General features: G+C 36.1%; 10 protein-coding genes across 14 annotated transcripts; 5 read left to right on the top strand and 5 right to left on the bottom strand.

Annotated features, from left to right (window-relative positions):
* The first annotated feature begins 30187 nt into the window (after positions 1 to 30187).
* Positions 30188 to 97817, top strand: LOC137387774 (uncharacterized). The gene is made up of 6 exons (XM_068074286.1): positions 30188 to 30505; positions 51825 to 51938; positions 63662 to 63761; positions 80838 to 80969; positions 84759 to 84863; positions 97137 to 97817. The coding sequence occupies exons 1-6, from the start codon at positions 30362 to 30364 to the stop codon at positions 97481 to 97483; spliced, it is 942 nt and encodes a 313-aa protein (XP_067930387.1). The 5' UTR covers positions 30188 to 30361; the 3' UTR covers positions 97484 to 97817.
* A 3400-nt stretch (positions 97818 to 101217) lies between these two features.
* Positions 101218 to 113117, bottom strand: LOC137387615 (uncharacterized). Of its 3 annotated transcripts, none has more exons than XM_068074086.1 (4): positions 113045 to 113117; positions 105915 to 106319; positions 102739 to 102927; positions 101218 to 102276 (listed from the first exon to the last, which is right to left on the bottom strand). In XM_068074086.1, the coding sequence occupies exons 2-4, from the start codon at positions 106310 to 106312 to the stop codon at positions 102051 to 102053; spliced, it is 813 nt and encodes a 270-aa protein (XP_067930187.1). In that variant the 5' UTR covers positions 106313 to 106319; positions 113045 to 113117; the 3' UTR covers positions 101218 to 102050. The 3 variants fall into 3 exon arrangements, with proteins under 3 accessions (XP_067930187.1, XP_067930189.1, XP_067930188.1); XM_068074088.1 differs by having other exon boundaries at positions 105915 to 106316; positions 113045 to 113090; XM_068074087.1 differs by lacking the exon at positions 113045 to 113117 and adding an exon at positions 110316 to 110534.
* Positions 113118 to 114772: 1655 nt separating this feature from the next.
* On the bottom strand, positions 114773 to 115243 carry LOC137387972 (octapeptide-repeat protein T2-like). The gene has a single exon (XM_068074489.1). The coding sequence runs from the start codon at positions 115241 to 115243 to the stop codon at positions 114773 to 114775; it is 471 nt and encodes a 156-aa protein (XP_067930590.1).
* Positions 115244 to 120356: 5113 nt separating this feature from the next.
* LOC137387559 (SH3 domain-binding protein 5-like) lies at positions 120357 to 139431 on the bottom strand. Its single transcript, XM_068074016.1, has 10 exons — positions 139346 to 139431; positions 137707 to 137769; positions 136195 to 136323; positions 134860 to 135030; positions 129517 to 129647; positions 125066 to 125358; positions 123498 to 123613; positions 122090 to 122249; positions 121803 to 121952; positions 120357 to 121425 (listed from the first exon to the last, which is right to left on the bottom strand). Exons 1-10 carry the CDS (start codon positions 139403 to 139405, stop codon positions 121280 to 121282), a joined length of 1419 nt encoding a protein of 472 aa, XP_067930117.1. The 5' UTR covers positions 139406 to 139431; the 3' UTR covers positions 120357 to 121279.
* An 8543-nt stretch (positions 139432 to 147974) lies between these two features.
* Positions 147975 to 163600, top strand: LOC137388186 (serine hydroxymethyltransferase, mitochondrial-like). The gene is made up of 11 exons (XM_068074690.1): positions 147975 to 148124; positions 148785 to 149014; positions 149175 to 149375; positions 149718 to 149799; positions 149927 to 150039; positions 150634 to 150783; positions 151785 to 151896; positions 152133 to 152219; positions 156206 to 156425; positions 159753 to 159860; positions 163093 to 163600. Exons 1-11 carry the CDS (start codon positions 148074 to 148076, stop codon positions 163218 to 163220), a joined length of 1482 nt encoding a protein of 493 aa, XP_067930791.1. The 5' UTR covers positions 147975 to 148073; the 3' UTR covers positions 163221 to 163600.
* A 145-nt stretch (positions 163601 to 163745) lies between these two features.
* LOC137388187 (solute carrier family 35 member B1-like) lies at positions 163746 to 189573 on the bottom strand. Of its 2 annotated transcripts, none has more exons than XM_068074692.1 (8): positions 189542 to 189573; positions 172884 to 173050; positions 171064 to 171170; positions 170630 to 170763; positions 169242 to 169439; positions 166891 to 167121; positions 165199 to 165394; positions 163746 to 164828 (listed from the first exon to the last, which is right to left on the bottom strand). In XM_068074692.1, exons 2-8 carry the CDS (start codon positions 172964 to 172966, stop codon positions 164806 to 164808), a joined length of 972 nt encoding a protein of 323 aa, XP_067930793.1. In that variant the 5' UTR covers positions 172967 to 173050; positions 189542 to 189573; the 3' UTR covers positions 163746 to 164805. The 2 variants fall into 2 exon arrangements, with proteins under 2 accessions (XP_067930793.1, XP_067930792.1); XM_068074691.1 differs by having other exon boundaries at positions 163746 to 164831; positions 189542 to 189572.
* Positions 189574 to 189817: 244 nt separating this feature from the next.
* On the top strand, positions 189818 to 196935 carry LOC137387183 (protein rolling stone-like). 2 transcript variants are annotated; one of them, XR_010977875.1, is made up of 3 exons: positions 189818 to 190030; positions 193750 to 194001; positions 196183 to 196320. XR_010977875.1 is itself a non-coding variant. In XM_068073508.1 (2 exons), exons 1-2 carry the CDS (start codon positions 189950 to 189952, stop codon positions 196924 to 196926), a joined length of 825 nt encoding a protein of 274 aa, XP_067929609.1. In that variant the 5' UTR covers positions 189818 to 189949; the 3' UTR covers positions 196927 to 196935. The 2 variants fall into 2 exon arrangements, 1 of the variants encoding a protein (XP_067929609.1); XM_068073508.1 differs by lacking the exon at positions 193750 to 194001 and having other exon boundaries at positions 196183 to 196935.
* Positions 196931 to 237482, bottom strand: LOC137387971 (uncharacterized). The gene is made up of 25 exons (XM_068074487.1): positions 237342 to 237482; positions 236994 to 237163; positions 234945 to 235017; positions 233967 to 234203; positions 233291 to 233409; positions 232673 to 232800; positions 226672 to 226805; positions 226337 to 226553; positions 224731 to 224878; positions 223837 to 223961; positions 221916 to 222092; positions 219613 to 219752; positions 217085 to 217305; positions 213901 to 214774; positions 212162 to 212374; positions 210976 to 211126; positions 209925 to 210169; positions 208856 to 208958; positions 208100 to 208306; positions 207457 to 207558; positions 205667 to 205843; positions 203162 to 203246; positions 201078 to 201222; positions 197586 to 197797; positions 196931 to 197305 (listed from the first exon to the last, which is right to left on the bottom strand). Exons 1-25 carry the CDS (start codon positions 237480 to 237482, stop codon positions 197137 to 197139), a joined length of 4713 nt encoding a protein of 1570 aa, XP_067930588.1. The 3' UTR covers positions 196931 to 197136.
* A 5021-nt stretch (positions 237483 to 242503) lies between these two features.
* LOC137387970 (ankyrin repeat domain-containing protein 16-like) lies at positions 242504 to 249339 on the top strand. The gene is made up of 7 exons (XM_068074486.1): positions 242504 to 242826; positions 243613 to 243735; positions 244206 to 244303; positions 245209 to 245322; positions 246640 to 246845; positions 247464 to 247542; positions 247653 to 249339. The coding sequence occupies exons 1-7, from the start codon at positions 242504 to 242506 to the stop codon at positions 247736 to 247738; spliced, it is 1029 nt and encodes a 342-aa protein (XP_067930587.1). The 3' UTR covers positions 247739 to 249339.
* Positions 249340 to 251892: 2553 nt separating this feature from the next.
* LOC137387735 (innexin unc-9-like) lies at positions 251893 to 265301 on the top strand. Its single transcript, XM_068074236.1, has 4 exons — positions 251893 to 252027; positions 254131 to 254263; positions 257839 to 258040; positions 264332 to 265301. Exons 1-4 carry the CDS (start codon positions 251900 to 251902, stop codon positions 265132 to 265134), a joined length of 1266 nt encoding a protein of 421 aa, XP_067930337.1. The 5' UTR covers positions 251893 to 251899; the 3' UTR covers positions 265135 to 265301.
* The last annotated feature ends 4620 nt before the right edge of the window (positions 265302 to 269921 follow it).

Below are 269921 nucleotides of genomic sequence, written 5' to 3'. Positions count from 1 at the left end.
TGTCACTATTAGAGCAAACCTTACTCTATTAACATTATTGGGAATACTTGCATATCCACTCAAGCTCTCAACCTGTTGCAAAAACTCTATCACTTTCATCAAGTGCCTGTCTAGCCGTCAGGAACTTATGCCCTTTTCACAAACATACTCTCCTGTCTTCCATAATACTCCTGCAAAACCTCCACGGCTCCTTCATAAGTAGAATCTCCACCATCTACATCGAACCCTGAACTTTTCAACACCTCTTTACCATTATGTCCAATAGCTCTCAATAACAGTACCAACTCAGTTCGACCTTTAATAATAGGTCATTTATTACCACCTTCATAACCACTCTTCTCAACTGCAGTCTCAATACACAAATTCATCTCTTCCACAAATCTCTCCCACGAACCATCACTGTGCTCACCAAAAATCAGTTTCAAATAACCGAACTCCATCATGTCACAGCCCAATCTACTCTACACCACTAACACAATTCGCTGTGCACCTCCCCTCTCTCATCTTATGTTTAATTCTTGCCTTGTACCATTTCACAAATAATAAACCTAAACTTTACAGCTTCGACAACTTGCTGCCCCAACACTTCACTTACACCTATAACTTTAAATGCATGTGCTCTGTGCTTGTCAGTGAGTTATCTATTTTTAAAAACAGTTTGAATGTAATCATCAAGTTTTCACTAGACAATAATATGTAGCGGAGTGAATTTCCTATCATATGGAAATCAGTCGAAGAACCAGAAAATACCCATCGATATATTATAGTTGTTTATTGACTGAGGTCTGTTGGATAACTGGCTTGAGCTAGGTGTCATGGCTGCCCTAAAATGTCAGCAAACTTTCACTGGTCAAAGAAAAAAAAATTACTGCACGTTAAAACCATTTGTTCCACTTGTGTAATTTGTTTCTTAGGATAAACAGCTCTACAGTAAGTGTTTTAGACTGAAATCTATATTTCGTCTATCGCTGGTTTACTTTCACTTATTTTTGTTGAGTCACCATTGCATTACTAAGGCTACAACGTAACATCATGTAATAAATTTTATTGCATGGTAGATAGGATTTGTTAGGGTTTTCACAGGAGAATTGTTCTAATCTACCCATATTAACCTTGTGGGCACTGTGATAGGACTATAGCAATTTATGTTGTACAGTAGTGTGATCACCTTGCTAGGCCAATCAAAATTGAGGGTTTTCTAAATTTATCAGTTATGCTGCAGACACGTGCTACAGCCCTATGATTTAACCCTTTTACTGCCACATTAGCCATTGCGCAAAGTACCTCAGTGCCACATTTTTTTCACTCAAAAATGCGGCATTTAGTTTTGGCTTTCTTTTGTTCTGTTATTATTTGTTTTAGCTAGCCTAAACTAACAACATGTCATTAGAACCCTTTTAAAAACAGAATATGACTAATGGTACTTGACTTTGGGGAAACCAAATTATGCCGAATAAAAAAAGCGTCTGAAAAATACAACTGTCTCGGCTCTAGTTCATATTGTATAAATACTGGCCATTTTATTTTATTGTTAGAAGTGTTAAGATAACATGAATAGCAGTTAGAAAAGCTAGAATAAATTAATGCAGAGTTATATAGTGCTATATGAATATAAAACAAACTCGGAAGTGAAGCCCTGGAAAAAACGTAAGACTAAGTGGCAAATAAATTTGCATCCCAAAACTGTAATTATTGATGGCAGAAACCACCTAATATAAATGACAAGAAGTGCTCCAACAAGAAAAGTTTTTGAATTAAAACTAAAAACATCGTAGGGACATTAGAGTTTTGATAAGTTTTGATAAACTTTCAAAACTTTGTGATTACATCGCCTCACCTTCACGCCCGGTTAAGAGTATTATCTATCATTAAAGGTAACTCGCCACCAGAACCAGCACTCTTTCGTTAACGATCACAAGAAAAAAACAAAACTTCATCGGTGACGCCATGTTGTATAAACGTATGTCTACCTACATCAGTTGTAACAAAGAAAAAGGCCCCGTCTTTCTTTCCACTTCTTTATATATAATAGGCACTACCCAATACTGAAAAATCTACCTAATCTACTAGCTTCATCTACTAGCTGTATCTACTGGCTTTATTTACTCCGTAGCTGCCACAACCATACGCAGCTGCTTTGAGCTCAGACGCCAATACATCCTGAGTCCACAAATCCCATAGTACAACAGACGCAGCTAATGAAAATTATTTGTCTAGTGTAGCTTTTCTCACGTCGTGCGGTAGTTGCAGAGTCTGCAAACCGCTGCAGAGACTTCGAACAACAATCTCCATCAAGCAGCATTGCACTATACATAGTGTTTCTTAGAAAACTATAACGCTTTACAGTGGTTCACTTTGATCCCCTCTTATTTGAATCAACCTCACAGAAACGCAGTGTCATGTGCTACGTCTTCATATAATAAATATACTGTTACAAAGCAATGATGCACCTATATACAGACAATTATCACATTTTCCCTTGATTTATAAAGCACAATTAGTTGACACCATGGAAAATAGAAAGACATGCTGAAGGTTTACGTTCTCTGATTGGTCGTAATGTTCAAATATCATCAGCTTGCTCAGCGGGTTCATTGCCATGATTGTCACATCAATATCCGCATTGACATTTACAAATGGTATACCAACAGCTGTCTCATCAATGTGTGTGATGCTGGCTGAGTAGCTCATTAGCTTATTGGCACACTTTCACATCTCTGAACAGGGGATTGATTCCATTAGCCTCTGTAACTAGTAACTTTTCTTATTTTTCATGTGGTTACACTTGGTGTTTCGTAAATTCAGACGCGCAAGATTTCTCAGTTTATACAGATCTATTCTAGAGTTTCACCTTAACTTAGAGTTGTGCAGTTGTGGAATTCTTCGGCGAGAAGCAGGCCGTCACTCTTAGGTGTGAAATTGTTCTAGAAAACATTACTTACGCTGTGCCTCCAGCGCACGGTAGCACCATCTTCAGTGTATGATGGCAATGCTCAACAATTCCAATGCCTGTAAAACAATATGGGACATACTAGACCTAGCTTTCTAACAGAAAAAAACCACACACACACACAAGACTATTAAAACCACTTTTTTATCTCGTGTATCTAACTGTCAGCTTGGTTTTGCTTAGGTCGGACAAGTCTTATCTCAAGTTTCAAAATTTGCAAATCAACAAGCCCAGAGGTCATACTGAGCTTGCGATAGATAAGAATTTTACAAAATCTGCACACCTTCGGATAACTTCTGTTTGAGATTCTCGATTTCATCTAACTGTAGACAGTTGCTCAGCCTGTATAAGCACATTTATTATTCTAATCTCATTTTATGCCACAAATAAAACCTTCATTTATGACATCTAGCACTGCCACTTTGATGATTATTATTGTTTTTTCCCACCTAACAAACATCGTTGATTTGCTGGCGGCTTTTCGTTTTTGAGCTTTTAAGAGCTTTTAATCACATTTCCACATATGTGGTACCTACAACACAACAGAGTAAGACATGGTGAATCTTTTAATACCAAATAACTGTAATGTGTATTTTGTTACAAGTCAACCTTTAATTAATAGATCTAGAAATACCGTAAGATTGCAAATGAGTGGATATTTGCCTCATATGACTGAAATCATCCTGGTTGGGCCTTTTCTGTTTAGTGTATATTCATGAGCAGCCAACTGTATATTTTATTGTCATTTTCTTCTTTCTATCAGCTGTAGCTTTTCTCTTGTCTCTGTCACCTTTCTTGAGACTTGAAATGAATATTTTTGACAATTGCTTTTGAAAAGATCAAGCCTGAGAGTTGTCCGATCATTGCTGTGACAAGGCATGAATATCTAAGCATAGATGTTGTTTGATCACTGCAGCAAAAGAACTTACAAATATTAAATGTTAAATGCACGGATGCTTATCCAAATGTGGATTATTAATATTTATCACAACCGTACTCTAATGGAATAACATGCTACATTGGTCATCCATGGATATTCCACAAAACAAAGAATTTGACAAACTGAGGAATACAATCAGAATTTATATAGGATATCACCAACATCACAGAAGCAATCAGTATTTTCAAATCACTGCAGCATTTCAGCAGTCAATATATATAAGATTATTAATCAATTACATGCAACAACGGTATTTATGACACTTGATGTATCATAGCTATAGCTAATAACATCACTTTATTATAGACACTACTGCATTGTATAACCATGTATGTATGTGTTTAAATAGAATTGAATAATGATAATATTGATGACAATTTATCGATTCACTGTCTCAACATTATTTGCTATTACCAGTTTAATTTTGAGGTGAACTGTCCTACTTTGTCTTAATCAAAGTTTGTTTTGATAAAAAACCAAATTAAAGGTCTGGAGGCTAACCATTACATGAAGCTATAAATAACACATATATTTCCAAATACCAACAAAACGCTTAATATTAATAACATTAATTATTGATTAAAAGTATACAATTATCTTATATATACGCGGGTATAAATAAAGTGCTGGCATGCAAGAACAACTGTACTTTTGGTAGCCACCGGAGCATTAGGTGCTGTATTAGAAATTTTAGTGTCGCGAGTTGTCATGTACTAATTACCTTAATTTTGAATACTGTGTATTGTTGCTAGTAAAGTGTCAGTATTCTATTTAAATTGTAAGTTTATTTGATTAATAATTATACATTTAAGGTAAATTAAATATTTGAATATAAACTTATTTAGATATTAATGTAATATTTTAATTAGTGATTGTTTGCTCTTCACTATGTCATTTTAATAGCTATCTACTCATTCTTGTACTCGATGTCTGTTTTCCAACAGCAGTTGTCTTCTCATTAACTTCACGTGTTAGTAGGCCAGTAATTGCAATTGCCGTGTCGGTAATTGCAAAAATGGGCTGTTTCAATGTTACAAATTGGCATTAACCTTCAAGAATTCAATACTTGAAAATTAATTCATTTTGAATTTCATAAGATATGTTTGCATATAAACATTATAAATGTACACTTGTTGTACAATGCAAGCAGAAATACTGGTCAAAATCACCACGCTCCACTTTACCAGACACTATCACAGTTGGTGGAGTTACATTATATTTGCTACATACAAATGTATGTTAAACACTTCAGTCGTTTTAAAATATATTTACACGATAATTTGTATGGTATTTTTCATTGTCTACCGATACTCAGTTGATTATACAAACAAGTAAAAGTTAGAGTAGTATTCTGAAGGAATGCGTTTAACACATTTATAGACGCCCCAAATATACCTGAAAATAAGTGCCTCTGTTGTTAAGTCTTATGACTTGATATATTGCATAATTGTGTCTGTGCAGCTCTCCTATGCCATAAATTAGACGCTTGGTAATGCATTATTACTGTAATATCTGGTTGGGGAACAAAAATTATTAAACACTCTAAATATGATTAATTGTGGGTGAGTTTCACCCATATGAGGTTTGAGATGAATCTGTTGTTATTGGCAAAGCCTAAATTGGTCCTTGGGCTAGGCAGTGTAAGATTGTTGGGAATCTGTGAACATAACTTACAGGCGTTCAGTATGAGTCAGGTTTAAGGGAGTTATGTGGGCAAGCATCTACGCGTTTGTGTTCATGCTTGATATTTTTGCTATCTTTGTTTATACTTACAAAGTCAGTGTTACAAAGTAGGTATGCTAAAAACAATGTTTTACATGTTTTTTACATGTGTTATAGAACAATATTTTTTACTGAACCACCAGATACAACAGTATTAGTCTTGTAGTATAAGTTATATACAGTGCACCCTCAGGTTACGATTTTAACCCGTTCCAGGGTTGGCATCATATGGTGAAAAAATCGTATAGAAGGGTATAGAAACCATAGTAATTATATAATGCAAACATTCCCTGGTAAAAACCATCAAAATTTCTTACAAGTACTGTACATATTAAAAATTAGTAACAAAATAGTATGTTAACCTTAGTAACTATAGTTACCTACAGTAACTTTAGTGTATTTATTGGTTATGATCTGCATTAAAATGTAACATTACGATGTCCTATGTGCAGTATGTACCGAAGGGAGTTCTCACCTTCGAGATAGATGTGCGTATAACATGAAATTTGTATTCACTTTAAATAAGTTTGGCGTGTTTAAAGTGAATTCACTTTAAATAAGCTAAACTTATTTGAACACACACTTACTAAACACACACATAAAGCTAAGTTTTAGTATGTATTTTCAACTATTTCGCTGAATTTCGACTTTTTATCACTAAAATCTTATCGCTTATTAGGTTTCAGCTTTGTTTTCAACATAATTTTAGACGATCTCATCAAAATCTTTTTCATCCTAATTCGGCAAGAAAGCCCGAACGATGTTGCTTTCATAATGAAGTAGATTTTTGTTAGCATGATGAGGGAAGTTGTCCAGCCACTGATATTCTGCTTAAAGAGATCGCAACTTCAACTTTGCAACTGGTTTTAATTGAAAAACATTACCGCTGTACACAAGAATGGTTGAACTGGGATAAATCGGTCATCGCATCTCTTTAGGGCGTTGTGAAAACTATTTTTGACGAACAGCATTTTTGCGTCTTTGTTATTCTGATGTCCGTAATAAGCACACCCGCTGCCAAATTTGAACTCGGGCAAAAACTCTATTAATTTCGTACGGTGAAATAAGATTCAAATGGTGAGGTGAAAAAAATCGTCATGTTCCACTTCGTAAGGTGAAAAAATCGTATATCAGGGTAATCGTATCCTGAGGGTGCACTCTTCTAGTACCCTACCTGTTCAGTTTGTCGTGGGAGATTATTCAGTTTGCTCATAAAGCAGAGAGAATAAGTATCTGAACAATTATTCTGAAGTTCCAGAAGGTGGTTGAATGGTGCAGGTGTTGGAGTGTCGGTCTACTGAGCTGAAGGTTTTGAGTTCGAATCATGTATGAAACGATATTTTATCCTACCCCCTCACAGTGGCTTCGGATGAACGGATTAACATGGCCCTTATTATAGTAAAGATTATTTTTATTCATAGACATACGAGTAATGTATATTAGTGCCTATAGGATATAGTCTAGTAACTTCGATCCCTCCGACCCTGACATGATTAAATTAAACAGTTCCTAAATAAAGTGAAGCCAAGAAGATGGACTTGATTGTATCATAAAGTAGTCAAGATGTTGCCAAGCAATAAATATAATAAACAAATCGCGTACATGAAAGAAGATGTTTTTAAAAATAAAATGTTTTGATAGCTGATAAAACTTTAAAAATTAAAAGAGTAAGTGTTCGATTTATGCTATCAACATTGACACAGCGCTGTCACGGCTACTACAGTTATTACTTTGATCACTTATTAACGCACCAAGTAAGGCACCATGGATTGCATCAAGAAACATCGATCTTTTGAAGTATCATCTCTGCGGAATAACTATTTGTACATTAGGCAGCGCATGTGGTGCTTCCTAGAGCAAAACAGGTCGACCCGGGCGAGTGGTGCTATAAATAAATAGTCATAAATCTAACATCAATAGCACTTAAGTGATGCCAATTTTTTGCTCAAATGTCATTGACCTGAGCAACAATGGGAGCTCGTATCAAATTACTGCAACCAGTAGAGCACAAAGAGTTTCATTAAGTCGCTGGTTCACATTGTGTCACCTTTAATCCTACAATACTTGGGATGATGTGATGATCGTCTGGGATAACATTATTCAAACTATCACAAACCCATCCGCCGTTCCACCATCTACAGTTGCAAAAAAGCTGGTAAATAATACATGTATTCCAGAGACTAACTCCCGCAGTTTCTAAAGATGCAAACATAATCCAAAAGTTTGGGAAAAGTCTAACATCGTTTCAAGGATCAATTTGTTTATTGTTGAAATCAATAAGCAATAGTAAAACACTGAACCCGATTCTAGTTCTGTGAAGATAATAAAAATTTCCTTGCCCTAAATCCTCAGCACTTCATGGGACGCCTGTGTTTAAACATGGAGGCAAAAAAAATGCTTCAAACTCTCATCTGATCTCAGTCTTAACAATATCGTCCAAAATATTTGAACTACACCTTAACGATTGTTTGAAGAATCTCCTATTCAAATCATCCTACTCAAACTCAACACTCCTACTCAAATAATAAGTACATCAACAAACATCAGTCAGGTTTCAGAGGAAGGCACTCTTGTACTCATTCAGCTCACGAGATTATATATATTGTATTATATATATATACATGCAATATAATATATATTATATTGCATATATATAATACAATATATATAATCTCGTGAGCTGAATGGGCTATATAATATATTATATAGCTGATATTGTAAATATGGACAGATGTGTAAGTCGACTCTTTCTAGACTTTAGCAAGGCATTTGCGTATGTCGATCATCGAAATCTAGAGAGAAAGTTACGAATGTTTAACATATCAGGAGATTCATGTGATATATTTCACCCTTTCCTTTTTGATAGTCATCAATTTGCATCATTCGCTGGTTGTGTGTCTCATATGCCTCCTATGCATCCCGATGTACCTCAGGGTTCAGCTCTAGCTTCTTTATTCCAAATTTTTATTCATGATATATTTTCTCTTTTCATTAATTCTTTATTTTTTATTTATGCCGATGACACAGTTTTTATTTGCAGTAACAACTGTCCGTGTGCCTCAGATCACTTTTACAATAAAACACTGTCTTTTATAAACGAGTGCCGTATTGCCAGCAGGATGACAATAAGTGTTAAGAAACCTCATTTCCTGACATTCAAAAAAAAGACATAAATTTTTTCTATTTATTCATGCACAGCCTCTTACACCAACTGATGAGAAAAAATTGTTAGGTTTTCATACTAGCTAGTCATTATCATCGAATAATCATGTAGATTGTAGAAGAAGTGACAGCAACAATCAGTATATATAAACCTTCTACGTTTATGTAGAAAGTTTTCTTACCGCCTTCATCGTGCAGCAGTTTTATTATCAATTCATTCACATCGTTTTATTCATGTTATAGAAATTTGATCAATATAATTGTTGCGGTATAATTTAAGTGATTGATTGCGTTGAAAGGATATTGATCAGAAACAAGTCAAGCCCAGAGGATGACCTAATTGTGTCGCAAAGTAGCCCTACATGCCACGTATTGCATACACATAAGAAGATATTTTCAGTAATAAAATATTATGATAGCTGATAAAACTTTTGAAAATAAATGAGTAAGTGTAAAACTTATGCTATCAACATTGGAACAGCTCTGCCTTGGCTGCTACAGTTATTACTTTGATGTTTATCGATGCACAAAATGCGGCAAGGTTTATCCACAAGGTTTAACTATGCTTTTGCAATACTAATTGGGTAACCTTGATTTCTGATCTTATCTCTATGCGTGATGTTTGACATTTTTCTTCATATCTACATCTGAAATGTGTCTATTCTTTTCGTATCTGCCTTCTTCTTTATCCCCATCTCTGAACAGTTTAACAGTACACGTCGTACAAACCACAGAGCAGCGGTAGCTTACCGGTTAGTCCATTGACATATAATCAGCAGGTCAGTGATTCAAATCACAGAAGGCCCATTGGTGGTGTTAGGAAGGTCATCCAACCACAATTGCTTCTATGCCAAATGGGCACTGTATATTTAGTTTCAGGATAAATCTGGTTTTGAAATAAAGTACCATACATTAAGCAGAGAGGGAATGAATCTGGTTTGAAATAAAGTACCATACATTAAGCAGAGAGGGAATAAATCTGATTTGAAATAAAGTACCATACACTAAGCAGAGAGGGAATAAATTTGGTTTGAAATAAAGTACCATACATTAAGCATAGAGGGAATAAATCTGATTTGAAATAAAGTACCATACATTAAGCAGCAAGGGAATAAATCTGATTTTGAAATAAAGTGACATACATGCAACATCGAGGGAATAAATCTTGAAAATTAAAAAACTGAAACCTTTTTCCATCAATTCTGAACTTTGACCTTTAACAAACAGCGTGCTATGCTTTGTAAACGCTGCCTTCGTCATGGCTATTCTTGTTCTTATTTTGTTCTCACAGCATCCATCTTCATTAATTAGACTTCTTCAGCAAAAAAATCCTCTGGCGAGTCATTGACCGGATACATGTATCTAATTTACATATCATGACGTTCAATCTTTTATCGATCCTTCAAATTCTGGTCACGGAGAGTGGTCGACGACAACAGAATTCTATGAATGTTTAATTCTACAGTGACAGGCGACTGGCTTCGACCCAAAATCATTTCTGCACTATACTATGTACAAAGAAGGGTACACCCTGGTGGTCACAATTACTGTTGTTACATGAATGCTCTAACCACCAGATCTCCAGTGATCCACAACATTAGTGAAACCCTACAAATGACTCACTCAGCGCTTCATCGTCTATCATTCACTCCTTTAGAGAGTGTTTAGTTACACTATACAGCATTATGTTACATAAAGATAAGTTTCAGGCACTCTATTACAAATTGCATTACTAATGATAATATTGATATAATTGAAAGCTGCTTTAATTCCGATCTTTGAGAGTTGAGTTGCACATCAAGCACATTATTAGTAGATATTCACTGGTGTTACATGCTACGGATTTTTGAGCTTCGGAAGTTGTGGTTTTGATCGTAGGAATGAGGAGGACGAATTTACATGATACGCAGGAGTGGTCGCGCCACTCGCAATTATTCGTAGCTGACGAGTTTACGTGCTTCGAAGAAATTGTCGAACAACTCCGCGTTTTCTATATTAGTCTGTTGCACTTTTATCTACAACGGGGCGTATAATTTGTATCATGGTTGACACTCCTAAAACGCATCTAAGGTCAAACGTCAATGTCAAAGCGTGTAAGAATTTTTCTTTAAATTTCAGAGTTACTATTTTTTATTTCGAAGATAATACTTTTAAAACAGGTGCATTAAAAACAGAGCTGCTGTAAGAACGTCACTAATGAAAACGATGAAAATCCAACCTCCGATCACAAAGATTTGTGTAATAATACAAATATCGCTGTTTACACGATACACAGTACTTCATTGTTGCTATGATGTTTTCAAAAATACCCCCCCCCCCCACCCTCCTTGAAACGGAGGTTTGAATCGCTTCGAAGATTTAATGACTCGACGTTTTGAATCATTTACATGCTACGAAGATGAAAAATACGACAAAACTTTGTAGCATGTAACACTAGTGATTGTTATTATCTCAAACCAGATCATAACTTACCGTACGCATGAAACATATTAACTATGTGATGCTATATACCTTCAGACTTGAACCGTAAATGGAATTTGAAATGCATTTCAATGAAACCCAGGGGTTTAGGCAAAAAATGGTTCAGTAGTCGGAATTCATTCTCAATTTCAGCAACTTCATATGGGCACATCTGCTAATTGAGTTTACAGAGGAATTTGACAATAGAGCTGTTTGCTGCTGATGCAGTGAATATAACACTGACATGTAACATAAGCTGTTTTTCTTTTCCCTATTCTATTTTCGTCCTAAAAAACTCAAAGCTATTGAAATAACATCTTTTTAAAAAAAATACATTTACCTTATTAATATATGGAATAGTTTACTAGTTTCATTTTTAATCTTCTTTGCATCTTTTTACTTTACTTACGCTAAATATTGGTTTTACTTCAATTATAAGTTTCAAGATCTTTCATGGCTTGTGTCCTCATTTTTTGCCTGATAGTTACAGCCTGCTCACTTATTTCAACATACACGATAGGAACAAATTGCATACAACCCCTAACAATTATTTTGAAAATATCATAGCTAGCTGCTTTAACAATGTTCCAACTAATATCCGTTCTCTTATCAGAGAAAGGCATTTTAAATACTGTATGCCTAACCATCTACTTGGTTGTAGTAGCAAACCCAAGTAATATCAAGTAATATTTCTTGATAATAAACCCTTGCTTATTTTAACATTTTTAACCGAGAAAAGTGTTTTAAACACTATTTGTCGAACTATTTATTCGATTTTAGTGGCTGTTGTCTTTTTTACTTTTTGCGATTTATTATTGCTGTATGGCATAATTGAAAAACATTTCCATTTGAAATGAAATTATTGCCAATAAACATATACATGCAGCTCAGTGTTTGTTTTTTGTTAAACTCTGTGTCCAGTTATAGCAATTAAAATATACCAATGAAAAATCGGCATGGTATTAGATTTGATCTCGGGGCCTCAAGATCTGGATGTGGTGAAATTAACCATTAGGCTACATGGAATACAATGGATTTCTTGGACAAATAGTCATTACATTGGTTAAAATACAAGCTCAATGCGCTTGCTGTTGACTTAATGTACTGTTGACTGTTACGCATAACGATTGTTAAGCTGGCCCAAAACGGGAGTATTGTTTTAGTAAAGGTTTTAGTAATGAACTAGCTTTCCAGCTAAGTTACACAAATTCATTAGGTAATTAATCTATTACCCTGATATCTTAAATGCAGATGTCTTGTTTAAACTAAAAAACTATTAATCATTCTGTCACCAAGGTTGTTGACATTGAGGCATTTCATTTGATGAAAAACAAAAAAAGCTTAAAAGGGGAAAAACATTTACACCTTTGGGCAAAAAAAGATAGTTATGTAGGTCAGGTTAACATTGCATGATAATTTACAAGTGTGGCTCCAATAAATATGTATATACATATATGTATACACATATATATACATATATTTTTCAAAGTTGGTCAGCCCATCATTGTGTTTGTCCAGTTATAGCTGTTAAAATTTGGGAATGAAGAATCCGTATTGCAGAAGATTCGATCTTGAACCCTCCTGTTCACCAGTCCAACTGCCTTAGCAATTCAGCCACACGAGTTTGATGTATTCATTAGGCGATATACGTCGCTATATGGGAGCAAATACGCTACTGCTCTCCGTTACGACGCAGCGTGATGGCGTAACGCCATGGAAATCATAGAGAGCAGTAGCTCTTATTAGTAAGCTTACTCAAATTATCCATTGGCAATGTGCCAGGCTAATAGCAAATGGCGGACAACTACATTACCTCTCATTGTTTATAAGCTGATTTTTATTACCCCTGCAACACCGGACATCTAGCTAGCAATGGCAAAGGTTGTTATATGTTAAATACAAATAAATGTTCTGTCCAAAGACTTTTTTATTACCCGGGCCACGCCAGGTAGTACAGCTAGTATATACATATACAGTGAAACACGGATAACTCAAACTTCAAGGGACCGAGCAAAAGTGTTCGAGTTATTAGAGCGTTCAAGTTATCAGGACAATCATAAGTGCACGTATTTATTAGTAGATACATGTACATATATATATGTATACAAACTATATATCAATCAAAAGCATAAATTGCTTGTTGCAAGTTAAAGGGTCTCTCGCGTGAAGTTTTAAATATTCTTAATCAGAAAGCATAGATATTTTTCTATTACTTGAGATTTGTTTGTTGTTTTAGGTGATGTGACTGCCAGGACGTTCTCAGATTAAAATTGGCAAAACTTGATCGCGGTTAAAACACTCAGAAAAAATACATACGTATTTTTCTACCGAGCGTTTTAACCAAGATCAATTTTGCAGTAAGTCAGTTATTTCAAAACTGCTTTACTATTAAAAACCTATTATCAATTTTGCCGATATTACTTTAAAGTTATCCAAATTTTACCTCGCTTTTCTTGCTTTCGGAGGGCTTATCGCTAAGCGGATGTTTGGTAAAATTTGATTTTTGCAAACCTTTAGAAAAGTCGTTAATGAAAATATTTGCCAATGTTGGTAATAACGAGGCCTAAGAACTACTAAAAGTCGATGTTTATCTCTATGGCTTGGAATAAAGTGATATTCTAAAGCGATAGTAACAACCTTCTCGGTAGCCGTTTGGCAAAAAACTGTTCGAGTTAACAGAGTTTCGGTCAAGTTATCTAACACCATTTATCATTGCGCGGGAACGGACCAAGCAAATCCATTCGAGTTAACCATGTGTTCGATATATCCGAGAGCGATTTATCCGAGTTTCACTGTACATGTATATTTCTCAAAGTTTGTCATCTGTTTTTTGTTGTCTGTCCTTCGGTATGTCCAGCTATAGTATTAAAATCTTGAAATGAAATTTCCGCGTCCAGATGAATTTGAACTCATGGAGATTATGTCCCCAAGTGTTTTAACCATGAGCTCTACCACTGAGCTACACAAGGCATATTGGTGAAAGACATTATCATATACTGTACCATATAACGTATGCACACGCTAAATGACGTATTATTTAAACTATGAATTCTATTAACTCAATGAAACACGATGCTTTTTTGCGTTTTCGTGAGCTTATATTTCCGGCTTTTCGTAATGTTCAATCGCTAAATCGCGGTGAAGGTCAATACTTTTCACGCAGACAATTGTATTATCTCAAGTAGAAATGGCCTCTACATTCTCTCATTGTTCGCTCAGACAAACACAGTCCAATATCCCATTTTTACATTTGTACCAGTGTCGAGTGGTACCAAGTATCGTTGTATTCAAAGTTTTGATGGGTAGCTTTTGGTGGAGCAGTAACCTTTTTCATATACACACACACTTCTATGCACAATTGTGATTGTTAATTCAAAATACTCAGGAATTTTATTTTGTTTTCTCAGTTCGTATTAATTGTATCATTACCAAATCATCTCTTATTGTAATCGTAGCAAAACAGACTTAATTTAGCTATCACTTGCTAATTATTTCACATTTACATCTAAACCCTTTTATAGTTGTTTTATTTTTTTAAATTTATTTGACCTTCACAAAACATTTTCCTCATGGTACAAAGTTTAAAAATTACAGCTGTTTGACAAAGTTTGAAAACCTTTACAGCTGTTTTTATTTTCTCTCTTAATTTATTTCAATCCTTCGTTTTTTCGCGACGTCATTTTATGGTTGTCGGCCATCTTTATAGACAATTTTATCTTTAAAAACACGAAGCTTTTGCAATGATAATTTGAAAACGATGTTTTTGTTTGCAATTTTTTTATTATAGTATCAAAACAACATCTAAAAGTACTAGTAAATAAAAGAAAAACGATCGTTTTCTACAAATATGGCGACTTTTTCGTGAACGAGCGCATGTGCAAACGACTTGATGCCGTCAAAAAAAACGATGGATTACACAAAACACTTTTCTGATGATATGAAGTTTGAAAGTTAGAATGGTAACTGTTGTTATATGTTGAATAAAAATAAAGTTACTGTGCAAAGACTTTTATTACCCTGGCAATGCCGGTCATTCACCTAGTATATATATCCTAGCCGAATGCCGGGTAATAGATTAATTACATAATGAATTTGTGTAACTTAGCTGGAAGCTAAATCATTACTAAAACCTTTATTAAAACAATACCCACGTTTGGGGCCAGCTTAGCAGTCGTTATGCATAACGGTCAACAGTGCTAGTTATTAACCCCAAGCAAGCGCATTAAGCGTGAGTATCTTAACCAATGTAATGTAATGACTATTTGTCCAAGAAATCCATTGTATTCCATGTAGTCTAATGGTTAATTTCGCCGCGTCCAGGTCTTGAGGCCCCAAGATCAAATCCAGCGTCATGCGGATTTTTCAATGGTATATTTTAATTGCTATAACTGGACACAGTGTTTAACAAAAAACAAACACTGAGCTGCGTGTATATATTTATTGGCAATAATTTCAAATGGAAATGTTTCTCAAATTATGCCATACAACAATAATAAATCGTAAAAAGTAAAAAAGATAACAGTTAGCCACTAAAATTGAATAAATGGTTCAACAAATAGTGTTTAAAATACCTTTCTCTGCTAAGAGAATGAATAGAAGTAGATTGTTTAAGCAGCTAGCAATGATATGTTAAAAATAATTGATAGATGTAATTTGTTCTGCATTTAAGATATCAGGCTAGCCTGGGCTCAAAATCACCCTACAACACAAAAAGGCTGGTCTATGATAACTGTTTGAAATTAATAACCAATTATAGGTAGGCCCAATAACCTCATGAGAAAAAGAAAGTAAACCTTTAACAGGTTAGAATTTATAATTACTGCTGGCATGTTCGAAAGCATTTTGTGGCCTGGGAATCTTTTGCTATTGAAGCTAGCAGTAAAAGAGCCATATGGATAGACGGCAGAAGGAAAGGAGGCTCTTGGCATGTTGACATGCATATCATTCATAGTTAATTTATAGTATGACATAATAAATATGAAATTAATTCTCCACAGATTTGTTATATAAGCCAATGTTCCTTATTCCTTACCTCCTATTAAACAACCACCTGCCAAGCAGTCATATGTTGGACATTATTATGAAATATTACTTATATATTACTTTATTGGCAACAATTTCATTTCAAACATAAATGTTTTCCAAATTATGCCTTACAAGAATCATAAAACAGAAAAAGGACAGCAGCCATTACAATCCAATAGATGGTTAGGCAGAGAGCACTTAACATATCTTTTTTTGCTAAAAGAATGGATATTAGGTGAAAGATTGTTAAAGCAGCTGGCTATGATATTTTCAAAATAATTGTTAGATGTTGTATGCAATTTTTCATATCGCGAATGTTGAAACAAGTCAGCAGCCTGTAACTGTCAAGCAAAAAATGTGAACACACACCATGAAAGATCTTGAAACCTATAATTGAAGTAAAATCAACATTTAGCATAGGTACAGTAAAAAGGTTTAAGATTTAGAAAGATCATTCGTTGGATTAAGATATGCTGAGATATGATGTAGATTTGAAGTTAGATGGAATGCACTTTTTGCAACAAAAATAAATCAATACTGACTTGACGTATCTTGGAGCTAGATTATAATCTGTATACTATAAATAGTATGGCAAAATATAAACTAATAATAAAATGCAATGGCAGATTTTAAGTTTATGTATGGCCTGCAAAACTGGAGCAGAGTCAATGACTCTGTGACCTTACTACAAATAGTGTCGACATGATTACTCCAAGACAGTCAATCCATCAAAACAAGTCCTAACAATTTTGTCTCCCGTCTACAAGTTATAGATTGGCTGTTAAACTTAAAAGTTGAGCTGTTTTGAAGGTTTTTATAAGTACTATAAAGAAAAAATGCAGTTTTTGTAAATTGATTGTCAAGTGGTTTAAAGTACACCAGTTATGAACTAGTTCCTGAACTGCTAGCAGCTGCATTTCACTATTGCTAGTTGATTAGGTACTGCTCAGTATATTACTGATACAGGGACATGTCATGTGAGAAACCCTTTTCAGAATGTTTTTGTTATGCACTGCCCACATGATTTTTTCAAGGACATGAGTATAACTAGTGGGTGACTAACTCTGTGTGTGAAAAGTGGTGCACACCATTATTTGCTGCTGTGTGGCTGTAGGAAACAGACTTTACACTGATCTCTTTGTTCAAGCGTGTTCTACTCAGCAGGTTAGGAAAATCTGACATAGTGTGTCACAAACAAAATTTTAAGCAAGCCGTGCGAAGTCTATAGAGCTAGCCTACTGATTACAAATGTTAGTCTTTATTGGTAGGGGTCATACACCGTAAGCCACTTTCTATCGTAATAACAATGTGTAGCTATTTTTGCTATTTTTATCGGCAACCGAAGCATTGACTTTTTAACCATGACCACAAAACTAAATTAATGGATATGTCGTTGAATAAGTGACATGAATAAATCATGGATAAAACTGCTTTATGCGGTATATTAATGCTTTTTTGTATGGAGTCGTCCGCTATCATCAGTGTGCTCGCCGGGGAGGGGGTGAGCATGACTGCTTATCAGGGCACTGTCAGGCTCATTGCTGAGGGGGGGGGGGTATCTAGCAACAGTCCTGGTTAGGGTTGGCTACAACAGAGGCTTGCGGCGTAACTATGCCATTAAGATTGTTCCTTTGTTGAGGAATAGATAAAATCATTTTGTAAGTCACTTCAGCTCAGGCTAGTGAATTTCAGTGAGTTTTTAAGACGAACATGTCATAATTACAGGAAATACAGACAAAGCATGGTCACAAAAAGTGCATGAGTCATTTCAATAGAGAGTATTACAAGAACCATTCTGTCTAAGCTAGCCTATTTCCTTAATCTTGCATAGATTTTATGGGCTGATTGTCACAGCCCCCACTCTCCATTAAATTTGTTTATATTATTTTCAAGTTACCATTTTAGTTGTTATATACTCATATTTAAATTTTAGACAAAGCCTTTTTATGGTTTTATAACAATGACAAGAGAAAAGGCAACAAAAAACGTAGATTTTGGAGATTGAAACACAGTGATAGCATTTTATATGTAGGCCTACCAGAACATTTCTGACCAATCAGATCGCAAGGATAAGTTTCCTTTTTTCTTTGATCTGGATGCGTCACTTCAAGGGCATTTAACTGAGACCATCATGGTTTTTATTTTAGATTCTGAACACAGTTAAAAGCTGTATTTGTTGGTATTTGGCTGCAGGGTAAAGGACCGGCCACACGTAACGAATTGTTCGTTCAATCTGACCGAATTCACGAATTTCACAGAATTCACAGATTTATTCGGCCGAATATCACAGAATCGTCTGAGCTGTGCATGCACACCGAATTTGTGAACGAAACGCTTTTAATTGGCTAACCAATTTTTTTAGCGAGCACGATTCTAGTAGCTTTGACAAGTGGTATAGTCCAAGACACGTACGACGACACACAATAAAAGTATCACCGCGATATGACTTGATACATACGATGCAACTGCCTATATGCGCTATTGTTGGTTCTCTCTCGTTGGTTGACCATGGCAGGAACTTCTCATTGTGTATCCAGTATTTTCTTTTAGATGTTTTAGAAGCTATAAATTGTTTCTTTTTCAATAATAATAATTTCTTTTTATGCAGCAAAAGCTCCGTCGAGAAAACAGTCGCTATCTTTAGCGCATATAGGCAGTTGCATCGTATGTATCAAGTCATATCGCGGTGATACTTTTATTGTGTGTCATCGTACGTGTCTTGGACTATACCACTTGTCAAAGCTACTATAATCGTGCTCGCTAAAAAAATTGGTTAGCCAATTAAAAGCATTTCGTTGACGAATTTGGTGTGCATGCATAGCTCAGACGATTCTGTGATATTCGGCCGAATAAATCTGTGAATTCTGTGAAATTCGTGAATTCGGTTAGATTGAACGAACAATTCGTTACGTGTGTCCGGACCTTTATACAGTGAATGATGGAGCACATAGGCCTACCGAGCTGTGATGATATTGTATGTTGAGCAATTCAAGTATTTGAAAAGAAGTGCCCAAGGACCTGAAAATGCTTTGGTCACTACTTCAAGCTCTCCTACCACTATAGAGACAACTGACATCTTCTCAATTTCTGTTTCAACTCTTGACTTTTATAACCTTCGCTGTCTCTTCGTTGTTGACATTTGTATCTATGGAGACGTAAACATTGATGATGGTGACTTGTCTTTTTTCTTTGTGATGAATAATTATATCTGGTCTTCTTGTGTGAATTTCGTTATCAGCATAGACGTTGAAATCATACAGTACCATGATTTTGTCATGTTGAGTAGCGTGTAGTGGATTGTTTCCAACACAGCTGTATTCCTTCTAGATTGCATTCCTTACTGTAGATCCAGTGAATGTACTTGCATATGGCGTTGTGTCAGCTCATTTATTTTTGTTGGAAAGCAATTGGCATCTCGCTATTATATGATGGATTGTTTCCAGCTATTATATACTGGACTGTTTCCAACTATTATATACTGGATTGTTTCATTTTCCGTTTTGCGTAGTCAGCATTTTGGATTGTCAGGGTTTTTTGTTATTCTGTCCAGATAGTAACTGATATTTACAGGCTGATCTCGAGCTGCCATTATGAGTGCCTTTGTTGGTGCTTTCAGGGGTTTTTCTATATTATCATTACTATTATTATCACTAGTAGTATGCGAGTGATCATCAGGCGTAATAACTATACATAAAATTATTCCGCAGTGCTAATCGGTGGTCTTCTTGTGCAGTTGGTGGAGTGTCAGTCTATCGCGCTGAAAGTCAGGATATTGGACTCTCTGCAGTGCAGTCTTTTATGTAATCCCTAATCGTCGTTTCAGACAGACAAACGGACACGGCTCCTTTTATAATGAGGATTATTACTATTATACAGCTTTATACAGTTTAATTATAACTAAGAACTATTTCATTAGTTCTTAGTTATAACTAATTTTTAATTTCATATTTATACATTACTAGATATTATACGCATATGAATAGAATGTCCTCTGACGTATAGTAATAAAAACTAATGGCCGAAGCCCTCTTTACAGCAAAAAGGTATATGTGCTAGTGTTGCTGCCACTGTCGATAGAACACACTAAGTAACTGTCTTTTTTATTTCAGTTTTTTAGAAATTATTCTCAATTCCCATTTTCATTGTGTTTTTCATGACGTGCTAAGAATCCATTTTAGACGCGTCGACTTCCTGTCAACTCTATCCTCTTAGACATATTTTCATTCTTTGGTGATGTAAATGTCTTTTGTTTGTTTTTGTAGTCTCTTCCAGGCCCACTGATTGCTTTATTTCAGTTAGTTTTGGCTGATACTAAACCATAAGACAAGCTGGTGATAAAGAACACTAATCACATATTATGTTGGCCTGTATCTGATAATACTGTGGATCTCTTCCTGAAATAGTGGATCAAGAACCGTTTCCATAAATCTACTAGACCATCTTGGTTGATATAGTCATGGCAACAACCTATATTCTCAAGGCAGCTCAAAACGTCTTGTCATACTGTCTAGATTTTCGGTGGCGTTGAATATCACAAATCATCCTCAGCATAGAATAATATATGAAAGAGCCAAACTTTCCTGTATGAAAAGCCTCAGGACTTATTTAAGACCCTGCATTATACACACATTATATCTTCTTAGGAGTGTTTCAAATGATGATTTCCTCTCTAGAAGTTGTTGAACTATACGATGCTTGGCTAAAGAGCATCGACTCGTAGCCCAACTATTGACGCTGACCTTGAATGTGAGGTTGAGATGATGACGCTTTGCTGAACAACACTGGCGACTAGCCCTTACCTTGACAATCACCTTGAACTGTTTTAATCGAGACTCTGGTTTATTTGCTTTCTTTGAGTCAACACAGTACATCCAGTCGCTGACAGAGTGGCTAATTATTATGAGTAGATCAGTGAAGCCAATCTGTACTATTAAAAAATACTTTGGTCCAAGCCAGTCAGTTGAAAAATAATAGGCTTTTTTTATTTTATGAGGTTGAGCTGACAAACACCTGCTGTGAGCTGTAACAGGTTGTATGGGTTCATTAGGTGTAGACTACCTTTTACTTATTTATAAAACTATATGTAAACAAAGAGAAGAAAAATCAAAAAGTTAAATTTGGAACATATGATTATTCCATAATAAAGTCAGTGTCATTTAATCCCTTACAAAACTTATAAAAATGGTGAGCTGATATTTCAGAAAGTTTAACAATTATTTGGAAATACAGTGAAACTTGGATAACTCAAACTTCACAACTCGAACTTCACCGGACCGAGCGAAAGTGTTGAAGTTATCAAAACATTCAAATTATCAGAGCACTGTCACAAGTGCATGTACTTATCAGTAAATACATGTACATATACAAACTATATATAAATCAAAAGCATAGATTGCTTGTTGCAAGTTAAAGGGCCTCTCATGTAAAATTTAAAAAATTTAATCGGAAGGTAGGCCTATAGATATTTTTCTATCACTGGAGATTTGTTTGTTGTTTTAGGTGATGTGACTGTCAGGACACTCTCAGATTAAAATTGGCAAAACTTGATCGCGGTTAAAACACTCAGATAAAAGACATCTTTTTTTCCTGAGCGTTTTAACCAAGATCAATTTTGCCGATTTTACTTTAAGTTTATCCGAAGGTTACTACGCTTTTCCATGCTTTCGAAGGGCCATCTCTAAGCGGATGTTTGGTAAAATTTGATTTTTGGCAACCTTTAGAAAAGTCGTTACCGGTAATGAAAATATTTTGCTGATGATGGTAATAACGATGCCTAAGAACTACTAAAAGTTGAGGTTTATCTCTATGGTTGAGAATAAAGTGAAGTTCTAAAAGTATAACATTTGTCATGGTAGCCTTTGGGCAAAAAGCTGTTCGAGTTAATGATGTTAAGTTCAAGCTATCTAAAGTAATTTATCATTGCGGGGGAACGGACCAAACAAATCCGTTCGAATTAACCACGTGTTCGAGCTATCCAAGGGCGAGTTATCCGAGTTTGACTGTATCTTACAGCAATGTTGGGCTGGTCAAAAGATCAATAAATGATAATTGAACCAGTAAAACATTTTTTATTGTAATTGTAAGAGTGGCACGTTGGTGTCAGTCGGCATTACTTTACTCAACAGTGTAAACCTTAGATTTCTGTTAGATTTTAAATAGTTACAAGAGTACAAGGCATTTCATCACACTAATGGCTGGTTCACAGTATATTGCTGTATGTTGGTATTGTAGGTATGTCGATTATTCAACTACTATGTGCACCGTATACCTACGGCATCGTTGAGGCAACACGGATATGTCAAGAAAGATGGCAGTTATCAAACATTCCCGATAGTTCTCCGAACATCCATGACAGCCTGTGCAATTTGTACCTCTTCGGTGATGGCGATTGGTCATCATGGATTGCTCGATCTATATTTTTCGTGACAGTTACTGCAGGACTAGTATTCCATCGTTTCCGCAACTGCATTGGACAATGAGATTTTTATACCACAGACTATTTGTTCATGTAAACACGGATGGGTTTGTGATATTGTGAACACCGTTATTACAGATGCTCACCAAAGTATTGTGAGATTAATATCCACATACAGAGCAATAGGTAGATTCAGCAATTGATCACTCTGCTCTGGACATATTGTTGCCGGCGTTGTCTTGCTAAAACATAAAAGTCAGCTTCAACTTGCATTCTAAAATAGATTTAATCTATCATAAGCTAATCAGCCGTTATTCGTGTCACGTATAGCCCATGCTGTGCCTGGTTTGGGCTTTGTGGTGTGACTAACAAAGGTTTGAGCTGTTTACGCAACGATTGTACTGCAGTACATTTCTCCATGACCTTGCCAGGGTTGGAGCTAGCGAGACAGGATTTTCTGACTGTCTGTTTTCATTTACAAGCCTGGAACTTTTCAAATATCTTTTAATTTAATACCTGGTAGGTTGAAATCAAGTTGAGTAAAGGCTGGTTCATACTATAATGCCATATCTTGGCGTTGATGCCACAACACTTTGGTGATCGTCGATGATAACAATGTTCACACTACCACAAACCTATCCGCATTTGCATCAGGAAATACTCCATAACGTAGTGCTCTCATTTTTCTTTTCAAATTTTCGCGAAGAAACCTCTATTTTCGCGTGATTGAATCAAATACTAGTCTCGCAGCGACTATCATAAACGAATATGAATAAATCACGCCATCCGCGGCAGTGAATTAACATCGCCGAAATGGTTCACATTTGAAAGGCGGTCGTCGATGTTCGGCGAAATATCGGTAAAGTTTGACAACTGCACACTTTCCCGACATGATGCTCCGTCAATGCCATCGGTTTACTGTTCACATAATCGGCGACGAACGCCGAAAGGAAAACGCTGACTAATGGTGATATAGTGTGAACCAGCCTTTAGGCACAAGTATCCACCAGTAGAGCTTTGCATGTGTAATGTTTCTGAGTCAGCCTTGTCACTCATTCTCATTCCTTTGATGTAGGCCACAAAAGCGTGTGATGCATCCTCAAACCCTCATTTTAATATCTATATTTGGCAGTCATGTGACCCAATATACTGTGAGGAAAGAGCATCACGAGCAGAGCGGGTGCCAGCGTGACGGTCGATTGCCGGGCCGGGCCTCCCCCTCTCGCCCGGAGGCTGGGCCGGCAATAAGGATAGGAGTGACGCGGGTCAAGTAGCCACAAAATGTTACCGCGGGAATCGAAACTGCAAGTGGGCGGAGCCAACAAAGAGCGAAGAAGATAAGGCAGTCAAAGCAGGCAAAGGAAAAGGCAGGCAGGCAGGCAGGCAAAGCAGGCAAAGCAGGCAAAGCAGGCAAAGCAGGCAAAGCAGGCAAAGCAGGCAAAGCAGGCAAAGCAGCGCAGCTCTCTGCATACGATAGACACTATATTCTCTTACTGTTTATTATTTATGTATGTATGCTGAACCTTGTTGTATGAATACAAATATATTTATCATGTAAATATACATTGTATGCTCAGATAACAACTCTGTCTTCGTGATTTACTCGGCTTGTGGGTAACCGAGAAAGTGGCACAGTAAAATCCTCCACAATACATTATACTGCCTCATTTGAAACATCCAAAGCCTGACAGCGCAAGCTGTAAACTAGTAATCAGTAAGTTTCAGCAGCCAGGGGTTGTTTAAGGAAGGAAATGGGTAATTTTTGCTTTTTTATTGTTCAACTTTTATTATAGTTCATATGTATCTTTATACCGTTGTTTGTATTTTCTATGGTTTGTCATAATTCATTACGTGCTGAGTAGGCAAAATTTATAAAGCATATCAACTTATTATCACTTATTTTTCACTCATAGCTGTTTTTACTACAGGTTTCACCATGTTCCACTGATATATTCTACTACTAAATCCGTAATTAAATAAAGCTGAGCCAGAACGTGGTCAGAACTATTCAAAACATTTCATTAGACAACCCGCACATACACGCATCTAGACGTGTAAAAACTCTACAAGATGCAACTTCACAAAACTCATCCATCAGTTTGTAGCACTCCAGCAAGGAGGCTACGACATAATTAATATTTTCTGCAATGCATTTCTTAGTCATGGTATTTTGCATAATAGTTTAAAAACTTGGTTTTATGTTATCTGTTAACATTATTATTACTGTTTGATTATATAAATTTTAGAAGACAATCCAAGAAAATAAATGTTTATCTCAGCAAAGTCTTTATTGAAAACTTCTTATCATCTTTTTCCTTACCACTCACACAAATTAATACAAGTTTTCTGCCCATCAGCTTTTCTCAAAAAACAGCAAACAAAGCACTTTCACTCATAGAGTTTTGATTTCACCCAACCTTGTCTCCGTTTAGAGTATGGGAGTATAAGAGTTTCAACTCTTATGTAGCCTATTTGGTTTGTAATCGGAATTGTGATTCGTTGGCAATCAGCAGCAATACTTGACTACTTTTTGACTACCTCAAGCATTCATATTGTATAACTCAAGCTAGTAACTTGTGTTTTACTATCAGTAGGCTATATTTGACGATGAGTAATATACACATTACTCACGGGAGCTAAAGTAAAGGGGTATCATAAAGCGCAATCAAGAATACTTATTATGTTATATATCACAGCAAGGACAATCTTTATTGCATTTCTAGAGAAAATGCTAACAAGGTAACACATTCTATTTTTTACTAATATCATTACGATACAGAATGCCTTTTTTATTTTATTATCATTCTTATATTTAATGCTGTGTCTCCATTCAAATGCTGGTCTTATTCAAATGTATTCATATTTCTTTTTTATATCTGTTACATAGTCATGCTTATTGTCATTTGCCTGCTATGTATTATTTGTATATATATTGTATATATTGAATGTTATTCTAATATACTACCAAATACGCCGTCGCCTTTTATTATTTATTCTTCATTTAATTTCATTTTAGATTCATGATATATCGACATATACCGTATATACATATCAAACAAACACAATCCATTAGATCTCAGATCTATTGGAAAGTGTATAGCACACAGAAGTATGTGTTAGAAAGATCATGCTTTCCAACTATTAATTTCAATAGAAGCGGGATTGAAGCTTACTCTCAATGCGTACTCTATATGAGATGATTCTAAAATTTGAACAGTGTCTACTACATCAAATCTATTGGTCTTCGCATCATCAATAGAAGATATATTATTGATTATTAAAGATTAACTGACAGCATTTTATAATTCTTTTATAATAATTTGATTGTTCAGCAATGATTTTGATGTCAGTAGATCAAATAACAGTTTTTAATACAACAACATTTTGTATACAAGCTGTTGGTCGGGGACTTACAGAAGGCATTTTTCGGTCACACATTGGCCAAGCTGATGTCAAGATTGGTGCCTCTACATTGTATTCTGGTGGCATTTTCTTGCTAAAAAATACTTTCTTTTAAAGGCTTAGGCTCTAAGTAGTTTTGGAAGCAAAGACGAACACATGAACTCCAAATAGAGGCAATCTAATAGAATACTATTTTATACTTTAATGTTCTGAACAGAAAATCTGAAAGACTTGCCTGAAACTGGGGACCATCATTATGTTCTCTAACTAGACTGCACCATAATGTACTTGGTGAAACACAATGAATAGACAAATGTATCACTGCAAACGTCTTATACATGAATTATCCTCCTAAAAAGTATATATTTTACAGACAAAAAGTACACTTGACTAACATACTATAGGAACAATATAACTAGTATTTGCTGCTTTGCATACTTGACTTGGTTGGTCTACCAACCATCACAGACAACTGGCACTGTAGGTATTGCTATTGATCAATCTTCACTCTGTTCGATCAATATTTAACTAATAAATGATTTTCAGAAACGTTTGATCATTATTTATACTGCATCATGAATAAATAGACGAAGTAATAAAAATTCATATTAATAACAAGATAACAATGATAATTCTAAAACTTGATAATAAGATGAGCATTAGTGATACTTACCAAGGACTGTTATTAGCTCTAAGTCTATAGATCAGGCTATAACATCGTGACATCAATCTTCTTCACATGCTGGTGAAATCGGAGCTGATGGCACAAATACTGAAAAAAGATTTTTGGATTTAAATTGAGCTTTCTTCACAATTGTAGGAAAATTACAGAACATACAAACTGGACTGTCTAGACATTGAAAACGTCCGAAAACTGAAAAGTGAGTGCTGTACCGTACATTAAACAGTCCATATTGTCTCGTACGCATACTTGTCGGCTACAATATGGTACAATATGCATATGCAGTGTATAGAAAGTATAATATGGTTATAACCGCAATAGAGTACAGTATAATATTAATAACGGTAACATCAACAAACTAAACATTGGCAAGGTGTGTGAAAAACTCATCCGTTTACATTTACATCTACATCGTCTATCGTGAGAGCCACTTATCGGTCAAAGTTGTTATTCTTCAGACAAACACGGTCTCATCGGACAATCGTCTCCACCCTGGATTTTGTACAGACAATGGAAACTCTGCAAAGTGAAGTCTGAAAAAGCATAGGTCGACTTCAGTTTTTTGCCTTTGTCAGAGTACTTTGGGGGCGCATGACAGTCGAGTCGGGTAGAGTCCATTGATATTTAATAAGTCCCCATGTGTGTCGTAGCGTCGGTAAAATATGTGACCTCATTTCTGTATGTTCCTTTATAAATTCTTTAGACTCATGCTTGCAAGCTACAATTTATATATACATTTCTCGAAGTTTGTGTGTATATGCGTGTTCAGCTATAGCTATTAAAACCTTGGGATAAAGGATTCGTATAGCAGAAGAGTTGATCTCTGTACCTCCCGTTCCCCAGTTGACTGCCTTACTAACACTGAACCACAGAGCTTGGTCGATTTGATAAGCAATATATGTATCTATATGGAAGCAAATAGGCTAGCGCTTTAGGTCATGGCGTAGAGTCATAGCGTAGCTCCATGGAAACCGTAGCTCTTATTAGTAAGCTTACTGAAATTTTTCATTGACAATGTGCCATGCTAATAGTGAGCGTCAGGCAACTCTCATTATCTCTCATTGTTTATAAGCTGATCGTTAATACCTGGGCAATACCGGATAGCACAGCTAGTAACTAACTATTTGCATAAAGCAGACTTGATCAGCAGATGCTAAAAATGTTTTTATTGGACTCGTTCACTGGGTCATTGATAGGGTAATTACTACGAAAGCAGGATGTAAAGAATACCTTTGTGTTTATGGAGAGTCTTAAGACGAAAGAATGCTTATAATGTAGGTCATTCAAAAATAGATATTTCTTGATATTTCGTCACATCTACCCCTCTGGAGTACGCATAGGAGATCCAAAAGCACCCTTATTAGCAGCCACCACCAAAAATATGTTTCTAATTAGTGGCGCAGCCAAGGATCTGCTAGCTGACACGCATGAGTGTAAACATGTGATCTATAACGATACCACTCCGGTGTATTTGTTCTCTCAATAACAAACATCTTACAACGCCATTTCCCCTAGTAAATAACTTTTTCATGCTGAGGCATTGACAGCTGGTACATTTTTGTTGGCTACGGAGACAGATAATGATAAAGGTTTATTTTGTAGCAGATTGATACTGGCTGACAGGCTTTTTTCTATAATTATGCATTCGTTTGCCCTATGTAGGTTGACTTACTGAATGTTGAAATACTTCCTCTCCATGGTGTTAGTTTTTACAAGCTGATGATGAGAAATCTCAGATAAAGAACAAAATATGTCAATGATTCTTTGGTATGGTGGTTTTACCACCACCCAGGGACAGACAACTCTATGTAGCTTGATAACTCCATGGCTTACTTTTGCAATATCATGCGTTTATGAAACTTTCTGAAACAAATTTGCAGTTGACAGAAGGAAGTCTATAAATTACATATACGAATATAAGGTATAATTCTATAAATATATAAAAACAGAGATAGATATACATATACATGTATATATATATATATATATATATATATATATATATATATATATATATATATATATATATATATATATATATATATATATATATATATATATATATGTCTATGGGTTGTACTATATATATAATTTGAAGACAGATCTATCACACTAGAAAGGATCCTAGATGCAGACTGTGCAAAGATGCACCTGAGATCCTCCAAGTCTACTCAAGACCGTGCAAGTGGATGCAAGTAGCTAGTCTGATGCGCATATACTGAGCGGGTATGCATATGCTAAGCCTCACAATTATATCACATGTGTAGTATACAGATGTCTATGCAGTAAGTATGGCCTCAATAAACCGCAACACTGGTAGGAAGCTCCAGGGAAGGTCAATGAGAATGACGATGCTAAGATACTCCTGGACTTCTACGTCCCAGACAGACAAACATATCTTGAAAAACTAGCCAGCTTTCGGGGTGGTGGTCCAGGAGAGCTAGAAGGCTACTATAATAGATATAGCAGTACCCGATGACTACAACATTGCTAGCAAAGAAAAAGAAAAAGTTGAGAAATATCTGCCACTCGGAGAGGAGATTGAAAAGTGCTGACATGCAAGAACAACTGTAATTCCATTTGTCATCGGAGCTTTGGGTGCAATAATAGCTGCAACAATCAACACAAGGGAGTTGCAAAAAAGTGTGATAGTGTGAACGGCTAGGATATTGAGGTGAATGTTCAAACACCCAGGTATCTGGTAGGAGACCAGAACTTGAGTAGATATTACTACCCACTTGGGTTAATCTGAGTGAGGAAGCAATTTTTACAATTTATGTATAGCCTATAGATTTATAACTAACAAACTATATAGAGAAGTTGTCTGTCCCTGTGAAATTTAAAAATTGCTGGACCAATGAATTGATCATATATTTTGTCCTTTATACGGATACAAATACCTTTGCTGGCATCAGTAAGTTAGCACTGTTGCTGGCTTTTGATGCCTGACTTTTCAGGCAATGGGGGCAAGCAAAGAGTTTCTGAACATAAAGTGCTTCCTAATCAGGAAATCAATAAAACGCGATAGCCGGCTCATATGTATTCCTTTTAATAGTAGATTAATCAAGCTGAGGTCAATAACCTCGATAAAAGGTTAGTCTGGCGTATCAAATCGCTTCAGCAGTGGCCCTGCTTAACCTGAATGGGTTATCTCTGTTTATTGACCTTAAATAGCCATTATTATTTAATAATGTCCTCTTTTATGAAAATTTTACACATTACAAGTTGAAAAATTGTTTAAAGATTTTATCGGAAATGGTACAGAGGACACAGAAAAGTAAAAGGCTGCTTGATAATTACACAAAATTTGTTTATACGCCCCTGCCGTTAAACTAACAGCGCGCACTCGTTACGCTCGCTAGATGCAATCACTTGTCCACTACACGTCATTCTCTGCTTAGGCCAATGACATCAGCCTATCTTTAGCCTGCACGACTTGCCGTCTATCTGGGAGTAAGTTGAGCTTGGCTGTCTAAGCAGGGTAAGAGATCAACAGTGAGTCATTGCTCGGCAGTCATTGGGTTACTCGAAGCGATGACAAAGCCTGCACTGGCCATTGGACACGAATCTGGTTAGTTATCATCATTGCTTAGTCTGCTGGAGATGGTTGCAGATGCTCGCGCTTCTTCTGCTCGTCGCCATTTCATTATGTCAGGTCGTTCTTCTCCTCAACATGAAATAGTCGCTCGTCGAACATCTGATGGTTTTCTCATGTTTGATGTCAAATTATCGCATATAATTGAACAGGTTAGTAGAATCTAACATTTTAACTAGCACTCCTATGAGTGGAACACTTAGCTGTTGCTAGCGGGCCAGGAAATTAGTCAATTTAGTTTTACATAGAGTTATATAACTTATTCCAAAGATCGTTTTTGTCGAAGATGTGCAATACTACTGATATCAGTTTTTATGTAGGTTTTAGTCTAAATCTATTCCTGGTAATAGTCGCTTGTCTATAACTGATGCAACTAATAAACTAACAAGTAAGATTTAAAAACACTAGTTCTTCCCTGATCAAGGCATGTAGTGTGCAGGGTATGGTTAGTGGATAAGAAATTGTTAGAGGTCATTGAACTCTATCAGTCACATCTAAGCTGCGTCTCGTCTCATGACTGCCTTTGTTTGTCATGTTCTATTGTGCGGCCAGTTACTACCAGCATGGGAGTTTAGTAAACTAAAGTGTTAGGACCAGCGATGCTCAAATTCATCCTAAATAGTTTATGTACGTCTAGGCACCTCCTATGATCACAGGATGTTTAAACATACTACATAGCTTTACACTGGTATGGACATCGCCTATGCTAGTTAAATACAGTTGATTGTGATCACAGCTATAATAAGATAGTTTCATTACAAAAATAACTACAGTAGACACTCCCACAGGATAAATACTATGTTACAAGAACATTTACGTTATAAGGTTTTAATGTTATACGAACAGTAAAATACAAGTCAATCGCCTAATACGTTTCCAGATTTTCCCAAACTATATAATAGATGCCCCATAAACCCCTATCATTATCTCTCCCAAGTACGTCAAGAAAGAATACAGTACATTTAAGGCTAGCTATGGGACTCTTGTTCTTTAATTAAACTAAATTTGAGAATTTGCACAGACTTGATACTTTATGCTATATGGAATTTTTTACGTGGTACGAAACGAAAATTGCATGAATTCTTTACCTTAAATGGAATTTACATTATAGGAAGTTCACCTGTTATTGCAGCGTCTGCTGCAGATTGACACCTGGCCTTTGAACTGTCCTACCAAATCTATAACCTGTTTGTAACCTCTTGCTTTATTGCAAAAGTTAGCAATCTAACTATTTGCATCACACATTGGCCAGTAGTATAATAGTACATCTAAATGTATCTTATTGCCATTGTTAAGGATCTTTTTAAACTCAGTCAATTGGCTACCTGGGGGTGAGAGCTTTAGTATCAAGTTCGAAAATCCTACATATAGGTCATTTACCTAGCTCTCTGCGCTTTGTAAATGTCACATGATTGTTTCTCTAGCTGGCTGCTATGGCGATCAGCATATGCTGCTATGGCGATCAGCATATGCTGCTCAGGTGAAAACACGGTTGAAGGCTGGTTTGACAGCGAATACTCTGTGACGTAGTGTTCTCATTTTTCTTTTTAATTTTTCTCAAAGGAACTTCTTTATTTTCGCGTGATTGAATCAAATACTAGTAAATCACGCTGTCCGGAACCGTTAATTACCATCACCGAAATGGTGCACATTGTACAGGCAGTCGTGGATGCTCTGCGAAGTATCGGAAAAGTTTGACAGCTGCAAACTTTCCCGATGTATTTGCGGTGTATCCATCGGTCCACGGTCGACATAGTCAAGGATGAATGCCGAAAGGACAACTCCAACATACGGTGATATAGTGTGAACCAGCCTTTAGTCGATGGTACTAAACATACTGACAGGCAGCCAGTGGGGAGAGGATAGATGATTAGTGGTTTGTATATATGATAAACATCTGTTTCAAGGAGTGATGTGAGTGGAGGCGAGGCTACTCAAAAAAGTTGTTGTACTGCCAGATATTTGGTTAGAAGCTGCCGTGCTATATGAAAGTGCTCAAATAATTTTTACCCCCTGAGTATTATTTTCAGCTTATTTTAAATTACAGAACATCTTTTGTTATAACTAACAAGAAGTTTGGATTTATTGAAATCCATAGAAATATGGCGATAGCAAGCGGTGATAAAAACATTGTGATATTTCACGACTTCAAAGAGATCGACCTTTTACGGCATACTCAACATATGCTATGCATGCAATTCAGCCCTCTTCATGTTAACTACAAGTACGCCTTATTGCTGCCTTAATTTAGCCGAAATATTTTGTCATGATTTAATTATAACTTTTGTATAATTTCAACTACGCACTGATAATATAAAAACTGGAGACCTCTAACTAAAGCAAGAATACAAATATTATATAAGTGAGGTTACTTTAAATTTCACCCAGTTTTCATTAAAGTGAGTCTTTGGTATATCTCTATTGTTAGAGTGAGTCATATGGCATATCTCTATTGTTAGAGTGAGTCATTTGGTATATCTTTATTATTACATATCTATTGTTTATATCTGAATAAAGATATCCACAGAATAACATTTTCCGTTATACATTGCGTTCGTGGAAACAATGGAATCCTAGTCCCGCAGCAACTATCATGAATGGAATAATAGATCGAGCAATCTGCGACAGCCAATAATCATCGCCGAAGAGGTACGCATTGCGCAGACTGTTGTGGATGCACGGCGAACTATCAGGAAAGTTTGACAGTCGCAATGTTTTTCGACATCCGCGTTGCCTCGGTGATGTCATCAGTTTATGGTGCACATAGTGGACAAATAGTCAATGAGAGGACAACCCCAACATAATGTAGCAGTATGAACCAGCCTAACTTTAAATCGAAGCTCAATCCTGGCATTAAAGTTTCTTGTTTTTTGTAGGTTTTATAGCATTTTTATTCAAAATTGTGAGTCACTTAGAGTTAAAATTGATGCTTTGCAATCAAAATTTACAGCAGACGCTCTCCCTTAATATAAACCTATTAGTTAAATTTTAGTAAAAATAAATTTACAGATAATACTAAAATATTGAAGCAAAAGTTGCCTGTTTGAGTCATTCAAGATATTGCCAAGGATATTTGACCATCTCTTTTGTAAGCTGTCACAGGCTTGAGTCAGTAGCCAATCTAAGGGAGAAGTTTTCGAAAAATCACTGCGCGTAAACTTGCATCAACGGCTGCGTGCACCAAGTAGTTAGTTAGCGTAATTACTAGTTACTAGGAAGTAGTGTTGAGATCCTCTCTTACATAGGAGGGCCTTGATTACTTCGGCTTTTGCTTTCATGCATGAGCTGGCCAGGACTTGCTTAGAAAGAATGTTGTTATACACGGAATTTCCATGCATTGAAGCTTCATATTTCGTACCATTCTCAGATGACAGGAAACGCTCAGATCTAAGAGGTTTGATCTTGAAGATTAAGCTTGTCCAATGGCATTTATCTGTAAGGCTGGTTCACACATCATCACCGTATCTCAGTGCTGCTGCCACAATACTTCGGTGATCGTCGATGATAACGATGTTCACATTATCACAAACCCATCCGCGTTTGCATCAGCATTTTTCTTTTTAATTTTTCATGAAGACACCTCTTTGTTTTTGCATGATCAAATCAAATGCTAATCCCATAGCAACTGTCACAATAAGAAAAACATAAATCACGGTATCTGCGAATTACTATCGGTGAAATGGTTCACATTGTAAAGGCGGTCGTCGATGCTCGGCAAAATATCGGGAAAGTTGGACAACTGCAAACTTTCCCGATGCATATCCGTTGCTTCGCCGATGCCTTTCGCTTTATGGTTCACATAATCGATGATGGCTACCGAAAGGAAAATGTAGGATACAGCGTGAACCAGTTTTTAGGAGAGCATCTCCTACAATGGATCCCTTTGCTGGTTTAGTATTTAAAGGGTGAGATCTGGTTTATACTAAAGACTGCCCTTGGTTGTTCATATCAGTCACTTTTAGGAATTTCATTATGTTTTGCCAGTAATTGATCACCGTTGTTGGATGTTGACAGGAAGGAAGAATTAATTGGCTACATGCTCATAGTATGTATCAGCCATTCGTACGGAAAAATAGTACTTTTACTCTTTCTATTCAACTTTCTCGCTACCGAAGCCGATGCATCGATGTATCGGGTGTCGTGGCAATATAAGTACAGACCGTAAACAGATGTATCTGCTTATCAATAGCGTTTCACTTTTCTTTTCATTACGAAGCCTACACATTAGCTAGACCAATCAAATTTGGTCTCCAACGAAACAACCTTGTTGCCAAGCAATTCCAAGCAATAGCAGTTACTAAGCAATTCCATTTCAAATTATTTTTCAAACGAGAAAACCAGGTCGCTATCAACGTGGCGATCAAAAATTCACCGCGTTCGTTCAATGCAAAGGAAGCGTCAAAAATTTGGTGAGAGTGGGAGTCAATAAAATATTTTATACTTATTTTGTAGAAAATTTCGTTCTGAATAAGATGCATTTTACAGTAAAACAAAATATGGATTGATTCTCAAGATATTGCTTAAATACTAATGGTGTATTGATTTTTCAAAAGTCCTTTTGAATTAATTTGGTCAGAATAGCGAATTTAATGCGGTAATGAAAGAGTTAAAAGTAGGTATTCTACGCCCTTAACGTTTTTTCCCCAATCGTTGCTAAAGGCAAGGATTTTTGAGATTGTCAAAAAAAATTGCAAAAGTTGGAAGAGCTACTTTATAGTGATAAAAAGCAAGCTAAGGCTTGCTAACTATCAATTAAGTGAAAATATTATTTTCATGGATTGTTTTGTCTTACAAAAAGTTTTAAAAAACTAAAGGGTTGCTCCTTCTATCTAAAATGTTCTTAATTAATGGCTTGATGTTTGTATCACTATATGTTTCCATGACACGCATGATGCATAAGCTTGAGTCAATCCGTAAGATATCCGCATCATGGAAACGGCATAAATGCGCAAGTTAAGCGAGTTTTGTTTCTCGCAAATCTTCATCGATTGCTTCATGCTTGTTAATGATGGAAACGGCATTTGCTAATGATGCACATTAAAATATCGCGCAGACTATTCCATATAAATATTTTTACGTTTCAGTCATTTTTATTTCAATTTCAGCAGTTCGAAATGCTGCCAAGAATGACAGAACTGCTATTTATTAATCTGTAGGGTCAATAATTAGCTACACAGTATAAGTATTTTCACTGAAGCCTAGGCGTTAAATGCATCTTGCAATGTCCATAGAAACACTTAATTGTATGGTAACACAACTTACGCACAACTCCGAATGCGCATCGCATCATGCGTGTCATGGAAACATAGTGATTACCTGCTGACAAGGGCACCAGAACATTCCATTTATTCTACAGTTGTAGTTGTTTTGCTATTCATAATTAGAGATAGTTCATTGATTATTTACAGAATGGAAATGATTTCGATGAGTCATATTGACAACTAAGCTAAAGCTTTCAAAGCACTTATTTCATGTGAAGCAGCAGAAGTTAGCATGCAGTGACCTTGAAAATTATCTTCGTTCCAGCTATTATCTATTCTACTGTTATTCGATTATACTTGTGGCATTTTGAAATGTGATTCAACCAACCGTTGGTGAAGAGGTTCTAGGTCATTCGTTAATAATAAATTAGTTGTCCAATCAAATGAAAGAATTGATTCTATCTTGTCCAATCATATCGAGCGTTATTGAAAATATTCGATTGCAGCTCAGGCTTCAGTTGCAATTTTTTTTTCAACTTTAGCAATCGCAAAAAATGGCAACTTGGTAGTTTTTCTCAGCCAAAGATTAAAATGTTGAAGGTTTCGGTTTGGTTTATGTATATTTACCCTTTCTGTCTTCCATGGCGTCATAGTGAGTCCGCAGAAGTTTCATTCACAAAAATAAACTGAAGTTCACATTAACAATGTCAACCTCCAACACGAGAAGATAAAAAGGCATTAAAAAGGCCAAGAGACTGCCGCAACGCTTTGAAGGGCATCTTACTAAGCGTACTCTGGAGTTCCTTATGTGTAGAAATATGCGATTGAAGTAACTACTCTATAGGATGAACATAGTCGATAGATTTAATAATTCACGATTTCGTGTACAGTCAATTCCGCGAATTATTAAATTTCGCGAATAATTAGTTCTATTTTTAACACAAGAAAGAATAACTACTACCTCAAATTAAAACCTAGCCGCTAGGCAGAAGTAGTAAACATAGCCGAGTTCCAAATTTAAAAAAAATCATCGCCAGGGCTTTAAGTTAACCCCATTGCCAATGCATCACACTTCTTTACAAAATTATTCAAGGTTGTCACAAGTTATTCGGAATTCGGCACGGCATCATCATCGAAAAAAATTCCGATTCCAACTACATACCACTCACAGCTTTTGGAGAATTACGGCAGTCATACCTCTACATACGAGGGCCCAACATGAGAGAAACTCGAGATACGAGCTGACTTTCTAGCAAATTTCTTCCTTGAGATACGAGCAATGTTTGTGATACGAGCATACGAGTCAGTTTTTGATGGCCACTACACTGCATGGCCAAGTATGTGAGAGGCCACTTTCGAGAACAGCATCGCTCTCGGTCTTTCTCCTCGAATCAGTTTGCAAAAAGTTTTCAAAAGGCTTGCTAAAAGTTATAGCGAACTCCAAAAACTCCAAACAAGAGTGAGATATTACCCTCATCTGTTGTAGGGGGTTCAGCGATGAAGTAGGGAAGCACTGCTCTTGGGCATTGCTAGAGGATCCGAAAGCGGCCTAAACTAATTTACTAATACTTTTGACTGGGTGACAAAAAGTACTGGGTATTTATATTACTATCATATACAAGTTTTTAAAACTATTGGCAAGTTTTATTGAAAATACTTGTACTATCTGTCAAAAAAACGACATTCTTTGACGTGGATCAACTATACAGCGGACATAATATTTTTGAATCCGACATGTGGCAACAAGAAAGAATGCAGTGCCTTAAAATTGTCTCAGTGGATTTATTACGTGATCTCCAACGTTATGTCATAATCGGTTAGAAGCTGTCAATCAGCTCTAGGAGAAAGATTCACACACAGGCAAATCACTTGGAGCTATAGTGAACAAACGCTAAGCAGGTAAACACATCGGTGCCACCATAGTTGTTTTGGAAGTAGTAGGAAGGCTGAAGCTCGCTGGGAAATTCTAGATCAATTATCAGCCTTAATGCTGGTTCACAATATATCGCCGTATCTCAGCGCTGATGCCACAATACTTTGGTGATCATCAATGATAACTATGTTCACACTATCACATACCCATCCACGTTTGCATCAGTGACAGAATGTTCTCATTTTTCTTTTTTAATTTTCGCGAAAAAAACCTCTTTGTTTTCGTGCGACTGAAATTAATTACTAGTCCTGCAGCAATGGTCACAAACGGAAATAAATCACTCTATCAGCGACTTCGAATTACCATCTATGAAATAGTTCACATTTGAAAGGCCGTCATCGATGCTCGGTGAAAGATCAAGGATGTTTGACAGCTGCAAACTTTCCCGACGGGTCCGCGTTGCTTCGTCGATGCCATCGGTTTACGGTTCACATAATCGACGATGGACGCCGAAAGGAAAACACTGACATACGGTGATATAGTATGAACCAGCCTTATCATGGCTGCCCTACAAAAGATGCAAAAAATGAGTATACACTTTTGTCCTAAGCGTCCATACTTACCAAAGCATATTATAATGCTTATATGATTAATTATACGTTTTTAATTATAAATTTTTAATGATCGAGTTTTTATTTTGAAGCAAGGCAGCATAAATATGAAGTACTCCTTATACATGCAAATACGCTGTCACTTAGCGACAGCGTCTGCCATCGTGTCAACACCTGGAAATTATCTAGATTATTCATTCAATATTCATCCAGTTTCTCCAGCTTTCATCTCTAAAATTTGAGTGACCATCTAAAAGATCAATTTTCGTAAAACACATTCGGAAAAGTTTGCAGCTGTCAAACTTGCCCGATATTTCGGCGAACATCAGGGACAGCCTGTACAAGATGAACCATTTCGGTGATAGTAATTAGCAGTCGCTGATAGCGTGATTTATTTATTCTCGTTTATGATAGTCGCTGCGAGACCAGTAATTAATTTTCAGTCGCGCTAAATCAAAGAGGTTTCTTAGCGAAACTTTAAAAAAAAAAGGAAAACACAACGTCACTGACGCAAACGCAAGTAGGTTTGTGATAGTGTGAACACTGTTATCATCGACAATCACCAAAGTATTGTGGCATCAACACCGAGATGCGGCGATATAGAATTGTCCAGCCTTAAGAATTGTCAACTACGACAGAAGCATGCCTTGCTATTTTTACTGATTGCTTACTTCTGATTTTTAGAATTTCTAAAAATTCAAATCTCGTTGCAGAAATTCGTCTGATTTTTTGTGTAAGACGCAGACAATTTAAGGCCAACCTGCACTATCCTTGTTATAGCTAGCTCATGGTATCTTAGACTTTCATATTGATCGGTGTGAGAATTGTTTACCCAGATTTTTAAGGCGCAAGCGTATATGTTGCCTGCACGTGTACATGTAAAGGTGTCACATCATGATAAAGCATTGACATCAGCATTTTTAGCCTGAACTCATAGCTTACATTTGCTATCTCCTGCCACTAACCAGAGCAAAGCAATAATTGCATACGCTGATAGTTCATCAAGCCATCAACCCTGCCCAACTGTGATAGCTTCGAGTATGAGGTCACTGACCTTTGTCTTTTGTTTCGTAACAGGAAATGTTTGCCAATATGTGATTGGCTCAATGGGAAATCAGAGTTGTAATAGAAGGCACACAAGCGCAAATGAAGCAGTAATGGCTTGCTGACAAGCGCTGCTAGTAGTCTTTTATCAATTTCCTGAATATAACCTCGATAAGCAAGTTCCTTTTCGCTAAACTAATTGAGAAAATCTTAAATAGACTCAAGTCGACCTTCATTTTTACAACAATCCATTCCATAAGATTGTGGAAGGTTCCAAAAGCTTGTGGAAGGTTCCGAAGGCTTGTGGAAGGTTCCGGAAGGTTTTGGAAGGCTCTATAAGGGTGTCCGATAAGTTATTCGTACAAAACATGACATTATTTTTTCCATTACAAGTATAAGTAATAATTTCAACCTGTTCAAAGATTAAAAAAACATTGTTTTAAGCATTTTTACATTATTTGGCATAGTAATCTATATATTAAGATGTGAGTAATGCATGAAGTATATTAAATTTCTCTTTTGTTTGCTCTATTAATAGAGTAGTCTAGACTACTCTATTAATAGAGTAGTCTAGACCACTTTATTATTAAACTACTACAGACTACTACAGTATTTTTGTCCCTACTCATGCCTCATTTTCTCAAAGTCTTCTATAAAATAAAAAGTGTAGAAATGGTGTGTGTTTTATTATAATGGAAGATAAAAATAAAACAATTTACTGATACATATAAAGTACAAACAGTATGACAAAAATATAATGCATTTATGATAAATTTTTTTTATTTAATTAAATAGTTGGCCACTTTACATGTCGGCAAGAAAAGCTCCTGTTAACTATTTCAATACCACAAGCTGCATAGTACGACTCGCAGCCGCATAGTACGACTCGCAATCGCATAGTACGACTCGCAGCTGCATAGTACGACTCGCAGCTGCATAGTACGACTCGCAGTCGCATAGTACGATTCGCAGTTGCATAGTACGACTCGCAGCCGCATAGTATGACTCGTAGTCGCATAGTACGACTCGCAGCTGCATAGTACGACTTGCAGCTGCATAGTACGACTCGCAGTCGCATAGTACGATTCGAAGTCGCATAGTACGACTCGCAGCCGCATTGTACGACTCGCAGCTGCATAGCACGACTCGCAGTCACATAGTACGACTCGCAGCTGCATAGTAGGATTCGCAGCCGCATAGTACGACTCGGCAAAGCATTTCCTTATGGCCAAGAGCCGCTGGTGCAGTTTTCGCAGACTTTGTACAAATCGTTTCTGATTTGTACAAAGTCTGCAAATAAGTTAAAAATTAGCGTATCGTAATTGAACTTAACAAGGAAAAAATTATCTGCATGCGTCGATCCAGTAAAAATATGTTTGAACCCATTCTGAGCGTAGTTTCGCTTTACAAAAACTTATTTTTTATAGCAATTTTTTTAGCAATGGCCAGTCATGCTAGATGCATTACAGCTATGAATTTTTACTAATTTTTTATCTATGGACTTTGGGTGATTTTTATTGAACATAATAGGCCTACTACTGTGAGTGATCATTTATATTTTTGTCAGTAATAATGTAATGGATTTATATATAATATCTGCGATATGTTGGCCATTTTTGTTTGGCTGAGAATTTTGCCTTCTTCATGACAAACAACCGGTAGACTTGAATTACGAAATTATGAATCATGTTGTTTGCTAAGAACGGTGGTCAGCTTGGAATTTCTGCTGACTCCGGAACTACAGCCTACACGTGAAAGGATAATGATTGGACCAAGTATATAGAAACTTTAAGTTTATTGGTCTACCATTTATGTTTAGAAGGTATATAATAATATGTTACCTTATTTTTACTCAGTCTTTTTCCTGCTCTTATCTGAATATATTCTAAGCCTTATTCTATATTCAAGGTATGTTTTAGTCTGAATCAGTAAATAAAAGGAATTATAACCTGTGAAATTAAGCTTGTTGTTATATCTATCAATCTAGATTGTGGATAAGAGATTTTAGCCGCATGCTATGCTATTCTAGGCTGTAACGGCTTATCACCGAACAGCGTTGGTCTATCAATATCTGATTATCTCAGATATTGTTTGAGTTTGTACAACTTTCCATAGTCATCATATCACTATGTCAAGTTGATTATCCTATGTCAATTGATTGTCTCAATTACATAGGACTACGTTATTGAAGTGGCAATTATAACACGAAAGTCATCCTTTCGGGGTTATGGGGTTACACTAGTACTGTTCATCACAGTTTAGTGTAGCTGTGGGCAATATCAATAACCCGAAAGTCATCCTTTCAGGGTTATGTGGCTATGCTAACACTGTTCATCACAGTTTAGTGTAGCTATCTAGGCCTATTTAAATATTAGGGTTAATATTAATCTGACAGCATTTAAACTATAGCCCGTGAGTTCTTGAAGGTGTAGTAATATAAAAGTATTAGGGAAAATCCTTCACACTGGTGGCAGCAGTGGGATTCTATATAGTTTATAATGCCCCCGCGTCGGCGGCGTCAAGCGTCACCTGAACCAATGGCAACGGGAGGCGCAAATATGGACCAATTAGCTCAGGCTTTGGGTAATTTGAATTTAAATAGACAGGCAACTTTTAAACTACCTAAGTATGATGGTAGCGGAGATGTTGAATTGTATTTGCAGCAGTTCATTGATATTAGTGCTGCTAATCAATGGGAAGATCGAGCCGCCTTATTACATCTAAAATGCGCTTTGGAAGGGGCGGCTGCGGCTTGCAGTCGTGGGGAGACACTTGAAATCGTCTTTCAAGGTCTACGAGCTCGTTTTGGCATTAGTCCAAGACAGGCTAGAGATAAACTAGGACAGTTAAGGTATGAGAGTAACTCATCGTTACACGTACTAGGAACTGAGGTGGAGCGATTAGTTGATATTGCTTACCCAGCTGCAGGTCAGGAAGTACGAAACACCTTGGCCATTGACTCCTTCACCCGAGCATTAAATCATAATGCGCTTCAACGCCATTTGTTAGTGCTTCCAATTGAGTCAGTAGCTGATGCTGTGACAGCTGCTCAGGAGTATTTCCAAGTGGGAAATAACTCGGGAAAAACAAAACATCACGTTGCTTCTGTAGAAGTGGATCAGGTTTCTGTCGAAAAGAAATCGCCAATGGAGCAGGTGATGGAGAAAATGTTACAGCAAATGGAAACAAACACGAAAGTTATGCAACAGCTTTTACAGCAAAAATCCACAGCTACAGGTAGATCCTCCGGCCAGGCATCTAACAATGGATCGAGAACTCCTTTGCAATGCTATGAGTGCGGAGGCCCTCACCTAAAAAGAAACTGTCCCGCTTTGAAGACGGAAACCTTAAAGGCGGGAAACGGAGATGGTCCACAGCAGTAAGGCCTGCTGACTGTGGCAATACTGATAGGTCAAAAAGTCAGGAATCTACCAACGCTTCTAAATTGACATCACCCCAAAATGGCAAGGATAGTCTCTTGTCTTTGGCGGTAGATGGGCCCAATAGGGAGTTACCTCGTTCATCACAGGTAACTGAACCTACACGTATCAACCCCAGTTACTTCCTCCCAGGGAAGGTGTCGGGCAGACCTGTTCATTTTCTGATAGACTCTGGTTGTACGTCTAATATCATATCACAGCATGTGTTTGAAAGAATATCTAAAGGAGTTAGAGATCAGCTGATGCCATATGAGTCTCAAGGAAGACTCGCAGATGGTAGTCAGATGGAGATCTCAGGGACAATCGAGTTGTCAGGAAGACTCAGAGATATTGCTTTTGTGTCTGAATTCTTAGTATGCCCCGTCACTGAGGATGCGATACTAGGAATGCCATTTTTAGAAAACAATGCTTGTGTCATGGATTTTAGACTTCAGAGTTTAAAAATGAAAGGCAGAGAGCTGAAGTGTACTAATCGGTTCGGTGATCGACTGCAGAGCAAAGTTCAAGTGGTTCACAAAGTTACCATTCCATCCCATTCTGAAATGATAGTGAAGGGTAGACCATGTGGGAAAACGACAAACGAAGTTGGGGTAGTTGACAGATGGGAGGAGAATCCCAAGGCTGCTCCTGGGTTGTTGCTGGGAACATGCTTGGCAAAAGTAGGTGAGAAGTTGCAAGTCCCAATACGCTGCATTAATATAACACGAGCACCGATCGTGATAAATGCAGGTAGTTGCGTGGGGATGTTCCATGCGGTAGAGATTCCAAGCGATGGAGAGGTAGAAGTACGTCAAATAACAAATGTGTTAAATGAAGGTAACAGTCAAACTGAAGACCATCTCTCAGTAGGCTCTATGCCTGAACATGTGGGCTCTGTATATCAGGAAGCAATAAAACTTTGCACTACTGACAGAGAAAGACGTAGTATTGGGAAGCTGCTGATGGAGTTTCAGGATGTTTTCAGCAGATCTGATGCTGATGTTGGCCGGACACATTTAATCAAGCACTCGATACCGGTTAAGCCAGGAACTCGGCCAATTAAGCAACCACCTCGACGCCTCGGACCTGAAAAGGAAGCGGAAGTTGAGCGGCAGGTAAAAGAACTATCGGAGCAGGGGCTCATCACCCCGTCCAATAGTGCTTGGAGTTCGCCAGTCGTCCTGGTGAAACGTAAAGATGGAAACTGGCGGTTTTGTATTGACTACCGCCAATTGAATTCCGTCACAGAACAAGACTGTCATCCGTTGCCGCGAATAGATGAAAGTCTTGATGCATTGGCCGGGAGTAAGATATTCAGCACCCTTGATTTGATATCCGGGTACTGGCAGCTTCCCTTAGATGAGGATGCACAGGACAAATCCTCGTTTGTAACTCGAGATGGGCTGTGGAAGTGGACGGTGCTTCCCTTCGGGCTCACCTCTGCTCCTGCTTGTTTTAGTCGCTTGATGGAGCGGGTGATGAGGGGTCTTCACTGGAAAACCTTGCTTTTGTATCTCGACGATATTATTGTGTTCAGTGAGGATATTGATTCGCATATAGAGCGGTTAGCAGCTGTATTCGAGCGCCTACGGGCAGCGGGTCTGAAATTGAAGCCTCGTAAATGTGATCTTTTTAAAGCCGAAGTGAAATACCTTGGTCACGTGGTGAGTGCAGATGGTGTAGCTACCAACCCCGAAAAGATAGTAGATGTGAAAGGGTGGCCTGTTCCAAAATGTGTGCGTGAGCTGAAGGCTTTCCTCGGAACAGCTGGCTATTACCGCCAGTATGTTCCAAATTTCTCAGTTATTGCTAGTCCTTTGAATCGGATAACATCTACGTCTGCTTCTTTTTGTTGGTCGCCCGAGTGTCAGAAATCGTTCGAGACTTTGAAAGAATGTTTGGTGACTTCAGAAGTTCTCGGGTATCCAGACCCAAGCCTTTCGTTCATTCTGGACACAGATGCTAGTGCCGAAGGTATAGGGGGAGTTTTGTCCCAAGTTCAAAATGGTAAAGAAAGAGTAATTTCTTATTATAGCAAGTCGTTCAGTCCTCCTGAACGAAACTATTGCGTAACTAGAAAGGAACTTCTTGCTGTTATTAAGTGTGTTAAACACTTTCGACCCTATCTGTATGGTCGTCAGTTCCTCGTCCGAACGGACCATGCATCATTGATATGGTTGGCTAGAAGGAAAGAGCCTTCGTGTCAGGTGGCTCGGTGGTTGGAAATCCTAGGAGAGTTTCAATACAATATTGAGCACCGGAAAGGCGTCCGTCATGGGAATGCGGATGGGTTGAGTCGGATGACTTGCTCGGATTGCAGACAATGCAAAAGAATAGAAACGCGAGATGGAGGTCCAACCAGAGCTGAGGTAGTGACAGAACTTCTGGTGGATCAGAATAGATCATCTCTATTTCCACCAGATAACGTTGATTGGAGTACTGGATCATCTCCGGTACTATCACCTGGATCTTCGAAAATTGAATGGGAGAATACTGTTCTTAAAAATAGCGAACCAGGGGGCAAAACAACTGAGGGCTCATCTCCCTCACACTCGGTAAAAACTGAGGAATCATCTCCTGCTGTTTTTACTATGACCTCTCCGTCTGTAGATGGTAAAGTTGTGAGGTTACAAAAGCAGCAACCCAGTGATGTTGCCGACATCTACGAAGCAGTGGAAAGCGGGCAAGATATTCCCCGAGAAAAACTAGAAAATGGTAGCAGGGAACTGCGAAAATTACATAGTTTATTACCCGCTCTGAAGATCCTCAAAGGAAAGCTGGTACTGCAGATGAAGACAAACGGGCGAATGCGTAACTGTATTGTTTGCCCGACAACTGCCCGGAAAGCAGTTATATGGGAGACTCATCGTCTTACCCATAGTGGTATAATGCGGACTGCTCGTCGCGTTCGCATGCAGTGGTTTTGGCCCGGCATGATGTCGGAAATTCGCAAGCTCATTCGCACTTGCGAAACTTGTCAACTAGCAAAACACAGCAAAGTTCCACAGTCCGGAAACCGCCAACGGCTATACAGCGGCCGACCCTGGCAAAAAGTGGCTGTAGATTTAGTAGGGCCATTCCCCCAAACTGAACGAGGGAACCAATGGATTCTGGTCTTAACCGACCATTTCACAAGATGGCAAGATGCTCTACCTCTGCCTGACGCCACTGCTCCGGTAGTAGCAGAAGCACTTGATAGCCGTATCTTCTGTTACCTGGGATTGCCAGAACAAATACACTCCGACCAAGGCGCACAATTTCAATCTGCCCTAATGGTAGAGCTTTGTCGGCTCTGGAAGATAGCCAAAAGTAAAACCACTCCCTACCACCCTCAAGGGAATAGTATGGTAGAGAGAATGAATCGGACGCTCGGGGACTCATTGCGCAGTCTTCTGTTGGGAAGACAACAAGAGGACTGGGATCTTCTGTTGCCTCAAATTATGAGAGGGTTCCGTGCCTCGCCCCATTCTGCAACTGGCGAGACAGCAAACTATCTTATGTTTGGAAGAGAAACGCGACTTCCGGATCAAATCGTTTATGGGGTAACAGATACTGAAAATGTTACCACCCAACAATATGCCCTAGAATTGCTAGAACGACTTCAAGAGGCTCATGACAAGCTGCGGCAGCAGCAGCTCGAAATTCGAACAGATGATTCTGACGAACCTCCACTATACGAAGTCGGTGACTTGGTTAGCATGACACGAAAAAGAAAGAAGAGAGGGCAGAGCGAGAAACTGTGTCCTAAATTTGTTGGTCCTTTCCGAATCACTGAGGTGAGGCCCAACCACACTTACAAACTGGAGCGGAATGGTCAGGAATCTATTCAGAATGAAGGTCGACTAAAACCGTTTGTGGAGTGTGTGGAAGAAGCGGGTCAGGCTCCGTTTATCCCGGAGCCTGTGCGCCATCCTAACATGAAAGGAGCTAGAAAACTCAGAAAGGCACCTGATCCTTTGTTTAGTTTAGAAGATTTTCCTCCGCTAATGCCAAACCCAAAAGAGCGACAGTACACTGAGCAAGGAGCTTCCGCGGAAGATGTAGTAGAAGCGATCGCCCAGCCTGAGGTGTTAGAAGAAAGACCGAGACGTTCACTGAAACATTATCTCATAGATTATGCAAATAAGTGATGGATCGTCTCCATTGCCACGGCTGTGATCATCTCACAGGCCCATCTTGTGTTGGGAAGTAGTTAGTTACATATATATATATGTGTGTATGTATATATGTATATATATATATATATATATATATACCTAGTCTCATGTCATTATACTTTATTATATTATTATCACCATGCTCGAAGAACTGAGGGAACTGAAATCCATTCAGCGTCGTCTCGCCTCCAAAGTTGCGGTCAAAGAAGAAAGACTCCAGAGAGCATCAAAGAATACTTTAACCCACTGACTAATCTTTTACTCACATTATTATTATTGTTACTCTTACTGTTGTATATTATCTCGATTTAAAATGCCTTTTTTTAATTAAGTCATTTAAAGGAAGGGGCTGTGTAATGGATTTATATATAATATCTGCGATATGTTGGCCATTTTTGTTTGGCTGAGAATTTTGCCTTCTTCATGACAAACAACCGGTAGACTTGAATTACGAAATTATGAATCATGTTGTTTGCTAAGAACGGTGGTCAGCTTGGAATTTCTGCTGACTCCGGAACTACAGCCTACACGTGAAAGGATAATGATTGGACCAAGTATATAGAAACTTTAAGTTTATTGGTCTACCATTTATGTTTAGAAGGTATATAATAATATGTTACCTTATTTTTACTCAGTCTTTTTCCTGCTCTTATCTGAATATATTCTAAGCCTTATTCTATATTCAAGGTATGTTTTAGTCTGAATCAGTAAATAAAAGGAATTATAACCTGTGAAATTAAGCTTGTTGTTATATCTATCAATCTAGATTGTGGATAAGAGATTTTAGCCGCATGCTATGCTATTCTAGGCTGTAACGGCTTATCACCGAACAGCGTTGGTCTATCAATATCTGATTATCTCAGATATTGTTTGAGTTTGTACAACTTTCCATAGTCATCATATCACTATGTCAAGTTGATTATCCTATGTCAATTGATTGTCTCAATTACATAGGACTACGTTATTGAAGTGGCAATTATAACACGAAAGTCATCCTTTCGGGGTTATGGGGTTACACTAGTACTGTTCATCACAGTTTAGTGTAGCTGTGGGCAATATCAATAACCCGAAAGTCATCCTTTCAGGGTTATGTGGCTATGCTAACACTGTTCATCACAGTTTAGTGTAGCTATCTAGGCCTATTTAAATATTAGGGTTAATATTAATCTGACAGCATTTAAACTATAGCCCGTGAGTTCTTGAAGGTGTAGTAATATAAAAGTATTAGGGAAAATCCTTCACAATAATAATGCCTTAAACTATAATAATATTGGTAAATCGTCTGACAGACACGCCCTCGGTACTTTCAACAATAGTTAAAAAAGTGTTCGTTCTCATTCTGCAATGCATTTGTTGTTTTTCATGGTACCAGCTGATGTAAAATTTTATGGTGAATAATTTGGAATCAAAATACTTTTCATAGACCGTGTGGTTAAAGAGCTATGACGATTTCTACGCGCCCTTGTCAAATATTAGGTTTTACCGAATACATTCATAAATGTACCATATTTTCCGGACGATTAACCGCACCCCTATATAAGCCGCATCTGCTTTATTTTCCAAAAATCGATAATAAACAATACATAGGCCGCAGCTTTTGTATAGGCCGCAGAACTCATAACAGTGCTTTTTAACACGGCAACAACTTTGCTGATTAAAACGGAACAATACCGTTAGGCTCTGTTCCGTTTTTCTTTCACCGCTAGCGGCGCGATCACCAGAGATTCTGGTCAATGTGACCCTACCGATGAAAGAAAAAACCACTGATTAGCCGCAGCCTCTAAATAAGTTGCATGGCTGAAAATGTCTAAAAAAAGTAGCGGTTAATAGTCTAAAAAATACGGTAATTATGTCCTGGTAAAGAAATTAATTTGATAGTGAAAGATTTAAATATTTCTGCAAAACTACAGCCGAAGAATAACATATCTGCAACTAATTTTTGCCCTACCCTCCTGTACTCTTTTCTCAGTTGCCCTTTAGTTAAATGTCAACGTATAGTACCAGTAACACAGCTCAGTATGGGTTATAGCTGCCTACCATCGATCGATGTCCATAACACAAAGATAATCGATAGAATGCCGGTAAGCAGTCAAAACTTGATATATATGATAATAATCTGTTCTGAGATTTTCTTGTAAATGTTAAAACTGTTGTAAATGAAGTTGATATTTATCGAAGAGTAAACTGTATTTGTTTAATTCGTTCTATAGCCCAAAAAACAGCAATAAAAATATCTAGCAACAGAATATAATATTTAATAACTGGGTGCTTTATATAAAACTGTATAAAAACCAATGTAAGCGACTCAGTTTTATGTGAGAAATTAAATTAATAAATTAATAATTAGCAAACATGGAATATTTACGCTCTAAAAGAAAGCATTGTCTCCTTTTTTCACCAACTTTGCTCGTCTTCTTGGAATTCATGATTTTATTACTACAATTATTGCTCGACATACGAGTGTCCCAACATCTGAGAAATTTGAGATACGACCAAAATTTCTAACAAGTTTTTGATTTGAAATAGAAAACAAATTAAATTTATTAATTTAATTTGTTTATCAAGATTTATTTCCTCTCTGCTGCATGTATGGTACTTTATTCCAAACCAAATTTATCCTGGAACTACTGTAAATGTACTGTGACAATCTACACGTGGGGTTTGGCACAGGAACAATTGTGGCTGGATACCATTCCTAACACCACTAATGTTCCTTCTGTGATTTGAACCCCTGACCTACTGATTACATGTTGGTGCATTAACTATATTAACTTGGTGCAAAAATATATTACTATTGGAAGCCTCCAGCCTAACCTAATCTTGTCTTTACTTTGCTTTTCTATGTACACAAACAGTATATTTTGCACAAAATATACTGTGACCATTTGCTCATGAGATTTATTTCAGGAACAATTGTGATTGGATGCTCTTCCTAACACCACTAATGGTCCTTCTGGGATTTGAACCCCTGACCTACTGATTACATGACAGCGTACTAACCACTGACCCACTGCTCCTCCATTATATAGAAACAAGCATTCGAGACAATTCTCGATGTGGCCGCTTATGCGAGAGGCCGCTTTCAAGGACAGCATCGCTAGGTCTTTCTCGTCGAATCAGTTTGAAAAAGTTTTAAAACGGCCTGCTAAAAGTGATAATGAAATGGGGTAAACAGCGCCAAACCGGCAAGGCATAAACAAAAATGAAAACAAAGACAAAACTAAAATAAAGTTTAGTGTAAGATTAAAGATATAAAGTTTAGTAAGATTAAAGATATATAGTTTAGTGTAAGATTAAAGATATAAAGTTTAGTGTAAGATTAAAGATATAAAGTTTAGTAAGATTAAAGATATAAAGTTTGGTAAGATTAAAGATATAAAGTTTAGTAAGATTAAAGATATAATGTTTAGTGTAAGATTAAAGATATAAAGTTTAGTGTAAGATTAAAGATATAGAGTTTAGTGTAAGATTAAAGATATAAAGTTTAGTGTAAGATTAAAGATATAAAGTTTAGTAAGATTAAAGAAATAAAGTTTAGTAAGATTAAAGATATAATGTTTAGTGTAAGATTAAAGATATAAAGTTTAGTAAGATTAAAGATATAAAGTTTAGTAAGATTAAAGATATAAAGTTTAGTGTAAGATTAAAGATATAAAGTTTAGTGTAAGATTAAAGATATAAAGTTTAGTAAGATTAAAGACATAAAGTTTAGTGTAAGATTAAAGATATAAAGTTTAGTGTAAGATTAAAGATATAAAGTTTAGTGTAAGATTAAAGATATAAAGTTTAGTAAGATTAAAGATATAAAGTTTAGTGTAAGATTAAAGATATAAAGTTTAGTAAGATTAAAGATCATTTTCTCAAGTATGTTTAGTAAGCTAAATTCATTTTAGTTAAATTTAAAGTTTATGTTATATTAAGCATCACAAAAGTGTAGTGTACCGAACGTGTTGTCATCAAGTCTTTTTCATGCTACCGGTAGCCACTACGTCTATCACAAAAGTTAGAAAACCATACAGTACTGTACATAATAATGTTACATTCTATTGTAGAACATAACCACTAGTTGTGTATTTGTTACTTGGAATTGGTAAATTAGAACAATAAAAACACATATTTCCATCGTAATACCTTTTTTCAGAGGGTGGAAACATATTGATTTGTATTTAGTTATTTTATATAGGAATTATCGCCTAGGGATTCGAAAGAATCGACGTAGGAGCTCAGTCCTAGAGCGTATTAAGCTTGTAGATCAAAGTATGACTGTACTTGATCTGGGTAGCCGCCCACACTCTAACAGTTGGCGGTAGAGCCGCAAGTTTGTAGCTCAAGGTATGACTGTACTTGATCTGGTCAGCCGCCCACACTCTAACAGTTGGCTGTAGAGCCGCAAGCATGTAGGTCACGGTATGATTGTCTAAAAGGAAGGTATCAATCACTGTTTAATGTTGTTCAAACATACAAACAAGAATATGTAAAACTATCTGTATAGCTATATTAATTTAAAAACTACAATGTTTTGAGAAACTTCAAGTGCCACACGCTATTAAAATACTTCTGGTATATAAAAATATTCGCTTCAATTTGACATCATTAGATATCGAAAAGACTGTATGCAGAAGTGATCATAAGTCGTTGGTTTGACTGTATTAAAAACCAATAATATGTGAATCAATAAAATTTTTATAGTGAAGTTTTCAAGACCATCCCAATAAGGAAATACATCTCATTCAAGAAACTAAGTAAAAGTGAGTAAAAAAAGGCAAAATATGTTTACAACATTTTGCAATTCATGCTACTGACCTTGACACAACCGTAGTAACGTATCTATACCGATTGTACATCGTTGACTTTCATTACTCACAACAGGGCTAATGAAGCGGTCGATCTCATAAAGTGACCAATAGATAAATATCACAACTTTATGTTTTTGAACAACAAACTTTTAGAGGATCATTTTTAGTCAAAAACAGTAGCACTTCAAGTTCTTACTACCATAAAACCTCTAATTGAATGCCATAGAGCTCTATTTTTCAACCCTTCGTGTATAGTGACATTCAAATAGAGGTGGCGTTTAATTAGAGTTTTTACTGGAACTTTTAGTTGTTTTTCGTATGTGATGATGCCCAGTTTGTTTTAACAAAATAGCATAATTCTTTTTTGCAGACTTTACTGAGGGCTCTAAACAGACCCGACTTTAGAAAATCAACCATAAAAGTAATAGACGATCATGAAGACAGAAAGGACAATGACAATTGCTGCAGTGAAGACGGTGCAGAGGTAAGTGATACAATTGCGTCACATGAAAAAATAAGAGTGTCAGTTATCAAAGTCATGATCAAATGAGTGAACTGAGTTAGAATGATGGTCGATGTGCCATGTACGGAGCAAAAGCCTCGATTCTATGAGCGAAAAGAAGGTTATGTTGATAATCTCACCGCATTTATTGTTCGTAGTCATAACTAAACTCACAGGCTTTTTTTCCCGAAAAGTTTTGACCCTTTAGTTAAAATATGCATCTCCTTAGACTTGCCGCCCCAACATCTATATATATATATATATTTCTCAAAGTATGTGTGTCATTCCGGCTATAGATATAGCTATAGTGCACGCTGATTATTTTACCAATGCGGAATATTTTTTGCACGGTTCAATTACTATGTCTGAGGTCAAGGCCAATTCTTCTCACGCAGGCAATTATATTGTCTCCATGGAAAGAACCTCGACATTATCTCTCCGTTCGATCAGACAAAGCCAGTACGATATCTCATTTTTACATCTGTACCGCTATCAAGAAGTATATATACCAGCATGGTTGTATTCAAGAATTTTTATTAATTCAACATATTCACGATTTTCATTTTGTTTTCTCAGTTCGCATTAATTGTATCATTACTGAATCATCTTTTATTGTAATTGTTGCAAAACCGACTTAATTAAACTATTTTTGCTAATTATTTCACATTTATATCTAAACTTTTTTAGTCGTTTTATTTTTTTTAATTTATTTGACCTGCACGAAACATTTTTCTCATGATATGAAGTTTAAAAGTTAGAATGGCAAATGTTGTTATATGTTAAATATAAATAAATTTTCTGACCAAAGACTTTTTTGTTACCCGGGCAACGCCGGGTTGTACAGCTAGTTTATGATAAAAATGGCATAGACATGTAAGCATAGACATAGACATAGACATGTAGTTTGCCCTGATATCAAGTTAAATTCATCTAGTACTTTTAGAATCCAAATTTTTCATATTCTCTGACGAAAAGTAAGCCGAGCACTAAACCTTTTTTTTAAACCTTTTTGTCCTCATTTTTTCTCTCAGTTACAGGTTTTCAACACATTTTACCTATTGCATACAGCATCTAACAATTATTTTGAAAATATCATTGCTAGCTGCTTTAACAATCTTCCATCTAATATCCCTTCTCTTAGCAGAAAACGGTATTTTAAACACTATTTGTCAAACCATTTATTTTACTTTATTGGCTAACTGTTGCCCTTTTTTGTTGTTTAATGATTTTGGTATAGCATAATTTGGAAAACATTTTCATTTGAAATAAAATTGTTGCTAATAAAATAAATATATATATTGCATTACTAATAGTATTTTATTCATTAGTAAATGTAGACAGGGAGATTGGAAGTAAATGTAGACAGCAATCTGTGAAAGAACTAGAGAAAGGTAAAACATAATTATGATAAAGCCATTAGTGGTGAGTAACAATGATTATGCAAAATATACTAGAATTTGTCAGAGAATAGCTTAAATTAGGGTTGGCAGCACCTAGTAGTATGTCATGTAGTATATATACCATCTATAATAGCTTTCCTTTTTATAGCTTTTTTCTTGTTTTTTCTTTATAGCTTTTGTTCTTTTTCTTTGCGTTTTTTTAGCAATGTCACAATTCCGCTTCTACTAGTAAAAAACACACTCTGGGCTTCAATTTAGTACCAAGAACAAACATTTTGGTGTAGCAACTGATTCACAAAATCAAATTTTGTGAAGTTCTTAAAAGCTCCGATATCTCAAAAACCACTGCTTCAAACGCAATGATTTCATTTGTGGTCAGTAAATACTTATCTTGCAAATGGTGCGTCAAATTTAAACTCTTTATGTCCTTTTTGGGCTGAAATAGTTTTTGGGTTTAAATCAGACTTTGAATTCATCAATTTTAACACTTTGAATCCTGTTGCTGCCAGAAGGTTGATGTCTAAAGTTTATTTAATACGCTTAATACTGATTGGTCGGCATTGGTTTCATCCTTGACCCAAATTCCTTAGAAGCGTCTTGTTACAGTATATAGCTGTCGGAACCTGAAACTATCAACAAATCTTTCAGCTGAAATCTAAATCTATTTAATAGTAAAACTCAAATACATGCTTGTGCAATCACAATTACCATTTTTTATGAAATGTATTTATTGGATAGACAGCGGTAAGACAGCGGTAAGACATCGGTAAGACATCGGTAAGACAGCGGTAAGACAGCGGTAAGACATCGGTAAGACAGCGGTAAGACATCGGTAAGACATCGGTAAGACTGCTAAATCAGCTGATGGCATACCTAACTTTACAGGGTTACGATGTCCCTGTTATGCGATTTTTACGCCTTATAATGTGGAACACAATGTTTTTTGCCTTATGATGCCAACACTGGAACAGATTAAAATCATATGATGAGGGTACATTGTAAAAATTGATGCAATCACATTTTCAACTGTTCTCTCGGTTTTTGACTCTCACCTGAGCCTTATTTTCTCTTTTCTAGTCAATATTCTTCACTCGGGTCCAACTCCTACTGTATTTTGCCCTGTCCTTCATCGACCTTATTCTAAGGCTATTGGCACTGTGATTATTAAAATCCATCCTCAAGTCAGGTCAAATATAGTTCAAATGGAGTTGGTGACATTTTGACCTTCCTTCCCATGTTCACACTACTTTATACAGCAGCGTCGCTGGGCCACTGGCCATTTCACCGGGCCAGGTCACGTATTGACCTAGCAAGCAAAAGGTATTGTAACTGTAGATTGGCTATATCGATATTTTTGCTACCAGTGCTGATATTCTGGCCTGGTTATCAGGTTCCCATCTTTCAATGTTTTTGATGTTGTTTTGGCCATTTCTTTTTTGGCCTATTTGTTGACTCAGCTATCTAATTGGCTAATAATTAAGCATAACAGATTATATCTGTTGATTAAAATTAAAAGGATTATGGGATAATGAAGCGGCTTTCAAAGGAAAATGTAGTTGCTGACATTAGCTCCCACGGAAAGGGCACGCCAGCCGCAGACCAACGCATCGATAGTCTCAAGGAACGTTTAATATGTTGAATATGTCACGTACGCATCGTGGCACTTGGCAAACATACTTTTAAAATGTTGATTACAAAAGTTGCGGCTTAAAAGTTTCCATTGATAAGGAAAATCACAGCTGAGGATTGTCTCACTCTTGCAATGATAAACCGTGTAATACTTCGTTTCACAAAAGTTTTGTATCCGGGTGGGCATGACTACAAATTCGCATTGTTTATTCGATGGAGAGAGCAGCGTAAGGTTGAATGTATTTCTGAAAACCACCAAGGAATTCAATCACAACCTGTTTGACACAGCAGCCCATGAGTATGACAGCCTTGTAATGTCGACTATTTTCGAGCTTAAGAATTGCCGTATAATTTCATGAGCTTTAGTGCATTTATTTGGGATCAGCATGATTATTATTTCATACTTAAACTATGAATGTTGCCGGATAAAAATACATAAGCAACAATTTAACTAATAATAAATACTAAACAGTATTATATATAAATAGCTATCTTGGAAAAATATTTTAGTGTCCCATGTACTTAATGTTTAAATAAAGTTTTGATAAGGCACTGTGTCAAAGGTTGGAAACACTAACCTTTGCAATAAATTTCCCTACGGAACAATTAAAGGCTAAAGGTTTTGTATCCCGCCTGCGTTGTAAAGCTGAGGCTATTTCATCAATTAAAACCCATATTGATTTCACAAATTGTTTTAATATTTGACGAAGAATGTCACTTTCTTCTCTTTGCTAGGTGAGAGTTTACAACTCTCTGATCATAACCCAGTTTTTAGATACTTCTGTGGGGGACCAGTAGTACCCTGATGAAACCATTTAAGGATGCATAGACACATTTCATATTACGACTACTTAGACTTTTGGTGCGTCACTCTTCATAAAAGACTTCCTAGTTGTCAAGTAGTTGCTTCCAAGTAATGGTTAGATATTGGATGACTGTTAGCCCAGTTGTCTTTTATGCTGATACTCACTGTTCCTATGACCCGGATGGCGTCATCTGCAGGTTATCCGCAAAATGGAAGCGGCGAAAATGCGCAAGTCAAGTGAGTTTTGTTACTCGCAAACTTCTACCAAGTGTTTCACGCTTGCGAAAGATGGAAGCGGCCCCTGCCAAAGATGCGCAAGTAAATTCTGCGCAAGCTATTGCATTTTAAACACATTTTTCCATCCTTGAGTCATTCCTATTTCGATTTGAACAGTTGCACGTGCTCAAAAGTTGCAACAGAAGATAACTTTCAAGTAATACTTATACTTTTAAACGATGATTCATTGTGTCTAGAAAACATGCTGCCAAGCGAGACAGGAGTGTCTCGCTATGACCTCTCGCTTAGACTTCCTTTATCATTTTTAACAAATTATCTGCATCATGCGAATGTCCATTACAGTGATTATCACTCGGTTACTCAACATAGAATTTCAAACTCGCATCATTCGCGCAATAGAAACATAATAAATAGGAAAACATAAGACAGCAAAAAGAAGAGAAGTATGTACATTTGGCTGACTTGTATCATCTTGTTGAATGGACAGCGTTTAGGAGATAGTAGATAAGAGTAGACAATTTCTATCATGCCAAATGTTTTGCATTCATATCAGTTCATTTAACGTCAAACAAATAAAATCACATATTTATGAAGGCTCATCATTCATGAAGGGAAACAAAGCTCAGGACCTAAGGCTAGTTTTATGATGGGCTCTAATTTGTTTACTTCTCGTTTTACTTCTTTATATGTTAACAAATGTAGGCAGTCTCGTAAGAGGCTGGTCAGGTCAAAAGATGATGGTATTGTTTAGTAGATCTTACTATAATGTGGTACTAGTATGCTGGGATTCCCATGCGCTGCGATAGATAGTCCAGTGTAATACGCATGTGCACAATTATTCTTAGTTGTGTAAAGGTAGTTGTGTGCATTGCTTGAAATATGACAATCTGTTTTTGATTCTCGTATAGAGTAATCTTTCTTCCTAACGATCTTATTGTGGTTTTGGAAAAATGGACAACGCGACTCCTATTATAGTAAAAACTTGTCGAATGCCTTGTGTTGCCCGGGTAATAAAAAGGTTTTTACCATAAAAATTTATTTTTATTCAACATGCAACAGTTAATATTTTAACTGTTAAACTTCATATCATGAGAAAAGTTTTTGTGCATTCTAAATAAATTAAGAGAAAAAGTAAAGCAACTGTAAAGGTGTTTAAATCTGAAATAATTAACGAGTGATGGCTAGATAAAATCTGTTTTGCTGCGATTGCTATGAAAAAGGATTTAATACTGATACAATTAATATGACCTGAGAAAACAAAATAAAAATCATCAATATTTTGAATTGATAAAAACAATGAGTGCATAAAATTGTGTATAAAAAGGGTACTGTTGTAGCAGAAGCTATCCGTTAAAGCATTGAATATGACGATACTGATACCTCTTGGTATTGGTACAACTGGTTATAAAATGATATATTAGCCTGTCTTTGTCTGACCGAACGGAAAAGAATGTAGAGGCTATTCCTACTCGAGATACTACAATTGTCCATAGTGAAAGTATTTAGCCTTTACAGATTTAGCGATCGGCCTGAGGAAAAACCAGAAATAGGAGTGTAACGGCACATTTAAAAAATACAAATTTTAAAACTGGGTAGGCTAATGGTAAAACAGACTTTTAAAAAGATTTTTGAACAAAGAACAAATGCAAAAGGTAATATTGGTAAATAATAAAAAGTACCCGTGTAGCGTGTGCAATCGTCATAAGTATAAATAAAAAGTTAAAATGATAAGAATGGCTTGGCCTAGTGGTTACATGTGCTTGTTCGTAGACTTGCGGTTTGAATGTCTCGAGTCCAAATTCTGTGTTCGGTAGATTTTTAATTCCTAAAACTTTGTCGCTATAATCGGACACACAAATAACAGACAGATGACAGACAAACGCTGAGATTTATATGTATAGATTGATAAGTAACTGATGTTCTGGTAAAGAATTATGTTTATGCGTTATGGTTACATGCACATGAAAGCCACTGTGTCCTTCTTGACATTCCATATGATCTTGCTTTTTCTAACTTATTCCCACAAGTTATGTATTTGCCAAAGATGGTAGACCTCTCAGTCTATTTTCCATTCTCCTCAAATTTTATTTGTTATCGTTATGGTAAGATCTTTCTGTAATGTTTTAACAGCGCAAAAGCTTCTGATTCTAATATAATTGACGGGTGAGAAGTGAGAGTTAGGATAGGGTTCTAATCATGTGGCTGAGCATGTTAGTACTAGCATGTCTGTGAACATGACAGTACTAACATGTCGGTGAACATGACAGTACTAAGATGTCGGTGAACATGACAGTACTAACATGTCGGTGAACATGACAGTACTAACATGTCGGTGAACATGACTGTACTAACATGTCAGTGAACATGACAGTACTAACAGGTCGGTGAACATGACAGTACTAACATGTCGGTGAACATGACAGTACTAAAATGTCGGTGAACATGACAGTACTAACATGTCGGTGAACATGACAGTACTAAAATGTCGGTGAACATGACAGTACTAACATGTCGGTGAACATGACAGTACTAAAATGTCGGCGAAGTGGAGACGCCATCTAAAGGGTTGGTGTCTAATATCCACATGTTTATCCACTGCTTTATGTCTACTTACTTGGCTAACCGGTCTATCGTAGCGCTTGGTCAACCATTCCTTGGATCTATTCAGTCTTTGTCATTCCTCAGTTACCAAGCCTTCTAGCTGGGAATCTGCATGAAGCTGCGTGTCCTTTTAGACAATCACCGCGGCTACATATCAAAGTGTGTTAAGCAATGGATTAACCTTAATCGGTTAATCTGTAGATGAATGAGCTGGAGGTGTGACCACTGGCCAAATATGGAAGTTATGTGCTGGAGGGCATATCTGGCCAGTGGTCACACCTCCATGCAGTTCATGACGCTTTATGGTCTTTAAAACTGTTAGTTGACTGGTTAGGCCTCACCAGCTAATTTCCCTTAAATTTTGGGCTATACAAACAAAATTCATACCTTTTCACCCCAAATGTTAGGTTGGTGTTTTAGTACACCTTACCTTGTTTCCTATAGCAATAGTGTTGCTTTATTCACTATTTATTGATAGCCGTAAACTATTGCTATTAGCTGTGATTACAACTACAAATGTTGACGAAATAACCAATAATTTAACCAGCAATAAGACCACTTTTATTACTTGCCAACCACATGTAACTTTCTGTGGTATGAGCTCCATGTCGATGATGAGGGGTGAACACTATGAGTGAACTACAATTTTTTTTTGTCATTTCGTTATATGGTTCACAGACACTTGTGAACATATGCAAATTTATGCGGTCTACACATTCACACATAAACATATGTGTGAACTAAACGCCTGGCTACATACGCTGACAAAATGGTCTTTGGCTAAGCCAACTCGTTGTCAATGCGGCATTTTGAAACAAACACATTGGTTTATGTCGGTATATAGAGGTCAAACCAAGGGCATCTTTGATTAGCTCAAGTATCTCATTCTATTGATTTCTTTTTTAATTTCGAAGACAAGCTAATTTCATCCTTGGTTTTTCATTAAAAGATAATGACAACAGAACTTCACACAAACAGTTTATATATAGCAAAATATATATTCACTTGTAACGGATATATGGAAGCCACTAATATATCAACTTGAACTGTTCATGAAATATTTCTGACAATGCATTCAATAATTCAATCCCTTTTAATATAATCTGATTTGTCATGTGGCTAGTGTTCCTGCACTTGCCTATTTTCATCGTTAATGCGTAGCGTTTTTTATTAAGGAAAATATAGCAACGCAAATAGCTACGCAAAAGCTATTATAAGCATAAAATGTTGATTATTCATATTAGGTGACAAATATGCTGATAAAACTTTAATTCCGGTGCTGGAAAATCCCTTCCTGTCATAGGATTCACGAATACTCTGACACGCTCAGACGCTATGTTTCCGTGACGACGTCAGTCCGCTAGTTTGTTGTCATCTGCAAGATAAAAACAGCAAAAATCTGCAAGTTAAAGCGAGTTTTGACTTCTACAAATTTTTACTGAATGTTTCATGCTTGGGAAAAATGGAAACGGCACTTGTGGATGATGCACGAGAAAATACCTGCAAGCTATTCCATTTTAAACATTTTTCACAATTTTCATTCTTACATGTGTTTCAATTTAAGCAACTATGACCTCTGCAATAGAAGTCATTATCTTTTTGACCAAAATATCTGCTTAATGCAAATGTCCATTGAAACACTTCATCACAAGGTGCACACAACTCCAGATTCACATAATCCGCGTCAAGGAAACAGTGAGAAACAGTAATAGCAAGATCATGAATGGAATGAGCCTGTTTGAACTTTGAACATTATCTCTCAGTTCAGAGCAGTTTGAGTAAACTTCCAGTCAGTGACATGAGATTTTGTATCACTGATGCTGTTATGTTGGTTTGTCATCGCTTCTGAAATGCTGCAGTTGTCTTTATTTCGTACCAAGATGTTTCATGAGAATTGATAGTCCTGATTGTAGACCCTCTCAAGCCCACGCTCTTAACACCCACTCACTTAGGATGGCACTTCCTCTGACAACTGACGTCTGTAGTCATTATTGCTTTCTATGTTCAGAGTTGCTCAGGAATAGCTGGTCTCTGTCTTCATAGCCGCTTTCTAATAAATGCCACGCAACAAGACTAGGTCAAAAAGCCACTAAACCAGATTGATACCAACGTATGCTCGGCTGCAGCTCTATAATTCAATGCAGTTCCTTGTTTGTGGGTTTACACAACCTTAAGAAAGCTCAATTCACATTAGAGACTGTTTTTATGGTGGTCAACATTTTAGTAATCCCCCAGGATTTTAGCCATCCAGAATCCGCAATTTTTGTTTTTCGCCATGACATGAACAAAGTGCATGAACAAAGTTTCCATACAGCTTAGTGACGTGTCGGTGCACCAGCGTCGAAGCGCTACGCTAGACCGACAAGCAGATTATGTTTCCATAGGGAGCTATAGAAGAGCGACAGTTGTGCGCCTCATGTAAAGGCTGCATATTTAAGAGGTCATGTACACACACAATGCAAAACCGTTGGTTGCCAAGGTCGTTTCCCTAGCGCAAAGATGGTGCATCGCACTGGGTGTTCTGCTTCCAAACCGTGACACTGAGTCATGACAGAATGAGAGTAGCGTGGCTGTTTTCATGATTGCATTGCAGCGCCATCATGGGGTTTTTGTCGCTACGCTATCACTCTATGGAAGCTTGGTAATTATGTGAGTTAATGTCTATTCTGTATTCTTTTAATTATGGATAATTAAAATAATATTATGATCGGTAATTATGCATCATACTTGACCAGATGCACCTTTATTGGGGCTGATCTTGTGGGGAAAGAAACATCAAGTACTGCGCCTCTGTTGTTTTTCGGGTTTGGCAATTACTGTGCGCCATTTTCCTTCATCATCAGGAAGACCGAATTTTCGTAGCCAGGAAAAACAGTGTGAATTATGATAATTATGCTGTTGCCATAGAAAACAAGGTTCTCAATGCCCACCATTATAATAAAAATAGCTCTCTGTCATTCCTACCACTTGTTTAAAATTTAATTGTGGCCCGTAGTATGTAAAAAAGATTTTAATTAGTGTCTGGGCCAAAGAATTGATGGTGAACACAGCCTTGAGCATGTATTAACACAATGCCTTGAGTGTTAACGACAATGATTGTATTTTTAGCATCTACATGCAAGTCAACTTGTCGGGTCCATTTCATAGAATTCAAGAATTTTTAAACCTTCTGTATGGCCAGCTGAAGTCCAGTAACTCATAAATTATGGAAAACTGTTCTTGATAAAATATCTATCATCCTTCATGGAAATATTTTTTTAAGATTGTTGGATTGTTCACAAACCATTCTAAATTAGTACATATAATATATATATGATATAAGGCTGTCAGCGAAAACTTATAATACTGTCTGAGAGTATGGAAAACATTGTTGTTTGACCATATACATCTATTATGTAAATTTTCACACTAGCTACCATTTGACAGGTGTGAGTTTACCCTGTGAATACATATACTCTTTACATTTTGACAAGTGTATGAGTATTATGTAAATGTTCACACCTGAGTTTCCTCATTTCCTCAGTTTGTCATAAGTATGGAATTTGAATGGCATCAGTAGTAGTCCTGGTGAAAATACGGTTGATCATCCCAAAGGACGATTTGGACACAATGTAAAATTATGATATAAATTTATCCTTCAGTCGATAGAACTTCACGAGACCCTTTAAATCGACTGCATGTCGTTTTATTTTGAGCATTAAAAATGCCAAAATAATCACTGCAGCAAGTGAAGTAAAATTTTGTAAGTGTGCACTTTTATTTGACTTTTTATTTTTGTTTTACAAAACGGTACAATTAAAAAAATATACTATTTGTGAGTTTCTAGCCCGCAGTTCCTAACTTGGTTGCGGAATGTACACAGAAATAAATTTTGTACTAAAATGTAACTAAAGTAACTAATTATGGAATAATAAGTATAATCATGATACCAACTATAATAAGTAACTATGGAATGTGCTATAATTGCCAACACAGCCACACATTCTTCACACCGACTAGAACTCGTAGGCTATGATATCAAAAAGAACTATCTTAATTATACCATACCTGCAAAAACACATTTGTATAGGCCTGGTTGACCTTCAACTTGGCAGAACAGACAGTAGTAGGCATATCTTTAGCTCTCTGGTCACTAAAAGGTCGATCATTTGAAGACCGGTACAATGAGGTCATGGGTAAAAATCTGCGAAGTTTGATGATTCAATAAAATAGTTGCAAATGTTCGATTTTGTTGAAAAATTATTATTAACCGCAAAAAATCGGCACTGAAAGATCAACTCGTTAGTTACCAAGAAGTAGCCACAGCTTCGTAAAGCAGTGAACATCAAGGATGATTTGCAGACTTAAGAAGAAATTTTCTATAATCAGTTTTTACAGTAAAACTGAAAAAATAGTAGAGGAAAATTAAGTGTATGAATTCTTAAGTCAATGCTACTGACCTTGACACGGCTTTTGCTTGCCCAGTTTAGTTACTACCTCAAAGCTCATCAACACATGCAGTGAGACTCTACAAGTTGGACTATAACCAATCAATCTTGGTGAATTGTCACAGACGAACAGACAAATATCAAACCTTATATTGTAGTAAAAATCAAACCTTCGAAAAAATCAACCAAATTTCTATCAGGGACCGTTGTATGTATGAGCATGATGAGAGAGGAGTATTAGCAGCAAAAAGGATGACCAGAAAATGTTCAGTAGGGAGGGTTTGAACCGCTGGTGTCCTGGTTATTGGTTGGTTATTTATCCAATGCTCTACTGAAAAAACAGAGCCACCGCTAACAGTGACCTTCAGCAATGCATAAAATATGTGTTAGTCTTGTTGCTGCACAGTAACAAATTTATCTTCAATATAAGTTGTTGGTAAGTCGACTACGCAAATATGAAAACATCTGCTGACAAAAAAAACTTTTTCTGTTTTGAGCTTCTATTGCAACAGTAAAATCTAAAATTGTTTTCGATCGCAATTACAAGATGAAAACGTTTAGCTTCTCAAATATCAGATATTGCAGGAATGAATTTTGTTTTTGCAGTCATCTCTCGTTCCCAGCGAGCCGAATGATGAATACTCTCGTCTTCCTGTTCAAAAAAAGAGAAAAATTGACAACGAGACTCATATTAAACCTGAGGGAGGTAAGTGTAATGGCCGATAAAATTGCTTTTTAGCTGTTTCAGCTTTGGCCCATAGCTGAAGCTGTGGGCTATTATACATGTATGGACTGCCCTATCTGCTGCTGCGTGTAGCCCTTGTTGCTCATTGCTGTTGTCCTCGCTGTTGTTGAATCCACATGATGTGCGACTTGGCAAATTTTCCCAAAGTCTAAGTGAGGGTAAAATAACTAACGAATTATATGCATCATATTAACGTGTCTATCTGCGGTAAGTATATACTTTGTTTATAGTTGTGGAGGCATATTGTATACAAGCACAAAGAGGCTATCAACCTAAAACGGTAAAATTAATAAAAAAAACTATTTGTGAGTTTCTAGCCCGCAGTTCCGAACTCGGTTGCGGTATGTTCACAGAAAAAAAAGTATAATAATGATAATAATTTTTCAGATGAATGTTATGTTAAAGACAGTGGAACCACGGTACTCAAACAGTTCCAAACTTGGCCAATTTAAAACTTGAATGAAAATCTTGAGAGTACAGTGCGCCCTCGGGTTACGACGAACCTGTTATAAGATTTTTCCGCCCTGTTATGTGGAACACACTGATTGTTCATTCTCCGTACGAAATATTTTTCGCCATACGAAATCAATAAAAAATTATCTCGAAATTCAAATTTCGCAGTTGGTGTGCTGATTACGTCAAAATAACAAATATGCCAATATGCTATTCGCCGAAATCAGTTCAATTTCATTTGTTACGTACTGCACATAGAACATTGTAACGCTACATTTTATGGCAGGTCATAACCACTAAATACACTAAAGCTACTTTAGGTAGTTATATATAGTTAACATATTATTTTGCTACTAACTTTTAATATGTACAGTACGTATATAAAACTTGATGATGATTTTTATATATAAAACTATGATGATTTTTACCGAGGGATGTTTGCATTAGGTATTCATTATTGATTTCTATAACCCTCTATACGAAATGTTTGCTTTACGATGCCAACTCTGAAACGAACTAATATTGTATGGTGAGGGTCTACTCTATTTTGCTTCAAATATTGCATGTATTTAGAATTTGAACAGCCAAACGCGTGTCAATTTGAGTCTGTGAGCGGGGATAGACTTCTGTTTTGTGTATCCTTCAGGCAGTGTGTATAAACTTCAAGAACATACATGTATGTTTTACATGAATCAGAGTGTAGTTTTGATGATTGTGACGATCGACCTTCTCAGGTACAGTGTCACTAAAATCATGGCAACCACTACAGAAACAACGAAAAAAATTAATTGTTATTGATCATTATTAGTACATTTATTGGACACTTTTACTGATAACTTTTTATTATTTGTTTGTAACGATCAAAAAATGTCAAAATGGCGGCCAAATAGGGGTGACGATCAATTAAAGCACATAAATTACATAATTTTTTATTATATATTTCAATACATCAGAGTCTTGGCTTTCGAATAAGCCTATATTCAATACACAAAGAATAACAGAACTATGAAAAACGGGTGTCAAAAGTACGTCCTGCAAAAAAAACTTGGTTCAGGTACTCAAAATGTGACGTCATAATTCTCATTTAGCCTTAGGTCGTCGATCCCTTTCGCTGCCATTGAGGCTGCGTTTTTCTGTGACAATCGGTGCTGTTAAACCCGGAGAGCGCTAATAATAAACTAAGATTCTAGATAATCAACAATGCCCGCGATCGATCGTGCTAACGCCCGACCAATACAAACACATGTTCTCGGTTAATTAATTATGCTTCAATAAATGTACTGTCGTTGATGAAGGTAGTGAAATCACATCGATTGAATTATGACCTGCGGTTGCGTGGCCCTAGGACTAAATGTCAATCGCACTTTCGCGAGATCAAGCAATGCTTGAAATTAATTAGTCTCAGTCGTCACCCTTAAACCATTACTGTCACGAACAACTTTTATTGAATTTTTTAAGTAAATCAGACACGCTGATTCCGATTTTGTACTCAAAATAAAGATTAGTCCACTAACCTTCAAAGTCATTTAGGCTTTTTTAAAGCGTTTCAATATCCGTTTCGAAAACAACACAATCGGCATTACAAGCTCCGCCCATAAATATGTGACGAAACCTAGCTTTTTCAGAAACGGAAGTTCGGAATGTTTAGTCCGATTTAAAATAATAGAGATGGGTGTCTTAAAACCCATTATTATCTAAATCCAGCCTGTAAAATAATTTCAGCTTTTTATGAAAGAGATATAAACTATTTAAAATTGCTCGCAGCTTGTTACATGACGTTTAAATGGGCTGGAAGCCGAGAAAAATAAGCTCAAAAAGCGCGGTTTTATCACAAGCTAGCGTTGTTATCGCGCTTTTTAAATATGCAATGCTAAATAGCTTATCTACCTTTCAGAAAAGACTGATATTATTTTTAAAGCTGGATTCAGATATTAATAGATTTTAAAACACCCATCTCTATTATTCTAAATCGGTCTAAACATCTCTACGTAACTTCTGTTCCTAAAAAGCTAGGTTACGTCAAGTATTTATGGGCGGAGCTTGTTATGCCGATCGTGTTGTTTTCGAGACCGATATTAAAACGCTATAAAAAATCCTTTATTACTCTGAAAGTTAGTGGCCTAATCTTTATTTTGATTACAAAATCAGAATCAGCATGTCTGATTTACCTAGTAAATACGATAAAAGTTGTTCGTGGCAGTTATGGTTTAACATCACATTAAAAATAAAGAGCTAGTGCATAATATCATCGGGAAAATATAGTATGGTTCTTGGAGTCTGAGGTACTTATCATAGAAATAATATGTACATGTACATGGACAACTAATGACACTGATTCCTTTGTCATCTTCATTCGTTCTCTGGAGTTGTTCTACCTTCGCCTGCCACTAGCGTCATTATCGTCACTTTCGTAGTTGATAAGTAAGCGGTAAGAGCACACAACAACGAATATGAGAATTGTGGCGTCACAATTTTCGAGACTATGCCAGTAAACTTTTTCGCGGTAGAGCTCTGGGGAAATCCTATAAACACCAACCAATGTCTGTCTCACCATGGCAAACAATAGCTCATTCGAAAGCCAAGACTCTGATGTATTGAAATATACAATAAAAGAATTATGTAATTTATGTGCTTTAAAGGAAGGCACGGTATTTTTCAGTTTTTAGTGAAATTTTACTAGAGGTAGCATTTAAATAAAGGTGGCATTCAATGAGAGGTTTCACAGTATATGTATATTATGCATATATGGATAAGATACATAGGCTATATGTATAATATATAATATAATATCCAGATATGTATGATCCCACGAACAAACGAGCGGAAGCGAAGTATGAGAGTTTTTATGATAAATGCATGTGCACACAACTTACGAAAATTATTCATCAACAATGAGACGAACCCTTGTCTCGAAATTTCATCAACAAATTTAACCATCGTTTTGTAGGTTAGTTAAAGTATAATAACGATACAAAACACATATAGGCCTATTTAAATATGTTACCAAGTCTTTGTAAATTATCGAAATTCTCTTAAAACTTACCCATCTGATCGGATTATACACAAATAGACAGATTTATTAGGACGAAAATCGTCACAAAACGCTTGAAAAGCTTGGTTTAATAAAAGTTAAGACTGGCAATTGAAACGCCGGGCGACAGAGAATAGAACGATTTAGTCGTGCGCATTTCGCGAAAAAATAACGTGCACATTTCACCAGTCTATGGCATTGTCGACGGTTTCTGTAATTAACGTAGGAGTACTGAAATCATTTCATTTTTGCCAATTTCAAACTGACATTTTAGACACTTGCGTACTTTGGTATTCTAATTGATGTCCAACGCAGTGTAAGTAAAGGAAATGACGATATTTTTTCTAACGATTCTAATGAGATTATTACGATAATTAATTATAAATTTGGATGACTACAGAACAGTGACTACATAGTACAAACTTTCTAAAAATCTATATAAATATCAAAACTTCTTGATATCGCTAACTATGACGTTTTTTAATGTAAACAAAATTGTACATTGGTTTTATATTATTACTATATTAATAATATTGATTATTCTAATAATATCAGTGCATTTTACTTCTAATATTGGCCAGTATTGCATTTCTCCTATTGCAGGGGAGAGATATAAACATATAATCTTTTCCTTTCATTATTGCTGTTTGTTGTATATAATAACACCCACACCCAGTACATTACAGCTACCATTGCAGTTATCCTATTGCACTGCTGTGCCATTTGACTGCTAATATTGCATTTCTCAACCATCAGTACCCTTTCTTTTTTTCCAATATCACTTTGGTCGTGGGCTGTATGACAGTGGAATTTCTAGTATATAATATACATATTTGTATGTATAATATATAATACACAGATATGTATAAGATACATATCTGTGTATTATACGTATACTACTGAATTTGTACTCACTATAGTAAGTTCTTCTGAAGCTTAACTCATTATGTCCTCAGGTGTCCATCGTCATGGTCTGAAATCTAATCTAAAATATAAACAAATACCACATTAATCAGTATGATTTTACTTGGTTAGCAAGAAGAGGTTTTGTGTTTGAAAACCTTTCCCATGAACTGGAGTTTATATCAGTTTTCTCATATGCGGTTATAATCATATAAATAAGCTTAACTAAAGTTCTAAACACACTAATGAAAAAATGTTCATTTAAATACACTTGAGGGGAGTTGTTGGCAAGGTGGGTTAACCTATATCCACCGGTAACCAATCACGCATGCCGATTTCTCTCCAAAATGCCTGTGCTAGCAAAAATAAACAAAACTTATTTGCTCATTGCTTTGCACGAAAAAAGTGGTATTAACTATAACAAACCAAATTAATGATTACAAAATTAAGAAGTAAAAGATCGCAAATTGATATGGCAAATAACATAAATAATATATTATATACATAATATAAATTGTGTTTATTTCTATCTGTTTTATTTATTTTCTGTACTGCTTTTGAGCGAAATGTAGTGATTCACTATTGCCTAACTTGAGTGTTTCATAAAACTATGTTTGGTTGTTAATTTTGCAAACATAATTTTGTACAATGGACCCTCGCCATACGATTTTAATCCAGTTTAGTATTGGCATCGTAAGGCGAAAATGTCATAGAGAGAGATATAGAAACACATAGTAAATATCTAATGCAAACACCACCTGCCTGGTAAAAATCATCGAAGTTGTATGTATATACTATACATATTAAAAATTAGTTTATGGTCACCGAAAATGGTAGATAAATTATATCGCAAGGTCAAAGCAGATTTCATTTATATTATTGCCATATCTGCCAGATTCAATTCAGCTCCAAATTAGCATAATGTTTTTTTTTGCTAGAATCATCTTCAGACAGCTGGCTAGCAAACTACTAGGTGTTTTGGAACGATTAAGTACGATAGCAACGCAGCTATAACTACTTATAGAGTAGGGTTTATTTTAACAGAAATATTAGGCTGCCTTAAAAAAGTTCTAGAAAGGAAAACTGAAGCCGGCGGATACTCTGATAGGTTCATGTCAAATGTTTGCTAAAGATCGACTTCTTAGTAAGCACTTAGATACACTTCTAGTACGGGTGAGCTAAGACTTGAGACAGGCTCAGAATCAGAGACCTGAGAGAGGTTCGGATACTGAAACTTGAGACAGACATGAATTTAGAGACCCAGAACAGGTTTTCATAAAGATATATGATACATGTTTATATTCAGAGACCTAAACCAGGTTAAAATTCAGAAACCTTAGACACTTCTGAATTCAGAAACCCGAGATAGCTTTGAATTCATAGACCTGAGAGATGTTTGAATTCATAGACCTGAAAGAGGTTTTGAATTCATAGACCTGAGAGATGTTTGAATTCATAGACCTGAGAGAGGTGTTGAATTCATAGACCTGAAAGAGGTGTTGAATTCATAGACCTGAGAGATGTTTGAATTCATAGACCTGAGAGACGTTTGAATTCATAGACCTGAAAGAGGTTTTGAATTCATAGACCTGAGAGATGTTTGAATTCATAGACCTGAGAGAGGTGTTGAATTCATAGACCTGAGAGATGTTTGAATTCATAGACCTGAGAGAGGTTTGAATTCATAGACCTGAGAGAGGTGTTGAATTCATAGACCTGAGATATGTTTAAATTCATAGACCTGAGAGATGTTTGAATTCATAGACCTGAAAGAGGTTTTGAATTCATAGACCTGAGAGAGGTGTTGAATTCATAGACCTGAAAGAGGTGTTGAATTCATAGACCTGAGAGATGTTTGAATTCATAGACCTGAGAGACGTTTGAATTCATAGACCTGAAAGAGGTTTTGAATTCATAGACCTGAGAGATGTTTGAATTCATAGACCTGAGTGATGTTTGAATTCATAGACCTGAGAGAGGTGTTGAATTCATAGACCTGAGAGATGTTTGAATTCATAGACCTGAGAGAGGTTTGAATTCATAGACCTGAGAGAGGTGTTGAATTCATAGACCTGAGATATGTTTAAATTCATAGACCTGAGAGATGTTTGAATTCATAGACCTGAAAGAGGTTTTGAATTCATAGACCTGAAAGAGGTGTTGAATTCATAGACCTGAGAGAGGTGTTGAATTCATAGACCTGAAAGAGGTTTTGAATTCATAGACCTGAGAAAGGTGTTGAATTCATTGACCTGAGAGAGGTGTTGAATTCATAGACCTGAGATATGTTTGAATTCATAGACCTGAGAGATGTTTGAATTCATAGACCTGAAAGAGGTTTTGAATTCATAGACCTGAAAGAGGTGTTGAATTCATAGACCTGAGAGAGGTGTTGAATTCATAGACCTGAAAGAGGTTTTGAATTCATAGACCTGAGAAAGGTGTTGAATTCATTGACCTGAGAGAGGTGTTGAATTCATAGACCTGAAAGAGGTGTTGAATTCATTGACCTGAGAGAGGTGTTGAATTCATAGACCTGAGAGAGGTGTTGAATTCATAGACCTGAGAGAGGTTTGAATTCATAGACCTGAGAGATGTTTGAATTCATAGACCTGAAAGGGGTTTTGAATTCATAGACCTGAGAGATGTTTGAATTCATAGACCTGAGTGATGTTTGAATTCATAGACCTGAGAGAGGTGTTGAATTCATAGACCGGAGAGATGTTTGAATTCATAGACCTGAGAGATGTTTGAATTCATAGACCTGAAAGAGGTTTTGAATTCATAAACCTGAAAGAGGTGTTGAATTCATAGACCTGAGAGAGGTCCAGAATTCATAGACCTGATAAAGGTTTTGAATTCATAGACCTGAGAGAGGTTTTGAATTCATAGACCTGAGAGAGGTGTTGAATTCATAGACCTGAGAGAGGTGTTGAATTCATAGACCTGAGAGAGGTGTTGAATTCATAGACCTGAGAGAGGTTTGAATTCATAGACATGAGGATTCACATTCAGAAGCAGAGTCAGTGCAGTTTCTGGATCACTTGAGTTCTTCACATCAGACTGTTCACAGTTCATTTGCTTTGTAATAGAGTAGCCTATAACATTTGCTGCCTCATCTGATTTGTACTTCTATCTAAAGTAACTGTTAAGGCTGGTTTCTATAAAACAAAAGTTGCATAATATCACTGCTTTCATGACATACATGACACAAATTTGTGTCTGTCAGCAAGTCACCCGCAACATAAAAATGGCGAAAATCTGCAAGTCAAGTGAGTCTTGTTACTCGCAAATCTTTATCAAATGTTTCACCTAAAATCTATCTACAATGTTCTTAATTAATGGCTTGACGTATGTATCACTATGTTTCCATGACACGCATGATGCATAAGTTTGAGTCAATCCGTAAGATATCCGCATCATGGAAACGGCATCAATCCTCAAGCTAAGCGAGTTTTGCTATTCGCAACTCTTTAGCAAATGTTTCACCTTTGCGAATGATGGAAACGGTCCTTATGAATGATGCGCATTAAAATATCGCGCAGACTATTCCATATAAACATTTTTACTTTTCAGTCATTTTTATTTCAATTCAGCAGTTCGAAATGCTGCCAAGAGTGATGGGACTGCTATTTATTAACCTGTAGGGTCAATAATTAGCTATACAGTCTAAGTATTTTTACCGAAGATTTTTATTTTAATGTTTCATGCTTGCGAATGATGGGCAAAAAGTTTTGACTCGAGTTATTCCGTTTTAAACATTGTCCACACTTCAGTCATTCCTATTCGAAAAGTGTGCTGCTAAGCGATTGCTCCGCTATGATGCCTGGCATGAAATTCCTTATCTTTTTTATTAAAGTGTCGGCGTTAATCCGTAACACGTCCATTGAAACACATATTACACGCTAACTTGAACCATAACTGCCACGTACAACTTTTATCATTTTTTACTTGGTAAATCAGACAGGCCGATTCCGATTTTGCACTCAAAATAAAGATCGATTCACTAACTTTCAAAGTCATTAAGGCTTTTTACAGTATTTCAATATCGGTCTCGAAAACAACACAATCGGTACAACAAGCTCCGCCCATAAATATGTGACGTGTGCTAGCTTTTTAGGAACGGAAGTTGGGGATTTTTAGTCCTATTTAGAATGATAGAGATGGGTGTCTTAAAACTCATTAGTATCTAAATTCATCCTTCAAAATAATCTCAGCCTTTATAAAAGGTAGATAAACTATTTAACATTGCTTATAGTTTGTTACAGGATGTTTAATAGGTTGAACGCTGTGAAAAATGAGCTCAAAAAAGCGCAATTTTAAACTTGTGAACTTTGAACAACACAACTAAGAATAATTGTGCACATTCGTATTACACTGGACTATCTGGACTATCACAGTGCACATGACTCCCAGCATACTACTACCACATTATAGTAAGATCTACTAAACATCTACTTCATCATTTGACCTGACCAGCCTCTTACGAGACTGCCTACATTTGTTAACATATAAAGAAGTAAAATGAGAAGTAAACAAATTAGAGCCCATCATAAAACTAGCCTTAGGTCCTGAGCTTTGTTTCCCTTCATGAATGATAAGTCTTTACAAATATGTGATTTTATTTGTTTGACATTAAATGAACTGATATGAATGCAAAACATTTGGCATGATAGAAATTGTCTACTCTTATCTACTATCTCCTAAACGCTGTCCCTTCAACAAGATAATACAAGTCAGCAAAATGTACATACTTCTCTTCTTTTTTTTGCTGTCTCATGCTTTCCTATTTATTATGTTTCTATTGCGCGAATGGTGCGAGTTTGAAATTCTACGTTGTGTAACCGTGTGATAATCCCTGTAATGGACATTCGCATGTTGCAGATAATTTGTTAAAAATGATAAAGGAAGTCTAAGCGAGAGGTCATAGCGACACACTCCTGTCTCGCTTGGCAGCATGTTTTCTAGACACAAAGAATCATCGTTTAAAAGTATAAGTATTACTTCAAAGTTATCTTCTGTTGCAACTTTTGAGCACATTCAACTGCTCAAATCGAAATAGGAATGACTCAAGGATGGAAAAATGTGTTTAAAATGAAATAGCTTGCGCAGAGTTTACTTGCACATCTTTGGCAGGGGCCGCTTCCATCTTTCGCAAGCGTGAACCACTTGGTAAAAGTTTGCGAGGAACACAACTCGCTTGACTTGCAGATTTTTGTGATTTCCATTTTGTGGATAACCTGCAGATGACGCCATCCGGGTCATAGGAACAGTGAGTATCAGCATACAAGACAACTGAGCTAACAGTCATCCAATATCTAACCATTACTTGGAAGCAACTGCTTGACAGCTAAGAAGTCTTTTATGAAATGACACACCAAAAGTTTAAGTACTCGTAATATGAAATGCGTCTATGTATCCTGAAATGGTTTCATCAGAGTACTATTGCTCCCCCACAGAAGTACATAAAAACTAGGTTATGTGATGATGATCAGAGAGTTGTAAACTCTCACCTAGCGAAGAGAGGAAAGTGATATTCTTCAGATTGCGGATGACAACAAACTTGACTATTATCTTCCATAATGGAAACATTGAATACATAGATAGGATCTGTTAGACTAGTCTGATGTAAGGTACTACTCCGTAGGAGCTCTGCAGACTATCCACTGAACGATTGATGTTTTGGTTTTTGATGGGCACACATTCCGGGTCATTGACCACTCTGCATCTCATTCGGATACTCTTTGTGTTTGAAATACCAAAACAACTAACCGCTTTGAGGCTATATTTTATTTTTATCTTGCACTTGGCCCGGGATCAGAGCCTAAAGGATGTCTAAAGGTAGACTTCAAGCCATTGATGAACTTTCAATGCGTTCTCTTTCTAAATTTGGCTCTTGTTTAAATAGACTTGTTTTTGCCGGCTGTCCACAGGCTCAATTAGCCGCCATAAATAACTCTGCCTCCAAAGTTACCGCTAGGGTTGTTGTCGGCCAACGCAAACAAGTTTAACATTATCGCATGCATACAAGGCGTCACTGCTGAGCACAGTATACAGAAGTGGCATAGTGTAGACATTACTGTTCTGAATGATTAGGCTATAATATATATATATATATATATATATATATAGTCAAACATGGATAACTCGCCCTCGGATAGCTCGAACACATGGTTAATTCGAACAATTTCTTTGGTCCGCTCCCACGTAATGATAAATTGCTATAGATAACTCGACCTCAACTCTGTTAACTCGAACAGTTTTTGAACTCGAATGGCTACCGAAACGGTTGTTATCTCTTTAGAAAATCACTTTATTCCAAGCCATAGAGGTAAACCTCAACTTTTCGTAATTCAAAGGCATCGTTATTACCACCATCGGCAAAATATTTTTGTCAACGACTTTTCTAAAGGTTTGGTGAAATTTGATTTATACCAAACATCCACTTAGCGATGGCCATTCGGAGGCAAGGAAAAGCGAGGTAACCTTCGCATAAACTTCAAGAAAAATCAACAAAATTGATCTCGGCTAAAACGCTCAAAAGAAAAAGATGTCTTTTCTTCTGAACATTTCAAGAACGATCAAGTTTTGCCAGTTTAATCTAAAAAACGTCCTGGCAATAACATCACCTCAAACAACAAACCAATCTCAAGTGATAGAAAAATCTCCTATACTTTTTGATAATAAAGTTTTAAACTTTACATTAGAAGCATTTAATTTGAAACAAGCCATTTATGCTTTTGATTTATATTATAGTTTGTATATGTACATGTATCTGCTAATAAATAAATAAATACATGGACTTGTGACAGTGCTCTGATAACTTGAACGCTCTGATAACTTGAACACCTTTGCTCGTCCCGTGAAGTTCGAGTTATCCATGTTTGACTGTACATATTAATTGAGAACAGTAATGTCTTCACTGCTACTTCTGTGTGGTGTAGACCTACTCAGAGCTAACGTTGTGTGTTCATACAGTAGACTGACCGCTATATTGTTTGCTTATATATATATACTACTGTAGCTGCATTACCCGTCTACGGGAACAGATTTACGTACAGCAAGAGGTTTATTGAGAGTTGTCTTTCATACTGTAAAACAACTCCAAATATGCAGTCTACTGAAATTGTTGCTCTGATCAGAGTATGCATACACATATACATGTCAATAATGTTGGCGAGAACGATGGAAATCTGTGATGTGTTTTACAGCTAGATGCGTGTAAAATCTAGTAAATAATCTAGATTCACGCGTCTAGATTCATGCATCTGTTCATACCCATCTATATTTGCAGTTGACCATCACATGCTTTTGCCGCTGAGTTCCCAACTCGGCCGAACAGTCTTTACCCGCCGAGCAGTTGACAATCGCAAGCTTGCACTTGCCTCGCAATCAATCGCCTCGCACTCGCAATCAATCGCCTCGCACTTGCAATCAATCGCCTCACACTCGCAATCAATCGCCTCGCACTCTATCGCAATGCAATCAATCGCCTCACACCCGCCTCGCAATCAACTGCCTAGCACCTAATCGCTATGTGTTTTACAGCTAGTCTACGATGCATTAGTCCCAAACCACTCAAGTTGAAGTTGTACTTTTTTTGTACAGAGAACTGATAATGAAATTGACATTGCTAGGCAAACTGAAGTTTTTCAAACTGACAGTATTGAAAAGTTTTGCATCTTTTAAGAAATCCTACAAAATATTTTGCTATCGCCAGCATTTATTGAATGGGCACTTCTACATGCTTAAAACACTAATCATGGCTCACCAGTTCTTCGTCTATAGCCTGTGTTTTGACACGGTATATACAAACAGTGCCACAGTAATGTGGTTGTGTTGATAAAATTTATATGTATCCATCGGTTTTTTACGTCATCAAGCCGTTTGCACATGCGCTCGTTCACAAAAAGCTGCCATATTTGTAGAAAACGATCGTTAATCTTTTATTTAATGGTACTTTTTAGTGTTGTTTTAATACTATAATAAAAAAATCGCAAACAAAAGCATCGTTTTCAAAAATTCATTGCAAAAGCTTCGTGTTTTTAATGATAAAATTGTCTATAAAGATGGCTGACAACGATAAAATGGCGTCACGAAAAAATGAAGGATAACAACACAGACAGTATGATGTCAAGGCAGATGCAGCATTAGCACCTTACAATAATAAAACATAATGCCAACATGATAGCCTTTTTATGAGATGCAATGAGGAACGAATGAATATATATATATATATATATGTATACTAAAAAATATGTTAGAAAATGCTGCATGTAGATAATATGAAGAAATAATAATATAGCAGAACATGAAGAACATAGCATGATAAAACAATAACATAATGTTAATTCAATGCAGGCATGACATAACAATATGTATGAACAAACAGTTTTCGGCTTTTACCTACTTTTGAGCAGGCAACGTACAGCTGGCCATGGTTAAAGCAGGATGACAGTAAGTTGATACCAGCTGCTCTCTTTCTTCTCACCGTGACCTATCGCAACGCTCGGAGTACCCGTGCAGGTTCTGTAGTAGCTGTAGTACTAGTAGCTGGAAAAAGATAAAAGTAAATCAGCTGCGGAAGGAAATGAACATGTTTACTACCACCAACAGTGGCAAATGCAACGTTTTTAAATAGTGGAGATGTGGCAATTCATAGACAATACAACATTGAATGAGAAGTACTTACCTTTTTGAAGTAGAAACGGTTTTTCCAGTGGCCACAACGTTCACGTGACCTTCCCGGTACATGTTGGCAGTAAATATTAATTCCGTGTAATTTACTACTCATTAATTTATTTAATGAGTAATAAATTTTATTAAATTTACTACTAATATTTACTACTAATTTAATTTCACTACTTACTCTTATTAATTCAGTTCACTTCGTACGACCCAATCGAAAAAGTGAAAAACCGCTCTATAATTTATTTAACACTCTTATTAATTCAGTTTCACTTCATACGACCGAATCGAAAAAAGGAAAACCGCTCTATAAGGTGGACTAACACACACACGCACACACACAAATATACAGACAGATTGTTTGTCGTTTATATAGTAGATACGAGCTGTGCTTTCCGGCATTGCCCGGTTATTAAAAATCAGCTTATAAGCAATGAGAAGTTATGAAAGTTGCCTGTCATTTGCTATTAGCCTGGCTCATTGCCAATGGAAAATTTAGTAAGCTTACTAACGACAATCACTTAGACAATCACCTTGCGAAGTACGCAAAGCCGTTGGGTATTTGCTCCCATAGAGGGACATATATCGGCTAGGTAACAATTCAATCTCTATGGCCTATTGGGTAGGGTGTCAGGGTGGTAAACTGTAGAATCAGAGATCCAATCTTTTTTGGTACAGATTCGTTATTCCAAGATTTTAATAGCTATAGCTGGAGGGACACATATACACACATGTCCACATACTTAGAGAAATATAGATATAGATAGACATACTAATTGAATGCGCGGTGCTACACATGTAATAAAAAAACATGTGCACAGAAAATTTATTTTTATCCAACATATACCACATTTACTATTTTAATTTGTAATGAAGGTGTTTTGTTTATTTCTGTCAACTGTGCTATATGTGTGCAGTGTTCATTTATAGTAATTCATACGGTACAGGCTGTGGTATCTACTACAGATCTATACTGTCAAGTCTTGTTGGTCTTGTGGGTTTAAGCATTTTTCTTCGTGTATGGGCATGTATTTATTTTATATGGCTTCACGCATAATGCTAGCTCCAGTGTAGAATGTGAAGCCATGAAAGATTTGCATGTGTGATAAGTATGCGCCCAATTTATTCCATAGTATAGCCAATGGGACAGCGTAGTTTAGGCCGACTGGATAAATGCCTGTCTGCAGAACCGGAGGTTGAGTTCAAACCTAATGCACAGCGGACTTTTCATTCCTAAAACTTTATCAATATAACTTGACACGCGAACGACAGATGACAAACAAACACTGAGATATATATATAATATATATCGCAAATTAACAAAAATAGCTCAGAAACTAGCTCATTGAACAATTGGATTTACCTATCATAATTATAATAATAACCTATAATAATGTTTTTTTATCAGAAAACATAAAAAAATGTGTCATCTGTATTAGAGAATAACTTTAACTTTTGCTACATGCTTAAAAAAGCTATAAATCAGCGCATTTTACCTTTGCAGAGTTCCTGCAGTAAGTCATAATGTGCTATAAACATAAACTTACATTCTCAAAGTACTTTAACTAGAATATTGTTATAAAGGAAAAATACTTTTTACTTGCACATAATAGGAAAACCTTCTCAAAAGGTTGACAATTGTCATGTAGTACTTGGAAAATTTTGGTCTGACCTACCTCAAATAGTGATTGGAGATGCCGATGGCTTTGTTGAAGAAAATGATGAAGCCAAAGTGTAAATTTGCAAATAATTTTTAAGGTAGAAGACAGTTCACATCACATACTGAAGATGTTTAAAAAAATACATTACTTATGTTTAATCCTAGCATTTGAACCCACATTGATTACATGTTACACATTCGTAGCATAAAATCATCATTATAAATTCTTTTTTAATATTGCAATACGATTGTTGTAATTTCCTCTTATAAGCCTACAAGTGCAATCATACAAAGGAGGTGCTCTGTATGACTGCACTTGGTTGTGTGACATTGCACCCTTAGATGGCATTCTAGATAGCTGGTTACATGTCATTATCTTTTGCCAAGCCTACTGATGCGACTAGTAGGTAACAAGGGAAGCGACTAGTAGGTAACAAGAGAAGCCTGCCTAAAACACCTTTGACAAGGTTGCTCTTTTGCTTTTTGATGGTTAATTCTATTTACAACATCGGACGGTTAACTCTTTTGGAAACATCATGGGGTTAACTCTATTTAAAACATCGGACGGTCAACTCTATTGAAAACATCAGATGATTAACTCTATTTAAAACGTCAGACGGTTAACTCTATTTAAAACATTGGGCGGTTAACTGCATTTGAAGCATCAGATGGTTAACTCTATTTAAAACATCAGATAGTTAACTCTATTTAAAACACCAGATGGTTAGGGTGCTAGCAGATTTCCTATGAGTACTCTAAAGGGTTACAAGTAACAAAATATCGCAAAAACTATGTGTCAGGAATTATGTATGCCATACGCGTTTATTTATTCTTCGTTTATCACTTTATCTGTAAAATTGGAGTTATCATCTATATATCGTTATCAGTAATATTCGAATGAGACAGTAGTTTCTCTATTGATGGTTCGAGGAACAAATCCTAAAAATTTAAATAAACATGTGACGATAGATCCTATGGTTTTATTGTCACATGTTATCATAGGTTGCAAACCATTCTATGGTGTACACATGAAGAAATCCTCCTGGTGACTGGTATATACCCTACAGGACAAAATTATTCATGGAGTTATATTTCGTGAAAGTTGTCTTTCCATACATTTTCCTAGACTATTTTATTCGCGGAGGAAAACATCGCGAATAAATTAATCCGTGAATTCAGCTAGCAATAGAGTGCAAAACCTTCACAGGGGTATAATATGTGTTTAATTTTATGTATAACTTTTGTATGTGGAAAACGATACTTTTTTGTCGCCCCACCATATGACATTTTTATCCGTATGATATCAACAAAACATTCTTTTGAAATTCAAATTTGGCAATCGGTGTGCTGAATATGTCGGAATAACGAAGATGCCAACATTCTATTCGCCAAAATCCCTCCCACAACGCCTGAAAGAGGTACGAAGCTCCCTCTCTCTCAGTTCAACGTTATTCGTTATAAGTTTTAGTGAAAATGAAACTGGAAACAGTTAGGTGATAACATTTTAGGCGATGACAAAATTAAAGTTAAGTTTAGCAAAATACATGCTAAAACTTAGCCCTAAGTATGTATTTAGTAAGCTAATTTCATTTATGTTAAATTCAAAGTTTATATTATACGTCTGTCTTGAATGTAAGAATGTACTGCAGTATGTATACTGCACATAGTATATTGTAATGTTACATTTTATTGCAGATCATAACCACTAAATACACTAAAGTTACTGTAGGTAATTATATTTACTAAGGTTAACATATCATTCTGTTACTAATTTTTGATATGTCGAGTCTATATATAGAATTTGGATGTTTTTACCAGTAGGTGTCTGCATTAGATGATTACTATGGGTTTCTATACCTCTCTATATGACATTGTCGCCTTACGATGCCAACACCATTACAAATTAAAATCGTTTGGCTAGGGTCCACCGTATATGGATCTGAGTCTAAGATATACTCTGAGCTTTTACCTTGGCAGAATTAATTGCTATGCTAGTAGCACTTGGTACCTAGTACTTTACTATTAGACAGCACTTAGTACGGTGTTGGCAGCACTTACTATAAAGTTGTAGTACGTAGTACTACGATTGCAGTACTTAGGACTATGTTGGCAGTTGTTAGTTATGCCTTTAAGCAGTTAGATATGAAACCTAATAAATATGAACTGGATCTACCAACTCCGCCGTTTTTGTCTGGTGACTTCTACCAGTTACTGAATTACAACTACTAGACGGGATATTTTCATAAATTTGGAGTCTTCAAAGTTCAAAGAAAGACCACTTATGCCAGTTATTCTGTTGCAGAGAGCAGTGATATATTTTCCAAAGATCTCGAAGCTCTGCTAAAGAGACCATGTAAGCAGCTAGTGAGCCCAGGTGCTGACATCATCAATACAAACTCTATCACCTCCATCCCTTCAAGTTGGCTCTCTCGAGGTCAGTACACGGCAGCAATAATAACCTATAATGGCTCTCGAGGTCAGTACACGGCAGCAATAATAACCTATAATGGCTCTCTCGAGGTCAGTACACGGCAGCAATAATAACCTATAATGGCTCTCGAGGTCAGTACACGGCAGCGATAATAACCTATTATGGCTCTCGAGGTCAGTACACGGCAGCAATAATAACCTATAATGGCTCTCGAGGTCAGTACACGGCAGCGATAATAACCTATTATGGCTCTCGAGGTCAGTACACGGCAGCAATAATAACCTATAATGGCTCTCGAGGTCAGTACACGGCAGCGATAATAACCTATAATGGCTCTCGAGGTCAGTACACGGCAGCGATAATAACCTATTATGGCTCTCGAGGTCAGTACACGGCAGCAATAATAACCTATAATGGCTCTCGAGGTCAGTACACGGCAGCAATAATAACCTATAATGGCTCTCGAGGTCAGTACACGGCAGCGATAATAACCTATAATGGCTCTAGGTTATTTATTCTCAAAAAAATTGCTACAATTAATAACATGATTAAAGGTGTTGTATCTGTCTAATTATATTATTACTATAATAATATTATTATTAAAGAGCTCTTATATTATACTCAATAGACTGACAAAAGGTTTTTTATTGCTTGTGGATGCTCTGCGTCGTTCATAAATACAAAGGCTTCCTTAGAGACTTTTTACCGTAATCCTGGGTGCATAGCATAAGAATATTGTTTAAAAACACTGCACGGCTGATTCGAAATGCCTACCTAAAATTTATCTTAATGTTTAGAAAAAAATGCTCATTTTTTCAGCGCAAGTTTGACTCAGCATGTAGCCTTTGATGTTGCCTTCTCCTTAACCCAATTTCCGACCAAGCCGATTCAATCGGCTGTTCGGGCTGATTTTACTTTGACTGGGCCAATCAAACCGGCAGTTAAAAAATTGCTCTATAATTTTTCTGATTAGCTCATATCTGTTAGTTTACGAGGAAACAAAACAGATATGTTTTCAGTTGGAGTCATTGTGATAATTTCCGTTTTACTCGTTTTGTAAATTAAAAATTTTTCAAGTCAGCGATCCTAACTGCTACACTGAATATGGACGAGGAAGATATTTTAGGTCATTTAGATTCTGATGGCAGTGATTTTGAGGCCGACTAGACTAATGATGATTACTCAGAAAGCTCTTCTGAATCAGACGATCAAGTAGATCAAGTAGATCACAAATCGCAATTGTAAGTGTTTGTTTGGGAATTCAAAACTTAAAAACGAACATTTTTTCTTTCTGACGTTCAAACTATTTAGTGTTATTATGGCTTTCGTAAGTACCTCTCGAGTTCGAAAACAGAGAATTAATTATGTTGATGACATTATTGTCGATTCAGATATTCGTGATTACACAGATAATTAAAGTAGCAGCACTGATTCTGATGGTGATGAAACTAATAGTTTTGTAAGAGTAAGGAACATTCTAGAATAACGTTTTGGAGCACCTGGTGTGCAGCATGCAAAATGGGCTGTCATTTAGGCTGCTATGAGATATTTACTCATAAGCTGTAATTCCTTTAGATATTTTTAATTATATTAATATTTTATTAATTAATAATAACATTAATTTACTGTATGTAATTCTCTGTTTGTGTTCATCTAGTGCAGTCTGTACGCTTGAATATTATTAATTTGTTTCGAATAAAACTGCAATAAAATGAAAAGTAATGAAGATAATCCTTAGAAATTTTGTGCAGATGTTCTTCACACTTAGCTTTGCTGGATTCTGTAAAAACACCTTCAAGAGAAGGACACAACCTTTGCCTACAATAGGCCCGTATTCTCTGGGGCGGCTGGCCTGCTAAGTCGTCCCAACTTTTAGTGATTTTCGGCGGCTAAGTACTAAGAATTGCAATCTAAGCCCATTCACTTGAAATTTCCAACAATTAATTTACTAGCAACTAGCGTTCTATACTGTCTCCGTGATGATATCGCCAAATGAGTGATCTTGTGAGACTTTGTTAAGACTTGGAAACTGAACTTTATTGCTTAGAGTGGGGGCGTGAAGAAGAGCCCCAAACTTGCATTTTCCTTATCACAACATAACCGAATTAAAACATCGATGAGGAGCACTATGGCAGGCTCGTCTAAATAATCTTCTAATATTACACATATATAAACATGTTGAAATAGATACAGAACCAGTTGTGAAAATGTCTGCCATGGACACATTGACAGAACAAGAGCTATTGCAATAAAAAAGTGATAGCTCTTGTTCTGTCAATGTCCCTTACAGAAATCTGTAGTGTCATGAGTTTATATCGTAACTTTATTATCGTTCGTTGAATAAAGAAAAGGTTTTATTTTCCATGAACCATAAACAATATATTTATATAGATTTTGATGCTTAAAATTGATTGCATTTAAACATACTTTGAGGATTGTTGATGCTTAAAAGGTCCAGAGCTTCGGGTCGCTGCCCCGAACCTCGTTGGGGGCTTACACCGCCCCCCCAAACCCCCAGGTGTTCATGACTAGTCACCTAACGTTTGTCACCCCAACTTGCAACTAGAGAATACAGGCCTACCTACAACTCCTAAAACGTGCGAAAATTTTTATGAAATTGTCTCACCGTGATGTATAGTCAAAGATAGCTTATTTAATGAACATTTACAACCTCGATTATGGTGCAGTTGGATTCTTCACTCTGTTAGCTTTTTATAAAATGTATGCATGATCCAGGTTTAATCGACAACTTTTTGATTTATTTTGTATTAGCCACTTGCCTCAATTATCCCTGAAATAGGTGGTCATTTAAGAGATATTTATGGTCGGTACTTCGGTTGAGGCGAGTCTTGCAATTGATTGCATTTTAATGGCTCCTCTTTCCCAAAATCCCCCCAAACCCTCCCCCTGATTGATTGTCTGCAGCGCTCGCTTGGTTGGTGTTTTTGAGGAAAAACTGTTTAGCAAAATGTTGTGATAAACTACCGTTTTCTTCTGTTACTTGATTTGAAACAGTCAAAAGTCTAGAAAATCAATGGAAATATCACCCAGAACTTTCTAGTCATATTTTTACTCGGTATTGAGCTGTTAAATAGCAATAGTGATAAGAGAGAAAGCGAACACCTTGCTTTTATTTTTCATTAGTTTGTCACACATTCGTATTTTTATTAAGTTTCTGTCATCCTCACTACAAAAACATATCCTTGTAGTTAGCAATAAATCATCGCTGTTAAGGATGAACTCGGACAAAATCTTTGTAGATTTTATAAGAAAGTGTCAGTATTTTTCATTATTTGCGATTTATTTATGTTTGAGGTGATTTGACTGCCAGGATGTCTACACATTAAAATCGACAAAAACATGATAACGATTAAAACACTCAGATTAAGTGAGAGTGCGATTATGACGTCGAGAGTTGTAAAGAGACAGACAGAATGGAGACCCGTAACGCCACAACTTGAACACAATAGCCGATACCAACTATAGCCATGATGGCAACTAGAGATGTCATTTTGCATGTATTTTTCTTCCAAGGGTTTAACCATGATCGAGTTTTGTCAAGTTAAATCTTAAAACACCCTGGCAGTCCTACCACATCAAAAACAATTACAAATGATATAAAAATACCGATACATTTCCTGCTAAAGTTTACTAAAATTTAGTCCAAGTTGATCTTTAACAGATGAGCGTCGAATATGAGGAAAGAGAAAATAACTTCAATAATAGTTTCATGATTGGTTTTGTTGAAGAATGTTTCCTAGTGTTTACTCGATTTTAATAAACTATTTTCAGGCGTCAGTGATGATGAGAAGAGACAGTTCGAGACGTCAATAGCGAATGCTTCCCTCTGTCCATATGAGCGAAAGAAATTTGTCAACGTTGATAATAGCATTATGAGTAAGTGTCCTACTGAATATTTCAGGAAGTATCTACTTCTATGTAGTTGACTAATACCAACCCTTTCCTGAAAGTCTTATCATCTTCATAGAAGTTTCTCAACTCGCAACCGCATTTTGCCACATTTATACAGCATCTAAATTCAACTGCAGACTACCACTTCAAAATGTCTTCAGCCGAATTCAACAACCTCTATAAATTTTCAACAACCTCTCCATCAAACCCCAAAAAACTCTCCATGAGCTTCCAGCCTACTTCACTTCAGTTCCTATAATCTCTTCATCAGCTGTCAACAACCTCTTCATCAGCTGTTAACAACCTCTTCATCAGCTGTCAACAGCCTCTTCATCATTTCCAATAACCTCTTCACTAGCTCCCAATATACTTTTTTACTAATAGTTCAAGAAGTCAAAGTCTTGTTATATATTTCATACATTACTAATAACTCAGCTTGTCTCATCTATGTATTAAAGAGTTGTCCTCTCTTAGCTGTCCGGTAAGCTAGCTGTTGAGTCGTTTTTCTCCTTTTCAAAATGGCAGTATTTATACTCATGTTTTGTAGTTATATTTCTCCACACTTAGCTATTGTTGTGGCAACTGTTATCGCTGTGAAAATTGCGATGAGTTTGCTGCACTCTAGAATGTTTATTTCTTTCCCTTTAAACAGTTTTTAGTCGGTAATCAAGGCCGCTGATGAAATTGTGCGCCAACACCGCAATATTGTTTCCAATTTCCATCAGTACAGAAAGCTATTGTCTCCCTAATAATCTACAATGGATTTCAACACGCTTGTTCAACACCATCAAATAAATATTAGTAAAATAATTAAAAGTAAATCAATTAAGAAATATACATAAGAGATAATCAGCCAAGTCAGCATGTCTCAAGTGACAGTCACGAATGACAAGAGAGCAATTGTTAAGCACGTGGTAAACTTTCGCTGTCTTATCAGTTACTAGCAGTGCCTCCCGGCGTTCTCCGGGTATCAAAAATCAGCTTATAAACAATGAGAAGTGATGAGAGTCGCTTGCCACTGGCTATTAGCCTGGCGCATTGCCAATAGAAATTTCTAGTATGCTTACTAATAATAGCTAGCTAGGGCTTCTAATGATGGTAGTCATGACTTTGTGTCATGGTATTTGCTCCCATATAGTGACATATATGGCTTAGCAAGTCCATCAGTCTCTGTGGCTATATCGGCACGGCAGTGGACTGGTGACCGAGAGGATGCGAGATCAAATCTTCTTCAGTATGGATTCTTTGTTCCAAGATTTTAATAACTGTAGTGGGAATGCAGACAGACCTAAGACATATCCACGGACATACTTTGAGATATATATATAGATGTAAGTCGCAAGAGCCTTTCAACAGATTTTGTCACTAGTGTGCGAGTGTTTGCTGATCTGTCTGGCACTTATCCAAGCTTACACGCTTGTCTTGCCACGTTTTCACAAAAGCGGCATAAAGAGCCTCCTATATCATGTAGACAGGCGAAGAGGCATGTCGCATCTTATCTGATTGCATATGCTTCAGGTGCCTTCAAATACAGTGGAGTCTAAATAGTTCTGACCTGGATTTTTAGGACAAAACATTTTTAGGTCCCTGTCCTTCTATATCAATTAATTCAAATAAAAAGTTCAAAAATAAAATTAAATTCAAAAAGGCTAATTCAAACTAAAAGATAGTAAAGGTATAAAAATCAATAGAGCTGAGTGAATTAGTATTAGTCGCAATCACAGAATCAAGTGCAACTTCTGTGACATATATTCCTTGATGATTGTAAGAGGTGTCAATTAATTAGGTCAAGCTCTAGATTGGCAGCTAACACACAACCTCGATAGAGCGTGTCGCGCTACTGACAAAGCCATTTTTATTCTGTGAAACTTGAAAAAAATTGAAAATGGAGTCTCTGCAAGAGATAGTGCTTATGTCTGCATCAAACTTGAGCAATAGTGAACATTTATTTTGGATACAGAAGTGGCTAATCAAAGGCTAATCAACAATCGCAGTTCTAAGCTTTATTAAATGCTTTTTCTATTTTTTCAAACATGTTTTCAGAATTGAAACAGAATCACAAAACAAAAACTTACCAGTAAAAGGTAGATATTATTAATGAAATTCAAAGAGGAACAAAACCAAGTGAAATAGCAGAAAGAGAGAAACTTTCTAAATCTACTGTATATTAAAATAAACATATATGATCAATAAAATACATGCGTACTTTATTCGTAATACCGGAATAGTGTTTCTATTCTTGAGTAAATCATTAACGCTTAGATTACAAAATATAGCATTCAGTTCTACTTGCACCAGTATAGCATGCATTGAGAACTCACAGGGCTAACTCTTTCGCTACTGCGCTAAAATCGCTATTCTGATCAAATTAATTCGAATGAATTTTCGGAATTTGATATACCGCTAGTACTTATACAATATCTTGATAATCACTGCAGATATTTTTTACTGTAAAGTGCATTTATTCAAAACAATATTCTCTAAAATATTAGTGTAAACTTATTTAGTGAGTCCCACTCTCGCAAAATTTCTGATGCTTCCTTTGCATTAAAAGAACGCGATAAATTTCTTATTGCCATGACGATTGCGATCTGGTTTTCCCGTTTTGAAAAATAATTAAAAGTGGAGGTTCTTAGCAAAAATATTTTCAATTGGTTGCACGTGATTGGCAACAAGGCTGTTTTGTTAGAGACAGATTTTGATTGGTCTAGCTAATGTGTAGGCTTCGTAATGAAAAGAAAAGGGAAACCCTATTGATAAGCCGATACATCCGCTTACGGTAGCGAAAGAGTTAACAGGCAGTTAACATTACCTTATTAAGCTAATGTTAAATACAAGATATATCACGGTTCTTATAATTCAAACTCTGGTTAATTCAAACTATTTTATTTGGTTCATTCGAGTTTAAATTATGCAGACTCAACTATACCACATTCGGTCCAACAAGCCTTTTATTCCAAGTGACTAAAGTGTAAAAGACAATTTACTGGAACGCGTTGTCATCCTTAGTTCCAGGTGCACCAAATAGCTGATCCTTTTCTATGCCCCCTAATTACTACAATCTTGCATGGCACACATTTTAAGCGACTCGTGTAATTGACATACATGTAGATGTATTGCTATTGTAAAGGTCGGGTAAAGGTCAGCAAGTCGACACCACTGAAACGATTTTCTATCTCAAGATTAAGAACACCGTTTTCACTTTTTTGTGGCTACCAGAAATCGAGTCTTTTAATTAAGAAATTGACAGAATTGCTATATAATCAAAGTGCAACTGCACGCATTACCTTTTTTCACTGATTGGAGTGTTCACTAGTGTTTCGCCTGTCTGGGGCCAGGCCAGATGGCCAAAATTGTCAGAAAATCTTTTCATACTGATTGCCAATTTGATACGCTCTGGTAAAATTTCATGTAACAAAAGTTATTGAGCAATCCACTGAGACCATAAAATGCAGCGCAGCCGTTCCACTGTCTAGACTACTGGTCTACATAACTCTTTTTCTGCATTATTGTTATTTTTAAGCTAATGATGTTTTTGACCTCTTATCAAAGAGTGCAAACTATTTAAATATTGTGACATCGCGTCTACATGAAACCGCTCAATAGAACATGTTTGGCTACCAAATTTGCCTTTGCTACAGCTAGCGTCTAACATTAGGCATGTAGCTCTAAAATTAGGCATGTAGGTCTAACATTAGGCATGTAGGTCTAACATTAGGCATGTAGGTCTAACATTAGGCATGTAGGTCTAACATTAGGCATGTAGGTCTAACATTAGGCATGTAGGTCTAACATTAGGCATGCAGGTCTAACCTTAGGCATGTAGGTCTAACATTAGGCATGCAGGTCTAACATTAGGCATGTAGGTCTAACATTAGGCAAGTAGGTTAGGTACAAATTGTTCTCTTTCAATTTTAATAATTACCAAGTTGAAAACATTTTTCTCTCTCTCCCTCTCCTTTTTTCCCTCTCTTTCCCTCCCTATCTCATCCTCCCTCTCTTTGTCTCTCTCCCTCTCCCTCTCTTTCCCTCTCTTTCTCTCCCTCTCTCTCTCTCCCTCTCTTTCTCTCTCACTCTCCCTTTTTCTCTGTCTACCTCTTCCTCCCTCTCTACCTCTTTTTCCCTCTCACTCTCCCTCTTTCTCTGTGTACCTCTCCCTCCCTCTCTACCTCTTTTTCTCTCTCTCGCTCTCCCGGTCTCTCTCTTCTCTTTTTCTCTCCCTCCCTCTCTCTCTTCCTCCCTCTCTTTCTCTCCCTCTCCCCCTCTCACTCCCTCTCTCTCGCCCTCCCTCTCTCTCCCTCTCCTTCCCTTTCTCTCCTTCTTTCTCCCTCTCCTTCCCTCTCTCTCCCTCTCTGCTCCTCTTTCTCTCTCCCTCTTTCATTATTCGTGAACTATCTGTACGCTTCCATTCACGTTTGTAACATCTTAGGTAAAGCAACTCCTGGTAGTGAAGACAACTGCAATTTTAAACATACAACAGCCAATGTTGTTCGTCCTACATAGTCCTTGGTGTTCTAAAAATACACTCCGTATAGTTACTTAGTGTTTTTATTTGATGATATTGAAAGACGATAAATATGGAAAAACATTTTCCAAAATTTTGCTTTTATCACCTTTGACCACGGTATTTGTTTGTCGTCACCAAGAGTATGCTCAGCCCTTATTGACAACCACCTGAGGCAGCTTCTGTGGAAATATGCTTCATTTTTGTTCCATGTCAAATCCAAGTCCATGTATCAAATGCCAGTAATTTATGTAGAATCTCTTGTTACGCTAGCTCAATAGATGAATTGTTAACCCTTTTGCAGGCAAATTTTCAGGAATATATCAGACCCCCCTGGGCGAATTAATTTTCCGAAAAATCAATTTCTTTTAAAAGGTTTATACACTCTTTTGTATATTATTGTGTGCATATATCTATGTATAAACATGCATATGTATACATGTATATGTCTAGATGTATATATATCTATATATTATAAATGAATAAAAATGCATAACATAAAAATATTTACATGTATATATGTAGATCTACCAAGATAAATATATATATATATATATATATTGTATATCTTTTTATGATACAAGTGTACACTTTAATAAGCACATTTCTGTATAATATATCCAAAGGCATTCTTCTTTACAAAGGCCTACATCAGTCTTTGCATCATGTGCTTATTCTTGTCTTTTTGTACCAATCACGCAGCATCTACTGGAGTAAATACTGGACCTGTCACTATTACAAACTGATGAATGGTAGGAGGTTTATCTCTTTTCATATTGGTAATATTCTTCCAGGCACTGGCATCACCCAACCCACCTCATCATCATTACTGCTACCAGCTTTTTCATCAATATCACTTCCAGAAGTAAAATAATTACAATCACAATTTGAACCTGATTCATTGTCATCTCTGGCTACTAAATCTAAAAAGTCACAGCCAGCTGTGATTCTCTTAGTAACTCCGGTACTAGTACTCGCTGTATTAGAATAATCACGGAGAGTTCTCTTAGAAGTCGTCATGACGATAAACTAAAATAAAACTCTCGAAGCTTTCAGTAAATAACGGCTAAAACAGAACCAAAAAAAATAATTAAAAATTATTTAGAACAGTTTTCTAATTTTTTTCGTAATTTTTATTCATTTATTACTGCTAAAAACGATCATTTTGTGCAAATAGAAAAATTTTTTTAGAGGCTAACCGAAGCCAATATATCGTAGCTTGCTATCGATAAAAAAGTAAACGAAAACGGTATTTAGCTAACCAAAAGCCGCAAAAAAAGAAATATGTTTCTACGGCGACAAAAATGTCGCTCTGCCCATTTGAAGGAGTATGGCGAAGCGACAAAAACGTCGCTTGCCTGCGAAAGGGTTAACTTATCTGGTGAAAAAGGCAATGCGAGATACCAATCTGCCCTTTAGCTCAAGTTCGTCTTCTCGATAAAATTTATGTTGCTGTATATATTTTAGTGACCGGAGGGAATGGTAAATTGTACTCGATATCTTTCTATAAACTGTGTAAGACTACATGTATAACTTATGACAATATTATTATGCTGACTGGAACAAAAATGATATCACATGCATGTCACACACGCTGCCTAGCATGACAATGTTATTGTGGGCCTACTGAAGGGCCAACTGAAGCATAAGATGATAAAATCTTGCTGTAAACTAATCTTGCTGGAACAAAGTTTCTTTCTGAGCAGCGGTAAAGCAGAGTTTCTTATAAACCGAGTCAAAGAAGTGCCAACTTTATCTGAACATGTCCCTACTGCACTGGGCAATGTTCCTCTATAATACTGCCCACCATCTTCAGCATACCTGGCTGTCACTGGTGCCAGCTTTACTTTGTTGGCATATTTCCAAAGGGGTTTGCGTCAATGTTGAATCCATTTTTGCATTCGAAAAAAATTGCTAAAAGGGGTAATTCTGTCTTCGCTCAAAATCATGTATTTATTAAAACAAAAGGTTTGCGATTTTATTGGCAAATATACAATTAGTGCGGGTAACACAAAAAATATAATTTCATGTCATGTATTGTCAACAATACATCGCTTGGGGTGGCTATAACCAGACCTTAATGTGATAGCTCAGGTCTTTCTTAAAAGACACAAATGCAAAATTTGTACATGTTAACAATATGTGCTCCCCCTGGTGTGTTATGGGGTCACAGAGATTGTGGGATGATAACCAATTCGAAAAAATGATTGCAGATACAGTAGGCCCTCCTACAACGTAAATAATCTGTTCCAGGAAAGTTGACGTTACAAGGATCATACGTTATAAAAACAGTAAAATACATGTAAATTGCTTAATCCATTTTAAGATGTTTTTAAATTCACCCTTTTGTCCATACAAAAATGATTAGACTTAACTTATTAATCTGTTGGCTGCACCGTCACTGCATTATTATCGATTTGCATCGACAATTTTTCTCTTTTTTTATCACTTTCGCTTGTTTTTTGGTTCATGATTTACAATTTTACAATAAGTTAAGAACATTATAAACGCCTATTTATAGTGAGTTGTTTATTTTTTTAGACAGCAAGGTCTATTCTGCAAAGGAAAACCAATAACAAATATTTTATACGTCTACATTAAAGTAAAAAAATATATTTTCACTTTGATTAAGAGTGGTGTGCACCTGTCTATCATCTATCTTTCTCTAGGGGTTCAAGGTTAGGATAAAAGATATCTTTCAACAATGCTCCAACTCGTGACATTCGGGTTGGTAGACCGATTCTGTAAGACTTGCACCGAACGATCGCTTTTAAGGATTTTTGAGCAACTGCGCAGCTAGTTATTGTCTCTGTTTTGTTGACACATCTGACGGTCTATCCCCACAAACTAGAATGTCATGGAACTTGTATACTAATGTATATATAATAGAGATAATGCTATATGTACATAATGTGATGTTGAATTTATGTTATAAGAGCGTCTACTGTATTACAGACTTCTATCCATTCTAACAATAAAACTTTTTTTCGCATACCGGCGTGATTTGTGTTGACTTTTCTTTTGGCAGGCATATTTTTGGCTGGCATCTTCTAAGAAAGATCCAATAGCTCTCCCCTGACCAGGTACAGAAAGTGATGTTTTACTACCCTGTGGTAAAACATCACTTTCTGTACAGAAAGTTATTTTTACCATGTTGTGGTAAAACAGCACCTTCTCTAGGCAGAGTTTAGTCAATTTAATACTAATCGTGTAAGGTGTAATTTTGCTTTTTTTCGTTCATAGCATAAGATTTTGCCAAAAATACAATCCACTTTGTGCTGCATTGAAAAAAATCGGCCAACTCTCGGATTTACTATATAAGTTTTCTTATAAGAGTCCTTGGTTAAGGACTCTGGAAGAGCATCTTATCCTTGGGTAATCCTCGCAAGAATTGTCCTGTTGTCAGTATAATGGCAGAGGCTTATAGACTTATCGGATTATACCCTTCTCCTCTTGTTAATATGTCATTTTCACTGTTCATGGTCTGAGCTTGTCTGGGCATTGACACCAGGTTTTCATCGCTTTTCCTCTGATCCTATTTTAGCATTGTCACTTTTAATTCTTTAGTTATACCATTTTGTCCTGTATTTGTCCTTCATAGAAATCAAGTATTGTAGCTTGTTTGTACGGGCATAGTTTTTATAAGCTTATGGTACCAAGTTTACGGTACCATGTTTATGGTACCGCAACGATAGTACCACAGCAATAGTACCGCAACGATAGTACCACAGCAATAGTACCGCAATGATAGTACCACAACAATAGTACCGCAACGATAGTACCATAGCAATAGTACCGCAATGATAGTACCACAACAATAGTACCGCAACGATAGTACCATAGCAATAGTACCGCAACGATAGTACCGCAACAATAGTACCGCAACGATAGTACCACAGCAATAGTACCGCAATGATAGTACCACAACAATAGTACCGCAACGATAGTACCATAGCAATAGTACCGCAACGATAGTACCGCAACAATAGTACCGCAACGATAGTACCACAGCAATAGTATCACAGCAATAGTATCACAGCGATGATTAAATAGTATTTGGCCGTGATTGAAAAAGGTTCAGAAGAAAACACATGCAAAATGACATCACTAGTTGTTATGACATCACTAGTTGTTATGACATCACTAGTTGTTATGACATCACTAGTTGTTATGACATCACTAGTTGTTATGACATCACTAGATAGATGATTGTGTTCAAGTTGAAGCATTATGTGTCTCTTTTTTGTCAGTCTCTTTGCAATTATAAACATCATAATCGAACTTTCAATTAATCTGAGCATTTTACTCGCCAGAGAGAGGCAGCTGAGAAATTAGTGACATTTTGACACGTATTTTTCTTGTGAGCATTTTAATCGCCATCAAAGTTTTATCGATTTTAATTTTGAAACATCCTGGCAATCAGATCACCTCTAACATAAAAACTATAACCAATGTTAGAAAAATACCGTACTTTCTAATAGAATCTACAAAAGTTTTGTGTAAGATTATCTTTAAGGAAACATATATGCACTCAGTACTGCAGAGAGAGATTCATTGATACAAATCTGGCATATTTCAGTCAGAGAACCTACACTGCGCATCATCATTAGGGTTACTGAATATTTGTCAGCTGACGATATAGTGAGCTCACTAGATTGCCAGCGTGCTGTGCCTCAGAGAAAGCACAATCTATACTAAAGTCTGTCTGTATGTCCACAGCCGCAGTTGGGTGTTGGAAAAAAAGATCGCATTGCACTGTATTTGAACTGGGACAATCGGTTCAACTACCTTACTGCATTTTCGGAATAATCGTGCAAATACTTGCTATACGTGACGATCTCTCAGGGCGATCTCTCAGTTGTTTCTCAGGGAGATCTCTCACTATGTTTCCATGACTCGCATAAACCGCATGTTTCACATAATTCGAACGATCCGATCCGCAAGTTGAGTTACTTAGCAATCCAGCGTTTCAATGAACACCTGGCGTTGCGGATTTAACACCAGTACTTGACCCCATAGGTCAAGTATTAGCCTAATTAATGACTCTATAAATAGCTAAGCAGTCTTGTCACGCTTAGCTTAGTAGCGATCGATCGTTCGTAACGTTGGCGCATTGAGACTGCTAAAATCGAAATAAAAACGACTGAAGCGTGAAAATGTTTTAATGTAATAGCCAACGATAATCTAATGCGCATCAATCGCAAGTACCGTTTCCATGATTCGCAAACACGATGGATTCGATAAAGTTTTGCGGGTCGCAACACTCGCTTAGCTTGCGAATTTATGCGGATAGCTTGCGATTTATGCCGTTTCCATAACGCGGATAACTTGCGGATTGGCTCTAATTTGCGAATTATGCGGGTCATGGAAACGCAGTGAATGCGCACGTGACTACCAGGTTACTAGTTATAGTACTGCCCAGTCCCGTGCACTGACGAACTAGATTGCGGGAGTACTAGTATACATAATAGAGAGAGATATGCATCATTTTCTCTCTCAAGTGTGGCAAGAGAGAAAGCGATATTTTAAGGCTAACCACAAGGTTCTCGATCTTGAAGTCGAATTTGAAAATTTGCACTGATTTGGCACTTTACGTTATATGAAATTCTTTATGTTGTACGAAGCGACAACTTTACATACATTATTTACGTCATGTGGTATTTACGCTGTAGGAGCATCTATCATACGCTCTTTGCTCAAATCTACTGGTTGTGTGTTAAATCAAAAACTTCATTTAGATTACAGTTTTCTCTTGTGGCAAATCAGTTGTCAGATCAAAAGAATTGTAGCGCTGTGTTATATTATCAATTGTATTATTTTTGCATAGTAACCATTCTAACAGAGTTAATCAAACCAGTACATTTGCTGACAGTTTTTGCTGAATTCCCATTATTTATCAGAATTCCTTCAACTTTAGTCTATGGCACCCAACCCTACTTAAAATAGTACAAAGGCCGAGTTGAGGTCAAACTGATTAACAAAGCCTCACCCTGTGTTGACCTTGGTATAACGTTTCTCTAAGGGATGGTTAAAGGCTCACATCTGCTTCTTTTACCTAAAACCTACCTATGGGCTGTACTGACGAATCCAATCCAATCTACACATTAGCTTTTTAAAAAGTCAAAGCAAGTTAAACGGCAGATTAAATAAATTTGTAAACTTCTACAAGATAGCTTTGGAACTAATAATTGTGGTTTTATAAAAACAGTCAGTTAGAAAATTTACCTAGTCCTACATGTAGCAAGTGTAAGTACATGCAGCAAGTGTAAGTACATGTAGCAAGTGTAAGTACATGTAGCAAGTGTAAGTATGTGTAGCAAATGTAAGTACGTGTAGCAAGTGTAAGTACGTGTAGCAAGTGTAAGTACATGTAGCAAGTGTAAGTACGTGTAGTAAGTGTAAGTATGTGTAGCAAGTGTAAGTATGTGTAGCAAGTGTAAGTACGTGTAGTAAGTGTAAGTACGTGTAGCAAGTGTAAGTACGTGTAGCAAGTGTAAGTACGTGTAGCAAGTGTAAGTACGTGTAGTAAGTGTAAGTACGTGTAGCAAGTGTAAGTACGTGTTGCAAGTGTAAGTACGTGTAGCAAGTGTAAGTACGTGTAGCAAGTGTAAGTACGTGTAGCAAGTGTAAGTACGTGTAGTAAATGTAAGTGCATGTAGTAAATGTAAGTGCATGTTTGCAGTTTCTATATATACTAGTACTCTTGCCAGTCCCGTGCACTGTGAGAGATCGTAATGAGAAATCAAGTGTATGGAGAATTATCCCAAGGAAAGCAAAAATGTTCCTGAGTGATGGTGTGGTGGTGTGCTTGCCTTTCGAATCCGGCGCCTCGGGTTTGATTCCTGTGCAGGGTAATCTTTTTTTTCTATTTCTCTTGGCATGACTTCGGACAGACAGACAGACAGACACTGCTCATATTATATTTGATTCTTTATATATTTTTGATTTTGCTATTGGTCATTAGGGAATTTTAGAGTATTTCCCAATCAGTTAAATCTATAAAACTTGAAGAATGATTTGAGATTATTTTAGCATGTCACAAAAACTTAATGTGACATGCGAAACTAATCACAACACTTGTTTGCATGAATATTGGTAAATGTCCAAGCACCAGTGTAATTATACTTCAAAGAGCATCAAATAAAAAGAGTTTGCAAATTTGAATTTATTATGAATATAAATTTTTGAAAATAATGTTTAATTTATAATGTTGGAACCAAAAAATACATTATTCAAAGATAATTTAGTGTATGATTATTCATTATTTGATGTGTAGTCACAATGAACTAAACTGTATATTTCTAGATTTTCAGCTATAGCTGACATGACAGCAATTTGTTTGATTGCTGTGTGACAACTTAGTGACCTTCGTAGACGCACATAATTTTTATATAACATTCAAAGCTGTTCCATGTCCGGGTGCTGAAATTCATATGCCTACCTGGGAAAATTACTCCTTCAGATATCTGCTTTAGATATCTGTTTGTACATTAAATTTGTTTGTTAGTTGCCATATCGTATAATCTATGTTAGTGTATTGTGTAATATATTTAACCGCAGTATGATGTAATCTATATTGCTCCAGTGTTGCATAACTTATTATAGTATATCCTTGACTAGGTATCCTTGCCAAAAGGCCAGTTAGGATTAGCATTTTCAAGTTCATTAAAAATTGTGAATATCCTTTTAATAAGCAATGCATGTGATACTGTTTTTTCGGAGTTGTCCAATCAATGATTATGGACTTTTTGTAGAAAATTCAGATAAGCCTTATATCCTTCCTCTGTCGGATGACTGTGATGACGAGTATGAGGCAGACCCTTTCTCACCTGCATCGCCCAGTCTGCCCGATTCCTTTGCTTCCGCCGACTCCAATGTTCCTGCGTTGATTGTATCGCCTTTGTACATACCGCAGTCAGAGCCCACGGGTAACGACGCATCTCAGCAGGTTTTGTCAGAGCAAGCGTTCAGCCACAATGATGATTTCTTCTCAGATGTTGACACAGTTGATGGTCTGCCATTAGACGACTCGCCTTACCAATCTTCATCTCTCGAAGACTTTGACTCGAAGCCATATTTTCAAACCGACTCATATTCATAGAAGTTTGTAAAAGGTTTTCTCCGGCTAACAATGATGGGATGCAGTGTAATCCACTTTAGCATGTTTGTTCTACAAACTTTACCTCTGGTTTTAAATATATGATCTCAGAATTTAAATTATTAATCTTGAACATAAATATTACTTATTATGTATCCTAATCGTCAAACTAGCTGCCGCTGTTAAAGGCTTTTTTTACCAAAGTTATTAATGTTTTCTCTATTGCAAGGCTTTTGAAGTACTCAACTAGCCATACGCATGTGAGAGATTTATTTTTGTACATGTTCTGTATACAGTGTTGCAGCCTGGTTTAGCAATACAAGGCGCCATCCAGTCACATTCACAATGCCCTGCTCTGTTTTATGCTGCTATGGCGGGATCTGACAAAGGAAAATAAGCCGAAAGTCCCAGATAGTACAATGCAACCCAGATATCTTAGGTTATTGTTGGATTGTCGTACACTCTCAGAATTTAATACTAGGGTACTTTGTATGGCATTCAGTTCATCATATATATAATATTGTCTCCTTTTCATTTAACAAGATGTACTATCAACACACTAGTGTGAAAGAGAAAACCGCATGCTTCAGAAAATTTAGCTACTTTCATATTTTGAGGAAAACAGAAATACATATTTGAGTTTTTCTGTCAAACATAAAGTTACCTCTTCATATCTCCGAGAGATAAAATTTGTGTATGTAAGAAATGTACGCTTGTGTGAGAGTGTGTGTGGTGTATGAGAGTGTGTGTATGTGTGTATGTGAGAGCATGTATGTATGTGCGTACATGAGGGTGCATGTGTATGTGCAGACGTAAGGGTGTGTGTACGTGACTGTATGAGGGTTATTGTGCATGCGTGAGGGTGTGTGTGTGTGTGTATGAGGGTGTGTGTGTGCATGCGTGAGGGTGTGTGTATGAGCGAGCACCTGAGGGTGCATGAATATGTGCAGACGTGAGGGTGTGTATGTGCATGTTTGTATGTGCATGTGGGTACGTGCGCGTGTGAGGGTGTGTGTGTATGTGCGTGCGGCCATGGGTAAGAGCGTACATGAATGTTTGTATGTGCATGCATGAGGGTGTGTGTATGTTCAGGCATGCATTCATGTGTGAATGCAGCATAAGCAGGTGAGATAATATGATCTTTTCTTGTCTAAACATAACATAATTTTTCAAGCTTGCGGGAGGATTTACACCCACTTAGTTGCCTGTTTGAAAAAACTGCATGACCTCTGATTAAGCTTTTTGTTATAAAGATAAAAATTATAAATGAATACAATATCAAATTAAGAGTTAAGTTTAATTTAAATTTGATAAATTGAGATTGTTGAATGTAAAACAACTCCTTGACAGAGTAGATGCTTGTGCTCATATGGGAGGCCGAGTAGGTAACCTTATGACCTCGATATTGCGAACCACGGGGAAAAAGTAGAAAGCGACTTCCTAGAAGTCGTGACAAGGATGTACGCTTACACATTTGTTTATACGTACTGCTATTGCTTCCTCAAACTATATTTAAACTAGCTGTGCTACCCGGCGTTACTCGGGTAATAAAAATTTCTTTGGACAAAAAATTGATGTGTATTTGACATATAACATTTGCCATTCTCACTTTTAAACTACAGATCATGAGAGAAGTGTTTTGTGTAGTTGAAATAAATTAAAAGAGAAAATAAAAACGACTGTAAAGGTTTTCAAACTTTGTCAAACAACTGTAATTTTCAAACTTCATATCATGAGGAAAAAGTTCTGTGAGGGACAAATAAATTAAAACTAAATAAAACTGTTGTTAATGTTTTCAAACCACTGTAAATTTAAAATTTCATAACTTTCAGCGATGTATATCTTTTAATAACGTAGAGTGGAACCTCGGTTCGAAAACCAAGTTGTTCGAGATCCGAAACAATTTTTCCCATTAGAATGAATGTAAGTAAATTTTAATCCATATTCCACACCATAAACTGTACTGCATACTACATACTATAAATAACAACGGGTAGATATAGATCGTGTTCAATTTTAATAAAAGGTTATCTATTTATGATGATGGAAAAAGAAAACAAAAGTAAACATTCCGTATGTTTTGCTCTTAAAGCATCAAAAACATTAAAGGTTAAGATACAATGACAAGAATTGCAGAAATTGATAATGAAACAACAAAAAAATGCAACAGATCTTTGAAAGAAAATCCTCCTCCAAAACAATTTAGGGTAATTCGTCTGGAGGGGTTATCTTTCTTGCAAATCTATTCGGTAAATCTCTCCGTCCCAGGTGGCTCCTCCCCTTTTGTAAAGAATTTATGAAGCATAAATTGCTTCTCTGTTTGTTAACGAATGTTTCCATGCTGTTTCTGGAGGTGTTTCAATTTCAATGCGCATGCTCTCGAATTTATGTTCGAGATTCACGATGAACCAATCTCAAAATCTTTGGTTGATAACCGAGTTGGCCAAGAACCGAAGCGTCCAAGAGCCGAGGCTCCACTGTATATCATCAGAACACAAATCGCCAAATTTTAAGTTCGAGATAAATTCTTGTCGATATTGTGGGGCCGAATAAATTAGCACTAACAAAAAAAGACGAATAAGCATCACATTGCATATACTTACATGTATGTCCCAAAATATTTCTGAACAGAAGCATTGTAACTCGTGGACGCAAGGCTATGATAATTAGCACGCGCTTGATGTATCCGTTATATGGATACATCAAGCGCGTGGCATACATCTTATGACTATGGCATTCTAGCTCAGTGGCAGAGTGTCCGGATTAGAAACCTATTGATGCAATGATGGTGAGTTCAAATCCATCAGATTGCGGAATTTCAATATCAAGATTTTAAGATCTATAGCCGGAATGCAGACAGATGATGGAAAACAGACGACATACTTTGAGAAATATATATATAGATATATTCAGCACTATTTTTGTTAACTACTAAGACACTAGTATGCTAGCAGTCCCGTGCGCAGTGAGAGATCATCATGTGTAATAACTATGTGTACAATTATTCCTAGATGCGCAGATGGTAGCACACTTGTCTGAAACCTGGGAATATGGTGCAATCCTTTTTCCTAACGCTCTTAGCGTGGCTTCAAACAGATGTATACGGCTCTTATTATAGTGAATATTGTAATTTTTGCCCTAAGCTGTAATTGTATGATATTGTTATTGCTGAAATAGAGCTCATGATATAATAACACTCAGTGAAATTACGAACTATTTCTCTTCTACACCGCACACCTAGCACTGCAGCCTTACAGTTTTCTGTTACTTTTTAAAGATAAATTGGCAACGACTTATTGTGTGTGAGCAATCGCTCCAAGATCGAGTATGACGTCTGCCTAGCTTACCGCAAGCAGAACTTGTGGTGTTCTCAAGAGCATGTCCAAGTCCAGTGACAAGGGAACCTCAATGACTGGAGACATGCCCAGTTGCAGAGAGCCGTCTAAGGTTGGATGATATTCTACGTCGCCACAAATGGCCTTTTTGGGAATCAAACACTCAATTGTTGTTTGAAGGTTGCTCAGTAATTTGTTGAGTGTTTGTAAGACACATAATAAGCACCATTTAAGAGGACAATAGGACATTTGCAACTATATTTTGCTTTCCCTTTTGATTTATACTTTTATCAACAGGAAATTCAAAAGAAATCTTTCAAGAGCTTTTTATGAATAGCTCTATGAATAGCTCATTTATGGTAAACTTAGACTATTGTGCACAGCTTCTGGAGGTACTCACTATTTCTGTATGAACAGCTATATTTAAAATATTAACTATGCCATCTAATACCTCAGAGTAAAGGAGATATGTTTCAATTCAACAACCTCGTGAACAGGTACTAGGCTATTGCATTAGCGTAAAAAATAATATGGTTACAATAATATTATAGTCGGCCAAGCCACGCTTTACCTTTCAAATAATCAACAGAAACACAACAACTGACATAAAAGACAAGACAACAAAAAATCTACAGTTTATAAACGAAGCTTCGAATGTTTACAAAAATCTGATAGAATGTTTTACTACAGATTCAGACAAATATGCCGGCCCATAATATTCACGCTACTCTGAAAAGGTAAAGGATGCATGCTCATAATCTCAAGCAATGCTTTTGAGCATATTTCTTCGCTAACTGTTTTGCCCTGCGCTCAATCTTTTTAACAGCCATACTGCTTGTATCTTTATGAGCATTTTTATGGGTTATTCATCTATCTATATGACATAAAACAACAATGTTTAGGTCAATTAAGGGGTCAAGGATGTGTGCTAGTACAAGTTGATTCGATAGTCGATGTTTCACTGCCAATTTTAGAAGAGACAAATTTACTTCTACTTTTACAGCGATGAGACAACTCTTCAAATGGTATTAATGTACTATAATTTGATAGTCACAGGACGTAGTAAATTAGAAATGTTTTAATGGGAGTTGCTCCCTCTTTAGTAAAGTGTTGATAATTTTAAATATTTATAAAGAGAGTCACTAGTTGCCTAAAGTTTGGTTCACATCGGATGCTTTGTAACTCCAACCACAGAAATCATCTCATCATCACATTCACCTTCTCGTAAGCAGTGTTCAGCAGTCTTCACCATGAATTCCGGTATTCTCACCATCTTCGTGTAGACTTTCGCTTGCTATTAATTCTGATGATTTTTCATCAACTATATGCACCTCAAAATCAGTTTCTCTCTTTATAATTACACAACTATGTGGTAATTGCTCGGATGAGGCAGGAATGGACCACGCTGCTTTAACTACTGGCCCTCTCCTCTTAGTCGGAGCCGTTTCTGGAAGACCAGTCCTATGAATAAATGTTTACATAATATCAATATATATTAATTATACTGATGCCGGTCAGAAAACCACAGAATATAGAGTTCCATCACAACGGAAGAGTCTCCCGATAGACGTACTTAAAATTTCAACATTTAGTAGCTTTAAAGAGCCACTTGTTAAACTTGAATTAATTTATAGATTGGTCTACTTTTCTAATTTTGGTGAAATGCTGTCTTAATAGCAGAGTAATGCCAACCCCTGTGGCCCGGCACCTCGACTAGCAGCAGTGCTAGTGCACATGTAGGCCTCATCATACCTCAATATGTAGGAATAAGGCTTTTACTTTTTTTTTCATTTAATCAATATTTTAACTATTTGTATTTTTTTGTTCAATGTTATGTTTAGTAATTGATGAAATGAACACACACAATATAGGCTATAAAAAGAAATCATTGCCAATCATATGAAACAAGCAAACTTTACTCACCGTTTTGGATCAGTCTGGATCGCAACCGAGCGATACTTCGGGCGGTGAAGACATTTTCGAAGTTGTGTCCCTTTGTCAACCATCAAAGGCTTTACAGGTTGATAGGCCTCGGCAGGCTGAGGACTGTGAACTCGTTTTTTAGACTTTGGTCGAGGGGGGCAAGTAACAGTCCTAGGTACTAAAGGAATACTGCAATAAGTAAACAAGACAGATGCGTTAAAGTTTAAAGCTAAAATGAAGCACACTTATAAGGAAGCAAAAATTAACTTTATATGATTGTCCTTATGTAATTAAAGGTTTTTGTCGGATGTAAACAGGGGTTGGTATTTTGCCAGGGCAAAATTAATTTCTGCCGGCTGGCAAAAATGGTAAAAACTGGGAAAAGATGGAAAAAATCGGCAGTAATTGACAAGTATTATTTTGCATTATTTATTGCACATAAATTTAATCCAATTAACAGAACATATTTTACATGATAAGCTAAAAAGCAAAGTAGTTTCATTGAGTTCATTTACTCGTTAAGTAAAAGTTTATAAATATGTAACAAAATAGTCTTCTTTTTTTAAAAATTGTAATAATCATACTAATAGACAGTTAGTTTGTGTGGGTCGACATTGTAACAAAATCAGTTATAAATCATGTTTTGAACCCAAGCCTGAGAACCAGAATTAGTGACTCAATGGAACAGTTCAAAGCATGAGTGTAGTCTTTGCAGACCAACATTCTAAAGATATGAGTGAATGCTTTCCGCTTTAAACTAGAGTTTGAGAGAAATCTATAAAAACTTTAAAATGTTACAGTGTGCAGTTTAGAAAATCGTTCATTCAATATCTGTCTTATGAGTACATTGCTATTGTTGGCCGATTTCCGCCAGATAATTTTAGCCAGCTGAACTTCTGCCAGCCGGTTTAAACCAGATTTTTGCCAGCGGTTTAAACCGCCCCGGCAAGATTTTTTCCAACTCTGTATATGAAGCAGAAAAAAAATGAGTAAAAGAATGGTAGTCTCTGGTGTAGAAGACCTTGAAAAGAAACTTCTATATACATGTATGTCTATGTACATATGGTTTAAACATATTGAGGTGCATGATGGACTGGGCTAGACACCTTCTGGTAGCTTATGACTTATTGATTAACAGGAATCATAACTCAGGTTACAGTTGATTGATTTAAATGAAACATTTCAAACAGTAATGCATGTATCTTGGACTCCAACGTAGGAAGATGGTAATATACAGTGCAACGCTGTCCAATATTTTCACCTGAGACATCTCTATCCACCCCTCACGTGGGAAAGGAGCAGAAGTATTTAATCCAAGAACTTCTCTTATGATAGGATGTCTTATCCCTTCAGATGGTCCCTTCACGTTCAAAAGATTAGAACTCCTATTAGCGGCAGCTTAGTCAAGTCCATAAATAGGTAAGCCTCAAGGACAAACCCTCTCTGCTACTGACAGACAGTTGGTCAATTGACTAACTGTCAAGTGACAAACCATCTCTGCCACAGACAGACAGTTTGTCACTTGACTAACTGTGAAGTGACAAACCCTCTCTCTCACTGACAGACAGTTTGTCACTTGACTAACTGTCAAAACTGTATGTTATGATTCCTGACACACTTGACTAACTGTCAAGTGACAAACCATCTCTGCCGCTGAGAGGCAGTTTGTCACTTAACTGTCAAGTGACAAGCCATCTCTGCCACTGACAGACAGTTTGTCACTTGACTAACTGTCAAGGACAAACCCTCTTTATCACTGAGTCACTGGACTACATTTAAAAGATCCATGCTTCTCTCATGGTTAGTTGGATGTCAGATGTTCAAAATTTGGAGATCCAAAGTATCTATTTTTAAGCACCAGGAGAAAAAAAAAACAAAGAATATTGTCCATAAGCAAGTACTGTCTTATATTCACATGTGGAAATACTATTTTAAGTGTTATGTCATTAAAAATTATGATTTTATAATCAGACTAAATTGTTGGTTGTACAAGAAATTATTGTAGAATACGATGTGATTGATGAATAAAGTGGAAAAGTAAACCGTGTATAAATTACATTTCATAAAAATGACCACGCAACGCAACGTTTTTCTGCTAGCTCTATGGAAAGGCTACTTTTCCACAGTTAGTAAAGACCAGGCGTAGTGTCCGACGCAAAGTCCTTCACCTCTAGAAAATACTGCAATAAGTCCAAATGGGTCTATTTTCAAAAAACGGCTGTGTATATAAAAACTGTAGATCTGGATACAATGAGAAAAACCATCATCTAAGAAGCGTGCGATTGAATCTATACTTAAAAGAGGCCAAAGTATTATGTATTGACCTTTGCAACCAATCTGAATCAATAAATGAGTGCAAACAGGGAAGAGTCTGATTTGAAACAGCAAAACTAGTTTGTGTCATTGCTATTTATGGAAAAAGTGTAAAACACGAAGCAAACTTTCTCATGACCAGAACTAGCCAATATCGGACAAAGTGCCTATTTAACTAATTTAGGCCTACATGCTCTCTTGCACATAGGTTTTGTTGTTCCACCAGCATCACCTCCTGATTAATGTACATAACAATAATTTTAGTAATGTCTAGTTTTAGTATTGACTAGTAGTTGCAAGCAGATAAAAGAAAATGTCTCAAATGGTCCAATTTAACACGACAATCAAGTTTCTGATATTGTTTCTAAATAATAATGTAACCCTACCAGTTTTTTAGCAAAAAATGCGAATTTTTTCTTTGCTATCATTCTAACACAAAACATTAAAACTATTACTGCAAGCTCTAGCTGGGACAACACAAGGGTTGTCCTACCTTACTGATTTATTCCTAGTAATTATTGTATTCATATGGTTTTTGTACAAATCAACAAATATCACCCTACCGACTGCAGTGAAAACAAGAACAAGTTATGAGCTGCTCAACTCAAAAATTTTTTTAACAGGCTGGTTGTCCAAAAAGAGTATTTAGTAAAGAAAAAGTAACATCAGAAACCATGCAAAGTGTTTTCAATAAAAAAAAGAATTTTTTTTCATCGGCACGTATAGATCATGAGCAAAAAAAATTTTTTCTGCAAAACAATTGATTTTTTATATTTACAAATCGAAAGCTCATCAAATTATTAGCGAAAATGCAAGTGTTCCTAGTGGGCCTACTGGGCTTCAACGCATTTTATATCACTTACGGTTTACGAAGTAATTCCCGAATTACTGCTCTACGCTCTCTTGCGGGCAAAGGGGGAGTTGACGGTTCCTTCCTTGAGGTACCAATAGAATCAGTTGCAGTAGAGGCGCCGCACGAGGGAATGATGTCTGACTGCTTCTTTAATATAAGACGGACACTTTCTTCTGTCAGGTATTTGTATTGGTAGTAGTTGCTGAAACATTCCTTGGTGAAATGCCTGAAGCAAATTCTAGATGAAGTCCTATACTGAAAATCTGCTACATGCTTCTTCACAAATGCTGTCCACTTAGCCCGCTGCGCATCTGTTGAGCTCTGTCCACGAGGCCAAGCGAATAGATGCTTTATCTCTTCACAATTACCAACAGCGCAGAAAAGAACACTATGCCGACTGGAAGACATTTCACTGCTACAATGAAATGATGCCATTTATGCGGTCTTAGCAAATCGAAAAAAGGAAATTATTGAAGTAAATTAGTGAAAACTAGGAAAAAATTTGACTATGCATCAAACGGTTTATTTTATTTTTATTACATAATGTTCGCTATAAATAATGAGTTTTATTCCATTGCATCAAGTAGAACGTTAAGACACAGGCATTCTTTTTATTAAGTAACCTATGTACTATGTTAGAATAACAACAAGTCTTAACCAAACTCTTGTAATCTATTTATTTCTAAAAGGCATCATATTGCTCACACATTAAAAAATCTCAAGTATCAATATTAGAGATCAATGTGGAACTAAACAAATTTTAATCCACAATTTCTTTTTATTTGTGGTTTTAGCTAAAAAATTATGCTACACTTTAAACAGGGCCTATAACCTATCACTCAGTAAAAAGTAGGCCTAGGTAAAACTAAAAAGTTTCAAGATAAAAATGAATCAAATTATTTAAAAAATCCACCACTACAATTACTCTTCTATAAGAGGAAAAATACCAGTCAGTTGAAATGACTGTTTGATTAGTAAACCAGCTGAATAAACTAATACAATGATTGATTGTAATCGCAACAAAATTGGTGTTTTTTAAATAAATAACTTAATTAGGTACAAAAGTACAAAATAAAAATCTAATAGTAGAAGTACACCTATTATTAGTAGTACAGTGGGCTGTACTCCATGGCTGTCACAAACAAAGTATAGAAACTCTGTACTATTATTAGTACAGCTGTTATATTAGGTAAAGTACTATAAATTTTCATATCATGTCAAAGGAAGCTGTACAGAATAGACAATGAAGACAAGAGCTCTAAGCTACGAGTGACACTGTTTACGCCTGTATCTCACAAGTAAACTGTAAAATTAGTTAGTTTCAATACGTTAGTACAAGATTTGTTGTTTCTCCTTTTTTATAGCAAATGTAAGTATATTACTCAACAGCACGTTTATAGTTTCAGCAAAATGCTCTAGTTTCATATATTTCAATGCTTTCCACATCTTCTTGTTGCTGGGCCAATATTGAACTCATATCTCATTATATTACTGCGCGTAATTTGCTACCTATCGTCATGTCAATGACTTAGCTGCAAAACCTCGACTGCTTATCAATGCTATGGCAGTGGAACGACAGAATGGACGTGAAGACAATTGTTGTGCAGACTAGCAAGGAACATTAGACTAAATTATTTTTGTACGCAGAACACTAAAAATTTACAAATTAAAAACACATGAACAGAAGTCCTAGTAACTTTCACTATACACATCGCCTGCTATTTGCGGATATTCATAGACTTGCCATCGTTATTGATGCTTATGTTGTTTTTACCTAGATGAATATTCCTGCACTGATGCAGACGTGAGTTGTTGTACAAAGTTTCAATCATGATAGCGAATAATATCAATATTAATATTACTTGTTGCTGTTCACTATGGAGTTTATTACCTATAATCACGAATTATCATTTTTTGTAATGCATGAGTAGCACCTCATATCTGTAATTGAAATAATAATATAATCTCTCGTTAATCTGCCAATCACTGACTACACTTGAGCAATAATTTGTGTGCCAGTTGCTATTAACGTCTGTGACCTAACAAACTTCTTTCACTACGTCTACTAGGGTTGCACGATAGCTCGATAGTCGACTGCGATAGTCGATAGTTGTCTTCTCGATATGAATATGTTGCCATTTTTAGCCTATCAAAGCATCCAAAATTTATATATCGTTATCGAATAACAAAAAACAATATAATCCGATTGTTTTGCAGATAGTTTTTGTTGTTTCTTCTGCAGAGTTTTTTCTGCAGCTTTTCCTTTTCCCATCGCTTCCCACAATCCTCGATCTTTTCAGGCACATGTGGTCATCTGGCTAATGAAGTTATCTTCTCAATAATACAATAGTTTTCCCAGTTGTGAAATCCCGTGATAACTATCGGTGAACTCTGTTTGCTCATTGATAATTCAATAGCTATCGCTATCGGTGGGACAACTCCAACAATAGTCGATTACATCTTTCCAAACTACAAATGTTATCCCTAACCTCTACCAATGCTATCCTTTATAACGGCCTAAAAAATGATGTCAAACTTGTATGTATTTCATGTATAACTAATTTAAAATTTGAATACATGATAAAATGTTATCTGCTAATGCTTTTTTATCATATATGCACAATTTGCTTGTAGTTTTTACATGATTAACTTTGGATAAAAAAGTTTGCGTCAGTCACAAACTCCTCTCAAATCTGTATAGAACTTAGCTACATCATCAATATTTTCACCGCTGAATCGGTTTTTCCATTTAACTGACCATGTCCAGGAGAGCTAGCGGTGTGTTAGAATCCCAGCTTTGGCCAAACTTTGTAAACTCATTTGAAGCAAATTGAGGTCCATTGCAGGATTGAGCAACATTCGAGACACCAGAGAGAGAAAATACTTCTTCATATGCTTTTATAACAGCTAGTGTTGTCCTTTCTCTGAGCATTTCATATTGATATATTCACTGAAGTACTCCACAATTACCACATTGTGTGTGGATAGGTCTACTCATACTTTCATCCAAGAGACTACAGGTATGTCATGATCTTGTAAGATTTCCTTGACTTGCAAAGGAGAATCTACAGCACAATTACACATTGGTCTACACAAAGTTTGATCTCAGACTAATAGCTGCAACATCTGCCCCTTCTAAGAGTAACTGCTGTATCTTGGTGATTTGTATGCAGTTTCTGAAGGATTGTTGCTCGATATGACCTCTGTATCACTAGTTGAGAACGCTTGTAGGTGATTCCATCCAAGTCAACGATGAAAGTATGCTCCCAGCTCTTCTTTGAGCTGTCTGGGTTTATTAGGCCAGCCACCTATCATCAGCTGATTGACTGCTCCTAGGTTATCAATTTCCCAAATGTTGCTTGCTGTATGTTGATTTAGGTTTCGGTGTTTACTGGTGAGTTTTGGAAAGGGTTGGGCAAGAATGACTCAAATTGAAAAATCTATTCTGATGGGATGTCATTTACCCTAGATGAGTGCATTGGATTTCTTGACAGCATTTCTGCAGTGATTTGCTGACTCCCTGGTCAGTATAGGAAACTTGCTGGATATCTCTGTAGGACAAAAAGCGTCGACTGCAGTTGGTTGTGCCCTTTCAGTATTGATCAATTCCAAATGAATATCAATGACTTGTGATCAATGTGTGGGTTCACATCCAAGTTGCCAAATACATACTGATCAGATCTTTGCATTGCCAAGACAATCACAAGCAGCTCTAGTTCGATAGGTACATAGTTTTTCACTTTCAGTGATGCAAATGCTATTGGCCTGCCATAGTGAATCGGGACAGCTCCTAGACCAGGGGTAGGGAACCTATGGCTCTCGAGCCATATGTGGCTCTTTTGATGATTGCATCTAGCTCTTTGATAAATTAGTGGAAAAAATAATCCATAATTTTGCTGTCAATTAAATTAACATAATAACGCAAATTATACTGAAATTACAGTAACAATAAACAAAATAAAAAATAATGTCCATTTAATAGAAATATATTTTCATTTGCAACTTCTTGATGGAAGCGTGCAGCAAAGAGCTTTTAGTGCTTTCTGTACTCCGCTCTGTTCAGGCCGCACAGAGACCGCACGAGTCATTTTTAGATCAAAAGTTAAATGCTTCAAACCAAAAGAGGACTAAAAGAAAAAAATGTTATTTGAACATTGCTATTAAAAATAAATCCAGTTTACTTATATGCTAAAATTGATCAAACATACTAGACATTTTAATCTTCCTTTTCCATTTTATGTTTTCGAGATTCAAAATATATATGGCTCTCCTAGAATTAAATTTCAAAACGTGCGGGTTTTTTTGGCTCTTTCCGTCAACAAGGTTCCTGACCCCTGTGATAGACCTTCAGAACTGGCATCACACTGGTTAGTCAAGAGTCTGTTGAAGCTGAGGTATTGGAGATAAGTGCCTGAAAGTGTGAGTTGTTTGAGGGGTTAGAAAGACCCCTCAAACATTCCTGATTGTTTTCCATTCATGAACATTTTTAAAATGTCCAGTAGCTTTTGTCGATGCTCAGTTTTTAAAGTACAGCTCGGTCTGAGTTTCGATAAATAGTTGATGTGACTGAGGAGTCGGTGAACTACATCACCACTGTCTTTCGGAGTTGACGCCGCTCGAATTGTCTGGGTGTTGTTTGGGTTTTTCTTTACTTTATCCTAAAAAATGATGTGTTCGATATACCGTAAAACCTGTATTTGAACAACACCTTTATTTGAACACCACCTCTATTTGAGTGCCACTATGATAGAAGGGTTGAAAAATAGAGCGGCACCCTTTAATTGAAGGACACTTCTATTTGAACGTAACTTCTATTTGACTGCAACTATTTGGCATTTTTAATATTTATGAACCCATAACAGCAAGTGATCAGTAGAAAAGTGTCTACAAAAATGTGCTAATAATGACTCGATTACATCAATAACAATTAATTTGTTCGCTGCTTCTGTTCGTGTCCAAGTCCGCTTTCAAACTCCAAGTTTCCAGGTTTTTTCGTCAGTCTTTGATTGCGATGCCATAGAAATAAATAGTAACTGTATCAGGCTAATAATAGTTCCTTGTTTTAATGTGGTGTTGATACTTAAACGCATGTAAAAAACATTTTAGCAACTACGATGCTTTGAATGACTTGTGATAGGCACACATCCGGCTAAAAGTTTATTAATACTTTCACAAAAAGTATAGACCTATTAACTATAGTTATAGATAATAGGGTAGTGGTATACGAAAGTGGTATGCCAGCTTGTTCCACTTGTCCTAGACCTATTAACTATAGTTATAGTTAAAAGTTTTCCAGATAGCAACGCATAAAAGCATTGTTCTGCTAAAAAACTTGTTTGGATGCTAATATCAGCTAGTTCAGCAGCGGAAAAGAAGAATTCAAGTCAGCAGACACTGTGGAAGGTATTGAACAGCTAGAAAATGATGAAATGGCTCCATATGAAAGCAACAATCGACACGCAACCTGTGGAACAAACGACGCAAATATTTTTGTTTCAAAATTATTATTTTTTGCTTCTGCCTGTATTATAATTACTGTATGCATATGTTATTTGTTCTCGAATATATATTGGTAGCATCTAATAGACTGATATTATTCTTATAAAACTTATAAATTTGAAGATTTATAGTATACCGTATTATTTGATAGCATGATTGCGGTAATCTGAACTTAGTTTACAATGGATCGACGCTCATAACTCCTGTTCTATTGCACATCAAAAGCCAGTTTTGACTGTAGCAAACATATCGTTTCAAACTAAGGTTTTAAAGTACGTGAGCCCCTTTAAAAAACTGGCAGTTATCTTTGTTCAACTTCAAGTTGACTTTCTCGGCTCTCTCCAAAGGTTTAGAGAAATTTTGATTTTCGATCGTAACCATTGTAGCTTCTTCTGTTGTTTTCCACTTGTCATATATTAGAATGTCATCAGCCACGATCATCACTCCAAACCAGGCAAAGCAATGTTAAGTCTGCGCTGAAATTTGTCGGGGCATAATGACAGACCACACGACATTCGGAGTCTTTATTGTATTTCTTAAAAGAAAACCAGAACGAAGTCTTGTCATTTGATCCGTTGCCTAGCTTGACCTAGAGGAAGTCATTTTTGGGATCACGAAGGTAAAATATCTTGGCGTCATCCAACTTGGGTAAAACAGCTTCCAATGAGGGCATACAAAAGTGGTTACGACAGATGGACTTATTTAGATTTGTTGGGTCAATTCACAGTCTCAGTTTACCATCAATTTTCCATCTAGCCAAAGTATGATCCGAGCATCACTAAGAGACTAGTTTTTTCTAACAGATCATCACACAATGACAATGCTATTCTGACATTGGTGTTACCTTTGGGTCTAATTCAATGCTATATTCTCCAAACAAGCAGACAATCCCTTTGAAGAATTATGTATATGCAGTACGGACCGACCTATCAAAAATCAAGTTCTTTACAGGTTTAAAGAAAGCATGAAACATTTTAATGCAGTCAGCCATTGTAGTTTCTTTGTTTTCATATTCAAGATCAAACGTGAACTGTTTGTTTTTAAAGAACGAATCGCTTATATAACATCACTCAGCTGTACACATTAAACTGGTCGTTTAAAAATTTTCTATACTAAGGCTAGATAACCACCATACCTGCCAACTCTCACGCATTGGGCGTGAGACTCACGCAATCACCCCAAAGAAGAAATGAAAATGGGTGAGAAATGCGCGACATTTTTGTCCAATTTTATATATACTATCATTGATACATCAATTGCCCCAAAACCAAATCTCACGCATTGCCCCACTCTTGGGTTGGTAGGTCTGGTAACCACACAAAAACTTGAGCGCGTTCACAAATTTTGCAAGCTTTGATTCAGCGTCAGCTGCTATTAATATCACACCTGCTGATTTTCCTAATTAGGAACAAATCCGGCAAATTTTCAAACCCGTAAACTATCTGATCCTACTAACGTCAAGACTACAACGGATCATATCAAACAGGCCTTCAATGGCAGATTTCAACGAATATTTTTCAACATTATAGAAAGGCCACATTTTTAAAAATCATGTTTTAAAACTGCACAAAGATATGTTCCCTAACTTTGTACGCAGGGTCGATCCTGACACCATGTGGAATATACCGTTATGAAGCTCACCTTAGACACGGTATTCCTCCAAATGGGCCTGGATAGAGCGCTCAATTATCGATAACATCACTCTCGTTCTCGCCTTTTTCGTCTTTTTCCGGATGTCATAATCGCGCCCACCTAATCGCTGTCGTTAACCGATTCGGAAATTCGTGCAATCCTCTACAGCTCAAAATCAATAATAAGAATGATAATTTATGTATTTCTCTTTGGTCTCAGTCAAAGCAAAAAGTCAAGTCAGAAATATAAAGACAAAGTAGTGCTTATCGTTGTAAGTTAGTTAGTTAATCTTTATTGAAATAACATTAATATAAAATATAATATTATTGCAATGGTCAGTGCAATGGTTCGACCCTCGTCGTTTGTTGGTCTCGTGCCCTCCCGTATTGGACCTTGCTGCGCTGCAGGCTTGTCTCGGTGGGTCTTGGGACCGGGCACCGCAATCTACACTGACGCGCAAATTCAAGAATATTTTAAGAAGACAATCTGTCATTATCATTTATCCCTTTATTACATTTATATCTATATTTTTAAATACTGTTAAGGTCTTTCCTCTGTCTGCAAAAAGAGGCTCTTTGTGTAATTCAATAAAGAAATATATATATATATAATATTATTTACGGGCAAAAATTTACTATTTGCAGGCAAAATAAATATAATCTATAATTATATTTCATGAGAAAGAAACTCCCCATCTGTAGGTGAGATTGTCAGATGTAACTAACGAAAGGGTTATGTAGAGAGGGTAATTGTATTGGAATTGAAGGTAATCATTGTAAAGTATTGGTTGTCTGGTTATAGTATCTCAAATATGTAACAGTCGAGAACTGAGCTGAACCAAAGGCCTAGTTCAGTGATTTTAAATGAGAGCCATACGAGACCTTCAGGTGTACCTTGGGAAATTATTAAAATTATCAATAGATGATATTTTTAAAATTTCATCTACATTCATATTGACCACTTTTTGTGTTTGTAAGATGCTTATTGCACATGTATGTTTGCAGGTCATATTATTCTGAGTCCTTAGATTACTTGTAATTTATGTTTCATGTGAGCAAAACAACAAAAATTTGTTATGCAGCACCAAGCTGTAATGATGGCACGCCAAATTGCTAGTTGCCACTAGCCTCCCTTTCTTTCTTTTTCTCTCTCTTTCTTTTTCTCTCTCTTTCTTTTTCTCTCTCTTTCTTTTTCTCTCTCTTTCTTTTTCTCTCTCTTTCTTTTTCTCTCTCCCTCTCTCTCTGTCCTTCTCTCTCTGTCCTTCTCTCTCTCTCTTTCTCTCTCTCCCTCTCTCTCTCCCTCTCTCTCCCTCTCTCTCTCCCTCTCTCTCCCTCCCTCTCTCTTTCCTTCTCTTTCCCTCTCCCTTTCTCTCTCTCTCCTTCTCTCTCTCCTTCTCTCTTTCCTTCTCTCTCTCCCTCTCTCTTCCTCTCTCTCCCTCTCTCTCCCTCTCTCTCTCTCTTCTTCTCTCTCTCTCCTTCTCTCTCTCTCTCTCTCTCTCCTTCTCTCTCTCCTTCTCTCTCCTTCTCTCTCTCTCCTTCTCTTTCTCCCTCTCTCCTTCTCCCTCTCTCACTTCCTCTCTCGCTCTCTCTCCCTCCCTCTCCTCCCTCCTTCTCTCCCTTTCTCTCCCTCTCTCTCTCTCTCGCCCTCTCTCGCCCTCTCCCTCTCTCTCTCCCTCTCTTTCTCCCTCTCTCACCCTCCCTCTCTCTCTCTCCCCCTCTCTCTCTCTCTCGCTCTTTTTCACCCTCTCTCTCTCTTTTTCACCCTCTCTATCCCCCTCTTTTTCACCCTCTTTTTCCCCCTCTTTTTCACCCTCTCTTTCCCCTTCTTTTTCACCCTCTCTTTCCTCCTCTTTTTCACCTTCTCTTTCCCCCTCTTTTTCACCCTCTCTTTCCCCCTCTTTTTCACCATCTCTTTCCCCTTCTTTTTCACCCTCTCTTTCCCCCTCTTTTTCACCTTCTCTTTCCTCCTCTTTTTCACCCTCTCTTTCCCCCTCTTTTTCACCCTCTCTTTCCCCCTCTTTTTCACCATCTCTTTCCTCCTCTTTTTCACCCTCTCTTTCCCCCTCTTTTTCACCCTCTCTTTCCCCCTCTTTTTCACCCTCTTTCCCCCCCTATTTTTCACCTTCTCTTTCCTCCTCTTTTTCACATTCTCTTTTCCCCTCTTTTTCACGCTCTCTTTTCCCCTCTTTTTCACCCTTTCTTTCCCCATCTCTCTTTCCCCCTTTCTCGCAGTCGGTATTTTTTACCCTGATTCTTTTTTTCTCTGTAGAGTTGCGAATACAACGATGGTCTTGGTAATCACACATGACCCATTTTGTGCACGTGTTGCAGCCATCTTAGATCTTTCTTTTGTTATCTGGATGTCCACCATGGATAAGAGGCCAGCCCGTTTTAGAATTTCAGTGTCTTTGGTCTAATCTTTTCTGGTGATATTCACTATGCTGCCAAGATGTCTCATCATGACTGCATGCAGTCTCTTCATTTGAATCTGGTACAATGTTCAGGTTTCAGCTCCTTATGATAAGGCTGTTAGGACTACAGCCCAGTATACCTAAGTAAGAATGCATTGAAATAATTAATCTGAGCAGAAGATAACAAATCTTGCTAAAGTGACAGTGATACAGGGAGTCCACGAGTTGCAATGGTTTCAATTCACGCTGTTTCGAGGTGATGAACAACACCCATAAAAATGTAAAATATTAATGGTATTAATGATATAATAATTAATATATGACACGTATATGATATTAATGATTTGATTTATAATATTAATCACCGTTTTGCTACCCAGGTTCTCTTTTTTGTGTTAGTTGCCTTTTTGTCTGTTTCTTGTGTTTGATCTTATTTCCGGCATTTTGCCTTCTGTTAAGGTTTCAAAGCATAAGACAGGTTCTTGTGATGGTAGTGCATCAATAAGAGAAAGGCCATCACTATGGAAGGGAAAATAGATAACATCAAACGATCTAAAAACAGTAAAACACCAATGAACATTGGCCAGCTGCTTGACCAATACATTAAAGTACAGTGCTTTGCATATAAAATAATTTATTCAGGATGTTTTGAATCACGCTGAAATCCAGGTTACACAGTTTTTCAAGAACAGATTAAAGTTGTACGTTAAGGACCTTATTTATATTGATACAAAAGTAAAACGGAACATGTCTCTAAACTAATTATGCTTGTAAGACGCGTCAAATTTACGCTTTATAAGGCTTCAAATTCTATCTTTGTTTTTGCAATTTGTGATCATTTTATCATTTAGACCAAGTTCGCTTAAAAACAAATTTAAATATTGCACCAAACCTAGAAGAAAAAGACCTTATACTGAGTAAGATATCTCTTATCCGTCAGATGTCAAATTATGGAGCGCAATTTTATTAGTAAAGAAAAAAGAGCACAACTCTATAATAACTACTCTATAGTATCACTAAGTTTCTATAGAGAGATAGTTTAGAGACACCAGCATATGGCGCTCCAATGTCATCATGGAAACAGTTATGTCACTCTCAAGCGAAACAACTGTGCGATGCGCCATCTTTGTGCCCTAAAAGCTGCCTTATCGATCAACGGCTATATGATATAAGGTGATAGTTGTGCGACACTTTAATATACGGTGTCCCACAAATATTGCCCTACTATAGCGCTCTATGGAAACACGATCTGCTTGTCGGCCCAGCTTCGGCACTGGACCAGCCAGGTGTTGCTACTCCATCGCTGTATGGAAATCTAGTATAAGTGAGCTTGTTTTATGTAAACGAAGCGGAGACTTTCAGAAGGCAAGTGAAGGCTGAAGAAAACATAGAATTATATACATTTATTCAGGCTATATCTATGAAAGTTTTCACAGAGAGACAACATCATATCAGGATGTCTATGAGAGGTTATTTGGTATTCAGGACTAATGGCTTCTCTCTAAAGACACATAAAATTCTCTGCAATTCTCTGCAGCAACCGCAGCTTCTGCTATGACTGGGTGAGTTTCTCAGGATAATCTTCGCTGTCATTCACCTCATCTAGTTTAGCCAAAGATGATGTCATCACATGCTTTGACTCATATTTTTGAGCAGTAAAGTTCTGCTCCATTTGTCTAATTCTTCTCACCATAAGAACGGCGAAGAAGATAATCGATGCCGCTGCCGAAAGACCAATAATAATCAGCAAATAGGTGTTTACGGCAGAATAAGGTCTGTCATTAAGGTTGATGGGTAAAGGATTTAGCTGAACTTCAAACTTAGCAACAGCTTCCTGGTTTTCACGGGGTCGAGACACTTTGCAAGTCAGGGCAAATTTGCCGACATTTCGCCATTTAGCGCTGACTGGCAGCTGAAGGTGATCAGTTGCTACAGTGACGAATGAATAATCTCCCGTCCATTCGAATGTGTCATCAGATGTGCTTCCTGTCACATAGTTTGAGCATCGGATGTCTATAACGTGTCCTGCGTAGATATACCATGGCTCTTTTTGCAGGCTGCATAGTTCTGTTCCTGCAGCGGAACATACAGATATGAATGTAAGTACAGTGATCCACTTTCTAAACATTTGGCAGCTGCCGCATTACACTTCAAGACAAAAGCTGTGAAAAAATTTCTGCACTGCCAATTGTCATTGTTGAACATCCTGCACAAGAATGTAAAAGTGGTGACAGGTCTACAGCATTTAACAATGGTACTGATAAGTCAGTCTGGGGTAAATTATACAACGTTGTGAAGTTGTGAAGCATTGTTATAACTCTGTTGTTCGTCAATAAAATGTGTAGTTGCAGTAATTCAGTAAATTAACGATGTCAATTAATTGAGTAAATATTGACGTCAATGCGGCGATCTAGTAATTGAGTAAAACCCCTAACTTCAAGATCATAGACAACCCGTTTTAGCAGTGATAACATTTATTATGACCTATATAAAAATTTTGTGCTGATGATTGGCTAAAGAAGAGATCTTATATTTATCGCTCATGTACTCTTTTCACATGTATCACTATTATACACGTCACGAATAAAGCACCCACTCGAACCTAAGCGTTTCAAAAAATGATTTTATTCAAACATTTATATCTCTGAACAGGGCTAGTCTACAAAGACAAAAATGACATCAAATTGTAACTGATGTTTTAGCCTTTTATTGGTCTTAATTTCATTTGATCAACTTTTTTGACGCAATCACATCCTTAAGCCAAGTGAAGGGAAGCTTGGAAATGTTTTTTTCTAAAAAATGCCAACAATTAATGCTATCAATGGACAGTTTTTCTTTGTAACCAGATCTTTCACTTTGCATCACAACCATATGATAGAGTTTTGGTTATAACCTCCTCCTGTCACATTTAAAAGTGCCCAAGTCAATAAAAGTTAGAATTACAAAATGCATACATTATTTTTAACACAAGCCAATTCAATTTTCACACAAGTTTTACAAACGGCAAGCGGTGAAAAACTAATGGGGCCTTCTCTATATGATTTACGATTCTGTAGCACTTGAATGTAACTTTTGGCACTTGAAATTGTGATCCCTCTATGTACTGCGTAGAGTGTTATGGATGTTGGTAGTTTTTTGTTGGCAAAACATCCTAAGAGGTACTCAGATCAAATGTCAATGTTGCTGAAGTGTCAACTGCTGGCAGTGCATCATGCAAAGGAAGACTTCAAATTTAGGCGTAATGTACATGTAATGTGCTCAGATTTGAGGTAATTGCTAAGCGATTTGAAGTTCTTAATTTATCACCACAATTTTCTAAAAGTCACACACAAATGGTTATGAGATTTTTAGTCATCACCAAAATTTTCTCACTTATAAAAAATAATAAAAATGACTAACAACATTAGACTAATAAGTCTAGACCAGGCGTAACAACACACCTCAGATCTAAAAAAGACTTTATTAAACCTAGGTCCGACGATTCGTAAAAAGAAATAGGCCTACTAACTTTTGGGCTTCAACAAGAAAATCAGCCACTTTATCACTTATCACTCAACAAAATCATACGATGCTTTGACTAGCATTTCTGAGCCTGTTTATCAGAGCGCCTTTAAGGTCAGAAAGAAACCAAACTGCTGTCGGCAGCTAAAAAAATCTTGTTTTTTTTTAATTGATGAGTCACTAGGGTTTATACTATCAGCGACCTACATGAGAGTCTGATGTTTTATCACATAAATCCTTGTAACCTCTCCAAATGGGTGTTTATAATAGATATAACAAAGGTCAGTTGAAAGCGTAGCCTTTCGTATTGCTATTCATTTACTGATTCCTCTAGAATGTTCTGTTTATCTGAAACATCGAACATTTCACTAAAGGCTTAGCTATAGCTACAACTACGAAGATCATGCAACCAGACTCATTGTCACGTTACAAACTCACCAGGATTTCACCAACCCCTCAGGCATGGGATTGTAGTGAGTATCTCATTAGGCAGTAATACTTGACTACAAAGCGCAAGTGCTTTTTATATATAGAGCAATAACAACAGTACAAACACCAAATCAAAAATGGCACCAAATAAGAAGTTATCGCTCTAAAATGTAAGGATAACTCCGAAAATGTTCTCGTATGTTCAGATGAGCTAATTTATTAGCATTTGAGTTTTTACAATTTTTATAAGTTGTTTATATATGTGTTACTTTTTATTATTGACATTGGTAATCGTCAGCAAAATGATGCTTTTCGCTACAGACCAAAAGGAAGAAAAAAATGAAAAAAGAGAAATCAACTATTATTGAGTCGAACAGATGTATTTTAAAAGTTGGTAATCTAAAAGTATTGCGGAGGAACCAGGAGAGTAAGTTGAAGGTTGTAATAATAGAAAGTTCATAAACTGTAACATATTAGGTGGATGTAGTATGTTGATGTCACGAAACAGAAAGCGATATTTGTCACATGCATGGAAGGATAAATACTAATATTCTGGGCATAGTTTGTGCAGGATTTTGAAACGTTTGAGCAAGTTTGGAATAAGCCAATATGATTAAATATTTTGTGATGTGATTGGTGGAAGTGCGGTAAGCTGGAGTTTAGTTATATTTTACTGCATAAGAACTGCTGCAGGGCCCAGACTGTTAGTTACATTCAAAAGTTACAGAATCATAAATCATATAGAGAAGGCCACATTAGTTTTTACCACTGGTATTTTAGAATTTAGGGTTACTCATGGCGGGTCTCAAAGTCAGCATGCCATTCCAAGCTGGTCATATACATTTGCGTCAATCAATTCTAAATCTTGGTTTGCTTTTTTAGTATATGGATAGAAACAGCGGCTGCTTCTAGAGGAACTTTTGAACTTTTTGTTGCTTGGCACCCGACGACGTTCGAAGCAAAGTCAAGATCAGATTTAACAATATACAATAAAATATATATTATATAGCACGATTGTCACCAACATGGCACAACATTGTTAAAAGAAAATACAAAATATCAAGATTACAAAAGTAGCATTTTGCTGAAGACCATCAGACTAATGTAAAAATTTAAATGTTTCAAAGGCACAAATTGACTAGCATATTCATATATATAATATATATATTATATATAATATATGTGTATATAATATATATATGATAATATACGTAATATATTATATAATATATACAATGTATATACTGTATATATTAATATAATATATATTATAATAATTATAATATAATTATATTATAATATTATAACAACATATATACAACATATATTATATATAATATATATTGCACATATATTATACAAACAGCAAAAGATTAAATGATTGTAATGTGAAACTGATTGATTTAAAAGGGGCAGGCAGGCCTGTAGTATTGAGCATGGGTAACTCAAGTGCTGCAATCCCACCCACTCTTATCTTAGTTATTCTACATATTCTTATATTGTCTTATAAAATTATATTCTTAATTATTCCTACATCTGACTTTAAAATATCAGTAATTATGTTTTATTTAAAGCACAGCCACACAAGTTACTTGACCCGCTTGCCTAAATGTGGCCTAGATATTTGATTAAATTCTGTGGAATAAATCTATAAAACTAGGACCATTTCGACTAACGTGTGATCTATCCATGAAACTGCAGCCACTTAAAAAAAGTATTTATGATACATCTATGAAACTGGGATCATTTGACCGAAGTATGTGTGATACATCTATGAAAAGCGGATCATGTGACCAAAGTATGTGTGATACATCTATGAAACCAAGACCAACAGGTATGACTAATTGAAGGCAACAGTTCATTAATTAATGAAAAACGAAATATCAAAGTCCGACTGCCATTTTTTAAACTCTGTCATCGACTCGCAACAAACTGAAGATTTTCTTAACATCTTGAGGGCCAACACTCGCTGCTGGGGCAGATGTCCGTCTCAGTGTGTAATGTTTCTGATAGCCGGAGAGTTGTGAGGGAAGCGTGTAGTAGTCGTGATCTAAATATAAAACATACAGGACTGTGAGAAGAGTCACGGTTGTTCGTCATACAAAAGTCTTTAAAATTGGCGAAAAGCGAGGCACACAAAAGCAAAATCGGAACCCCCGACTAACATCCATTGATTAACTTAAACCGAAGAATTGAGTAAACACAACTGCTATAAAAACAGAATTATTTTTAGGTGATGCGCAGTGATTTTGTGCAGCTGCAATATCAATGAAATAGCCAATAGTAACTTGTTAACATATCCACCAGTATGCAGTGCTTACGTATTGGTTATTTGCATTCAGGAAGTTTATCAGACTGAGCACATCGACTACTCAAATACAATAAACCATTTCAACTCAATTAAGGTAATTGAAGGTCATTACTCACGTTTCACAGATATTTGAGACGAAGAAAGACATGGAGGTGTTGCAACGCGTGGTGATTCACTGTTTTCATTTTTAAAATATGTACTGGAAAGAGCGTCCTCCAAGCACTGATCATCTAGCACGGAGTTACTCAAAGAGTCCATAGAGTTATCTAAAACCATAAATGTAAAATTATGCCTTAATGTTAATGAGCAACTAAGACAGAAATAAGCGAAACGAGTCAATAGTAGAATTTCTATGACATAACTAAGGTATTTACTCCGGACAACAATAAGACTGAATTCATACCCAAAACATCGCTTGATGTGCCTTTGCTGAAGCTAGACGGCGCTGAGTTAGACCTCGGTTTACTCAGGGGCTGCGTATCAGATGGAAGCAGGGTGATATCTGCATAGCTAGCGCTCCGTTTATCCATTGTAGAGGCTGCGGTTGAGCTCCCATCATCTGACTACAGCACAATAAGTTAGCTGGCTAAATTTAAACTTCCCCTTTTACAAAAATTATAGTTTTTTTTTAAATAACTACTCGCTCACACATGAAGGGTCTGCTCTATTTCCTGTTTTTCAACATTGGATGAATGTATAGATGGGAAAATTCTATTAGAGCGGTTGCGGTCCAGTGGTTTAGAATACCTGACCTGCAAACTACAGGTCGGGAGGGGGGGGGGTTCAATCGCCAAAAAAGGCCACTGGTGGTGACCGGAATGACCAATTTAATGACCGGAATATCTAATTTCTGCAACTGGGGATGTTTCCAGTTGTCGAGGTTCCCTTGAGCTGGACTCGGAAATGTTTAGCCAAGATACAGAGCCATTGTTTGGGTGATTCTTTAAAACACCCACAGCTATCATTCTGCAGACCTAATACTCGATCTTCAAGGGATTGTATCAAATAATAATAATTTTATACATTGACCTTATGGAAATGAACTTGACTGCGCTGTAAGACTTTTTCTTTTCTGTGATTATTCTGTATTTCATAGGTTAGAGTCAAATCCATGTTTCCATGACGCGGTTAATCCGCATCATCCCCAAGACAAAACTGGTAAAAATGTGCAAATCGAGTGAATTTTGTTCCTCACAAATTTTTATCAAATGTTTCATGCTTGCAAAAAATGGAAATGGCACTTGTGAATGATGCGCAAGCTATTCCACTTTCAACATTTTTCCCACTTCATTCGTTCTTATTTCGATTTCATTAGTTCCAAATGCGTCGCTATGAGATCTGGCATAGAAATCCTTTTATTTTTTAGCAACACGCGAATGTCCATCAAAACACTTATCACACGATAACTCAATGTGTGCACAACTCCAAATTTGCATCACCTGCGCAATGAAAACAATCATCTGTTGTGCAGATTTGGACATAAGTTAGCATTTAGGTTATGCAATGTGTACTCCCATTAACCCAAAGGTCAGCTATAATTGTACAGGCTAGGAGAAAGAAACAAACATATAGGAGGAAGTGCATAAAAGCTCGCAACTGATAGCCCTGACATCACATGAGTGGTAATCAAAGCAAAGGCCCTTGAGAGCCTGCGTGAAGAGCATGTGACAGGTAAAACAAGTGTAGTCATGGGACGGACCATAAGCAAGTGACAGGTATAACAGGTGTAGTCATGGGACGGACCATAAGCAAGTGACAGGTATAACAGGTGTAGTCATGGGACCGATCATAAGGATGAGAACTACATGTACCTGTTGGATGCTGAATGTTGATGAGAAGTCACTTGATGTTGAAGAACGGTTTAAAGAACAACTAGCTGCCGGCAGCGATGGTTGCATACTAAACTCGGTGAACGGCTCAGAAACATCTACAACAAAATATGTGTCATGTTTATCTGCGAAAAATATAGCCAAAGTTATCTACATGAAAAAATAGACAATGTTTATCTGCAGCAAGGTATCCCAGAGTGATTGACCACATGCTTATCTGCAACTAACTATATTCAATAAGATTATATGGCATAATATGTGAAACTGATTACCTAAAAAAATAGAAAATAATAATAAACCTAAAATTGCTGTCGTAGAAACATAATTTTATTATAAGACAGTTTTATGCGGAAAACATTTCAACTGCACTAACAGACGATGTCTCCTCCATTTAGCGCCATTTAAAGAAGGCTCTATGAAAATTTATTCTAAACTGGTATCCATCCAAGTGCATACTCAGACAACTGCAAGAGTTACGTAAATTCTATTAACATTAATGATATTGCTTATTAATATTTTATTAATGAATAAATTTATACAATTAAATATATTATATATAACTATATATTAAATGCTCATTCTGTTTCAAAGACTTTGGTTTCATGAATTACATCGCTCAAACAGAGTATTTTGAGGTGAGATCAAGTGAAGTTACAAAAGTTGAATCACCTAAATAGCAAGGAAAAAAATTGGCTGTATTTAACCATTTTTGAGTACATGGTACATGGTTGCTGAAAAACACGAGATGTGAGAAACATAAACCTATGACCAAAGATATATGTCATGTAAATGAACCAAATGCATGAGTTGATTTGTCTGTGTGTTACCTTAGGTTGTAAAGACAAAATAATTATTTTTTTACACAGGATTCCAGGCCCAAAAACAACATAAATCAATATATAGGAAAACTTGCGTAATGCAAACAACTCCTGTTTTTCTAATTTTACAAGACAGCTACGTAGCTACTATTACCGAAAAAACTTAGGAAATGCAGTTTGTTTTTAGATGACAAGTGTAATCCTGGTATTTATTTTTTAAAATTTTAGTCATAATTGCAAAATATGACGCTAGTGACTCTAAAAATTGTCTTCTACCAAATAGAGCTAACGATAGAGCTAACGCGTGTCACACTCTTCTTCCTCATATGACCATGCCAAAATATTCAATGCAGCAACAGTAAATATAAAAAGATCCAGCAGTAGAAAGAACAGAGTGCCATACTTAGATACTGTATGAGAAACAGAAACTGAATTCAATCAACACACGAGAACAATTACTTTTCACCATATCAAATAAATTATCAATTTCAACTCTTGAACCTAAAAGCAAACATCAAAAATAGTGACACCGATGCTGCCCTAGTCGCGCTTTGATGTACCAGCATGAAATTGCGTACAAAGATGTCAACAGATGTATATATTACGATGGTGTAACTTCTCAGAAAACATCCTGGTATGGGACAAACTTGTGTCAAAACAGACGTAAAACATCCTTATTACATCTGTAAAGCAGCAATCACTTGCTATGTCTTGCCAAATAAGGTGACTCACTGTAATTAGGGACATCTGACGAGTTGTAATTAACATCTTCATTCTGAACAGCTTTTACTATCATATTGGTATCAAGACTCTCAGCGTCACGCCTATAGTCAGCATCGGCGCCGTCTTTGCTACAACTATTGAGCTGACGTCTGCTGTGAATCTCGTTGCTGATCATCTCCAAGTTGGCCATAGAACGTGAGTAGTAGGTTTTGGCAGTAGAGCAGTCCTCTTCTATTCGTGCTATTACATCTTTCTGAGCTTCTAGCTTGTGGTGAAACTTTGATTTCATCTCATAATATTGTCTGTCAAATAAAAGCACCCGAATTGCTAAGAATCATCAGAAATTTAGAAAGCATCAGAAGTTTTCGTAGAAAGCCAATAATTACACTTTCTAAATGATAGCGAGTCTAATTACTTCTATTTATTAGGTGATACAAGTTAACTGTTTATTTAAATAACACACTTCGAATTAAATGATAAAACAAAAGCAATTTAATGTACTAAAGTTCGACAAAACGGGAATATTGCAGCTAATGTGGGTTACGACATTTGATTGGTCTATCCCACATAATGTTAATATTTGATTGGTCTATCCCACATAATATTAATATTTGATTGGTCTATCCCACATAATATTAATATTTGATTGGTCTATCCCACATAATGTTAATATTTGATTGGTCTATCCCACATAATATTAATATTTGATTGGTCTATCCCACATAATATTAATATTTGATTGGTCTATCCCACATAATATTAATATTTGATTGGTTAATTTAATTACACTATTAAAATTAATATCTGATTGGTTTATCTTGCGCCATAATTTTTAACAATCGTTTTCTATTTTCCTCAGTACTGACAATAATTTTTGCAACACGATTTATTGTTTTCAGCACCTGCACAAAATGGAAAGAGAGTGTGGACTACCAATATTAATAATAATAACCAATGAGACGAACTAGCCGTTGAATAAAAGCGAACAATAGTCGACCTTGCCCTAATTCTATTGAACGCATTCCAAACCTGCTGCCGGCAGCATCACTGAATGGGAGTGGCAATGCACTAAGCTGTGGTACAAAAGACAAGAATAGAATTTCCCAGGAAAATGTTCCCAGTTGTTTTGATGGCGAAAGTTATGGTGTTGATTTTAGAGTGTATGAGTGAATGATCACCTCTTCTGTTCACAAGCAACATATCTTGTTACCAAAAACAAACAGACAATAACGCTACGAGGTTAGTGTAGGCATGTAATGTCAACGTGTTGCAGACATGGTTATACAACCAAATCGATGTTGTATCAGCCACTGTTTCTATCCACAATTTATGTACCATCTCAAGATGGAAACTGGCTGTAAATCAGCAAATCAAGCGAGTTTTGTTACTCATAAATTTTTACCAAATGTTTCACGTATGCGAAAGATGGAAACGGCACTTGGAATTGATGCGCAAGCAAATGCCATGCAAGCTATTCCATTTTAAACACTTTTTATACTTCAGTCGTTCTTATATCGATTTGCGCAGTTCCAAATGCATTGATATATGACCTCCGGCGTAGAAATCCTTACCTTTTTTAACTAAGCGCCTACGTCAATCCGCAATATAAGAATATTCATTGAAACAATTATCACGCAGTAACTCAAGTGCGCATAACTCCAAATCCACATCATGGAAACATAGTGAGTATAAGTATGTACAAAGGAGCTGGATATTCAAGAAACAAAATGTCTCAGCAACTTCCTGTTTCCTTGTGCTATTTGTTCGGAATGAAAGCTAACAACCATGGAAAGATATGAATCACGCACTGGTTGTCGACACGATGAGATCAACATCTGGTAAAGAAAAAACTAGCAGAGATAAAGGAACGAATTTGAGGACAACTAGGAGGAAGCTGTTCCCTCTCTCATGATGGGTAATGATCAAGCCAGTCATTGATTTTCCAGAAAATGAACTCACTGAGCTGTAATATCATTAGACATTGTCAAATATGTTGATTTCTTGTCAAATGTCCAGCTCGTCAAAGTCAGAGAGGATGAGATTGGGTATGTAGTAAGAGAAGAGAATTGGGAGGAAAAAATGTTTCCATTTTGTTTTACTAATATTGTACCATTGCTTAAATAGAAAATCCAACCTGGTAAGATTTTTGTGTTACAACAGTGATTTAACATGACTTATAATTAATGACACAGGCAAGCTCAATTGACAAGAATTTTTGGGGGCCACAAATCACATTGCTAAAGTGATTTGGATCAGTAGCAAATCCCATGAAATTTGATCCACTATAAACCACTATTATTTTGATAATGGCGAAAGCTATTATCCAGATAATGACCAAGGCAGCTATTATCTAGATAATGGCCATGTTGGGCTTTCACTTCAACATTTGTAAGCAAGCCTCAATCTTTAAAACAGTATCAAATTTAATTGTAAAGACTGAAAGTAAATATTTTGATTATCCACATACAGCTAAGCACCTATCCTCATACATCATACTGATCAGTTAATCACCTATGAGCATGATCAGCAAATGTTAAATATGTGTTATATTCTCAAAAAGTTTACTACGTTGTTAATAGCCCTTTTATATATTATGTATATTCGCCGCTGGATGTTGCAGCACAGTTGTAGGCTACTGAATAAACACATCTTCTACATTTGATGTCCTCAGCCAGAACTCTGGTGAGTTTGAACAATAATAATGGAAGATTATAAAGCAACAAATTTTTGATTGCTTTCTCAGTTATATTGCCAAGTAATTGTCTGAGACAGCAGTGGATGCATGGCATGAGTGACAGCTGCAGCCGATGAATGTGATGACATCATCATTGACTATTGTTACGGATTGCGCAATCAGATATCCTACAACCAGCAGCTGCAGTGATCTGAGAACATAAACCGCTATTACTATAGCTGTTGTTGACTACAATATCATTGTTGTTGACCTATCATGGGAAGGAAACTCTTGTCATTGTCGACACAGCATTACCCAGAAACAATATTTACCATTTTTGAAAGGTACACCGGGGCCACCACACCAACCAACCGGCAGTTGGCTGCGAGAAAAACTGGTTAAGAAACTCTTACCGGGTGCAAAAGCCACTCTTACATTTAAGCGCGTCGTGTGGAGAGCTTAGCTCTATTTTAGGGGCGATACTTACGGAACGATACATGTAGCTATTTTTAACATTTCTTAAGGCCAATGGAAAGGTGGCATCTTGGTTGTGAGTAAGAATTATATGGCTGTAGACAAAGCTGACTCATATACTGAAAAATAGCAGGATGTACCACTTTTCCTTTTTCATATTAAAGGACGTATGTTAGCAGTATGTCCATGAGGCTGGATTGACAAATCTTCTCACAAGCAATTTATGCCTCGTCAATCTGGCTTGCTGCCAGGAGTTAGGCAGCAGCAGACGCTCCCAGCGATTTTGAAATTGATCACTGACAGGGCCTTCATTTTGATAACGAATCATTTACTCCTACAACTGAACGGCCTGTAGCCGTTAGCATACCGAGCACATATCAAGGTTACAACTTTTGTAAACCAGCAGCCGCCGAAACTGACATTGTGAAGGCCCGTGAGTGCTGTTTCTATAAATAGCACCGCTCAGTATACAATAGCTGTTCTGTGTTCCTATATATAGGAAATATAAATGGAAAGATTGATTCTGAACTTACCAGTAGACTAGCCAATCATATCCAATTAGATTACAACTAATCTCTATGCAACCAGTTGGTAGGCTAAGTGATCATTACCATCGATTTCCATTTGATTTGAATGGGTTAAAAGTACAAACGGCTCGAAACAATAATGAAGGTTGGAAGTAAAAGAATCTACTTGAATCTTTATTATTATCACATTCTGTATTTTATTGACCATAACAGGAGACTGGAGACTGCTTCTCAACACTGTTAACTCATTAACAATGTTAACTCATTAACACTTGTTAACACAGCTGTGATTTTAGCTTTTTAAAGGGTATATCATATCATCTTATACAATGATGAAATGTTTGAAAATCACATGAAGTTCACCAGCACTGCTAAGAATCAGCAAAGAGATAGAGCCAACTGGTTGAAGTGACAGAAGCTCTCATTTTGAATAAAAATTGGGTCCCGAAAAAGTTAATAAAAATAAATACTAAAATATACAATTTATATTACAAACATCGAAGTAAAAATTGATTTCTATAAAAATCAAGGATGAACGATTTCGCAGACGCCTGACCCTTCTAGTGTGCTGCGTAAAGCGTTCGTTGCATGGCTGACGCGTAAACCAATGTCTCTTTTTCACTTCCTGTGCGATTCAGTTTTAGGTGTCATCAAAACACTAATTCTAATCCATCCAAATTTACAAATTCCATCACAAGAAGATTATCGAGTTTTACTTTTAAAAAACTCTACCATGTACCTTCCGTTACACTCATTGAACAAGCTAACAAACAAAAGATACTAACTTTGACTTGACGATAGACTTCCTGTTTCTCTGGCGCTGTTTCCTCACGGCTGATTGGGCACTCGCATGCAACTGGTTTGCCTGAAGCAGGCAATTCTCACACTGTGCTGTCTCAAACTCGGCATCAAGCAGCTGCAATAAGGGAGACAGTTACTGGGAGGTAGACTAATCTATTTAGAATAGATAATTATAAATTTTGCCAGATGAAACTGTCAGCTCTTCTATTACAAAAACCACAAACAACAAGCTAAAACAAAAAAGTAGACTAGGTTTGTCACTTTGAGGAGTACAGGACATGTACCGGTACGTCATCGCCAGCTCTAGACGTTTGTTGATAATTTACCTACCCTCCATATGCATTATAAACCTCCGCAATGAGCTACGAAAGAAAAGGGGGTACCGGTACACTTGATGGAGGATTTTGCACTAAGCCCGTGACCCAAGAGACTAGCAATCAATTAAACCATATATAACCATAACTAATCCAAGCATAGCTACTATGAATGTTTGTGTAGGATGAGAATCTGCGCTATTTTTATGCAAAATGAAAAGCATATGCCCAAATGTAAAACATTTTATTGCGAAACATCCACGAAGGATTTATAATTTTAATACAATATAACAAAGCGATGTAATTCGCACTGTGACGATGTTCTCAATAACATCTGATGTTCATTCAGATCAGGCCATACCTCTGGAATGTAAACATAGACAGTATGTTGACCCTTTCAAGCGATTGTTCATAGATTGCTGCACTATTCCAGGTTGTAGGCCTCATTATCACAACTAATCAAATACTCATAAGCAGGCGTATTTCCTAGTAATGCAGCCGGTCATTGTATCCCACACTTGTGGGAAGCTTCATCAATTGGCCAGGGCATCATGTGATAGTGAGCTCGCGCCCACATCGTAAACTGTATCTCTTATTTGATAGTGTTATCTTTTTAAATTTACAGCTAAATCATATTGGCTAGAGGGCTACATATCCCTACAGCACAGGAAGAAATTAGTGGTTGAAATGATGACCAAAGACTGGTTCAAACTGTATTGCCGTGTGTAGGAGTTGTCCTCTTCTTGTGTGTCGGTGTTGTCCTCTTGCCGTGTGTCAGCGCTGTCCTTTTGTCGACTATGTGCACCGTAAATCGTAGGCAACAGGAATACATCGGGAAAGATTGCAGCTGTCAAACATTTCTGATAGTTCACCGAGCAACGACGACAGCCTGCGCAATATGTACCTCTTCGGTGATGATTATTGGCGGGAGCAGATTGCCTAATACCTATTTTCTTTCGTGACAGTTGCTGCGGTACTAGTATTTCATCGTTTTCGTGACCGCGTAGTATAACGATAACTCTATACCTTGGACTATTCGATGATATAAACATGGATGGATTTGTGATAGTGTGAACAATGTTATCACGGACGATCACTGATATATTGTGGGATTAACAGACATACTGTGATATACAGTGAATCAGCCTTCAGGGATATGCATAGAGCCTGTTACAAAAGATATTTCTACGAAACAAAGTTTTGGTTAAATGGGAAACCATTCTAAAAAGCTGGTCTTCAAAAATACTTTGACAGTTCCTGGGAACAGGAAACCCACAGGCCTCTCAATCCATAAACTAATAGCTTGTTCGGCTGTACTCAAGCACGTGATAACTGCTGACATTTGTCAGCAAGGACTAATTCCGTCTGCACAGCCAAGAGCATGTCACAACAGGCTGCACAAACACTCAAACTAGGGTCTGTTGTGACAGGCTTGTAGCCAAATATTCTATTTAGGGCTCTAATTAAAATAACACCCTAATTTTATTTTAGTCGATGTGGAGGGGTGGCGCACCCCATCAGGTTCCGCAAGATGCATCTTTCAAGTTCATTGGCAACATTTTTAGTGACCAGTTAGTTTCATTTTTACTGGAAACCATCAGCTCATAAATGCGATAATTTACGCAACTAATAATACACAACAATATCGACAAAAACAACCACAAAAGTATCGTTTAACTATCCAATATGCGATCAAATCAGAAATTTTGCATATAGAAAACATCAGCAGGAAATTATAGGTAAGAGTAAGTGGGATGCCGGTGGAACGAGACGCTTTATTAAGCTTCTGTGTCTACGACTTGCAAAGACACCATCTAATTTGCAAGACAGTTTAAACCATAACTGTCACGTACAACTTTTATCGTATATTCTAAGTAAATCAGCCACGCTGATTCCGATTTTGTACTCAAAATAAAGATTGGTCCACTAACCTTCAAAGTCATTTAGGCTTTTTTAAAGCGTTTCAATATCCGTTTCGAAAACAACGCAATCGGCATTACAAGCTCCACCCATAAATATGTGACGAAACCTAGCGTTTTCAGGAACGGAAGTTAGGAATGTTTAGTCCGATTTGGAATAATAAAGATGGGTGTCTTAAAACCCATTATTATCTAAATCCAGCCTGTAAAATAATTTCAGTTTTTTTATGAAAGGTATATAAACTATTTAAAATTGCTCGTAGCTTGTTACATGATGTTTAAATGGGCCGAACGCCGAGGAAAATGAGCTCAAAAAGCGCGGTTTTTTCACAAGCTAGCGTTGTTATCGCACTTTTTAAAATATGCAATGCTAAAGAGCTTATCTACCTTTCAGAACAGACTGATATTATTTTTAAGGCTGAATTTAGATATTAATGGATTTTAAAACACCCATCTCTATTATTCTAAATCGGTCTAAACATCCCTACTTAACTTCTGTTTCTAAAAAGCTAGGTTACGTCACGTATTTATGGGCGGAGCTTATTGTGCCGATCGTGTTGTTTTCAAGACCGATATTAAAAGGCTGTAAAAAAGCCTTCATTACTCTGAAAGTTAGTGGACTAATCTTTATTTTGAGTACAAAATCGGAATCAGCATGTCTGATTTACCTAGTAATTACGATAAAAGTTGTTCGTGACAGTTATGGTTTAAATATGAATTTACACAAAACTTTATTAAGTTTTATCAGAAAATATCGATATTTTTCTATCATTTGTGATTGTTTTTTATGTTTGAAGTGATCTGACTGCCAGGATGTTTCAAGATTAAAATTGATAAAATTTGATTGCGGTTAAAATGTTCAGAAGAAAAATACGTGTGAAACAATGTCAGTAGTTGCTATCAATGTTATAGTTGATATCGGCTGTTGTGTTCAAGTTGCAGCATTACGTGCCTTTATTCTGTCGGTCTTTTCGCAATTATAGATGTCATAATCGCAGTTTTGCTTGATCTGAGCGTTTTTAACTGTGATCAGGTTTTGTCGATTTTAATCTTGAAACCTCCTGGCAGTCATCACCTCGAACATCAAAAACAATCATGAATTATAGAAAAATACTGTTATAAAAACTACCAAAAATTTTGGTACAAGTTGGTCTTTAATGGGTTTTCTTATTATAAAACAGTTCAAGCAATCTCAAAATGATTGACAGCGAAAGACAAGGGCTACCACAAACATAAGGATATCAGTGTTTTGATCTACCATGTGTCAAATTGTATTTGATGAGCTTATCATGTTTGACCTCTGTATCAACTTGGAAGCTAAAAAGCCGAATTCTGTATTCACTTGTTTAGCATTAGGGCCTACCCTGCTTACAACATTATACTAACTAACCAATAACGAATAATTTATGAAATAATGTTTTTTCCATAATTGCAAACAAGCACCAACAAATACAAAGAAACCAAACAAACACCAAGCAGGCAAAGAAGAAGCTATCATGCATAAGGGCTATTACAAGATACTGGATGTACGTGTCCTTTCACATATATATATATATATATAAACTAGGTGAATGCCTGGCGTTGTTCGGGTAATAAAAAAGTATTTATATAGCAAATTTATTTTTATTTTACATATAGCAACAGTTACCATTCCAACTTTTAAACTTCATATCATGAGAAAGTGTTTTGTGCAGTTTAAATAAATTAAGAAAAAAATAAAACAACTGTAATGGTTTTCAAACTGTTTCAAACAACTGTTACTTTCAAACTTCATATCATGAAAAAGTGTTATTAAAATAAACTGAGAAAATAAATAAAACAACTGTAAAGGTGTTTAAATGTAAATGTGAAATAACTAGCAAGCAACCTCTAAATAAAGTCTGTTTTGCTACGATTACAATGAAAAATTATTTGGTATACAATTATCTGATTTTAATTCGTTTCAGTGTTGGCATCGCAAGGCGAAAATATCGTATAGAGTGGTATAGAAACCCATAGTAATTATCTAATGCAAACACCACCTGGTGAAAATCATCACAATTTTATATACGAACTGTACATATTAAAGGTTAGTAACAAAACAACATGTTAACCTTAGTGACTATAGTTACCTATAATAATTTTCGTGTATTTAATGGTGAAAAAAATGCAACATTACAATGTATTTGATGCAGTAGGCCATGTGCGGTGGGGAGTACTTACCGTCGAGGCAGAGGTATAACATAAACGTTGAATTTAACTTAAATGAATTTAGCTGAATAAACACATACTTGAAGCTAGGTTTTAGTACGTATTTTACTAAACTTCAACTTTGTTATAGGCTAAAGTTTTACAACCTATCTGTTTTCGAATTCGTTTTTACTATAACTTATGACGAATAACGCTGAACTGAGATAGCGAGGATCATATATCTTTTTCAGGTGTTGTGAGAGGGATTAGCGAGTAGCATATCAACATATTTATTATTTCGTTGTAATAAGTACGCCGACTGCCAAATTTTAATTCTGAGCGAACTTATGTTAATATCATATGGCAAAAAAAATTCGAAAAATAATTCGTCCCTGTATATTAATTAGGTGAAAAAACACCATTTTCCATATAGCATGGCAGAAAAAATCTTATGACAGATCATCGTGATCCAAGGGCGCACTGAATTGATTAATAATTTAGCGTGTGAAATCGCGAAAAGGGTATTCAGCATATGGTAAGAGCGATAGGAATGGTGAAAATGGTTTAGCCTTGTGTTTACACAAGGCGTGTGTTTACAAACTAGCGGTTGCAACTTTCATGATTTCAAATCCTTCAAATGACTCCAAAATTTCTAGATTTTAATCGGTATAGCTGGACAGACAAGCGACAAACTTTGAGATTTATATATATATATATATATTTTATATACTGAACTTGCTGAATGTACTGTCTCTTACGCATCTTTCTGTTGCTCTGGAATAGATTATATTTTTATAAAAGCTGCAAACACCTCCTCCAAGAAAACCAAATAAAAGTAAAATTTCTCCACTAAGAGAGGCAATAAATACACACTTGTTAAGATGATGAAGACTCGAGAAGCGGCGGAGAATGGGAAGATAACTACCTTGTTCGTCGCTTTATTCAGTATTTCCTGCCAGGTGAAGTTGCTGAACGATCGGTTTTCCCTCTTAGCCTCATAACCTTTCTCTGTGAGCTCAACCACTTCCCGAGCAGCCGACTCCACAGAAACTGCCCTCTCATATTTGATGAGAGCGTCTTTCACAGCATCTTGAGTCTAGTGTACCAAAGAACAGAGTCAATGAACAACGAGCTAACCCCATCTGGCCGGAGTCAAGCAGCTTAAGGAAGTGACTCGAATTGGTTTCCAATATTACGAAAATGCAGAGCACAGTCAATGATGTCCGGGCTATAGGTTGAAAGAATGGCACACAGTGAATGTAGCCAGGGCTATAGGTTGAAAGAATGGCACACAGTGAATGTAGACAGGGCTATAGATCGAAAGAATGGCACACGGTGAATGGAGCCAGGGCTATAGATTGAAAGAATGGCACGCAGTGAATAGAGCCAAGGGTATAGATTGAAAGAATGGCATGGCATATATCTATATTAGTGTATTATAGCCAGTATATGGTCTGCCAAAGAGAGCTGCAGTATCGGAGATAATATCAGTACTATGATAAGAGACTGATAAGAAAGGAGTACTAGGGTGGGTTTACTAACTACACAATCTCTACTAATAGCTTGAATGAACCTCGAGTTAGTCCTCTGATCATCATGTATTATATATAATACACTATATGCTTAATACGATGTATTATACATAATATACCATATGCTTAATACGATGTATTATACATAATATACCATATGCTTAATACGATGTATTATACATAATATACCATATGCTTTATACGATGTATTATACATAATATACCATATGCTTTATACGGTGTATTATACATAATATACCATATGCTTTATACGATGTATTATACAATATACTATATGCTTTATACCATATATTATACATAATATACTATATGCTTTATACCATGTATTATCCATAATATACTATATGCCTGGTTACCATGTATTATGCAGCATACACCATATGCCTTATGGCAGTATATAGTATAACCACATGCCATATTTCATATGTTGTACACTAGAGACCATAGCCTTTATACAATGTACTATTCAGTGTATATAATATGGAACGATATACCCCTGTACACCCTCTATCTAATGTATATGCTGTACTACAGCTAAGAGTTAGTGAACACGGCAAGCAGCAAATCAGATACCAGCTAACGGCTACTGAACAAGGCAAGTAGCCAATCAAATACCGGCTAACAGCTACTGAACACGGCAGGTAGCCAATTAGATACCAACTAAGAGCCACTGCACACGGCAGATAGCCGATCAGATACCAACTTACCTCAATGAGCTTCATCCTGCTGTCGTAATAAGGCATCGCTTTGTTGATGCTCCGACCAACCTTGCTAGCCTCCTTGTTCAACTGATCAACTGATTCCTTGTACAAGTCGTGGAAACACTGCTGAGCCAGCTGAAAAAGGAGAAGACAAACCTCTTGGTGCCATGGTAGCAAAGACATGCTGAGAAGACTGCACAGGTGTTTGTGAACTTACTATAACTGCGACGTCAAACAGGTTACAGCTTAAAAGGGTTGTCTACAAATTTTTAGGGAAATGTGCACCAAGTGGTTTGCAGATTCATGCTATTGTAGACATTATTAAATAAAACGGATATTATTAATGATACTGTTAATCATACCTTAAAATAAAATATTAACACTATTTGTAACAAAGGAACATACGAAACCATTATTAACAACTACTGTCTATGTCGGTTTTTTAATGTCTCTCAAGTAGAACAACAGTTTGAGACATTTTTGATGCCCAATAGAATACCAAATATTGAATATTCAATTGGGCTGAATACCCAATGAATGCAATCCAAAGCCATCTGATTAGGTTTCTTAGGCAAGCAATACCACTATTAGCACTAGTACTACTACTACTAAACACTACCACTATTAGCATGTTTTAAAGAAAAGCAGCTCTAAAACAACTAGTTTGAAAAATATGAGGATTACTGTAGACTGAAAATGGCTCAAGAATTATGCAATGCTGCCAAATAAAGATGGCAGCAAGCTTGAGACAAAAAGCCAGCGAAGACCTCCACACTGTAAATGTGTACCTTGCTGCCCTTAAATGATATATATATATACAGTACATATATACATACGTCTACGTCCATATACCTATATAAACTAGGTAAAGCGACTTTACAATTCGTTCATATATACATACAAACGAATTGTAATGTAAAATCTGTAAATATATACATAGATATATTATGTATATAAATATACATAGTATATTTAATACGCATATATACATGTTATATATATTTATATAATATGTATATATAATATGTATATATTATATCTACATTTACATGTAGGCCTACTTATACTATATATACTATGCATATATACATGTACATAATATAATAATATATACTATGTATACATATTATGTATATGTACATATATTATGTATACTATATACATTATACATATTTATAATATTATACTTATATATATAACATGTATATATAATATATATAAGTAGATTATACATATTACATACTAACAGCTAAGCGCTCTTTATATTATGTATATAAACTGCTGTTTATATTCATAATATAAACAGCACTTGGCTGTTGGTCATTCGCTACAAATTTGTTTTAAACAGATATAGATCGGCTCTCATTAGGTGATAACTTAAAATCATGATGTTGATAAAAGGGTGTATGATGCTCATGTGTATCCGTCAGGCTGCAGAGGATGTCATGTGGAGATACAAACAGGATATACGCTAGACATGTCTCTCTTACTAACTTTATTACTAATTACTCAACTCACCCGCAAGTCATTCTCGAACTTGTTAATAAGAACAGCCGATGTATTCATCAGGTCCAGTTCGTGCTGAAAATATGCGCAGAATATTTATTGTAGTATTCAATACGAAAACGTGTGAAGGCGTAACAACGAAAACATGATATGAACGAAAACGATAGTAAAGGCGTCAGATCATTTGTAGTCTAAAAATAATTTTTCATGCAGTAGGAAAAATCATTTAGTAAACACATGCTGGCTAGATATAAGCTGTGCAAGCGATTTGAGAGATACGTTTGATAACAAAGGACTTCATATCAGCTTGTTTGAAGAGTACAGTGCACCTCTGGTTACGATTGCTCTGTTATACGGTGTTGTCGCCTTGCGATGTAAAACACGATGCTCCCCCACCCCGCCATAGACGATTTCTTTTGTCACACTACATCAACAAAAAATTCTTTCAAAATTCAAATTTGGCAGTCGGTGTGCTGAATAGTATGTCGGAATACTGAAGATGCCGATATACTATTCACCAAAATCCTTCTCACAACGCCTAAAAGAGATACGATGCTCCCTCTCTCAGTTCAACGTTATTCATTATAAGTCGTAGTGAAAACGAAACTGGAAACAGCTAGGTGATAAAAGTTTAGACGATGACAAAATTAAAGTTTAGTAAAATACATATTAAAACGTAGCTGTAGGTGTGTGTTTAGTAAGCTAAATTCAAAGTTTATGTAATACGTCTGTTTCGAAGGTAAGAACTCCCTATGGTATGCACTGCACATAGTAATCTTACAGTCTATTGCAGATCATAACCAATAAGTACACTAAAGTTACTGTAGGTAACTATAGTTACATAATATTTAACATAATATTTTGTTATTAATTTTTAATATGTATGATACGTATATAAAATTCTGATGTTTTGTTCCAGGGGGTGTTGCATTAGATAATTACTATGGGTTTCTATACTCTTCTACACGACATATTTGCCTTACGATACCAACACCGGAGCAAATTAATGTCGTATGGTGGGGGTGCAACGTATAGCCATAAATTTGTTCATATGAATATGAACTACACTACTTAAAAATGAACCCATTGCGTCAGAACATCACTTCTGGTTGTTTTCAGATACATTGGCAAGTTATAGACATGTACCATACAGCATAATATCAGTCGTACTTACTCTTATTATTCCAATTGACATGGATACACAGACACCTTTCGGGCCTTTTATGTATGATCAGGATAGTCTCGAGTTTTAGGGAAAAATTCAATACACTTTCTGTAATTAATGTAAAAACTGCAAGTTTTTTTGGTGAGCTACAGCCAGGTAATAACTGTGTAGCTTTATTGAGGGCTGAGCTTTGAACTTTATTTACCCATATGAAAAAGAGTGATACAGCAAACATAGAATACTCAGCTTGAAGAATAGATAGACCTTTTCGCTTTTAACAAGTACATTACATGCAGAGGTTTTTTCTTGTTACAAGTACACTGTCCTATCAAGGAATTCTACAAGCAGCTGAGAGTAAACATTTTGTTTCATGACAATTTCACTACCAAATGTTATATTACATTTTGCTGGTTATATTCTGCTTTTATCAGCACTAAAAACTTTTGCTATGAATCACGAATGGTTTAAAATAGTGATGAGCCATACCTGAATACGAGGATCCAACATTTCTTCATCTTCATTCCGGTGGGGATCTGTCTGCTGCATCGTGCTGTTTCAACAGAATATTTTTCTATAGAAATAGAAATTAACTTGTTGTTTATATTTGAATGGATATGCTTACTATTTTACAAAAGTAGGGACATGTACATCCAATTTATACAAATATGGAAACATAACAACATATTTTTATTGAATTATTTTAGTAGTTGTTTTGCTCTCTGAGCTTATCCATTAAAATATTATAAAATGAACAGCATGTATAATCGTTAGTTCTATTCATATCTACAGCGTAAACAGCACATCTTCCATGTACTAGCTTCACAAACATTGTCGAAACACCGTACCACAGCTCTTTATACTCAACACCAAGTAGTTGGAGTATAAGGAGCTGTAGATATGTATCTTGGTTGCACAACCATAATGATTCAATAAAAATCAGTTTTGTAAAGTTGGTAAGTTACTCACCAAGTCGAGTCAATCGTAGTAAATTTCTATTACCAGTCTAGGCCAGTCTAACTTATCAGACTGTTCGCAAGATGTCGCAGCGGCATAATGACAAGTTTTTCAATGCGAGAAGAATGAGGAATGCACGCTTTGGCGGTAATTACGTAGGCAAAATTACTGTTTACCTTTTTCTTATTGGACTGCGTATTTAGCGTGGGTTTTGTTAATCACAACAAGTTTGAGGGCGTATTTGAGTACGTAACGTAAGTAACTATTCCATTATTTTTTTATTCAATAAACTCAGTGTCGTTTAGGAAAAGTTACGCCACCAGCGGATCCTATACAAACGCATCGAAAGTTCCATCGACCGCACCTACTATTTATATAGTATTAAAATGGACCGGTCTTTGTTTTTCAGCCAATGAAACTACTTTTGGTAGCCTTAGAGCATTTATCAAGCATCCCGCAAGACAGCTCAGGTTTTGCTCTGACTCACGCTGCAGTTATAAAGATGACAACTCCATATTCACAAGTTTTCTGCTGCATCATAGTGAATAGCTCTTATTATATGTGCTTGAATATGTTTACTTGCAATTTCACAATTTTAGGCCTCCAAACAAGCAATTTATTGTATTCGCAATGATAATTATATTTATGCATTTTGCATCATTTGCCAATGCTTTTGTTCTTAGTAGTTATAAAAATTATAAACAGGATTGTTTTATGCAAATTAATAGACAATTGCAAATTTATTACGGACAATGATTATAACTAAAAGTGCAAGAAGTATGTAGCACAATATAAAAATTGAACAGTTTTCTATAATAAAAACTGAATACTAAAAGAGCATATTATATTACATAGAAAATCCTTAGTAACGTTACAATAAAAATTATTGCCAGTAATTGCAAACAAACAAGTCGAAGGAGCTAAGCTGTACTAGTACTATAGCGAGCTACGCCATTTTGTATGCAATGGCTGACCTACACATATTTATAACATATATACATATTATAATAGCCAACAAGCATGAGTACAGTAAGAATACAGAAAGCATCGAATTTCAACCACACTTTATAAATATTCTGAGCTAGTGTTTGCTTGGCCATGCTTTTGCTACCTAGCAGCACTGACTGTAAGATGGAAGTACGTTTTTTGCATAAAATATGCAGTCTAACAATCACAAACTTTCTCACTTGTTTCTGTAATATGGCATATTCAATATTCTAGCTTCTAACATATACATGTATAACAATATTCTAACTTCTAACATATATAACAATAATCTAACAAATATTCTATTTATATCAACAATCTAACTAGAAAAATAGAGAGTTCAGATATTCATCATAGATGTGAGTAAAAGTTAGCCTTAAAACAAAAGAGCCAACCTGATTACTTTACAAGAGAAGGTAACTCATAATTTCTCTAACAATTGTGAAATTCATTAATACATAGATGTACATGCTATGATTTTTATAACCGGTACAATGGGTATAACGTGACCTTATGAGAAAATGATGAGATAAATTAATGAGGGCTAAATCACGCAGCAGAGAAGAACAAGCAGTCCCAGTAAGAGAAACGAGATAATGAAAGAACAAAGAGAATATATTGTAATGAGATTAGCACTGAGTCAGAGAGACCATCCCTGAAAACAATGCTATAAATTGTTGACTGAATTACAATGAGAAAGAGTGAGCTAATCGCTGACCAGCATTCGTGTTAAAGATGGATTTAAGGTTGTTTCGGTTGGTGAGATAGATGCTCTTGTCAGCGTTTGTGGCAAAAGAATTTGACTCAGTTCCGAACGCTCCCTAGTGAGTCACTAAGAATTAGACTCACTGGTTTCAGTAAAGAGTATAAGGAGTGTAAGGATGATCAGGATATAATGATCTTATGGATGCCTTCCATACATGTCCAGCTTACCGGTCAACTGTGTGCAATATTTGTCCTTATCTGACATCCGTTTCTCAGCAAACTACATACTGTACCAGCTGAATCCCCGGCGTAACATGGGCAATAAAAAAGATGTTGAATAGAACACTTATTTTATCAGCATATACAACATTTATTATTCAAACTTTTAAATGAAGGTGTTCGTTTATTTCTGTGTCTGCTATGAATTTAATTAAGTTCATGCTATATACGTATACATATACTAGCAAAATGCTCGGCGTTGCACGAGTTTTAAAAATCAGCTTATTCACAGTGACAGGTAATGTAGTTGCCTGCCACTCGTCATTAGCCTGGCACATTGCCAATAGCTAATTTGAGTAAGCTAGTGTTGCGAAACTTATTAATAAGAGCCGTGAGAGCAAGCTTTGGTGCCGTTGTGTCGTAACGTAATGCTATGCGTATTTTCAGCCACATAGTGACAAATACACCCACATAGTGACATATATCGCGTAGCTTGATTGGTAAGATCTTAAGGCAGCGAAGGAGAGGTTCCGAGATCAAATCTAGCATGAAACGGATATTTCATTCCTAAATTTTAATAGCTATAACTGGAAAAACTGAATTACGCACATACAGACACACACACAAACTTTGAGATTTATGTATATAGTTTTATAACATTTTGAAAAAGTCTGGGTACATATTTTTCTTCTAGTACACTGGCAGTCCCATGTGCCATTAGAGCTTGGCAAGTGTAATAAATATGTTCAGAATTATTTCATTGTATGGCGAGGTGGCCGCATGACATAGTAGTTAATGAGGTTGTCAATGAAACCGGTATTACTGAGCTCAATTCCAATGCAAAGTGGTTTTTATTCCTAATGCTAGCAAGCGCTGCAAGTTTGTGTATTTTATCGTTATAACTGGACATACGGCAGACCAACAAAACAAAAAACAAACAGTTAGATTCATATATAAGCATTATATATTAAAAAGATATATCAGATAAACTTTATTGCGTTTAGTTACCCATTCAATGGTAACAGCCCAGGACATCGTACATCTTAGATTTATCTTGCTTAATACACTATAATAGAAATGCAGTAAATTAACTATCACAAGGCATACCGTTTGGTTATCAATTTTGTTAGGTAAGAGATAAACAACACCAAACTCAACTACTGTACAGTAATACAGAGAGTATTGTAATAGCATATATAGCTATATTATATATGCTATAAACCATATATAGCTATAACAGACTATATGTATATAGTCTGTTATAGCTATATAGCATATATAGCTATAACAGGCGATATATGTTAGTGTAAATAAAGTACTTGTTCTTATTATCTATAACAGACTATATTATGTTAGTGTATTAATTACTCAAGTCGATAATCATTTGCTATATGAAAAATTTACGAAGAATTTTTAATTTAGATTCGAAAAATCTCTTCGGATTCAAGTGCATTTATTAAATGAATATTTTGGTTGAGCACCAATTTGTTCAAGTAACGAGGAAGTCAAGCGCTGAGGTTCTACTGTAATTAGATGTGTGACTGCTGAGGTTCTACTGTAATTAGATGTGTGACTGCCGAGGTTCCACTGTGATTAGATGTGTGACTGCTGAGGTTCTACTGTAATTAGATGTGTGACTGCCGAGGTTCTACTGTAGTTAGATATGTGACTGCCGAGGTTCTACTGTAATTAGATGTGTGACTGCCGTGGTTCTACTGTAATTAGATGTGTGACTGCCGAGGTTCCACTGTAATTAGATGTGTGACTGCCGAGGTTCCACTGTAATTAGATGTGTGACTGCCGAGGTTCCACTGTAATTAGATGTGTGACTGTCGAGGTTTCACTGTAATTAGATGTGTGACTGCTGAGGTTCCACTGTAATTAGATGCGTGACTGCCGAGGTTCCACTGTAATTAGATGCGTGACTGCCGAGGTTCCACTGTAATTAGATGTGTGACTGCTGAGGTTCCACTGTAATTATATGTGTGACTGCCGAGGTTCCACTGCAATTAGATATGTGACTGCCGAGGTTCTACTGTAATTAGATGTGTGACTGCTGAGGTTCCACTGTAATTAGATGTGTGACTGCCGAGGTTCCACTGCAATTAGATGTGTGACTGCTGAGGTTCCACTGTAATTAGATGTGTGACTGCCGAGGTTCTACTGTAATTAGATGTGCGACTGCCGAGGTTCCACTGTAATTAGATATGTGACTGCCGAGGTTCTACTGTAATTAGATGTGTGACTGCCAAGGTTTTGCTGTAATTAGATGTGTGACTGCCGAGGTTCCACTGTAATTAGATGTGTGACTGCTGAGGTTCCACTGTAATTAAATGTGTGACTGCCGAGGTTCTACTGTAATTAGATGTGTGACTGCCGAGGTTTCACTGTAATTAGATGTGTGGCTGCTGAGGTTCCACTGTAATTAGATGCGTGACTGCTGAGGTTCCACTGTAATTAAATGCGTGACTGCCGAGGTTCTACTGTAATTAGATGAGTGACTTTTGAGGTTCCACTGTAATTAGATGTGTGACTGCCGAGGTTCCACTGCAATTAGATGTGTGACTGCTGAGGTTCCACTGTAATTAGATATGTGACTGCCGAGGTTCTACTGTAATTAGATGTTGACTGCCGAGGTTTTGCTGTAATTAGATGTGTGACTGCCGAGGTTCCACTGTAATTAGATGTGTGACTGCCGAGGTTCCACTGTAATTAGATGTGTGACTGCCGAGGTTCCACTGTAATTAGATGTGTGACTGCCGAGGTTCCACTGTAATTAGATGTGTAACGAGGAAGTCAAGCGCCGAGGTTCCACTGTAATTAAATGTGTGACATGAAAAGGGAAAGAGTTCTAGCAATTATTAAGCTGAAGTAGTTTATATGTACTAAAAACTACAAGAAATTGCTAAAAACATTACATATAGACAGCTGTACAGCTACATGCAAGATATGTAAAAAGAAGAGTCGTCTAGATATGGTAGACCAGATGACATATGATCGCCAGTTATTAGATGTCAGAAATGAGGTGCAAGAACAGAGATAGTTTGCTGCAAGAAAAAATGACAATGGACTAACTAGCACCAATGCATCATCCACACTTCTCTTCACTGCTTGTTGATACCGTTCAATTTCATGAGCATTACTGACTTATTAAATGTATTCTCGGCAAGTGGCTTATCAAATTTATGTCTTTTATTTGTCACTTAGTAACTTGCTTTAAATTACTCTATACAAGTGCACATGTCTCCAGTCATCGATGTTTCTTCGCCACTAGACTCAGGCATGTCCAGCTAAGATAACAGAGCTAATGTTGGTGCAACGATATTCTTAAAACAAACACAGCCTCTGGTTGCAGTAAGCTAAGCAGATGTCATACTCCATCTTCGAGGGATTGCTCCCAAAGTAACTTGCATCAATTTGCTTTGTGACACAGCATTCTATAGAAGAGTGAAAATATAATTGTTTTGAGATTTACATCCTCACCGTTGAATAGCTAGTTAGTTTTATTGAAATTCTGTTCAAATCACAGACACACATCACAGTGAATTAGTACGCTAGAAATAATAAAATACGAAATAATAAGAAAATCAGTAGCCGCGACTATTTAACATTTTGCTTTAGAAGCACATGGAATAAAAATGTTGAACATCCCAAGACACCTTGTATATGAACATGTTGTACAGGATTGGAAATCACACTGACAGATGCTTCTTATGAATTATATGCTCAAGTGTCAGCTCTTCAATTTGGAACTGCGTATTTTTGCTATACAAGGATTATATTTGAACATATAAAGGTTCTTTCAAGTTTGGTTCCAAAACACAAAACAGACAGACAAACAGTCAGGGAGTCAAGCTGAGTTAGACATACTGTCTGACACTATTTAGGTTGTAACTTGACAAAACATGACTACAAATTCAAACCATGCTACAAGGAGACAAACAATGTTCCTCTTATAAGATGATATACAGTGTTTCTCCTACACGAAGATATACAGTGTTCCTCTTATAAGATGATATACAGTGTTTCTCCTACATGGAGATATACAGTGTTCTTCTTATAAGATTATATACAGTGTTTCTCCTATATGGAGATATACAGTGTTTCTCTTATAAGATTATATACAGTGTTTCTCCTTTATGGAGATATACAGTGTTCCTCTTATAAGATTATATACAGTGTTCCTCCTACATGGAGATATACAGTGTTCCTCTTATAAGATGAAATACAGTGTTTCTCCTACATGGAGATATACAGTGTTCCTCTTATACGATTATATACAGTGATTCTCCTATATGGAGATATACAGTGTTTCTCTTATAAGATTATATACAGTGTTCCTCCTACATGGAGATATACAGTGTTCCTCTTATAAGATGACATAAAGTGTTTCTCCTATATGGAGACATACAGTGTTCCTCTTATAAGATGACATACAGCGTTTCTCCTACATGGAGATATACAGTGTTCCTCTTATAAGATGATATACAGCATTTCTCCTACAAGGAGACATACAGTGTTCCTCTTATAAGATGACATACAGCGTTCCTCCTACATGGAGATATACAGTGTTCCTCTTATAAGATTATATACAGTGTTCCTCCTACATGGAGATATACAGTGTTTCTCTTATAAGATGACATACAGTGTTCCTCCTACATGGAGATATACAGTGTTCCTCTTATAGTAATGCTATAAGAGGAACATTGTAACACCTTATAACAGGAGTGATGTTCCTGTTTATTTTGAAAGCACTTATTGGCTGCTAACCTATGTAATTTAACAAAATTCTCTTTCGACATAGCGCATTACCAGCTGATTGTATTTGATTGTATTAAAGTTGATTTTCCATAATAATTTCCACTTTACATTAGATTATTTTAATGTACCAAATGAAAGGTAGTATTCATGCGTTGTCTGTGTATGAATACTTGAATAAAGGGAGTCTGAGCTTTTCACTGATTGATAAGTTCATACAGACCATGTATCTGAGCTAAACTCTGTTGTTTAATATTGGATTGACTTGTTATTCAGTTGGCAAATACTTTTTTATAGGCCTCCCTGCAGTCACATTTCGGGGCTATGTAGAGTCTGACATGAAGATTGTTGCCAAGTTCTTAAATGAGGCAGCTGAGATTGCTGCTGAGGCCAAGAGCAAAACCAGTAAGTTTTTAAAGCCTATTTATGCACATACCCTATCATGTTCTGCATGAGAATAAAGAAGTCTGTGGTGTGTTTAGGTCATGCGCAGCGGTATATCACCACTGACACATTATTAGCCCTCTGCATATAGTTGGTTTTTACACTACAGAAGCACACAACTTCAAGTTTTATAATAGGTAATAGATAAAAGCTGGAAGATTGGTTGACATTTAAATCTAATTCAATATTTTATAAACTCTAATTTATTTAACTAGCGGACGTGATTAGAAAAGATAAATATACATTCAATCAACTGTATGAAGGTAAGAAAGAATTCCTTCCGTCTAACACTATCATTGATGACTAAATATTGGAGCGAATACTGAATTGAGCCTGTGTATCTATTTACCACTACTTGAAATGTATGTTCTTATCATTTTAAGAAAATTGTGGAAATGCTAGAAAATTTTTTGAATAATTACTTGCCCCAAAAATTAATTGCAAATGCTTCTATTAATTGTCAGTTGTTCAATAATCACTTTTATCACAATGAAAGCCATATGAATTAATTTTTATCAACATGCTTTTATTACACCTTCAGGCTAGGTGAAAAGGCTGAAAAACGCAACAATCTGTGAAATCAATAGCATATTGATAAAAAAGGAATATCATTACAGGTAGCAGGACATGACCTTGTATATTACTACACAACATCGAGTCAATCACTTGCCTCAGTATGGTTAAAGCTTAGTCTATGAATCAATCGTTACAAACTCATACAATCACTTTAGGCAGAATACTGCAAAAACTGTCCATTTACTATTGTTCTGTAAGATTGCTATCCAAGTTCAACCTGAGCATGGATAGCTCTTATCAAGCATGTATTTTGTTATTTCTTGTTTTTGCAGCACTAAAAGTATTTTGTTTTGTTTTGAAGTATTTCTCAGTTACATTGCAGTTAGACCCAAATAGCAACAACATAATGTACATGTATATGTATAATGTACGGTATTTGCAAATCCTTCTAATAACGGTTTTTAATAAGTTGGAATTATTCTCTCGTGCTAGGCTATCGTCGCCAAGTATGAGCACGAGATGCGCGCCTGATGAGCAAAGCGTGGAAAACCAGGCTTTACATTTTCTCATCTTATTCATTGTAAGGTTGATAGTTGGCGCACTGAGTCCGTAAGAAAGTTAGAAGTTAGAAATGGCTTGTAGCGCGCTAATCAGCGGAATTAAAAACAGTTTACGCACAAAGGTAACGTCTGAAAGAGCAAACAGTGCAGAAAAAAACTGTTTAATTTTAATGCAACATCACCATACCTTTGAGTGTTAGTCGAGCACGTTGAGTTGACTTATGGATACTGTTAAACTTCAAGAACGGTCCTGTAGCCGGTGCCGTTAGTTTTGCGTGTTTCTGCAAGACTATTTATGAGCAAGATGTCTTCATGCTCATCAGTTTTTATTCAATAGTATGACAATTTTCAATAGCAATAGCTTTGCACTTTGACACTGCTTGTAGTCTTGCGTTCTTTTTAATTTCCTACGTTACTGCCAGCATTATACTTGGGCGATTTAAGGTTTGTTTTTGACAAAGGATTTTGCGGAAAACTTTGTGCTAAGATCTTTGCATTTATAATTTGCTACTATTGACTACAGTTTTCATTTTGCACAAGCTCCAGTTAAAAATACAGACATGCAAAAAGATGTTCGACCAATAGAAAGTTATTGATTTGCTTTTCTTTTTTACCTGTAGTCGAATTGTATGTTCGATGTTATTTTTCCAATAATCTTGTATAAGCTTGCGCCATTCTTTAATATCATGTATTTAGCTCTCCTTTCAGTGGTGCCTTGATAGGTCATAGGTGAAGGATATGTTATTTCAATAGCATAATTAGATAATTATTATACATTTTAGTCATTTTCTTTTGGCGGACTGACAACTCGCTGTCTTTCGTCAAAATGGACTCTGCAGGAGAGTCTGGAAGAAGAAGACCCTGAGATGGTTGCTCTTATGAGAGCAGAAAAGAAAAGACAGGTGGAGGGGATAGAGTTGATTGCCTCTGAAAACTTTACAAGCCGCGCTGTCCTAGAGGCTCTTGGTTCATGTCTGCATAATAAGTACTCAGAAGGCTACCCCGGTAACAGGTAATTTTATTGTTATCAAGAGCCTTAGATCTCTGTTGATCATTGTTTCAATGGCTTAGTAATGTAAGAGGATGGAGATAGACAAGTTACTAGGTATGAGTTATAAAAGCTGTGTATATAACCCATCTTGTGCAGGACTCGTAGAAATATTTTTATTCAGGTACTATGGAGGCACACATGTGGTAGATCAGGTAGAGAGGCTATGCCAACAGAGGTGTCTGGAGGCGTTTGACCTTGACCCTGCTAGTTGGGGTGTTAATGTACAGCCCTATTCTGGCTCTCCAGCTAATTTCGCGGTGTACACCGGACTACTCAAGCCTCATGACAGGGTGATGGGGCTTGACCTGCCAGATGGAGGCCAGTAAGTCTTACATTTCCTTGCTTATACACTAGTTTTTGTATTTTCAATTTCAAACTTCATCTTTTGAAATTTAATACTAGTGAAGAACTTTGACTGATTCCTTTTGCGCTTGTCAGTTAAATTGTTTGTTTGAAAGGTTGCAATATTAGTAGAAGTTCAAAAGACCAGAGTGGGAGAGAGCGGTAGAGGCAGGTGCCTCTACCTGCCATCTGCCTCTACCTCTTCTACCTCTAGAGAGGTAGAAGAGTAGAGGAGTATATGTAGACTGGTAAATAACTGAATCAGGTACTCCAATACAGAATTGATTGCCATATCACTCTGTTAGTATTGTATTTATTTTAGTCTTACTCATGGGTTCATGACAGACACTAAGAGGATTTCTGCTACCTCCATATTCTTTGAGAGCATGCCATATAGACTGGTGGTGAGTTGCTTCTCTAAAGTATCTTTGTGGCGAAAGGTTCAGCATCTGTCTATTGCGTCTCTTCTACAATGCTTTTACTTTACATCAAGTCATCGTCTAGGCTACTCACTAATCTAGTTATTCGCAGGAGTCGACTGGCTATATAGATTATGATAAACTGGAAGAACACTCCAAGCTGTTCAGGCCAAGAATGATCATTGCGGGAATTTCCTGTCACTCGCGCCTCCTTGACTATGCCAGGTATCGGACATTCATGCGCTGTCTAGTTCTATTGTCCAACGGACGCATGATACGCTATTTACTTTTATATATAAAGATTGCTGGGAAGTATATGATTATCTGTGTAGATAGATTCATCCTCTTTCACATCCTTCGCACGTTTAATTCTTTTTCAGTGTCATTAAACAAATGGTTAAGTACAAATGCCGGCTCATTACACAGTGACGTAGATGTATGTGTTACATATGTTTACATTAAGTAGTAAGTACCCAGAGGTCTAGGGATAAGTCCTATCATCATGTGTCTTTGTAAGTCATCTTCATTATTAGCGTTAGTGTGTTCCTATGCTATGGGTCATCAGTCCACAGCACTGAATGTTTAACTTTCTTTTCTAGTAATTGCTCTCATCCTTTCTACTAGAAATAAATGCTTGAGATATCAGTTGTCTGGACTGACAGAACCGATACTTACTTAAAGATTTATTGGCTTAGCAGTCTTGTGGTGACCATCAATCACCGGTAGTCGGTCGCTTTATGCCATCAGTGCCTGGTCAATGCCGAGCCAGTTTATTGCATTGGGTGCTGCATGACCACTCATTCAATCTCTTTCTGACAGGTTTAAACAGATCTGTGACGGTACCAACTCTATTCTCATGTCAGATATGGCTCATATCGCTGGCCTCGTTGCTGCCAAGGTCGCGCCTAGTCCGTTCCCTCACAGCGACATTGTGACCTCGACTACACACAAGTCGCTGCGTGGCCCCAGGTAGCCTTCAATTCCTACGTTTTACTAGTTTACAAACTCAGTCTTTCTGTCCCCGACAAATGCTGGCTGCTGGCTATCTTGCAAACAGTCATCCCTTCTCTTTTGCAGTTGGCCTCTTGAGGCATGTTAGAATAGTAGATTTTATGACTATGAGCTAATGGTATTGCTAGCACAAGCATGCAATGTTTAGCACATTTGTATGTATATCAAGTGTAGATAAAGAATGTATAATGTAGCAGCCTTCACAAAACATGTATTAATTATTTCCTGTCTGGTCATACATGTAGGCATTTATTTTATAGGTTTTGCTCAATAAAGTTGATTGTAGGTGAAGTTTCCTTAAAAAAAATCTATGTAATTTACCAGTAGTAGTGAGTTTTATTGTGAAAGCAATCAGTCTAGTAATTTATATGACTGGACTATGCATATAGCGATGGGTGTATGCATGCTTATTACTAGTTATCCGATTTTATGTATTATACATGTATATTTAGCTCTTTTGTTATTATAGGGTGGGGGGACTTTTCTGAAGCTTCTTCAATCAACCACTTTTTCAAACAATGGTTAAAGTTTGGTGGCCTGCATTGTAAGTAGTGTGGTGTTCTTCACACCAGGCTTCTTGATTTACGGGTACTAAAGCTAAACGTGCGCGCGATAACTGTAGTGGTGGGCTCTTGTTCCAACAAGCTAACATTAAGATGTGGTGGCAAGACAGTTATACAGTGCCTAATTGACTTTTGTTACTGTTTGCTAACGTTTTTAATAGAATTAAGTATTGTAACTGATCATGAGTGTTAGTTGAGTAAAATGTTAACACAAACCCTAGTGCCTCTCTCTTGTAGTCTCAGTTTGAACCCTCAGTTTATGTGTACTGGAACTGCTTTACTGGGGTGACACTGACAACAGCTAGTGATGCCAAAAACTTTTGGCTGATTTTCAGTACTTTTCATTCATAGTGCAGCTATTAGACACTCGTGATATCGTTGTCTTTCTACTTAAAGGGCTGGAATCATCTTCTATCGGAAGGGAAAGAAAGGAGTTGACAAAAAAGGAAATGACATCATGTATGATTATGAGGATAAGATAAACCAAGCCGTATTTCCGACCCTGCAGGTTTGTAGTGGCTATGCTGCCTTCACTAATCTAGCGCCTAGCTTACGCTCCTAGTGTAAATACCTTAGAATACTTAGTAGGGAGTTCACTCAGTAAACAAGAGACTGTATGTACGTGTACACCACCGCGTAATTCGTTTGCCAGCTCATGTCTTATCCAGGCACAAACATTTTTTTTTAAATTCTGAGGATGGGCTCTCCACTTTCAGTAATGAGATGAATCTGTTTGCTTTGCAGGGCGGCCCCCACCAGCATGCCATTGCTGCCGTTGCTACGACCATGAAACAAACTAAAAGACCTGAATTTGTTGAGTACCAGAAACAGGTGCGTACGGATGTTCATAGAGTTGATTAGATTTGCATAAAATTGTTATGCAGTTTTTTATGGTTGAGATTTTTTCTTTATTATAGAAAGAAATGTGCCTATGAATTACCTTTGCATAACTCTTTTCTACTATCTCCGGTAGATTCAGGAGTTACAATGTATGAGCAATTGCTCAGGCTTATTTTTATATGTAAACATCAAGTTCACTTATACATGTATATATGCTGCTTTTAAATGTCTGTTATGTACATAGTTATTACTCCGGTGATTGAGGATGACTAGCGAATGAATTCAATTAAACAATTTGATCATTCATCGAACATGTGTGTTACATGACAAGCGGTCAGTCAGCTATCACAATCTATAATTCCAACTATTTACAAAGACTTTAGGCTATGATTTTCGATAAAGCCTCGAGGTGCATCTGCTTAGCTTGTGTCAATTGACCTCCTGAACTTAATCCTCCTCAACACCAACATTATTGTAATTCTTCCAATATGGTACCTTGTCTATGCGACTTGACTCGTGTTCTATCAGGGGCCTGTTTAGTCAAGGCTTGTTAAGTTTTAGGCTTCAAGGTTTTACGGCCTCATGCTCTTCCTGTTGCTAGCTTCTTAAAAGTTAAATACTACAAAAGTATTTACTTGCAACGATTAAGCTATTTGCTAAAATTGTTAAATTATAATCTGATTTAGACTAAACGCATTTAAATTCTACACTTTTATCTAGTATGCATATATGGTATTAGGTATGTGATTTTCATTTACGCTCCCCACGGTTGTAGAAGAGTTAGAGTTGTTTCTGTGGTGATAGGGGATACATAATAGTACGTGAACATTGAGTTGTGAAGATGTTGTTGATGGCGTGTGTGCGCGCCCCCTTATACCTTGACTATACATTTAAAAGTATGATTTGAGATCTTCAAGGACATTAGAGTTTGTAGTCTATGCTTACAAACATGTTCGGTTAATGCTAAAATGTTATTGAGTCCATTTGTCAGTATTTGTGTGTATTGATAATGTTTATTGGTATCATTGAGTGCAGAATGCTCATTGTATATTCTCAGTCATAAACAAACATTTTTATACCCAAAGAATTCTGAGCACACCCCAGTCGTATAACTTGTCTAATTTTATGCATAAACATCAGGTGAGAACTGCATTGATTCATTGAGGGTGACCCGAAGGGTCACCCGAGGGTGACCAGGAAATGTCCTCTAGTTATTTAATGTTGTTAAAATGCCTACTATTGGTATTCGCCCATTAAGGGGTGCCTACACACACTGTCAAAATGTGTGGTTGATGGCTCGCGACAATCACTAGTGTTACGTGCTACGAAGTTTTGTCGTATTTTTCATCTTTTCAGCATGTAAATGGTTTAATTCGTTGAATCTTTAATTCGTCGAAGCGATTCAAACCTCCGTTTCAAGGAATGGTAGTTTTGAAAACATCGTATCAACAACGAAGTACTGCGTATGATGGGAACATCAACATTTGTATTATTGCACAAATCTTTGCGATCGGAGGTTGGATTTTCATCGTACTCATTCATATTACGTCCTTACAGCTTCCCTACGCAGCTCAGTTTTTAATGCATGTGTTTTAAAAATATCTCCAAAATAAAGTAAAAAATTAACCAAATTTGAAAGAAAAATTTCTTACACGCTTTGACATTTGACCGTAGATACATTTTAGGAGTGTCAGCCATGATATGAAATATGTGCCCCGTTGCAGCTAAAAGCGCAACAGACTAATATAGAAAACGTCGAGTTGTGCGACAATTTATTTTTTAGCACGTAAACTCGTCAGCTACGAATAATTGCGAGTCATGCGACCACTCCTGCGTATCATGTAAATACGTCCTCCTCATTCCTACGATCAAAACCACAACTTCGAAGCTCAAAAATTTGTAGCGTGTAACACTAGTGAATGTGAACATGTTTGACTGCATTGTTGGAGATCCAAGTCAGGATATCTTGTAAACGATTAGGGATCAGTCCCAATGATTTGTGTTGTTTGAATAAAACTTAATAACCAGGTTGTGATGCTACAACTGGTAGTACATAGAGGGTCTTTGACTTATGATGACATTGATCAGTTCATGAAACACGTGAGTAACTCGAATTTCAGTGTAAGAACATCCTGAATAAGTAACTCCGTACTCTTATTAATCACTATGTTTCCATGATGCGCAGTGCTTCGGAGTTGCGCTATCTCCGAATCATGGAAACGGCGTCTTCGCACTGAAATCACTGCGCACTGATCAGTGCGAAGCCAGTGCAAATTCGCAGAAAGGAAACAGCGACTGCGCAGTGGCTGCGCATAGCTCTCATGCCGTGAAGACGGATTCTTCGAGGGCCATAAACTAGTACAAAGGTTGTCCTGCTAATCTTGTTTTTTTTTCTATTCTTCCGATCTTCTTTCACCTAAATTTAATTATGGTCTGCATTCACGAGGATGATGAGGTGATTACTTTCCTGGACATTGTTATCGATGCCAACACTTTTCGAAAAATAGGTGGCAAGTCCTAAATTAACGTTTAAATAATATATTACTTAAAAATACTTTTAAAGATATATTACTATGTAAAAAGTGTGTTAAGGTTTGTAAAACCTTGTGAATGTGTATTGTAAATAAAAGTATAAGGACGACAATCATAAAGAGACCGTTTATGACGTTCGGTATCCGTGATCGATTCTATTTCTCCATCAGGCGATTCGATTTATACAATTTATTTTCTTTGGCTAATTTGCGGTTTTTGCTGAAAACCACTGCGCAGCATGGAAACGTACAATCCCCTCGACTTCGGAGGGGGCTGCTTTGCAGTACTGCGCACCATGGAAACATAGTGTATATCTAGTTACAGCTCCATGATGGCTTTTCTTTGATGCATTACCATTAGACGAATCTACCTTGCGCTTTGGAACCATAATGAAAGTCAAAAATAAAACAACTCAAACGCGTGACAGATCGATAACTAGCAGGCACAACTGATACTGTCTTTCTCCACCACAAGCATAACAAAGCATGTCCATTCTCTGCGCATCGCACCGTATGCTAGAGTTTACAATTGTGTGCATCGCTTATGTCGTACTAAGACACTAAAATGAAAATACTGTACATATTATTTCAGATACAGTGAAACTCAGATAACTCGCCCTTGGATAGCTCGAACACATGGTTAACTCGAATGGATTTGTTTGGTCCGTTCCCACGCAATGATAAATTGCTTTAGATAACTCGAACTTATCATCATTAACTCGAACAGCTTTTTGCCTAACGGCTGCCGAGATGGTTGTTATCATTTGAGAATATCACTTTATTCCAATCCATAGAGATAAACATCAACTTTTAGTAGTTAGACGTCATTATTACCACCATCGGCAAAATATTTTCGTTAACGACTTTTCCAAAGGTTTGCAAAAGATCAAATTTTACCAAACATCCGCTTTGCGATGGCCCATCGGAAGCAAAAGAAATCATGGAAACCTTCAGCTGACCTTAAAGTAAAATCGCAAAATTGATCTTGATTAAAACGCTCAGAAGAAAAAGATGTCTCTTTTTCTGAGCATTCAAGTTTTGCCAATTTTAATCTGAAAATGTCCTGACAGTCACATCACCTAAAACAACAACAAATCTCAAGTGATAAAAAAAGTATACTTTCTGATAAAATTTTTAAAAATTTCACGTGAGAACTTGAACAAGCAATCTATGCTTTTGATTTATATATAGTTTGTATATGTACATGTATCTACTGATAAATACATGCACTTGTGACAGTGCTCTGATAACTTGTAGTGAAGTTTGAGTTATCCATGTTTGACTGTATATATATATATATATATACATATATATATATACATATATATATACATATATATACATATATATATATATATATATATATATATATATATATATATATATATATATATACATAGCGGTGTTTACATATCAGCATATCGCTAGTTACTCTGTTGATTGTAGGTTTTGAGAAATTCCCAAGTATTGGCTCAGGAGCTGATTGATACCGGCAATACCTTAGTGTCAGGGGGTACTGAGTGCCATCTCATGCTCTGGGACCTCACTCCTAGAGGACTAGATGGTACACGAGTCGACAGGATATGTGAACTGGCTGAGATAAGTGTGAATAAGAACACGGTGCCTGGAGACAAGAGCGCCCTCTACCCAGGAGGCGTGCGAATAGGTACAGTGCACCCTCGAGATACAATGTTAATTCGTTCCAGGGTTGGCTTCGTATGGTGAAAAAATCGTATGTAGGGGTATAGAGACCATTGTAATTATATAATACAAGCACCCCCTGGTAAAAATCGTCAATCTTTTTAATAAAATGTGTACATATTGACAATTAGCAACAAAATAGTATGTTAACTTTAGTAATTATAGTTACCTACAGTAACTGTATTGTATTTAGTGTATTTTAATGGTTATGATCTGCAATAAAACGCAAAATAATGTGTGCACCAAATGCAGTACGTACGGTAAGGAGTTCTTGCCTTCAAAAGGTACGCATAACATAAACTTTGAATTCACTTCAAGTAAGTTTAGCTTGCTAAACCTACTCTTAAAACTAAGTTTTAGTATGTATTTTGAACTATTTTTACTGAATTTCAACTTTTTATCACGAAAGTTTATCCTTCAGCAGTTCCTATCTTCACTTTCACTATAAACTTTAGCCTATCTGGTTGAAACCTTTTTCAATCTAAATCAATAAGGCCGAGCGATGCAGTTATAGAAAGCGGCCTCTCACACACTTGACCATTTAATGGCTACCAAAAAGAAAAATAAAATTTTATTTTCTATACAGGACAGGACGTTCATACCTTTGGAGTAACGTGGCTTTAGCTGGTACATGTAGCGAGTAAAGCAGAGAGGAGGCAAAAATGTATCAATGCTAGTTATGGTGCTGTACACTTGAAAATAAATTTCAAACGTAATGAATTGGAATTTTTTAGCAGGCTAAAAGAAGTTGTCCATTCCTGTCCAATTTTTCTACTTCTACATGGTGCAATGCAGAAAATTGCTAGCTAGCGCTTGTAAAAGGATCCAGAGAATGTGGTACAGTAGTTTGTCTTATATGAAATGTGCACAAGAATCAATGTAACCATACATACAAAGTTTGTATGTATTCATACCCTAGGGGGGACAGGGCTTTAGCAAGTTTCAGAAAGTAATGTGGATGCGTCAACTATCTTGAGTAGCTAGTTATATGAGTTACATACAAACATACGATGAATTGTATTTATGTAGAAGATAACAAAGCCCATATGCAAAGACATGGTTAAACAAGAAAATAAAACATAAAATCAAAAGGAAACAAATAAAATGAATAAAATATGAAAAACATGCCACACAAGAGATAAATAATATATATTATACATGCATTGTTTTAATGTACACATCAGTAAATTAAACACTTGAAATCTTTCTGCGAATGTGGGGTTTTCTGTATCTTCTACATCCTCGCCTTTACTAAATGGTTGCTCCTTTTGAATGCTGATCGCGTGCATGACATAGCTCATTCAAATCTTCAGTCGGAAGCTCTTTCTTGTGCTTGCTTTAATGGAGTTCTTGTTTTAGTAATATTTACAAATGCTGATTGGTTGCGATCATATTCCTTGACAATGTTAATAATACGGGTCCCTTCTTCTTATTTACGATATCCAACTTTGTTGACATAGAAATCATTTTTTCCTTCGTTTTGTAACGTTTGTATCGGTCTCAGATTCCATAGATAACGAATTAAATGTAGATACTCGTAGTTATATACGTATGCTGACTTGAAAGTTTATAGTAAAAGCTATAATAGCGCTACAAATGAATATTTGCTCTCGCTTGTGTGTTTTACACGAAATTCTTCACGCGGACATGAGAGAAGTCGATCATCGTGTCTCTTTTAAACGTTCTAAGAATGTTTTCGGCAAACTATATTTCGGTGTCTTTTTTATTTCGACGTGTGTTATGAGCTCACCGACAGCCAAATTTTAACTCGGGCGAAACTTTTCTCAAATTCGTATGGTGAAATAAAATTCGTATAACGAGGTGAAGATATTGCAATGTTTGACTTCGTAAGGTGAAAAAATCGTATATCAGGGTAATCGTATCTCGAGGGTGCACTGTACCTTTATCACTTTTTCCCTCTTTGTACTCTATTGCTATCAACATCACCAAAAATTCTTAGCATTGACTTTTAGAGTAAGATGATAAATGGTGCTGCACACCGTTTTTATTCAGACCCGCTGTCTGCTTCACAGCATGTGTAAGAAGCCTGTACAATAGACGCTCCTACAATATAAGTAATCCGTTCCGAGAACGTTTACGTTATAAGAACTATATGTTACGCGAACAGTAAAATACATATAAATTGTTTAATATGGTCCAAGATCTTCCCAAACTCACCCCTTTGGCCCTTCAAATAGGAAAATACTAAATATAACTCTTATTTAATGGCTTTACAGTAACTGGTATTATAGGTTTGTATCGACAACTTTACTTTCTTACTTGCTTTCTTACTTTCACCTTGTGTGAGCTTCATGATTACGGTAATTTCACATTACAGTGAGCGCACACCTTCTGTGTCAATTTAAATCATTTTTTTCTTTTTATGTGCAGCGATGTATATGATACAAGTAAAAATAATTGTATGTATATGTCTATGTATATGTCTATGTATATGTCTATGTATATGCAATGAAGTGAAACAAAAATGTTTGTGTAATGTAAGTGCGGTGTCTGTCCATTTGTTTTTTTATTTACAACAATTCTTTACGTTAAGTGGAATTTATGTTATAGGTTTACGTTATAGAACTGTCTAATTTATAGAAGTTTTATATGAATACTATTAAATTGGTATGACAGGCTCTGTATATTTGGCCTGGATAAACATTTTTGCTAGACTGCCAAATCTACTGACATTTTCAGTAGACTGCCAAATCTACTGACATTTCCAGTAGACTGCCAAATCTATCGACATTTTCAGTAGACTGCCAAATCTACTGACATTCATTGCTCTTGCTACATGAAGGCATGTGGTGTCTTCGTTGTAGGAGAAGCACTGTACATCTCTCACAAAGAGACATACAGTGCTTCTTCTACAAGGAGACATAGTGTTTCTTCTAAAATGAGACATACAGTGTTTCTCCTACATGGAGATATACAGTGTTACCCCTACATGGAGATATACAGTGTTTCTCCTACATGGAGATATACAGTGTTTCTTCTATAGTAACGCTACTGTTTATCTAGGAAGTGCTCATTGGCTGCACAACACAGCATGTTGTCAGATGATTTTATTGAAGTTGATTTTTCGTAATAATTTACACTTTACATAAGATTATTTTAATGTACCAAATGAAAGGTAGTATTCATGCATTGTCTGTGTATGAATACTTGAATAAAGGGAGTCTGAGCTTTCCACTCATTGATAAGTTCATACAGACCATGTATCTGAGCGAAACTCTGTTGTTTATTATTGGATTGACTTGTTATTCAGTTGACAAATACTTTTCCATAGGCCTCCCTGCAGTCACATCTCGGGGCTACGTAGAGTCTGACATGAAGATTGTTGCCAAGTTCCTAAATGAGGCAGCTGAGATTGCTGCTGAGGCCAAGAGCAAAACCAGTAAGATTTGAGAGCCTATTTGTGCACATATCATGTTCTGCATCAGAATAAAGAAGTCTGTGGTGTGTTTAGTTTATGCACTGAAGTATATCACTACTGACACATAAACCAACAATACTAGCTAGCACTTTGCATATATTTTAGATATTGGTTTTCTTCATCATTTTTAACAGATCAAGCAGTTAAATTTGGAGACATCTCGTTATCTTCTGAATCAGATGATCAAACCTTGCATGACTGAGTTTATGTAAATTTTTAAGCAATTTAGCTAGTAATCAATTAAGAAATCCCAGTCCAGTAGTTAGAAGCGAGCCCTTACTAAATATCAAATACTTCCCTATCTATATAAATCTCAGTGTCTCACCGTCCAGTTATAGTTATTAAAATCTTGGAATGAAGAATCTGTATCGCAGAAGATTTGATCTTCAAACCTCCCTTTACCAGGCAATAAGCTAACCAATTGAGCTACACAAAATGCATTGGATTCATTGGGCGATATGAGTGGTTATGTTGGTTAAAATACGCATAGCGGCTTTGCATTACTTTACTGGCGCAACATCACTAAAGCTTGCTCTCATGACTCTTCTTAGCAAGTGTAGCAATAAAGATACTAGCTTGCTCACATTGGCCATTGGCAATGTGCCTGGCTAATGGCAAGTGACAGGCAACTACACTACCTGCCACTGTTTATAAGCTGTTTTTTATACCCGTGTAACGTCGGGAATTTCGCTAGTCGCTTCATAATTGCAAACAATGAAATTAACAATCTTATAAACATTGTAAACTGCTTGGATGCAGTACATTTTTTGTGACAAAAAACCAATTGGTAGTAGAATCTTGTCTGTAATCAGTGTTTTTGTATTCCCTATGCGATAGTAGTTTGTCATGGTTAGCCATGGCCTGGGAACTTTATAGATAGTTCAATGTTTGTAAGCTATGATAACTGAATTCTTGCTTTGCAACAAACACAGTTTAAGTGTGTTAAAACCTTTTTATTTGATTCATTCAAGAGTCATCAATGACTCAGAGTAATTAATTACTGTGTCAGTCGCAGATAGTGGCATATAGAAGATAACTCCAAGTTTATGGGTGCGTGCAGGACTAAATGAATGTTTAGTGATTGCATTCACTGATAGATGTTTTATCATATGCATCCTTGTGGAGTAAGTATAGAAAATCCAAAACTGTTTTGAGTAACGCGGCGGCCAATGGGGATACATGCTATACTCATGGCCAAAGTGAATGTAACTTGTGATAGATCTCCTTTTATAATATACATTAAAGCCATAGCTATAGTAAAGTTGCCCAATTTTGAACAAAACTCAGATTTTTATAGCATGCGGCAAATGTTGTACTGTTTGTATTGCAATAGCGCGATTATTATAGAATCAAGTAGCCTTGATTTTGCTCAGACTCACTGACCATGCATGTTCTTTCCATTATCTATGGGTCATGATCACAGAAACCATGGTTAAGTCGGGATTGTAAGATTTGGAGTTATCTACATTAGCAGAAGGAGAAAACTCTCAGTTATTTTGTAAAAAAAGTTTGATTCTAGCTTAATTACAGCTGATTTTATGGTCAATAAACTGAATGCGAGTTTACCATTAGTGCGAAAACATAGTTCTGAGAAAACTGGTGTTAAAGTTTGAGAAGCGAAAACCAATGCCCAATTTTGTTTACATTTCAAAACGTCATAGCAACCAATATCAAGAGGTTGTGATATTCATCTAGATTTCTGTGTTTCTATCCAAAAGATTATGCTGAATTTAAAAATCTAAACAGATTTTAGCTGGTTGTCATAGAAATAGCTGTATATTTATAAGAAAATGTATTACTTAATTTTGTAGATATTTAAAACGGCTTGGCAGTACCGCGATATCGGGCACAGCCAAATCATCAGCAAAATCTTTAAAAAAGTAACAACAGTAACATATTGCACACTATCGTTGACTATATACTTCGATCTTGGAAATTCAAATAATTATTCTTATAATTAAATCTAATAATAACCCTATAAAATCGAATAATTATTCTTATGATTAAATAATGTAATCTTTTAAGAATGGTTAGGAAATTATCATCGTAATTCCCTTTACTTTTACTGCTTTTAACATCAGTTGGAACACCAAAGTACTGATTATAAGTGTCCAAAATGTCAGAGTTATCTTTAAAATCGGCAAAAAAGAAACGATTATATTTATCGGACACCATTTTCAGTACTTCCTGTTTAGCTTAGAAACGGTTTTAAGAGGGTTTTTCCGAGGGTTGAAGACTTCTATTGGCTAAACTGACTTCAGATTCAGAAAGATCACTCTTTGATAGGTCCAGATGCACGTGTTACAAAAATCGTTACCAATATTATAAATTCAGTTGGTGCAACTTCAAAGTCGGATAACTCAACTTCGTGATTTGCGACTTAACCATGGTTTCTGTGACCGCGACACATATTGTCTGGGACAATACATGAGTTCTGAGATTACCACTAACTGCCACATGGTTAAGGCTGTTCATACTATATCGCCACAATACTTTGGTGATCGTCGATGATAACCATATTCACACTATCACAAACCCATCCGCGTTTGCATCAGAAAATACTCTGTGACACTTCTCTTTTTAAATTTTCGCGAAGGAACCTCTTTGTTTTCGCGTGCAAGAATCACTAGTTACTAGAAACATTAGTCCTGCAGCGACTATCAGAAACGTATATGAATAAATCACGCTATCTACGACCGCGAATTGCCATCGCCGAAATGGTTCATATTTAAAAGGCGGTCCGTCGATGCTCGGCGAAGCATCGGGAAAGTTTGACACCTGCAAACTTTCCCGACGTGTCGGCGATGCCATCAATTCACGGTTCACATAATCGACGATGAACGCTGACAAACGGGGACATAATGTGAACCGGCCTTCAGTCATCTGCTAACACTCTTCAATCACACACTTGCACAGTTGTTTAGATTTGACTCGCAAATAGCTCTACTTCTGGTGTCAGGAGTAACAAACCTGCTGTTTTGAGCTGTCAGATTTTAACAAGCTACGTGCACCTGTAATTATTTTTTGAACTTATATGGTATAGGTAAAAGTCTAGGTTACATGTATGCTGTAGGAACTATTGATTTGAAGTGTTCGAAGGTCGACCCAAGTTTACATTTAATAATTTTGTTAGTTTATCTCATTTTGTACTAGTCGAAGTATCATTCATAATAATCTGGCTATCTCTCTGTAGAGACACTGAAGGATTTCAAGAAGTTTGTCTTGGAGGACCCAGAGACAACAAAGTCGATTGAAGATTTGAGAAAGCGTGTAACTGAATTTGCATCCAAGTTTCCCATGCCAGGCATTGAAGATCACTAAACCCAAGATGACCTGTCAGACACACGGCTGGCGGAAATACTTCTCATTTCTTATGCATAATGTGTTTCAACATGTAAACCTATCTCAAGTTTCTATTTGCACTTTTCTAAGCAGAGTCTCACCCTTAACTCCTCATGCTTTCTACACATGAATGCAAACCTACAAAGTTTTTTCAAGGACATAACTATTGATATAAAATTTTTACTTTCTTTATACACTAATGCGCGGGTCAATACAAATGTAGAAAACTTTAGTTATACCATCTGTGTAACATACAGGCCTAGCGTTTGTCATTAAATATTTGTTGTATTTGTATAACATAAAAACCTGCTGTATTCATACATTATCACATGATCTGAAATATAAAGTAGTTTATAAAATATGAACTTTCACGAAACAATTGAATTGCAAAAAGACAATAATGCACTGACAAATAATTCCTACAGCAGGTTTGTAGTAGTCACCAGCAAAAAAATTGGGACTTCAACTGCCACTTTCAATATTTCTGAAGACTGAATTAAGTATAACTGGATAGCAAAGTGCAATGTAAGAAGCAGATAAAGTGAGAGACAAACGAGTACAGCACAAACTTTAGAAAACGTCGATACACTCCGGTAATCCTAACCAACGAAACCATCAGTTGATTTTTTACAAAGTTTGTTACATACAATGGAGTTGTCTACACAGCAAAAGGAGTAGATAACTCCTAACATACATAAAAAGCACAAGCCTGAAATTAAAAATCCCGACCCAATGGCAATTCATGCGAAGACGAGCAGACGCCTACCTACAGAGCATGAAACGAGTCAAATGTACCAAGCGTGCATGGAAACTTATAAAACAGTGTAACAAGGCTTGCAGTGCTATGTGAGATTCGTCAACCTACTTATCTGAAAAATTGTGGAAAATTTTAATAAAACATTCAAAAACTTATTTTATTAAAATTTTTTTCTTTCTAAAATTATTAAAACTTGAATTACGAGACAGGCTATTCAGTGTTTCTATCAGCAAATATTCTTTGGGCAGCATGGTAATGATGCAATAACAAGAAATAGTTTGATCAACCAGTTTGATCAAATCTGCTTCCTTTTAGGGCATCATTAGTCTTCTGCAAGTTATGGGAACTTTGTCTTACAAGATAAATATGTTTATAAATAAATTATGTCTCAAACTTGGTAATCTGGGAGAGCCAAAAATATTTGTGACTTTCGCGCTAATTTATAATAAGGATATTATGACTGGCAATGTATGACTAACATCTGTTACAACGAATAGGCTAACATATATATACTTCTAGGAATCATATGAGATATTGGATGGATTTACAGCACTTATTAGCAACATATTTTCTGGATCTTTTCATTATGTTTTGCAACCACAGATTGTAGCCTAAAGCTATGGAGTAATCCTTTTTCCAGGGGAGAAAACCGCTAGGCATTTTAATCACAAAAAGAAAGAAACAGATAAGGTACTTTCTATGTAAGACGAGCACTGCAGGAAAGCTGGATGTCAATGGAAGACACGGTTAGAGGGACTAGAAGGAACCTGATTTACAATATTAATAAGCAAGTTAAACACAAGCATACTATACCACAGGTGGTTTTTCGTCTGCTGACAACAGAGAGAGGAAGTGTATAAGTTGAAAGATATAGCGTGATATATTTGTTGTTAATAACAAGAACAAACAAAGCATACAGAAAGTAAACAAAAAATGTGTTTGGAGAAAATTCCAGAAAAAGGAATGATTCAAGCATTGATTTAAACTTAAGTACAATAACACTACTATGATAAAATAGAGTCTCCAATAATGCATCGAAAATAAACATATCTCGCGAATCACAACATGAAATAATGTAGAAGTAACCTAATCTAATGTAATACATGTAGAACGCTATAATCCTTTGATGTACAATTGCCTAGTAAACACAAATGGGCCTGAGAATTCGAATGAATTGATGAGATCAAGAGCGATGGGTACCTGGTTTTATCTCTTTCCCAAAGACAATGTCAAGGCCGAGGCCAGTGAATACAAATGCAGTGCCGATCCACTGCCTGTACAGCAGTGTATGTCCAAAGACTATTACAGAAGCGAGTATAGTGAAGAATTTCCTAGTTGTAGTAGCTATGGAGCAGGGTAGAGGTCCATAGGTGGATACCATCAAAAATATAAAATGCTACAACATAAGGTGTGACTAGGTTAGAACTTCAGCTGGCAACTAACGCTCAACACTTAACTTAATATATACAAATCTCAGTGTTTGTCTGTTGATCTGTCTGTCCTGTGTCCAGTTATAGGGATAGAGTTTTAGCAATGAAAAATGCACTTTGCACGGGATTTGAACTCATCACCTCCAGTTCTGGAGGAGGGTGAGCTATTCCATTGAGCCACAAGCGCTACTTGCAGTCCAATGGACTAATCGTGTTCATAGTTATTACATCATGATTAAAAATTACATTACTACATACTTACCGACATGACTTGATTAAAAAAAAGTTTTTCTGTTTTTCTTTGCAGCTAGATCTTGCTGTGGAGGAAAAGTTAGAAAGATTGATTCAACTTGACATTGAAGTTGTGTGCTCCCTTATGTCAAGCATAAGTGGTGAAAAAAAAGGAAAATGATACACACCAACAATACCGGTTACTGAACAGCCATTAAATTAGGAAATCAAATTTTTGTTCATTTTGAAAGGCCAAAGAGATAAATTTGGGAAGACCTTAAAACGGATAAGGTTATTATTTACATGAATTTTACACTTGGTTTAATGTAACATACCTATAATGTCGACGCATTCGTATCAGATGATTTAAACTGTGGCGTGCCTACTGTACTGAAGTTTGATGAAATGAGCTCTAAGCTATGATTTTTGGAAGCTACAGCTGATGTACGTGTTCTATCCTACAATTTGGTGCTTCACAAAAAATTCACACTATATAGCATAGCACATAGCAGTACTGTGGAGGTAGCCAGTATTTTTTATGTACTGTACATGAGTGCTAAGGCTGGCTCATCAATTTTGCTGTCAAACATTTCCAGCAAGGTTGTAAAATTTATGACCAACTAGAGATAGTATGTTATGATATCAGTGAATAGTAATTCTGTTCACAGTCACGCAGTGAGTTGATATATTCAAATTTTAATGAAAAAAGGTGTATTGAAAATATTGATATAGATCATAATTATCAACAAACATCTGTAATCAAAGCAACTGGGAAAAACTTTTAGCTAAAGTGATATACAATTTAGAGTACCATTTGAATATTCAAAGAGGACAGAACTCCATCTTGATAACTCCATAACTTGCTAACCCACAACATTTGAGATTATTAGCTATTATGCAATCTTATAAAACCAAATGATGATTTGATGTCTAATACAGTAAAACCTGTTCATATGGTAATGTTCTTCCAATCAATTTAGACCGCTCAATTTAGAGCTTAACTCAATTGGCATAATGAAATTGTTAGCCACCATCAAATATTGAACAAAAAACGCCTCAAACAAGAGTAAACAACAAAAGATAAATGATAAATATTGGGCAGAAGTTGACAGTAAATGCTAGCAGATGGCAGATGGCAAGTGCTAGACACCCATGTACATGTACAAGTGAATGACAGACAGAAACACGTGGAAACAATTCACAACCAAAAGAGACACGTAAGGTTACCAACCTGGCCAAGGGCACTTGACAGACCAAATATAATTATGCCAGTAAGTACATGCGGATTTCTACTAGCGAAGAGAATAAAGTCGTACGCCTCGCCCATGGAGAGCGCTATGGCAAGCCAGAGGAGGGACCATAAGTTCATGTTGAGCATCATATCGTATGACTTGGTCGTGTGACCTTGTCGCATTTTGGATTGCAGAACTCCAGTCGCTCCATCACATAGAAGCGACACTATCTGTGAATGTACAATCAGACTTCGGGTGACGAGCGTAGCATGGAATTCTCCATTAATAAGCTAACAGCTCAAGTGGTCCTGCACTAAGAACATAGTTTTAAGACCGGCAAGAAGTTTATAACGATGAATGATGAGAATTAGATGTCACCTCATTTCTGCATGGATAACTCTCATCTGAATAACAGCCCTCTTTTTTATGCAAATACAGGTATGAACACAGATTGTACATAAGTAAATGATATTTACATATCATGAAATAATTAATATTAACTGTTTTAACTCAAAATTTAAATATTCATGTAAATGAAATACTATATATATATATATCTACAATATTTATTACAAATATACAATCATATTTATTTAGATATGTCATATTTTAATGTAAATATTAAGTTAATATATTTACATGTAATTAACTAGAATGGACATAAACCACAACCGCTATCCAACTAACAACCTCAATACTCCCTTATTATCCCGACTACACCCTTATATACTTTAATATTCCGACTCCTGCTGTATATACTTTAATATTCCGACTCCTGCTGTATATACTTTAATATCCCGACTCCTGCTGTATATACTTTAATATTCCGACTCCTGCTGTATATACTTTAATATTCCGACTCCTGCTGTATATACTTTAATATTCCGACTCCTGCCGTATATACTTTAATATTCCGACTCCTGCCGTATATACTTTAATATTCCGACTCCTGCTGTATATACTTTAATATTCCGACTCCTGCTGTATATACTTTAATATTCCGACTCCTGTCGTATATACTTTAAAATTCTGACTCCTGCCGTATATACTTTAATATCTCGACTCCTGCCGTATTTACGATATAAAGAACAAAATGAACCAGATCGTATGGATACTGACAGACACAGAATATAATTAAATTTTGAAGTAGTGCTTCGTAAAAGCTACCTTTACGCGACCTTGACTGAGTTGCACCCTGCTACTTCTGTTGACAAGACCTGTGGTAGTACGGAACAACTACAGTACATTCTCTAAGTTATCTGTATGAATACTATCTTAATGAAACCACAAGGCGATATTGAACATACAGATCCAGATAAATTACCAGATAATGGTACCCTGCAAGAACATAAGTGATGGTAAAATGATACCTTTGTATTCTGATGAACTAGTATGATTGGCAGCTGCACGGTGATTAAACAAAGGTCAATTTAGAATGTTCTTTAATTGATTCCTTCCTCTTCAAAACCCCAACATTATTAGATAATGAAAATCAGCTATTGCAGTGAAACAGAACGATTTCTATTAGTATATTATTACTGTTGGAATTGAGTAAATAGTAACAATTCAAACAGCATCTGTAGTGTGCTCACTCCGGCTTTGGCATGCATACAAGCGTGAGAAACCATATCCATTTACAAAATACTCACTTTAAGAAAGTCATATAAACAAAGAAATACCAATTGTTAGTATATAGTGCCATCCTGCCAACCCATCAAAAACATATAACACATAAAATAGCATTAACTTCCACTTTTTCTTAGTTTTCTCACTATTCTTCCCACTTTTTGGCCAGCTATAAAGCTCCCCACCACATGCCAAGTTATTCATATATTTGAAATGATTGAGCTAGTCTAGTGATTTTGTACATGTTTTCTAACTGTGATGCAACTGAGGCCAACTAAGATTTGATGTTATCAACTTACTTTTAACATATGTTATTGTAGCTGACCTATATAAAATAGCAACGGCCCATCCAAGTTTAACAAATGTTGTGTTAGTTGACCTATATAAAATAGCGACGGCACACCCAAGACAACAAAACATGGAACTGAGTACTAATTTTACAGGTACTTAAGATTAACATTGTGAATGGCCTGCTGAGGTCTTGCATTTTGTACCGCGAAATCTAATGTTGTGATGTGCCAAGTATAGACAATCAAATTGATGAACACTAAGGTTGTTAACATTAAGCACACAAAGTATGTTGAAATAAAATCCCTTAAGGTTCATAGTAAACAACAAAGAGACAGCAATTACACTATTCTAGGCTCCTACTATGTCAGCAGCATATCTGTGGTCTGCTAAATAAAGACCCCATATGAGGTCTAGGGAAGAGGAGTCAACTTACCAATAAGATCTCCCCAATACCAAAAGTGTGATCAGTGTCAACGCCCTTCTCAGGCACTTTTGAGTCTTTGTATATAAACAAGGCAACTCCAGCTGTTATGAGTAAAACGAAGAAGTACTTGGCAAGGGGGTATCTTTTTGAGGCAAACAAGACCCCCATTACCATGACAGGTATGGGCTTGGCAGACTTCCCTAGCACCTGTTAAACAATGACAGGCTGCGAGTGAGCCGATGATGTAAGGTTAAAGATCACAAGGCCAATTTGCTTGGGTTCCATGTTTTACTGATGCACAAAATCGTGACTCAAATGCACCAAGATGAGAACTTAGAGTTATAGCTGCTACAAGTATAATTTATATTGTCTGCTGTGACAAGGGGGTCCAACCAAAATAATTTACTTTATCAAAAGCTCTACCATTATTGTCAATAGTTGTAAACTGGGTAAATGTACCGAAGCAGTAACTGGTTTTCAAACCATCAACAATTCTTATACAACCAATGCAGTATAGGATTGATATAACTAGACGGTGCTAGAGATATGTTTTGACAACGGCAGCAACAAATAAGGTGAAAACAGGTTCTTGCTCATGCAGAAGGCAGAGGTGAAGGGCTGTTGATAAAATGTAAAGTGAAAATGCACTTCAGAAATGAAGATACTTAGGTCTCATGAAAGGGGTGGGTTGGCTGGTGGACACGGCAACAAGTTTTATACTACAGTTGTAAGTAAGCTGTACTGTGTTATGCTGCCAAAAAGGATTTGGGCAGCTTGTTTACATTCATAAAGTTTAAGAATAATGCTTTTACATTAACATGGATTAACTATGTAAACATAGTTAATCCACCACACTAATGGCGATCATAGAAAATAGTCTATAAACAGAATATAAATATGTTAGTAATTTAAGTGGTAGCTTTTAATTTTAGAAACTCCGCTACAATCACTATTTATTTACAGTGACTATTTATTAGAGAAGTTGAATATCTCCATTTGTAGTCTTTAGAATTCTTGGAGTTATGATCCCATTCCAGCACCATACAACTAATCACATCACCTGATACTTGCTTAAACCCAAGTCTCAGACACCACCAGTTGATATTTAGCGACTGTCTCATATATGCAGCGAATACAACTTGAGAGATTGTTTGCCCTACTAATAGAATTGCAAACAATTTTTATATTTTCCTGATAGTTAAAATTATGGTGTAGGCTATGTATTAATTCGGTTCCAGACAGACAGCAATCAATAATTCACCAAGTAACTATAGCAGATAGCGCAGCAAGAAGATAAAATCATCAAAGCATGTGTTAAACCGCTTTGTAATGCAAATTCACAAAAATGTACCAAAAGCGAGAAACTGGGGAATATGGAGGAGGGGTCAACCACACACCTGGGTGGGGTAAGAAACCCACTGCAAAGATTTATTACTGGCTAGCATAGCTCCAAGGTACGACATGGAGCAGAGAGCATATAGCTTGGCTGTCGTAGTGTCTGTCTCATCTCGACCTCCCTTTACTCTTTTCACTACAAAGCAAATGTAAGTACAGCTGATGAATCTGATGGCCACAAGTAGCCCGGTAATATAACACAAATAAGTAACCAGCTAACAAGGTAGGAAAGGGTGGAACACTTAATTGGAATGTTAGGCTACACCTCTTTTGCCAATAGAGTGAAGTCCACTAAGGACATAATCAATGACGCAGAACGAAGGTTGATGAACAATTGGAGATTTCCTGAATCCACCATGCCCCAGACTATTCAAAGTTCAACAATCAAAATTGAAGAGCCGAAATTCGTGGTGCGAAGCTAGCTAGCTTAACTTACCAATTGCAGCAAAAATGCAGTTGATAATGCATTGCAGAAAGACAAGCGAAAGACTGAATGTGAAGAACTCTTTAGAACCATCTTCGCGGACATACTCTCCTTTGGTACTGCAATTGGAAGCATAACTCAGTAAATAGTTGATAACTTATGCATTCATTATAAAGCGAGGATACTTATCAACTACATTCACAAGGCTTTGGAATCAAACAAGACTGACTAGAAATATTTCTGCAAAACCGTAAAATTGATTGACCGGAAGTAAAAAAAGATTATTTTAACACAATATAAATTTGGGTCAAGCAGAATTCATACTGGACAGTTTCTTTCAGTACAATATATTATAGTTCAATGCAAATAGAGAATAAAATGTATTGTAAAACCTCTATTCGAATGCCATATCACTCTTTGGCAGTCTATTAAAGGTGAAGTTCAAACAGACGTTTTACGGGATGCGTTCACACTGCTGCTGATTGATCATCACCACCACCATTTGCCGCGAAGTCTTAATAGCAGCTGCCAAACATTTGGAATTTGTTTACAAATTTTTATGAATTTATGGCTCACATCTTTTTGTTTGATTTCGTTATTGTCTGCAACTACCAAAATAAAATTTATTTTTAAATCGCGTGTTTTCTGAAACAAATGACTAAATATTTCGATTTACCTTGTAGTAGACAAATCAATTTAAACTAGTTTCTACATGTTTCGAGTTAATCTAGCCTCTAATCACTTATTTAGATTTTTTAATTAGCAAAAAAAACAAAAGTTATTATGCAGCATTAAGTATAAGCCTACAATCACTGAGTCAAATAGAGAAGTTATTATCTTGGCGGCGTCTGAAATTCCTTACAAACAAATCAACGCCTATTCCCTTGTGATACAATGAATTATATGCTGATATAACGCTGACGATTTAAAATTTTGTTCTTCATTTATATTAAACCATATGCTGCTATGCTTGTTTTTAAAACTTACCGATGTAGCCTACAGTTGTTGATACAAAGTTAGTCCAAATTGGAAAATTTTAGAATGTTCTAAATCACAGTCGCTAGTTAATTGCTCTAGTTGCTTCACTATGCTCCTATATCCTACATAATGTCCCTGTATTGTCTGTATTACAGTAAATGGGAAGCCTTGATTCACAGCCAGATTTTGACACAGTAAAGCAACCAGGGGTATATATATATATATATATATATATATATATATATATTAAAATTTAAAAAGTAAAAGTAACCAAAACCAGAAGATAAATTGGTATATATGCGTATAACTACAATTATAATCAAGTAATTTTGCTACACCAACAAATAGATGCCTCAAACTTATAATAAAAGTAGATGCACATACACAAAAACAAGCTATGCTCGATCTCAAAGACACAGAGTTCCAATCACTCTACAAACAAACAAGTCACTCTTCCACAATAGCTTTTTACCAAAGACAATACGAGACCTTAAATTGCAGACCTCTATGTAACATTAATTCATAGATTCTAATTATGAAACCAATTACTGGAACATTGTTTTACAAAGAAAAAAAAATCCATTTGAGTCTAATTGAGGCACGCCCCTTACATCCCTAGGTGGTTTAGCGTGAAGAATCCTACGAGGTAATACGAGGTAATGCTGTTTCTCCCAGTTAGTGATTCGCTACTTGAAACCAATTTTAATTTCTGAAAACGCATCGAACAAAATAAATATTTTTATTTACCTAACACCATGAACATTATGTTAAAAATGTAATACATTAAAAAACTAACAACAACATGAAACTCGGTCAACGACATAGCTCAGACAGACCGTAGAGAAGACACTTACATTTTTTCTTGAAGAATTCCATAGAAAAAGTAACAGATAAATATGCCTGCTGCATAAAAAAGGAATGTGGCTTTTTCTAACATTCCTTACGGAACACCAATTCAATAATGATAAAACCGAGAACAGAACAATTCAAGTTTTACGCATGCACATGAACACCTATTACGCTAATAATTGGGGACAGCCCTATGTTCCGCAGGCCCTATGTTCCGCAAGGCCCTATGTTCCGCAAATCGCTACGGCTCAATCAGTAAATTTATTGCTGTCTAGACGTTGCGGACGTAAAAGTGACTGATGATTCGTCTCAGCACATTAGCTCTGCCGATGTTTCTCACGCAAGAATACAATAAACAAGTTTATGTAGGAATGCGTACTGTATAAGTTGTCCAAGCGATTGTATTATAATTAAATTAAAAAAAACTAAAGCCTGTTTTCTGATTATTTGATTTTGTAAATATAATCAAAAAACGTATATTACTCGCTGATTGTTAATGAAATCATCAAAGCATATCTTCCTCACTGAATAATAACATCTATAAAATCATGGAGGCCTATGCTCCTCATTCAATATTGCGCAGTATACTCGCAAGGGCTGATGTTCATCACATAATATTTTGCAATGCACTCAGTAAGGTATATGTTTCTCACTCAAAAATATTACAAATATAATTCTATATTTGTAATTATTTTATTTAACATAATGTGATTAAATTAATAATTACAATATATTCTGTATTGTCTTGTATATAAACTCTGCATATAAGTCTTGCCGTGAAGCAATTTCTGTTTGCTGCCAGTATGATTTTATTTTGCTACTTGTAATTACCATCTCTACATAACCGTTTCGTTATTTACATCTGACAATCTCACCTACAGATGGGGAGTTTCCTTTTCATGAAATATAATTGAAGATATTTATTTTTGCCTGCAAATAGAAGCGCAAATAATATTATATTTGATATTAATAATATTTCAATGAAGATTAACTAATACAAATATAATCATGAAGACCTATATTTCTCACTCGATAATAATATAAATATAATGATTGAAGCCTAAGTTTCTCACACAGTAATAGTATAAAAATCATCATGAGGACCATGTTTCTCACTCAATTATTTTATAAAAATAACCATGATGGCCTATATTTCCATTTCATATTGCGCAATATAGTCAAAGGGCCTCACTCGATATTGTACAATACACTCGCTTCGGCCTATGTTCCTCGCTTCGTATTGCGCAATATAATCAAGGGGCCTATGTTCCTCTCTTCATAATGAGCATATTATACTCCCTTGGGTCTATGTTCCTCACTCGAGATTGCGCAATATAATTAAAGGGCCTATGTTCCTCACTTCATAATGAGCATATTTTACTTGCATGGGTCTATGTTCTTCACTTGAGATTGCGCAATATACTCAAAGGGCCTATGTTCCTCACATCATAATGAGCATATTTTAGTTGCTTGTGTCTATGTTCCTCACTTGAGATTGCGCAATATACTCAAAGGGCCTATGTTTCTCACATCATAATGAGCATATTTTACTTGCTTGGGTCTGTTCCTCATTTGAGATTGCGCAATATACACAAAGGGCCTATATTCCTCACATCATAATGAGCATACTTTACTTGCTTGGGCCTATGCTCCTCACTTGAGATTGCGCAATATACACAAAGGGCCTATATTCCTCACATCATAATGAGCATACTTTACTTGCTTGAGCCTATGCTCCTCACTTGAGATTGCGCAATATACACAAAGGGCCTATATTCCTCACATCATAATGAGCATAAATTATTTTACTTGCTTGGGACTATGTTCCTCACTTGAGATTGCGCAATATATTCAAAGGGCCTATATTCCTCACATCATAATGAGCATATTTTACTTGCTTGGGTCTATGTTCTTCACTTGAGATTGCGCAATATACACAAAGGGCCTATATTCCTCACATCATAATGAGCATATTTTACTTGCTTGGGCCTATGCTCCTCACTTGAGATTGCGCAATATACACAAAGGGCCTATATTCCTCACATCATAACGAGCATATTTTACTTGCTTGGGCCTATGCTCCTCACTTGAGATTGCGCAATATACACAAAGGGCCTATATTCCTCACATCATAATGAGCATATTTTACTTGCTTGGGTCTATGTTCCTCACTTGAGATTGCGCAATATACACAAAGGGCCTATATTCCTCACATCATAATGAGCATACTTTACTTGCTTGGGCCTATGTTCCTCACTTGAGATTGCGCAATATACACAAAGGGCCTATATTCCTCACATCATAATGAGCATATTTTACTTGCTTGGGCCTATGTTCCTCACTTGAGATTGCGCAATATACACAAAGGGCCTATATTCCTCACATCATAATGAGCATATTTTACTTGCTCGGGTCTATGTTCCTCACTTGAGATTGCACAATATACTCAAAGGGCCTATGTTCCTTACTTAATAGGTATTTCAAAAAAGCAGCAACAGAACCAAGTACATGTAGTTATATCTAGCAACTAAATGATGACATTGTCTAGTAATTTATTTAGTGGAAACTGGTAAAATATCCTCATGTGACATTAGTGCCATAAATTGCAACAAGTGCTTGTTAAAAAAGTTTCTACATCTCCTCTTTCTACTTTACATGTTCTACTCTTCACATGCCTAATTTAAATAAAAGAAATGAGCTAATCGATGTAATAATATATTATGTAACTATAATAATAAAATGTGTTTTAAACATCTACCATAAACAAACCAGCCAAGTAACTAACGGATTATTTGGATATTATATAGCCGATATATTTAGGATTTTATCTTGTTCTAGCAATTTCATCTGAGAGCCCCAACAGGTATGAACTATTTTTTAATAAATAATTTTACATACAAAAAGTGTTCTCTGACAATCAACTGAATCGATAAATACAATATACAATAGATTTTTATGAAGTGACTGCGGGTAATTTTAAATTATTTCATTCACAGCATATTTTATCGCTCGCCAATAGCTAGTTATTGTTCGCTTTCCCTGCTCCAGCTGTTTCTTGAGTTTTTGGATTCGTTCTTCTAACTTCTGCCACCTTTTGCGCCTGCGAACTATCAGTTTCCCTGAAATGAAAATTATTGCATATAAATAAAAATGCATTTGAAAAGCGTTTAGGGTATATATATATATATATATATATGGTTTGCCAAAGAAGGTAGATTATAATGATCATTCCTATATTTTTTCGTAAAAAGACAAACCTTTTTCAGCAGCTGCGGCTCGTTGTTTATACAACACTTCTTCATCTTTTAGACATGAAATGAGAAGCCATATCGAAGGGTGCTTCCTTCCAACGACGTCATTGAAATGGCTGTTCCAGGCTAGGCATAAAAGACAAACACTGCTGAATAAACTCGTAGTATGATTAAGCTATACGAATGATCTTTTTTAATCCAAAATTTCGGATAAAAATTGCATACAGCTTTTATTTTTTTTGTGGAAGCTTATTTCTGATTTACAGCAGATTGCTGTATGCTCACGAGCCTTTTAGGATCTTAGCCTAAATACTGGGGACTGCACATTCGCACTGTCGTCTACGTAATGTTTGATATGCACATATGCAGTAAAATACTTAAATACTTACTTACAAATAAAACTTTGTCTTTTGTAACTTCTAATCAGAATATTGAGCATATCTGTAGCTGTGATATGTGTGAAATATGTCTATCTCAACATTGAAATATTGCAATATCTCCTCTATATGACAGCTATTATTCCATTCAGAAGATTGTGTAACAGATCTACATACGTTTTTATTAGTGTTCATTTCTTAAGACATTCATTTACATAATAACTGCACTAAATCCACCATTACACCTGGACACGATCTTGTAAAGCACAAAGTTGCCATCTGCGTCAATTTTAACCTTCTTTGTCTGACCATTGTGCCTGCAACAAAATTGTAATAGTATTACTTATTATTTGTGTCCTTTTTGTATCTTGTGCTTGGCTCATTATACAGTATTATTAGTGACTATTATGCTACCAACACTATATAAAGGAATGCTGACGTTTTATTAAGAGTGTGATCATTGTTAGCCTTGTTAGCCTGTCAGTACTCATGATAGTTTTGCTAATAAATGCTTATAAGACCCAACACTCTCTCTCTCTCTCAAGAAATCTTTAGGAGTTAAAAGCCACCTTAGAGCAGCGTATCGCGCTGTTACATATGCCATATTTTATAGTTATGATAAAATAGACTGGACATCATTGGACAACTATTACTGCTGACAATGGATTTTTATTAGAGGTCATAGTTGCTTTTGATATACTAAAGGAAACTAAAATGCTACAGATAGCCATTTCGGGTGCGTGTGCCGGTTTAGCCACTTCCAGAGCATTTCATTCAAGTTCATGAGCCGGTATTTGGGCATAGCGTAGTAGCGTTACTCATCAATCTATATTTAGAGATTGCCTGCAAACATTTGGTTTGTCAAACAGGTGGGTCTAATGAAAAAATTCTTAGTAATCTTTGTTCAAGGTTCAACATCCGGCCAGTTGATGATTACGATTTGTAGATTAGTATTAATAGACACCCATAGGAAGTACGAGCAGTCTAAATGTTGGACTTGGAGTGGAGTGATGATGAGGAAATCACAGCAATTACAGAAGAAGAATTTCTAGATCAGGGTCCTGGTGATTTTGGGATCTTACGGACTTTGACTGGGAATTAGATTTAGCTACAACTTTAGCAGATCACTTGTGAAAATTATTGCCAAATCACGTTTTGCTAACTACCACTCAAAGACCCTGTACTAGGAGTAGGGCAATTCTACTTCATTGTATTCTATACAAAGGACAATGTTTTAATTGCTGATTAGTGTTTCAACATTTATGCGTTTAAATGCCCTTAGTAGTTGAATATATTGGTGAAACACGAGTTTTATTCAAACCGCAATTTCGTGCTACTTTTTCATATTAAAATTTTTTTTTAACAACAATAGCATCAGAAGATGCAAAAATTTTTCTCAGTTTTGCAAAAATTTATGTGTTCTATATGAAAATTTGAGTGCTTTTATGGTTAAAATGAGATTTCATGGATCCATGTCCTAATCTGTAGATCATCTTGATTTAATTGTACCTGAACGCAAAATTGGACTATGTAGTTGTACATGGTAGCTAGCCTTACAACTTGGCCTTATGAACGACCCTATCCTTCGTTTTTTTGTGACGTCATTCTATCGTTGTCGGCCATCCTTATAGACAACTTTTATCGTTAAAAACACCAAGCTTCTGCAATGGATTTTTGAAAACGGTTATTTTGTTTGCAATTTTTTATTATAGTGTCAAAACAACCCAAAAAATACTATTAAATAAGAGAATGACAATCGTTTTCTACAAATATGGCGGCGTTTTCGTGAACAAGCGCGTGTGCAAACAGGGTGATGACGTCAAAACAACGATGGATAGCATAGGCTCTACCATGAGTGTTTTAAAACAATCTTCATATATGTGAAATTGTTAAAATAAACTGGATATTCGCGTGTTAAGAAGACTTCCACATTAACCAAATTATTTGCAACAGAAAGATAAACGCCAGATGCATATAAACATGCAAAAAATGCGTAATGATCTGCAGGGCAGAGTTTGTATTTCTCAAAATGTAATTTGGAGCCAATTTATAACACTTCACTCTCATTTGTTTCTCAAGGCTATCAACTTTAGCCCTAGAACTCAATTAATTGTATACATAAATTAATTGGTAAATGTTTCTACATCTAATAGGCATTGTGACTCACAAAATGTCATTGGTTGCGTCATTAAAGTTGATTTGGTTGGACAAGCCACACATAATTGCTTATGCTGTTAGTCTTTTAAATACTCTAGCCGAATGAATTGTTTGCAGGTTGGCGGAGTGTGACGTGATGCTGATTGATGAAATCAGCATCACGTCGGTCCACACTTTATTGTCATTATCTGCCATAATGCCAGATATTAAAAGAAATTCCTTGCCTCTAGGAGGAGTGCAGCGCATATTTGTTGGTGACCTCTTTCCTCTGGCTCCAGTTGCCAATCTGATCAATGGAGACATTGGCGAGCCTATATATAAGCATGTAAACATTTCTGCTTATATTCCTCAGAAAGCGAATTTAGTTGAGGTAGCATACAACTACTGACCACATCATAATATAACCCAGTATTCTGCACTAAACTTCAATACAGTCAAACCTCAGCACTTACAGTAAATTCTTTCCAATATTCAGCTTTTTTCAAAATTCTTGTTGAAGCAAATGTTCTTACGAGAAGACATTGTTATTTGTTCAATTATTTTTTGAGCAAAAACCTCATGTAATTGGAATGCTGTTGCAAATAGTAAGAACAAGGGATATGATGTTAGCCAATGCTGTTAGAGAGACAAGTGATGGTTCAGTTTCGGCAGAAACCATGGAATTCTTGAAGCCCAAATGCAGACCTCTTCCATGTTCCGATCGAGACAAGACCGTTTTGTATGCGCGTAATTTTGATGCATGGGCTCATAATATTGCTTGTGTGAACCGATGGTCTGGGAAAATTTCAAAATATCTGGCTAAAGACTCAGGCTCTAAGGAAATACTACGCAGAAGCCCTGCTCATGAGGTGTGGCTACCGTATTTGAATACCACAAAGTTAATAGTTGGTCTGCAGCTTTTAGCAGCGAAATTTTTGATTGTTTTATTCTAAGCAGCATTTTATTATTCAGTATTGCTTACATAATATGTTACGTAATATACTACATAATATTACTTATGTAATATACTTACATAATATTACTTACATAATATATTTCTCTGTTTAATTGTTGTTCTGCTGCATTGCTTGAAGTGAGTTATCTTGCTTGTTGCTCAAAGTTTTTTGTTTACAATAGAAATATTTAGCTCAAATACATAAAAACTACCAATGAAACAGTGTCCTGTCTCCATGCATATGGACAAAACAAAACAATGCAAAACAACCTCCGAACCAAACCTATGTTGGTTCGGCCATCGTGTGACCACGACTTTATGGTACCCCGTGACTCAGTTGTTTAGCTTTTTTAGTTTATAATCACATTGCTTTGTTCGTAGTTTCAACCCCTCACGTCACATGACTAGCGGCTGCAGGTCACAGTTGCCTCTGTCATTAGCGTTTGCACTGACAGTCCACAAAGCCCAAGGAATTACGCTTGATATTATTGAAGTATGCTGCAACAATATGTTCAAGCCTGGACAATTGGCCGTAGCTCTAGAACTGCAAACGGGCTATGCATCCGGAACTTCCATCCTGAGCACATTGTACAATCCTCTGCAGAAAATTTGAGCCAGCTATCTAGCATGAGCTCTAAAAGCATAGTGGATGACTGTAAATGCTGCAACATGGTCATCTCTTCTTTTGCTTCATTGATCACTTATGACTCATTGGATGCCCTGGAAGAGTCTGACAGTTTGCTATCAAACCGCTCGAATGAGGAAATGGATGCAGTATAAAGTAAATGGGGGTAATTTTAAATTATTCAATTCACAGCATATTTTATTGCCCGCCAGTAGCTATTTATTGTTCGTTTTCCCTGCTCCAGCTGTCTCTTGAGCTTTTGAATCTGTTCCTCTAACTTCTGTTATTTTTTCCGCCTGCGAACTATCAGTTTCCCTGAAATGAAAGTTATTGCATATAAATAAAAATGCATTTAAAAAGCATTTTGGGGTTTGTTATCAGCTCCACTATTCATATATATGAATAGTGGAATATATGAACACCTTTGTAAATTTGCCTAATTAAATGAGATTATCCCCCCTTATCAAGCTTTAACTTGGCTGATTATTATCCTATTGAATTCAAACTTGCTGTGTGCTTGTGGTTTGTGATAGTAATGAGTTTTAAAATATTTTCTTAGCTTACATTCCTCAATGTTATCCATTGTTGTAGCTTGGTAAATTCTATGCCTATAAGAAATTCTATTTGACGCATACATATATACATGTATATATATACATGTATATATATATATATATATATATATATATATATATATATATATATATATATATATATATATATATATACATGTATGCGTCAAATAGAATTTCTTATAGGCATAGATTTTACCAAGCTACAACAATGGATAACATTGAGAAATGTAAGTTAAGAAAATATTTTAAAACTCATTACTATCACAAACCACAAGCACACAGCACGTTTGAATTCAATAGGATAATAATCAGCCAAGTTAAAGCTTGATAAGGGGGGATAATCTCATTTAATTAAGGCGATTTACAAAGGTGTCTGGAGGGCATTGAATTTGGAACTCAATTTTAAGCATTTTACAATCTGAAACACAAACTTTTGATGGTTTTAATAAAATTTGCATATGTTAATTGGTATGAAACATGAGAAGAATGTGTGACTTTGTTGAAACCACAGGTTGACCTTGACTTCTACTTTTGCAGTATTTCTACAAAGAGCTTAATCTTGTATGGCTTCTAGATGCTGACCCGATGAATCGACAGAGAAGATGAGACTTGTTTTGGATAGCTGAGGCCTGGAGAATTTCAGAAATATTAACAGAAACAATGGCAAATTATATGTTAATAGTGATAATTGTTTTTGAATAGTGGCTAAAATAGCATTTTCGGTCATTCTTGTTCGGAGTTATCTCCCACATTATTCATCCGAAAAATTTCAAACCTATTTGTTTGTGTAAATATTGAAATTGTGTGTAGACAAATAAAAATCTAGACCTCTAACTTGTATATTCTTGAATTTATATGAGTCTAAAGTAAGCTAGATGTGACTTGCCCTCAAACTCAGGCGACAAATAGTCAAAGTTCAAATCTTCATAGCACCTGAACCGATGACCCTAGATGATAAAAATTTGGGATTTGAGCGTTTTTCAATATAAGCAACAACATATTAAAAAATCATCAAAATCTGAGACTATGAGGTTTTTTTCAGTTACACTTGGTAAATTCTATGCCTATAAGTAATTAAGTATTAACCATAAATTGTGTCATAGAGCAATTATTGCTCTATGACACAATTTATACTCACTCAGCAATACAAATTAATCATTATGTCACACAAAGTCTGCCAAAGAAAGTAGATTACAATGATAGTTCCCATATTCAGCAGCTGCTGCGGCTTGTTGTTTATACAATACTTCTTCGTCTTCTAAACATGAAATGAGAAGCTATATCGAAGGGTGCTTTTTCCAACCATGCATTGAAATGACTGTTCCAGGCTAGGCATTAAGGAAAAACACTTTGCTGAATAAGCTTATAATATGATTAAGCTATACGAATTATCTTTTTCAACCCAAAATTTTGGATGAAAATCGCATACAGTTTTTATTTTAACCTTGTGGAAACTTGTTTCTGATTTACAGCAGATTGCTGTTAGCTCACTAGCCTTTTAGGATCTTAGCCTAAATACTGACGACTGCGCATTTGCACTGTTGTCTACATAAAATTTTATATGCACATATGCAGTAAAATATTTAAAAAAAAAAATTTTTTAAATATGAAAATCAATTCTTATCCATATAGCTCGTGTTCATACTATCCATAGTTACTAATTAACAAAATCTTGATGGCACGAGCAATGTGGATAAATAAAAAACAATTGTTCATGGTTGTTGAAGACGAAAGACTTTCCAGCAAAAGCCGTTATTATTGAAACCCTTTCATAAATAGCAAATAGCAAATAAGCCAAATAGCAAATTTAATGGCGACGAAGCATGCATTTGTCTACGGATTCACAAACACTCATATTAATGATAGTTCAGCATATAAATGTTAAAGCTATTTCACAGAAGTACCAGTATCAAATATCAGCGAAGATACCATATATATTTCTACTGAACATGCTTAGTACATCACTTTCAATCATAATATGGCAGGTGCTAATGTTATGCTGAACTACTACCGATCGGTTTTAAGTTTAACAAGTAATATATTCGGAAAACATTAGGCGAAATATTCCAACTGTAAATTCTAAATAGACTATAGATATGCACTGTTTGTTTTTTTACTACCTCCTGAGCAGCCCACACCCAATTGAGAACAGGCAATGCTTAACTTTTGTTTTAGCATGTGATCCATTCACAAACAATATCATAAGTGAGTCAACCAAAACCTCGTTTAAAACATGCCGATGAACTCTATTTATCATATCGAATAAAAAACTTTTGAAAGCTATATTTTTTTTCGGATAGCAACAATCGTTACAGTTATAGTGCTTCTAAAATATTCTGGAATAGCGGGGTGAACTTATACATGAGTAATACTTATAATAATACAATTTTTGCCTTAAAAATGCCTATCCACTTGTAAAGAATTGCCATTTATACTAATGTAAGCGTTCATTTCATATATTTTTGTAAGATTCTATTAACCAAATACTCTATGTAGAGCTAATCTTCCAGGCATAGAACTGCATTGATTACTATAGCATTAAACAACTTCTACTGTAGTTTGCTTATTAATCAGTAAAATACTTTCCACTCTTGATTTGATCGTTAGTCCTATCACCACCATTTTTCGATAACCAGGTGCATTAACTTTTAAATAACTTTTTAATGCGCACAATTGCTGATCAGCTTTTGTTCAAATGTTTATCATGTCAAATAATATTCAAATGAAATTAATAAAATTGTATAACAACAAAAATCTACCTTACAATAATCATATTAATTTAATACAACTTACTCAATGCCCCGATCACGTGATGTGGCGAAAAAGATCCTATACTTGAGAGTGTTTGTACGATCTCTAGTACATTACAATCTTTATTGTATGCCAATTTCAAACCAAAAGCTGCAACCTTTCAAGAAATACTTTGGGTGGTGTGGAAATAGCACCCACATACTTCTACATTGGGTTCTGCTGCTTTTATTGCTTCGTGCAGACTGATCTCAAAGTCGCAAACAACCTCAAAGGCACTGAATTCTTCAGTGCCGTTGACTACCTTGAGCATCTACAAATGTATACAGTAAAGCCTTAATGCTTTATTATTTTTACTTGCCTTTTTATTTTAATTTGCAAAAAGAGAATGTTTTGAAAAACTCGACCTCATGTAATGTCATTACTTTGTGTGTTGAGACAAACACTTACTAAAAATTTCATGGTATGTTAAAGATATTGTACATAGCGGTGATGATAAACCTTATCAAAGTAAAAACATTATTTTAAGAACTTAAACTTCTGACTTAAATTATTAAGTCAGACAATCAAACGGAGCAAATGTTTACGACTTCATGTATATAAATGTGGCTGCAATAAGACACTTTTCTGACATACCCTCCAATAGCCTTAATTTTTATGAACACAAATAATAATGTCACAACATAACTTATGCTCAACTGCTGCTGGGCACAAGGAAAACTAAAAAAGTGAATAACAATTCTCAGGTTGATAAGCTGGCAGTTGTCAGTCCTGAATTAGTGCCCATATTCCCCCATAAGCCTGATTTATTCTGCTGGCTACGTGTTCAGTGGGATGATCAGTATAGGTGCTTTTATAAAAACACCATAGGCATAAGAAAACGGCTATCTACAGCCATCTCCTTTCTCGGTGGTCCCTGATGGTCAGACTCAGAGTTACAGAGCCTGAGTGAGTATGAGTTGGCTGAAACATACGACATATTTATTGTTGCTGCGAGCATAACCTTCTGATGTGAAATATGATCTTTCAGCTTTATGAACACCACCCAGGGAGCCTGCATAAGCAAAGTTGAATTAGAGTAGAATGACAAACAGGACTCCCTGAATAACCTACATTTATAATAGGCCTAACATCACATAAGCATAGGCCCCAAACATACTTGCTGGTAGTTGTAAGATAAACTGCACCTCTTTGGTCAGTTGCAAATTTTTCCAAAGCTGCTTAAAATGCGCTGTTGCTGGCTTGGTAGCAAGTAAACACAAATACATTATACATCGCTAAATTCAAAATCTCATCACTACTTGGAATACCTCATCACGCTATGGTTAGAATGCAATAAGATTGAATTTCCTGAACGTTCCCAAACCCAAGTTCCCAAAAGTTATTGATTAACTTGAGCATCATAAGGTTTCACCACAGGTTTTTGTATTCTAAAAGGAAAGAGTGTAAATGTATTACTCCAAAATTTGAGTCTTGAGGTCATTTATAAAGGCATTTTTTGTATAATGCCAGAAAAAAGGTTTTTTTTTTGTATACAGTATACATAACTGAATTGTCAGTTTCAGCATGGCTCACCCCAGTGAGCAACAGCGAGTTGTTTTACGCGAGAACAAGCAAGAAAAATCCGACTGGGCAGAGCCAAACATAGGGTCACACACATAGGCAATTTTTTTTTACTTTTTTGTGATCATAATTTTCTGTCAATTAGTGAGTAAACATGTTCAGACATACAGAAACAAGAAAGTTTTTATAATGAAATAATCTCTCATGATGATATGGGGTATGCAAGTAGATTTTTCTGGTATGGTGTGTGACGGGCGGCACAATAGGTCATCTTTCTTAAAATTTTGCTATTCATTCTGAAATAAATTTTGCTTTTCTTTTATAATCAATACAAAAGTAGATTTTTAGCTTAGGTGTTTTTTCCTAACAAATGCAACTTTTTTTTACCATTCGCGTGAGCAAAGAATAGCTTGTTCCGCGTGTCACAATTTTAGTGCATTTAGTTGCAGCCTGTTCTTCCTAAGCTATCTGAGGTAAAAATCTTTTAACTATAAAACGAGATTTGGCGAGAATTGGCGAGTTTGACCAGCCAAACTTGCTAATTAGCTGAAAATATAGCTAGTTTCGGTTTTATGGGCACATGGAAGTATTTGTGACACGCCGAACAATTTTAATAATATGACGATGTCTGCCTTTGTTTGAGATTTCATTTTGATACCTTGCATGGGAAAACATCGCTGGATATTCCAAGGCAAAAAAGCCAGTTTCTTTGAGAGAAATAAAAAATTAGAATTAATTTACGATGTTTCGAACTCAAAACATGGAGTTGGTCAATATTACCCTACTGATACAAACACTTGGCGTGATGCCCGTCAAATTGTGAGGTAATCTTTGAACTGAATGTGCGTTTTTAATGTATGATTACAAAAATCACATCGCATGGCGAAGGTGTAATAGATGGTATTGAGGAAAAGCATCAAACAACAGGTGCTAATGGCAGTGTACCGGAAAAAAGTATGTCGTAAACTCTGCAGTCATTTGCGAAAGCTGCAACAACAATAACTTCCAAATCAGCGAAACCAATAAAGATATTCTCTATCTCAAAAGATAAGATTACTGAAACTGCGCAAATGTGCAAAGAACCCTGGTACATGGTGCCTTTAATTCATGGCATTTGATCGTGCCATCACATTGCAATTAAAAAATAGTTATGTTGCTCTGATTGATTGATCCCACCTGGCAGCCAATTCCACACACACAGAGCAGCGAACCTAATCAAGAAGTTACCACAAGAGATACTTCACAAACATTAATGGAGTTTTCACCACAAATGCTGGTCGCATTGGCCTATGACTCTGAAGTCAACACGGGAGAAATTCTCATTGCAAAGGCCAATGAAAGTAGCTGAACTATAAAGTACATGCACAGTGCACGCAAGAAGTTCATGCAGCCAAACCCCAACGACAAAAGAACCACCCAGATGAACTTTCCTCTTAAAGTATCTCCAGTTATTGCACCAGGGGTAACTATCAGGTCACTGTGGTACTTTTTACTAAAAAATGAGAAAATGATAACGGCAGAATATGACGATTTTAAGAAAAAATTGTTTACTGCATAAAAGTCTCACAATCTTTGAATCGTATGTGTCTTATAATTCACGGTTAAATAAAATAAGTATAATATATACTAATTTTAAATTATTAGTTGGTTGACCACTTGTATATGGGTAGATGTTGTGACTCCAAATCATGACAATTTGTTGTCTAAATACTACAAAACGTAGAGAAATTCTGGATTTTTCGTAGTGTTATTTTTGTCCCACGCGTCACAGTACCGCGCGTCACAGTTCCGCGCGTCACAGGTGGTAGTCTTCTTTCAAACCTCACAGAATCATTAAACTTGGTCCTAAAAAACAAAACAGTACATATTTTTAGTAGAAGGGTAGTAGAGATATGAGCTTGCTGAACAATAATTTCATGTGTCAAAAACTTCAGAAGATTTTTGCAATTGATCACAAATCAGTTTTTGATGTCAAATTATGGTTATCACACCAGGTTTGATATTTAATAATTTTTCAATCCATTACATGACAAGGATGAAACCTCATTCAGTGATAGTTGGTGCCAAGTGCTGCCTAAAGCAGCATAAATGATAGCAAAAGTTCACATCTAGGCTGTAAAGTATGCGAGGGAGCATTCCAATGTGCTGCGCCTCACAATCATGCCAAAAATGGCCGTGTCTGACTTTATGAGATCTTAAGAGCTTTATATGATCTAGCAAGACTAGCATGCAATATCAAGGAAAAACCTCGGCCATATGACTATTCATGATATAACAGAATGAAGAACACAGATCCTACTGATTGTATTTATATCAGGATTGAGTGACTAACATAGCCTCTTTGAGCATGTTCCGCATTACCAATTGAGGATTATAAGCCCAAGCAATCGAGTGAGAAACCTAGGCCCAAGGGAGTATATTGCCCAATATGAAGTGAGGAATATAGGCCCTTTGAGTATATTGCGCAATCTTGAGTGAGGAACATAGACCCAAGTGAGTATAACATGCTCATTATGAAGTGAGGAGTATAGGCCCTTTGATTATATTGCGCAATCTTGAGTGAGGAACATAGACCCAAGCAAATGAAATATGCTCATTATGAAGTGAGGAATATAGGCCCTTTAATTATATTGCCCAATTTCGAGTGAGGAACATAGACCCAAGGGATTATAATATGCTCATTATGAAGTGAGGAGTATAGGCCCTTTGAGTATATTGCGCAATCTTGAGTGAGAAGCATAGACCCAAGCAAGTGTAGTATGCTCGTTATGGAGTTAGGAATTTAGGCCCTAGTGAATACCTATATCGTAATATCTCGAGTGAGGAATATAGGCTCAAGCGAGTACGTTATACAATATCGAGTGAGGAACATAAGCCCTCATGATTATAATTATATTATAATTGAGTGAGGGACATAGGCCCTCATTATTATATTTATAATAAAATAGAGTGAGAAACAGAGACCTTCATGATTATATTTATATTATAATAGAATGAGGGACATATTATATTTATAATATAAATAACTATATATAGTTATGAGTGAGTAACTATACGTAACTAGTAATAATATAACTAATTTGGGTAATAAAATATTAAAAATATAATATTGTTATAGTTATAATAAAATAGAGTGAGGAACATAGTCTTTCATTATTGTATTTATATTATAATTGAGCGAGGAACATAGGCCTTCATTATTATATTTATAACATGATAGAGTGAGGAACAGAGACCCTCATGATTACATTTATAATATAATAAAATGAAGAACATATTATTTTATAATATACATAACTATATACAGCTGATAATATAAATAATTTAACTAATAAAATATATATAATACAACATTGTTACATTTATAATAAAATAGAGTGACGAACAAAAACTTTCATGATTATGTTTATATTATAATAAAATGAGAAACATATTATGTTTATAATGTACGTAACTATACATAGCTAATAATATAAATAATTTAACTAATAAAATATTTATAATATAACATAATTATATTTATAATAAAGTATAGTGAGGAACATAGGCCTTTCACGGTTTTTATTTTTATGCTAATAGAATGAAGGACACAGGCCATCAGGGTTATCTTTATAACAGAGTGTAGACCATAGGCCATCACGATTATATTTATAATATATTAGGGTGATGAACATAGGCCCTCATGATTATATTTATAATATAATAGAGTTAAGAATATAGGCCCTTATTACTATATTTATAATATAATCGAATGAGGAACTTTGGCCCTAATGATTTTATTTATAACATAGTTGAGTGAGGAGTATAAACCTCATGATTATATTTATACAGTATTATAATTGAGTGAGGAACATAGCCTCATGATTATGTTTATTTACTATATCATTTAGTGTAGAGCATCGGTTTTCTTGGCATACAATATCATATGGTGGAACATTACGCCTAGAAGAAAAATTGTATAATATTACAGAGTACGTAACATAGGCTTACATGATTATGTTAATATTGTTATGGAGTGAGATATATAGAGTTTATGGCTTTTATAATTAGAAATGTAGGCTTACATGAACGCTTGTCTATAATTAAATAACAAAATGAAGTAGCCTTTGAATTTATCTATATTACTTTAAAATAAAAATGACTGAAAAAGATGGTTTTTTTGCGTATTCTAATTGGATAATTCGTGTATTATCACTACTAATTTTTAGTGAACGTTCATTCGTCAGATCTTTTTATTTTCTCTCAAGTTCAGCAGAGCGGTTTGTATTTTCCCAACGGCGTGATTTCACAACGACGGTTTTAATTTAAACAGCAATAATTGCATTTGCTTTAGAAGTTGTCTGTCCTTTTCAGAAATTTTATCCGATTTTGCGGAAAAGTGCGGAACATAGGGCCTTGCGGAACATAGGGCGTGCGGAACATAGACCTGTCACCTAATAATTTATTGATGTGGCGTTCGTTGGACGGTTGGTGAGGAAAAGCGAAAATCTTGCATTTGAACAAGCGTGTGCGGGTCGTCTTTGAACTGCGAACCATCATTAGATTTTAGAGTACGCTAACGTGTGATATGCAGCTAATGTCAAGGTTTAAATACTACCTTGTCGGTATGCCAAGGTTATCAACATTGATCTCTCAAAGTATGTATTTGGTTTATAACGAAAATAAACACCAAGAGGTACCGTGCTTCAGCATTTTCTTACGTCCGCTAATTATAGTTCTGCCCGTTATTCTAACTCGTATCTCGCTCAATGAAACCCTATAGAATATAGAGGTTTGAGTTTTCACATCAGCAACTATGTTTTATATTTGTTGCTAGACATATTAATGAAAGAATTTTGCTGATGAAATTCCAAATTTCTCCTTATGGCGATACAATTAGAGATCTCAAACCCTTCAACCTAACAATGTTTCACATCTCTGGGGTAGGTTCATACATTTTTGCTTACGCTTTTGATTGCACTCTTAAAATAGTTTAGCTATGCGTAGTTTAATGCATTTAACAATTTTTTTGATTTCACGTTCCAAATTCAATCTGCAAAACGGTAGTATCAGTTACCATTACTGTGCAGAGACTTTTGTCTGTTATGAATGAGCAAATTTTTTTGAAGTTTTTAGCTTTAATTGCAGAAGAGTCGTTCGGGAGTTTCAGACATCTCGACCCACCATCAAATTGCATGATAGAGCGACTATCATGCATTACTCATTTAACATCATTACTCATCTAAGACTACTCAGCTTAGCTAAGCTAATTCATCTTAAATCGGCCCACTCTCCACAAAGCTCATTGTCTCTTATATAAAATAAATGCCACACCCTTTTTTTCTAATTTTTGCTAAGTCCTTTCTGATATGTTGACAGTATATTTGACACAACTTGACAACATGAAAACTTTTAATTGCTACCCATTGGTTTTATCTTTGGTGCAACAAAGACTGTGGTACTTGTGGGATTGATGTCCTATAAACTGCCAACATAGAGATTAAGGCTTTTTATACTTTTTGTATACAGATTGAATCTTCAGAAAACTTCCACAAAATTATTGAGCTTAAAGAACCTGAATGCCTATGCAAACCGGTTAAGTTAGCCTATTACGTTCAATTAATTATTGATGCAACTAAAATGCTTAATTACTCACCATCTGATTACATTTAGCATTTGGGCATGGTTCTAAATCACATGAGCAAACATTGATTACGTGCAGTGTTTCGTGTGGAAAAATGACTTGTGACAGTTAAATAATAATGTGATCATATATTTCTTTATCACCACTGCTCAAACTCCCAGACACACCGTTATCACATAATTTCCAGTGATTCAAACGAGCCAACAATAACCTAAATCGGGAAAAAATAACACTAGTAACTTAACCAAAAAATAGTACAAATCCAGTATTCACAAATAATATAATAAATGTTATATAAACAAGGCATAAGCCATAGCCACATCAGCCCCTGATCTGCAAGATCAAGCAAGGCTGTCTAACTGCAATATTTACAAACATGAAGTTGTCAAATCAATGCACGTAAAAATCTGCAAGGCATGGCCGTGGATTTTGATCATGAACTGGCCTCTCCTTCATGATATTGTCACCTTCAGTGTCATTTCCTAAAATTAGTACATTATTGGCATTCAAACCGTCTTCAACATTCTCTTGTAGCTTGACTATGTTGAGAGGTAAGCAGCACCTTTGCAATTCCAACGACCCTTTTTCCAATTAATATGAGCTGGATCAATCCTTCTGCATTTTTCGCAATCCTTCACTACATTTCGAATGATATTCTCGTCACTGTCTTCACCATAATACTGCTTTGCCAAATACAGTGAAGGACTACGATCAATACCCAAGAGATGTAGTTTGTGCATATGTGTCACACGCTTGTTGCAGTTTGATGTAGCTGTCACCACTCCCGTACTTACACATTGTGTATTAGTTGATGACAGCCACATTTTATTGACACGTGTAAGTGAATCTGCACAATTTTTAGTTGACTTGACCAAAGAAATATCCAATGTCAGACAATACTCCGCTATCAGAGCTGTGCTATCACCCCCAGCCTTCGCTTGACAACCATCTTGCTCATATCATTGACCTTGGGTCTATGACTATTTGTAACCACTGATTTTACCCAACGATAAACAGTCATTGCGTCGGTATTGACAAACACATGCTTCAAGTTCCATTTCAATGCTAAATTTAGCCCTTTCAACACCGAATCCAATTCTGCTACATCGATATTCCCACAGTCATCAGCCTTTCTCATCCATGACGCATCTTCCACTACCTGTCCATTGATGGTAAGGTACACACCTAATGCAATACTTCTGGCATCACACCACACAGTGCCAGTGACCTTGTCTTCTATTTGCCATCTCCCATATTACTCTTTCCAGCATTTCTTTGAGCATAACCACTGCTCTGTCTGGTAAAGCAGCATTCCAATCACACTCCTGTGACATTCGCTGCAGAAAGCTACGCGCTACATAAAGCCAGCCACAGGCAAGTGCCCGATTAGCTTCGCACAAATGGAATATAACTCCCTCCTAGTAACTGTCCGACCATTATCATTAAGGGAGGGTATTTAATCATCTCTATGCCAACTATGCATCCCATCACTGCCTTAGTATACGCTTAGGCCCAAAACTTTGACATCTGATATTGGCACTGGATCATTAGTCATCACGCCAAACTTCAACAAGTGCTCTCGGACAACATCCACAGGGACTATCTGTTCATTCATAAAAATGCCATCTATATAATGATCCGTACCTGCAGCTATAGCATGGTCTATTGACAGCACCGTTGAAAGTATTTTAGACATAATTTGAGGTGCAATGTCAAGTCCAAATCCCATCCTTGTCATAACATAAAGTTTACCACGGTAACACACAGCCTAAAATCTTTGCAAATCTTTCCGTACATGTAGTTGAAGGTAAGCCTTTTGTAGATCCAATATACTTGCTTTGTCTCCCTACATGCGCCATTTACGCAATTTAATTTGACATACCAATGTATCCGCACCAGGGTTGATACTGATGTGGCCATCTAGTTCCTTCCTATAACCCATAACAGGCCTAACCTTCTTGGGCTTATTGGGCTGTGTTCGCAGCCATAAGCAGTATAACTCCAGTCACTGCTCCTTGCTCTTTCTCATTATGCACTTGTCACCACCAGTCATCTATCCACTGCTGTACTCCCTTATCATACTCATGATAGTCTTTTTGCACAGCGTACTCAGAACATTGGTTTTTAAGCAGATGTTCATCACCGCTCCATTTCCAATCCACTGTCCGTAGATGACCATCGAATGTTGCACTAAAGTCCGTGTCATTGAGTTCTATAGCAAGATCATCTACAACATTTCTGAGTGTTGTGCTGCCCATTTTTACAGTGATTACTTGCATACCTGGTAATCATTCCTCCAGCAAATTCTACTTCACTGCATGCATTAATAATCACGCCTCCAAGCTTGGAAATCCCAGTCATTCCCAATATTACAGAGCAATTAACTACGAGCTGAGAGATAAATAAAAATTTCAACTTTACACTTGGGTCATTACTCACATCTACTACTACAGAAGTTTCACCTTCACAGGTTGCCATACATCCATTTAGCACAATGACTTGATGCTCTGGACCACATTTGTGCAAGCCTAGCTGCTCCACTAACTTCTGCATAATAACTGACTGCTCACATCCACTGTCAACTAAAGCCTTTACTCTCACTCCATTAATTGAAATGTTAATAATAGGCAACACTGACTTGTTTAGAGGCTGGGGAGCATCCGGTGGTCACATTTCCCCAATGTAGTTTTCCTGTAGACATTGAGTCTTGTCATGTCCAAACCCTGGCACATACAACACTCTAATTTGTGTCTGGGCCGGTTTTGACGGCCATGGCCAGCATGTTTGCCGGCAGTGGGGCACTGATTAACCAAATGCTGTGGTGACAAACAGGTATAACATTTTTTATTCTGGCTTGTCCTACAGCACAGGTTAACGTATCAACTGCCCTTGTCGATAACATCTTCCGAGCTTGACCGACCAATTCACTAAAAAAGAAATCTCCAACTGCAGCGACCGATTTCAATTGCATGGATATATCCGATGACAACCCCGCCATAAATGCACTCTTTATTGTAGGGTCTGCATCGCTCTGCCCTATGAGTGCAATCAAACGTCGTAAGTCAGCCAAATACACATCTACAGTTTTTCCTTCTCCCAATGACTTGTTACACAGTTGCTCATATGCACTGTAATTACTTTCACAAAATGCTAAAGACATCGTCTTATTGAGGAACTCGAAGTCCTTCTGAAGTGTCAAAGTGTCATCTGACAGTTGCTTATATACGGCAAAGGTTGCTCCAAACAAAAAAGTGGCATGAAAGACACCAGGTCAGTGATCTTTTGTAGCTTTGCCACCCGCTATAGTTTATCACACCATTCATTGAAATCTCCACTTCTCTGGTTGCCTTCGTAAATTCTTCACAAGGCCTGAGACTTTTACAGATGCCACGCCGTTTGGTCTCCTATTGCCGAAACAGCTTGTGGCAGTTAAATAAGAATGTGATCATGTATTTTTTTTCACTGCTGCTCAAACTCCCAGACACACCGTTATCACATAATGTCCAGCTATTCAAACGAGCTAACAATAACCTACTAGGGGAAAAAATAACACAAGTAACTTGACCATGAAAATAGTAGAAAACCAGTATTTACAAATAATATAATGATTGTTATATAATCAAGGCATGACCATAGCCACATGACTCCTTTCACTGGTATAGTTTTTGATAGTATGGTTTAGGCATTGTATTATTTGTTTTGTTACCTCTGTTTCTAACAGCGTCTAATACTGTCTTGTTAACTTTGAGATCAAGTTGTACATAAGGCGATGGCTGCTTGGGATTCAAATTTATGGTACTACTACTACTACACTATAATATATATATATATAATCCAGGATATATTCTTATACTTCCTTATATACAGTCAAACATGGATAACTCGTCCACGGATAGCTCGAACACATGGTTAATTCGAACATTTCCTTTGGTCCGTTCCCACGTAATGATAAATTGCTATAGATAACTCGAACTCAACACTGTTAATTCGAACTGTTTTTTTGCCCAACGGCTACCGAAACGGTTGTTATCGCTTTAGAAAATCACTTTATTCAAAGCCATAGAGGTAAACTTCATCTTTTCGTAATTCATAAGCGTCGTTATTACCACCATCGGCAAAATATTTTTGTCAACGACTTTTCTAAAGGTTTGGTGAAATTTGATTTATACTGCTATACGATGAATAGCACGGGCTAGCCGGGTCACGCGTGCAAGGATTTTCGCCACGCACATACAAAACAAAAATCGCATGTTGTTTTTGTTTTGTATGTGCGTGGCGAAAATCCTTGAGTGCGTGACCCGGCTAGCCCATGATGAATAGTTTTCCGACGTTGATTCCGTGTTGAATCAACGTCGGAATGTTGAATGTTTAAAACGTCTTAGAAATTGTTGTAATTAAACGTATACGTTGTCTGAGCTACAAAAAACTATTCATCGTTTGACCTAAACACAGAATACGTGTGTACATTCAATAAGTATCTATTAAAAAAACGTGAGTGATATAGAATGTACCGTAAAACCTCGTAAAACTTCTAATTGAACTGCCTCGGAGTGTTGCTCTTAACGAATCCCAGGTAAAGTAAGATAATCTTTGCATAAACTTCAAGAAAAAACGGCAAAATTGATCGTGGGTAAAACCCCAAAAGAAAAAAAAGTCTTTTCTTTTGAGCATTTCAACAACGATCAAGTTTTGCCAATGTCAATCTGAAAAACGTCCTGGCAATAACATCACCTCAAACAACAAACCAATCTCAAGTGATAGAAAAATCTCTATACTTTTTCATAAAAACGTTTTAAACTTTACATTAGAAGCATTTAATTTGAAACAAGCCATTTGTGCTTTTGATTTATATTATAGTTTGTATATGTACCTACTAATAAATAAGTAAATATATGGACTTGTGACAGTGCTCTGATAACTTGAATGCTCTGATAATTCGAACACTTTTGCTCGGTCCCTTGAAGTTCGAGTTATCCATGTTTGACTGTATATAATAAGAAATTAAAATGTACACATCATGAGGTAAATGAAAGTTGTATGAACACGTGTGCCCACAATATGCAGAGAAGTGAGCCTTCTATTCAGTAAAATTTACACTTCACGAGGGAAACGAAGTTGTATGAACACATGTGCCCACAGTATACAGTAAAGTGAGCTTCTGATACAGTAAAATGTGTACTTCCTGAGGTAAATGAAAGTTGCATGAACACGTGTGCCCACAGTATACAGCAAAGTGTACCTTTGGTACAATATGCAAAGGGATAAAATTGTTTGTTAAATGCATATAATCTTGGCCATCTGTCATGGCTACACTTTCTTGACAAGTTCTTTCATTGAACGTATAAGTTTAGTTTACACACTAAAACCAGTAGGGTGACTCTTTGCTTGTACTGATAAGATACTGTCAACACCTCATTATTACTTTTATTACTATTATGTTTTGCTTGACAGTGTCAGATATCATGGAAGACCTTGTTACTGTTCAGGACATGCGCCACAGTATTTCACTGGCTAATACTAATGGTGCGATTAAGGGAGCCTGAAAGACTTCCAGCCTTCTGCTACCTAACCAACATAGTTTACCTCATCTGTACCCTATACTACACCATTGCAGTTTATAGTACTTTCTATGAATTGGTGATAGAAAAGAAAGTTCCAATTTATAACAAAGTATTTCAAAATCCCCACATATTTCGAATGGACAAACTTTGCTATGAAGAGAGAAGCCCAGCGAGTAAAGGCCTACTGCGCTACATACAGTGGGTCATGCACTCAATTGCGCTCAATATGGGCATTCTTGTATCCGTTATGTACTTTTTACTAATTTATGATCCTTCTAAGGAAACTTTGGGTCTAACCAATGTCTCTAGACACATCCTTAACTCTCTCTGTATACTCACCGAGTTTAGCCTTAATATGATATCTGTCAAGTTCGCACAAATATCTTATAGTTTAGTTATCGCCGCTGTCTATGCAGTCTATACATATTTGTTTTGGTATATCGTAGAGCCGCCAGAGAATTATATATACAAAATTGTTGATTGGGGAGAGCCAGTAAAAACAGGTGTACTGATAGTATTGCTCATGTGTGCTTTAAGTGTGTTGCACCTGTTGTTAGTAGGTATATCAAGGATAAAACTAAAGTATATGCATATTCTTCCATTGAATGAAAGTTCCCACACTGTTTTAGTGTGAAATAAGCCTTTTCTACAGTGTACTTATTTTAACATTCTATAAATGGAAAATATACTATGTATGCAATCTCCAGCCTTTTGATTGCGTTCTGTGTAATAAAACTTGAAAATCGAAAATTAATAATAAAGAATTTGTGCAGTATATGCAAAATACGTGACTAGAAATTATTGCATGAGATCTTGCCTCCCAGACCCAGGAACAAATGTAAGCTTAGCCAGGCAGGTATGGCGATATCTTGGTCTTCTGCTGCATAGGTTTGTTAGATTGCGGCTTGCGGGCTTTTGCAATATTAGCCTTGACCATAGCCTCAGATATGTAAATATCCTTGGTTGTTGACGTTTCAATCAATTCCACAGTAATGTTGTTAGCTCCAGCATTACTGTAGCAAAAAAGAGCGCAAAAATGAGACATGAAAATTCAGGAGTGGTGAGTGCAACCACACTTAAAACTGTATGTGAAATGACTAACCCATGCAGGTGCTTTGCAAATACTAAAAAGCATCGCTGTCAAGTCTGCATCAGAGCAACATATCATAATAAAGACAGTCTATTCTGCATTGAGTGACAAAAGGACAATGCTTGACATGGCTCTGAACAGGAGAACATAAAAATGCTGACTACCGTCAAGACATGAAAACATGAAATTCGACGCAAACGTACCATTCACTCGCCACACAGACCAAGAATTTCCCATCAACGAGTTGATTAAAATAACTGGTTTCTTCGACGGTCCAACCTTTATCCGAGTCAACAGGCTCGATGTTCATAAAACATTCGACAGCCTGGAAGGGTAGGTGCAGGAAAGCAGGTGAAATGTCTCTGATGTTACTGTGGGATGTCCATTCAGTGTTACCAAAATCCACAAAGAACACCTAAAACACCATTTACCAGGAAATTTACAGTGTAGAGGTATAGAAAACTAATGAAGAATACATCTGACGATTAGTAAATAACAAGGGAATTTCACAAATGAAAGGGGAGAGCTCAGTACCTACTCCCTCTTTACACTCTACAAGTCTATCAAAAGGCTTTCAAGAGATTAATTGCATTAGGGTCATAAGTGTACTAGTGCATTATGTAATAGGATATGCATAATAGTGTAATAGTATAAAGGATATAAGATAACATTCAGGATTTTTATCAGTTATTCAACAAGTCACACCTCTAATTGCTGAACTGATTCAAGATGGCCGCCGAAATTAGTTAGGCAACTTTTGCTCAGTCTCATCAGTGCATCTATTCAGTCTGAGTAATAGAACAAGTAGGCTACAAGCGTTTATTTGTTTTAAATTGCTGAGAAAAAAAACGCCAAGTAGCCAATTCTTTAAATCTATTTCACAAGCTTCATCAATCCATTCACGAGTGAGCCGAGCGCACCCATTTTAGTAAGCTATTTCGAACGTTTAACCTTGTGTAATATTATATTTGAGTGGGTAAATATAAAGAATTATACATAGGTGGAACTATCAAGTTACAACCATTTGAGCGGACAAAACTAAAGCTAACATCTGAATGAATAAACATTGATAGTTTAAAATTGTCACAATCAGAGAGATATGACATTATTATCACTAGTACTCTGGCAGTCCAATGTTATGTGAGAGATCTTCTGGTGTAATAACTATACGTACAATTATTCTGCAATATCAGAAAGGATTGATTGGTGCAGTTGTGAGAGATTTGGTCCACCATGCCGAGAGTTACGAGTGTAAATCTCACGCAATGTTTTTCCAACCTCTAGCAATGGCTTTCGACAAATTATTTTGGTCCAGATTAGTCTTCGAGATATTTTATATAACAAGCAGGCCATTAGCAGGCTATTACCTACATTGCATCACCAATGCGTTCAACCCTAAAGGATTATAGATAAAAATAGGTTCTAGTTGAAACAGATTTTAGTTTTTATTTTAATTTAAACAGATATATGATGAACTCCTAAAATAGCTCGGCCTACATTCACAGATGATTATCTTTGAACAACAGAACTGTGTGCAGGATGCATTACAGAGAGACAATGAAAAGTTTAATTTCATGAAGCAAAATTGAACTACCAAAATTTAAATAATTCCAGCTCATAGGCCATAAATCTTGAAGAGGTAGTCACACTTCCTATAATTAATATCAACAATTGCTCACTTATAAAAGACAGCTGTGTTTCTTGTTACTATCTAAGAGGACAGTCTGTTCAGGAAAGAATTATTAATTGTTCAGTCTCATTAGTGCATGAACTTTTGGATAAGAATTCCAAAGCGGTGTGTTTCAGAAGCTGCATACCGAGAGTATTTAAATAATTTAACAAGAACACCCTGCTTGGGATCCACAAAAATAATAATAATTAAACCATCAGAGCTACTTTTAAACCAACATTAACCACAATAATAACAACTAAGAATTGTAAGTTAGCCTCAGTACTCTACAAACACTGGCATACACCATTAGCTAGGATGCCTGAAGATCTGGTATGCAAATACCCGTTGAAGAATTACATGTCCAATAAATGACTTGTAAAGCCATTGCGCCGATCTTCCCTAAAAATACATCGCAGTTCCACCAGACGAACACCAGACCCCACCTTTATTAAATAATCCCAAAAAAAACAACAAATCTTTAATATTGTGATTAAGTGTTTTAATTCATTTTGTTGTCAACACATTATACACGTTTACAAGTTACAAACAACATTGTGTTAAATAGTTTTGCTGTATACAACATAATGTTTACAATCACGTTTGAGCCTTCAGCTAACCACTACTGTAAGGAAGGTTGCATTTCCAATTACATGTTACAAATGTACAGCCCAGCAAAACTAGAGTATACAACCGATATGCAAAGGAGCATACAGCCAATGTATAAAGGGAACATACAACCAATGTACAAAGGGAGCATACAACCAATGTACAAAAGAAACATACAACCAATGTACAAAGGGACCATATAACCAATGTACAAAGGGACCATATAACCAATGTACAAAGGGAGCATATAATCAATGTACAAAGGGAGCATATAACCAATGTACAAAGGGAGCATATAACCAATGTATAAAGGGAACATACAACCAATGTACAAAGGGAGCATACAACCAATGTACAAAAGAAACATACAACCATTGTACAAAGGAAACATTCAAACAATGTACAAAGGGAGCGTATAACTAATGTACAAAGGGAGCATATAACCAATGTACAAAGGGAGCGTACAACCAATGTACAAAAGAAACATACAACCAATGTACAAAGGGAGCATATAACCAATGTACAAAGGGACCATATAACCAATGTACAAAGGGAGCGTATAACCAATGTACAAAGGGACCATATAACCAATGTACAAAGGGACCATATAACCAATGTACAAAGGGAGCATACAACCATTGTACAAAGGAAACATTCAAACAATGTACAAAGGGAGCGTATAACTAATGTACAAAGGGAGCATATAACCAATGTACAAAGGGAGCGTACAACCAATGTACAAAAGAAACATACAACCAATGTACAAAGGGAGCATATAACCAATGTACAAAGGGACCATATAACCAATGTACAAAGGGAGCGTATAACCAATGTACAAAGGGACCATATAACCAATGTACAAAGGGAGCATATAACCAATGTACAAAGGGAGCATATAACCAATGTACAAAGGGAGCATATAACCAATGTATAAAGGGAACATACAACCAATGTACAAAGGGAGCATACAACCAATGTACAAAAGAAACATACAACCATTGTACAAAGGAAACATTCAAACAATGTACAAAGGGAGCGTATAACTAATGTACAAAGGGAGCATATAACCAATGTACAAAGGGAGCGTACAACCAACGTACAAAGGGAGCATATAACCAATGTACAAAGGGACCATATAACTAATGTATTAAGAAAACATACAACCAATGTACAAAGGGAGCATATAGCCAATGTACAAAGGGAGCATATAACTAATGTATAAAGGGAACATACAACCAATGTCCAAAGGGAGCATATAACTAATGTACAAAGGGAGCATACAGCCAATGTACAAAAGGAGCACATAACCAATGTACAAAGGAAAATACAACCAATGTACAAAGGAAAATAGAACCTATGTGAAGTACAATATGTCTTAATATGAGAGGTAGACTGTACTTTTATGAAGGCTGCCTACCTCCACCATGCGGTTGTCAAAGTCACTGTCAACAATTCTAGCACGGTAAAATGTTTCATCTTCCGTAAATTTTGCAACGATGATCTCCCCGAGAGCATAGGCAACCGAGTCATTTCTTATAAATGGAGCCTTCAGATAATGGTCACTGGACAAGATACAAATGAATACAGCAATAAGTAGACACATTAGATACCGCAGTGGAATAAACAGGCACTCTGATATACTGGCACGTTTTATCGAAGATCCTGTTGTGCCCTAATAAGACCTAAATTTGAATCCATGGGGGTCGTACATAATTTAATCTCCTTGAGCACAATCTGCTTAAAGGTTGACTTGCAACAAAATTTATGATACAGTTATTTGGTAATAAAAGATTTACCATGTCTTACTCTGCTGTGTTGTAGGTGGAAAATATGTGGAAATGAGATTACAAGCTCTTAAAAGCTCAAAAACGAAAAGCCGCCGTAGATTGGAATCTGTTTATTTCTCTGACGCTGTCATTACATTTGGTTATTGTTTTGTCACGTGATGTTCTCACGTAAATTGAAAGGCCAATAAAAGGCTCAATATAAAACTTCTCGTAGCACTGTTTATGACAAACACTTCGGGTTTTACCAAAGACCCCGTATCAAATAAAGATGCTTGCTACTTTACAGTTTTGTTTCGGTTTGGTCTAATCTGATCATGTGACCCAATACTGTGCAAATAATTTCTGCAGCGATTTTCGATTATCACAGGTGACCAACAGGCTCGTCATTATTATCAGACGATGATATGTACTCCTTCGAGCTAAGGTTAAAAAATTAAACGAATTTATACGATAAGTTAAAAGATATCAGTGCTAAAAGTGACAGCATTACAATGACGATAAAATAGACGCGTAAGAACAATAGACATGGTTTTATTGAATGCGTGAAGTATACTTGTGAAAATATTTCGACGAATGAGCTTGTGTGAAAGTATAAACAAAGCCATCTTGTACAACTACGTCCTATTTGAGCCGTTTTGGAAAGAGATTCTAATCTACGGCAGTTTCGTGTTGGTGGCGGTTAACTGTTCGTTTTTGAGCTTTTAGGAGCTTGTAATCACATTTCCACATATTTTGCACCTACAACACAGCAGAGTAAGACATGGTAAAATCTTTTAATACCAAAGAACTGTAATGTGAATTTTGTTGCATGTCAACCTTTAACAATATTTTGCCCATTTGCTCAAATCCCAGTACATTTTATTTATAGAAATAAAAAAGTGAATTATCATGCGCATCACTGAGTCTTCATCGAACAAGCCTTAAAATGACACAAGGGCGGGTACATGTAAATGGTCAATCTTGACTCAAGAAGATGCATAACGTTCTAGAAAACAAACTACAAAGTTGGCCCAATCATTTTACTAAGTTTATAGCACTCTCTACAAGGCCATAAATGAATCTGTGAATGATTCGTCCTGCCTTACCAGCCATTAATTAATTTAAACGGCCTAATTTAAGAGAACAACAGCAAAATCATTGCTGAATTAGTTCTACACGAATTGAGAAAGCTGCGAACGAGGAGCCGCTTGACCTTCTGCATCCTGTTAAACATGTTAGATTGGAGTGGATAAGTGTGCAGGCAAAAACTAACATTTATTTGTTTCCACTACGAATGAGAGCATTTGAAAATAATCAAACTTGAAAACACATTCAAGAAGTTATCAGAGTAAAAGTATGAACATGAGCAGCGAATTGAATCAAATTTAAAACAAGTGTAAGACAATACCTACTTGACATGCTTTTTTTAATGATCTGGTTAGAAATAGCACTAAATAAATAAAATGAAAGATGTAATTAAGCACTGTACATTTCATAAATGATCTAGTACAGACTGAGATAATATTCAGTAAATAATAAAACCACATTAAACATTTTTCTGGAGTTGCCTCATCTATCTGAAAATGTGCGAGAGCCTCCACCAACCTTGGTCTAGTGGTGATTATAGCTCGATGAATAATTGAGCAATCTTCGAGAGTTGTCTTTCCTAGATAAAAAAGCAACCAAATTTCAAACTAAATAACCTTGGGTTAAAAAAATAAATCTATCTACTTACTTAAGCCTCCTTTGGAACTCGGAGAAATCTTCCTGCTCACACTCAACCTCAGGGTTTGAGGTTTTCCCTTGGGAACTGCCGGCCTCTAGGAGAAAAGCAGTGACAGTGCCAACACAGTACAATGTAAGTTAGACAGACCTTAGGGTTACATAGGAGTGTCAAACAACAGTTACTAAATAGGAGGATAATTTCACATTCAAACTAGACACTAGCCTGTTAAACACTAGCATTACTAGAACCTTGCAGACGTGCCTTGCAGACGTGCCTTCTAACCGAAGTCTAAAAACACTAAAAATAGCTAGCGGGTTGCTAGCTAGGCGGTCTTGACAAACTGTTGTTTTTGCAGGGTTGTCACTCGTCGAGCGAAGCAAGCAAAACAACAGCTTGTCACAATACGCTCTGCACCTAATGCATCAGCTGCACTGAAAAGGAGTTGTTCTCTTCCATCTATGCGGTTTGGCTGCAATGTTAGGTCGGTCGCTCCATTGGTAATCATAACGGATTTAGCCCAAAAATTTATGTCGAAATAAATTAGATAGGACCGTTTAACCAGAGACCAGTCTTTGCGGTAAACTTTAGTAGAACTTAAGAATTTAGGCAAAAGCAGCAACTAAACATGTTTATTTGTATTTTTGCATCAGTCAGTTTTACTTGCTCTAAAGTAAATTCAGTTTCATTGCTGGCTCATTCGTTGTTTTCAGTTAATTAGATTATAAATAGATAAGTTATATGGATGCCAAAATTCAGTTACCATGGCCTCTGCTACAGAAATTCAACATTAGCCAGAACAGGTTATGACAGTATGACTTTTTGCAACTTCACTTGCAATTTAAGGATGTGTTACTGTTAACGTTTTCATCTTAATTTTTCTACATAAATTTGTGGGCTAAATCCGTTGATTACCAATGGAGCGGCCGAAATAAAATCGCAGCCAAGCCGCATCAACGGAAGAGAACAACTCCCTTTCAGTGCAGCTGATGCACCAGGTGCAGTGCATATTGTGACAAGCTGTTGTTTTGCTCGCTTCGCTCGACAGGGGAAAACTCCTCAAAAACAACAGTTTGTCAAGACAGGCTAATTGCTAGCTAATTTTGCAATTAAATGAGTCATTCAAATGCCATAGAGTTAGCATTACCATAAAAGTTAAACGGCACCATTATTTTAACTAATTTTGGTGATCAACAATCTAGTGTTTTAGTTGATTATGAACATGGCATTGGCAAAACTGCTTTGAGATTAAGGAACAAAAGTACACACCACTTTCCTTTCTCACACAATACAAGCTGCTGTCAGTTCACCCACTTTGACACTTGCCAAGAGCACTACCAAAAGTATTCCAATTTACAGTAGCTGACATGCTCAAGCATGTGTTTCTAGCTGATACCAACAACTGAACATTCCATATAACAAAGTCAATATATGTTGCTGTAAGCCAATTATTACTTATGATACGAAAAATAACTACAATGGAACCTCTTTTTACAAAAATACTCGTAATTTGTTCTGGAGGTAATTTTTTAAGTAGCAAATTTCGTAAGTAGAAAACGATTTCACCATATGAAAGCATTAATCTGTTCTAAGCCTGAACAAAACTCAAATATAACATTTGTTTAACTTATAAATACATATAACAGTTAAAATATGTAACAAATACATGTTCCAATTATATAACTACGAAATAAATAGAATAAATACCCAGCAAAAAAGAAAACAGAGAATAATGAAATACAAACTAAGAATGGTAAATTTGTTTACCTTTGGCATAGGCCCTCTAGACAAGGCTAAGAAAATACAATGGGAAATTGGTGGATGGTGGGTTAGAAAATGTGGGTGTTGTATTGTTGTCTTGGTTTTTTGCTCAGAATTAATGTCTTTAAAAGCATAAGTAAAAAGATTAATTTACATCGGCACAGACTGAAAACTGTCATCATAGAAAAACACAGAGCTTGAATTGCTAGAAACAAAATTGTCCTACTCTGTGATATATGACAACTCGAAATTATACAAAAAACAAAACACCTGTTGTTTACTGACTTACGCTGTCAAAAAAAACTTAGTGAGATACATTCTAAGTTATACCTATGGAAAGCAAACAGGCCAAGGGACAAAACTAACGAATGAACAGAAGTACGAAAAGGCTTTTGGGCCTTTTGTATTTAGAAATATCTTTCCTAAGTCGAAGCAGAATTTCCACCAAAAGATGTTTCGTAACTTGAAAATTTTGTATGTAGAGGTTCCACTTGACTCATAAATTCTGCAGACCACACACGCCTACCACATCTACACAAACATGTTCGGCTTATCCAGGCACAACATTTGTGCGTTTGTCATGAAGGAAAATATGCTGTACATGATTGGGTTAGAGGAACAAAACCGGCATAAATGCTCTTTCAAAGGTGTTGTGAATTAATTTACAAGGTCAATCAAATGCATAACAGTAAAGCCGCAAGTTGTGGTCCTTACCAACCGGTAGACAACCCAAAACAGAAACAAAAAAAGACTCACCACTAGCTTCAGCATCAACTATCTCTCGAATGCTCCGAGTGCCATATGGAAATTTGACATAAAAGTGTGAAGGTGAGACAGTAGCGGTTCGCTCTACCACATAGAACACATTCTCCTTGGGCAGAGTCACAGTTATATCAGATGAGAACACCTCTTTTGTGTCTTCAGTCACTGCTCCTGAATGATATAAAGGAGTATAGCATGCTAACACACTCACTGCCAGCTGCATGTTTATATGCCAATTTCAATATACCCTTTATGACCAATGGGATCTTTGTGGGATTACTTATAATTACAATAAAATTAATATGTTGTACATGCTCAACTGCAGATTTATCATAGCATAAAATTAAAAATTTTGCTTTGAATAATTATGTTGTTTATAATTTTAATATTTTGCTATTAATATTAATAGAAAATATTTACCCATTAATATTTTATAGACACAATAATGGTGACAATAAGAAGTCAACATGTTCTGAGATCTGTCATATGTTAATAGTGTTATATGTTAATAATGTTATATGTTAATAGTGTTATATGTTAATAGTGTTATATGGTAATAGTGTCATATGTTAATAGTGTCATATGTTAATAGTGTTATATGTTAATTGTGTTATATGTTAATAGTGTCATATGTTAATAGTGTTATATGTTAATAGTGTCATATGGTAATAGTGTCATATGTTAATAGTGTTATATGTTAACTGTGTTATATGTTAATAGTGTCATATGTTAATAGTGTTATATGTTAATAGTGTCATATGGTAATATTGTCATATGTTAATAGTGTTATATGTTAATTGTGTTATATGTCAATAGTGTCATATGGTAATAGTGTCATATGTTAATAGTGTTATATGTTAATTGTGTTATATGTTAATAGTGTCATATGTTAATAGTGTTATATGTTAATAGTGTCATATGGTAATATTGTCATATGTTAATAGTGTTATATGTTAATTGTGTTATATGTCAATAGTGTCATATGGTAATAGTGTCATATGTTAATAGTGTTATATGTTAATAGTGTCATAAGTTAAGAGTGTTATATGTTTTAGAGATACAATATAAAATTCACATTTAAACACCACAAAACGCTATCAATACTCTACACATGGTAACATAAACTTGTAACTGTTTTTATAAAGCTGTAAACATCGTGCATTTTCAAATTTGTCATCCAATCACTTTTTGTATTGATTATTAAAAACAAAAAAATTCAAATTTTGTAGATTTCATTATATAAGATGAAATCATAAATCAATAAACATTAGCACTAAAGCTTGCATGTCAAGGTATGACTGTATATCCTTTATCTTATGGAGAGGAGAGCAGCTGAGACCCTCTCAACTGCAAGTACATGTAGTTTTCTCTTTTAAGGACCTACTTAGACTAACATATTTGACACCAATTCATTTTGTAACTGCGCTGGATTGGATTTTAGATGAGCATTAATGCCTCATAAATATGTAAGGCCTTCACATGATTTCCAAGCATTTAACAGCAGCCACGTACCCCATATGTGACATGAATGTTTTTTGTTGTTGTATATAATGGCAAGCATTGAAATTACTATAGCATGTGGTCCAAATTGGGTTGCAGATTATATCGCACCTGATAAACACGAAGGCTCTTCCAATGAGAAGTCATTCGCACAATATAGTCGCTAAGCAACAAATACAACAGTAACAAGTAGGTGCAGCTAGTCAATTGCCTTATAGTAAATGGTGCCATCATCCTCCGCAACTACCAATTATTCAATAAGATGTAAATAATAGAAGTCAAACCTTCTCTCTCCACAGTATGTTCATAGGGACAGCGTTCTCCTCGTGTGCAGTAACCTTTCTTTACGTATTGCCTGCAAGGAGCTCTTGAAGGCTCAATTGACTCTGCAAGAAACAAAGAAAAGATTTTACAAGTGAAATAACCTATATCACTTCTAACTAGACCCTGGTTAGTTATAGTACTCTAAACACTTTCTGCTAGTACTAGATATACTCTCTGCTAGTACTCTAAACACTCTCTGTTAGTACTAGATATACTCTCTGCTAGTACTAGATATACTCTCTGCTAGTACTAGATATACTCTCAGCTAGTACTAGATATACTCTCAGCTAGTACTAGATATACTCTCTGTTAGTATTAGATATACTCTCCGCTAGTACTAGATATACTCTCTGCTAGTACTAGATATACTCTGTGCTAGTACTAGATATATTCTCTGCTAGTACTAGACACATTCTCTGCTAGTACTAGATATACTCTCAGCTAGTACTAGATATACTCTCTGCTAGCACTAGATATACTCTCAGTTAGTACTAGATATACTCGCTGCTAGTACAAGCTGCTCTGCTAGTAACATAAATATATAAACATTATGTTAATATGCTAAATGTTCGCTAAGAATTGTGATTAATGACAGATATTTACTGTATCCTGTGAGAATAACTTCAGCGTCATCCGGGTTTAAACTGAACATGTTACTGTGAGAGAAGAAGTCATCTGACATTGGGTTCCATTCATCAATCTCATCAACTCGTGAATGTGATACCATCTCGTGTTCAGCTTCAGCCTGAGCTGGGTTATCTGGCTGTGACAAGTCATCCTGTGTTCTCTCATCAAGCAGAGCTGAGTTTTCTAAAGATTAATAAGAGATATTTGGGCATATAGTGACAGATGCATCTGTCACTTATCAAAAAGATATGAAAACTACAACATATAGTCAAACCTCGACTTTCAATCACCTCTTTATATGAATTTTTTAATGTATGACATAAAGTTTGAGCAAATGCTTGTTCTGACATTGATAATAATTTTTAATTTTAGAACGTCCAAAATTTCTCTTAATTTGGTTCCTATTTGTAATGTAAGTTTTTAGATTTGATTTTCTGTATATAGAATTTGTAGATATATAATTTTTTCATTTTAATTCAACGTGCAATTACTTGAAGTATTCATCATTGTTGTTTCCTTTGTAATAAACTAAGCAAAAAATACGATATTTTTATAAGAATAATTGCTCTAGCATATATAATGAGTTCGACAGACGAAGTCAATATATAGAAAAACTACCTTCATATGTTAGGGTGTAACTGTACACTTACCACAACAATACTGCTATGTTATCAACTATAATAATGTGGAACCTGGTGAATGAGTGTTGGAGACTAAATCAGAGAAATTTACCAATTACAGAACTTTCTCCCTGCAAATATAGTGAGCGGACGACTCCTTGATTGACCAGCTCCTCATTCACATACAACTCCTTATCTGTTGTTTGAAGAAGAACCTGTTGACAGATGTACACGTAATAACTAGACTGTAAGAATAATCTTTGGGGAGGTGACTACACTGTGAAAACAGCCAGGCTCTATATGTACATATGGTGATTATACAGCAAAGATAACTTTAACAGAAATTGACAAAATTATTAACCGACTGTAAGGATAACTTTGTAAGTTGGCAATCCAGTCCCAGGTCTCTGGTAAGAGACTTGGGACTTGATTGTCACCCAGATCTCTGGTAGGAGACCCGGGAGTTTGTACAGATTTCTGCGGGTTACCTGCATTACGTTACGACACAATGTCACTAAAGCTTGCTCTCACAGCTCTTATTGGTAAGTTTGGCTATTCGGATATTAGCTTGCTCAAATTATCCATTGACAATGTGCAAGGCTAATAATAAGTAGCAGGCAACTGCATTACTTGCCACTTTTTATAAGCTGATTTTTAATACTCGTGCAATGCTGGGAATTCTGCTCGTAGATATATATACATAGATATATACTTACATGTATATACATATACGTAGATGTATATACACAGATTTACATACATCGATATTTATAATATACTTATATGTATATACATAGATGTATATACATAGATATACATTCGTAGATGTACGTATACGAAGATATATATATATACGTAAATGTAAATATGTGCATGTATATATGTATATGTACATGTATAGATGTACATGTATATATGTACACGTACATGTATATATTGTGTGACTAAATTGAGCGAATAACTTATTTCAATATCACAAAAACAGTAAATACAGTATTGGCATTTTCAATTCACACAAAAAGATGAAAACAGTACTAATGCTAAAAGCACTGTATGAAACAAGCAAAAACGCTTTACCTACAGAATTTGAATGCACTCCCATAAAGGGTACACTGAGAGAATCAACTCCATATTTCCTTTTGATCCAAATAAATAAAAAACCAAGATATAGGCAAGCAAACCTGAAGCGTTTCATTATGCATTTTCGTCCTTGGATTGGCAATGTATATTTTGCAAGCCCCACCCTCTTGAATCAGTGACTTGAAGGCTGCCACAGCCTCCTTATCCCAACCTCCGGAATATTCCGCCTTGCAACCCTCCAGAGGGTAGACATCTATGAGTGAGCAGTGCCAGGCTAAAGGAGGCATGTTTCCAAACTGCGGCATAAGAGGAAAGATTGCGTCATCAGATACCCACTCGCTGCTGCCTGTCAATGAGAGTATTTCAGATTGAAGCTAATGAGTAACGAAAGATACATGATCAGCAAAGAAACAAATCCTTGCACTATTACAATTACCGTAAAACCTCTGTTTGAATGCCATGGCGCTGTATTTTTTAACCCTTCCCTTATAGTAGTGTTCTATTAAAGGTGGCATTCAAATAGAGGGTGGTGATTTATTTTTCAAGTAGCTGGTCAGAATTTTAGGAAGATAAATTTAGTCCTTTTACGGATGAAGGAATGCTAAAGTTGCCTACATTTTGCAATCTCCTTCTGGCAGAGTAATATTAATGTTGTTGACCTCAGCATTCTTGCTAAACTGTTTTTCATATATAAGTCAAAGTATCAGACAGAGTTAAACAAGGAACTACTTGGAGTAAAACATTTTAGCTAGATACAGTTAGGAATTATTTCAATGGTGTTGCTTTCAAAGTTTTATGAAAAAACCATAAAGCTTTGAAGTTAGAAAATGGACTTCGATACACAGTAATAATGGCTGCTATTACATCATATGGCGTTCCTAAAGAGTATTTTCGTCGTTCATCAAAAGGTGTTGAGGTTTCATATCAGGTTGTAAACCACCTTATGGACGAATCTGAAAACAATAGATCGGATTTAAACCTTAGTGACTTCGAATCAGAATGTAGTTCTGATGATTGTGACGATCGATCTTCTCAGGCACACCGTAACTAAAACCATGGCAAGTGGCAATCTGATAGAAATAGCGTTCAAATAAATTTGCCGCACAAATAGAGGTTTTACGGTAATGTATAAAAACTGCGTAGTAGCCGCACCATAGTCAATGAAGAAAACTTTCACAGACTTGTGTTTCTTTTGGACAACCAGATCATTGATGAGAATATCCTTTGCGTCCTTAAAATCAAGCACCTCTGCTCGGTAGTAGGCATTGAACTGATCCGATTGCGCAACACAGTAGTCCCCGACCTGCAACATATAACACACACAATTATGAATGACACTAAAATACACTAACACAAGGTCAGACAATCCTCGACATGATGTCAACAAGCATTGCAAGTGGTTAATAGTTGGAAAAATGACAGGCGATAAAAAACAAGCAAAGAATATTATGGCCAATCAAGGTGATATGTCCATAAAGCAAAGTGCACACGAGCTGTATTAGTAAAGGTGTGACGAGTATAAAGGGTTACCATCTGAGTACACAGCACATGAAGCAATCGTCACGAATCTCCTGCCTTCAATATATTAAAAAAAAAGACTATAGTTACTTCAGTGCCAGTGAATAGTGCAGGAGTACATTCAGACTTTTGTTGCCCAGAAACACAGGAAATATTGAGCTAGTGATAAAAAAGTGATGAGCGAAACTACCTAACAATGGCTGCTACTGGAGCATCGCCTCTTTTTCCCTGTACAGAGATGTCTATATAATATTGTGCTTCATCAAGTTCACTAGACTAAGTTATTCAGATTTTATTGGACAACACTAAAGTGTAGAAGAAAAGACAATTTATTTAATATTCAAAATAATGCTTGTAAAATTATTTGTGAACTAAAAAAAGAATTTTTTTAACAGCTTCTATAAATCTACATTAATCAGGATTGGTAAAAAGCAATTATGTGACCAGATCTCTTAAGCGACAGTCAGGGAAAAATGGCATGCTAGATGATAATGAGAAAAGGGGAAAATATGAGCTGGCTGGTAAGAAAAATAGCAATTTTAGAATGAATAGAAACAGCAGGCAACTAGCAACAATAAAAAATCGACAAGCAAAGAAACTTAGAGCAATGAAAGGTATTAGTTTAAGAAGAGAAAAAGCCTAGACGGTGAAAGTTAAGCAAAATGACAGAAATTGGAGGTAAAAAGCATGATGACCGCCGCTGAAGGTGATAGGAGTGAAAAGTGACAAGGATGGCAAGTGACAAAGATGGCAGGTGACAAGATAATACAGTTGTTGTTAAAACAACCATTTGAGGATGCAAGAAACGATGCAATTTCACCTGAGCCTTGTAGTCGGCCACGATAGATCTTAGCATGGTATTATACACCCTCTTATAGTAATCATCAAGTTCATCGAGCTTATTAAAATGGTCAGCTGCTTCCGTGTTGCACAGATTGACGTAGAAGTCAGTGGGAGTATTTATATAGGACATGATCACTGGCTTTGGCTCATTTGTTTGCGTTATTTCTAATACTTGTTCTGGAACTAGGGTCTAGAAAAAGGCAAATGCATAATATTTAAGAGTACCAATACTATCCAAGCGAATATAGGCAGCAAAGAAGCCAATGAAAAACCAAGCAATTAAGTTTCCCACCCAGTAGTTGTTACAGCTGAAATCACACATTCGACTACAACTCAGTTCTCCTACATTCCTACGTAGATTTGATAAACTATGGCAGCAGAAATGCAGAAAGTACCCGTTACAATTTTGAAGCTTAGATATTGATATCATAGTACAGGCCAATCACGATTTCTGAAGCTTCAGATTTCAAACAAATTGGCGCTCAAAAAAAGATTTGACGTTTTTTATGTTCGACGCCCAACAAAAATTCAAAACTCAAGCATCTTAGAAATGAACCGAAGAAATCCGACGACAAGGCTTGGTTCCTAGCTGGCACACACTATCTCTTTCTCTTTAGTATTCAATTGCTAACTACAATCATACCATTTATTGTTGCTTACGAACTACTCACAGTATGTTGTGTTTTATGTAATGTGTTAAAGCCTTCTTTTACTTTTATAATTTCTTAGATTAACACAATCTACACATTTTTGTTTCACACCAGACTCGGAAAAACAAGACTGGAGTACCAGCTGATACAGACACAGCAATATATTTTTTAGCCTAGCCTACTCTATTAATTTATGATAATTTCAGTGTACATTATATATTATCTGCTCTCTTAATAACCAGTTTCTGGTGTAAAATAATGTCAAAGTGCTTTAAAAGTTGTGTTATATAGTCCCGGAACTAATAAAATTATTTAGACTATTTGCATTGGAAAACTGAGTACGAAATTTGAACAGATTGCTTCTTGAACAGCCTTTTTGGATGAACTATAGTCAAAAGCCAAAGTGAAACTTTTTTTTCACCTTGGCTTGTAACTTGAAGAAAGGTGGTGTTATGAAGCTATCTACATTATACCAAAACGTTTGTTCTCTCGCGAAAGATTAACAGTAAAGCTGTTTGATGAAGTCAAATTGAACACAATTATCAATACCTTGAAAAGGTTCACCCAAGCAAGGTGTGCCAGATCATTTAAGCCACACAGCACCCAGTGTGGCATACATGTAACAACAGTTTATAGAGTCGCCCTACCATGAATACTCGTTTCAGTAGAAAACTTCTATTTAGGCCAGAAACAGTAATATTTTAGCTATATAATGATACCAAATCTGATTGGTTTACAACAAGTCATGTGACCCGTGGCCATTTTTATTTACTTCCTTCCAAATTTGAAGCAACCTGTTAGGCACACCAGAACCATCAACCTTGAAACATCATAATAGGTAGTGCAACCCCAGTGCAACGAAGTAGTAATGTAAAAATGTAAATTTTTTTATATAATAAAATATTGGTGAAAACTGATGTAAATCGAAATGAAACGATGATTTGAATATTTTAATTTTCACAGTATGGATATTGTGGCATTCAAAATTTTAAAAAGCAAAAACACTTTTGTCTCTGTGGGAAGTTTAAAAAAACATCCACAAATAAACCCTAAAATAATGACTCACCGTTCCACTGCAGTTTGGAGGAAAAAGCAAGCATTGAGGGCTGCCCTGTCCAGACATAATCGGACTGCAAATACCTGGTGAGTCATCAGCATTGGAATCGTCTCTATTCTCTTGTTGGTCATCAGAAATATTCTGATTAGCCAAAGATGTTACAGTGTCAGCAGGTTGCAGGATGACAGCTGGTGACGGCAATACCGTCTCTACATCAGAGACCACAGCGCTCACATCATGAAGTGAGTCGCTGTGAGAAGGATCTTCTTTGGCTTCCAAAGAATTTACTGAAACTGCAAGTGGAGCTGAACAAGTGGTTTGGATCTTGGCAGCAAGCGCATCTGCTGAATTTGCCATCCCTATATTTTCTGCAGAGTCACCTGACAATGAGTTTGAAACGCATGATTTACCCTCTGTTACTGGCCTTTGAGAAGATGGCATGCTTGCAGGACACAATTCCTCAAATGAAATGTTCACCGTGATAGGATATTTAGATGGCACGTCCTCTTTGATTGGACAGTTAGACGACAAGCCCTCTTTGATTGGAAAATTCTGTGACTCATTCTTAGTGACCGTGCAGCCAAATGACAGATGATCTTTACCCACATGACTGAAAGAATTATTGGTAGTTGAACAGTCAGCTGGTGGAGTTTTTGTTTTTGGAACAGTAGATGTTGCATCCATTGGTGTTGGAGGATAAGATCGCAAGTCTACCATTAACTGCCCTCTGACCTTCTCAGAAACGGCTGACTCTTCAACAGGTTTGAGTCCATCACCCGATGAACTTTCCAAACTAGATGATTTTGTAGTCTGACTGCGTAGTTTGACAGGCGAAGAAGATTTGATAACCAAATCTCTTTCAATTTTCTCTGCAGACGCAATACTAAAAAAGCAAAAATATTGTAAATTCTCATGTATGAGTCGCACCTGTAAAGTTAAAATTCTGTTTAACAGTTTGGGGTAAGGCCTAAGCACCCAGGCTAAAATTATACCAGCAAACTTCTCACTATATTCGGGTCAAGGTTCTGTCACGTGAGAAACCTAAAGTTATATACAGTCAAACATGGATAACTCGCCCACGGATAGCTCGAACACATGGTTAATTCGAACGGTTTCTTTGGTCCGTTCCCACGTAATGGTCCGTTCCCACGTAATGATAAATTGCTATAGATAACTCGAACTCAACACTGTTAACTCGAACTGTTTTTTGCCCAATGGCTACCAAAACGGTTGTTATCGCTTTAGAAAATCACTTTATTCCAAGCCATAGAGGTAAACCTCATCTTTCCGTAATTCATAAGCGTTGTTATTACCACTATCGGCAAAATATTTTTGTCAACGACTTTTCTAAAGGTTTGGTGAAATTTGATTTATACCAAACATCCGCTTAGCTATCGCCCTTCGGAAGCAAGGAAAGTGGTATTCGTTAAGAGCAACACTCCGAGGCAGTTCAATTAGAAGTTTTACGAGGTTTTACGGTACATTGTATATCACTATCACTCACGCTTTTTGAATGGATACTTATTGAACATACATGTATTCTGTGTTTAGGTCAAACGATGAATAGTTTTCCGACGTTGATTCCGTGTTGAATCAACGTCGGAATGTTGAATGTTCAAAACGTCTGAAAAATTGTTGTAATTAAACGTATACGTTGTCTTAGCTAAAAAAAACTATTCATCGTTTGACCTAAACACAGAATACGTGTGTACATTCAATAAGTATCCATTCAAAAAGAGAGAATGATATACAATGTACCGTAAAACCTCGTAAAACTTCTAATTGAACTGACTCGGAGTGTTGCTCTTAACGAATCCCAGGTAAAGTAAGGTAATCTTTGCATAAACTTCAAGAAAAATCGGTAAAATTGATCGTGAGTAAAACGCTCAAAAGAAAAAGATGTCTTTTCTTTTGAGCATTTCAACAACGATCAAGTTATGCCAATGTCAATCTAAAAAACGTCCTGGCAATAACATCACCTCAAACAACAAACCAATCTCATGTGATAGAAAAATCTCTATACTTTTTAATAAAAACGTTTTAAACTTTACGTTAGAAGCATTTAATTTGAAACAAGCCATTTGTGCTTTTGATTTATATTATAGTTTGTATATGTACATGTATCTACTAATAAATAAGTAAATACATGGACTTGTGACAGTGCTCTGATAACTTGAATGCTCTGATAATTCGAACACTTTCGGTTGGTCCCGTGAAGTTCGAGTTATCCATGTTTGACTGTTTATTGAAAAGATATAAATATAACTAAAGAACATATATAGAGAAAATATTTAAAAGAATTATATAAAATATCAATAAATTTAAATAAGATGTTTGATAATAATTATTAATACAATTTGAATTATCTGTGGAAATGTGCAAATGCTAAAAAATTATTTATTTAACAAAAGATAGTAGGAAATATCCAGTACTTGTACTAATGTAATGAGGTCATTAGTCGTTGTCACTGTCAAATCTGCAGCTTTGGATTCCATTCGTTGGGTTGCTTTCCATTAAAGCAATTGTGGCAGCATTTTGGTTGGTAGTTTTCAAAGCTACGTTCATAACTTTAAATTTAAACGCGGCGTCCTACTTTGCCCTTTTCGATAACACGCATTACAAAATGTGCTCGCTGATTTGGCACTTAATTACTGTAGAGTAATTTACTGAATGCGCAATGCATCTCCGCAAAAGATGACAACACTCATTGCTCAATTGCCACCTCATCAGCCAACGCCTGAATGTGACGATAGACAGCCGGTAGTCTTAGCGAATGACTCAAGTAGCTAGGTTGAATTAAATGTATTAAATGAATGGAAAAACGACAGAGCACAGCTTATACACGCTGTACCCTTGTTACTTAAAAAATAACCTTCCAAGTTTGGGTGTGGCTTATAAATGGTGGCATCTTATACATGAGAATTTACAGCATTTTTAAAACATTCACAAATAAAAAGTTACAAAGATATATATATGTAGGTCAAAAAAGCAGCAGCAAGAGCATTAATAAGTGAAAAATAATTTATTGTCTAAATTCATTTTTTTTAAACTTACATATAGGACAGTTAATAGAGAAGTTGTTCAGAAGATCTGTATCACAGATGAAACTACAAAGCTGTATCACAGATGAAACTACAAAGCTGAACCTCGAAAACGATGGAGATGGCTTCAGTCTAACAGTGTTTATGATTACCTGTTCTTAGATAACATAGCGCTGCCGTGTTCATTATCCCCACTCCCATTATTCATAGCAGTCAGCAAAGACTCTGCACCAGTCGCCCAGTCAGCCAGCTCCCTAACCATTTCATAACTGCTAAGAGCTTTTGCTTGCAAACTTTCCATATCTTTGCATTTTGCCTGAGACACAGGCTGAACATCTCCTTTGTCTGCAGATGCAACAGACTTTGGATGAATCTGCAAACCAAGACCATGCCTGATGATACAAGGGAGGGGCAGGGCAGCATCCTAGCCTTTCACAAGAGTTTCACTTTCATTTGTTGCCTACCACTTTCGATTGACACCAATTTATATGTTCTTAGACAGTATAACAACATTAAGCAGGAGACAGTAGATTATATTTAAAACAATGATTAATGAAAAAGTATGCGATAGTAACTGGACTAACTGCTAGTAATAATCATCTTTACTATAATAAGAGCTGTGTCCGACCAACTAAAGCCATGGTTGGAGCTTGGAAAAAGATTGTATTGTATGGGATTCAAACCCACTACTTTCAGCCTCACCACCTGGCAAGCTAACACCTGCGCCATGATTGTACCACACAGGAACAAAACTCGAACACTGTGCTTGACAGACAGGCACACAAGCATCTGCGTCACTCAACCAACCTGCAACATTTTGGAATAATTATGAGCATAGTTATTACACCTGAGAATCTCTCATGACAAACCGAACAGCACTGATTACATTAAATAGCCTCCTTTTATCACTTAGAGAAGCGTTAGAAAACATAGAGACTCCGTAGGCTCATGAAGCTATGCTGGTGCTAAAAATGTCTAACCAGTGAAGATGATAGGAACACATGCTAGAATTCCAAGCAAATAAAGATATCATCTACATCTGAGACAAATAAGACTATTCAAACATGACAACATCATTTTGTTGCAGTCATTTTTTTGAATTTGATGTTAAAACATCAAAATATAAAATTACAAATATACATCAAATCATTAATCATACAATATGCTGTTGACAAAAAAAGTGTTTACAGAATATAAGTATAATAAAAATAGAAATAAGTCTTTTTGTTGTGGTTAAAAGATAGTTTCTTTTAACCACAACAAAAAGACGGTTGTGGTTAAAAGAAACTGGTTTTCACATTCAGTAAAAATAATAGGTTATAGTATATTATCTATTAATATATATAATATATTATTATATATAGTATATTTCAAACACACTCGTTGTGAAGTAACATACATATCTGCATTATACTCATATTCACAAATGTTTAGTTATGAAAGTCTACATTCACATCTATTTATTGTGGTTCAAAAACACAGTTGCCAAGCTAATCAGTGAATAAAAACTGACATAGAGCACAGTCTATGAATAAGATAGACATATGACATGGCTAGTATAGTTCTCCTACACACACGCGGGCACACACACAGATGAGCGAGCACTAGTAGCATCACCGTCCCCATCCGCCCACAGGCGCTCTGCCAGCTTTATTTTTAAAACATTTGAAGCCAAGTCATATAAGCATTTATTGAATAATTTATCTGCAGTGCACAACATAGATCTTAGACCTTTATTATTTTTAAAGTACATGTATTGTATATTAAAAGCATTGCTTGTCTTTAATTTGGTACAGTAGCTGTGATCAATTAACATATTTTAAAAACCAACATCTTGAAAAACTTGATAAATTGCAACAGGAGCCGGAATTCAAAAAGTGTTCATGTGGTGAAACAACACCATGTGTCGTTTCACCACATGAACACTTTTTGTCAAAACCACACCGTGTGTTGTTTTGACAAAAATAAATCGACCGATAAAGAATTTGCCTCAACCAGCCTGACCTGACATCCTCCTGGGTTTTCTATATGTCTGAAATATTGTCAGAATATTAATTATATAGCTATGAGTAATCAACAATTGGTGATGACAAAAGCCTTTGACCAACTAAATGCACTGTTATACTTTTGCTCAACAGATGAGGCCATGTGTTAATCAAAAGAACCAGGAAACTACAGAAACGAAAAGCCTGAGCAAAACAGAAAAAAACACTTTCATTTGTTAACTGATTTAATAGGCTAAAGAGTTATCTTATCCTGAAACGTTTAAAAAGTTATCTTACCCTGACAGGTCTCATGAGCAGCTCTGATTAGCATTAGAGGCACTCAGAAATTTGTTGCGAGTAAAATTGTTTTGGTCCATACACAGACAATTGTTTGGGTGAAGCCCTCATTTGTAAGTAAATTTCAAACAAAAAGTGAAGAAAATAAATTGGAATTACAATTTAGTCAATTTTAGGACAAACTCTTTCATCCTATCACAGACACATAAGTTTTTCTGTGGCAAAAACCAACGTGTTCATTTAAGCAAAATGTACATACTGTACGTCAGGCGTGCATTGGCAGAGTTTTTTTTATATAGTGGCTATAACAACGGGGACATCGATTAACTCCTAATCGTACCAACTGCTAACTGACAGAATAGTGGAGTAGGCTGGCAACGTAAGGAAGTCAGTGATACCTTTTTGCTAGAAACTTCTTCCTTCTCCATTTTGTCTGAGAGCCGCTGACTCGCTGCTCGTAGCTGCTTCATAGTTTCAGCATTGATGGTACGTTTACTTTTTCCATGGCCAGGAATATCTACTGGTGTCAAGCTGCCATCTGTAAGCACCAGCTTAGAGGTCAATTACATGCCAATTACAACGATAGTCATACAATCATAGGATGGTTGCTATGATAGTCATACAATCATATGATGTATACAATGATAGTCATACAACGATATGATAATTAACATGATAGCCTTACAATCATATGATGATTACTATGATAGCCATACAATCATATGACGATTACAATGATAGTCATACAAACATATGATGATTACAATGATAGTCATACAATCATATGATGATTACAATGATAGTCATATAATCATATGACAATTACAATGATAGTCATACAAACATATAATGATTACAATGATAGTCATACAATCATATGATGATTACAATGATAGTCATACAATTATATGACAATTACAATGATAGTCATACAAACGTATGATGATTACAATGATAGTCATACAATCATATGATGATTATAATGATAGTCATACAACCATATGATGATTACAATGATAGTCATACAATCATATGATGATTACAATGATAGTCATACAATCATATGACAATTACAATGATAGTCATACAAACGTATGATGATTACAATGATAGTCATACAATCATATGATGATTACAATGATAGTCATGTGGTAGTACATAGTCATACAGTGAAATAAAAAAGCACAGCAGAAACATTTCACTTTTTTTTAACAATTGAAACATAAAAAAATTAAGCGCAGTAAAAATGATTTGTTGGTCAGTCCGAGTTGTACAAAACTCTAATTTTCTGATCAAAATCTGATTTGGTTGAGAAGGGAGTTGAGAATGGAAAAGTTTGAAAGCTTCAAAAGCTGAGGTACAACTGCAGTTGAGAAAATCAGAAGGCAGAGAGAAGTACTGCTGAGAAGCTACCAAACAGCAAACATGTTAATAAGAATGTTTTAGAAAAAGTTGAAGATGAATGATACTAACCATGATATGATCAAATGTTTAGCAATCACGAAATTCAATAAAGATACACATACCTTACACCTAACCGATTAGTAATAGCGGAAAAAGGCCTTTAGTGGCCTAGTAATGCCATATACAATACAGTCATGGCTCGACACGCGAGTTTAATTGTTAATTCTCTCGCATCTTAAAACAATATTTTCTATGTAAACTAACTAAATACAAATTAAGCTGCTCCCATCTTCTGAAAAAAACCTAAAACAATATTTTACGATGGAAATCAATCGTGTTTTAATGCTTAAATTCACTACCTACATTCAGAAAGTAATAAGTACCTATCTAGCGGTTATGATCTGCAATAAATGGTAACATTATTAGGTACATTATATGCAGGTCCTACCTTTGAGACAGCCATAGCGGCTGACAGCGGTGTGAGAAAGTCTTGACAGCAACACATTCGGTAGCCTAAACTTTTTTGATGCTAACATAAACTGTAAATTTAACTCAAATGAATCTAGCTTACTGAACACACACTTACAAAGAAGTTTTAATCTGAAGTTTTAACTTACCAGTAATTCCAATTTTATTGTTTTTATTAGTTTTTTCAGTTTGGCGCTTTTTGCCATCCCTTTTACCATCACTTTTAACCGACCTTATTAAAACTTTTACAAACTGATCGAAAAAGAAAGACCGACCGATGACGTTCTCGAAAGCGACCTCTCCCATACTGTACTCGGCTCTCCAAGCTACCTTATATCGTAAAGCAGAAATCGTCCGAAATTTTGCTATCTCAATTTTTTCGTATGCCTGTAAATAGTACGAATTCTCTAGCTTCCTCATATGTAAAAAAAGCATTTCACTGGTATATCGATGTCAAGTAACATAAGAATAATATAGAGATATAAAATACTGCATGAAATGTACAAACATCACCAGTTTCAGTTCCATAGAAACAACTAATCCGAAGCCTCCAATGTCAGTAGGGCCAGGCCAGAGACAACTAACCTGGAGCCCAGCGTTTAAAAGGTTTTTGTGTCTATTAGTCTAGCATTTGGTATATCCTTTTTGTCTTCAGGCATATGCTTATGACTTATGGTCATATTTCTTTCTGGTGTTTTATTATAGTTCTATCTTGCCATTTCCAGAGGTTCTATACTATTAAGAAAGGAATCATTCTGTGATATGTAAAACTATATTGTATTGTTTAACAAAGTTCACCATATTTTAAAGGTCAAACCATGACACTCACCTGCAGTCTGTTGTATCATACTTTGGGATGTCTCCTTTGTAGTAACTGTTATAGGGTCTTGGTTGAGATGACTAGCTGGTGCCATTACAGAGGCAGCCTTCTCCGTTGAGGAAGGCATCTCCGGAGAGACCATGGCGCTCCTACTTGCAAGAACCTCTGAAGATCCCACACTCATCTCTATTAGTAAGCAAAAATGCTAAAGTAGCACTTCCTCATACCAAGATAATCTAGTAATAATCCTCAATTCTTAGAAGTTTTAGTGGTGTAATTATAGACCAAGCATTGAGTTGAAGCAATTTGTGGGCATATACCGTAACACCTCTAATTAAATGCCATGGCACTCTATTTTTCAACCCTTTTTCTATAGTGGCGGTCAATTGGAGGCGGCGTTCAAATAGAGGCTGGTGTTATATTTTTCAAATAGCTCATCAGAATTTTGGGAAGATAAATTTAGCCCTTTTACGAGCGAAGCGAATGTTGCCTATATTTTGCCCTCTCCTTTCGGTGGAGTGACATTAACCCTTTTAAATCAATAAATCTGCTATAACTTAACTCCAACTTGTCGCAAATCTCTAAATAAATATGCATTGGGAAGCTGAAAAAGATCTCTATAAGTTGGTATCTATTGCTTGCAATTAATCTACAATGATCTTATAGCCAGCGTTGCAATTTGTTTAAACTTTAATTTTTTTATTTTATTCTAAATTTGAGGGCATATTTTTATTTTAAAATTATATTTAACGATGTTACATTTAAAGTCATTGTACTCATTGATATGTTTGCTACAGTTTGCAACCAAAACTGGCTTTTTATGTGCAATAGAAGGAGAGTTACGAAGGTCGATCCATTGTAAGGCGAGTTTAAAGAATCACTATAATGCTATCAAATAATATGCTATAAGCTCACAAATTTATAAGTTATACTTTACATTGTATAATAACAATCTATCGAATGCGATAAACACATATTCAAAGAAAAGTAACATAAACCACAATTATAGCACACACAGAAACAAAAATCAAAATTTTGGAAACAAAAATATTTGCACCCGTATGCTCAGCAGGTTGCGTTCTGATTGCTGCAAATGTATGGAATGATTTAATCTTCTTCTGGATGTTCAATAAATTCTACAGGGTCTTCTGACCTCAACTCTTTATGCAATGCCAAACTAGTCGATATTAGCAATCAAACTATTTTTTAACAAAGCAAAACTTGTACGCATTGCTATTTGAAAAGCTTCACAAAATGAATGCATTTGTAAAAATCAAAACAATGCCAAAGTAGTGATCAAATAGAGGTGGCGTTCAATTAAAGGGTGGCGCTATAATTTTAACCCTTCTCTTATAGGGGTGGTCGAATAGAGGTAGCGTTCAAATAAAGGTGGCATTCAACTAGAGGTTTTATCATAGCCGTGCCTGATATTTTTGTTACTGACAAGTCACTGCCAGATTATTGGTTGTCAGTAAATATGAGTTAAAATGAAACCTAAACCGTGCCAGCAAAGAATCATTCAATTTAAATATTAACATGAAAGGGCGCAAAACAGAAACACTTCAAAAGATCAATAAATACATATATTAAAGATTATTTCAATTTTGTAAAATGTTTTTTTAGCGGAAAAAATTAAGGGATTTGGAAGACAAAATATTTCGAGTACATTCTTTTTCGACAGTGCATTCTGTACAGTGTACTTCATACAGGATGCTCCATACAGTGTGTTCTGTACATGCCACTCCATATACCAGCCATTGGTACAGTCGGCAGTCTATAAATCATCCAATCTATACATTTATTATTCTGTACACCAATCATTTTAGCAAATGGCTACTCTATATGTACATTGTACACAGACATATACACCTGTCACAACTGCTACTCTGTACCCTGCTGTATAATCAATGTTCATAGCAAAAAAGCTTACCAGCCATTACTTTTTTCGCTATGTCTGTGTTACACCCACTCTTAACCTTCCGTTTCGCTCGGAGATAAATTCTATCCGCGGCTACGACCTCTGCTGGGGGAGGAGGCTCCTTTAAAGTTGGTTGTCTGCAAATAGACCAACAAATATTGACATGAATATTGGCTATCGAATCAAACCATATTTAAAATTTAATCAAGGTCGACATGTAAAAATACATAGACATCTGATAACTAATGAAAAACTACAGTTGATCGCATAACCAGAAACATACACAATCCTACAGATAAAACTAAAGTTAGAGTAATTCATTTTTCAGTAGCTCATTTTTCACGGTTTCAGTTTATGTTTGGAGTTTAAAATATTTGTTAAAAAATCAAAAATAAAATAAAATTACTAAAAAACATTAGAAAAACATTAAAATACATAAATATGCATATATAAAATACCTTTACAAACATGTGACTTACTTCTCACAACGAGCCCAATTAATCACAAGTACGAATATTCAGGCCAAACAAAGTCCGAACTCACCAGTATTCTCTGGCTAAAAATACTAGGACTGAAGTTGAAATATAAACTGAAACCCAATCAAGATAACTTCAATTTACTTCTTATATAGGAAATAAATACAATATGTTTAGAAAGTCGTTTAAGTGGTCTGGTGTTAAATTTTTTAATCATACATACGCTTTAAAACGAAATTTCGATTTCACAGATTTTCACTTATCGCGGGAAATGCCGGCCCCATTAACCACGAAAAGTGAGGATCACTGTCAGTAGACGAATAGGCAGCTACATACGCAGGCACATCAACCAGCTATGGACACCCAAAGCTCAAACATACGCAACCAAAGACATCGGTACCAGCGCACACATCTGTTATAAGCTACGTACTTCATATTGAAGTTGTATTGAGCCTTGGACAAGGAATCTTTTGGGGGAGATTTGAATGGGGCGCCTCTGAATACCTTTCTATTCTTCTTTATCAGCTCAGGCTGCACGCTGCTGTAAAACTCCCTCATACCTTTTGGCATCTTTAAATCTGTACAGTAATGATTTATATGCATAAATAAGCAAATAGAGAATATGTTATGGAAGTATATGACTATGCAGTTTAGCATGCCCTACTGTATAAATAAAAAGGGAATATGCTATGAAAGTATATGTCTGTGCAGTTTAACATGGCCTACTGTATAAATATAAAGGGAATATGCTATGGAAGTATATGACTATGCAGTTTAACATGGCCTACTGTATAAATATAAAGGGAATATGCTATGGAAGTCTATGTCTATGCAGTCCAGCATGGCCTACTGCATAAATATAAAAGGGAATATGCTATGGAAGTCTATGTCTATGCAGTTTAGCATGCCCTACTGTATAAATAAAAAGGGAATATGCTATGGAAGTATATGTCTGTGCAGTTTAACATGGCCTACTGTATAAATAAAAAGGGATAATGCTATGGAAGTATATGTCTATGCAGTTTAGCATGCCCTACTGTATAAATAAAAAGGGAATATGCCATGAAAGTATATGTCTATGCAGTCCAGCATTGCCTACTGGGTAAATATAAAGGGAATATCTCATGGAAGTCTATGTCTATGCAGTCCAACATGGCCTACTGTATAAATATAAAGGGAATATGCTATGGAAGTCTATGTCTATGCAGTCCAGCATGGCCTACTGCATAAATATAAAAGGAATATGCTATGGAAGTCTATGTCTATGCAGTCCAGCATGGCCTACTGTATAAATATAAAGGGAATATGCTATGAAAATCTATGTCTATGCAGTCCAGCATGGCCTACTGTATAAATATAAAGGGAATATCTTATGGAAGTCTATGTCTATGTAGTCCAGTAAGATCCTGGCATAAGTTGAGCAGTGTTAGATATTGTAATTAAATGCATTTCTAATCCACAATATGCATTCTCCAAACTACAATATACCACCTGTGTATTATACCCTACCACAGGTAAATTTCCACCTGCTACATCAACATTCTAACCTACCACATCTATATTCTAACCTTCTACAGCTATATTCTAATCTACCACATGTGTATTCCTACCTACCACATATATATTCCAACCTAACACATGTATATTCCAACCTACCATATGTATATTCCTACCTACCACATGTGTATTCCTACCTATCACATGTATATTCCAACCTACCACATGTACATTCCTACCTACCACATGTATATTCCTACCTATCACATGTATACTTTAACCTACCACATGTAATTCCCAAACCAATGCTTTTATAAGCCGCACTAGTTCATGCATATTCAAAACTACCACAGATCTATTTCGAGGTAACAAATATTTAATTAATGATGTGATATCCCAGTTTAGCATTAAATTTTTTCTAAAATTCTCAATAAAGGTCTTGCTCAAGAGGTTTGGCCCCACCATTATCACAATTTAATGACATATTGCCAGCTGTATACACGTTGCTATGACAAAACTTGCAGCGTACAAGGACTCACACTTTTGTTTGAAGTCTTCATTGGAAACGCGAATAGCGTGCCTAAGTCGTAACATGAAAGATGAGAGGTCTTTATTTTTAGAGCGAACAGTGGCTAAGAGAACAGGAATATCTGGTGCGCAGAGGAAAAATTTTGCTTTTAATGGATGGACTATGAGTCCCTCAAACCAGGATATCGCTGCATCGGAGTACTGATGAGCTGGCGAGGGAGGAGAGACCTACAGCAAAACATTGACATGGACAAATCAGAAAAACACTTTTAAGGAGCTAAGAGAGGATCAGGGTCCAAATCAAGCAAACTGTTGATGAATGTCAAAGATGGAAGACAACTCTCACAGCAGCGAGTGAGCAAAGGTGTGCTTGTGGTGGTATAGCTAGAAGCTCCTCATTGATATGCAGCAAGTTATTGAGAGGGGCCTCCTCTGTATTCCCAAAGTCGATGAAAAATACTTCTGCTACCTCTTCTGCATCTTTCCCTGTCAACAAACAAGCCGGATAAAAACACAATTTTAACGGATGTATAAATATTGCACCAATGTCTGTGAACACGTAAGAAAACTTTGAGAGGAAGAAACCTTTTGGTAGCAATGGCAGCACCTTTTAGCAGCAATTAAATTCAAATGAAGAAAATATAATACGGTAAACCCTTGCTACTTCTTGTTCAGCTTTCAAGACTTCAGTACTTTGAAAGGTAAAAAATATTTATTACAAATAGACGGAAATCATAAAAATAAAAAATCTAAAATAAATGAAATATATAAATCTCTCTCATACTCTGGCCCAGCGAGATCTTTCCGAGGGCATCATTGTGATGGCAGTCGCCACGTATCGCTGTCTTTCTGTTACATTTTAGGAAATGCAAAAATGCTAAATGTTCGGGACGCGGTTCATCTTATCTCTTAAACACTCTCAACATTCATCTTGTCTCTTAAACACCCTCAACCTTCATCTTATCTCTTAAACACTCTCAACCTTCATCTTATCTCTTAAACACTCTCAACCTTCATCTTGTCTCTTAAACACTCTCAACCTTCATCTTGTCTCTTAAACACTCTCAACCTTCATCTTATCTCTTAAACACTCTCAACCTTCATCTTGTCTCTTAAACACTCTAAACCTTCATCTTGTCTCTTAAACACCCTCAACCTTCATCTTATCTCTTAAACACTCTCAACCCTCATCTTGTCTCTTAAACACTCTCAACCTTCATCTTATCTCTTAAACACTCTCAACCTTCATCTTGTCTCTTAAACACTCTCAACCTTCATCTTGTCTCTTAAACACTCTCAACCTTCATCTTATCTCTTAAACACTCTCAACCTTCATCTTGTCTCTTAAACACTCTAAACCTTCATCTTGTCTCTTAAACACCCTCAACCTTCATCTTATCTCTTAAACACTCTCAACCCTCATCTTGTCTCTTAAACACTCTCAACCTTCATCTTATCTCTTAAACACCCTCAACCTTCATCTTGTCTCTTAAACACTCTCAACCTTCATCTTATCTCTTAAACACTCTCAACCCTCATCTTGTCTCTTAAACACTCTCAACCTTCATCTTGTCTCTTAAACACTCTCAACCCTCATCTTGTCTCTTAAACACTCTCAACCTTCATCTTGTCTCTTAAACACTCTCAACCTTCATCTTATCTCTTAAACACTCTCAACCTTCATCTTGTCTCTTAAACACCCTCAACCTTCATCTTATCTCTTAAACACCCTCAACCTTCATCTTATCTCTTAAACACTCTCAACCTTCATCTTGTCTCTTAAACACTCTCAACCTTCATCTTGTCTCTTAAACACCCTCAACCTTCATCTTGTCTCTTAAACACTCTCAACCTTCATCTTATCTCTTAAACACCCTCAACCTTCATCTTATCTCTTAAACACCCTCAACCTTCATCTTATCTCTTAAACACTCTCAACCTTCATCTTGTCTCTTAAACACTCTCAACCTTCATCTTATCTCTTAAACACCCTCAACCTTCATCTTATCTCTTAAACACTCTCAACCTTCATCTTGTCTCTTAAACACTCTCAACCTTCATCTTATCTCTTAAACACCCTCAACCTTCATCTTATCTCTTAAACACTCTCAACCTTCATCTTGTCTCTTAAACACTCTCAACCTTCATCTTGTCTCTTAAACACCCTCAACCTTCATCTTATCTCTTAAACACTCTCAACCTTCATCTTGTCTCTTAAACACTCTCAACCTTCATCTTATCTCTTAAACACTCTCAACCCTCATCTTGTCTCTTAAACACTCGCAACCCTCATCTTGTCTCTTAAACACCCTCAACCTTCATCTTGTCTCTTAAACACTCTCAACCTTCATCTTGTCTCTTAAACACCCTCAACCTTCATCTTGTCTCTTAAACACTCTCAACCTTCATCTTGTCTCTTAAACACCCTCAACCTTCATCTTGTCTCTTAAACACCCTCAACCTTCATCTTGTCTCTTAAACACTCTCAACCTTCATCTTGTCTCTTAAACACCCTCAACCTTCATCTTGTCTCTTAAACACTCTCAACCTTCATCTTGTCTCTTAAACACTCTCAACCTTCATCTTGTCTCTTAAACACTCTCAACCTTCATCTTGTCTCTTAAACACTCTCAACCTTCATCTTGTCTCTTAAACACTCTCAACCTTCATCTTGTCTCTTAAACACCCTCAACCTTCATCTTATCTCTTAAACACCCTCAACCTTCATCTTATCTCTTAAACACTCTCAACCTTCATCTTGTCTCTTAAACACCCTCAACCTTCATCTTATCTCTTAAACACCCTCAACCTTCATCTTATCTCTTAAACACTCTCAACCTTCATCTTGTCTCTTAAACACCCTCAACCTTCATCTTATCTCTTAAACACCCTCAACCTTCATCTTATCTCTTAAACACTCTCAACCTTCATCTTGTCTCTTAAACACCCTCAACCTTCATCTTATCTCTTAAACACTCTCAACCTTTATCTTGTCTCTTAAACACTCTCAACCTTCATCTTGTCTCTTAAACACCCTCAACCTTCATCTTGTCTCTTAAACACTCTCAACCTTCATCTTGTCTCTTAAACACTCTCAACCTTCATCTTGTCTCTTAAACACCCTCAACCTTCATCTTGTCTCTTAAACACTCTCAACCTTCATCTTATCTCTTAAACACCCTCAACCTTCATCTTATCTCTTAAACACCCTCAACCTTCATCTTATCTCTTAAACACTCTCAACCTTCATCTTGTCTCTTAAACACTCTCAACCTTCATCTTGTCTCTTAAACACCCTCAACCTTCATCTTGTCTCTTAAACACTCTCAACCTTCATCTTGTCTCTTAAACACTCTCAACCTTCATCTTGTCTCTTAAACACCCTCAACCTTCATCTTGTCTCTTAAACACTCTCAACCTTCATCTTATCTCTTAAACACCCTCAACCTTCATCTTATCTCTTAAACACCCTCAACCTTTATCTTGTCTCTTAAACACTCTCAACCTTCATCTTGTCTCTTAAACACCCTCAACCTTCATCTTGTCTCTTAAACACTCTCAACCTTCATCTTGTCTCTTAAACACTCTCAACCTTCATCTTGTCTCTTAAACACCCTCAACCTTCATCTTGTCTCTTGAACACTCTCAACCTTCATCTTATCTCTTAAACACCCTCAACCTTCATCTTATCTCTTAAACACCCTCAACCTTCATCTTATCTCTTAAACACTCTCAACCTTCATCTTGTCTCTTAAACACTCTCAACCTTCATCTTGTCTCTTAAACACCCTCAACCTTCATCTTGTCTCTTAAACACTCTCAACCTTCATCTTATCTCTTAAACACCCTCAACCTTCATCTTATCTCTTAAACACCCTCAACCTTTATCTTGTCTCTTAAACACTCTCAACCTTCATCTTGTCTCTTAAACACCCTCAACCTTCATCTTGTCTCTTAAACACTCTCAACCTTCATCTTGTCTCTTAAACACTCTCAACCTTCATCTTGTCTCTTAAACACCCTCAACCTTCATCTTGTCTCTTGAACACTCTCAACCTTCATCTTATCTCTTAAACACCCTCAACCTTCATCTTATCTCTTAAACACCCTCAACCTTCATCTTATCTCTTAAACACTCTCAACCTTCATCTTGTCTCTTAAACACTCTCAACCTTCATCTTATCTCTTAAACACCCTCAACCTTCATCTTGTCTCTTAAACACTCTCAACCTTCATCTTGTCTCTTAAACACCCTCAACCTTCATCTTGTCTCTTGAACACTCTCAACCTTCATCTTATCTCTTAAACACCCTCAACCTTCATCTTATCTCTTAAACACCCTCAACCTTCATCTTATCTCTTAAACACTCTCAACCTTCATCTTGTCTCTTAAACACTCTCAACCTTCATCTTATCTCTTAAACACCCTCAACCTTCATCTTGTCTCTTAAACACTCTCAACCTTCATCTTATCTCTTAAACACTCTCAACCTTCATCTTGTCTCTTAAACACTCTCAACCTTCATCTTATCTCTTAAACACCCTCAACCTTCATCTTATCTCTTAAACACTCTCAACCTTCATCTTGTCTCTTAAACACTCTCAACCTTCATCTTGTCTCTTAAACACTCTCAACCTTCATCTTGTCTCTTAAACACCCTCAACCTTCATCTTATCTCTTAAACACCCTCAACCTCCATCTTATCTCTTAAACACTCTCAACCTTCATCTTGTCTCTTAAACACCCTCAACCTTCATCTTATCTCTTAAACACCCTCAACCTTCATCTTATCTCTTAAACACTCTCAACCTTCATCTTGTCTCTTAAACACCCTCAACCTTCATCTTATCTCTTAAACACCCTCAACCTTCATCTTATCTCTTAAACACTCTCAACCTTCATCTTGTCTCTTAAACACCCTCAACCTTCATCTTATCTCTTAAACACTCTCAACCTTTATCTTGTCTCTTAAACACTCTCAACCTTCATCTTATCTCTTAAACACTCTCAACCTTCATTTTGTGTTTGTTATCGCTGTACAGGGAAGCTACCATATATTGATTTTACAAGAGTTCAGGTCAGTTTAAGCACAACTCAAACAGGATGGAATCAAAAAGCAAGATGTGCTAACTTCATATAAAATTTTAACCACATTTTCACATTATCTAAATTCAAGTTTCATAATGTCGTATTTTGCTATAAATTCAATGTCGCGTTTAAGAGTTTAAAGATATGACCATTTAGGTAGAAGCCTATCAGTTTTTACGATAAGTTTTGTGACATTGGAGCTGTTTCATAGAAACAGCTCCAACGTCATATGATAGCATTAAGTCAACCTCATATTTCGCATTCAGCATAACTACAAGCTTCCTTAGTAACAGCCATACATTCCTTATCTCCAGATACACCTGTTATTAACTCAATCTACTAAGTAAGAGAGCTCATGAATGGCTATCTGTAAGATCTTCACCCAAGGTGACTCCCATATTTTGATCTTCTGCGATAAAATTACTCAGCAATGAAACTGTGGATTCACCGCATGGTGAGCTCACCAGTCTTAAAATTTTCATGGTCATCCTTTAAAATTTTCAAATACTTTCACAATTTTTGAGATTAAAAAATGTGAATTTGAAAAATAATAATTACAATATTCAAAAACTATAATCTCAGTTGAAACTTAGTGAGTGTTTTTTTCACACGTGTATGGTTACTACAAAGTCCAGGATGATCATACAGCTGCCATAATACCAAACCGTTTGGGCAAGTAAAACCAATGATGAATTCTGTTCTGTACAACGAATCCTTCATAATCTGAGCGAATGACTGGCACAACCATGTTTGTTTGTTTGTTTATTTTCATTTATAATATAACCACAAAAATAATATGAAGAGTGTTTCTAACAGTATAAAAAGACAAGAGAAATAGAAAAAAAAAATGTCACTCCAGGGAAGGTGATGATGAGGTCTCTGTGCGCAATAGCAAGGCTAATCAAGGCGCGGAACCTTAAAGTAGAGTCAGCAGAAGTATGTCTAGTTGGTTTAGTCGTCTGGTTGTCTGAGGTAGCGCTTCAGTTCATTTTTGAAAGAAATAGCATTTACAATTTTACGCAGTGTAACCGGTAGTAGATTCCATAGCAATGACTCTTGGTAATCCAAACAACATTGACCAACTTTTGATTTAAACAATGGTATTTTTAGGTTTATGTGTGTTTGACGAGTAGTTAAATGTGTTATCGTCCTGTTATTGTTCGTTTCGTAAAATGTGTTGTGTGCTTTTATCAGTACTTTATGATCAGTATGTTTAACCTCTGTACAGCTCTGCAACCATTTAGTACAAATAACTCACCTTCCGTTGATAGGCTTTCCACAACAGCTCTGTAGTAAAATTCGTCCTGATGAAACTTAGCTAGGACAATATCACCAACCATTGGTAGACGTGTGTAAGGTTTAAAGGAGTCATTGCTTAAGCCCATGCTATTAATAGAGAACAACGCAAAGGTTAAGGATCGATAAAAAAGGTATACCTCAAATGCTACACAATTTACAGCAATATAACAGCTATTGATACTTCTAATGACAGCAAATATTACAAAATATGGTAAGTCATACTCAGAATATGTACTCGATGATAGCACGAGAGTGACAAGAAAAAAAAGGGTTGAGAGTGAAACCTTCGGGATTAGTGTTCATGATTGTTCAATAAATTAATTAACATTGATAATATGGTAAGTGTTTAAAAAGAATGATTGCTTCGATAGGAGTTATACTCCCCTAATACCCAGCAATCTCCTGCTAATACAATTTGTAAGATCTAGCAAAAATATAGAATAGAATTAACTAACAAAAAAGCTAGTAGCAGCCAAAGTAGCCTCTGCTCATAAACAGTACATCATTTACGAGACAACTGATGCATAGAGCGAAATCAGAGGGAGAACCAATGATTTTGCTAACTAAAGCTACTAACCAGATGATCTCAGCTATATTGTCAATTGTAGCTGGAGACGTCTGTAGCCATAAGGTGTTAGGTCCTTGATGAAATCCACATAAAGCCTCCGTTTCCTCTTCCAGTGTTAGAGAAGATTTCTGCAGATGACATTAAGACTGATGGTAATAGAAAGGTCTGATAAAGATCTGAGAAACCGGTTTTTCCTACTTCTAGTTCAAGATGTAACGGAAAATATTATCAGAATATCAGCTAATGTTGTTTTTAGTACTTCTAGTTCAGGATGTGACAGGTAATATTATCAGAATATCAGCTAATGTTGTTTTTAGTACTTCTAGTTCAGGATGTGACAGGTAATATTACCAGAATGTCAGCTAATGCTGTTTTCACCACTTCTAGTTTAGGATGTAACAGGTAATATTACCAGAATGTCAGCTAATGCTGTTTTAGTACTTCAAGTTCAGGATGTAACAGCTAATATTACCAGAATGTCAGCTAAGGTTGTTTTCACCACTTCTAGTTTAGGATGTAACAGGTAATATTACCAGAATGTCAGCTAAGGTTGTTTTCACCACTTCTAGTGTAGGATGTAACAGGCAATATTACCAGAATGTCAGCTAATGCTGTTTTAGCACTTCCAGTTCAAGATGTAACAGGAAATATCCCCAAAAATGTCAGCTAATGTTGTTTTTAGCACCTTATATAAGGAGAGAAGTTTTTCATGGAAACTAGGCTGAGGAGTGGCAGATGCAGCGGTCTGCCTTGAGTCTTGTTCTTTAGCCAAGTTATTCTCCGGATCAGGTGTTGTAGACTTCTTTTCTGTTTTGACATTGCCGCCTAGCGCAGTTCCTTCAGGAGCTCTGTCATGTACAACAGGATTGGGTAAAGGCTTGGGGAGGGTCTTAGAATCCGGAGCTTGTAACATCGGGCCAACCTACAAAGGGTAGCCGAGTTATAAAAAGAGACATTTGCATCAAATCTAGGTTTTCCTTGCGATACCTGAAAAGTTATCAATGATACAAGTTTGTTCCTGATACCCATATGTATAGCCATTATAATGCCTTGCAGTCATAGATATACAACAAAGCAGATGTAAAGCATGAAATATTCACTGGACTCTTGCTTGACCTAACAATGACCTCTCAAGCTTACCTTTTACAGATGTGATAACGCTGGAAGATAAACTCGGTTAAATTTTTAGTAAATTTTATCAGAAAGTATTGGTTTACTCCAAAAGAAAATTTTTCTATAATTTCCGACTGCTTTTGATGTATGAGGTGATCTGACTGTCAGGATATTTCAAAATTAAAATTGACAAAACTTGATTGCAACTAAAACACTCGGATCAAACGAAAGTGCGATTAAGATGTCTATAGATCCAAAGGGACCTACAGGAAAGAGACGCGTAACGCTGCAACCTAAATGTAATAGCCGATATCAACTATAGCAACGATAACAACTAGTGAAGCCATTTTGCACGTATTTTTTTTTAAGCATTTTAACCGCGATCAAGTTTTGTTGATTTTAATCTTGAGACAGTCTAGAAGTCAGTTAACCTCAAACAAAACTCAATTGCAAATGATAGAAAAATACCGATACTTCCTGATAAAATCTACTAAAATTTTGTGTAAGTTTATCTTCAACTACCAAAAATGTCCCATGCATGAAGAAGTACCTGTTCTTCCTTGTCAATCGCGTCATGAGAACTGGAAGGCTCATTTGACTGTTGCTGATGAGAGCAAGTTTCACTGCAACAGAGCGACTACAGCATTATGTTTAAATGTTACAGATTTATGTTATTATTCATTTATAATATACAAACATTGTTTTAATGTTACAGATTTACCATACTGTAATATTTGGGTGTGTTTATTTTAAACTGAACAGGTTATTTGCTGTAAGAAAATAAGTATAACTTAACAATGATTTTTATAACGTTCATAGTGTGCTATTGATGTTATTTTATGTTTCTTATATTCTCTTTCAATTTTGTTAAATTTATTTTATAATTTTAAATGCTATCAGTCCACCAACACTAAAATGGCAGTGCTGACAACTTAGCCCTACAGAATACCAGAGACACAGGTTAAACCCCTACAGAATACCAGAGACACAGGCTAAACCCCTACAGAATACCAGAGACACAGGCTAAACCCTTGCTGAATACCAAAGACACAGGCTAAACCCCTACGGAATACCAGAGACACAGGCTAAACCCCTACAGAATACCAGAGACACAGGCTAAACCCCTACGGAATACCAGAGACACAGGCTAAACAGTAAGGAGGAAACTTGCATTGATTTAGTGTCAGTAAATAAAACTATTAGTTCTTGATAGGATGTAGCCTGTCTTGACAAACTTGTTTTTGCGGAGTTGTCCACCGTCGAGTGGAGCGAGTAAAGCAACAGATTGTCACAATACGCACTGCACCTGGTGCATCAGCTGCACTTACAGGGAGTTGTTCTCTTCCGTCTATGCGGCTTGGCTGTGATGTTATTTCAGTCGCTCCATTGGTAATCATAACGGATTTTATTGAAGAAAAAAATAAGATAAAAACATTTAATCAGAGACTAGTCTCTGTGGCAAACTTTAGTAGAACTTAGGCAACAACAGCAAGTAAACATGTTGTTATTTGTGCGCTCAGTCAATTTTATTTGTATTTTTGTATCAGTCAGTTTTATTTGTTCTTATTGATTTTATTTTTAATTGATTTTATTCTACTAAAGTTCTATTTAGTTCTACTAAAGTTTACCGCAAAGACTGGTCTCTGGTTAAACGTTCCTATTTTCTTTTTTTCTACATAAATTTTTGGGCTAAATTCGTTATGATCACCAATGGAGTGACGGAAATAACATCGCAGCCAAGCCGCATAGACGGATGAGAACAACTCTCTTTCATTGCAGCTGATGCATTAGGTGCAGTGCGTATTGTGACAAGCTGTTGTTTTGCTCACTCCGCTCGATGGGGGACAACTCCACAAAAACAACAGTTTGTCAAGACAGGCTGACTGCTAGCCAATTTTGCAATTAAATGAGTCATTCAAATGCCATAGAGTTAGCATTACCGAAAATGCAGCTATTGAGACAATAATACTCCCGTAATGATAGTGTATGACTTACTTTCGTGACCAATAGTAGGCTACTTTAAGCAAAGTTCTAGAAACAACACAGTAATAACGTATTGCCCATAGTATGAACTTTTCCATGCAGTTGTCAAGTAGACAGCTAGCTAAATAGACATCACAACAATAGTCCATGTTCGACAAGCCTGTGCACACACACAGCCTACGCACAATGCAGGCTGTTTGGCAAGCCTTTGCAAGCAAGCCGAATTATTTTAAATCTTTACATTGGAAACCAAATTGTATATTCTGTGACAATTTTCATAAGATATCTTGAAATTTCAGCTGCCTCACATCTAACGTTTTTGTGTTTACATAAATATTGAAGCAAACTAAACCCACTCCTTAGCCACCAGCTAAATCAAGCACATCAACCACAACGACAAATCAACAGCTGGAAAGCTTAGATCCTTTTAAAATAGCTAATTATTAAATTGCTAATAACCTGGCAGCTGTTCCTGTTGCCAATAAACGTATATTTTACGTAAAACAAATATTTAAAAGAGAATCGCTGGAACGTGCTTCCAACCATTAATCTAACCTCTGTTGCAACAATAAATGCCGAGCAGAAAAACCAAGAGCCAAGCGGACAACATTCATACCTGTGTACCTCTCCCAACTCATCACTCAGAGCCGAGCACTCATCGAGCATGTGAGAGATTTCCTGTAGATAACTCAGATTATTCTGTATCTTAGAAACACAATCACCGTACATCTGATTGAAGCCTCCTGAGAATTTGTTAGCGACGAGAGAAGCATAGCTATCACTTGCCTTTAAGAGCAACAAAAGGAACGTTGAGTACATTAGAGATAATGTCATAGCCATAGGAATTCCTACAAACAGCTAGAGCGACAATTGGAGAAAAAGACTATAAATTTAGTGATTGTAGGCAAGTTTAAACAAGAGATTTAGCAAACAAAATGGCAGCCTGACGGAGACTTTGGCTCACCTGACAAGCGAGAGATCCAATTTTAGCAACCAACTTGCTTTCTTCTTCCTTTACTTCAGCGAGGGAGGCAGCAGCCTTGGAAATGAGCGCCTCTCTTACAGCGCCCTTCTTTGACTGTGTCCTCAGCGAGTGTTCACTCATTGTTCAAATCTAGAATGCATAAAAAATACTTCATGAGGTTTTGTAAACATGCTAAAAATGAAAATTATCATTGTTTGTCGCTACTAATTTTTTTGTTCGGCAAATGCAAAGTGCAAATTTTATGACTTTTTTAATTCTAAATTGCTTTTTTTCTTATTGGCGTTGGCTGAACTTCTTGGCTTGCATTTGTTCTTTTATCTATAACTCAGTGAAGTTTATTGACATTTTGTTATCCACTTTTATTGTCAATATAACTGAAAAAATATTTTTGAACTGTTCACCTTTTTAACTTAATTTTACACTCCTAATCTGCTCTAACACTCTAATAAGTCTGTCCAAATGGCCTTTAAAACCAGCAAAAAGTACATTAACATAGTCTAAGTACAAGAAAAGGATTGTTCGCAAAACTACAAATCTATTTCAATCAAATTTTCCATGGTGGCAAGTGCCAAGGTAGAGCCAAATGAAAAAAAATTGAATTCATGGAAAAACTATCGCTTTTGAATTTTCTCATGCAGTTAGTCTGTCAACAACTGCTCCACAGCTTCGGTGTTAGGCAATGTTAGGGGAAACAATCCGCTAACCACATGTTATTAAACAGTCTATTATGTAGAATTAGCAACTTTCAAGTTCTTGAAAGCGTCAGTTTTCTTGCAACTGACCAAAATGTACAAGCTTATTTGGCCCTAGTTCAAAAACAACTACTGTCTCGGTCCCAACCGGTCATTCGAAGACGCAAAAAATTGTGTAATACTATTGCATCAATTCACACGTGCAAATCTTGTTGATGCACTTATGGATGATACTGTTGGGCAGATTAATTTTGAAGTTCAACAAAACCTTTTAAAGCATCATTTTCATGTTTTTACTTTAAGCCAATGATGGCCTAATCATTAAAGCTCTGACTTTGCACTACACATGCATACCCATACCTGCCAACTCTCACGCATTGGGCGTGAGACTCACGCAATCACTCCAAAGAAAAAATGAAAACACGTGAGAAATGCGTGAGATTTTTGCCCCAATTTCCACAATTTTATATATACTATCATTGATACATCAATTGCCCCAAAACCAAATCTCACGCATTATCCCACTCTTGGGTTGGCAGGTCTGTACACATGTGAAGCAAATACTTAAATCAATAGCTAACGATTATTCGGTTACAAACTCCAAGTTCAACCACTTTGTACATGACCACGACTTGTAACACTAACTAGGCTATGGTGCACAGTATTTGATAGCAAGTCCGCAGTCGCAATAATGACGTTGCATGTCACATACAATCGATTTTTGAAAAGTAAAGTCCCAAAAACTCAATTTAATATTGCCTCTTGCTGCAAGCAATCAAAATTAATCCCGTGCATTAGTTGCTGCTATTCGATCAAACTACTAGTCAGCATGAAACATAGTTGAAAAGCGAAAATTTGCTGTCGCTACTGTAGCTTAAGTTTAGCCTAAACTTTTATTAAGTTGTTGTTCTCAGTCTTAGAGCTAGGAGTTTTTCTCGAATTATAGGTAAAGCATGCGACTTGGCTCTATGTTTGTGCTACGCTCGCCTTGGCATCGCAAATTCTTTTCTGGCGACATACATATTCAATTTGGATTAAAAACATGTTAGTAAATAAGCTTGGGAGTTCAATGTGTCAACACTTATAAAATTGCTTAATGGAGTGCTAGTGAGCCTTGAAAGCTCCTTGTGTTTGTGATTCCTTAGTTGAATTATTTTAGTGTACATTTATTTGTTGAAATTACATTAGTTAAATTTGCAAACAGTATACCTAAATTATATCAGTTTTGCTGAGAACATCGTACTGTTTTGTTCAAGGAGTTAGCTGTGCTAGATAACATACAGGTACCTACCTAATACAACACTACATGTAATGTTAGGATGTTTAGTGTTTGATTGTTATTGATAGTTGTGTAAGAGAGTTAACTTGTCAGTCACTGTTTATTGAATAAGTAACTCAAGATAGTAGAGTGAAGCCTGTCACCCTGGTTCTCTACAACACAAGAATAAAGAATGCTAAATAGGGTGTGAGCAATAAAACAAAATGTACAGCAGAACTACTATAAAACATAAAGTATGTGAACTTGTGAAAACACTATAATACATTGTCCATTGGGTTGTGGGGATGGGTAGGGTATCAGTCAGTATTAGTAATATCACACTACATACTAAGACAGTCTGCGGGCCCTCAGCAGCTTATATACCAATAGCCCCGAAAAGCCATACCAGCACCATAAAGCTGTTAATCCTATACTGTCGTAATCTGATAGTTTTCACACCATTGCGCTATAGCCATTGACCTTGACTCCTAATAATGGCTTGCCGTTGTAGACATCGTTCTGATACATAAGACTTCGTAATATTATTACACATGCCCTTTCTGCTAAGAAAAGGACACCTCTGAAGATTTTAAGTTCACAATTCACTTCAGATATTACCATTCCCAATAAATCCAAACCATTCAAGTTAGCAGTTACAAAATTACAAAAATAAAGCTACAAATTTGACCTTATACTCTATTCACTTTTACTCTTAATCCTCAAAATTTCATTCAATAATCCTCCATGGTTCAAACTGACTCATCATCTGCTTCACTTCCTCAAAACTTTTCCTCTGCAGCTGTGTTAAGGGTCTCGGTTTGCTCTTGACCAGTGCAGGCATCTGTTGTACTGATGGGCTTGCCACCTTTAGACAACCCTGAGGTCTCAAGAAGGTGAAAACCTGTCCACCTGGCTATCACTGCACTCAAGGTCTCCTTCCTGGAATTGCCATTCAGGCTCAAATAGCAAGAGCTGAGTCCAGTCGCTTTTCCTGCTACAGCACAGGCGCTGGTGGAAACAATGTCTACCGCGGGGCCTAGCCTTTGCAGATCTAGCGAGCAAACTCGTTTTCACCTTGGCCATCTCAGCTAAGACATCGTAGAGGGTGTCAGAGCTCTCATAATCTTCTCTCATCTTCATTTCCTCATTCTCCATCTGCTCCTTGAACCTGTGCTGTAGTTTCCCTCTTCTTAGTTTAATATTTTTCTTTTTCATCATTTTTATTCCCATCTAAAAAGATGTCACTACCTACTTCATCCAAAAATCCACTAACTTAACTCATGATCGAAACGTTTTGAACTTTTTCACTGTTCTTCAATTATAACTGACACAAGGTTTACTAACTGTCCCATTAGGTTTATGTTTACCTACTCTCGCTGTTTTTCTCTTACTAGGTCAATAGAACGTAACATCTCCATTATGGCACTCTAAATAAGGGTGTCTAGCATTCTTGCACCATCTATATTTTATTTCCTGATCGCAATTTTTAGCCAAGTGACCACTCTTCTTACAGTTGTTACACAGGGCAAAATACAGCTATATGATCTCTCTTGGCCTGACAAACCATACATCATTTATAGCCTTCATTACCCCAAACCATTTTTTTATCTTTACCAATATTTTTGCCTTTTCACTATCGTTAGCTTCACTCATCTCACTTGGTTCTTTTTTGGGTTCTCAGTTTAGCTGTAGATTTCATCACATTCCTCTTGCCCAATCTTTGTCATTCATTTTTGATTTGTCTGTAATAGTATTAACATTTTCGTAATATAGCATATCTGGCTCAATCTTCCTTCTACTCTGTCTCTCAGACCAGGTAAGAGCTACATTCTCTTCTACAGGCTCAAAGTTTGTAGCTTCAGTGTTATTAACAGCATCATAATTAATGTCTTGACTCAAGTTGGCTTCTAACTCGATATCATCAATATCCTCAGTTAAGTCATCACCCTCACTATCATCTGCAATATTATCATTACTAACTGTATCTTCAGGTAACGGCAAATAAAACTCTTCTAGGCTATCGTTATCACAATCCTGTTTTAGAAGTTTTTTTATTTCTCCTACCTTCACTATTTCTTATTCTAACCCAGTAACTGCGAGAGTTATGTTTTTTTATCCTGTTTTCTTTCCTATTCTTTCTTTTTTCTAGGAATACCCGGTATCTTTATTCAAACTTAATTACCAGGACAGAGTTTTGGTAACTTACTAACTCAGTGTTTCTTATTCCATTTTTCCTTAATTTTAGATTTCTTAAGCAAATCTTTTTCTTTCAATTTATTCTTAGTCTGTATCACCTTTTGTATACCTAGACTAAACCTAATTGGTCTACTGAACATGAGTTTACTAGGTGAGTATCCAGAAGACAATTGAGCTGTCCTATATGCTATCAAAGCTAAAGATTTATGTGCACATTTTGGCCAAAGTGTTTCAACAGTTTTTATAGAATTTTTGCTAACTTATTTGACTAGGAATATCAAGAGCTACTGGTAACTACAGTATATCCCCGCATATAAGCCAATTATCGAATGCAAAAATTTTTTTGAAAACTTAGGTGTCCGGTTTACACGCGGCCACTCTGATTGAAAGCAAACAAAATGATATTACGCTAAATTAAGTTTAACAACAACTCAAACCTTTATCAACTCATCTTTATTTTTAAGCAAACCTACGTATATTATTTGCAGAAGCAAAAACCACATCTGTTTGTTACTGAAAAACAAGTTTGCTTTAACAAATACTGGCAAGAAAGAGATAGCGTGCTATATTTTCCTTCACAAAATGCTTTGACTTTACAGTTTACACTCTTATTGAAACAGAATAAAAATGGATTGACTTCCACGTGTCCAGCAAAACTAATTTATCTACTGATTTAACAACCTTACAGCTGCTGCTTCATCTTTTTTGCAATCTTAGTCAACAAGATATAATTATCGAAATAACTGTTTTCTGTTTCCATTTTGAGTAATTTTGTGATTTTGCTAACCCAAAACTATTGGCATTTGATTGGTTAGGACTGCAAATGTCTAAATATTAGGTGAAAACTCTAAAGTAGTAAAGCATAGCTGAAAAGGACTTGGCAAAAACACATCATTGCAATACTCTATAACTTTTTATGTTTATCCCTTATTAATTCCTATTGGCTCAGTACCCTAGGGAAAAATATTTCTGAATTTTTGCAGGGAACTATAAAGATGTCTTTGAGCAGGCAGTCGCAAAGTTTGGTTGACGCTATAAAGAGCAATAACCTCTTTTCAGTTTCTTCACTGGTTGAATCCACACCAGAGTTGTGCGTATCAAATTCCAAGGTGCGCAAAGGAGACACCCCGCTTCACCTAGCTGCTCGAATCGGTAACCTTGACATTGTCACCTATCTTCTGAATCATTCTGCGGTGAACGCTGTTAATAATGATGGAAAGACTGCTCTTCATGAGGCGTCTCTCGAAGGTCGTACCAAGATCGTGGAAGTGCTATTGCATCATGGAGCAGATGTGAATTGTCTAAAAGCAGCTGATTGGTAATATCCATACATTATTTTTATTAGTAGATTATAGCTTTATTAGTAGATTATTAGCTGATCGCTACGGATGAGTGTTATAGCTTTTACAAGTCTACTTTTGCTGTTTGATTTATAATTTAACCTGACTCACTAAATCAACTGTTCGAACATGTAACTTGCTGGTGTGTCCCCCAAGCATCTAACCTACAAGTTTCTTTTTGATCTTATTCACTGCGTTTCCATGCCTTTAACGGGTTCAGAGTTGCCCGCTGCCGACGAATTCGCACCTTATTGTTTCAACGATTCGGAGTTGCACTAAATAGATATTTCCAAGATTGTTGATGTTTCCCTCAAAACTAAACTCGCAGACTCGCTATCAGGTCACGGTCACTTCTTAATTCATGTGTAGTCAACTAGTTGCCTAGTCAACTGATCGCATTAGATCACAATGCTGAAATGTTATTATCGATTCCGATCCATCAGCAGTGAGCACTTTTATGATGCCGACTAGTACCGTCACAGCGAATGCCTTTACACAAATTTAGCAAAGCGAACTGGCATCAAATGCGTTCGGATTTTACCGTTTATATAATTCGAAGTGGAAGCAACTCCGAACCCATTCGAATCACTGAAATGTAGTGATGGTTGTAATAGTCATCTTGCATTTTTCCTTAATGATTGTACCCTTTTTTCAAGAGTTATTTTTGTAAATTATTTAGATTTGTGTTGAAGATTCTGTTCCTTGCTAGTTGCAAACCTACTAACATCAATTTGCTATCAAACGACCAAGGACTGTTTATGTAGGACTCCTCTTATGCTCGCCGCCGCCAAGTCCCATCTGAGTACAGTGCAAACTCTTCTCAAGTCAGGTGCCTCTCTCACACAAGTCAACAAAGATGGCTGGACTGCTTTTCACATTGCTGCCAGGTAAATTTGACAGGCCTTGTTATTGTTATTAGTACACTGGTAGTCTAGTGTCTGGTGAATTATCATCAGCTGTGGCAACCATAGACCTATTAACTATAGTTAATAGGTCTATGGTGCCAATAACGAACAGGGAATAGGTCGTTGCACAATTATTCTTGATTGGAGGATGTGTTGGAGCATCAGTCTAAACTGGACGTCATGAGTTCAAATCCTATTGAAAGTAATATTTTATCACAACTTCCTTCTGTGCATTCAGACTGGTGGACTTGGTTCTTATTATAGTCATGATTGTCATCATGAACGTCTGAAACTAACATTCACTAGATTTTTCTAGAACCTTTTTTAGATTTCTAGCATAATCTAGATTTTCTTTTTCTCATGAGCTAAGATAATTGCTTAACTCTAAATGAAAGGCCTGTTGGACTGTTTAATTTAGTTCGAACATAAAAGTAGTCATTTGTGTGATGCAGAGAGGGAGATGTGGAGGTGTTGAGCTGTTTGCTGGATTCAGATGAGCAATGCTGGTCGACAAGAAGCAAGAACGACCGTACTCCTCTACACTCAGCAGGTTGGGGTAGGGATAGCTTTAAGGTAGAACCTTTTGTTCTTTTCCTATATCATCATTATCATTTTTATCATCATGTTTATGGTAAACATTGTGTGCCAGGCTAGTTCTAAGCAACTGACCTGACCTGTTGACTTAATACACTGTTTATTGGAAGTTGTCTTCTTACGCTAGATTAGTTTGTAGTATCAAATATATTTATGCAAGAGCAGCTCGTTTGCTTTCGTACAAGAGCCCTGTTATTATTACAAAGTTTGTATCTGCTATAGTTATACAGTAAGTTGTATCTACTAAAGTGTTATGTCGTGCCTAAGATAAAACTTGAATGGAAATGGCCGTTTTCATTTGCTAGTATTTACAATATCTATGCATTTCTATCCTACTAATTTTTACTGTATCACTAGCTTTGCTACAGAACCATATACACGTAAGTACCAAGCTGTAGTACATGCTGTTGACCAAGTTCTCCAGCCTCTCTCTAGTGACGAGTCTGCAATAGCTCGTCACTACGAGCTGATATCAGGACATGTATGTATGTCCTGATATCAGCTTATTTCTATCTAACAAGCATAGGGTAAAATCTCTTTGGTCATTGTGTGAAACTCTTTGCGTGACTACTTAAACATTTAGCTTCCATATTTCATTACTTCATTATATTATCATATATACATTATTATATATATATTATTATATATATTACTTCATTACATTATTTTATTAGTTAAACATTCAGCTTCCATATATAAATGCTTTTCCAACACCTAGTTTATGAAAGTAGTACAAATTCAAGGGAAGACAATATGCTCTTTATTTGTGTTTGCTTAGGTGCCATTTTATGTAATACTTGTTTGAATTGCTTGCTGCTTGTACTCCTGCTTTAGGTTTAGTGTATGTTTAATATTCTACAGTAATCCATGGCAGATTTGAAGCTACCCAGCTTTTGCTCTCTCCTCCGTGTGCATACAATGTTGACACTCGGGACAGCTGCGGCAGCAGTCCACTTACGGACTCTCTACGTAAAGGTAACAGCTCTCTATAACTGGCGTCACTTTATTTGAATATTCAGAACAAGCAAAATGAGCTAATAGAAGATTAACCAGCTGTGCTATGTAGTCAAATCTTGACTTATCTCACTTTGACATATTAAGCTTTACACTAGCGACTTAAATTTAAGAAAATATGTTCACTCAGCGTCCAAAATATTCCTGTCATAGTTTCTCAACGCATCGCAGTCTTTTAAATCAGTGCTCTTGTACACAAGTCTCCTTCACATAGTTGGGTTCTATTGTGTTCGAATAATATCGAAGCGTGCTTCATACGTTCCTTTAATAGTTGGATAGATAAAATGTAAAAAGCAAATAAAATAAAAATAGTTTGTTACTGTAAAGTAAACATAATCAAATTTAGACTAGCTCTTTCTCTATCACCACCTCTTCTGATTTTCACCTCCTTCGTTGTTTTAACTAACTATGCTTCACGTTCTCTCTCTTACTTGCACTGCAAAGTAATAAGAAAACTCTCTTTATTGATTCTATAGTACTTTATTAGTTAACCAACAGTAAGCCTGGCAATGTATATGCATCCTTTCATATTCAAACAGATAGACTGCAGGTGTGTGTTTAATAGGCTGATTCATAGGAACCAGATGGAGTTTTGAAACCAAATATTTTAGGAACCTAATTGAAGGGGCGGAGCATATAAGTGTGAAGTTTAGATTGAATACATGTATTTTCTTTTTATTGACAAGATCTGTCACTAAAGCCAATTAATAAAAGTAACACTGATGTATTTAAGTAGTCTAAGAGGATGTTTCTATGAAACTCACAACTAAAATCATACAGAGTGCTCAGATGATTAATTGGCACGCATGTCCCTGAGATTATACACAAACCTCAATTGGTGGTTTGGTCCAGTAACCTCCGGCAGTTATAAACAAATTCACAATTTTTGAAAAAAAACTTTCTAAGCTTAAGCAATTAAATATGATAAAAAATGTGGAAACGCATTGAGTTTATGCAGACTAACAGACAGACAAAAATAATCAAGTGGGATTTATTACTATAGATTTCTTACATATAATTGATTTTATTACTCAGTTTTATATAATGTTATATATAATTACTTTAAGTATTTATCCACAAGTCTTTTAACTGCGGAAAAGTTGAGCAAAATATGTTACTATTTTCTAAGAATGCATGCACTGGCATGTGACGGTTTTGACAGCATAAAAATTTCAAAATAGATTGTTTTAATATGAGGTTTGATTGTGCTGATAATATTGATGTAATTGTCGTTAGATTTGTTTGATTTTTATTGCTTTTTTAATTTAATAATTGTAGGTTTTGTGTCCATAGCAGAGCTTTTAATAAAAAGTGGGGCATCCTTTCTGATAACCAACACACTAGGCAGAAATTGTTACCATATCGTAGCAGAAACCGGAGAAGTTGTCTCACTTCAATTCCTATCTCAGCACACAGGGAATGTGAAAACTTATATAAACCAGTTTGACAGCAGAGGAACTGCTTGCCTCCATCTTGCAGCGAAGGTGTGGAGACCATTAACTACATACATTGTTGTAGATGAGCTCTGTGTAACTGTATGAAATAGGTGATAGGTCAATAGGTCATCAACCTGTGGTGAAGTTTAATGTTATAATTTATTTTCATGCCTCTGAGCTCAGAGACAAAACAGCTCAACCTGTTTACCGCAAATTTGTTAATGCTTTGAATCATATAGCTTATAATGGCACTCACTAGTGTCCTAATCCATCCAAGTTAATAAAACGTGTTCAAAGCCATGATTATGTTGTTATTCCTTGTTAGCGAACAATTTAACAAAAAGAGAAGTTTTCTTCTCTTGTTCTGAATGTAAATAATAAATTATCAGTGTCATAAATATATGTGAGATGTGCGTATGACTCTCTTGCTCATTTTTCAGTGTGGCTTTGTTTTATTTTGTGTGATTTTCAGGCCTTTGTCGGGATCAGGTAGGTTTTCTATATAAAAACACTATCTGATTGTGCCAGGTAAGTTTTATTAATATAAACCTGATCTGATTATGTCAGGTAGGTTTTGTAAATATAAGCATGATGAGAATGTACAATTTAAGATGATAAGGTACATGTACTCACTGATACATTAAATTATAATGTTTTGTTTAACAGGAAGGACACGGTGTAATGATTGAGGAATTGCTGCGTCTCGGAGCAGATCCACTGCTGGAAGACTCAAAGTGTCGCACTGGTAATCACCTATTAAGTATATATCTCTGTAAGGTTTCCTTTCTGTATGGTTCTATCAGAAGTCTATACGGCTTCAGTCATAATCTTTATACTTGTTCAACTCGTTACCAGCTGAAGAAGTAGCTGTCCTCTGTGGCAAGACGGATTGCGCTGAAAAGCTCAGGAGCTGGTCAAGTCAAATTAATCATGGAACATGAGGCTGGTCAGTCACATCAAACATTGGTTGTTACCGAGGGCCTAAAAGATAGACTTTATTGAAAAATATTTTTTTGTGTCAACGCATCATCTTTAGAATTTTTTTTCTTTGTTGGCTAGCACATGATCACATGATCTGACTGCACATGATCACATGATCTGACTGCACTGATCACATGATCTGACTGCGCTGATCACATGATCTGACTGTGTTGATCACATGGTCTGACTACACTGATCACATGGTCTGACTACACTGATCACATGATCTGACTGTGTTGATCACATGGTCTGACTGCACTGATCACATGGTCTGACTGCACTGATCACATGATCTGACTGTGCTGATCACATGATCTGACTGCACTGATCACATGATCTGACTGCACTGATTACATTATCTGACTGCACTGATTACATGATCTGACTGCGTTTATCGCAAGATTTGACCTCTGATCACAAGATCTGACTGTGTTGATCGCAAGGTCTGAGTGCACTGATCACAAGGTCTGAGTGCACTGATCACATGATCTGACTGTGCTGATTACATGATCTGACTGCGTTTATCGCAAGATTTGACCTCTGATCACAAGATCTGACTGTGTTGATCACAAGGTCTGAGTGCACTGATAACAAGGTCTGAGTGCACTGATCACATGATCTGACTGCACTGATTACATGATCTGACTGCGTTTATCGCAAGATTTGACCTCTGATCACAAGATCTGACTGTGTTGATCACAAGGTCTGAGTGCACTGATCACATGATCTGACTGTGCTGATTACATGATCTGACTGTGCTGATCACATGATCTGACTGCGTTTATCGCAAGATTTGACCTCTGATCACAAGATCTGACTATGTTGATCACAAAGTCTGAGTGCACTGATCACATGATCTAACTGTGCTGATCACATGATCTGACTGTGCTGATCACATGATCTGACTGTGCTGATCACATGATCTGACTGTGCTGATCACATGATCTGACTGTGCTGATCACATGATCTGACTGTGCTGATCACATGATCTGACTGCGCATATCAAATCTCATTATCCAGCACTTCTGTGTTGGCTAGGATGAAGACTGATGCACTTGGTAATGTTACCATACTTTTTCTCCCCTGAGTCATCCAACATTCAATTCATTTGTTTCACAGTCGCTAACTAGTGGTACATATTTATGTCTTGATTTTTAAGAAGTTTCTGACAACTCTCAAAAGCTGCCTTAATTTGTTCACTCTATCCTGCTAGTACGTAGTCATGTCTATGGAACATTAAAGTAATAAAACCATGGTAATGTATTTACAAGATGCTGTATATTAGTTATTAATATGTATGAATTCACAGAAATGCATAAAATTTTATATTGAGATATAGAGACTATAATTCCTGAGATACAGTTGGAGTGACTTCGTTAGCGTATGCTTAGGAGTAGATATGTAATACGTATATCTTGTACAGTAGTACAGACATTAATGGCAATTTGTAGAAAGCCAAGGGCTATGAAAATGTAAAAATTTGTAATTTATAAATTTGAATACCCATGGAGTCGTGATCTTGACATGGAGTGTTGTACGCTTAGCACCTGGCCTACTAGGTTGACCCAATAAAAGTGATCTATGATGACTTATTTGGAATTGTCTTCTTTTTATTAACCTTGCTAAGCGTGTTTTAGAATTGCCCAAAATGCTTGTTCTATTTAGAGAAGATTGCACAAAGAACATTTTCATTGTTTTATTTATTTTGTTATTGAAATCATGAACTATATTCAGAAATTAAATTTTACACCTAAACTAAAGATTGAAGCCATTTTTTAAAATAGAACAATTGAAATCGACATGCGGCAAGAATTCTTGACCCAAATCGAAATACTGATGACGTTTTCTTCAGGCGCTTGCAATAAACTTAATAGCCAACTTCAAAGATAGTACATGAGTTTGGAATGTCAACTTCTGGCATTTCATCACATCGCTTGTGACTGGCCACGGTAGGCCTTATTGTGAGCTCAATTGAGTCATCACATTTATTGTTGGAGATCTGTTAGAGAAGATGAGAGACTAGGAGAACACCAGAGCAGCGATGTCATAAGGTCATGAAACAGAGATATATGACAGGGATTGATTGCAAAGGAACATATACATGTATCAGTGTAGCTAATTAGAATTGGCAGAGTAATAGGAGCACACAAAAGTGTTTGAGATAATTGCTAGACGCAAGTGCGTGAGTAGACAGCGTAAGGCAGCAGTCTACTGATAGTTTTTGACATATTTGATGGCTAATACCAACAAATATTTTCTAAGCATTTACACCGAAAGAAAGTTTTACTGTGCTGCTAACTGAGCTTGTGTATGCAGCTATGAAGCAATGCCTGTTGCCTTGTTGCGACACAAATGCTTAGCAATTTAGGTGCAGCCATAATTTATATATATATTTACATATACATGTAAATGTATATACATACATATATATACATTAGGCGCAGTATTTACAGTCTCTTGCATAAAAGTGCTCAATATTAAAAAAGGGCAATGTAAAATTAAATAAGAAGAAAGTTCAAGTTAGGTTTAAAACAAAACAATTTGAAAATATGATTATTGCTTTGAAATTTGAAACTATATATATACATGTATGTATATTCGTGCTACAGGCAGTACTGTTTTGGATATTGAAGATATTAAAGTTTGTCATATGTGTGTAGTTACAGCTATAGCTATTAAAACCTTGGAATAAAGAGTCTGTATCATAGAAGATTTGATCTTGGACCCTCAGTTCACCAGTCTGACACATTACCAATTCAGCCACACTAGCTTGATGGATTCATTAGGCGATATATGTCACTATATCAGAGCAAATATGCTACCGCTCTCTGTAACGACGCAAAGTGATGGCGTAACGTCATGAGAAGCAATAGCTCTTATTAGTAAGTTTACTCAAATTATCTATTGGCAACGTGCCAGGCTAATAGCAAGTGGCAGGCAACTCTCATTACCTCTCATTGTTTATAAGCTGATTTTTAATACCCGGGCAACGCCGGGTAGTACAGCTAGTACGTATATATATATGTATTAGAAACATCTACATGTGTATGTACATAGTATGTATATATACATACGTTTAGATGTTTCTATATATGCATGTATATACACATATATTGCTATATACGTGCACATCAAATACCAGCAGCAATCAACACAAGTGAGTTACGGGAAAGCGTGATATTGTAAACGGCTAAGATATTGAGGTGAATGTTCTAACTCTCAGGTCTCTGATAGGAGACCAGAACTTGATTAGACATGACCACCCGCTTGGGTTAATCTGAATGAGGAAGCAATTGATATATATATATATATATATATATGTGACCTGTAAACGAATAAAAAGTGGCTGAAGTTGTTCTTGAATTCAGTTTAGTACAGATAAAGTCAGTGACATGCTTATGCAGGTCAAAAAGCTCATGCCCAGAAGATTCTATTGACATGTCACACAGTGGTATCATTTATCTATGTGTACATGTAGATACATGTACACATAGATGTAAGTATATGTACACATAGATATATGTACAGCCAATAGAAAGCTGCAACTTCAAAATTGAGATTAAAATTATCCAAAACTGAAAAGATGAAATCTCACAAAGTTTCAGCTGGTCTTTATCAACATCGTTAAGCACGAGTTTTAAGCTCTCCTTAATATCTTCCATATTATTATTAATTTATATTTAATATATTATTATATTTATGTTACAATTTATTATATATAATTTAATAATATGTTATAATATTGTATAACAATAATAATGTATATTGCAACATATTATAATATATATTTATTATATATACTATTATTAATATTTTTATTAATTAGTAATTTATATTCGTATATGTACGTATATTCTGAGCTTTTCATATCATTCATCTAAAGAAACTATGAAATCTTTGTCTATGTATTATTCTTATTATTTGAACCATCGAATAAACACAGATTTTTTAATGATAGGTTCACTACATAAAAGTCACCGACAACCATTTAGGCCATTGAACATCTAACTCTGAAACTTTTTTCTTCCAGTAAGTTCATTAAGCCCGCTTTGCAAAAAGACAGATATTTTTTATTCATAAGCAAGTCTCACATGAGACTGTGAAAGGGCAACACTGCAGCCATGCCTGTCACCGACATCGATGCCTCCTATATGTTCTACTCCATCCATGAGTTTATCTCCTCCTTTTCCAACATCAGAAAGTTTGCTCAGAGGTGGGATGAAGATCTAACATCAAAGTTGAATAGCAGGTAGGACAATTCTTCAGCCTCAACTGTTGCCAGGCGGAACTTACATATAGATGGCAGGTGTAGATATTACTGATTTGCTGTCATAAGCCCTGGCTTGTACATGTAGCAGGTAAGGGTGACTTGGGGTACGTAGGACTAGCCTGTCCATGCGTACATTTCATTTTCAACGAGCGTTACTGTAAGATTTTTTTTCTGTTTATTAACATTGTTCATTAGTTTACAGTTTTTAAATTTATGAAAAAAGATCAAGTCATAATGGTTATAATTGTGACTTGATAAAGTCATAGTGGTAAAAAACTGTAATTTTACCTTTGCTCATTAAAAACTTTACAAGCTACTTTGCGGTGAGTATTCTTGTTACACTAGTTTAGCACCAAATAGGCAAAAACCTTTCAAAATTAATATTTTTTCTACTGAATTTTATTTTACTTCAATGGTTTTTCAAAGAATTTACAATGATCACAGCTATGTCAAGGTCATGCAGACTGTATACTCTAATATTGGCCTAATTGTTTTCGATAAATCTGATAGTTGTGTCTGTAAACAGCTCCTATAATCTTGTAATGCGGACAACTGGGGACAGCATACAATATAGATGTTTGTAGAGATGAGAGTCACTGTTTACAAAAACTAATTGTCTATTCTAAAATTAATAGATTTAATTCTTTACTTATTTACGATATTATATGTATTTGTTTTGCATAGTTTAATATGTAGTCAAGTATTTGAAAGTTGTCATAACTCAACTGATATTTCATACAATTTGTAAAAATGTTTATGCATTTGTTTACTTGTCTAGTTCTAGATAATTGCAGTAAAGCTTTTTAAGACTATATAGTATAAAAAGCTTTACAAAAGCTATAAATGGTTTTGAATATACTATACTATATAGTATGCTATATACTGTACTCGTATATAGTATAGTATACTATATAGTATAGTATACCATGTACAAAACTAAGTACTATATAGTATATTATATGCTATACATGTATACTATATAGTACATAGTATACTAAACACTCTATATATAGCATATGGTGTTTTGAATAGTAGAGCATATCATGCTGTATGTCTTTCCAAGACTCAGCTTTCTAAGATCACAAGTTTTGTTTTGATTCTGTTAAATGAGGAGATTTATTTAGCTGAATCCATAATAGACTGAAACAATTTAGTAAAAAAAGCATGTATAAGTTTGTATTTTGCTGGGACCTGGAAACCTTCTGTATGTGTCATGAACTTCCTCTCACAAAGTAGTTGTTTGTGTTCAGTTGTTGCATAGAATTAAAATTGGCAGCCAAGTTAACAGGTTGTCCCTGGTAAAAGCGTATGACGGTTATAATATGCTTTGTCTGCCAATATCTGAGAAAATGGGTTGAAAATAATTTAACCTAAGCAAAAGGTTAAATTAAGACCTATGTATCACTGGCAGTATGCCACAAATAGAGAATGCTTCCAAAGACAGGTGTGCGTTTATGGTTAACAAATCAGTGGGTGGTTTGCTGACATATCAACAACTTGCAAAATGTTTGCAAGACTGCGCTAACCACATTCTGTAAAAAGTAAATGCCTACAAATAGGACTTCAGTTAACAGGTATTTATGTAAGTTCAAAGTTGTTAAAAAAACTAAATAAATAGACTGCATTTTTAAGTAAAGGTATACTCATACTGTTTCAAAAATCTTTGTTAAGTTTGACTGTTTCAAATATAAGCACTGCAGATTGTCTCCTTAAAATGATCCCATTTGGTATCATTCGATTTTTGAAAGCTGTCAGAGGTGATAAGCTATTGACCAGCAATAATTAGGCTTCAGACATTGGATTGTCTCACCTTTGTACAATGCTAAATTAGGTCTTATCTCCATTATGTAATAATTATTTAATAATTTATTACACAATCGGAATGAATAAAAATAATAATGTGAGTAGCTAAATAATATTTTTAAAAGAAACATTTTTTTCTATTATGTTGAAATCTTCGAAATATGTAATTTTTAGTGAACAAGGCTAGCTAAAGTGTACGGTGTATATCTTGTCAGACCCAGTGTCTGTCTGTACCAGTAAAGATAGAACAAATGGGGAAATTAGATCTTATGTTTTCAGGTACTCAGTTATTCTAATAACTATGATCATGTTGATGATAAGCACAAAGCAGTATGTGGGAGACCCGATAGCCTGCATGGCTCCATCTGAATTCACCTTCTCTATGGTCGAGTACACCAATCATTTGTGCTGGGTAAGTCCCTGTCAATGTATTCAGTAAGTTTACAAGAGCACCTGTTAGCAATTACCCTAAAATGAGCGTAACATCTTTCTTTTTAAGGATGAATTTTTTGACACTGGGTCACCTGCTAGCACCTGCTAGATATCGCAATTTAAAGCTGATCATATGAACGATAATATTTGGCACTAGGCCATGTCAAAACTATAACAGTATTAAGAATTTCTCTGATCTCTTACTGTTACAGCTTTGATATAACTGTGATGTTTTCAGTAGATTGTATATGTTTAAATACTATATTTTGCTGAGTTTATATACATGTATTAGATTTAGACTAGACATGGTTGAAACCAGCGCTTACAGGCCCATGTTTGGTCCCTTTTATTTTAAAATTTTACAGAATTGACAAGTTGGATGCTATGATTCTTCTCACTGCTACACGCACGAGTAGATAAGTTTTCATAACAAATGGCCGTAAATGCTTAACTTTTTAAACAATATATCACCCAAGCAGATAGTATGGAAAAGTGACAAGTATGCCTTTTGCATTGTGTAGTAAATGCTCGCATGCTTGATTAACTTTATAAACATAGATGCAAGCATAGATAATTTCTTGTCTTCCTGAGCCAGTGATTTAATTTTATTAAACAATATAACTGATAAATTCATCTATTAATTTTCACACAATCATGCTATGTATAAGATTCAAACACTGTAAATTTATTGGTCAGCTGGTTACAAACAGTAGTTTTTTTTGCTGACAACATCAAATGACTGTTCAAGATTGCAGTTGTGTTTCGAAAAGTGACCAAATTCTTTTTGGCTACTTGCAAAAGAACGAATGCTTCATATGTCCTGAAGCATAGTCATTTTACATAAGCCTCTACTCAACAATCTGGTGTTAACAGGTTGTAAACCAGGTTGGTAACCAGGTTGTTAGTAACATAGTGTTGACAACATGTCGTTAACACTACGTTCAGCTAATAGCGATTCGTTAAAATACTCACACTTCAGCATTCCAGTGCATGTGAGAGATCATCATTTTTAATGATTGCGCGCACAATTATTTTGAAGCGCAGCAAGGTGGCTGCATGGTTTAATTGGTGGTGAGCTTGTTTTCACATCTGAATGTACGGGTTTGATTCCTGTGAGGTGCAATCCTTTTTCTAATGCTCTCCACTGACTTCAGACACAGCACTTATTATAGTAAAAGTTAAAATATTAGCTTAAGTTACTAGCTTAAGTTACTCCAACTCATTGTGTAAAGAAACTTGGTCAATGGTGTCTACATTACCTGCCAATATTTATAAGCTACTTTAAATTGTGAGCGAATGTGTAGCATACGAGATGAGAGATGTTTTTTTTGCGATCTGTTAAGCTATGCCTCGAGCTTTCGAATATTTGAGATATGCATTGGCCAGACACACCCATAAATAAACAAATATCTTCATGTAAAAGTTAGAATCGTAATTTTGTATTTGTTGGTTAAAAATAAATTTTCTATGCAAAAGCTATTTTATTACCCATGCAACACTGGGCATTCAGCTAGTCAAACCATAAAAATTACCCAGTTCTATTTATTGTCAGGTAGAATGATTTGCCTAATGAGTATGACATTAACTCTATACTAGTGGAAAAAATATAGCCCTGAGTCAAGTAGGTGCAACAAATAGTGATGCAAGCAATGAAAAAAGGATAGTAAAGGTAGAGATCAGCTACAGATCAAGGTAATTTCTCTGATTCTTGAACAAAAAGAACCATCATCTCCAACTTATTGAAAGAAACAGAAAAAAACAGAGTGGCAACACACCTGCAGCACAACAGTACGACATAAAACAGATAATGTAGAAATTGCTGGTTTAATGGAGTGGCGGCCAGCTAGTCATTCAACCAGTCGATCATTCAACTTGCTCTGGTTAGTTGGATTTTTGTAAATAGACAGATGGGCTGTAAGTTCATTTCGTGTTTGAAAGCTCTTCCAATACCTATTAGATTTCTAAAGCTGATGCGCAAACAGACACTGTTGCGGTTTTCTCAACTTCAAAAAATTTGGTCTGCACATCAAGACAATAAAGGACAAAAGTCGAATAGTTTGTGGAGGAAAAATGTGAGCTGATGGTTTATGAAATTGCATAGCAAGAAAAAATTACCGAGAATATATTTTAAGTTTTGAACAAGCGTGTGCACCAGACCGATAGACTTGAGGTAATGTGACTAGATGAAGTGAAGAGAGCCTGTGAGAGATATGATCATCTACACAACCACTTACTATACAAGCGAGTGGACAACTTTACAAGATGAAATCAGGCTTCATTTTAGACACTTCACTAAGAAAGAGCTTTCCCAAGCCATCTGAACATTAGGGGTTGGCTTAGGAATCTACTGCTCCTAAGGCTGGTGATGTCCTGTACTTGGGTATTTTTAAATCATCACTATTGTTATAACCACATCAACAACATTTCAACAGTAGATTGTTGGGTTTAAAACAGTGGTTCTTAGCCTGCCATCGATTGAACCTAGGGGTACGTGAGTTAATAGTACTGCGAGTAATCAGGCAACAACAAAAGTTCCACTGATTTGCAAGGTCACGGCTTTGTGAAAAAATATGTAATTTGTTGTGAATTCTTGGTACAGTATTGATTTTGGTCTTTGAACACAGTGATGTTAATGCACAGATCATTTTGTTCACCAGTCAAAAATATACCTGTCTTGATGTGAAAAAAAGGTGTGTTCGGTACATCCAACTAAGTTAAAAACCACTGGCATAGAGCACGACAGTCCGATGAGTTATTGACCGACACTTAATTAATGATAATTAATAATCAATAATCAATACTGGCAATTAATGAAATACCAAAGAGAAAGAGAAGAACATTCACTTAGTGTAATTACTAAGAGGAAAGAGAGAGTCATTTACCCGGCAGACGTTTGATCGAGATGCAAAATCGAAATCTGAGATTGACATCTAGTCTACACTTGCTATCATTTCTTTCATATGTGATACATGCAATGTTTTTAATTGTTTTACAATGTAACCTCTCATCTAGTGCCTACATAACAGCTTCTATTGATGTCCTATTCATATATTATCAGTTATTATGCGGCCAGCCAGTTGGATTATTCTCTTTTTTAAGCAACAGACTGAGTGAGCAAGTTGTGTATCAGTGCAATAGCCAGGGGGTTGCACTCTGTGTAATGTCGACCACATAACTCGCTCATAATCATGGTCCACTGCATATTTATATACATGTATAGATAACTTCATATTAAGGAGACAAATTCACATATAAACACTGACTTGTAAAGTAGGTATCAGCACACACGTGACACAACTTTGTATCACAGAGATAACCGATGATTTTTGTTGATTGGCAGCATATGTATGGCATATGTATGGCATATGTATGGCATGTGTATGGCATGTATGTAATGTAAATATTGATGTACTCACTCTCTTCAGTTTTTCCCTGGTTACCTTCCATAGTATATACCAACCATCCATTTCTCTATTACAAGGTATTCTCTACTTACTATATATTAACGACTTTGATATATTGCCTACTATTGGCAGTGCTTGTCCTCGTCTTCAGGTCTCTAACACCTACTATGTATCGATGGAGGAACGGCCTCCGATGGCCCATGAAAAGAGAGAGCACATTATAACTTACTACCAGTGGATCCCACTTATACTTATTGTACAAGGAATTATGTTTTACCTTCCCTCCTTACTCTGGAGAGTGAAGAGCAGTAGAAGTGGACTCAACATCAACAAGATATCTGTTCTCCTCTCAGGTACTCTAACTTCTGGCATCAGAGTATTAGTAATGGTGATAGGGGAGAGAGAGATGGTAGTAACGTTAGAGGTTGAAAAAGTACTAGGAAAATAATAAGATAGTAATGGTCTTAGTGAGAGATTTTTAGTGGCGGTGTAGGAGGGAAGAATAGTAGTGGTGGTGAGAAGAGATAGAGAGAGAAAGCGAGAGAGCGGGAGAAGGAGAAGGAAAGAGAAAGGGGTGGGAGAGAGAGGGTGGGAGATAGAGAGAGAGGGTGGGAGATGGAGAGAGATGGAGAGAGATGGAGAGAGATGGAGAGAGATGGAGAGAGAGGGAGAGAGATGGAGAGAGATGGAGAGAGATGGAGAGAGATGGAGAGAGATGGAGAGAGATGGAGAGAGATGGAGAGAGAGGAGAAAGGGGTCAGAGAGAGAGAGAGAGAGAGAGTAGAAGTAGAGATCGTAGGAGAAGAGATCAGTGAGAGTAGTGCTAGGGAAGACAATGTAGTAATGGCGGTTAGGAGAGAATGAGAGGTAAATGGTGTGCCAAAGAGAGGGAGAGAGGTAAAAATTGGTGCCAGGGAGAGCGAGAGATAAGAGTAGTATATAGGATAGTATAGAAGTAGGGCAGGACGCAAGGCTATCTACCATGTTCTCTCCTGCTAATGGCACTTGGCCAGCAAACAAAGATGTACTTCAAGCAAGCTACATACTGATTATATCATCATGCGAATCATGACAAAAGAATTTAATAGTTTATATGAATTGATTTTCACTATTTTTCTTAAATTCATATCTGTTGATATCAGTAGGCCAGTGATGTCACATACACATATCGTGGCAGCAATATAACACTGCTATGCTGGTATCATGAGAAATGATTAATGAAATCTTTATCCCAGTCGACATGAACCTTGCTAAGATGAATTTAACTCTAAAGAATGTCTTATACATTTTATGAATTGACTTACACTGATAGAGTATGTACAACGTATCCGATTACCATAAATTAGCGAAGTTTATTTAACCGCTATCAAATCTTTGATATATAATACCTTTAACATAAACATTTATGTCATGTTTAGCCTACTGGGTGTGGGATATTATCACTTATCATTAAGAAATACAACACCTTTCTTAGCTCTGACTATGCAGAATAATCAACGCTCCTTCTTCTTTTCTATATATATATATATATATATATATATATATATATATATATATAGTAATATATAGTATACATATACTATATATTTATACATATACTATATATATACATATACATACATATACATACATATACAGTCAAACATGGATAACTCATCCACGGATAGCTCGAACACATGGTTAATTCGAACATTTCCTTTGGTTCGTTCCCACGTAATGATAAATTGCTATAGATAACTCGAACTCAACACTGTTAACTCGAACTGTTTTTTGCCCAACGGCTACCGAAACGGTTGTTATCGCTTTAGAAAATCACTTTATTCCAAGCCATAGAGGTAAACCTCAACTTTTCGTAATTCATAAGCGTCGTTATTACCACCATCGGCAAAATATTTTTGTCAACGACTTTTCTAAAGGTTTGGTGAAATTTGCTTTATACCAAACATCCGCTTAGCGATCGCCCTTCGGAAGCAAGGTAAAGTGAGGTAATCTTTGCATAAACTTCAAGAAAAATCAGCAAAATTGATCGTGGGTAAAACGCTCAAAAGAAAAAGATGTCTTTTCTTTTGAGCATTTCAACAATGATCAAGTTTTGCCAATGTCAATCTAAAAAACGTCCTGGCAATAACATCACCTCAAACAACGAACCAATCTCAAGCGATAGAAAAATCTCTATACTTTTGATAAAAACGTTTTAAACTTTACATTAGAAGCATTTAATTTGAAACAAGCCATTTGTGCTTTTGATTTATATTATAGTTTGTATATGTACGTGTATCTACTGATAAATAAGTAAATACATGGACTTGTGACAGTGCTCTGATAACTTGGACGCTCTGATAATTCGAACACTTTCGCTCGGTCCCGTGAAGTTCGAGTTATCCATGTTTGACTGTATATGCATGTATATGTATGTATATACTATATATGTATATATATATATATATATAGTATAGTAATATATATAGTATAGTACTATATAGTATAGCTCTTATTACAGTAAAGATAAAAAAGTGGTGATGAATTTGCAATAGAGAAAGGAAAGAATGCCAAAGACAGTCAATGTATATGTGCACGATGCAGATGGCATGCTAGCAATACCCATGTATTGCTAGCATGCCATCTGCGGTTATAATTTGCTTTGTCTGCGAATATCTGAGAAAATGAGTCGAGCCCGTGTATTGCGAGTGTGCCCATCTGCTGGTAATGCAAGTTGAGCCCATGTATTGCGAGTGTGCCCATCTGCTGGTAATGCAAGTTGAGCCCGTGTATTGCGAGTGTGCCCATCTGCTGGTAATGCAAGTTGAGCCCGTGTATTGCGAGTGTGCCCATCTGCTGGTAATGCAAGTTGAGCCCGTGTATTGCGAGTGTGCCCATCTGCTGGTAATGCAAGTTGAGCCCATGTATTGCGAGTGTGCCCATCTGCTGGTAATGCAAGTCGAGCCCGTGTATTGCGAGTGTGCCCATCTGCTGGTAATGCAAGTTGAGCCCGTGTATTGCGAGTGTGCCCATCTGCTGGTAATGCAAGTTGAGCCCGTGTATTGCGAGTGTGCCCATCTGCTGGTAATGGAAGTTGAGCCCATGTATTGCGAGTGTGCCCATCTGCTGGTAATGCAAGTTGAGCCCGTGTATTGCGAGTGTGCCCATCTGCTGGTAATGGAAGTTGAGCCCGTGTATTGCGAGTGTGCCCATCTGCTGGTAATGCAAGTTGAGCCCGTGTATTGCGAGTGTGCCCATCTGCTGGTAATGGAAGTTGAGCCCGTGTATTGCGAGTGTGCCCATCTGCTGGTAATGCAAGTTGAGCCCGTGTATTGCGAGTGTGCCCATCTGCTGGTAATGCAAGTTGAGCCCATGTATTGCGAGTGTGCCCATCTGCTGGTAATGCAAGTCGAGCCCATGTATTGCGAGTGTGCCCATCTGCTGGTAATGCAAGTTGAGCCCATGTATTGCGAGTGTGCCCATCTGCTGGTAATGCAAGTCGAGCCCATGTATTGCGAGTGTGCCCATCTGCTGGTAATGCAAGTTGAGCCCATGTATTGCGAGTGTGCCCATCTGCTGGTAATGGAAGTTGAGCCCATGTATTGCGAGTGTGCCCATCTGCTGGTAATGGAAGTTGAGCCCATGTATTGCGAGTGTGCCCATCTGCTGGTAATGCAAGTTGAGCCCGTGTATTGCGAGTGTGCCCATCTGCTGGTAATGGAAGTTGAAACTAGGCATGGTAAAAATTCCATTGCTATAAAAACAAAGGTTGCCATGACAATAGTGGCTTGCTGTTTACTAACACAATTTACACACGGCTGTTACTAACGCTTTAAATATTCCAAAAATTTCAAATGACAGGTAAATCACTTAATGTCAGTTATGTATCTCCAGGACAGAATGAACTATAATTGTCCCACGTGTCAGCTCTGTTCAGCACTCATTATGCTGATGCGATACCATGCGTTGTTGATAACTTGTTTCTCATATTAATGCTGTGTGACGGTCTAATATATAGCTACATATACCTATATATAATTTCAAGTTGAGAGTGTCAAGTGATGCTATTGTAGTACTAGTTCATAAATCCTGACGGCTCCAGACAGTCATATGTTAAGTTTCAATTGTTTTTGATACTCTATTTTAAAGGTATAAGCATTGAAAATCATATGATATTGCATACCAGCAGTCATGAGATTATTAGCTTTCTACAGAGCATAAATATGGTACTGTTTCTTTGTGCAGATTTGACCTCTTTTTAAATAGTCTCAGTGAATTTTTATGTAAAAAGCTGTATATATACATGTACACCCATTCGAATAAATACATATACATTGTATATGTAAATTTATATATATAAATATATATAAATTTAGATATATATATAAATATATATATATTTATATATAAATATATAAATATTATATTTATATATAAATATTATATATATAAATATCTATATTTATATATAAATATATATAAATATAGATATTTATTTACATGTATATATGAATGTGTATATGCATGTAAAATTATACAGTAATTGGGAGGTAAATATATATTTACCATATGAATAAAACACACCATGTAGGGGTCTCACTTTTATATATTTGTGTCAACTCCTAACCCGATATGTCATTTTTACATTTGTACCAGTATCGAGAGGTACAAGTATAATTGTCGTGTTCAAAGTTTTGATGGATAGCTTTTGCTGGAACAGTAACCTTTTTTATACATCCACACTTCTATGCATGAATCGTTATTATTAATTCAACATATTCAGGATTTTTATTTTGTTTTCTCAGTTCGTATTAATTGTATCATTGCCAAATCATCTTTTATTGTAATCGTAGCAAAACAGACTTAATTTAGCTATTACTAGCTAATTATTTCATATTTAAACACTTTTATAGATGTTCTACTTTGTTTCTTAATTTATTTGACCTGCACAAAAACTTTTCCTCATGATATGAAGCTTGAAAGTTACAGTTGCTTGACAAAGTTTAAAAACCTTTACAGTTGTTTTTGTTTTTTTTCTCTTAATTTGTTTAAACTGCACAAAACACTTTTCTGATTATATGAATTTTGAGAGTTGAAAGGGTAACTGTTGTTATATGTTAAATAAAAATAAATTTTCTGTTCAAAGACTTTTATTATCCCAGCAACACCAGGCATTTAGCTAGTATTTATATATTTATATATATTTATTTTTTCAAGTTTTTGTATATATGTATAAATCAAAAAATTGGTTTCTTCATTCTCGTTAACCCAAGTGGGTGGTAATGTACACTCAAGCTCTGGTCTCCTACCAGGGATCTGGAAGCTTAAGCGCTCGTCTCAAGATCTTGGCCATTTCAAATAGGGTTCTTTTCTGCAGCTGACTTTTGTTGATTGTTGTCGATGCTATTGTACCCAATACTCCAATGACCCCTACAATTACAGTCGTTATTATATACCAGCACTTTTCAATCTCCTCTTCGAGTAGCAGATATTTTATTTTATTTTTTTACTTTGCTAGCTATGTTGTAGTCATTGGTACAGCTATATCTATTATAGTACCTATATATTTATATAATATATGTTGTATAAATATATATACACCGCAAATTATAAATATTCGCTATTTGCTGCAGTTTTCAGTCAATTACTATAGATTAGTAAAATTACATTAAATTAAAGCATATTTTAGTTGTGACAGTAATGTAAATTCTGCACTATAAATATTATTTATTGTAATATAATTAACAATATAACTAATTCTGCATTATAAATATTATTTATTGTAATATAATTAAAAATATAACTAATTCTGCACTATAAATATTATTTATTGTAATGTAATTAACAATATAACTAATTCTGCACTATAAATATTATTTATTGTAATATAATTAACAATATAACTAATTCTGCATTATAAATATTATTTATTGTAATATAATTAAAAATATAACTAATTCTGCACTATAAATATTATTTATTGTAATATAATTAACAATATAACTAATTCTGCACTATAAATATTATTTATTGTAATATAATTAACAATATAACTAATTCTGCATTATAAATATTATTTATTGTAATATAATTAACAGTATAACTAGTGCAGATTACACAATGCCGTTATTTTTAACAATTGCTCAGCCATCTTAGAAAACTGACATGAATAAGTTATAACAAAGGAGTTATCTTCTCACATTTCAAGCACTAAAGTTTTGCTGTGTGATCTGATTAGATGTTTTTGAACATGTATGTAATGAAGCTGATCACTACATCTGCTAATTGGTGACTAGGTCACCTGAATTTATAGAAGTACTTACTGCAACAACTCGATAAGTTGGCAAGCTGGTTACAGCAAATGTTATGGTTTGACATAATTCATATACATTAATCAGATAATGTTATTCATCAAGTTCCTATTTTTGGGTAGGTCTTGTAAAAGAGAGTTGTCTCTTCAATTCAATTATGTTGAAACGTTTTTCTCCTTGCAACCAAGCAAGTTTGATTCAATTATGTAGTATATCGTAGGCAGTGTTGACTACCATGTTTTTATAGAGGCTCATAGACTTGCTGTGTGTAATTTGAGGAAGGTAGCGAGTTGACAAGCTAGTTACAGTAAATATTATAGCTTGACATGTTTCCAAGTTTTGGTTCGTTGGTAGGCATGGAAAACCTCAATCCTGATGTCAGAGACAAAGTTGTTAGTTACATAACTAAACACATTGACAGAGCTCTGCGGCATCAACAGGTCTACAGGAAGGACTGTTACGCTCGCTGCACACAAATGCTAGCCGAGTACTGCTCTTTATGCTGTGGAAAAACTTATGGAAACTACTTGGCTTCCCTGCACCTCCTCTGCAAGCTGCTTTACACAGCGAGCAGCATCGGGCAACTGTTTTTGCTCGGAGAGTTCATAGGTGACGGTTACATATTCTATGGAATCGATGCCATGAGAGACATCATAGAACATAAGTATCACAACTCCAAAATGTTTCCAAGAGTTACGTTATGTGATGTCAACATTAGACAGTTTTCTAATGTTCAGCTTTTTACCATTCAATGCGCTCTTCCTATAAACCTCTTCAATGAGAAAGTTTATCTTGTTCTCTGGTTCTGGCTCTGCGCCATGTCTCTCATCAATATCCTCAGCCTTGTTTGCTATCTCTGGAATGCCTTCATTCCTAACAGAAGGTCATACGTCGAGCAACATTTAAAAAGATATTTGAAAACCAACTACCGCAGCAGCCACATAAGACGAGACCAACTACACAGATTTGTCTGTCACTACCTCCGACAAGACGGAACACTGATCTTGCGCATGCTCGAATCTAATACTAATAATGTCATTATAGCAGAGGTCATAGGATCTCTCTGGCAGCTGCAGAAACAGCCAAAAAGGCAGGATAAAAGGAATTGGGGAGTTTCTGAAGAGGATGTGCTTCAGATATTACCTACAATGGCATGAACTAACTAACCTCAGCATAAAGCCTCTACTCTATATATCACAACTCTGCTAGCATCTCTGTTTAGTATTTCCTGTTGACCACCATTGTGTGAAGGTTTAAAATATGTATTTCAGATTTTATATAAAGGTTGAAGATAGAATTTGTGAAAGTAAGTCAACCCATTTATTTGCTCATGGTGGTTTTTAATGCCTGCTAGAATTATTGATATGAAATATGTATATAAGGATCAACAAATAAATTACATAAAACGAAGGACATTGCTGCTGGACCAAATTGAGTAACTAACTTCAAGTTACTGTTGACTTCAAGAATGGCCTCTAAGCACATATTTACCAAGGTTTGTTACTTTTAGTCGCTCTCTGGAGTGAGGATGGAACAAAACACTGAATGTATGTGTTTACTGTAATAACTATTTTAGCAAAGCTGTAGCCTGTGTTCCATGGTTGTCAAACCTTTGCAAATTTCATTGATTAGGCACATTGTATAACACTTTTCAAAGTTTTACTTTCTGTGGGCTAAGTCTGTTTAATTCGTATGTAATAAAAAAGCGTCAATACTATACAGCAATTTTAGTGCAATGTAAACGGAGCCTGCTGTACCTTAAATGCAAAACTCTCCCTATACATGTAGTCTTCTGCGTATGGTCACATAAAAATACAGTTGTACATGTTTTATCACTTCATTCTTTACCATTTTATTCTTTTGAAGTGTATCTGTGTAGCAACTACATGCAGACTGGCTATCTTTTTTGTTAAGTTTGACAATCGTCTACCTACTGTTATTAGGCAAAATCAACTTAGTAGAATTGTAAAAACAATAAAAGTAATTTTAAAACTTAATACATTGATTTGGCTATTTAGAAGCTAAAAACTTGTTTCATGAATATACACCACAAGTGCATCTTTAAATAATAATGATTAGAAAATGTTCATATTAGTGCTGTGACAGACCATCTGCAGCTAATCCTTCCTGTGCCATGAACACTACAATCCCACAGGAGTTGTTTTCTCACTACAGTGAGAAGAAATGTAAACATGTTACTGTATGCAGCAATAAGATTTTATTAAGAAGGTATATAAACAGGGTGCTGTAGTTGCATTATAACTTAACACTTAGATAACACATTTAGATAAAAATACAAGCAGCGATAGTAATAAAAACATAAACGACATAAAAGAAAAGTTTTGCTATAAAATTAAAAAATCAAATTAAATTCTTTGTTAGTTTTCAAAATAAACAACAGAAAAAAGCTAGCTAATAGTTTTGTAGTAGGGTTCCCATTACTCAAGAGAAGATAATTCCCAATTGGTTTTTGGTTTTTATACTTACACAAATCTTTCCTTGAAGCTTTCTAACAACTGAACTAAAAAATAATTGTCTAGACAATTTTAATGTGTTTTAGCAACAGTTTAATTAAGCATCATTCTTAAATTAATACATGTATATGTATTTTTGTGTAAATAAGAGTTGTCTGCACCCATAAATAAAAGGTTTGTTGGGTAGCGCTAAGGCTATGTGGCAAATATTTGCATCATTTAGCAAACCGTGGGCTAGCAAGTTCTAATACTTTTATGGTAGCAAGTAATTGAGACCTCTAGAAACCTAGTATTTCTGTACATCTGGTACATCCATTGTTTCAAATGTAAATAGTTAGTTACATGTAAGTGCAGTGTCTGGATGCTCAAGTGTGTCATGGTAGGCCAGTATATCATATTTATAAACATGGTTATCAAATTACATGCGAGTTGCATGTACTGCTCTTTGATCTATTATTAACTACTATTTTCCTGGTTTGCTTATGGCTCTGGAAAAGGAAAGCTGTTCCATGACTCAAGTGTAATATAGGAAATTTTCCTAAATTTCACCATGATATGTTTGGCAGCGATGTCTTTATTGTGTCATAGCAGAATGAGATAAAAAACAGTTGCTAGCAACTGCTGCCAACTTGGCTGAACGTAGCTAAAGCGCAGCAATGATAGTAGGCCTTTAACGTTTACCATTCTATAAAACTGAAGCATTGATATGATCCAGCTATTCTAGAACAATTAAGTGAGCGCATCATGCTAGATTTTATTAAGACTAGTACGTCGGCAGTCCCGTGTGCTGTGTGATATCATCATGTGTAATAACCATGTGCACAAGTATTCCTAAATGTTATAAGGTAGTGCAGATGGTAGTGTGCTAGACTGGGAAGTTGAATATTTGAGGTTAACTCCTGGGTGGGGCAATCCTTTTTGCTAATGCTCTTTGTGTAGCTTTGGACAGACAGACAGATCGATGGACATACATGGCTCTTAATATAGTAAAATCTTTCTAGAAAACTGATGATCAGAGTGACTAATTTTTAAAAAATTTGTGCTGTTGCAGGAAAAAGATTTAATTTTCTAGTATTTGAGGATACGAAGATCTTTGGTAGTTTATTTTGGTGACTAAAAGATTGTTGTTTCTGTTGTATATTTTGAAACTAACAAAGAATTTAATTTGATTTTTTAATTTTATAGTTAAACTTTTCTTTTATGTTGTTTATGTTTTATTACCATCGCTGCTTGTATTCTTATCTAAATGTCACTCAAAAGAAGTGGTGCGGCACAGCTTAGCTTTAAGTTATAATGCAACTAAAGCACCCTGTTTATGTACCTACTTAATAAAATCTTACTGCTACATGCGGTAACATGTTTACATTTCTTCCCTCTGTAGTGAGAAAACAACGTTTGTATACTTGCTATAAACTCAGTACTACATTGATAGCAGTTATATTTTTCATTCTGTAGTGAGAAAACAACTCCTGCGGGATTGTAGTGTTCATGACACGGAAAGAATTAGCTGCAGATGGTTCATCGCAGCACAAATATGAACATTTTTATTCATTATTATTTAAAGATGCACTTGTGGCGCATATTCATGAAACAAGTTTTTAGCTTCTAAATAGCCAAATCAATGTATTAAGTTTTAAAATTACTTTTATTGCTTTTTACATTTCTACTAAGTTGATTTTTACCTAATAATAGTAGGCAGATGATTGTCAAACTTAACAAAAAGAATAGCCAGTCTGCATGTAGTTGCTACACAGATACACTTTGAAAGAATAAAATGGTAAAGAATGCTGCATGTAGTTGCTACACAGATACACTTTAAAAGAATAAAATGGTAAAGAATGAAGTGATAAAACGTGTACAACTGTATTTTTATGTAACCATAGACAGAAAACTACATGTTTAGGGAGAGTTCTGCATTTACGGTACAGCAGGCTCCGTTTATATTGCACTAAAATTGCTGTATAGTATTGAGGTTTTTTATTACATACGAAACAAACAGACTTAGCCGACAGAAAGTAAAACTGAAAAGAGTGTTATACAATGTGCCTAATCAATGAAATTTGCAAAGGTTTGACAAATATGGAACACAGGCTACAGCTTTGCTAAAATAGTTATTATGGTAAACACATACATTCAGCGCTTTTGTTCCATCCTCACTCCAGAGAACGACTAAACGTAACAAACCCTTGTAAATATGTGCTTAGAGGCCATTTTGGAAGTCAACAGTAACTTAAAGGTAATTACTCAATTCGGTCCAATAGCAAATGTCCTTCGTTTTATGTAATTTATTTGTTGATCCTAATATATTTTATATAATAATTCTGAAAGACCTCAATACAGAAGTCTAAAGAGAGAACAAATTGATTCATATTGCCTTGATGAATTTGACAACTTGAAGCCACGGAAAGACCAAAACTATAGCAATCATGTTACTGAAAAGGTCTTTACATCTATATAAATCTTAAAGTCTGTCATTCGGTATGTCCAGATATAGCTATTAAAATTTGCTCCATCTTCTATTCGCTTCATGCTGGATTTGATCTCGGAACTACCCATTCACTAGGCAATAACCTAACCCATTAAGCTACGCGAGATGCAATGATGCATTAGGCGATATGAGTCGCTATGTCGGATAAAATACGCATACTCTGAATTGCGCAATGTCACTAAAGCTTGCTCTCACAACTCTTATTAGTAAGCTTAGCAACACAGATAGTAGCAAACTCAAATTAGCCATTGGCGATGTGCCAGGCTAATGACAAGGGTGGGCAACTACATTACCTGTCACTGTTTATAAGCTGTTTTAATACCATGCAACGCCGGGCATTCCGCTAGTAATTGTATAGAAGAATGTTAGCAATTGAGAATGAAGACGGAGTTTAAGAGAAAGTTTTAAAATTAAAAAAATTTCAAAAGTAAAATCAAGTGGTTTGTATATCATTTTTGCAAAACTGCTGAAAGTCAGCCATTGACTTCTGCCTAAGGTAAAAGATTTCAAACGAAATCTTGCGCATGCTCACCTATTTAGCGAGATAGACAAAACACTGTAGATATTAACGCAAGTTAAATTAATCCTCTCATCTGCTATCACTTGCCTTGTTATGTGTATTACTATAAAAACTTCTGAGAATAGCTACTAGAAACTAAACAATACATAGAAGCCTATAATATTGTAAAAACCACGTAGTGTTTCACAGTGCAACTTTTATTTTGAATTCAATCGTTGAAGAAATAAATGTATCTGTTAAATTTTATGTGTAAACTGAGGACTAGTTAGAGAACAAAAGTTGGTAGAGGAGGTTATGTAGAGTCTCATCGACTACTACAATAGTCAACAGTACTAGTTCTCAGACTATTATGATCATGTGAGCTACTTTACAATAACGAAAGTCAGATATAGCTAGGATAGATAAGTAAATTTCCAATTTGCAAATATCATTTTGTTTAACAGCTAACTTGAAACTTAACCA

This window comes from Watersipora subatra, chromosome 2, assembly GCF_963576615.1.
Source record: "Watersipora subatra chromosome 2, tzWatSuba1.1, whole genome shotgun sequence".
Lineage (NCBI taxonomy): Eukaryota > Metazoa > Bryozoa > Gymnolaemata > Cheilostomatida > Watersiporidae > Watersipora > Watersipora subatra.
The sequence above is the reverse complement of the archived record's forward strand: the minus strand, read 5'-3'. Positions and strand labels throughout refer to the sequence as shown.

Coding starts and splice junctions, on each gene's coding strand:
- LOC137387615 (XM_068074086.1), bottom strand. CDS start 106,312: ATGTCTTCCAGTCGGCATAGTGTTCTTTTCTGCGCTGTTGGTAATTGT. Junction 102,928..105,914: donor CGGGAATTACTTCGTAAACC/GTAAGTGATATA, acceptor TACTTATTGCAG/TATTCCTTTAGTACCTAGGA. Junction 102,277..102,738: donor ATCCAGACTGATCCAAAACG/GTGAGTAAAGTT, acceptor ATTTATTCATAG/GACTGGTCTTCCAGAAACGG.
- LOC137387972 (XM_068074489.1), bottom strand. CDS start 115,243: ATGGGGAAAGAAAGGGTGAAAAAGAGGGGAAAAGAGAGCGTGAAAAAG.
- LOC137387183 (XM_068073508.1), top strand. CDS start 189,950: ATGAAATTCCAAATTTCTCCTTATGGCGATACAATTAGAGATCTCAAA. Junction 190,031..196,182: donor CAATGTTTCACATCTCTGGG/GTAGGTTCATAC, acceptor TTTGCTTGACAG/TGTCAGATATCATGGAAGAC.
- LOC137387735 (XM_068074236.1), top strand. CDS start 251,900: ATGCCTGTCACCGACATCGATGCCTCCTATATGTTCTACTCCATCCAT. Junction 252,028..254,130: donor ACATCAAAGTTGAATAGCAG/GTAGGACAATTC, acceptor TTATGTTTTCAG/GTACTCAGTTATTCTAATAA. Junction 258,041..264,331: donor GATATCTGTTCTCCTCTCAG/GTACTCTAACTT, acceptor GTTCGTTGGTAG/GCATGGAAAACCTCAATCCT.
- LOC137387971 (XM_068074487.1), bottom strand. CDS start 237,482: ATGAGTGAACACTCGCTGAGGACACAGTCAAAGAAGGGCGCTGTAAGA. Junction 226,554..226,671: donor ACCTTTGCTCACTCGCTGCT/GTGAGAGTTGTC, acceptor GTTTTGCTGTAG/GTCTCTCCTCCCTCGCCAGC. Junction 219,753..221,915: donor TATGATACAACAGACTGCAG/GTGAGTGTCATG, acceptor TGGTGCTTACAG/ATGGCAGCTTGACACCAGTA.
- LOC137388187 (XM_068074691.1), bottom strand. CDS start 172,966: ATGTTAGAAAAAGCCACATTCCTTTTTTATGCAGCAGGCATATTTATC. Junction 171,171..172,883: donor GGAATTCTTCAAGAAAAAAT/GTAAGTGTCTTC, acceptor TTCCAATTGCAG/TACCAAAGGAGAGTATGTCC. Junction 169,440..170,629: donor GGGTTTCTTACCCCACCCAG/GTGTGTGGTTGA, acceptor ATTGTTTAACAG/GTGCTAGGGAAGTCTGCCAA.
- LOC137387559 (XM_068074016.1), bottom strand. CDS start 139,405: ATGCAGCAGACAGATCCCCACCGGAATGAAGATGAAGAAATGTTGGAT. Junction 136,324..137,706: donor AGTTCGAGAATGACTTGCGG/GTGAGTTGAGTA, acceptor CTCCTTTTTCAG/CTGGCTCAGCAGTGTTTCCA. Junction 129,648..134,859: donor TGAATAAAGCGACGAACAAG/GTAGTTATCTTC, acceptor CCCTTATTGCAG/CTGCTTGATGCCGAGTTTGA.
- LOC137388186 (XM_068074690.1), top strand. CDS start 148,074: ATGGCTTGTAGCGCGCTAATCAGCGGAATTAAAAACAGTTTACGCACA. Junction 149,376..149,717: donor GACCTGCCAGATGGAGGCCA/GTAAGTCTTACA, acceptor TATTTATTTTAG/TCTTACTCATGGGTTCATGA. Junction 149,800..149,926: donor GCATGCCATATAGACTGGTG/GTGAGTTGCTTC, acceptor AGTTATTCGCAG/GAGTCGACTGGCTATATAGA.
- LOC137387970 (XM_068074486.1), top strand. CDS start 242,504: ATGTCTTTGAGCAGGCAGTCGCAAAGTTTGGTTGACGCTATAAAGAGC. Junction 242,827..243,612: donor TGTCTAAAAGCAGCTGATTG/GTAATATCCATA, acceptor CTGTTTATGTAG/GACTCCTCTTATGCTCGCCG. Junction 243,736..244,205: donor GCTTTTCACATTGCTGCCAG/GTAAATTTGACA, acceptor TGTGTGATGCAG/AGAGGGAGATGTGGAGGTGT.
- LOC137387774 (XM_068074286.1), top strand. CDS start 30,362: ATGGTTGCAGATGCTCGCGCTTCTTCTGCTCGTCGCCATTTCATTATG. Junction 63,762..80,837: donor TCATATTAAACCTGAGGGAG/GTAAGTGTAATG, acceptor ATTCTGTTGCAG/AGAGCAGTGATATATTTTCC. Junction 84,864..97,136: donor CGTTGATAATAGCATTATGA/GTAAGTGTCCTA, acceptor GACTTTTTGTAG/AAAATTCAGATAAGCCTTAT.